A 241,859-nucleotide genomic window follows, 5' to 3' on the forward strand; every position below is an offset into this window, starting at 1 on the left:
ATTTTAATGGGGGTCACCCATCAATGTGGCTAACTTGTATGTGGGACAGGAAGAGGACACTGGCTTTCTTAGGCACCGTGTGCAGGCTGATGGGAGCACAAGGACCACTTACGACATCAGAGATCAGAGGTGAGGACCATCCTATGCAGAGCACAACTCTTATCAGCGAGGAGGAGGAGGATGGAGAGAGGGAGGTGCAGACTCGTGGTGGCACTCGAGGCCAACAGGGGAACGGCCATTCACACCCGACTCCAAAGTCCATGTTCAAAGAGGGACAGAGGTTGAAAGGTCCATAAACAAAGTAGGTGGAGTTAAGTATATTCTCTCAAACCCCGTGTTCTTGTTGTCAAATAGATACTTTCAGCAGGATCTAGCATCCATCACATGCTTACCTGTTGTTTTGACGTTTAATTCAATTGTAAATTTGATTATAAAAGGGAAATATAACTCCAACAAACATATCTAGATATCTAAAGCATTTGTAAATGAGAACGTGAACCCCGACGGAAAGGTACAGTATGTGATCTCTTAAGATTCTTTTATTAGTATCAGCAATAAATGTATTATTCACTACAAAGTACATCTTTTTGGCCTAATGTAACTGTGCAGTGCACCATACAATAAACTCTTGCAATGTTGAATGACAGATGATGACGAAACATAATCAAGTGATAACACATGGCTCCCTTCTCTTACCAAGGAGGGAAACACCGTTTTATTCATACGACTTTATGTGGACATTATATGGTAAGCAAAAAAAAAGAAACGGCTTAAACAAAGCAAACGTGTGGTGGAGAGGACACTGTATTAACACCAGGCGTAGCAATTTTCACCTATACAGAAAAACTATAAACAAATAAAATGTTCAAACCAAAGTACATAAATTATAAACCTGTACAACTTGGTTATCAAAGTTGATGTTAAAGGTATCAGCCTCGTGGGAAATAAGTCACATGAATGAATGAAACCTTTGTCAATTGCCTAACGACCAAAAATTCTTCTTTGTTCTCATTTTTTGTTTTGTTCGACGGAAAGTTCCAAAATACATCTCAGTGAGTATAATTATTAACAAAGTTACCCATAGACTGTTTCTTTCATACTCCTACAACATTTCTATTCATTATACATTCTATTGTTCTATGATTGTTGTTTTCACAAACCATAATAAACTCAAAGACAACATTAGATTGTCATTTAGGGGGTGCAGAGCTCGTCCACCACGACAGGATCCTGGGTTCAGTTCTGGTAGCAATACTTCTGGCTTGGTTGTGCATTCCAATAAACACAAACTGACATTGTGAAAGGGTTGGAAGAGGGTGAGGGATCATCTCACCTTTGGCCGAACTAGCCATTCCTACTGGTATGCCAGGTCTGTATAGAGGGGTGTAGTATCCGAGGTGGGAGGGTGGATGTTGGGGGCATGAATCCAACCCTTATGGCCTTCCAGTGAATGGCCTTGCTGGCAAGTGAAAAGAAGTGGCTCATGGAACCACGTGCATCAGAGATGGCGAAGCTTCTGTCAAGGCAAGACCTCCAAAGTACTTGTGGATAGGATAATGTTTTGTGTTGCACAACATCGGCAAGACCACAGACTCTTCTGGATGGCAACATTATAAAAAGCAAGGTCTATAGAGGATTGCACAAGTCATTTTGCTTAATCACTGACACAGGAGTTTGAAAGGTGCAAACATGAGACACACTGACATTCGAATGCGTCAATCCTGTCTAAGAAACTCATGAAAAAACATTCAGTGACTGTTCCATGTGTTTGCTCACTTCACTTGATGCTGCTTATTGAATTTTTTGGCAAGCACAGCTCACAGAATATCTCTTATTCAGATATATCTCTTTGAACAGCACCACACTTATGTGTCTGACAAGTGGACCACCAATTCGTCAGTCTGTGGAGGGTCACTGTCACCTAGCAATTCTGTTTCAGGCACTGACAAGTCCTCGTTTTGGTCTTGCTCTTCGTGGGACGCCCTTACAGCCAAGTCCCCGTCATTGGTCCTGGAGTCCTCATTTAGCAAAGCTGCTCGTTCTGTGACAGAAGTGTTGGAGGGGGCAGTGGTGACATAGCCTGTAGATGTGGATCCACTGCCACTATGGTGAGAACCAGCTTTAGAAACCATCTGTGGTGGGTGGTGCATCTGCTGGTGCGGCATGGGCATGGGTATTTGCATGGGGTAAAAGTTCTGCATGTATGGGTAAGCTGGCATGGGGTGGTATCCATTGACAGGGATGTAGAGCTGGGGGGGCACCATTTGCCGATGCATTTGACCCTTCATGGGCATGAACTGGGGTTGATGGAATGGCAAGCTCTTTTTAGGGCTGGTGTAGCGCGATGCACTCCCTGTGCTCATGCAGATGTTGCTAACAGGGCTGGTGCTGAGAGAGCTGGTGTGGGTCGTGTTGCTGGTGCCAGAAGTCTGAGCAGAGCTGTTATAGTTGGACAGGCTCTCCCAGGAGCGCAGGCGCGTGTGGATGTCCTTGAAGCGAGGCCTTCTTGCTGGGAATTCACTCCAACACTCCAGCATAAGGGTGTAAATCCAGGAGGGGCAGTCATCTGGACAAGGCAGTAGCTGGTGGCTGCGCACCATCTCGATCACATCCTGGTTGGAGTAGCCACAATACGGCTGCAGACCGTAACTGAAAGTCTCCCACAGCAAGACACCATAGGACCAGATGTCAGAGTCGGTGGAGAACTTGCCATACATAATAGCTTCTGGGGACATCCAACGAATGGGGAAAGGGCTTGTGCCCATGAGATTGTAGTAATCAGCAGAGTAGACGTCTCTGAACAGGCCCAGATCCAGGATCTTAATGCTGAGTTTGTCAAAGACCAGAATGTTCCGGGCGGCAAGGTCTTTATGGACTACTTGCTGGCTGGAAAGGTACTCCATTCCGGCAGCAATCTGGGTGATAACATGAAGGAAATCAGCCTGCTCCAGTGTGGATTTGACTGTCTTGTCATCATCTGAGCTGCCAACATCTGAGTTGGGGGAGCGCATCACCAGATACTCGTGAAGGTCACCCAGGCTGGAGTAGGTGAATACCATGCTCATTGGCTGCTCTTTGGTGACCACACCCAGCAAACAAACAATACTTTGGTGCTGCAGGTGAAAGCGGAGCATGGCTTCGTGGCGAAATTCCTCACAGAGAGTGGCATCAACTTTGTCCTTTAATGTCTTAATGGCCACCACCTGAGTCTGCTCACCAGGTGCGGTGCCATACAGGTGGCCCTTGTAAACCTTGCCAAACCGATCCTCGCCAAGCTCCTCCATGAACCGTACTGCCGACATGTTAATCTCCCGCAGCTTGGCCTGCAAAAGCCAATAAATACAAATACATGTCATCAAAGTGTATGGCCAAGAATAAAACCTAATGTAATACTTCAGCACTGGGATTCAACAGATGTACGGAGGCCACTTTCTTTTTTTGTTACTAGGTGTTTAGACCAAAACCAGCACTGGTGCTGTGCTGCTTTAGGTACAGGTTAGATGATGAAATAAGATCCAGGGATTTGAGTTTGAGTGATAGATCCATGAGTTTTAAGGCCTATCAGACAGCAAAACACTACACAGTCCAGGAGGTGATGTGTGATACGTGCACCGTAGCGTTTTCTGAAGTGGAGCTCTGGCCAGGCACTAACTGAGCACTGCAGTGCTGATGGGCAGTGCTAATGTCAGACGCCATACACTGAATACCCCTTCATCAATGAGCCTCTGTACTGTCTGTGTGTGTGTGTGTGTGTGTGTGTGTGTGTGTGTGTCACCTGGTGTTTTTGCTGATTGAGGTGAGACAGCTCCATGTCCTGGCTAGGTGAACTGCTGAGCTGGCAGCGAGGTGGCGTGTCAGTCGATTCCTTTTGCTTGTTGCGACACATGCAAACCAGAAAGAAGAGGCAAGCGATGACCAATGGGATGGCAATAGCAGGGATTAGAATAAACAGGATCTCCTTCCTGGGGTTCTCTGGCGGCTCTGGGGACAGTAACACAATAGAGACAGTGGCAAGTTAAGATCTCAACATACATGCAACACTGACTTAATGCTCTGCAATGTTCTTCGACTGAGGTTTTAGTGGGACATCAGTTTACTCTAAACAGTCAACTGATGATAACGTCACCATGGATAATCCACATTAAGCGCCACATCCACCCTCATGGCGCAAGAATACGGTTCTAATCAGTTAACGCTGGTGAGGACTTGGGACTTAGTTTCCACACTTCAGAAGCTGTGAAGGTTATTTGTCATTATAGATATACACTATAACTGACAATGAGCTGACAGGCAGATACAGTATAAGAAAGTACAAAGATGCCCTGGGGAGCTGAAACAGTTTACAGTAGTAATGCATTTCTACAAAAGTCATATAGTAGGGCAAAACATCAGCCCTGTTTGTTATGAGCCCTGCTTGTTGACAGAGTAAGTGCGAGCTATACAACGCTATGCAAACTGGAACCGTATGTTAGGACATTCCTGACTTTCTCACCCAGTAACAACGATCGATTCCGTCGAAAAACGCCTCAAATACAACCAGTAAAGGGTTAACTAACGTAGGCGGGGCCGACCTGTAGCTGTGTGACTGCAGTAACAACTGGACTGCTTTAATTCAGGGATGGCGGGGGTCTCCCCTTCTCTAAATACCTTCAATTCTGTTTATCTGACAGGTCTGACTTAACGTAGAAAATGACTGTTCAACCAAATCTATGTTCAACAACCAAAGTTATGTCCACCTTTAGTTCAGTCAAAAGCTCTGAATAGCCTACTATGATGGACTATGATTGCATGCTCAAACAAAATGACTGCACCGTGCTACAACCACAGATGAACGATTACTCTACAACCACGCACAGGGTCGACTATTCTGTAAAACCCCTACTATACATATATATATATATATATATATATATATAGCTTCTGTAGGGGGGGGTTTATGAACTCCAGAAGCTGAGTTTCTGTTGACCTTCAAAATGTCCCTGGACATCTTTCAGCAGTGGCCGGTGATACCTCTGTCTGCAGTTTGACTGGGCGTGTGACCTGTCAAAAAATGTAGCGGCACGATTTACCTTTACGACCACCTGTCAGCTCCACATGTGACGGAAAGTTCTGTCAAATTATCAATAATGATTGACCTCTGTGACAACATCTCGAGCTCATCAGCTCAGTAACCTGTATACTCGTGTATGAAACACAAGCCAGAGAAACTTTCTGCGGGGGAAGGTATACAGCCCACTGCTAGGCACAGAGCAGAACACTACAGTGTCATCAACATAAAGCAGAATTCCATGTTAAAGATCAGCCATACAGCATACATTATGCATGGTTACTCAGCTTTCCTCATTGATGGCACTAACATGTGAATGTGCATAGTGACGCCTAGTGGCAGGACAGGGAACATTACAAGCAGATGCAGATGTGGAGATTATTGTTATTGATATTGAAACTGAATGGGGTAAGCATTATCACGATAAAGGCATAGTTTACCGAACTATTCAGCGACAAACATCAATAGCCAAAAATCGCTGTGACTTCCTTCCCGACACCCTATTCGACAAGAGCGGATCAACCCGGTCAGCTGTTTGCGTGTTGAAATCTCTTAAGACGTTATTTGTGCATGTTTTAGGCCAGATTGCTGCCATGACTTTTAGATAAAAGTGACTCAGATGCTTATTTAGACACGAGACTCACATGTAAAATTGCCATCTCATTTACATGAGAGATTCATGTCTGAAAGGGTCTTAATTGTTACCACAAAATGACACTGTAGTGTCGGCGTATGGCGCTAAAATGAGAATGGCCATTGGCATACGCCAGTGGAGGGTGGTTAAAAAAAAGAGGGTAGTATTGTCTAATACCACACCAATCTAGATAATTTCTTTTATTCACACTAGCCCCAATACTGCCGTATAGAATAGTCGGCTTTGCATTTTTTACACTTAACCGAACAACGCCGGCATAGTGCTGCCCCAGTGGGTGATGTTAGATGGCATGCTGACGTTCCAGAAGCAATTACATTCACAAACATCATGGCTTTAAGAATTTTGCATTAGACCAATGGGATACAAAAAGACAGACAAGACATTGAAGTAATAATAAGAAAATAAAAACACGCTTTGAGACGTTCAAAATGGACGCGTTAACAGGATAGTTTCTGTTGTCTTAAGACGTACATATTAGACATGTTAAAGCGGACGGCGAACTAAACGTAAAGGTCCAATCCGCGTTCGATAATTGTGCTCTGTTGCTACCTCGGCTGCTGGCTTAAAGGCAAAACAACAACGCCTCCCCATTCCATGTTCGTATGTTTTATACAGACGACAAGGCGGAACAACATTCCCGCCTTGAGCAGGCTGTATAAAAGGGGCTGGCATTTCACAAAACAAATTTAAACCTTTCTCAAAACGTTCATTATCTTCGAATAAACCTTGAAAATGTTAACAATCCAAGTAAGTATTAAGAGCGTAACTACTGCATTGTGGTACTTACGACAGGGCTGGATGTCACACAGGTCCATCCTGACCTGAGGGTCCAGGGTGAAGCACCAGGGTGCCTGCATCTGGCCTCCCGGGTTGCGACAGAAGTTGTGACTTCCCCAGAGCTCGGGGTACTCCTGGGACAGGTGGTGACTGTGGGGGTACTGGGCGCTCCACGGCTGGCAGTGATGTCCGGATTTAGTGACGCTGACGGTGCCCCTGTAGTCAGCCCCACTTCCGTTGTAGCAGCTGTGGTCTGTGGGGGAGTCTGTAAAACAGGCAGGGGCTCAGTATGGACGCTCCCTCACACTGTAAGAGAGGCGGCTTACGTGTTGTTTACAAAATGACTGCGTATTCAGAACTTGTGTTGTTGTAATGTTATTCATATTCAGTTCATTATTTGACACACTGTGTCAACCGGTGAGGGTGCTGGCAGGTGTATGTTTGAACTTTTGGACAGAGACAGGCTGGCTGCTTCCCCCTGCTTCCAGTATTTATGCTAAGCTAGGCTAACCACCAAGTCCTGACTCCGAGAGACTGACATCTATTGGAACATCTGTATTTGATATTTGATAATTCATTACAAGCCTTGAACAACCTCAGCTTAAGTGTGTCCAGGCCCGATATACATATGATATATGTTAAGATAAGCTACAGCGACAGCCCATCTAAAGGACTGAATTGAATGGATAAATGACAGTTTCAGTAAATTGTAACGTGTGCGAGCTGCAGCATCCACCTACATGGACCCAGTTTTTGCGGTGGCACCCCTATCCTCATACAGGAGGCAGCATCGGGCGTGCCCGGCCGTGGCAGCAGGTGGCAGCTGGGGAGCTCCAGCTGCATGAGGATCATGGGATTGGATCGGGCGATGGTGTACTCCGCGTGGCACAGGTCATTCTCCAGGGCCTCGCACTCGTCGCGACAGAGCTGACGCCGCCGGGGGCCCCGGGAGCCCTCGTCACACAGAGGGAAGACGTAGTAGCAGAAGGACGGGATGGCGAACCTGGAGCACTGATCCGACAGGTGGGTGGAGGTGCCAATCATAGTGAAGGCAGCTGGGGGGGAGGGGGACACGTTTGAAAGACATGTTTGAACTGTTTCCCACATGTTTATGCAATCTCAGATATCTTTTGTAGTTAGAATTATACCCAGTCGTTTTACTGATAATAGTGCAATATTCCAACTAAGAGAGCCGGTGGATTTTCTTACCTGTGATGCGGTTTTCACTCTCCCCCTGCATCTGCAGCGACTCAACGTAAATGCTCTGGTTGCCGATGAAGCGAGCGCAGGCGATGCCTCGGTATGGCTGGCAGAAACCCTTTTCACGCGAGCTGAAAAGGAGAAACAAACAGCGCTTTAGGTTAACGGATGCAGAGATAGAGAAGTGACAAAACAAATAAATTAAGCCACTTAATTAATACCTGGATGAAGTTACATATTTACAGAAGTCACGTACAACTACTAGCATAGCTCTCCTGATATATTGACCCGGGATAATATATAACGAGCTAAGAAAATGCCCCAGATTGGCTTCAGATCATTCAGATTCGAATGACTGTAGTTATCACACTACATAGGAAACATGCTGTCAGGAAACAATGAACACTACAGAGATGCAAAGTGCACAAAAAAAGAAACTGCTCATGCTACAGAGAGGAGATGATACTAATACCGTTCATGATTATCATGAGTACTCGACTTGAACGCTCATTTCCAGAGCACCACATACCTTGAAAATACTCTAAATGGTAAATCTCATCATTTGCAGCGGCAGCTCAAATGTCAGCATATCATTTTCCTGTCATGTGTACAGACTAGCCCTTCCGGCTCGGCCACCGGAAGACGCCCATGCGTTTTGGAGGAGGCATTGTGTGATGGGGGAGCAGCTTTCACTTAGAACGAACAAGCCCCCATATTTGGATTTCTCATCCATTGTTTGAAACATCCATGTCTGCAACTCGTCTACTCCGCCTTTACATACACAGTGGATCAGTCATTCCTGGAAAGCATTAAATCATATCATCATTTCTCATTGTGGGGGACTTAAAACCATTATGTCATGGAAAAGTCATTACCGAGCTGCCCTCTGGCATTCCTTCTGTGAAGAAGTGATGGGCTTACTGTAAAGCTCTGCATTTACTCCTGTAAACTGTACGGTTACTGGAAATGCTGAATGAGTGAAGAACCAATGGATCACTTGGAATCACTCTGAATATCTTGGGGAAAACACCACTTACAGCGTAAAGATCGGTGGTGAGGACCCTCCTACGCAGAGCAGAGAAAAAACAAAAAAATAACCCTAACCCAGGAAGAGGTCAAAGACCACTGACCAGAAATCAGTGGACAACCGCAGAGAGATCAAGGACGAGGACGTTGACACCCACCAGAGACCATTCTTGAACAGAGGCAGGGATTACCATCTCCCCCCCTAACACAACCACCCGTGTGTGATGACCCAAGTTCCAAACTGAGGTGAAGTGCTGACAACTGAGCAAACGTCCTGATAACTGAGCCACTCGCCAACTGGACTGCATCTGGCTAAAGCTGAAATGTTTGGCCAATACAAGGAAGAAGTCGCTTTTGTGGTCCGACAGGAAAGGGGATGCTGGTAGCTTCTTGAGTATCACAGATGCGGCGTGTTTTTCCTTTTTTTTTTTATCATAAAGCAGGTCTGGGTGCTGTATAAATACTGTGAAAGCATCAAAACGCTCAGTCCACGGAGAAATGAAACACAGCCCGTATTCAGACACTGCGCCTTTTAAATGAGCCGTCAGGACTTCCGTAAGGTTGTGATGTCACAACTATACAGTCAGCCACACCCCCCCGCCCCCAAGTAGGTCATCTGCTCCAGACACAGCACCACCCACCAAGTACAGGGACGCTCATCCACCCGCTCAGTCTGTCTAAGTTTTTGGAGCGCTCTGCTCAGAATCAGAATCAGAAATTCAGAATCAGAAACTGTTTATTGCCAAGTAACATACATTACAAGGAATTTGCCGTGGTCTGAAGGTGCTATTGTTTTGACAACAAATATGTAGAATATAAAAGGTAAAATAAGAATAAAAATAAAAATAAGGACTACTCTTCGAGGGTTTGGAGGTTGTTTCAGACAGAGGGGGGGAACTGAGGGGCCGCATGAAGGGCCAGGAGAAGATAAATAAGGACTTTTTTCAACTGTGAATCATGCAGACCTGCTCTAGTGGACTCCCAGAATAAAAAATATAGAGCTGAAATGATGAATGATATGGGACCTTTAAGTAATTGAATTAATGGAACAAGGATAGCTGCTAAGGGCTGCAATCAGAGGGTTACAGAAAAAAAAAAGAATCATTTGGGGTCACTGTGAATATCTTTGACAATTTCAAGGCAATATAAGACAAGAAAGAGTTGTTCTCTCTGGACCACGGTGTACAGAAGAACCCACTGACCAATGTTGTCCTACTACACCCTGAACTTGAATATGGTGCCTATTAGTACAAGAAGTTTATTAGGACTTGTCAGCTGAGGACCTGAATCCACCAATTCTCTCAAGACGACTACAACAGTTGATCCACAAATGAATCAATGTCAGCCCTGCTCAGAAAACACAGTGGATGTATTGTAAGGTCTGATGATGGCTGGTAGAAAATGACTTCCTGTGACACTCCAGGCCCAAAACTTCCTGGGGCCCTGTGCAGAATCTGACCCTCAACACAAGCACTTCCAGTGTCCTGGTACAAAAACCATGCATTGTACTGTCCCAACATGGTCTAAGTCACCTTTTTATAAGCTTAGGGAGCAACGTGTAAATTACTGCCATTAATTGTTGCTAGATATCGTCGTACGACACTACGACACTAAAAGATAACACTAAAATACTGGCACTGGATGTAAACCGTCAGAACGTAGGATCACCACAACTATTAAACGTAGCTTTGTAATGGGGAAAACATCTGAAATCACTGGAAGACGTTCAGGACCTGCTCCTTGAATAAAACGCAAGCAAAAAAGCGCCGGCGCGTTGAGCTGCTGGGTCGGTGTCGACGTTGTACAGGATGTTTGTGTCGGTTCAACCAACTGATCTGAACTTGTTTTCACACTTGGCTCTCTGCTGAGGTCACTCCCGTGTCATGTTTGCGCTGGGCTTAGTCTCCCAGGCCCGACTTGAGTCTTAATCCGAAAAACAAACAGGCCGAGGGGATATATATATATATATATATATATATATATATATATATATATATATATATACACACACACAGCAAAGACCCGCATGCTGGCTAAAATGAGACACTCACTCAACGCTGTGCTAATGGCCAATGATGGGCTGGCTGCTTTGTCCTATTCTGTGAACTCTTTTTGCTTTCCATTGCCGACAATCAGATTTACGCTGAACAGGTAATTCTATTGAGCTGCTGAAGTGTGGGAAGGAATACCGATGATGACTCTAGCAGCACTTGAATTCGGCGACTGTTACGTCTTATTGCATACCACCACTTACTGATAAATGAAGGCACCCATTTTCTACAGGCTTTGAGCCCTTCTTTTCCTGTTCCAACAGGTCTGGCAAGGAGGAAGGTGGAAGTGTCCTGTCACTTAGCTGCAATCATAACGACCAAAAATGGTTTGCTAGAATTGCCCTGCCGAGATGGAGTGGTGAACCTGGATTGATTTTAGGAATGTTTTAAACTCCTCCTGTGTCATCGTAGTGGTCAAATTACAGGTTGTGAGGATTCAGGCTGAAAGCAGTCTTGTGTTAAAACGAACCCGCGGCTGCGTAGCGTGTTGTTTCAGGCACACGAAACAGGGTCCAGGAAGTCCAGCAGGAGTAACAGATCCATGAGTTTGAGGGTTTGTCAGACCGAAACACTGGACAGTGGTTCACAATACACAGGATTTAACTAACTAGAAAGTTTTCTCGGCTGCAACTATTTTCAGCGCGACGATCGCAGGGTCAGCATTAGAAATATTCACATTCACGTTACAAATCCCGAAAAGTGCGCTTGCATGCCCTTGATCGGTCACTGCCGGGTGACGTCACGGGGCGTTGCAGCAAAGGTTGAGTTGAGTTTAGGACGACCCACACGACCACGCTGGTCACCAGACGAGGGTGGCCGTGTTGTTTTTTCAGGCAGGACTAATGTTGTTCTGAACGCACCCTGAGAGTTTAATCAAAATGCAGTAGCCCATTTTGACTTGAATTAACTGCTCCCCGGATCCGCCAAAACTCCCAGGTTCAGGGCACCTAGCAAAGACTCCACAAAATGACCCCTGGGTCCCCTGGGGGTACCTTTGGAAAGAGTCAGGCTAGCTGTTTACCCCGTTTCCAGTCGTCATGTTAAGCTAAGCTAACACCTACTGGGCCTACTTCTTACTACTTCTGGAAGGACTACCTTACACTTTCATTTTTATGTGGTGGGCCCACCTCACACCATTGTCCTCACCTCATAGTGTTACCTATCTCTTACTGTTTTTGTGAGAACTTTATATTTTCCCACCTTTGGCCGACCTTATACTCTTAGTGTCATGCGGGGTACCTCCGACCTTGTGGCGTTACGAGTGTGTATACCTCATAGTCTTACAGTGACAGTTGGCCTGCCTGCGGCTGCTTTGCGTCGTCGTGATAAAGTCGACCTCACTCATTCTGTAACTGTCACATAGTTATCGTCATAGTAACTGAGGCAGACTAAACGTGATGCAGGCAAACCAGTCCACCTCATAATACCCTTGTGACACAGTAGGTCTACCTCATATTGTTAATGTGACTTAGTGCAAGTCCCCCCCCCCCACACACACACACACACACACACACACACACACACACATTAAATGAGTCATATTGTTGACTGATGAGATAAGCTCCCTGGAAGAGGCATTCAGACACAGTCAGTCCGCCTGAGGACATGAATCAGCATTCTTTCCAGTTCGGAGCAGGCCTGTCCAAACCACCGGCCAGTGACTGACTGCTGGTCGAGGAATCTATTCCTGGTGAGTCAAACCCACGAGAGAGAGAGAGAGAGAGAGAGAGAGAGAGAGAGAGAGAGAGAGAAGAAAAGCTGCACGTCCCGCTACCCTTATGGTTTGGTTGCATCAATCCGCGGCGCACAGCACAAGTCACAAGGTCCTCGCCATTTCTAATAGTCAGTCAGAGCGGCGGAGGTATGAGTGCTAGCTGACATGTCTTTGCATGCCCATTTTAGCTTTGGGCAGACACTTCTAACACCACAAACACACGCATTTGCACTTCTGAGGATATTCATTAGCTACAGCCGTTTCCTAAATGCCATACCTTTGCATACATCCCCACCACTACAAACCTTCAGCCGGTGTAATTAGGGAAAGGGTTGCTAGCTGTGGTTGTTTCTAAATCCAGTCTGAACTCTGAAGCTAAGACTTTAATCCTAACCACAGGATGACTCCAAAACCTTGACAGAACCCGAAAACCAAACATAACCTTAACCGAAATGGGTTGACCGTGAATTTAACATCATTACCAGCCTTTTAAAAGCATTGGGGGGGGGGTAACTCCATAACCCTCCTGGTATTATGACTGATGAAAAATGAATAGTGCTACATAGTATATTATATTACTCACATAATGTACTGGCATATCACCAGTTGGCCAAACACATGAGCAACATTAGTCCATGTCCTAGATTCTAGCGCACATAAGATTCAAGCATGAATAAACGTCAATTTCTAATCTTTCTTTGGCTTCGAACGTTGTCGTTGAGTTCAGTCCTTTCAAAGTTTTCAAATAACATGTTTTTCTTCGACAGAGGAAAGTCTTGAAATGTTCTTAGAACCTCCTCAAATCACACCTGCAACGCAACCTACTTCTCCACTGATGGAAGCAGTGTGTTTAGCCATGTTTTGGCAAATATACCACTTAACTAAACACACGGATGGACAGCAGAGAAGTTGGTTACAATACAGTAGTGGTTTGAGAAATCTCTAGGGATGATTTCCTGCTGTGGAAACCTAATTACACCGTAACTGCTGTCGAGCTGACCACGGACGCTGTTCTTCGTCAATGACGCTACAAACTACATAGAAACTACTGACTTTTTATAGCCACATTCGAGGCTTATACGGTGCGAGAGGTTGAAAACATCTTAAAAACAATCCTAGAAGGTGTTCACTCACGGTTCATTGGGGCCATGTGTGGGCATCTGTCCTGCGAATCCAAATCAAAAACACAAATAAAAACGGTGTTCACAAGCACATGATTCATAGCTTTATGACTAAACGCAAAAGACCACCATGGCCTCTTAGTTACTCCTATAAACAGTTTCTACAGAACAAGAAAGGTTGAAATTAAACACACAGTTCAGGCCTAAATAACTAAGTCATTGTATAAATATTAAATGTGAACCTTACCTAGTTTGACGTAGAGGACGCCAGTAGCAGAGATGACCTTGAGTGAGTTGGAGGCGACACACTGATAGTAGCCCGTGTCGGTCGTGTCCAGGTCCTGTATGCGGAGCTTGGACCCTGCCTCTGTCTTGCGGATGGTTATGCGCCCCTGCTCCTGGACCACGGGGGCGTCGTTCTTCAGCCAGCGGATGGACGGCCGCGGGTTTCCTGCCACTTTGCAGTGCAGCGTGGCTGTCTGACCCTGGAAGTGGGTGATGTTGTTGACTGGCTCCTGGAACTCCAGAAAATAGCCTTGCAGGAGATGAAGCACAGCGAGTTTCAGGTTAAAGGGACATCAAAGTTGAGAAACAGCCATAATGGGGTCTACAGAAATCTGACATTTATAGAGCACAGCGTTGGTTCAGCATTGACATTCAGCAACATCCAGAGACATATACTACGCACAGATAACAACAAAAGACTTCCATATCTGCTGGGGCAAAACACAGTAAAGTGCAAACACGGCAGCAAGATTTGTGACCGGACAAGGGCGTCCAATGGAATACAACCACCACGAAGACTGTCAATAACCTGTGTGGTCCTGCACTGTGCCGACCTCTGTACATAGGCATACTTACTGAACATACATACAGAACAAATGTCTTTAAATACACTCATTTTAAAAGGAAATGTGTATATAGGTCTTACCTATACCTATTTTATTTTGTTATTTTTTTTACTTATCTATCTATCTATCTATCTATCTATCTATCTAGCCTTTGAATTGTAATTTCATTTCGAGAGACTCCAATGTATGACTGAAGGTTTTGCCCTCGGATATGCTCGTGCGGAATGGGTTCTCATGTGAAGGTAGAATACGTACAGTGTTAACATTTGTCGTCTAGCCTCTGACCTTGCCACACCCCGCAAAGGAAGCACCGAGCTCAGCCCATCAGGGAGTGAGGAGTGACATAATAATAACTACTATTTATTTGACAGTTCAAATCCATTTCAATAACTGCTGCCCAAAGAATCAAACTCAGCTTGCAATGACTACATCCGTCCCAAGTCAACACACAAAGTTTGAAGGCACAAGGAAGCTGTTGCCTTGGTCGGGGAGCTGTGGCAGCAAACGTGTTGGCATATCCATTTCTTCATCCTCCGTGGGCGGGGTGTGTAAATGTGTTTTCTACATTGTATTTTTGTGGGAACAGTATGTATTTGTTATAATATTTTGCTATGGGCCGCAGTGCTGAACGGACGGACCAATTCTTGGCCGACCGACCTTTCCCCGCCACCAACTCCTGGCCCCCGAACAGCTCTCCCTCCAAGAATTGAGGGAAAGATGTGAGTGCAGCAGACAGTAGATGAAATAAAGCTGGATAAATGGCCCACAGTAATGGAAAGAAGGGGGGGGGGGGGGGGGGAGGACAGAGAAAGAAAGAAACAAAGGTAAATGAGGACATGAGAGCGAGCAGTGAGCCATTCATATTCCAATTGGAAAATTACTCCAGCGCTGTTTCCTCTTTCTGGAGGCCTGATAAGTTGCTGGCCGCTCATCAACCGTTGATTCAAACAATTCTCAGCCTCAAACAGCCCTGGAGTCCGACACAGGGCTCTTGTTGTTCTCCAAACATTGGCGATAAGGTTAGTGTGTTTTCGATGCCGACGCAGGAAGGTTTGGTTTGGTAGATGCTTTGCGGCACTCTTGACTCTCTGCTTAGATCCCTGTTAGTTATGCAGATTACTGTATAAGGGCATAAAAAGGAATGAGTTGAGGTGCAGAGGCATCGATAAACACACACACAGACACACTTAGAAATCCCTTGGCCCTTAGTGCCATCTGCACTTCGAGCAGCAGCCAGGCTCCGGAGTTTACGCAATGGAAAAAAACGGAGATGTGTGCCCAGAAGAGCAGCTCTCCACAGAGCAGGCTACAGACGAGTGATGTCACCACGCAGCCCTTTAATTAGAACGTCTTCGTCCTTCACCCGAGGACGGACTTGCGACTCCCTGAATGAGTGTGTGAGGGCATGGGCAGGAGGGGGAACGGTGAAACGGGTGACGTGCAGCAGATCCAAAGCAGCTCGGATGTTCCTCGCAGCAGTGATTAAAGGAGTGAAGACAAACACTGCGGACTGACAGGGCGCTCTGGCCGTAAACTGCGCAGATTGTAAAGCCTTTGGTGGCAAATTTGAGATATAATTCAAATTTGATTTCACTTGGCAGATAAGTCAAGCTACATGACGAGATTCTTGAATGCGCGCTCCTCCTGTAGCATTCCCTCGGATCTTGCGTGACGCTCTGTGTTCACAGCCACGACCGACTTCCACCTGCGACCCGTCTCGGCGTGCCAGCCCATCTATCACTTTCATTCACACCCCCAGACATCGTATTCCCTCTGTTCCCCCGGCTCCCATTCATCCCCCTGTCCCCGACCCTCACTCTTAACTCTTTTATCAATCACCATTCTCTAATAGAATGTAATCCAATCCTGCAGAGGCAAAGGCAGCATGCCTACATGCACACTGGGCCCACTTTCAATAATCCACTGGGAGATTCAGACATCATCATTCCTGGTCAAAAGCCAAACTACTTTGTGACCAGTAAGGTACTTTTATAGAGGCATGGCTGTCTCAGATATCGAGGCTGAAGTGCTTGATTGATTAGTCTTACCCCCAAGAGATAGAGGTAATGAAAAGCAGCTTTCTCCCGGAGTCGGCTCTCTGGCAAGCTTCCAATGCCCGGTCCACTTGGACAACCGGCCTGTTTGTCTAAGAAATTACTACTCACGAAATGCAGCAAATGACATGAAGGACTTCGTGAAAGAGATAATCATGAGTCCAACATGAAATCTGGCTACGAAAAAAAAAAAAAAAAAGAAGCAGCCCAAATAAGTGTGAATCTAGTCTAACACAGCTGCTGAATTACGGTGCATTCGTGCACTGATGAGGCGCTGTGAAATCTGAGGTATGAGAGTTGTGTGACCGATCTCTGTTGTGGGAAAACGAAACCCACAAAACACACAGCGAGCACAGTTGAAAGAGATCGTGTGAATTTGACATCTGCTTGCTGTTACGCTTCGGTTTCACAAAGGGCCTGGGTAACCAGCCTCAGTACTTTGTTGGTACCAACTGCAATGTGTCCATAACATCAAATATGCGCAATTGTCAAGTAGGGTTTGGCGATGTTTTGATATCCACGTGTGAACAGAGATGTGGCCATGATAGCCATCCCTCTAAATCCTGTGGGTGCCATCAAGGCCAATGCTGTAGATAAATGAGCAGGACTGCTTCGTAGCTACGTTGCATTTTTAGGTTGAATGACAGCGAGCCTGAAGTTGTCCAATTTGCACTTAGCAACCTAAACCTTGGTGTGATATTTGAGATTGATATGACACAAAATTTTCAACAATTTTATCTCATTTCTATTGGACTTCATCTCCGTTCTCATACAGCTACTTGTTGTTTAGCAAACACTGGATATTTACAAACTGTAAGGAGTAAGGTATTTCTTTGGAATAGGCACCGTCACTTCCTGCTGTGGTAAGCTTGTCAAGCTTCCTTATGGGGAGTGCAAGGTCAGAGCCACGACGCCAAATGTCAATGCTGTACATGTTTCCACATTCATCCATAATAATCTATTACTCTAATAAAATTGCACGTGATCTGGTTGATCACAAACAGTGACCTCTGTGAACGCCCTTACAACACTTACTACTTATACAATATGCTTTCAAACTACACCTGAAATAATTATTATAACAAAGAAAGAGCAATTACATAGAAAGCTCGGCAGGGTTTCCTTTCTGTTCTAAAGAATAATTCCCAAAATGTTCATGAAAACAAGCTCACTTTGGTCCCTGGAGAACTGACGGCCAATGCAAACAGCCCTCACATTGTACCATTCCTTTTTTCCCTACCCTGGTATTAAACAGACCCTGCTGCAGCAGTGTTGAAACTTCCCCTGAAATTACAACATGATTGATGCTCACGGGGGCGAGGAGTGAACACACTGAACACCCACCATGCTGCATGACAGAGCTAAGGGGTTTAAAAACCAGAAGGCACAGCCATTAACAACCCTGTTTCTAATCATTAATGAACCCTTTAATACAGCTGAGAGGCCTGATTGCTGCCACGCGTTCACTGACACGGGGGGAAAGACTGGCTGAGCAAAGTCAGTTTGGAAATGGAATCCACTGAAATGTAGCAACAATTCCAGATCTCAGCAACTAACCTGGTGAAGGCAATGTCACCATGACCAATACAAAGGATGGACCAAACGACACAAATAAGACTCCAGCTGCAATAAACCTGAGTCATATCTTAAAGCATGAGACTAGACTAGACTATATTGTTGTTATTGTCAACAAATGCAACAAAAATGGCCGTCTCTCAACCCTTTCTGACTACCTCACCCTGTCTGGGACCTATTGGTTCCTACTGAAGACGTTAATCTTTAAAAACACCTCACAAACATAGATGAGGTCCTAACCAACAGAAATGCCAAGGCAGATGCTGAAAATCGTTAAACAACACCTCAACAACATCCAAGGGCCCCACTCCCACCTCGCCACATGGAGCTCCCCTTTTGGGGAACGATGGAAGCTCACCGAGACATGCCCCCACCCTAGGTCTCACTCCCTGGGTTCCTCGACACCTCCAGGCCCATCATCAATCCCCATTCAACATCTCCTCGTACCTGACCCCCTTCATCCGAAACCCGACCTCCATCACCCTGCCCGCCAACCCCCTTCCATCCCTCCATACCCGACCCCCATTTGTCCATCCGAACAAACCTCAGTCCTATAGAGCTAATCAGAACGTTTCCATGACCTCATTCCTGTCCGGAGGAAGAGGTGACAAAGTGTCATAAATATATAGGCTATATCTGTAGGCCTACATATGGTTCTCATCGATATATCCATGATACAGACATGTTCAGCTGGAGCTTCGTCGTACTGTTCAGCCACGGCTGATTTGTGAACCTGCGAGGGACCGAGCTGGCAGGCATGGGGAGAAGATGCGTCCTGTTTTGTTTTGTTTGTAGTTTAGGTGGCAGTGCTTGTCTTTGTGTAGCCATAATATATGTTCCCGTTTGTGTTCGGTTTTATCTTTGTTAGGTCCGTTTTGTCTGGTCAGTGTCATTCAGTTTACGTTAGGTTAGCATAGCTTGGAGTTAAGTTCAGTTTAGAAGTTCAAGTCCCGAAAAAACAAAAGCACCAACACCAACTAAAACACTCGTAAGAAATAAACTAAACCTCTACACGAGAAATCCCAATCCCCCCCATGATGTGGCAGGCACTTGGTACAGTCTGATTGGCCATTTCCTGTATTTAAGAGCTCTGTTCAAGGAGTTGCATCTTTTGCTCAGGCCTGACAAGATGTCCGTCCAGCCGCAGCACCCAAAGCACTGGTGACTCAAGAACTAGGAATCAGGCCAACTTAACTAAAGTGAACTAAATCTGCATTACAAATGGAAACGAATGCACTGCCTGCATGAAACAAAAGTTAGGTGTCAAAAGGTCAACAAACTAAAAGAGAGTTACTGACATTTAAAGCAGTTAGCAGCAGAACCCGGACAGGAGAGGTCAGCTTATCTATTGTTTCATGCTACAGCGCCCCCTAGCTGCAACTCTCAGACTGCAGCTCGACTCACTCTGGAGCACAACAACACGTGAATTTGATGTTGCGCAGCACGAAGCACCTGCGTTTGCATACTTGCATGGACCATGTTTGGGGCCTGAAATGCAAGTAGCTTAGCTTAGCTTAAAGACTGAAAGTAGTGGGAAACAGCTAACCAGCCTCTGTCCAAATTACTTGCTCAGTCTATACATGAACAGGAGTATAAAATGACAATTTGTCACGTGCTGGAATTATTTGCGGCTCGCCCGGTACTGTTCTGAGCAGCAGGTCCAGCTATAGTGCTGGTTGTCGGATACAGCGTTTGGTTTCGGTCTCTGTATAAGCACAAGAGTGCCAAACCTGGCAACCTCAGTGTGACGACAACTCCAGGAAAAGCTACTGCGCTTGGTGGTGGTTCATCAAGAAATAGTTCCAGCACGTAGCTCCCCCTGAAATATTTCCACATCTGTTTTTGTACGGATTAAACAAATGAGATAAAAACGTATTCATTATTGAGCTTCAGAGGTGTATTATTTTTTTAAACTAACCGTGCACACTGACAGCAGTTCAGAAAACAAAATGATTATAAAGTATTTCTCTTACCTTCAGCTGTGGGCGCAGCTCCGCTCTGGGCTTCAGCCACACCGTCTGCATCCACTGCCAGACCTGGGTCAGCTGCAGAAACAGAGAGGATACAAGAGTTAAAACTGAAGCTGAAATCAAGCAAGACAAGTCTGACTTGGTGGTGGTACGGAGGCTGCAAAGGTTATTCAGAAATGATACAAACGTGTCGGACAACAGGCGCTACTTAAGGAACTATCTGTAGAGGCTTTGCAGTAAGAAGTTTGAAATGAAGGTGGTGCTTGAAAAGGCCATTGATATTAAGAGTTCGTCAATGTTCTCAGTGACGTTCAGGGCAATCTGTCAATTAGAACATGACTGTAAAATGCAAAATGTCTATTGTATGCATGGAGAGGAATTTCATTGTTTCTTAAACCATAGATTCATTTGATTTACATTTAAGTTTGAGAGATGTTGTATTATTATGTTTTGAGACCTCAAAGTGCTTCATGGTGCCTGGTCTGTTTAAAGGTTTCCTTTACCCAAATCACCAAAGAAACATTTTGTTTGTTCATTTGAAGCGTACTGAGACCTTCAGGCCTCTCCGCCGTCGGGGAAGAACGCGAGACGTAACACATACAGGCTATACTACCACAGCAGATAAATACGATAGGTCATATTTTGTGCATTGTTTTAGGATGACACTTTGTTGTCTTTAGAGGATACTGTCCACCTGACAACATAACAGTGGAATAACAATCGTTGGAAAATCTGACTGTTTCACTGTTCTCCGTTACTGCTCTCAGTTCAGCTGCATATAATATGTGTAATAGATACTCTGGCTGCTCTGTATGATTGGGCCTGACTCTCCCAGGGAGCTAATCAGGCGCATGTGTGCAGACACAACGTATGGCTCGGCTAATGGCTCCAGTTGACTTGGGATTGGCTCCTACCTTCCCTGCGATACGGACCATGTGCCTGACAGATGTGGGTGGTGGAGGAGGAAATTGGTGGTGCCGAGGACGTCAGTGAACAAAACCATGCATGCATTCCTTTCAGGAGCCACACTTTCATCTATAGATTGGAGCTCAATCCAGCTGTAGATGCAGGCAGACTTGGAGACAAGTCTCCTTCAGTTTGATTTTACCAAAGAGTTCTGCGTCCGATGCAGAGGCCAGATTTGCATTCACTCCGCCTCGGCCATGCCCCCGGAGATCATCTAGCCAAGACGTGTCAAGCACGTCCTCCGAGATATTAAGCCAGTGTGTCTGACCAGCCCCAATTTTTAGACATGCAATCTTCTAAACATCACGGCAGTCATGATCGCACTGCAAGGATGAAGCACGACCGCAGAAAACCAAACACAAAGTCTTTGTTTGATCTTTCCTTTGGCCATACACGTCCCACTGCTCCCATCTGTTATTGATCTACAGCAGAAATCACCAACTAAACACTGAGTGGAAGCAACAAAGACTGATCTGTTCCTGAGAGAACATGAAATAACAGTCAGAGCTGCGAAAACATTCTCAGTGCACAGGCAAACGTGCGATACAGGTAAGCTGCATAGCTCAGATATTAAAGGTGTATAGTTGGGGGGATTCACCAGAGAGAGAAGCAGCAGGATTTTAGTCCATAGTATGGGTGAAGCTCCAAAAACACTCCCTACATCCTACATTTCCCACAATACACCCAATAGCGTCTTTTCATTAAACCCTCCCTGCATGATGGACGCCCACGTCCAGGGGTGGAAGTCAACGGATTCTAACTACATTTTTGAGGGGTTATTTTACTCTTAAGTATGCATTACACTATGTAAAACTACTTTGCTACTTCTAAAATCTAAATCTGCTACTGAGTAGGCCTACGATTTGAATTATATCTGAACTTTTCGTCTGCATTTTTGTAACCAATAAGGCCTGCTTCACACTTTCCACGTTGTGACGTAAATGTCGGCATCCACCCATGTCCACACGGGGGTCCATGCAGACCCCTATGAGGGTCGCCCGCGTGCAGCGATTGCGCATGCTCCGACTACTAAACAAGGCCTAATTATCAAACACTAAATTACAATATCAACTAAGGCAGGTCCTGCATCATACTTTCTGATCTTTATCTCAATGGAAGTAAAGGTTTAAGCCTAAATGCATGGGTGTTTTGGGTGCAGTGAACTAATGGCTAGATGTTTTGGGGGGTAAGATAGAGAACCAGTATAATACATTTCGATCAACATGCTAAAAGCAATTGACAAAGTAGAAAATAGAAGACAATTTGACGTAATTCTACATCATCATCATCCAGACAAGTAAAGTATGATAAGTGTGATGTCTTAACTGTTTTTAACATGAAGCTGAGGTTATCTCATTATTATTACAATGCTTGGCCTACTGCAGCCTACACCTCGGGATATTTCTGGTCTAAAAAAACCTCAATAACAGAAATTTCATTTGTTTTTTGGGGGGTTTTGGTTTTCTATTTAATTTGATTGCCCACTTCTACATGAAAACAATAAAAAAAAAAGCTCCAGCAGTTCTGTTTCTGGATACTTCCGCATTTATAGCAAGGCTGAGGCAGTCGAGGTAACTATACCTCGTTAGTCCTAGCATCTCTTGGGACCGCTACTCGGACAGTACCTTGAACTTTGTCCCATTCCAAGCCCGTGTCGCCTGAGCTAGCTTTGTCGTTCTCACGCTCCTGCTGCGCTTTTAAATGATCTGGATTTGCAAATTCCTCATCGTCAGTGGCCTCAGGTACATCTTCATTTGCAGAATTTTTAATTGAATGACTTACATGAACTAGACAGGGTTTAATATAGTCCTGGGTTGCGAAAGACCAGAGGTGCGCATTTCAGGGTTAAATAAGTGATCATAACTAACGTTCTTCTTGTGCAACATAACCCCAACTACCAGTGAGAGGCATCAGTCTTCATATGTGAGCTGTTTCTTGCACTGTGGGTTGTAATGAACACTGCAGCCTCTAGGGGCCACATGTGGGATTCTACTCTTGTTAAGTCGCTGAGTGGATGCCATTGAGCCCACCTATACACCACGCAGCCCACAACACACATAGTACAGTGTAAGGATGCTTTTTTTTGGCGGTACGCTAGAAGAAACCAAGACGGCCAAGAACTTGAGCTGAGCTTCCTTGAAGCCTGGTCGCAGGTGGTCACATCAGGAGGTGGCCGTGATTGATTACAGGGATCCACAGCCTTGGAAACTGGAGGGATTGGGGGCAATAGGATGCTTTTCCACCCAGAGCTGAATAAGACTGCTGGCTGCTGCATTCCAACAGCCTGCTGCCTCCACCATGAAAGGGCCCTTTGAGATCTGAGAGGCCAGGCCACGGCTCCATCTACTGGGGTTTTGACTGAGGGCCCTCTGGCACACCTCAATACTTTCCTTCCCTCTCCTGTTTAAACTGCTTGTATGTGAGTGTGTGTGTCTCCCCCTGCCTCTCAGTCCTCTAACCTTTGTCTCCGTTACTCCCCATCCTCCACCCCCACCACATTTTCAGCCCTCACGTCCAACCTTTCCTTGAGTTTTCGGCGAGGGTCGATTCAACAGTCAGTGGAGTTTGTCGCGTTTCTTGAGGGCAGAGCTACTTCAGAGGCAGAAATTATGTTGCTGGTCAAGTTAAACCTCCTCGACATGAGGGAAACGTGAGGAACACATGACTGAAAACTCAACCACTGCTCTCCCAGAATGTGAGTGGTCAACGGAGTGTTAAAAAGCTGCGTGGTTAAGTACCATGGTTAATGAAGAACAACATTGTTGATCAGCTTGTCTGGTACCACCTCTCCCGGTTGACGGTGCCAAATAGGTCATTTATTCTTGTCGGAGTAACCTCTGTTACCTCTGTAGCACCTCACCCCTTTACCGTGACCACTACCCCTATCGCCACCTGCTGGACAACCGATACTTTCAAAAGAGAGGGACAGTGGAAAACGCTTGTTGGACAAACCAACATGTCCCCGGCGGGATGAGGCCTTTCAGAGGGAGCTGCAGCCAGCGATTTACAAACCAAAAGGTGGACCAGGAGGTTTCTGGGTGTACAGCACACAGCCAAACGGTGCAGGGACAAAAGGAAATGCATGCAGCGGATCCTCGCATCAAGCTCCAGGTTACGGGTTGTTAAGTATCTGCAGTGCAAAAGAACTGTTGGTGTGAATGGACGGCCAAAACTTTGAGAAAAAGATGCATTTCGACATCATTAGCTTAGATGTTTAGCATTATACAACACTATCTTGTGCCGTGCGTGAGACTGTCTTCATCCATTTGAATGCGTTTTTTACCTCTCCTCCTACGTGACCTGCTGTGGTTCGGACTCTGTGGTGCATGGCTATGGTCTCGGTGTACCTGGAGGGGCACACATTATTTCCCCCGTCTAAATAAGTCAAGTCCTGGTCAACCTCCCTCTTCTAGATATCCAATTCAGGCCACAATTTGTGTGCCTCCTCTGTCTCTTTCACCCTGATCAGCCTCTCGGCTTTCTGTCATGGGAGTTATACGGGGCCTCCTCAGTTACACAGGTACGTTCTGAAAGCCCAGAGGTTTTATATTAATGGGATCATTGTATAAGGGCATCCCTGGATTGTTTTGTTTTTTTCTTTCACACTGATATTGTTCTGTTTACATCAATGCAAAATGTCCTGAGAATCATGTTCATTTTTATAGGATATATCTAAGTGTTCATTACAGGTTTGCACAGGCATGAAACTGACATCTAAACACCAACACCCAACCCAACTGAGCCCAACTCATGCGGGCCAACCTGACATCATATTTCAGTTTTTCCTTCTTCAGTGAGTGATGCAAAGTGATCACAGAGAGGCTCACGCACATATAATGGCCATGATGTGTATTTAGCACAGAACATCACTGCATGCTGTTTTATGAACATACCATCTCGAAGTCTTTCTCCGTTTACAAGTAACTTGTTGTCCTATAGTCTTTGATCCAGAGCTATTCAGGAACTATTGACGACTCATTAGGTTTCCGCTGTGGAAACAGTTTGAAGCTGTTCTCCGATCAGGACTGAAAACATTTGTTTCAGGTTCTAATAATTGCGTTTAAATCCCGTAGCCATAATAGCCTTGTGATCCAAACAGATCATTTCAAGCTTTGATTTTATATGCTGCGTTCATATGATGATAGCGTTGATACATTTAGAGCCTTACCAGAACTAACAAAATATATATACATATATATATATATATATATAAAAAACACATATACATGTATAAAGAAAATACAAAAAAAGGAGCATGAATGTGCTCAGAGAATTAAAGAGGCCGTGTGGTCATGAAGGAGGTGCGAGAGGAGAGCCCAACATTTAAAATTTTGCTTACATACAAGAAATTTGGGCTACGACGGCACGAGAGAAAAGGCCACAAAAAGGTTTGGGAATCATCCTCTGGTGATCATAGAAAGCAAATGTCATATACATCTGACCCCAGTTCAGGATAGACAAAGACAACCAACACACTGGAGCAAAAATGGGTCCAAGAGATCTACTTGATCTTTCCGCTCCGACAGCTCTGCTTCAGCTACTGACCAGAGTCGGCACTGTTATGAAATGAGACAATTGCGCAACGCGGGTTGAGCATACCTCCCTCGGCCTGTTACTGGTTGAAACAGGAGCGGCAGACGTTGGACCGGCAGGAGACAGCAACGGTGAACTAACCCTACCCCGTAAACTTAAAGACAGGCCAATTTAGCAGAGAGGGCCATTTATGACCGCCGCCAACGTCCCGTCTGGTGGACGGAGCTATCAGGGAAAAGGGAGGGACACAAAGCCAATACAGACAGACACACACACACACACACACACACACACACACACACACACAGACAAAAAAAAATGAGAGCGGAAATCCTAAATTATTGCTCTACCAAGCCAGTTAAGAGTGGGACGGAAAGTCTGAATGTATCGCGTTGGAATGTGTTACTGGTACTTCGACAAATCACTTCATTTGTCCTGTCCAACACACACACACACACACACACACACACACCTTCCCTCTTAACTGTGAAAGGAGACACAGTAGATGCCCTGGAATTATGACCCCCCCCACCCCCGCCCCCCCACCTCATAAAAGCTTAGGGTCAGTGTAGCTGATGGAAGCGCCCAAACTGCCCTGAAGCTACACACCATGCACAGCTTAACTGAAAGGAATACGTCATAAAATAACACGATTTACTGCTACTTTGGATCTGTATTTTTTTTTTACCATAACAAAGTACTGGCTGTTAATTAACCTAATAGACCTTTGCTGCTTTAGTTCTTTTTTCGCTACTACAGGGCAGAAAAAACATCAAAACATGCTTACAGATACACGGCCACCATCAAATGTCACATCTTATAAAGTTGTCGTGGCTAAACTCTGAGACTGAACATGTCCATTAAAGTTGAGGGGCCTTAAAAACCAAAACAATGGGTTAAAAGAGGTTATGCAGCCATCAAAGTTAGTTACGGCTAACGCTGCTCCGTCCCGTAACGGCTGAATAAATGTCTTCTGTGTATGATCCAGGGGTGTGTGGAATTTGATCCATATTAAGTGACATAGGAAGCGGGACATCTCGACCTCTGCTGCGTTCATTCTTTCTTCTGTCTTTGGTGATTGGCCGTCGATGGCAAAGATCTTAAGCAATATGAGCCGGCATGAGGGCAGATGACACCTGCGGCAGATAAGGCCTGCATCTTTTCTCTGAGTGGCAACCAAGGCATTCAGTGTGTGTTGTGGCCTGTTAGTGCCTGGCACAGCCCTAAGGCTCGGTGGTAATTAAATCCCTTAGCAAATCATTTTACCAGTACTTCCTGTGCCGGGACTGTGAGTCCCACAACTTGGATTGACAGAGTAGCCCTTTAATTACTATGATATCGATTAATGCAGGTCTGAATTTCAGCATGACAAGCATGCTTAAAGAGGACCTATTATGCTTTTCCTTATTTTCTGTCATATATATTAATGTTACAATGTCGGATGTTCACACTAAATGTTGCCCAAGTTGCCAAATAATGAGGTAAACATAAATTGTAAAATGTCTCTGAATGCTTCGTTTTGTTTTGTTTTTCCAACCGCCGTGTCTATCTGATGTCAGATAGGCACGGATGTCCTTATATGGTATCTCTGCTCCAGGCACAGACCAGATGTTTATGTTTACGTCAACGTTGCTTAGTAACGTTAGGTTTACAGTTTGCCTTTGGAAATTCTTCCAAAGACTTCCGGAACTTGGCCAGCCAATCTGAAGGAAGTGGGCTTTTGGGGGTGGGGGTGGGCCAGTAGAAGATAAATCAGGACTTTTGTGACATACAAAGCTACTCTAGTGGAATCCCAGAATAAAAGCATAGAGCTGGAAATGAGCGTAATATGCCCCCTTTAAAAAGCCGCACTACATTTGGAGGTGTTCCTATGACGGCGGCACTGACTGCAGTGTTTTTGCCCAACATCAGACTGAGCCCAGATTCTTCGGAGTCCTCAGATCAGCAGCACTTAAATTCCCCCTGTGCGGACTAATATTAAAGTGCTCTCAATAGAATCGGAGCTCGTTTCTCGTCAAGTGTTCTGTCACGCTAATCAGATTGGGAGCTGTCAGTGCTTTAGCTATTTTGGTTTCGGGGGCCTGCAACTTCACTGTCTGGTTAGAGAGCGGCTGGTGAACACAGAGGGGCAAATACTGAGCTCTTCTTCGCCGGGTGGACACGAACACAACGGCAAATGAATAACAAGGCAGCTCTGTGTCTGCTGGGACGCTGCAATCAGGTGATAGGTTGCTAGCACATTAGCCGGATCAACTTAGCATAATGTGTGCACATTTATGTAAGCTTGTTAAACTCCTAAGGGCCAAAATTAAAAAAAAAAGAAAAAGGGTGGTGTTAAGGGCACAGTATACTTGAAACAGGAGGCATGCCCATAAGCGCGCCAGCATTAGTTTGAAGCATCCTGAACTCTTAAGGCACCTAACCTCTGCAGTTTTGCCATGTTAAAACCATGAATTCCACCAGCAATGATCTGGAATGCCCACGTATAAATGTCCCCCTCAAACACAAACCGTGTCACACAGGCTCCGTCGCTCTTATCGCCGAGGCGCAAACACACACACGCAAAGCAAGTTTACAGCCTTTTCCGACATAATAAACTGTATCATGGCGCTCTCTGGATTGTCAGATGGTATCACTTGCCTGCAGTGGAATTTCCACTTAACTGGCTCTGATGCTATCTCCCCACCCTCCGAGCCCTCATCACAGAGGCAGCTTACACACAGGGGTAACTCCACCCCCGCCCCCCTGACTGAGTTAAAACAACAATAGCCATCTCATAAAAAAAAAAAAAGCAGGCACTTCCCTTCAAATATTTAGCCATTTGGTGGCTCAAAGACAAGACAATAAATGAGACTAGGGAAGGTTGTGATGGGGTGGGGGGTGGGGTGGGGGCGGAGTCTTCTGCATTTTATTGGGTCTCTGATAAGCATGTGCATACCAAGCTGGGGTCAGTGTAAAACTAGCGTCAGCCGTGAAAAAGACAGCTTTCGGATGAGTGTAAAACAAAGCTCTAGTGTCAATTGTTTATCTTTCCCCAATCCAGCTCTTAGTCACTCATTCCTTCGCCACAAACGGGCCCAGGGAGCAGCAGGAATGTGGAGTAGAGAGGGTGCCACACGGCAGAATGTTGCATTGAGATGTAGCCGCGAACAAATGAGAAAACTCTGCTCCCATTTCTCCTCCAAACTCCTTGCCCCCCCCCCCGTCTACCGAATTATGATTAACAAAGCATCTGCTGTAGGAGGAGGGACCGGCCATTAGTTTGAAAAGCCTGCTGTTAACATATTTCCACAGAGCCGTGGCAGACTGTGAAGGCCAACCACCACTTACTGAGGGGCTGGCGGCGCGTTTCACTCGGAACAGATCCCCTTCCACTTCAACGGATGAATCAATCAACGCAAACCTCGCGAAATGTTACCCTGCCGCACATCTTCAGTTGGAGTGTTATTCTCCTCTCTTTTTTTTTTCCCCCTCTTGCAGGCCCACTGAAGTGTAAAGCCATCCTTCACTCCATATATACGCTGTGAACTTGTAAACAGTGATCCAGGACCCCCAGTTTCCACATGTAAAACTCCAGTGGGTGGAATGACAAAATAATGGTGTAAATAAAAACAGCCCTCTGCTGCACTCTTTTTGTCCGTTGAACAGACGTTTGATGTTTCCCTGGTGTTTCTGGCGATAGCTGTTTTGCTCCACAGCTCCATTCAGCCGCTGCCAAAAGCACAAACTAATGTAATACGCAAAGTACAATATGCAGGCTATACAGCAAAATGTCCACTGACCCATTCTTCTGCTTCTGTTAACGCTAAATAACAACATTTGGCTTTGTGGCCTCTTACAGGGTGACGAGTGTGTCACCGGAAAAATTATACATTATAGCCAGCGGTTAATTCTAACTAGTTTAAGTTGAGATGAAATGAAAGAATTCCCTTTTAACCCTTTTAGATCACATCCCCGGTCACATTGTGCACATATCTAACAAAATATGCCAAAAAAAATAAAAAACAGAAAATCTATTTCTTTGTATTCTTATATCAGGTTTTCTTCCTGTAAGCTTGAAGCAACCGATTTCAACCAATAATAGCATGACGACCTCCCATCGATCAATCATCAACTTTTAGCGGCACAGAGCTAACATTCATCAGTTACCTAGCTAGCAACAGCGTGGCACGTCGGTTATGACACGCCCACTTTTCAACGTTCCAATCAAATTCCTCCCAACGTTATGTTCCGCCTGCCGATCCCTTTTCACTCGGAAATACGTCACGATACGGAAGCCCGATGCTGTCAAAATGCCGTTTCACCTCGACTTTAATTAGTGCTTAATTCCGATTAATAACGGAATAAAAACCATAAAGCGATTGATTAAATGTACTTTTAAATGATTATATTATCAAAAGGCCTATATATAAAATGGTCATGAAATGTGCAAGTTAAAGGAGTACTCCAACGATTCTCAGAGTCACGGTGGACAGTTGCAAAATCGATGCGGCAGAACCAGAGCTACATTGTCTTTTTTATTCCACATATTCTTCGCCTACATTACCCAGAATTCCAACTCAACCACTGAGAGTTTTGTCGGAGAGCCAGGTGTGTAACGCTAGCAGCGGCTAATGTAGCCTCAAGCCTGAAGCAGAGATGAGGAGCGGTAAGCTGCAGAGGTCCGGTAAGCTTGTTTTTTTTTCAATTTCAAACATGCAGTCTTCAGCCCCAGCCGACACTGGCTGAAGTGACATCACATGAGGATATTATCAGACTTCGCACAGCTCCCTCTGGAGGCTTCATACTTTTTCACAGAGTTCCCCTTTAATCATTCTTTCATTTTTTTTTTGTCTCTAAATGATGATTTGGGGCTTTTTAAATCTTTTGACACTGTTGTTTTAAAGTGGGCCACATGGCTGAAAAACTCACACTATCACAGCATACTCAATTTTACGCCATGATGTCTCTGTTTTTGGTTAAACCAGTGAATTAAACACATGGCTAATTCAAAGAACTTCATATCATATCGATACAAAAATCCTAAAATCCCAATATGGTCATGGATCAGTCCTGATCATTTGATTTGCAAAAATGCCCACAGTGGTCGAGCACAAACACAGATATTAAACTGATAACAAATTGTATCATCTCAATAGTTTATGTTGTCATATCTAATTTACTCCGCTCTTCCTATCGTATTCCTTCTTTTCACTGCACTGAATCAGGTACCGTTGACTTCCCTTTAATTTGACCTTTTCCACACTGTATGTCATTATCCCATATTTGACCTACATCCCGCGCCAACTCTGCGATGAGGACGTTCACACTGTATGAAATATTCAACAGGAAGACGTAACGGTATTTTATGGCATTATTTTGTCCACATTTCCTCCAAACTTGGCAGATTTTGGTGTCTTTTGGAAACTTTGGGGGTCTCCACTAGAATTTTAAAAGTCTCAGCGAGTTGGAGCAGAAATCCTACACGAGTCTGCAAAGACTGAGCACATTTCTGAATGGGGCTGTTTTTCGATTGTGGTATTAATACTTCAGCATGAGGAAATTATTTGAATGTTTTTCTACCGCAGCATTTTCTACAAAACAAAGCAAATCCAGCAGCCTTTCACTCACAGTTAGTACGTATGCTTTTAAATACACCACTATGATGCCTGATATATATATATATATATATATATATGCCTGGGTTGAGGGGTTGGGTTGCGGGAAAGCATGGTAGACAAATCGTACTTTCATTCTTATTCATTAAGGTAACAAGGAATAGATTGCTGAGTGAAAACCGTGTATCTCCATATTTGGTGATCTTCATGCTTTCACGTCAGCTGTTTGGCTGCTTCGTCACTATCAGGCTTTCTTTTGTTTCCTAAAAGGTCCTCAGCGGCGAGATGAAAGCGTTTTGGGTTTTTTTTTCCACCGTCCTCAGCAAGACAAGATCCAAGACAAACTGCGCGGAGCTGCACATGTTTGGAAGTGACCCCGCTCCTATTAATTGCGTTACGGAAGAATGTGCGAGCGATCCAGAATCAAATATACGCGAACATATATACGCGAGAAGCCCTTCTGAGCACAGTTACACAGGTAGAGAAGTATGCGCCGTAAAACACGAGAACACATCCTGGGACACTTTAACAGGATAATTGAATGAACAGACTCAACACTGCCCCGTGGCTCCACATATCTTCTAATCCGAAAAGACGATTGCCAGGCACATGTTGGAATTCAGCAAGATTAAAAACATCCGCCACCTCTTGTCCTTCTCTTTCTCCTTCTTCGTCTTCTGGGAAACACAACAGATACAAAAGCAGACTTCTCTGTTTTCTCCAGTAACATATTCCTGATTAATAACTGTTGTGACAAAACATCTCAAACATACAAACTAAGTCACAAAAGGCCTGGCAGCTTCGCAAGTGCTTGAGCTGACCTTTGACCTCTGGGTGTGCGTTAGAGGGGTTCCGAGGGGGTGGGGCTCTCTCTCGCTCTCTCTCTCTCACACACTAACAGACTATACAATTTATGTTACACGGTTCAAGGGGTGAGTTTAACCAAACAACTGATAAAACCTCCCAACACAAGGAGGGCGTGTGATCTATTACCTGTGTTTTGCCAAGTGCAGACTAAATCTGGCTGCCCTTCTGTGAAATCCACCCAGACTAATTCGAAAAAGACACGTTGTGCCTCCTCAAGCCCCGACGCTCTATAAATTCACCCCATTTGCCAAAATGAACTTCTTTAGTCAGCAGGGACACAGGAAGTAACAAATTTACCTTCAATTATAACTTCCTCCCTAAAGAGCAGGGAGCGATAACTCTGATGACTGTCTGGTTATCAGATTCTTTTAAGTATTCAAAAATCCTGCGGCGTTTACATCCATTTTTACTCGCTAGCAGTCTTCTTCCCCTGTCTTTGTTGCCGCATTGCTGTGTTTCTTTGCACATTGACAGCTGTAACGGTGATGACGTTGATCGCTGTAAGCCGCTGACTGCTCCACTGATAGTTTCCTCCACAGTATGACAGACTTCCTGCAACATTTTCTGAGTATATGCCGAACTTAAACCTCCTCCCAACCTGTGAGCTGGCCACCATCTACATTAAAGCAGCAGATGCATTAAAAAAAAAAAACACACACACATCCTTATTTTTAGCTCATACCTCCCCAACAGTTTCACATCATCCACTGTCCCTCTGAACTGCGGAGTACCTCAAGGCTCCGTCCTGGGAGCCCTTCTATTTGGTATCCAGACGTTCCCACTGAATAATATACATAATACGTATTCACAATATTTCTTGTCATGACATGCAACTATGTGTCTGTAATATCAGGGGCGACAAGCACTTTGGCGTCCTGTCTGATTGACTTTAAATGTTGGATGTCTATATAATAACTCCTTCCGAGCCAATGGAGACAAATGGAGACAGAGTCCTGTTTGGGTCATGAAAGTCGTTCGAATGTATCGGTGAATTTGATCGAATTTGATCGGGCCTGGCACCCTCCACAAAGCATAAGCAGCGGATATAGTCCAAAAATGCACATTTATAGTCTTTTATATTACACTGGCAGTCCGCAGGAACCCATTCCTGTTCGTATTGTTTCAAAAACTGGATGATTTTTAGCTCTCTCTGATTTTGAAAAAAAAAAGAAAAAAGATTTATGCTTTCACTGTTTCCTTAACTCATTACTGTAACTTTACCTCTGTTACAGTCCCTCGGCCAAGACTTAAACCTCTGGGCCCCCGACCTCTGGAACAAGCCTGCCTGTTGAAATGTGCCTTGCTACCTTCGTAACTTCCCTCAAAGTCTGCGGAAAACCAATTTGTACAAGCTGGCCTTTCTGCATTGAGAGGCGTTTCTGTGCCCTGTCTCCTTGAACTCTTTGGATTTATTTGGGTCAGCTTCATGGATCAAACCTCTTTGTGTCGTCCCAAACGTTTCTGCCCATTTCGGTGTTCTGGCCTTAAAAAAAATCCTTTCCACTAAGCTGCAGCTTCAGAAAAGCCTTGATTTCTCAATTTCATTCTGAAGTTGTTCCCTCTTCTTGTCTGTCCTGTTTACACTCCGCACATAAACATATACAGACGGTTGCAGCAACACAATGAAGCATTAGAGGAACAGAGGGCGCTGCACTCAACCCATGTCATTCCTCCTACAAACACTCGCAGGCCTCCTCTGATCCTGCTTACCAGCTCCAGTAATTAGCAGCATGTGTTAACATTGTGCCCCTATGGTTTATTTTCAAAAAGCAATCAAGAAAAGCAAGCATGTTACAGTCAAACGTAGTGTTTAAAGCAGCAGCACTGGCACAGCTCTGTTGAAACCTATGATCTATGGTCACTTGAACGACTGATCACCAAGTAAACAGGGATTTTGTAGAAAAAGCCAGCAAACTGATGTCTTAAACACGCAACTTGTTGTTGTTGTTACTGCAGTATGTTAACAGAGTCCATCCTGTCTACAAGTCGACCGACATCGGGCCCTGTCAGTGGGAATGTCTTGCATCGCTCTAATTAGTCCCAGATCCAGGATTATAATTAGTACCAGGCCCAAGACGTACCAGCGTGCAGCCGTGTGCTTCCTGACAGTCATTTCTTTGTGTTGTCACCTCGCAACAACAAACACGGGAGGGAGTTAAAAAGCCCTTCAGTTCTCGCGTTCCTTCCAGTTCCTACGGCATTGGGTCACCTCTGGGTTGGCGGCGGTGAAACCCCCTCAGGGCTGGGCACAATTTCTGTGATCATTTCATTTGGTAATCTATTTACTTTCAAGCATAAATGAAAGGAGGCCTGTACAGTTGTGTACGGCTGCGAAGATGGACAGATGGCTTTACTTGCTGCTAAACTGTAGCTGCCGTTAGCTAGTTAGCCGTGCTGCTAGCGGTTCTCTTGGCTAGTTGACTCTTAACTCTTGACCGAAAGCCTCCTCCTTCCCGGCGGTCCAGAGCTCCCGTGCTGGCGCTGCAAACGCCAGCGAGCCGAGCTAACGGCCGCTACAGTTAGCAGCAGTTAGCGGTTACTTCAAAGCTATCTGTCCATCAGGAAACTCCGTGAGGCAGAGCAGCCGGAGGACATCAGAGGGAAAACCAGAAAACATTTTGTCCGTAAAATGTGATCCAGCTTCACCAAAATCGGTGAATAAATGTGTGTGTTTTTGTGCAGCAATCAGTGAGGCCCGGTCCCCAGAAGCACTTTCTTGCCTCCACACACCTGACCAATCACTGTGAGAAGTGGGCGGGACTGTTTTTGATCGTCCATTTCAGAATGGTATGCCGTGGGTCAACCCTCCTTGTTGCACATACACATAGTGGCTTTAATTTTACAGCCGTTTCCTTTCATGAAAACACGTGTTTGGCAAAGTCTTTCCGGGCCAGAGGCCGTCACGACCCCCAGTTGTGGCTACGGCCACTCCGCAGAAATCGCAGTGCAGCCCAGTGCTGTTGTTGGGGGCTTCGTGCGGCCCGTTCAGACTGGCAGCCCATATATGACATTTATCCCACGTGACTTTGCGCAATGTTGGAGTTTCATTTGTTTCATGTATGTTGTGTCGCGGCTCTGTGTATGCCGACACAATAACACCCCGCAGCCTTCCTCAAGCTCTTTCACGCTCCTTTGAGTGGTTGTCACCAGCCGGCAATTAGCTGCAACTCGGAACAAAGCCCCCACTCTTTGCAGGCGTAGGGGGGGAAAAAAGCAATGAACAAGGAAATAAACCCTAGTATATTTACTCAAGCACTGTCTTTTTAGGTACCTGTACCTGTAATTTCCGTGTTATGTTACTTAATACATTTATCCTGAAAGCTGTAGTTCATTTCACACACAAAATATATGATGACCAGTATATAAAATATCACATTGCATTCATTTAGCTGCACCCCGCCATATGGATACAACCCACCCCCAAAAAATTGCAAGGATCATCATCAACTTTGGCGAATATGCTGAACTGTGCTGCATTTAGAAGCAATAAGAGAGTTCTTTTATATGATAAAATGACGCATTGTTCTTTGGAATTACTCAACAACATATTAAGTCGTTTCATCAGCTTCCCCTCCACCAGCTACATGCATAAATGTAACTGTAATAATAATTGAGTTATAATATTATATTATTATAACACGGGAGCCATTTTTCTGTATAATGAGAAGTTTTGATACTTTAAGTACATTTTGCTGGTGAAACTTCTGCACCTACTGTTCCTCTAAAAGCAAAGTTCTCGCATCGTAGCGTAGAATTAAGTTCCTTGCACCCGAATAGTGAGGGAAAACTCCGGGCACTGAGCACTTCCCTCACATTTCCACAAACTCCAGATTAATGGACTGACCTCTGGCTAACTCCTCTTGGCTTGTCCAGCGCCGCTACGCACATGCTCGCCGGGGGGAAGGGGGAAACATGCACAGGAGGTAAACCAGGGCGTAATAGAGTAGATGATATGGGCAATAAAACCTTGGGAAAAGCTTGTGCCGTGCGCGCCATGTAGCAGTTAATCAGCTCTCCTTGTGTTTGTGAGTTACATCAGCGCCTGGCCTGTAGCTAAATAACAAAGCCATTAGTTCATACTGCACATCAAACCACAGACAGGTTTCCGTCCAGCAGCGGCACATGTAACACAGTTGTGTCTAACCTAATTGGCGGAGCACCTGATTACAACAGCGTGAATAGTTGTTGTTTCCCCTAACTAAGAGTGAGACTCCGCATTAATCACTTTCACCTGCTGTTTTATGTCTGCTTTCAGGGAAGGAGCGCGTTAGCAACACTCAAAAAATAAAAAGGAAAACTTATAACCGGTTATAATAACAATGTGCTCACCAAAGTAACAGCTAAGATCTCTGAATATGGCTACGCCGCTAAAAGTAGGTCCCACCGCACCACTTTTGCAGGTGACAGCGAGCGCACCTGTAATGCCACGAATAACCCCTCATTGCAAAGGAAACCCGTGTGCACAGTAAATATAGTGGTAATAAGTTGAAGCAGGAGGTGCTTCTGTAGCCTGAACTATGATCGGTGTCTACAACTGACAATTTGGGCAAAAATGTTACCATTCACCTTCATTTTCTCTCTGCGTAACCTCCTTTTTGGGTTTTTTTTTTTCTTAAACCTTCTGTTTCTCGCCAGACCTACATTAGGCAAGATTGCCACATACTGAGATCTCAGCATTAGGGCCGCATTCAGGCCGGCTTGAGCGGCCCTCCCATTCATTTGAACGTTCCAACGCAGGTGGCTCCGCTGTGATAACTTTCCAGAGATGTGAAATCCAATCTGGATTTACACATGCAACGTATTTCAAACCTACACTCTGGAGCTTTACGAATGGTAGCAGAAATGCGTCTGTAAAGCTAAGTGGCAAAAACTGTAACGCGCCAACATGTGTCAATGGATGCCCCCACTTTCACCAGCGGCAGCTCTGCCTTCAGTTCGTTAACTTGATATTCAAATACAGATTTTTCAAATACAGCCTACTGCGGCCCATTTTTACCCGTTTCTTTTGTTAAACTCTTCCACAGTCGCTATGGCGACTGGCAATGGCAACGCCAGTGCAAAGCAAAAGATGGAGGACACATTCACAGTTTGGATTCCCAGCTCATGAAAACAAAGATTCATGTTCATGAACACAGAGACACTCACTAGTTGTGGTTGTAGAGCCCTTACAAAATTTAAAAATTTAAAAAAGCATATTTTCTACCTCCCGCTGCCATTGACTTCCATCCATTTCACTATGAAAACGAACTTGTAGAGACTTGAAACAGCAAAGGCAATTCATTTGCTGCTATTGATGACGTCACTCAAGCATGTCACAAGGTTTTAGATTTTTATAGTTCAACGAATAGAAGTCAATGGCTGCATTACAGGTGTTTTAACTTCCTACAAGTTGTTGTCTGCGGTACTAGAAAATTAAGTGGGAATGTTGTTGATATGCGACATGTGGAACCTCATGTTAAAACAAACACGCCACATATAAAGATTTGTATGTTCAGTGATTTTCAAGCATTTGACAAGTGAAAGAAATCAGGATACCGGCCCGTGAAATGCACATTGATTTCACATGTGCATTCCCTGTAAGCATGAAATCGGGGAAACAACCCTTAAATTTGTGATCAAATAAAAAGAACACTGACTTTCCGCCAGAGGGATTAATGAACTACCTCCTCTCCTCGTTCTGCCCCCGGCCCTTAAGACTTTTCTGTCTGCCTTCAGCTCAAAACGTCTCAGTCGGCTTTAGAGGTTGACGGACTGAATCGGGCGGCATCTCAGGTCATCGGCATCAGACGCCTTTAAATCTCCTCTTCACTGTTCCCCAAGTTCCTCTCCGTCTCCTCTGACATACCCTATCCTAGTGGGTCCTCAGCGAGGCCATCATAGAAAGAAATGCTGCTTGCAGAGCCATGAAAGAGGATGGGGGGGGGGGGGGGGGGTGATAATCATTTACCCCCCCCCCCCCTCCTCCTCCTCCTCCCCCCCCACACCTCCCGCGCCCCTTTCACTTCGTACCAAATGGTGAGCCCTCAGAGCCAGCGCTGAAAACAGGAAACCTCCACAGCTCCCCCCCACCCCCCCGCGGGGAGAGTAAATGAATTAGCATGACTGACAAAGACGCGAGATCACCTCGAGCTACGCGTCCACTTAACATGACAACGACACAGTGGCCCTTTGAGTCCGGCTCAAGCACCTTTTTTTTTTTTTTCCCCCCCTATGAGGACGAGGAGCTGCAAGGAACGCATGTCAACAAGCTGACGGGGGACAAAGAGTTGAAGTGATCACAGAAACTTATGGGCCCCCCCCCTCGCCCCCTCTCCTCCGCCAACACCCCTTAAAACCACCAGAAGCATTTACAACAGTAAAGGAAAAAAACGGGCATCAAACAAATACTCTTAAGGGCCAAAACAAGACAATTAACTCCAAACTCCAACCAGTCACTTCTTAAAACACAGTCTGAAACACTTAATTAAAGGGAACTATTTATATAACAGTCCACTATACTTCTATTAAAGTGTGTGTGTGTGTGTGTGTGTGACTGTTGCCATGTGGGATGCCAGTGCATGAGATCCTCCAAGCTGGACAATGGATGTGCTACAGCTTTTTACTTTAAGAGAAAAAAACAAAAGGAGTGGGGGGGGGGGTAGGGGGGGGGCTCCATCTATTGTGTAAGGTCACCTCACACACGCGTGAAGGCAAACACGGAGAGTGATGCAGAGAGTTCAGTTTGTCGGCCTGGATACGTGTTGCGCATCACCTCAAAAGTTTAATCCGGAATTCAGTCTCGCAGTGAGAAGGGTGTGTGTGTGTGTGTGTGTGTGTAGAAGGGGGGGGGGGGGGGGGGGGTCGGGGTCTTACCGTCACATCTCAGATTCGGAAGCAAGAAAAGCATCCAGAGCAAACTCCTCGGGGAGGTCATGGCGTCAGTTCGCACTCACAAAAAAAAAAGGGGGGAAATATATGAAAAACAAAACAGGCTGACTGTAGTTTCATCCAGTTTTAGGAGCCGGGGTCCTTCTTCTTCTTCTCCTTCTTCTTCTTCTTCTTCTTCTTGTGTTTTTCTCCCCCCCCAAAAAAGTCAGCAGCCAGGCCCGGAGAGAGAGCGCAAGTTCCAGGTCGCGGAAGAGGCAGACATGGAGGTGCGGGACGGATGCGGATTCCAAAAAGAGGGTTCCAACATAAAAAAAACAAAACAAAAAAACAACAACAGACTCACGCACACTAAGCCGCGTTCATCCCCGTGTGGCGGTACAGTCCCGGCAGAGGCGTCGAGAGCCGCGCGGCGTCTTCGGGGCTGTGCGCGGATTCCCCAAGTGGCTTCTTGTCCTCGCGCTGAGGAGAAGTGAGAGCGTGGAGGGAAAAAAAACACACACACACACACACACACACACACACACACAGAGTGGAGCGCACGCACGCACGCTCGCGCAGAGCGGCGCGGCGCGGGGAGGTTTGAGGAGAGGGCGCCATCTTGAGACGGAACGGAGGTAGTTTGTTTAGCTGGACGCAAACCTTCTCGGGCAAAGTTAGCAGTTCTGCCCCTGTTATATCTCATGTTTACAGCTGACCCGAGGCCAGTCCGTGGGCTCTGACGTCCTCCAAACAGGGACTTGAAAATGTTGGCGCATTCAAACATGGCATACCTTTAAATCTCCCGCTCGCTGTCCACACCAGCGGTTCCCAGCCCTTTTCTTTTTTCTTTTTTTTTTTTTTAAAGGCGCCCCTATGTTACCATTGTATAAACACTGACGACCCCCACCCACATACAATTACAACAAAGGGGGGGGGGGGGGGGGGGGGGGGGGGTAGCGTACTACCTTTGAAATGTCTTTATGTATATTTCATTCTATTCATTGCATAAAAAAACAATAACAAAGCACAGAGCCATTAACTGCACAGTGAACCTAAACAGTAACTTAATACCTTAACAGGAAACTAGCAGTGTGTATGAAAACAGACTACTTCCTGTGGATATTACAATGTATCAGACACGACTCTATGTCCGTATTATGATTTTAATACACCCTTAAAATCAAGAGGGCTTCACAACCCCTCATGGAGCTTTGGCAACCCATGATGGGGGTCGGGGGGCCCCCCCCAGGGTTGGTAACCACTGCTCAACACAGAGGTCTACCATCAAAGAAACCTTTTCACTGTTTGTCAGTGGGGGAAAAAAAAAAAAGTGCCTCTCACTTACTTGACACATTTGTTACATTTGACATTTAATATATTGTAGTATGTGTTATTATTTTATATATATATATATACACACACACACACACACACAAGTACTGTACTTAGACAATTCTGACGGATTGTACTACTATACTTTAGTATTTCTAGTTTTTGTTACTTTTACTCAAAAGGAATTTTGTAGTTTTTAAATTCCACCACATTTATCTCATGTGTGAGGTTTAAAAAAAAAAAAAAGGTACTATATGCAACAATTTACATGTCATTTTGGAACGTCGCAGCGAATCAAATTTCACAAATGGACATCAAAATATTTTCCCTAAAATGCAGTACTCGTTTTCGCAATTTATTTTGGAAACAAAAAAACAACACACACCATAACTCAATTTAAATCAGATATATTTACATGACATGAGAGTAAAGCGGTCAGAAATGCAATGACCTCTAAAAAAAAAAAAAAAAGAGAGAAGTAACATCAACTGAAAAACAAAGAACAACAACAACAACAACAAAAAAACTCAGTGTGTAAAATGACCAGTGTCATATAAAAATCACAAGCCTGGTGTACAGGTCATTAGGCTGCAGGCATATTAAATAAAACAATGAGCACAATGTGCCCCCTTTGGTCAGTACATGAAAATCAGTCATTTGGTCTGTGGAGATCAGGTCCCGCTGAGGGCCCACACGTCCCCCCATAACAATATACGACATGTGGTGCATGAGACTGGACAAAGAAGCATTAAGAGACAAACAAAAACCAAGGCTAGGATCCGTAATGTGTATTCATCAGGAAAGATCCTCATGACACGTTCAGGTGTGCAGGGCTCACAGCCCGCCCCCCCCCCCCCCCCCCCCCACTCCCCCTCACAGTGGCGTCCTACCCAGGCCAAAGCTCCAGTGATGCCGGCCTGTTTTCAGCAGCAGGGAAAGACACTGCGGCGTCATTTGAGGACAGCTGAAGCTGCCTCTTTGATGCGAGACACGGCCTTCTGGATGTCCTCCTCCGTCTGTTCAATGGTGACCACCACTCGGATGCTGAGGACACACGGGTGGAGCAGTCAAGACACGACTCACGTTCACTATTTAGGTTCATTGTACAGTTAACTGTTCTGTGCTGTTTTTTTTTTTTTTTATACAACGAATATAAATATATACCGTGATACATCAAGTAGGCAGTGAGGTAGAGTCCCTTACCTGGGTGGGGGGAGGAAACGCTCCTCTTTTTCCAGGTAGCGGGCGAGGGTCAGAGCCACGTGTCTCTCCAAACACTGATGCGGAAAACAGGGAAACTGCTATGAGACACTAAACATCATCATCTGTGTAGCGCAAATTATCTGTCCCCGTATGGTCATTTTCACACCCATTATTTTCCTGCTGTTTGTGTAACCTGAAGCAAAAGAGGACTTACATAATCTACGATGCTGTGGAGCAGCTGCACGTCAGAGTCTCTGGAGCCCGAACTTCTCTCCAGCTGCAAGTGAAGAGCCGGGGCGAACGGTACTCCTACCACCTTCAGACCCGGGGTTCTGTCAGTACACGGGCAGTCAGGCAATCAGGGCAATAATATTAAAAAGAAAATTTTAAAAAATCACGACACGCTGGGAAGAGCGAGACTGAAACTTGTAAGCCATGTGTATCCTTGTCTCTGCTAACTCCCTCTGCTGGCGTGGACAGACCAGCGTTTCCTCTGATGTCCTCTGTCAGTGGAACACAGTCTGACTTGCTTCCTGTTAGTGCAACGGACTGTATATAAAGATGGCCGACATGACAGCTCCTCAAAAGTGAAGCCAAAACATCTCGACCTCTTGCTCCATCCTCCCCCGTCGCCAACGCGCAGACTCTCTGGCGAGACGGCAGCCCCCGTATCCGGGAGAGTTTGGCTTCACTTTTGCACAGTGGGAGGGAGCGGAGACGCGTCAGCCATCTTGGTTAGTACGGGTGCTCCTCAAGCACGCATTCGTTCTCCTGCACGGTTCAGTATTCATCCCACAAGAAGGAACGCGAATGTGAGGAAACATTCTAAAGCCTGATTTATTAAGTATTATTATCAGGAAAAATAAGTAGGAGGAGACCGTCTGTAATCACACGCAAGCATCGATAAACTTACCCCTGTAAAGCCTTGTACACATGTTTGCACTTTTCCCTCAGGACGCCGAAAATATCTGCAAAGCAGGTGAAGACAGACGGATGAGTGGGAGCAGATCTCACTAAAACAAATGTCTAACAGCTCGTCTCAAATAAAGGCCTCTCTACAAGTGCCCGTACCTGGATCCTCCTCCATGATGTTGAGGGCCTCGATGGCTGCAGCAGCCAGCATGGGGGGCAGGGAGGCGGAGAAGCAGTAGCCCTGGCCCGACAGACGCTACAAAAAAAAAAAGAGACCAACACCTACGCGTCAGAGGCTTTATGTGGAGCGGCCCCGTATTCAAACGCCATGCGTCAGTGAGATTCTTGTCGCCTTTACCTGGTGGTCGATGACGAAGGAGCGCCCGCAGCAGAAGCCTCCGACGGAGGCAACGGCGTTCTCCATGTTAGCACTGATCAGGTCAATGTCATCTATCTGCACGGCGCAGAAATGGTACCACGTTATTGTATATATATATGTATACATGAAATGACCAATTCTGCGCGAGCGTACTCACGTTGACCCCGAAGTGCTCTGTGACCCCTCGGCCGTGCTCTCCCAGCACGCCGAAGGACATGCTCTCCTCCAGGAAGATCCGCACCTTGTACTTGTACTTCAGCTTCACCTGGGGAGGTCAGCCAGACACCCATACGGGCATTTAGAAATACGACGGCCCTGGAGTAATCATGCCATTGCCATGTGTTTAAAAAAAAGCCTCTATTTACCAGTGCAGGGAGCGGACAGATGTCTGCCGTGTTTATGTACAGCCCCTCCACCACAATGAACTTCCGGGTCACTCGAGCTTTACGAGGATTCTGCAACAGAAGCAAAGCGTGTCAGTGTACGAGACTCTGACAACAAAAAATAAAAAATAAAAAAAAAGACAGCGAGACATACGGCATTGAAAAAAAACGGTGATTCTTTTCTCACCTTCTGGTCCTCCAGCTCCTGCTCTTTGAGGAGCCTCTCCAGGTCCTCCATGTCGTTGTGTTTGAAGTATTTGATGAAGCTGCGGGACGCCTGAAGACCCTTCTGGATGGAGAAGCAAGCCGCTTCGTCCCTGAACGCAACAACCGAGGACACGACACAACAATTAAAAAAAAAAAAAAAAAAAGACACGAATCCAACGAAAAAAAAAAAGCCTGACTCACAGTAATTGTGTAAGTCTGATCAGTGAATCCTGGTTTATATATCGCCCTGGAGACGTTAGCACGGACAGTACTCACACAAAGATGATGTCCCCCCTCTTGGAGTAGGCCGGGATCGCGCTAGCGACGGTTGCAAAGCCATACGAATAGATTATGGCCTCTTCCGTTTTCATGAATTTGGCCAGACGGCTCTCCAGCTCCAGGTGAACATCTGGGGAGGTGAAACAAGAAAGCAGCTGAAAGTAATAAGCGTCACTCCAGAGTTCAGCGTCAAACTTGCGCTTATTATGACAGAACATGTTCAGGCTTGCAGAGCACACAGGGGTTCCTTTTTTTTTTTTGCCTTGCCAGAAGCCAGACTCAATGAAAATATAAGGACATTTTTTTTTTTTTGTAATGCTGCGTGTAGATACAAGATCTCAACCACTACAGCTTAGTAACCACTGTGCCCTCAAGGTAGCGCCATGGAGCAAGGGTTCTATAAGCCGGCCTCTGTTTTGTTTCTATTTAATGCTCATTGGTGAGGAAGACGAGGACCACCAGCTGGCAAACACGCAATTATTAGAAAACTCCACAATGCGCCTTTCGAATGTGATTCCTCTCACGACGGCTCAAACTAAGCTAGCCGCGTTGAAGTTAAGGGGAAAAACCCTTAAAGTCGACGATTTCTCTTCTAGAAGAGGCGCAAATGTATCTGCTTCTAATGGGCATCTCAGTGGAGTTTGCAGAGATTCACATTGCATTGCAGTGTTTCTCCAAGGTGTGAGGGCTTTTTTTTTTTTTTTTTTTCTTTGTGGAGGTGGGGGCTCAAGCCTGGATATAGTGACAGTACGTCAACTGCAAATGCACAAAATAAAGATGTAGTTAGAGAAGCCTTAGTTTTTACAGGTGGAAGTAAAGCCGTTGTTGGAATGAATGCGCTCCGTGCACTTCACAGTCCCAACAGGAAGTCTCTTCATACGAAGGCTGGGAGCTTCACGGGGCGTTGAAAGGTGAACTACAGGTAACATCTGCCTCAACAGCCTCTGTGCTTTTCTACAGACTGAAGAGTCGCCTGGACACCACATGGTGGGATGTTAATTAGATGAAACTCACTCACCAAAGGTTCCATAGAAGCCTCTTGGACCACATGTGCCCACGCCGTATTTCTTCAGTGATGCCAAAGCCTTTTGCTGTAACGAGGAGAAGATGTCCCCAATGCCAAAAAAATAAAGAGGAAAAGAGCTTCAGGTAGCAGCGGCACAAATAATACATACTGACCTTAACCCGCTCGTGGTCGAGGAGGCCGAGGAAGTTAAACGACGCGAAGTTAATGCACTCTTTTCCGTTGATTATGATGTTGTGGCTGGGAGGTCTGTAATGGAACACAGGGTGTTTAGCTGCGTAGCTTATTGTAAACCCACTGTAACAGCGTATAGAGTTCAAAGCACAAAAAACACATCAAGTTATTGACCAAGGACTGGGCGTGGTCGCCTCCCCGCTTGCTTTATCCGTCTAATAATATTCTCTTTTCTCCCCCCCCCCCCTCCAAAAACAGTTAAATAATAACGATAAAAGTGTTATTAAGCAAAGAAACACACGTTTCCTTGGAGTTTTAACTTTTTGAATTCACGGCCGGTTCAGCGAGAGGTGATCTCTGCGTTGCCAGATCTCCTGAGAGCGTGTTGCTTCTCCTGGTCTGTCTGCAATTTTAGTGTCAGAATGTTCAGAAGATATGTGGCTTGTGACAAAATGGCTCCAATATTTATGTTGCAGCCGGTCTCCTAAAGGGGGCGTGACACAGATACGGGAAATGACTCCGAGCTGCGCCGACTCTGTTTAAACACAGGTGGCGGATAATAACAGCAGTGAGTCAGAATGGAATGAGGTGAATTTACACAGCGGATAAGACGCAGTTCTTACTGTTAGAGAGAGAAAGAGATAGAGAGAGAGAGAGAGAGAACAAAACCGATGCATTTTTTTTGTTTTGTTTGCCTGATATCATTATTGTTACGGGGTTTCTTTTAAGAATTGGGCCCCAGATATGTAGTGAGCAGGACGCGTTACAGTGCCCTCTGGTGGACAAACTTCATAATGGAAGCACGTTCGCCGTTACTGATCGGCTTACATGCACACTGGTGCTGACATAACTGTCATAATCAGCCGATAACGTCAGCAATGTGAGTATACTGGTCGGGCTCTAGTTGGAGAGCACAGCAATGACAGTATGTATAACAATATCATCAGGTGTGGGAAAACTACCAGTACACACAATTAAGATATACAGCACAAATGCAGTTTAAAGACTTTATGAAGTATTTCTACTTTATTTTATGTTTATTTTATTTTGTACTTGAGCTTTTTGTCTCAATTCCTCGCACCTTTCACTTGATAATTCCCGTCACATTCGTTCACAGAGCCAACGCAAGGTTCGCCACAGGCTTGGGCGCGTGAGCGGCAGGAAAACCACTTCCAGCCTAGTCTAGGAGTTTGCTTAGAGAGAAGACCATTTAGGTTTTTGTAATAAGCACTCATCTGTGGTTTACTGCGTACCTCGTACTTGAGATCAAAATTGAGTCGGTTTTACAAATGAGGCCCCGGGTGTTTGTCCGGGAGCACACTTTGATGGAAGCCTTGGCCCTTGTAGACATGTGGCTTCAGCCAATATTTAAAAGCCGGGAGTAAAAAGCAGAGGGGAGGGTGTCCTGTGTGTTTTACCCTGTGACAACACCATAGCTGAGGGAGGGATGGTCTTTGGAAACAGGAGGAACGAGAGGCTCTGGCTGCCACTCCTCGATCAGGTCCTCCTTTTCCTGTAACACGCAAACACAAGACAGCCGTTTGGTAACACACACACACACACACACACACACACACACACACACACACACACACACACACGTGCAAAACACTACTGCTGCAGTCTGTCCGTCACCGCGCCGACTTTACCTTCTCGGTCAGTTTGTACGTCTCGTGAAGTTTGTAGGTTTTGGAGAACAGAAGTCGGATGATCCACAGGATGAGGATCCCCTCCAGAATCAGGTGATAGGCAGGAGCCTGAGGAAGACGAAGGAGATGAAGATTATCGTGGCGTCAGAGGGGCGTTTGATCCCGTCGATTTTGCAGCTACAAAACCAAAAGCAAAAACTCCACAAATACATTTAGAACTCGTGTCTACAAATACAGCCCCCCCGTCTTTGAATTGTGGTAATCTGTCTAATAATGGATCAGGTTTGCAGGGACAGCTTATTGTATCGTGAAATGGAAAGTAAGGCCGACACGACTACAACTAACTAAGTAACAACTAAGCTCCCGGTTTCTAATACTTCTTCATGTCAGATATTAAACGCCTGTCTCCATCTTGGTGAATGGATGGAAGACAAGAGAAGAACACCAGAGACAGTGACAGAAAGAAGTAGTAGTAGTAGTAGTAGTAGTATGCTGTATTTCATGAATATAGCAGAATGTTGCCACTAAACCAAACACTGTACAATAAATAGGCCTTTTAGTGAGCATGTTTCCAGAGTTACAAAGTAAGACAGTGGTAAACATGTCACTATGTAGAAAATTCCATGGCTATGTACATGACTTGAACTCGCCAATCTTCACGCACACTACGCAGCGAAGTACAATTTGCAGACATGCATAAATAACCACACGACACATTCAGCTTTACTTTTAGTCTCGGCTTCGACGCTGTAACTCGTTCAGTGAATTTCTTTCCTTTTCCCACTTTTGTGGCTAGCTAACTGCCGGACGAAGTTAAGGCTTTTTTTTTTTTTTCCGAGCGTCAGCCAGCTTCCTCGTTGACGTTACTCCGCCTGACGTTGATTGGTCCTTGCGTGAACAGCGACACCGCGCGCAGCCGACGCACAACAGGCGATTGGCTGCGTTGCGAGAGTCTGTTAAGTTACAACACACCTTCCCCAGGCCACGGATACTTCCTGGCTGGGAAGTTTACTATTAACGGCCTGGGACAAAAAGAGAAAAGCATCAGCGTGTCGCTAAACGTACGAGGAATCTACTTGGAAACGCCACGTCACGTTATCCTACCCGACACAGTTGTAGAGAGGAGAAACTTACCTCATAAAACGCCTGCACCATTTCAACCAACACCCACTGCTGCCCGGACGCCATGTTTGTTTTACTCCGGCAACGTCATCAGTGCTGCATTTAGGTCCGCAAGGAAAATTGTAAACCGGAGTCGTCAAATACGACCCACCCCCAGCTTCCATCGTGTAAATGCCACCACTCTCTTGATTGCATCTTGATTTGAAACTTGCAAATACATAATAAATAAAAGAAGTATATTATCATATAAATCAATACATTTATATCTAATCTTACAATAAAACAAAACACATTTACAAATAGACGGATAACTAATCAATAAATACATTGTTTTAATTAGAACGATAAACAAAAAGGACCAAAAGCTCAATGAAATTAAATAAATATAATTCTAAAATGTGCAGAGCTCAGTGGCCAACCAATAGCATCGAGCAGCTTCCAGGTGTGAGCAGGGGAGTGCTGCTGAGCATGAACACTCAATGCTCAGCAACCCCATGTGAAAACAAAATAAATGTCATTCCGACCGCATGACAAGGACTATATTGTGGAGGTTTGCGGCCAAGACGCCAACAAGAAAGTCTCTAAAACGTCTTCCTTATTTGGATTCAAATATATGTTTTCCGCAAAATTGTATTTTCCAACATGAAAGTCTAAATGCAACAATGGAAATAAGGTCCAATATTCTCAGTGCGGTACCTTCGCACTGCAATGCAATCGCAATAAACAATATGCAATCAAAAATCCCCGCATTGCAATGAAATAAGTGCGATGCATCACATTAGTCACGGGGAGCCACCACCTGTCAGTGACGCTACAGAAGGATGGTGGCCCATTCTCAGCATAATGCTCACTGTGACTATTATGTATTTTAGTGTCCTCGCACGGAATGGAAGCGAGCAGCTTGCAAAAGCATTGACACGCCGACCAAGTGCCTGTGTTTAAACATTTATTATAAATAACCAGTTGTTACTATAGCAGTTGTTATTGCTGGCAGACTTTGAGCCCATTATGCTTCGGTAACAAAAACCACACGCTCAACTCTTTGACGGATGCACATGATCCTCCACAGTGAAATGTACAGAAGGGCGTTGCATTCGCCGAATGACAAAATAATTATACAGCAGCTGGATGTCATAATTGTGAAATAAGGGTCATAGGAGATCGTTACACAGCATAACACGGCATTTCATTTCACTTCATCATGTATGGTTTTGTATTGCTGGAAAAAAAATAAGAGCGTGCAGCGATTCAGAGGTCTGAAAGAAGCTGCTGCACTCATGAGAAAAACAAAAAAACAAAAACATTTGCTCACTTTCTCATTATGATGAATTGTTCCTTTTCAATATGCATTGGGTACCATGTCAGTTAAAGCTCTCCTGAGGCAGAAGTGTAAATGACATAATAACGACGGCAGTAAGAGAAAGCCAACATAATTAAACAGTGAATTACAGTCCAGGAGACGCCATGAAGCAATGCCTTTTGCTTAGCTCGACCATGTCCTTTAGAAGATACTGAAGAACTGAATGACACACACACACACACAAAAAACAAACATACGTAAAAAGTGCACCATAGCGTAACATCGTAGGAACGGGCCCAACTCAAACCAGGTCGACCATGATTCACTGCAGGTGTCGGGTCTGGAACTGATCGGACCAGGGGCGACCCGGCGTTTTGATAATGCGACGTGCTGCGTCATCGGGCCGGCGTTGGTGGGGTGGGTGTGGGGCAAATGATGGCTGTGGTAATTAGAGGACTAGCTGAACAACAGGCTAAATAATATTAGCGATTGTGAACCAGCTGGTTCCACTGGTTCACTGAGTTGTGAGCGGCGATCCTGCCGAGCGCTTAAACCCGCAACACATTGAAGCAGCACTTTGTGTATAGCCTTCAACGTCCCTATGATTCAATTACGATATAATGTCTTTTACTTTGATTTAATTTTCCTGCCGTGATTACGCGCTACTTGGAATCAGGTTGGGTTTGTTTTTTGGACATAGCTTGTTCTTTTCGTTCCCAGGCTTGGGGCTTCCCCAAAAGGTGGCCTTGAACAGACCAGTTTTATGTGAACAGTACAATGTCCAATGTACTGACTAACCGCCAAGTTGTATTTAGTCTGTGGGTTTTCCCAGCTGGTTTGGAACTGGATAAGGTAGTGGACACTTGCTGTTTTAAGCAGGCTTCCAACAAATTGGGCGCAGAAGTCCTAGACCTGGTACTATTTCCTCTGGATCCCTTCAAGGTTGTGTCCACCTGCTGTCATGTCAGTTTGGATTTGGTGCCTTGAGTAGTGTAGATTGGTTAGGTCCAGCTCCGCTTTGGATAGGATAGTCTTGAGTCCCTTCTGGGTCAAAATGTTCCGGCCCACGAAGCCCTCCGATCCTCAGTCATGCTACAGCACACACGCAGTCCTTTGCTGTCTGCACCCAAGCAAAACTGAGGTAAACTTGCGTGGAGGAGTCCGGGAGGGCCCGGGATGTCAGGATGACGTTCTGTTATACCCCCCCTCTATGTGCTTCTCCAGCCACAGCTCTGCCAACTGCATTGTCGACGCAAACGTACTCGCCCTTGACCGAAGGCACATTTTGTGTTGCTTCTGCTCAAGACTCGTGTTGCAGCGGACAGGATGATAAATGTGGACCATTCCCGGTTCTTGACTGCGCAACACTTTTAAACCTGAATTAATAACTTTGGTGAACAGGTCTACGTCTTCCAGTCCCCAGCCTAGGATCGAGGTGTCAAAACCTCCAGCTTTCAGCAAATCACTCTTGAAAACACAGGCGACTCCAAAGCCATAATCTCGCCAGAAACCGTTTTTTTTAGTGAGCACAAATGGGTTTTCTCTTGGGGTCTTCTCAGAATACACTATCTTGGGGTCGTACTGACTAAAGACAACGGGGAAATAGACCTGTCGCCCTTGCACAGCGTTGTCTCTGCAGCGCTGCAAGGCGTCGCCGCTAAACATGAGATCAACATCGCAGAAGAAGAGCAGCGTGTCATTATCAAGCTGCGAGGAGCCCAGCTCCAGAGCCAGCCCTCGCGAAAAGTTGCCCGTCATGGGGATCACGGAAAGGTCGGCTTTGGGATACTTCCTGTAGTAGAATTTGATTAACTGAACGTGTTTCCCCCTGTCCTGGTTACTCTCGTTGTCCACCAGAATGACGGAGAGCTTAACATTTTGTTTGGGCATCAAACACACTTTCTCAAAGTTCTCCATGAAGCGGACAAAGGTGTCGTAGCGACCGGACAGTGGCACTAGGATGTTGACCTTTCTCTGGCTCTGCTCCCACGTTTCCCTGGTCGATTCGTAGGCCTGGAAAGGAGACAAGAACTTCAGAGAGTTGGACAGGAAAGACGAAGATTGGGATTCGGAGTTGATGGCGGCCACAAGTTCAGCCACATCCAACTCCTCAGTTTCAGTAAGGAAGGGGCGGCTAAAGGGCTGCTGAAGGTAAGCGTGCCGCCTCACGGGCACTGTGATTTTGCGTCCCTTATGTTTCTTGTACAGAAGCAGTAAGTCTAAGATGTACTCCGCACCGTGCATTGGATCCACCCTGTAGTAGCCATACTGAATCTCCTTGAAGTCAATTACGCGGCCGCGCGTTTTCGAATTCTCATTAATCATTTCCATGACCTGGAGTATGATGTCTTCTAGTGCGGTCCGAAACAAGTTCCCAAGGCTTTGCCGAGCCATCTTGTTCTCAACAGCCGAATAAATGTGGCGGCCGGTCAGGAAATCCCACTCGATGACGTCATTCCTCTCATTGGGCCGATAGAGCATGTGGGAAGGTGGGGACCCCAGCTGTTGGTCCTCCCACAGCACTTCCGTGTCACTGAGGTGACTCATAACCAGGCCTTCGCGGTGGAGCAGCACGGTGCGGTGGCGGAGCCTTGAGATCTCGCGGCTCAGCATGAAGCCGTGGAGCCGGTACTGGTAGGCCGGCTGCTTGTTTGGGTGGAGTGTGATGGCATTGTGGATCTTGCTGCTGCGGAGCTCTTCAATGAAACCTTGGAGCTTGTGTTCATAGTTCTCATAGAAGAGCTGCTGCATCTGTGAAGAGAGTTGCAACACCGTGAGAAGCGCATGGATGGTGCCCCAAACGCCAGTGCAAACACTCTCAACTCCTTTTGCCATATGCCACCTTGATCAAACTAGACTTACTGTGCTTTAAATCAAAATGTACTATCAATTACAGATTTACTGAGCCAAAGACAGTATTTTAATGACCAACATACTGTAAAGTATTTTCTATCATGTGGGCTTGAAATAGAGGAAGATGCCTTCAAGAGTGTAGGCCATATGAGGGACAAACTCTTTTACATAGTTACACAGACTTAAAGTAAAAAAGGATTAACCCCGGTTTAAAAAATGATCTAGATTTAAAACTAATTGTGAAATGAAAGAGTTTGAATTAGTAAAATAAAGTGCAACTTACTAATAGTAATTGCTACTTGGATCTTTTTGTCGTAGGTTTGGCCATTAGCTTTATTGGTAATAATAATAATAATTTTGTAGCCGCCACATTAACTGCTGAGATCTGGAAACATGGTGACGTAGCTAAAAAGAAGTCAGACAGTCAGACGGGAGGGGGGAAAAAAAAAAACCTCCAAGTTAGTCAAACCTATTTCAAAAGAAACGTAAAAAAAAAAAAAAAAAAAAAAAAAAAGGTGAACAGTCAAATTATTACTCAAACTGTCCAAACATCCATCACAGTTTGACCTTTGACTTTGACCTGCTGTACTTACCGTAGTTGTGTGCACACTTCTTTCCTGTACATATTAGCATTTCGCTTCGCTCACTCTCAGTTTTTACCTAAAAACACAGAGGTTTAGTCGGACTGCCTTGCGTTTTTCGTGTTGTCACCATGTTCTCAGATCTCAGCAGTTAACTGAACCCCAATTTCCAGCAGACGCGGCCGTGCAGCGTCCCAGCTTCATTGCAGCGGCTGGAAACCCCCTTGCTGCCGGGACAAAAAGACACAACATTGACAATTAACGCGCACTCGCGCATTGGAAAATCCACTCCGGCTGGGATGGGACGGGGAGAGGGAACGGGAGGATGCATCCAAATACAGCACAGCGAGCTTTTCTTGTTGGTTTCTGCCCCTTCGCTTCTGAAGTCAGTGATGCAGGTACAATTACAGATACAAAACTCTCAATTCCCACACAACAGAATACAGAGTCCGTGATATTCCAGGAGCCTGCAGGAACAGAGAGCAGATTGATTCGGCCCATACCTCATAAGACCACACACACTGTGTTCCCCCGAAGCGTCGCACACAGCGGCCCACTTCCACGTCCTCGTGGGTGGTGTACATCTCCCTCAGGCAGGTATTGATGTGAGGGACCATCCTGCGCAGCACCTCTCGACTGAAGATCATCCCGGGGCCCCCCATGCAGAAGTTCTCCCCGGGCTCGAGGGCCAGCCTGCCCAACTCTTCGGCCATGCCGAGGCCCGTTTGGCCGAGGTACAGGGGTCTGCTGCTGTTCAGGGACCGCAGGAACAACTCCAGCTTCTCACCTGGCAGAGGGTGAAGAAAGTCGATGAAATTACACACACACACACACACACACACACACACACAAGCCATCATTTTCACTCCCAGAGTAATCACCTCTTATGTAAACATCATCATCTGCCCGCATGAACCACTCGTATTTATCCAGGTAGTGGTCGTGGATGTACTTAAGCATCATGAATGACTTCTTCTGTGGCGGGTAGGAGTCGTCCACACCTGCCAGCGAAACCACCGGGACGGGCCCGTGGGCGGCGCCAGACCCGGCGCTCGAGAAGAACTCCACCCTCCCGGGTATGGAGCTCACCCAGGTCTTGTATGCAGCCACGGCGCGAGTCCGCAGATATTTTTTCGCCGTCATCACGCCGACATAGACGAAGTGGCCCGGTCTGCTCACGGGTCTCCCGGCATCACCGCTGCTGTTCCCCGCGGCGAACAGCCCGTCCTCCTCCCGGCCGAACCGCGGGCCGTCCCGGTCCCCGACAGCCGCGGGGTGCCCGGGGACGTTGGGACCTCTGCCGGCGGAGGAGTCACTGTAGGGCAAGCACGCGGGAGATTTTTTCCTTCTACTTTCCAGAACCTGGGGCACGATGAGCCACGAGGACGCGGTGAACCCGAGGAAGACGCCGAAAATGACGGTGGTCCACGGTCTCCTGGGTTTCAGAGCCATTGCTGTTCACCCTGCGACGCGCTCAGCTTCCGCGGTGATGTGTGAATGCTGCCGTTGTCCGGGGGGGGAAGCTGCTGACGTGTATGGGCATCTCCGTAGAGCAGCCTCGGTGTCCCACCTGATGTGGAAAATTACACTTTCCACCTCTGAAAGACACGTATCCCCTCAGAGCAGTCCGCTACGTCCTTTAAGGCTCGCCTGTCACATTTGAAACGGTGCCTAAAATCATGCCACAACCGCCGCCGCCCCCCCCGTAGGGTACAGCTATCAGCCAAGTTCCATTCCGACTTTCAGATGTCAGGACTTCTGAGTAGACGTCGCACTGGCTCTTTATAATTCCCCATGGTGTCCTGGGCAGTCGTTAACTTCACGCTAGCTAGTCCAACAACATCACCAACACGTCGACGTGCTCCTCGTCGTTCCAACGGCAGCCATTGTTGCCCACTTTAACCCGCTCACGACTCGCCACCAGGTTTAACGCTGCCCACGTCACGGCTGCTTTTATGCCAACTTCGCGGTGGCTCAACTAATTAGTCCCTCTCCATGACAGGAACAGGCAACTCGACTGTCACCGTGTTGTGACTGTGTTCCGTCCCGTTACTAAGAAGATGATGGGCACTTCCGGTCGGGTTTTTTTTGTTTGTTCAGAATAAAAGCGCAATTCCTCTAAATCCACAGGACTCAAGAACCAAAAGGCCTTCATTTTCATCCATTTTCAACAACCAGTTGATCATAAACAAAGACGCAAAGTATGCACGAGATATTACGCAATGATAATTGTTCTAATTAATAATTCATCTTTCGGCCGGACGTTGGTGCTTTTATTTTGGTTATCCAGCAGCAGCCCTTTTCAGGTCGGAGACTTCCGATCACTTTGTTTTGTTACAGAATAAAAGCTTCCTACCAACAGATTTGGAGGACTCACAAACTGGGTCATACGGGGTTTCTTTTTACATAAAACATAAAAAATAGGCACTCTGCACCAATTCTATGTGATAATAACTGTCCTAATGAAATAGGGGAGCCCTACCTTTCGTCACACTGTACGGCAGTTTGTTTCACTTCTATGCCAGCAGCAACAATTCCGGGCTGATCCTTTCAGAATAAAAGCACCACTTCCACGCATCTACCACTCAAAAAGCAGACAGCCCGTTGGCTTGCAAGAGGCTTGGAGGGTGCATCAATTTGTTGCAAGAACGAATAAACACAGGGCTGCACAAACACCCTTTTATTATTATTTCCTTTGAGCTCCTCATGAGACAGAGGAAAGAGCAGTTCAATAAATCCTCTTTCCACTATAAGAAGATTTAACTCTATTATGCCAAGTTTTGATCAGCCTGCAGCTGTTGATGCGTTGTGTCGAGCTGCTGCACCAGCAGGTGGAAGCAGAGACACAGTGGTGTTAAACTGAACATTGGCGGGGTGTGTGTGTGTGTGTGTGTGTGGGGGGGGGGGGGGGGGGGGGGCTGGTGATGTCACTGGAGCACCCCCCCCCCTGCACGGCGTCGGGAGAATGGGGAGAAGTTCAGTCAGTGTGATGAGAGGCTGCCGGAGACTCCTCATCTCGCCGGACGCCGCCGTGTCGTGCGGGATTTCGGGAGGAGGACAGCAGCACCGTTGTGTTTGTTTGTTTGTTTGTTTGTTTGTCTTTGTCCATGATTAACCAGCGGATATATCCCCAGCAGCACCGAACGGGTCCGGATCCATGAGCCCAGGCAGGATCGTTATTCTCTCATAAACAAGGTAAACGCGCTGAGGGGGGGGGGGGGGGGGGGGGGGGGGGGGGGGGACTGTCTCTGTCTGTGTTCTTGCGGCTGTGAGAAACTCCGCGGCTCCCGCAAGAAAAAGTTCGAACATCCTCCGCACTCTCATCCATTTCAGAGGGAACAGCAAGTACAGTCTACTTACAAAGTGTGTCATATATCTTTCAGATAAATGTGGCCTATGTCATATATAGATATAGATATATATAGAGATATATATTAAAATTCAAATCTCTAACCCTGGAGCCTGGACACCATGCTTGGGAGTTGTGTTTTAATCTTTACGGATTTACAGTGAAGCTCGCACGGATCTGCACCTCTGTGTGTGTGTGTGTGTGTGCGTGTGTGCATTCACATTTCAACTTACATGAAACATGCTGACATAACATCAGCAAGGCTCACCATTCGAATTATTAGTCCTGTATAAGTACATACATACTTTATACAGTATTCTGAAAGGGACAACTCTACCCATAAGGAATACTTTTACTTTTGATGCTTTGAAGTACACTTTCAGTCACATTTTGCATGGCTTTTACTTGTTGAGACATGATAGTGATATTACTCCTTTGAGTTAAGTGGAGAATCGAAGTAGGCCCACTTCATCCGCCACTGTCCAAATGCAGGGAAAAAATGATCTAAATAATCCACACTACCAGGAATAACTTTCTGGTGTAAGTTAGGGGGGGGGGTGTTGAATTTATTGACTTCTTTGGCCAAAAAAAAAAAACACAACTGTACAGTAAATCTAACTATAAAGTGAACCTCAGGAACGCAAAACCGCTACATTGTAAAAGCGGCGGTTCTGACCTACATCTGACTTCCTCTCACATCCACCGACAGTTGGACAGCAGCAATCCCAGAAACCATCGCTCCACCATGAGACCAAACCGCTCTGACTAATTCAGGACCACCTTGTGCGACGCAGTGTCTGGGCGGAAGACACGCTCGACGCTTGATACGCTCCCAAGTTGAAGGAGGTGCCACTGCAAAACTGATGCAGTTGTATATTTGCATTTTTGTCGCAAAGATTTTTCCTCTCCAAGCAAATCTACAACTTCAGACTCTCACTTCAGAAAAACAAAATGTGTAGCTCACTTAATATCCGAAAGAGTTCACAGCTCGCGGTTGCTAATATGTGAAGTGCACCAAGCAATCTAACTGACTTAAGGTACCAAAACAACTGCAGCGGGGAGTTCCTCTATAAACACAAAGTAAAATGGCCATAAACGCGGCCGCGTGCAATCAATTCTGACAGAGGATTTGGCACGGTGATACCAAATGAACGTCTGGAAAGACACAGTGCCATCTAGTGGCTGTAGTGTGAGCACTGTATTTTCCACGAGGCTACGTAAATGAAGTTTGAAATAATTGTCTTAATAGTCAGCGTCGCACCGGCGTACTGGCATTTTCCGGAGGTGCACTGAGATCATTTCCTGGATTGGTATCTTGGGTAATCCCCCCCCCCCCCTCCCCCCCGCCCCCCAGTGGAAGGAGAGATGTGGTTTAATCTGGGAGTCTCGAATGAGTCTGGAACGGGCTGGTCGACAGCTGAAGGCAACAGCTATCGGTTCCATCTGCAGTCTCCAACTGGACTGATGTTGTGCACTGTCGAGCCACAGTTACGCACGGCCGGTTACATTTTGTGCAACAAGCAAGGTCAATGAAGGCCAATTACAACCCCCCCCCCCCCGATTATATTATTATTGCGCTTGCAGATATTGTTTATTTTTATGTTAAAAAAAAAAAAGGGGGTGTACTCTAGTGGACCGCAGTGCATGCTTTTGTATTTATGTAGCACAGCAAATGCGTTTGACATAGACCGACTTCAACAGAACATGTGGCGAGCACAGTAAACAGTCAGAGCATGCATTGCACACTGTAATGAATGGCTTCTGCAATGTAATGGATGTTTAAATGTGATAAAAAAAAAAAAAAAACCCAAAGACGGGGCCTCCTCTGTGGCAGATTGTTACACTTCTGTTGGGTTTCTTCTTTATCACTGGTGGGGTTTCTTTCCATCTTTACGACTTTGCACATGGACTTTTACCATGCGTTGCAAAGTTGAACTGTATGTTTTGCGCGTGGACCCCTGTCATTCCACTGCAGTGTATATACAAATGCACCACCTGTTCCCATTAAGAGTTGCAAGGGACTCAACTGGAGAGAGACTGAACAAATAGTACCCGAGGGACATTAAAGGGTCTAATAAGTGGCACCTGCTAAAATCATCAGTAGCCATGGTCAGAATGTCCTTCAGCAAGGCTGTAGTTGTAAAACTGAAAAGGCAAAAAAAAAAAATGCTAAAAGTACATTTACATGCGCTTGCTTCTGCTGAAAGAAATTGTAACTGTGTCTTAAATGACTGATTCTCAGGGCATTTTGAAATGTTATTGTAAGGAATTGCTACCTAAAGTCGAAGGAAATGGTGCAGATTTTAAGTTGCGCCAGATTTGAGGTTCTGAAAGAAGTTGAAGTGGCTGTTTTAAAAGTGGACGAAAAGAAGAATTGACCTTTCAGTGAAGCGTGAGTGCTAAATTGAAGTAAAAGGCATGGAGGGTGTTGAAGAGACCGTTCAAACGCAAGCACTGATAGGAGTTGAAGCGTCAGCCGAACTAAAAACGCTGAAAGGAGCTACTGTGTCGCGACTTGTTGAGTGTTGGAAGGAGTAAGGGGTCATATCATGTCCTTAGGACTAATGAATAGCTTCCAACAGGTGCAGGAGAATGCGCGGTTCAGCAGTGCGAGGTACACGCTAATTACAGTAGCTTGGCTGCAGAGCTGGTGACAGCAGAGTGCTGCAGGTGATATTTATTCAGGCAAACCCTGAAGTTGGCTGTAAAGGCCGACTAGTGAGTAGATGACTTTCCGTGTTCGGCGTGAAGACGTTTAAGTAGTCGTTTCATTTAGCCGCTTGTTAGCAAACCGCCTTTTTTAAGACACGTAAAAGCTTCAAAACTCACGAGTCGGGGGAGGTGGGGTATCTGCCGACGTAGTTTCAAAAGAGACAACGGAAGCAAGTGGTGTGATGTGGGGATACAGCTTGTATAAGCGTACGGAGTCCGTGTGCTTAATGAAATCCTGTCTACGTTAATGGTAAACTGCTGGGACCGGACTGCTGGCCTGAAGCTGAGGAGTGTTTGTGTGCATGGAGACACGCCGTGGGGGGGGGGGGGGGGCACACATTCTGTCTGGTGTTTCCCAAGTGAAAGTGAGGGAGGGAAAGTCAGCTCACACTGCAGGAGACACACAGCTGACTGTGTGTGAGATGAAAGCCAAAACAAAGCCTTGCCAACGAAGCAGGACACACACACACACACACACACACGCACACACACACACACACACACATAGTAATGTCAGTCACACAGCAGCTGTGTTTTCTCAGCGGTTTCAGTCAGCCAACCAGAAGTGGCGGATGTTTTTGAGTGAACAATTCAAAGATATTTAAATCTTTGCCACTAAATCTTCCACTTGAGACTGTCATGTGTACCCACGAACAAAACAAATGTTCCCCACATGTTGAGGATGCCTTTGCGACGCCTGCTTGAGAGTCGGGTGCGAAAACAGCTCTCCTCCGGGCCGGGAGGTTTGTTTGTCATTCTATTCTCTTCGCCGGTATGGCGATCATTTTAGCGCGTCATGAGGCTCAGCGTGTCAGAGTCAACGCCATGTGGCCGGAGCTACACACTATAATCAGTCTAAGCTGTACTTTGTCAGGCTTGCTCAACATCCATTAGAGTCAGCTGTAGGCCTGCTTCATCAGCCTCAGCTGTTGTTTTGTCAGGCACTACCGAAGAGCCTCGATGGGAAAGTGCTGCTCTTAACGCCCACTTCTCTCCTGTAGAATCCCTCGAACAAGCAAAACAAGAAGGATGCAAAATTGATGTAGCGTACTACTTTTTGTACGTGGGCGTAGATCAGTCGAACAGCAACTTTGGATTTCCAGGAGCTTATTCTTGTTTTCGGAGCTGTTGCTGTAGCCGTTGAGTCTATGAATTTCACTTTTTCTGTTGCATTGTGGGACAAAAGTGCCCGCCAGCTGCATACGATGCTCCAAGCGATGGTATACAATTGGGACACACGCATAGTGGAGCTGTGCCAGCGATGCTCAACTTGCATCCCGTGGGCCAAATCTGACATCTTCGAATTATTCTAATTTCTAATACCAGTTAGTAAATGTTCAATGGTGCCCCTCGGCTGTTACTTGGGAAGTTGCATATCAGCCTACCGGCGATCTGTGCAGTGCCCAGAAGCGCCGACACTTGGTTTCAAAAAGTTCAAGTACCCCTGACCTGCTCGAGGCACGTGGGAGAAGTTTCAGGTTCAGGGCTTTCTGCCAGAAAGGCAGGACTTTCGCCCAGGAGGACCGCTGTTCGAGTCCCGCGTGAAACTAAAAGTCACGGTTGACCCAAACCATGATCTTTTCCTTAACCTAACCAAGTAGTTTTGGTGCCTAAACCTAACCAAACGGCAACTGTTTCACGACGTTAATCACGTGTTAGAAAGGCTTTCTGGCAGAAAGGCCTATTAATGTTTGTTTATTAACTGGCCCCCCGGGCAAAGCAAGTTGAGTATCCCTGTCCTAAAATGATTCTGATATCATCAGTACCTGGCAGCCCTATATTTTCAGTCACATGACAACGCTCTAATCACTTGGTAGCTATAACACATTCTTACCAAATGCTAAAGCGTTTACTGACTGAAGAAAATTTGAGACTGAATCTGTAGGTCTCATTTTGGCCATGTTCGGATGCGTTCGAGAAAAACTGGGCCCCAAAAACTGCATGTGTCCGCAAATAAATATTGGTCCATGGCCTGAGTGCCGCCTTTGTCTGGCCCTGGAGGGACTTCAGACAGCAGGTCTCAGTTCCTGGCAGTCCTTTGTGAGCGGACAGAGAGGCGTCAATACTGTGCTGCCTGGAACAGTGTATCAAAGTTGTGCAGCCTAGCCTAATCCGCTCCATTAGGGGTTGTGTGTCTGGAGCCCTTTCACACACACACAACATGGTCCTTGTTTGTGCAGCGGCGCAGTTGTCTTGGGGCGGGGAGGGTTTCAGCGTCGGTGGCTGCAGCTGTGCCCTCTCTTTGCTCGGTGAAACCAGAGAGGACTGGCCCTGCTTGGCCCCATAAACCGCCTGCGCAGACACAGTGTCAGCAGCCATACGGCCACTGGAGACATCTTGCGGGCTTCCTCCATCAACCAACTTTTTTCTGTAAGAGAAAAAAAAAGGAGGCTAGCCAGAAGACACAGGGGCTAACCTTGTTGGCCTCTAGAAGTTTAGCTCGCTCGCTAGTGCAGAGAGATTAGTCCAGCAGCTGGAGTAATAAAGTGGCTATATCGTGGGCTGTTGTCACCAGCTGTTTCTGTACCATTAAAGAAGAGGACCCAGACATACTCACTTGAGGACCCACGGACAAATCCCAAAGATCCCTCCAGAGGTTCGAGTCATACTCTTGTACTTGATACTTTGGATTAGATTCTAGCGCCTCTCTCGCATCATTTTTAACAGCGTACATGCTCTTTTAATGTATGAACACACGCCATTGAAGACCACACCGTCCGATGTACTCATATTTCGGGCCGCTGTGATCCTCATACAGTGAAGTTGTGTCCTGCTGAATGCATTGGACACTTTACTTTACTGGACCTCATATTCTGAGTCAGACAAATCTGGAAATCTACGTGGACCTAGCAGTAACGTGTAGGCCGAAATGCTGTCGCTTTGTACCGGTCTTGCGTTGAGGTCTGTTTGATAGACAGACTGTTTGATAAATAGTGTTTCCCCCATGGCGCTGTCCTCCAGTCTTCGGGTTAGGGTGTAATTTGGGCTGTTTATGGTCAGGAATCCAGAGAGAACTTTTTGAGGGGTGAGTGCTAAAGTCGGGCTGAGGTTAAAGAGCAACTTAACACCTAATTTTGGCTCGATCATGCCCCCTTCACAAACTCCAGCGATGTCTCTGCAAATCACAACTCCTATACTCCATTGCTCTACACTCCTGTACTTTCTGTGGTCTACAGGGTCGCTTGGTTTTCTCTGGAAACAGGCAGAGAACCACTTGACGTGGGACCAGAGTCAAAGTGACTGTAAATGGGTGGGTTACTCTTTTTACGCATTACGTGGGTCAGAGCCAGGGCAAAGGTTCAGGGTAAGATGAGAGCAAACAGACTTCAAGACAACACCGGCAACAAACGTTATTCTTTTTTTCATGACAAAGGGAGCGTGTCATGACTACGAGGAGGAGCGATGATATGCATTACGAATAACATTAATCATGGCTCTGTTCCAACACTACGTAACCCTGAAACCCTGGGGCGCTCGGTTTAGCGGTGATCAACCTGCGAGGAGCCCCATTTGTCTGGATGATGACCGAGCCCGCACTCTCTTCGTCCTGTCCCGTCGGCTTAGGTTTGATTTCTCTTTGCCAACAAAATAGCTTTCTTTGTGCGAAAATGTGCGACTCCTGGTTTGTTTGCGAAACCCGCGGAGAAACCTGCGCGTCCACACAGCTTCCAACAGAAACTTCAATCCTGCAAGACGCACGGGGCAGGTCTATCTCCATATTTATTTTACATTCTAGTGGAGATCCTTGAGTTTCCAAAGATAGAATGTGTGTGGAAATGTGTATAAAATGATGATGCAATGTAGATCGGATAGAATGGCGCAGCTGTAAAAAACACTCGTTTTAATTTGAATGTTGCACAACAGAAGCAACGGAAAAGAAACATCGGCCCTGAGCCCGTGTGTCAAATTCAGACTGCAGATCGGCCAAGTGCATAATCCTGCTAATGTCCTCACACACACACACACACAAACCAGAGGTGTGGACTCGAGTCACATGGCTCCGAATCTGATTACCTTCGACTTGAACTGACAGAATCAAAAGACTTTAATAGCAATGATCCGGTAGCGTGCCGAAGCCCAAACATTAAACCTGTCATTATAACAGTGTACGGCTAACCGCTAGTGGCCCTCTGAGGCCTAACACTAACGCGCAAGTGTTCACAATGTTAGCATGTTTGGCACGTCGCCGATCACAGCATAGCTAACGTTTTCTGATTAGCACTAAAGCATTAGCATCGGAATTTGGACCTGATGGTGAAAGTCGTCGCAATCCACCTTGAGGGGAACCACGAACGTCTGTACGTCTTGTATTTCAGTCCGGAACAAAGCGGCGGACCAACGTCGCCGTGCCGCTACGCTGTTAGCATGGCTGAAAAAGTGCTACAGCCAGATCAGCTCCTCAGCAGAGACGCTTTGGATGGATCTGACAGCGGGTGATATCTCAGATCGTCACATCCAGGGGGGGCGCTGGCATCTCGTTAAGTCAGGGTTGGATTTTTTTTTTTAAGGCAAATATCAGCCGTAACTAATTCACTTCGTAGTCACAAGTTGTTGCCTCGTGTTCCGGTGTCCCGGCGCTCTCTGCAAGCTGGCAACCGCTGTGAAGTTCCATTCATGGCATCACGTCAGTGACTTCAGCTCGTGTACTTGCATCGAGCAAGCCAAAGACTTGAGACTCGCTTGTTACTCGCAAAACATTGACTTTGTCCCACTTTTCACACAATACACACCCTTTTCTTTTTTTTTTAAATAATTATTTAACCACTATACTAAACAACTCCCTTATTTAAATTTCGGTGTGTTCTCTCCTCATCTGCAGGTGCAGCTCTGACCGGGATGGCCGCGTCGCTGCGCTGCCATAGGACGGTCCTGTTGGCTGTGGCCTTCTGCTTCCTGCCTTACATCACTTCCTCCCTCAACCTGGAGGATCCCAATGTCTGCAGCCACTGGGAGAGGTCGGTCACAATGCTGCAGTCATTTCTTTAAAGGCCTTCGACCTTTGGACTTGCACTTACATGTATCTGTCCTTGTGCAGGGGGACAAGGACAGGTTTAACCCTTTTAGATCACATCCCCGGTCATATTGTGCACCTATCTGTACAAAATATGCAAAATGAAATCTATTTCTTTGTGTTCCTATATAAAAATCCAATCATGTTTTCTTCCTGTAAGCTTGAACCAACCGATGTCAACCAACAATATCACGACATCCACCCATCAATCGATCCTCAACTTATAGCGGCACAGAGCTAACATTCATCAGTTAGCTAGCTAGCAACAGTGTGGTACGTCGGTTATGACACGCCCACTTTTCAACGTTCCAATCAAAATTCCTCCCAACGTCGCCTCCCCGCCCGCCGATCCTGTTTCACTCGGGGGGGAAAAAAAAACGTCGCGATACGGAAGCTCAATGCTGTCAAAATGCTGTTTTCATCTCATTAGTATTTTGTTTTTGTTTTTTTTATGTTCACGTGCAGATTAAACAAACAAGACACGAGGTGTTAATGAGCGAATTATCCCCCGATATTATGTTCAAGGCAATTTGTGGGCTGATTTCTAAATTGAAAGGAAGCTTGGAAATCCACTAAGCGAGATGTAAAAAAGAAAGAAAAGAAAAGAAAAGAAAAGAAAGATGGAGGCAGATTTCCCAGCTATATTGCCTTTCACTGACTAATCTGAGGAAACAGCTGCATATGCACTCTGAGCCTCCCTCTGTGTTTGTCCCGAAGACTGACGGCAGAGAAAGACTCAAAGGAAGACCAGATAGCGAAGAGGGGACAAGGACTGCCTGGAGACACACGCGCAGTTTGTCAAGCTGATGATAATGAGGCTTCTGAAGAGAGTCTTTTTTTGCTGGTGCTCTTCAGAAAACCACATGGGTCCGTAATTCCTTCATAAATTCTTAGGACGTTTCCTGAGAAGAGCTATGTAAATAGACGGCTCTATTTAAAACCATGTAAATATCAATTCATTATTCATTTACTTTCTTTATTCTCCCGGCTGCATTCTGACCGGCGGGCGCACTAAAAAACAATTAGTCGGAATGAATTGTCTGGAAATGTGCCAATGGACTACAACCGAATTACAGAGCTATTTCCAGGAAACGTGTTGGAAATGATATGGAAATGATTCAGAATTTCCCAAATCTGTAAAAAAAAAAAAAAAAAAAAAAAAAGGGACAATTTTCTTCCATGTTAAAACCCCCCAAAAAAAGAAGCTTATAAAAAAATATAATATAAAATGTAATTCACAGTGTAATTACCCGAACACTGGCTGTCGTTACGGGAGGTAAACATGAGGGTGACAGTTAGCAGACCAGACTCAGTGCAGATTGTTCAACTTTTTGATGGTTTTTTTTTTTCACATTGCCACGAGAAGGATTTTTTACTCGCAGCTCTCGTTGCAACGATACAACAAGTGTTCATTCACTCAACAGAAAATGTTTCAGCGGCACGATTTGCTGCTTTTGTCCGTTTCTCCGTTCCCATTTTTAAACTGTGTGAAGGCGTGAACCGGCATAGCCACATGACACAATGCTTTGTATTCTGCAGCCGTAAGTGATACAGTAAGTAAGTGCAGTGGAGAAAAAAAAGCGTCCAAAGAGCCTGTGGTAAGACCAGCTCATGAGGCAGTCATGAGGTAGCTTCTGTCACCCCCCCCCCCCCCCCCCCCCAAGACTTTTTAATTTGCTTGTGAGACACAATCATTCAAGTCTTTATACAGTACGCACAGAAATGCAGGGGCCACACAGAGCGCAGTGGGTAGTGGTACCGAGAGCTTACACACACACACACACACACACACACACACACACACACACAAGCAGCTTAATGATGCCCTGATTCAAACAGCCAGTGGTTAGTGGGGGCGGAGCCGAGGTGTGTGTCCTGTTAGGGATAAACATGGGTGGTTGGACGTCATGCATGAATCCTGAGACACACTCACTGATTCATGTCCGATCTCTCTCTCTCTCTCTCTCTCTCCCCCCTCCCCCCCCCGTGGCTTCAGTTACTCGGTGACGGTGCAGGAGTCGTATGCGCATCCTTTCGATCAGATTTACTACACCAGCTGCACCGACATCCTCAACTGGTTCAAGTGCACCAGACACAGGTGAGGACCACACCCCCCCGAGGCCTGATACAGACGAGAATGTGTGTGTGTGTGTGTGTGTGTGTGTGTGGAGAGAGCATTTACAGCATATCTACCATCCGTTCATCATCTATACCTGCTTAGAGGAGGGATACACACAGGTCATCAGGACACAGGTGACATATATAAACCTACTTGAGGTGAGAAGTTAAAGGCCCCTTATCATGCTCATTTCCAGCTCTGTATTTTTATTCTGGGGCTCCACTACAGCAGCTCTGCATGATTCACAGTTGAAAAAAAGTCCTTATGTATCTCCTCCTGGTCCTTCATGCAGCCCCCCAGTCCCCCCCCCCCTCTGTCTGAAACAAGCCGTTTTAGACAAACTGAACAACCTCCAAACACTTGAAGAGTAGTTCCTGAGCAGAGTGCTCCAATAACTCAGACAGACTGAGCGGGTGGATGAGCGTCCCTGTACTTGGTAGGTGGTGCTGTGATTGGAGCAGATGACCTGCTGGGGGGGCGTGGCTGAAGGCGGTGACTGTATAGTTGTGACATCACAACCTTACAGGAAGTCCTGACGGTTCGTTTAAAGGCGCAATGTCTGAATGCGGGCTGTGCTTCATTCCTCTGTGGACTGAGCGTTTTGATCCTTTCCCAGTATTTATACAGCACCCAGACCTGCTTTATAATCAAACGAGACATCTACACTTATGGACCTTTAAGGTTTTGCCCTCCCCATTTACAAACATGAGAGGGGAAGACTATTAGAAACACACCCCTGACAGTGTCAATCAAAATGAACATTGTTAGATTTGTAAAAGTCTCTCGTGGCGGTTGATGCCGTCAGCCGATGGCATCGTGTATCAGCTGCTTCTAGAGCGTCACACTGAGGTGAGATCAGCTGTCAATCCACTCCCCGCTCAACAAACAACACTGGGCGTGCGCACCTCCTTTGCCTGACCCTCCCTGACCCCCCACTTCTCGCCCCGTGTGCAGGGTGAGCTATCGGACGGCGTACCGCAGAGGAGAGAAGACCATGTACAGGAGAAAGTCCGAGTGCTGCCCCGGCTTCTACGAGAACGGAGAGGTCTGCGCTCGTGAGTATCCCCGCACCGGCGTTTCAAAAGCACCACCACCCAAAACAGTCCTAAACACCGGACCTACACTTACTACACCTTAACCGACTGCATTCAAACTAGGCTGAAATATGCTTAAGCGGGAGGACGGACATAGACGTAGACACAAGATGGGAAAACATGGTACTTTCAAACTCTTAACAAAAGCACGCTCCCACACCTTCACCCCGCCCACCCTCAAAAACCATAGGCCCCACTCTGCGACCGCACCTGCATCAAATTAGGCCATGAATGACATGCCGTCGCAGGGTCGCACCTCGACCCTGAACGAAGGCTGAAGAACTGAGTGAAAAACAGAAGCAGAAGTCATTACAGTGGCTTCACTTGCCGATGAGGCTACTGTGCAACCCCCCCCACCACCCCCCCACCCCACCCACCCCACCCTCTCTCTGTCAGTAGCCAGCAGGCAGCGACAGGTGTGAAGCCAGACTTTGCCAGTGGTTAAAAACAACAACTGTTTTTCAGCAGCAGCAGTAAAAGAAAGCATTGTGTTAGCAAACAGCCCGCTGTTGACATGGTAGAGGTAGTTGGTGATAAAATTTTTTTTAAAAAGTAATCATAATATCTGTGAGAGAGAGAGAGAGAGAGAGAGAGAGAGACCACAGCTTGATCCAGGCAGGGGCCGTGATGGTGGTGCTCAGAGGGGAGTTTATTTTGGCGTGAAAAGGCCCCGTTGTGCGAGGCGACTGTCACATGCGTCTCCGAGGACCTCGCCGAGCTCCTAGTCGGAAAAAAAAAACAAAAACCAAAAAACACTGCAGGAAGGAGGATTTGCCCCCGATGCTCCAGGCAACGTGGAATCGGAAATGGAAGTCGAGTTCCATGACGGTTTAAATTTAGCCCGTTTTCTCAGTTTGCCTGCGACGCATTAGAATGTTTCTCAGCAGACTCAAACAGAGCTCTCTCTAATTCTGGTTTTGATATCACATGGGGGGGGGGGGGGCGTCCATGTCATAACCATGTCATTGTAAATATAGAATAAAAGGGATTGAAAGCACTTAAAGCAATGCATTTTTTCAGTTTCCACCAACTTCCTTTATATACGTTTAACATGTTATGAACAGTTTATGAAAAACAATGATCATCTGTGTTGGATTCACAGAGTCCCGGTGGGGTCAGAAGCGCCCGTGTCTTCACTTTACAGCTCTATTAAGGGGAAACCTTGTATTTAGTCCCCCCCCCCCCCACATGACTAATTCCACTGCACGCACATCTTGTTTTTTATTTTTTTAAAGCTTCTTGTGACTGTACTGACACCCCCCACCCCCACCCCCCGTCTTCCTGTCTTCCTGTCTCCTCCATGTCCAGCTCATTGCGCAGAGAGCTGCGTTCACGGCCGTTGTGTGGCCCCCAACACCTGCCAGTGTGAGCCGGGCTGGGGGGGCTCCGACTGCTCCAGCGGTAAGTCCTCTCCAGCTGTTGCTGTCTGTGAGCATTCATTGCCTTTGTGTGTGTGTGTGTGTCTGTGTGTGTGTGTGTGTGTGTGTGTGTGTGTGTGTGGAGCAAAACACATGCTGCATCACTGTCGCTACATTTGACAGCTCGTTTGCAGACTGACGTTTTGTACACAAAATTAGCATCGAATTAGCCCCTAAGATACAATGCACTGTGCAGCATGAAGTAATGGAAACTGGCTCCACTTCAACCCAACATACGCTTCAAGTTGAAGGGATGGGTGCAACGTTTAATATCCGTCTCACTCACAGAAAGACAGGAGAGTATGCGTACGTCCCGGAATGCTAAGCTACTCCTGAATCGGTCTCCCGCCGCTGTGTGTAAATACAATGCGATGCATGCCGTGTGCATGTATTAGATGTATACCACCGCTGCTGCCAGCTGTCAGTCCGTCGGGCCCAACATCTAGAACCACCAGCCAGAAAGTTCATGACTCAAATTGAGGGTGTTTACCAGGGAGGGAGGGAGGGAGGGAGGGAAGGCGCCATCTTTTTTGGGACTAACAGTCAGCCCGCTGAGGTGGAATTTCATTTGCATCAACGTGTTTGATCCCTGTTGGGTGTCGGCTGAAACCTGCGCCGCGTCTGTCTGTTTGCACTTTGTGGGTCCCCCTCTCCTGTTTCAGTCTTCAGTGCAAGCAGCTGTGGACAGAAGTTGCAGAAGTCCTCTCCCCCTGTGTCTCACGTATTTTGCTCCAGTCCATCAGTTGACACTTCAAAAGGTCCCAGGCCTCAGACCCGCATATGTCCTCAGGCTAGTGATAGTGCTGCGTATCTGCCACGGTGGTAGCTGGATCGTCATCAGTACATTAAGACTTTAGGTTGTTTGTGTTTGGGGGGGGGGGGGGGGGGGGGGGGGCTTAAATAGCCATCGGTTTGAAACATAAGCTGTCTTGTTTGCGCCAAACTCTTGTAGACAGTGTCGAATGGGCCCGCGAATGTGTCTCCATGCAGGCGTGGAGGGTGTTCCCCCTGCTGTGTCAGCCTGTAATAAAGGATCTTTATCCCCCCCCACCCCCGCCCCCGCAGGCTCCCTTGGGCCCCACTTGGCCCATCCTTTTTCCTCTTGTCACTTAATAAAAGAAGGAATGACTTGGAGATGTGATGCTTCATCGTGGGACTGAGCTTGGGGAACCGTGAGGTCGTCAGTGTAGTTTTTAGCAAACGATGCTCAAACGGGGAAGAAAATAGTGCCTTCGTTGGGGACTATTTTCGGCAGCGGATTAATCCGTCAAAATAAACTACAGCTTGTGTGTGTTCATGGCAATGAAGGACGTTTTGAAATGTTTTTCAGACATTCCCATCGGGCCCAAATACTGGATCACGCCGGGTTCCAGGCTCTCACATGTTCCCCCAAAACCTGAGTCCTGAACAATCGAGGTTCCCTAAATTCTGATCTCAGCTCAGAGTATCGTCATCCTATCTGTTAACTACTGCACGCGTTTCCCGGGATCAGTGTCTCTTAGTCTTAATCTCTTCCTGCCGCGTACCCAACTGCTCCGCGTCTCTGGGACAACGCCATCAGACCGGGTCGGCCCTCAGATCAATACCAGGCCGGAGCCCAGACGGGACCACCTGGGCTGCGAGGTAGCTGCCGATTCGTCCGCCGGGGCCGATGTGTCGCTCACGCCATGATTTGGTATTTTGTGCGCGTGCATTTTGAACATTTGTCGACAACGTTTTGTTGCTTTATGTTGATATACTGATCCACATATTGCTTACTTGAAACGTTCGATTATAGTGGAGAACTCTGTTGTGTGTGTGTGTGTGTGTGTGTGTGTGTGTGTGTGTGTGCGTTTGTCTTGGAGAAAGCGGCGATTATTTTGGGTCAGCCGCTGTTTGCCCGCCGTCCCCTTCGGCAACATGCCTTTCATTTCCTCAAGAGCCGCCAAGGACCGCACTGGCTGCGCTTTGTAGGTCAGCGGGCACCGACAATATGTCTGAGGATCAATTTGGGGGGCCAAGAACAGAACAGAACAGGAAATGGGGGGGAAAGGCTTGTGTTCAGTGGAATAATAGGACGGGGGGGGTGGGAGGAGGGGGGGCCTGTGTGGTAGGAAATGACCTGGGGCACTGGAGCTTGTGATTTAGTACACATGATAGCAACTCAAGATGCTCAGGAGGCATCAAGTTCAACTGTGAGAATATAACAACAACAACAACAACAACAACATGTGTTGTCTATCCTATAGAGTCTATATATTGTATTATACATTGTAACAGTAAAGTGTTTTAGCCGGCAAAGCTAATAAGCTAAGCAGGTTTCTGGCTTCTTTTTAGACTACAAAAAATCCATTTGGTCATGTGACGAGAGGGGGGGGGGGGGGGGGGGGGGGGGGGGGGGCGTTAGATGAGGAACTTCAATGAGGAATATAGGACTTACTGACATGAATCCTTCTTTCAGGGAGGCATGTGCCGAGGGCAGCTGTGATTAGCCTGTCTCCACACGAAAGAGAAAGGTCGGGCTCAACCCGTTATCATTCTGGGATTGGTGGGGGGGGGGCAGCTGGCCTGTTTGTATTTCTTTAAATCAACCGCAGTCATCTTGGGGGGCCCAGGAGCAGGAGGAGGAGGAGACTTCTTGACTGAAATCAATCCCACCGGCCTGCACCCTGCGAGCCCGGCTAACTGCGATAGACCTGCTGTCTCTTAGAAGTCACATGTACACGGCCCACTTTTTTTGTCACTATTCAACTAAGACCACAATCTTTAGCGGTGTGGCTCGTTTGCCCCCCGCCTGCCGCCGTAGTAAAGACAATTTTTGTATTTATTGTTTTTAATCGTAAGATGACAGCGGAGCTCCGGAGGAGGACACACATTCCCACTCGTCCCGGAAAGCTGGAGGAAGGCTACAGATGTTTTTTCTCACTGGGAATCCTCCGTGTCAGTGTGGAAGGCGTTTTGTGTTCCCATGAGTGCAACATGCCTGGTGGACTGGGTAATCACTAAATAGATGGGGGGGGGGGACCATCCCGGTCCCACTCTCTCCCCGTCAGGGCCGAGCCAGCTCCCAACAACTGGCGGCTCAACTTTCCCTCCACTTGACCGGCTAGTTTCGCTCACTCACTGTTCAGCGACGCGTGAACTTTGGATAACATTTTGAGGTCTTTACGGACCCCCCCCCCCCCCCCCCCCTTCCATTTGAACAAAAAAAAAAACAACATGAGACCCGGCCTGAGACTGTGATGCACACAGCCTTGTGACCAAACCCTGCGCACAGTGCAGGCTCTTTTGTTCACGGCCATCTTGAATGGGCCAATGAAAGGGAACAGTCTGTTCTCTACGGCAAGGCAGATGAGAAGCCCCCGAGCTCCCGGAGTTTGGCCTTTCTCCGATGTAGGTCAGGTTTCACAAAGGTACCGGGGCGGCATGTTTGAATGCAGGAGGTTTTTACATGTGCATCTTAGTATATCTAATCTCCTCTTCCTCTTTGTTCCTCCTCCCCCCCCTCCCCTCGGTTTGCCACACAGGGCCACGCTGCCAGGGGAAAAGGAAGTATGCACTCCTAGCAGGTCCGAGTGAAGCGGGCTAATGCAGGAGGAATAAAAGGGGCCTGTTAATCACTTGAATAACTTCAGAGCGGTGGAATGGTTGGAAGCGGCGGCGTTGCTCTGCATGCTGGGCACATAAACGCCGGGCTGTGTTTATGTGGCCGAGGAGAGGAGCCTGAGCTCAAAAACACCTCCTCTAGCGGAGCGTTTGTGTGAATAATCGTGGCCTGTAACAGTGATGTAAGTCACGAAACAGTGGAGTGAATTTGAGCAAAACTTAAGGTCCACTTACTGGCTTTTCCTGGAGCTACAACTTTAACTCAGTATACAGCACTACAACGGCTCAAACGAGCCTCTTTAAGCCTCTTTTGGCTCATTGTTTCGGTTGAGCTATTATTAAGCTTGTTCCCAGTAGCAGGAGGAGGCAGCTGCTGGGGGGACTCTAATTTGTCAGGTCCCCTCGGCGAAAACAGAGAAGTGCAAACCCCAAGTGGTCTATTTTCTGCTCGTAACGAAACCTCAAAAATATAACAAAAGCTCTCAAAATGTGGAGGACGGCAGGGCCAGGTGGTCGTGCCAGACAAGTAGAAATCAGGCCTGACTCTCTGTCTCGACCTCTGAAAACGAAAGACCTTCCAGAAGGAATACAGAGGTGGCACCCACCAGTGTCTCTAGAACAGCAGCTCATGCAGACGGATGGAGCGGGGAGTTTGAGAAAGGCCCCGAGTGAACTCAAAAGGCAAGCTTCTTTTTTACTGAGGGCCCCCGAGTGACGGTAGGCCAGCTTCAAGTCCACGGGGACCAGTTAGCAGCAGGACCGGACATGCACAGGTGGAAACCGGGGGAAGGGGGGGGAGGGAAATTAAAAAAAAAAAAACACGTTGCTCACATGTTTTTACCACAACAATGACACGATAGTATGTCAATGTTGTTGGTTGTAGCTGTTCTGCTGCCCCCAAGTGGCCAAATACTGATAATAAAAAAAATATAACAATAATAATTTAGCTTTAGATAATTAAAAAAAAAGAGAATTTTGCACTGTTGTTGTGCGATAAGGGTCGTCAATGAGAATATTATTATATTATATAATGAGTGATTTTCATAGTATTTGGGCTGAAACTGAACCTTCTGAAGTTCCACTGGAGCGGATGGTGTGATCATAATTGAAATGCTGTGCTTTTTAATCACGAGGCAACACTTTGGTCGGCGGAATCTGGCAATAGATGTGTGTCTTCCTCAAAGAGCACGCACGGCCTGAACTCAAGGGAATGGAGTTAAATGAGCAGGTTGAAAAGACTGCAGCTCATGAGGAGCATCTGTTCTTTGCGCTACACCTTAAATACACATCTGACCATAAACCACAGGGAAACTGCAGTCAGCCCTGTGTATATATTCTAATCAGCGCAGTGAAACCCACAGTCAGCTGCAGAGGTTCCGTCACAGCCTGCAGGATCCCACAGTTTTTGTTATTTAGACCCTCTGAGTTAAACTGAGTTTAAAATGAACCCAGTCAGGATCCAGTTTGAGTTCTGTAGTTAAGGACTTCCACATGTTAACCCCCCCCCCCCCCCCCCCTGAGCAGAAAAAGCTGTTTGGCCTAATGAGGATTTACGTAAGGGCACCATACAGTTGCCGTTGGATGCCTTATCCTTTGGATTCAGGTCTAACCCCAGTGTGAAATGGCTGTCCTTGGCCCCCTGGACCCACTTTGAGATCAGGGTTGCACTTGTATCATGGGTCGCTTGGGGGAAAAAAAAAAGAATACAGGAGTGATTTCCCGGAAGATAACAGACCAGGTAACAACGTGACTCAGCCCAACCCTGCTTGCCTTGTGTTAACAGATTGTCACGGGGATATTACATTACGTGTCATCAGGTTTGGTGTGAAAGGGCCCCAAGGTGCAGGCTGAACACGGGATCCTTGGTGAAAAGGGGCCGTTAGAAGGCTGAGCTGGTACACAGGCGGTCAGTTCTAAGAGGATCTTTAAGTAACGTCTTCTTCATGCGGTGCCCCTCAGAGTGGCTCGCATTAGCGAAGACCCGCTCCTCTCGAAGCTTGGCCGCCAATTAAAAAGATCAACTAAATCTTCGTTCTCTCCCCTTCATCTTCCCCTCAGCTTGTGACAGTAACCACTGGGGTCCCCACTGCAGTAACAGATGTCAGTGCCAGAACGGAGCGCTGTGCAACCCCATCACGGGAGCCTGCATCTGCACTCCCGGATACAGAGGCTGGCGCTGTGAGGCCCCGTGCGAAGTGGGCACCTATGGCAACGGATGCCAGCAGAAATGCCAGTGCCAGAATGGAGCGGCCTGTCACCATGTGACCGGGGAATGCAAGTGCTCGCCGGGATACACTGGAGCTTTGTAAGTCGGAGGAGACCTTTCTTTAGAAAAGCCGGTCTCTCAAGGCCAGAGCATGAGCTCATCTGTTTTCATGGGTCGACCCAGGACCAAGAAACCAGGTCAGATCGGAACAGTTCGGACTCATCGTGTCCAATGTAAGAAACGGGGATCAAAAAAACATGATCCTCTTTCCTATTCTGCAATTGTCCTTTCACCTCTTTAACATCCAGATAAAATCCAGATGTGATTTCATTCACGTCCATTTTACAGTACTCTTGGCATCACCGATAGCCGGATCACAAATCTGATCTTGCTAGAAAGTCCGGGTCCTAGATGTCCTGCTAAAGTAAGCAATGCTAGTAAATCCAGGTGTTAGTGGTTCCCGAGAAAGGTCCTCTAGTCCTCCACTGCAATTGGCCCGAACCGCCGCGCAACAATATTATGATTCTGGAACCGAAAATAAGAGGTTTTGCTGAGATCAGTTATCTGATGCAAACTTCCGTGTGTGTGACCTTCAAAAGTTTTCTTTTGCTCCGCAGCTGTGAAGACCTGTGTCCTCCGGGCAAACATGGGCAGCAGTGCGAGGAGAGGTGTCCGTGTCAGAACGGGGGAGCGTGTCACCACGTGACCGGAGAGTGCTCCTGTCCTGCAGGATGGATGGTACCCACACTCCAGCTGTTTGTCTGACCTTATTTATTTCGTGTTTGTTCGTGTAGGGAGTCAAGCATGTAGGGCCTTTAAAACACGTAGAACTCGGCAACAGAATACACGAGACGGTACAGAAACACGCACTCAGCAACAGGTACGTACATTAAAAACGCAGATAAAAACAGACTGGACACGAGAGGACCCGGGGAAAAAGAGCTCCGACAGTATCCTCTGATAACACGTCAGTATGAGCTGAACCGGAGGGGGGAAGGCCACCGTACGGGTCAAAGGAAGGAGCAGCATTCCTTGAGGAATGTTTTGATAAAGTTAAAAGGCTCACAGAAATCCAACAATTCTCTGGGCAGACCTGCAAGAAAGGCAAACAGACGCGCGTATCTAAGTCTGCCTAAAGTCAGCGTCTTGAAGTCATGGTCTGTGAATTCTTGCCAGGAAAATGATTAGGAAAATGAGCTCATCTTTTTTTTTCCTTGCCAATCACACACACACACACACACACACATCGGCAGGCGTGTACACAAAGAGTTGAAGTGTAAAAGCTGCTCGCATGATCAACGCTTCAGATGCTGTATGTGTGTGTGTGTCTTCCTGTTGTCGTCGCTGTGTGCAGGGGACGGTGTGCGGCCAGCCATGTCCGGGGGGGCGATTCGGGCAAAACTGCTCCCAGGAATGTCAGTGTCACAACAACGGCGTGTGTGTGTCGTCCAGTGGACAGTGCCTCTGCAGCCCCGGATACACCGGAGAACGGCAAGAGCAACTTTTTCCAACATCGTAGCACACAGCATGCACCGGAATGATCAATATTTTACACATTTGTTTCCAACTTCGAGTTTGTAGCTCAAGTAACTGCGTGTGTGTGTGTGCGTGTGTGTGGAGTAAATGCATGTTGCGTTTAAGTGCTGGTAGGAAAATGTGGAAAGGTTTTTGTCACGCCAAGCACGTAGGCCGGCCCTCGCGAACGTTGTACGTAAGACGACCAGGCAAAAAGGGGGACTGCGCCTGCTAGCTAAGTAAGCCATGGCTGAAGATCCAGGTGCATCATCATCATCATCCTCGACAGTTAATATAAGCTGAGCCGTCAGTCTCATCAAAATGGTCATTAGATATTGTCTAATCAAAGGGGCGGCAAGCGATTTCCCACATGAATGCACTGAAAAGCCGGGACTTAAATGCAACATGCATTTTGTGGCTGAAAGAGAGTCTCAAAACACCACACACAAAAGCATGCATTTAACAATCTGTAAATAACTGCATTTTTTTTTTTTATACGTTTATTATGGCAAAATTTTATTAGATCTATGAACTTGAAGTTGGAAATATATGTTTAAAATACGGATATTTATTCAAGTTGGGATGTATTTATTTGTACAATTGTCAAACCTTTGTTCAAATTGGTTGGTACTTTCGCTAAAAAAGAAAAATTGGAAAGCAAGCAATGGCACGCAGGACTAACGCGTCCCCGTAATTCAACGTGTCCTGCAGGTGTAACCAAAACCAGTGTGGGTGTAATTAGCAGGTGTTTTAATGAATACAATCACATTAAAAAAAAAATAGGGCCACCATTACAATTGCTTAGTACAGTACATGTAATGCAGTTTTGGAAAAATAGAAGTCAAATACTTGTTACGGGTGAAGAAAGACAATAATATCATGTCAGTGAGGCCACAGTGCACACATGTGTGATCTTGGTTAGAAATGCCACAGTGTGGTTGTATGCTTCAGTCAGCAGAACTAGCTATATTAATCATGTCATGTTGGCAACCATTTTCTGTATTTTAAGCTACAACCCTCCTCTGTTTTTCTGCATGATGAGATTATACTTGATGGGGCGAAAAAAGCACAACCAAAAACAACCATGGATTGCCAGAACCATCCGAGATGCCTTAAACACACGCACCGAGTTTAGGGCTGCAGTCTGGCAACATGGACAATTATAAAGCAGCAGCCTGCAGTGCAAGAAGAACAGTAAAGGGACAACAGGAAGAAAGTGGTCCAGGAGGTCAATCCCAGAAGCACGTGGCCAGGTCTAAGAACCATGAGAGATTACAAGTAGTGATTACAATGTAGTGATGAGGTGCTTTGACCGGCTGGTCAAGGATTACATCTGCTCCTCACTACCCAGCACACCGGACCCACTACAATTTGCCTACCTTCCCAACCGATCGACGGAAGACGCCGTAGCACACGTCCTCCACACCGCCCCCATAGTTCCCTCCAGACTCGTCACAATGGACCCCACTGTGCATGTGGATCCTTGACTTCCTGACGGGCAGAGTCCAGGTGGTGAGGGTTGGCGGACACACCTCTTCCACCCCTCATCCTTAACACCGGAGCACCCCCAGGGCTGCGTTTTGAGCCCCCTTGCTGTACTCCATGTACACACGCCACTGTGTAGCCACTTTCAACTCCAACACCATCATCAAGTTTGCCGACGACACAGCTGTGGTGGGCCGCATCACAAGCTTACCTGAAGGAAGTAGAGGACCTGACACGCTGGTGTCAGGACAACAAGCTACTCCTGTATCAACAGGTCCTCGTGGATAAGGTGGACACCTTCAAGTGCCTTGGTGTCCACATCACCAAAAGGGCTGACCTGGGAGCTGCATACTAAAGCAGCACCTATCAAACTGTATGTGTGGCTCAGGGAGACTGAAACACTACGATCTCCCCCAAAATGACGGAAGACGTGACCTCGATGTCCTCACTGGACTGGATTATGGAATACTGAGGAGTGAAACAAAGAAAACAAACAAAATGCAAATCAAATCATTCGCATCTGCCTAACTCGTCCACATCATCCATACCGAAGAGAGAAAACACAATCAGGAAGCCCAGGCAGTGTTTTCGCAGACAAATCTCAGCAGAGTGCCACGCAAGGCCTCAGGCCCATGTAATTAGCAATATCAGAGAGCGCACACCATATACTTAAGCAGACCAGTGACGAGACAGGAATAGCCCCTCCAAGTGCAGTTTTATGAGTAAATAAGGGTTTGAGGGAAGCCAAACGTCACCATATGGCACTGCTTGGAACTGGGCCGGCCGTGCCACACCCGAAACCCACTGGAATCCATTAACAGGGTGGGGGTGGGAATTGAATTGCCCCGCTCATTGGCAGTGCTTCGCAGGAATGCGGACGGAATTTGTCGAACCGGCTTTTATCGAACTCAGCTGTGTTGGAATGGGTGTACTAGTGTTGAAACGTCAGAAAAACCCCCAACATTAACTGTCAAGTGGAAGTGCTAAAAAAAAAAAGAGACAGATGAGTCCATATTTGCCCTCTGTCTTCTCCTTGCCTGGTCTTAATGATGGGATGGGAGGGGAGCGCGGCCTGTCATTTTCCAAGCCAGCTTGATTTCGAGGTTGGACTGGACTATATGTTTGTACTGTAATCATGGCAGAGACGACGAGGACTCGCTGGGTTCGGTTTCAGGCTGTTTGTTTGCGAGTCGTTTGATTTACGTGGCCCGCTTGCCATATTAGCTTAAGCTCTGTGATCCGGTAGAGACTGTGATTTAGGGTGAGCTCGGGAACCGCCACAGTGAGTCTTTTCGCCGCAGTCAGCAACATCCAGGACACTCCCGCTACACCCACACGTCTGCGTTTATTTAACCTCTTGGTCTTGTTGCCAACACGTAACCACAGATACCTTAATGATGTTTGTAGGGACAACAAGTGATACATATGTGCACCTATCAAATCTGCTCACAGATTGATAAAATGTAAGGAGAGAGAATATTTCGAAGGATCAGGATGAGTTCATGGGAACAACGAGACCTCCAATACGGATCTCTGACCTTCAGAATAAAAGTAATTGGGGTTAATGGTCAAATGCTATAACGCACGTGCCCCTCCTGCGTACTGTACATAACTGAGAGACCATCAGCCACTTTCTGAATTGATTTAGACACTGTGCACGAACATTTTTCTTATTGCTGATTGCACATACGGATACAGATAAGTAGAGTATATATACTGTATAACAATAGCTGCTTGTCTTTATTTATTAATGCATACTTTGTACGTGAGAACCTCCCACTTCTGCCACATCTAGTGGTTTGCCGGGTGTATTGCAAGGGAAGACATGAAGGTGTGATGTCAGTGGGGTTGACCAGCACTGTTGTATTTCTATATCTAGCTCAACTATCTCACTGGAATGGACTTTGTGCCATATAAGAAGCACATTGCAGAAGAAGTGCCCTGTTTTATGTCGTAACGGACATTTGGCTGCTTTAGTGCATTTTGAATGTTGGGCGAACTGCTTGCGCTCGAAAGAACTGTTTGAAAAGTCCAACATGTGGGATGTTTTAGTGTTTTGACTACTATACAGCTGGTGGGAGGATTCAACACTGCGGTACTTGAAAACCTGCGTAATCTGGAAGTCTGATTTAAAAAATATCAGTGTTTGCACAGTTTATTAACTGTGTGCATGGATTGCTGAACTGAGTGCCCTGTTTATCGTCCCACCCCCCCACCCCCTCCATCTTAAAAAAATCATTGGCATAAAATCCAGGTGGCGACACCCCGAAAGCACGTTTGTTCCACGTAAACACGAACATCATTCTTAACGTCATGGTGTTTAATTATCTCGAGAGAACTGTTGTTGATCACTTCCACCTTTTTCCAAATCAGGTGCCAGGACGAGTGTCCGGTCGGCACCTACGGCGCTGGCTGTGCCAAGGCGTGCCGCTGCAAGAACAACAGCAAATGCTACCACACCAACGGGGTGTGTCTGTGTGAGCCGGGATACACGGGGGAGACCTGCGACGTCCGACTGTGTCCGGAGGGCCACTACGGCCTCCGATGCGACAGGAAGTGTCCCTGCCACGCCCAGAACACGCGCAGGTACGCGGGAATAGGGTAGTAGAAGTATTCCAAAATATTACTCTCTGTGTTCAAATCTATATCTTTCAAAGGCGTAAACTGATGTCAGGAGGAAGTTTTCATGTGTTGCCTGTGGGCCCCGCGGAGAGCGGACTGTTGTTGTGGGCCAGTCGTCAGTGATCAGTTAAGACTGGCACAGGTGGGGGCCGCATGTGTCGCCGCAGAGAACAGCTGCTCTGCTCCTCCTCAATGGGAGCGCTTGTGTCCGGCGGGCCAGCTGTCAGTCAGCACACGGTCACTAACAAACACAGGCGCATTCCACCTGTGTCACTGCAGATAACCCCCCCCCCCCTCCTGGGATGGAGTAAAAAAGAACCATCATGGAGACTTTAGTAATGAAGAGTAGGAGTAATGAATGAAATCATTGCTTTGGGTCTTAGTCCGGGTCTCCAATCTGGCAGGACCAAGCCGGGTTCAGCCGGTTACAGGCTGGTTTCAGGTCCCTGGGAGGGGACCGGAAGTTTTTGGAATCTGATCAATGTACTATCCCAGATAAACACCGAGTTACATCAGGTTGATCCCTTGACAAACACTTGCCACACTGGTCCGTGGCATAAACTTTGTCTGTGGTGGGGGGGGGGGGTTAGGGTTAGGTTCCTGACGGACTGCTCAGCACCAAAGTAGAAAAACAGAAACGTAGCGTTCAGAGCAGCCTGGGAATTACTTTTACTTTGGCAACGTTTAATATGAATATCCGACATTGTAACATTACAAAGCATAACAGGTCCCCTTTAATACTACTGGGTGCCTTCATCATATCACTGAGATTGGGGTTTTTAGTTAGAATTGGTTGTTTCTTGCTTTGGACAGTAGCCAAGCTGTCTATTGGCACTTTAATTTAATCTCTGCACAGATTTAAAGTGGTGGCAAAGACACTACAGTACCTTTACCATCACAAGCTGGGCAAAAAAAATTCATATGCGGTATTGTCAGCAAATGCTGTTGGAACATGGGGTATTATTCAAAATGGAGTGAAGACCGTGCCCGACCGGCACCGCGCCCGCCAGGTTTCGGAGCGCACCCACTCAGAACGGGGAGAAACTATTTGACTTCAGATGTGGCCAAAGACATGTGTTGGTTTCAAGCATGCTGAACCCTTTAGGCCCTGACCTCAGTCGCCGAAAGGCAGGAATCCTACATTTGAGAAGCAGCGGTAGTCCTACAGTATGAGCTAAAAAAACAATTACAGTACAATCAAGTACAATCTGTAACTACGGTATGCTCCTCTCTTTTCACCAGCTGCCACCCAATGTCAGGCGAGTGCACATGTCAGCCTGGTTGGTCGGGCCTCTACTGCAACGAGACGTGCGCCCCGGGATTTTATGGCGAGTCCTGCCAGCAGGTGTGCCACTGCCAGAACGGTGCCGACTGCCACAGTGTGACCGGAGAGTGTATCTGCGCCCCGGGCTTCACGGTAAAGAGCGCTTTAGGTCCCGTAAGATGTTTCAAGTCACATTTCTCTGTCGGGGTTCACTTTTTCAAGACAGCCAACACATCCAGCACAGCGGCAGTGAATGCGTTCTCAACCGTGGATCACTTTTCATTGCACACGTTCACATACTATTGTTCAATTTACGTTCAAAATCACACATAACTTACAAGAAAATGTAAAAAAAAAACCTCCCAACTGGGGCTCCGAGTGCCTATTTTCATTCCCTTGATGATCTCTATGAAAGACCGGTGCCAGGTCGGGAAAGGGGGCAGTCGAGGCAGAATCCAGAACTTTTTCTAGTCAGTGGTTTACAGGCCATCCCAGGACAGTGTCAGTGGAAAGACACTACTTACATTACGTAAAGAGGCACGGGGGGGAGGGGGCTGATGGTAGTCCAATGCCTTGTCCCTATGGGATACCCTCAAAGCCAGTTTTTAACTACTCGTCTGCCATATTGACCTTCTCAGGGTCCCAGATGTTCAGTCCCCTGCCCAGCAGGGACACACGGAGTAAACTGCTCTTCCGGCTGTAACTGTAAGAACAGAGCCCAGTGTTCACCCGTGGACGGATCCTGCTCCTGTAGACCAGGTAAGCTGAGGAGGAGGAGGAGAGGGAGATCACCAATCCCTAATTTGGGGCCACGCAAACACATTCTAGTCTATAGAAACACGGGTCTCCCAGACAGCTACTGTTAATGGAAAGTAAGGTGTGTGTGTGTTTGAATCTTACCGACCTTGTCTATAATCAGGGTGGCATGGGGTAGACTGCTCCATCAACTGCCCCAGCGGTACCTGGGGTCTGGGCTGTAATATCACCTGTATGTGCGGCAACGGAGGGGCGTGTAACGCGCTGGACGGCCTCTGCACCTGCGCTCTGGGCTGGAGGGGGGAGAGGTGTGACCTCCACTGCCAGGTGAGAGGACGCGGTTGCTCCCAGATCTTTTTTTGTTGTTGTTGTCTTACGCACTATAAATTCTCTTTGTCGGCACACACAGTTCTAGTCCACCAAAAATCACTTTCCTTGACATTACAGCCTGATATTTTGGAGTATGCAGTAGTGTTTTTATTTTATATTTGCAATTAATAACTAAAAATGTTGTATTACAGGAACAACTCATGTTACATTTCTTTCTGCATCAGTTCGTACAGCTTGTACAAGTCCATGGTGGTGCAGTGGTTAGCATTGTCGCGCAGGAGGTAGAGCGGGGTTGGGGGCTTCGATCCCTGGTCTCCACATGTGGAAGTGTCCTTGAGCGAGACCCTGAACCCTACAGTTGCTCTCCAATGGAGGCCAGCACCTCGCGGGGCAGCTAGGTCGCCGCCGGTGTGCGAATGTGACCAACATGTCAAAGCGCTTTGGGAACCGCTAAGGTTGAAGAGCGCTACATAAGTGAAGAGTATTAGTTAGAAAACATGGAGCTGCGGAAGTAAAGTAGGATTTAAAAGTTTCTCTCTGAAGGATAAATGACATGTGACTGAGGTTCCTCTCCTCCTCAGGACGGTACCTATGGTCTGGACTGTAAAGAACGCTGTGACTGCAGTCATGCCGACGGATGTCACCACTCTACTGGCCACTGCCGCTGTCTGGCAGGGTGGACGGGTAAGATCAAATTACGGCCGATTTGTCCATGCCTACCACCATGGGTTATGCAGGGGCGATGGGGAACACAGGGGATACAGTCAAGTGTTGTGGAGGCAGAAGAAAAAGGTCAAAACCAGAGATGGCGAGAATCACAAGTCCAATAATCAGGCAAAGTCCAAAACAGGAAGGTCTCAAGAACAACGGAGAAAGAGGATACAGAAGTTGAAGACATGAAACACACAATTTGACTTAACAATGTGACGAGGAGCAAAGGAGGTGAACCGGTCTATGTCGTGAAGGGGGGTGAGGGAATGAGGTGCAGGTGGGGAGAAGCTCGGGCGACTGCTGAGGGCTGATGAGGGATGGGAACAGGTGTGTGGACGGGTGACGCGAAAAGGAGGGAAAGTCCCAAGGACGTCTGGTGGGCAGCGAGGGGAGCTGGGGAGCGAACTGTGACACTTTCCATTAATGAGTCAGGACACGGTTAGCTTAGCTTAAGGACTGGAGGGGAAACGGCTAGCCTGGCCCTGACCAAAGTTCAAAAACACACACCTAGCAACACTTCTAAAGCTCACTGATGAACTGTGTTAGCTCGTTTGTTTTGTAGGTGTAGTGGGTAGTAATTGTCGTGGTTGGGTGCAGGGACAGTGCAAAGTTTCCTGAAGTTTCTTTTTGTCACAGTGACGTTGCCAGGTTGTACGGTATCGGTCAACTGGCGCTATAGCTCGAGACACTGCACAGAAGTACTGGGCGACTTTTTTGGCAGGTGATGCAATATACAAAGACAGGCAAAGGACAATGATGACACACAAAACATGGGGGTGTGGACATGCTGTTGGAATTTAGGTAAAACAGTTCTGAGGTCTGTTACGCGGAACACGGTCCGCCCGTCGAGTGCAGTCGCTTGATCCAGGCTGTGGTGGTGCCAGGTCTCTGTAAAGATGTGGGCACAGCAGTCTGTGATTTCCCGTTATTTCCTGTGACCCAGTAGGCTGGGTAGTGAAGTAGCCTTAGGTCCCAGCTGGGTCAGCTTAGCTCTCATCCCCTTCCTGGGGTGGTTGCGCCCCTTGTGGTGGCATTTTTGGTCCAGCTGGTCTGGACTGAGTGCACCAAAGATGACCTCAAGGTCCGCCACCCTTAATCCAATACCTGCGCTTCCTTTTTTGTCTGTCATAGGTAATACACGCTTTGGTAATAAAGGCGACAAAATAACTAATAAAAATGTAGCATGTATTCAATTTTTGGACACTGGACTGAACCTTTGCTTTCAGAGCACGTGAAACATTGGATCATTGGACCTTTTGGGACGTCGAACAATTACTCAAATGAAACCATTCAAGAAGTTTAAAGAGGAAATCACTGCTAACAACTCATCGGCATCTAAAACACGACAAGGGGCCCCAAATCAACACAAACTGAACGTGTCCAAAAACAAGCCAATTTAGTGTATTTCATTATTTCATGAGCTCATATGTTTTTTTTCCTTTGCATTTTTATCTCTAAATTCACTTGTAATTATGTGTCAACTAAATGTTGTGCAGTAGTTTGTATTATCGCAGCGGACTCAGTTCACACTTGCATGCATTCACCGTGCAGCATATTCTAAAATATGTATTGTAAATCTGTGTGTGTGTGTGTGTGTGTGTGTGTGTGTGTGTGTGTGTGTGCGAGCAGGTATCCACTGTGACAGTGTGTGTGCAGAGGGCCACTGGGGCCCAAACTGCTCCCTCCCCTGTAACTGTAAGAACGGAGCGTCTTGCTCCCCCGATGAAGGAACCTGCGAGTGTGCTCCGGGATACAGAGGCACCACGTGTCAGAGGAGTAAGTCCTACACCAGCACAACATGCTGCTGCAAGATCCTCACACTGCTAATAATAATAATAATAATAAAAGCTTTATTTATACAGCACGAAGGTACAAAGTGCTTTATGTGATTGATGCAGGAACAGAAATATTTCAGGACTACAACAAAAAGGGGCGCTGAGCTAGTGAACCCAAGTGCAGACAGGTATGAGGAAGGCTTGATGTTTATTAAATTGTAAGGAGAGGCTTGGGCTGGGGCTATAGGGCCGATGGCTGGAGGAGATCCGAGGCTGAGGCAGGAAGAGGTCGGGGCCCAAGGGGGATCCGGGGGGGGGGGGGTCGAGCAGGGGAGCAAGGCTGACACAACAGGAGACAGGGGCCGGAGTCAGAGCAGGTGGAACTGCGGGGCAAGGGGGGAAAAAAAACGTTCGGCCGGGGGGAACAAGGAACAGCAAGAAACTGGTAGACACTACGATCCGGCAGCGTGGAGGTGGCTGGGCTGAGTACTGGTAGGGGGTCTTGATTGTGGAACAGGTTGCTGCTGGCGGGGCCCAGGACTGGGACTCACACACACTATTCCGTATGCACCTGATTCATACAAGGGAGTGACACTGTCGTGACCTTTTGTCATTTGTGTGTGTGTGTGTGTGCCTGCAGTCTGCTCTCCAGGTTACTTTGGTCACCGCTGCAGTCAGACCTGTCCACAGTGTGTCCACAGCAACGGACCGTGTCACCACATCACGGGACAGTGCGACTGTCTGCCGGGCTTCAAGGGCGCGCTGTGCAACGAGGGTGAGTTACCCACGCAGCACACTGCTGCTGTTGTGTTACAAAGGCGTCGGGGGGTTCTTTAAAGGCTGACGCTTGTCACAGCTTCCTGTTGGCATTAGTCCCGGAAGTGCTGTTCCAAGAAAGTTCCCTGCACTCGATGAGAATTTCCCCCATAAAAAAACAAAAAACAAAAAAAGATGTTCATGAGGCATCTGAGCCTGAAGACAGCTGCTAGCATGAATGGACCCATAAACAAATTCCATTTTCACTGTAAATGTTTACCAGTCAGAACATTTGGCCACATGATGTAACACACTGCTCAACAAAGTTCAATAGCTCAAAGGTCCCATATTGTAGACGGTGAGATTTCCCATGTCTTGTTTGATTATAACGCAGGTCTAGGTAGCTAGCCTCTTCAATGAGCCGCCAGGACTTCCGTAAGGTTGTGATGTCACAACTATACAATCATCGCACTCGGCCACGCCCCCCCCCCTCCCCCCAGCAGGTCATCTGCTCCAGACACAGCACACAGTGGAGCTAAATTGGAGCTAAAGTTATTTGATCAAATTGGCCAATCAGAAGAAAGTGGGCTTTTATGGCCTTAAAGAGACAGGAGCTCAAACGGCTTGTTTCAGACAGAGGGGGGGGGGGGGGGGACTGAGGGGCTGCATGAAGGGGCCAGTAGAAGATAAATCAGGACTTTTTTCAACTGTGAATCATGCAGAGCCGCTCTAGTGGAGTCACAAAATGAAAACATAGAGCTGGAAATGAGCATGATGTGGGACCTTTAACACATGAGTAACACAATACTGCCCATTAGCGTGTTTATGAGAACGTCACAGTGAACCTCATCGGCAGCCGAGACACCAAAGAAGTGAAACTGCCTCTTGCTCAAATGTGGTTGAGGAACGTGAACGATCAACACGCTCGTGTCTTGTGTGCAGTGTGTCCCAGTGGTCGCTTCGGGAAGAGCTGCGCGTGGAGCTGCAGCTGCACCAACAACGGCACGTGCAACCCCATCGACGGCTCCTGTCAGTGCTACCCGGGGTGGATCGGCAGCGACTGCTCCCAGCGTGCGTTCACTCAAATAAAACGATAAGACATTGTCACCGCCCTGTGAGGATGCTTGTTTCGTCGTGAACTTGTGTATCCCCCCCCCCCCCCCCCCCCCAGTGGAAATAAGCTATGGACTGGTGTGACTACAGATTAAACATTGCGTTGTCACTGTGTTGCAGCGTGTCCACCTGGTCAGTGGGGACCAAACTGCATCCACACATGCAACTGTCACAACGGAGCCTACTGCAGCGCTTATGACGGAGAATGCAAGTGCACCCCAGGATGGACCGGGCTCTACTGCACACAACGTCAGTCACAGATACACACACACACACATACACACACACATACACAAGAGCTAGCTGATGCCACATATATAGTAGATTGCCCTTGCATTGTGTTTGTTCCTTGTTTCTTATTATGGTGTCCCCGGCCAAACTCGGGCGATCGGTTTTAACTGTTCATAAAGCTTATTTTTGAGTCAAAGAAGTACCGTTTACGTGTTATTTTGACTATAGTTAAGACCAGAGGAAAGCACGTTGACTGGATTATCACAGGCTTGGTATCTGTTTAGCCAGGATACTGTTTTGAAACCATCTAAATATTGGTACCATAGTCCCAATTGGTGGCTGCCATAAATAATATCTGTTTCTGATTTCATTCCGAGAGAACGTTCATGATAGCTTATTTCAAATGTAGGCGTGGCATTTGTAACTGACATTATATTGTTCTGTCGGTAAGGTGTGGTTCCCGTGGCGTGGGTTTTTTTTTTTTCATAAACAGAGCCTTTTTGAAAGCACATCATGTTGCGTATGATGACTCCCTTGCAGGGTGCCCGCTGGGCTTCTACGGGAAGGACTGCTCTCAGACCTGTCAGTGTAGGAATGGCGCCGACTGTGACCACATCTCTGGACAATGCACCTGTCGCACCGGCTTCATGGGACGACACTGTGAACAAAGTACGTTGACCTGTCTTACATCCTCTCCGCCTTTTAACTTTTTCTTTCTGTGTACATCCCTTCCTGTTCAGAGCAGTATGCGTTTGCTTCGACGGTGCACGCTCTTACACTTTTATTTACTTCTTTTTATTTACACCTCAACCGACACTTCATCTCCTTTCATGTCTGTACCTAGACAAGTAATTAGTGTGCTTGCTTCCGTGTTTGTTTGTTTTTTAATGTATGATGTCACCACACTGACCGCCTGAAGTGTACCATCTCAACATTTGAACTCCTTTCAGGGCTTACACTAACTGTGCCTACAACCTTAACTGACACTTCAACTCCTTTCAGTTCATGATTTCAAGTGATTCTTCAACTCTTTTCAGTCATATATATTGTATACGCACACTTATATTTGAACTTTATTATTGTTTCCATGGGAATGCTGCTGTTCCGCCTTCAGGGTCCAGGACGTCCCTGCTAAAGCCGACTTAAATTAGACACTTTTTGCCCCATTTCCAATTTCCCATTCACAGAGTGCCCTCCTGGTTCGTACGGCTATGGCTGCCGTCAGGTCTGTGACTGTCTAAACAACTCCACGTGTGACCACATGACTGGTACATGTTACTGCAGCCCAGGCTGGAAGGGATCTCGCTGTGACCAAGGTGAGGACACGCCTCAATAAAAGTGGAATCGATCGATGTTGCAAGTTCATAAAGGAGAAGTTCCAAAAGGCCTCAGTCAATTCTCCCGATCTGTTTTAGAGAATGGCTACTGTACTCAGATTCCCTCTACAACCCCTCTTGTCTTCAGCTGGTGTGGTGGTGGTGGTGGGCAGCCTCAACAGCCTGACCAGCGCAGCCATGCACGTGGACACCTACCAGATCGGAGCCATCGCAGGAATCATCGTCCTGGTGCTGCTGGTGCTCTTTCTCCTCCTCCTCTTCGTCATCTACAGGAAGAAGCAGAAGGGCAAAGAGCCCGCCATGCCGGCGGTGACCTACACTCCTGCTATGAGGGTCACGGCTGATTACACCATCGCAGGTCCGTTACGGTTTGACCTGCTTCAAACCGAATGTAACCCAGGCATGTTAGGCAGGTCTTTCCTCATGTTGGGCCATCAGATGTTTCCTCAGAATGTTTATGCTTCACCTACGCCGCTAGGTACAGAGATACCGCACGGGAACCACAAGGAAAGCGTGACTGGTCAACATGGTCTGCTTGTGTTTTTTTTTTGTTTTTTTCTTTCAAAAAGTCAAGATGACATGACGCAAGTTGAAAAAGGGTTCAGCTATTTTCTCCTTTTCAGTAACACACATCAAACAAAGTCATTTCCAGTGCTCTCTATCACAGTGAATGAAACATATATACAATGACCACACAGAATAGTCCCATATTCAGTAATAAACACTATAATTAAAGCAGGAGATCAGCTATGATACACCTATTTGTGGTGGTGATATGGTTGAAATCTGACGCTGAGCTATAAATCGAAACCTACGCTGCAGGTATCTAAAGTGGGAAGCACAAGCACAAATCCAGATTCAAAGCTTACTATGTTTTAAATGGTACATCATGTTGGTGAAAGTAAATATAAGGAAGTACATCTAGTGCACTTGTACTAGATGCATGAGGCCCGAGGATGCACATGCACGTCGCACACAGTCCTAGTGACTAGTCTTGCACTATTCCACTGAAACACTGCTACAAGAAAGGTAGCAATATGCCAGCCTGGGCAGGGAAGAGAAGACTGCCATCAAGCAACGCAACTTTAAACAACGTAGGTTTTAAAATATTTCACAAATCGGCTTTGCAAATGTTTCAAGAGGAAGGAAATGAACAAACTCAAACACACTTTGGCATTTCATCATTTTCATTCATAGCAATTTCTTGTTATGTAGGCAATATCTCTGTGATACGCTGGGTAGGCAGGCTCTAGGCTTGACCTACATTAGTGTTGCGGGGTGATGCAGGTATTAATCCAAACTGACTGGAGTTCTCAAAAACACTAGAACAACAAAAGCAACAAAAGCCTACTGAAGTATGGCAATACAAAAAAAGTAAGTGGCTCTCACTTCAGCAGACCGTGGCATACTTTGGGTGAACTGCTTACATAAGGGGGGATAAATATTGTAAAACAGGAGATATATATATATAAATATACATAGACTGTATAAAAGTGGGTGCAGCCACCGTGACGTCACCCACTGGTTTGTGGACTACCGTTTTGAAGCCTCGAGAATCCGACATCCCGAAGATCTATCCTGGCAACCTGACTGCACCTGGCTCCTGGCTACGCCATGCGAAGTAGCTGCTAACAAACTTAGCTGGTAAATGTACTCATCGGAAAAAACATTAACAGCCGACTCCTTTAAAGTGTCTTTTAGTGCAACCGAACGCCGCTATCGTAGCGACCTGTCGTTCACAAGCCCGTTTATCGTCTATTTTACTCTAAATAGGACCATCATTTACAAAATGAACATCATGTTGTATTGAAGAACTTGAAACTTGAAACTAGCGATTGAGACCATAAACTCATTTTTAAAATGTTTACTGAGGTAATAAATCAAGTGAGATCGAGTGGACCATTTTCTCACAGACTTCTATACAGTCTGACTTCTTTTTGCAACCGGTGGAGTCGCCCCCTGCTGGCCATTAGAAATAATGCAGGTTTGAGGCACATCCGCATTGGCTTCACTTTTCAGACCCGGAGGTTGGTGCTTGATATAAAAGCAGTAAAGTCCTGTGGTTACAAGTGTCGATTAATGTTTTTCTTTGTGTTTCTAATTATATTCTGTGTATTGGGGTAGTTAGTACTGCCATCATTACTGCATTCAGGGAAAAAGACGTCAATGTCTGGCCCGGACTTTAGTTTTATAGCCTGACCTACTTGATTCTTGATTTGTATGGCATCACAGATTGAGATGCTTTTAATGTAATAATGTCAATTTGTCATTTTTCAGATGCTCACCCACCAACATATGAGGGCCACCCCAGCAACTACTTCTCTAACCCCAGCTACCATACTCTGACCCAGTGCATCAGTCCCCCACATGTTAACAATGGTCCATATGGAAAGGTATACTTTCTGGGAAGTGTACTTTCAGACTGTATAGAGGGGATAAGAGATGGCAAAGTAAGAATTCAGTATGGAATGTGTCTATTAATGAATATCCTAACAACTGATGTTTTGTCCCTTTTTAATTTTTCAGGCCAAGGGCAACCAGCTATTTTTGAACTTGAAGAATGTGGATCAGAGAAAAAGGGCTCCTCTAGCTGATCACACTGGCACACTGCCTGCAGACTGGAAACAAGGGGACTGCTTTGGCGAACTGGGTGAGACACGGAATACATCATCCTGTACTCACAGATATCAACATTAATGCTGCAAGTTGGTATCTTTGTGCAGCGTTGGCTATAAATGATAGTGAACCTCTATCCAACTGCCCCACTGTAGACCCACTGTGGATTCCAAAAGCTTAGTTCATGCTAGATGGAATATAAACCTAAATATTGGTGCACAGAGCAATACTGTTCTGTTCAATACTGCTGAGGTAAGAGTGACACACCAGGTCCAAAAGTCAACCATAGCACAGAAAAAGCCCTATTTAAAGTTGTGAATGACAGGAAAATGACTGCTGATGTCCTCATTCCTTTGGATTCAAGTGCTGCATTCGACACCATTTATAGTGGCACTTTAATCAACAGACTTGACAGAAACGTGGCTCCCTCTGGTGTAGTGATTGACTGAAAGAAAATCTGTCATCATAATATTAAATACCACTGTATGCAGATGACACACAATCGTATATCTCTGTTTCACCAGGAGACCCCCGTTCTTTGGCTGCTCTTATTTCTCATGTCTCACTGAGAACAGTGTTTGGATGAGTAAAACATGTTTTCTAATGAAACGACAAAGACACAGAGATTCACTCGTTTATTGTATTACATTGTATTGTATTCATTTATTGAAAGTAGGGAGAGAAAGAAGCTGAACTCATTGTTTGAGTTTACGAAAACATTTTTTGATACATGTCTATAGATTGTTGCCTAAAACATCTATAATGGGAGGAAATGCTTGAATATTACAGTCATCACAATAAACATCAACAAATTGCATTTCAATTGGTGTGGATGGGACACTTTAGCTCTAACCTCAGTTCTTAATTTATGGCGATATGAAGAACATTCTTTCAAATTCCAGCCTATTCTTGCCATTACAGTCTCTCGTATAATCTTCTCTTCTACCATTCACTGATCCCTCTCATTCAAATGTTTCGTCACAGCAGGGGCCTATGGAGTCGACAGGAGATACATGGGGAAATCTTTACGAGGTGGGTCCTGGAATTATACAAATAAATGCTAAGCTGCTCGGTTTCATGCTGGCATTCGCCGCTCACTGGCTCCTCTCTCCATGTCATCCAGATCTGGCGAAGGGCACGCCGTATCACTCCAGCTCCTGTTCCCTCAACAGCTCTGAAAACCCGTATGCCACCATAAAGGACCCTCCCCTGCTGACAGCCAAAAGCACAGAGTGCGGCTACGTGGAAATGAAGTCACCGGCCAGGCGGGATTCACCTTACGCCGAGATCAGCAACAGCGGCTCGACCAATAACCGGAATGTCTATGAAGTTGGTGAGGAGCTTAAGCTTACGTTTGTCATTTGTGCTCCATAGAGAAGTACGCTTCAGTTGCATTTACTACATAGTGCTCTGCTGTATCCAATCAGCAGTGGACAATATGGATACAATCTTCCACCGCAGTATAGGTAATCTTACATTACAATACTGATATATATTATATTATACATATATTATATATATTATGATATACTGCAGTAACTTTCCCAGTTTCCTAGCAGTTTCCCCCTGCTTGCGATCATTGTACTAAGCCAGGCTAAACATGTCCTGGACATATCTCTGTACCGGATGGACAGGGACTGTTCCTTTAAGTTTACAGCTCTATGCTTCACTCGTTATTCTGCTGCGACTGCCAACTCGCCTGCCTTTGATTTCAGAGCCGACTGTAAGCACCATCCAGCCAACTGAAGACAGCAACGGCCTCGTACAGTGTGGTCAAGATCCGTACGATCTACCAAGAAACAGCCACATCCCCTGTCACTACGACCTCCTGCCAGCCAGAGAGAGTCCATCCTCGGACCACAAGGAGCTGGACAGTGAATGATGGCAGAGACCAGGCATCACCTCCAGTCTGCGGCTCCAGCACTGGGTGGTCCACGAACAGATGCGCTTTATACCCACAACGGACTTCCATTCGTTTTCTTGCTGTTGTCCTTGCACACTGATCACGACATCTTTCTGAACAAAGTGGGTATATAAGAGTTTGGAGGTTAGTATTGAGGTACAGCTGTTTTTTGTTTTTTTTACAGCAATTTGTAAACTGCGATGAAGTCTTCATAGGTCATTCCACTTGTCTGGGAGGTAAGGTCTAAGTATGCTTTGAACGAAGCAGTTTGTATGATGTGTTGTCCGGGCCACTGCCAATGGCAAAACTGTTTCTACCTGTTAGCCAAACAGCCACACTCGAGGATGGGCTGAGATGCCTGATGTCACAACCTCCGTCTGACTCCCTACCCCGATCTCTCTCCAAGAACTCTTTTGCGTGTCTTGTAGTCCGCACAGGACACACACACACATTCAGACGGGGGCGAAGCATTTGTGACGTTGCACTCGAAAAAGTGACCTTTCCATACATCAGCACACCCGGGCCGATTGTTGGATTGTCTGAATACAAAAATGGTTGGACGGAGCCCCACCCAATTCCGATGTTGGAAAAGTGGTTTCAGACGCTGAGTACTTCGTTTCAAGCATACCAAAGCCTTTACAATGTTTGCGTATAACATTCAAGACCAGTCAAATCTCTATTTTTGTAACAACAGTGTTTGAAAATGGCTAATTTGATTGAATATTAGCGATTATATCAAAGATTAGATGTTTCGAGAGGAACAGAGGAGAGTCCAGCTGTTGTTTTTGATGTTTGCATATCATAACGACGTCAAATGCAGTCGGTCGGTGTTGGATTAGTATTTAAGTTAACCAAAGGTACAAGTTCCATTTAAAGATTATTTTTTATTACTGTAGTTTAAAGTTGTGCAAATAGTTTAATCCAAGAAGTTCCGAGCTGAGCCCCTTCTCATTGTGACAATGTCCCGTTTTTTGATTTTAGGTAACTTCCCACTGATTTCAGATCATTTCCTTTTCAGTTAATCAACACGCCACACAGAATAATACGTAGAATAGAGTGATTTCATTTTTTAATTCATAAATATCATGATTCAGTCATTATCACCACTCTGTGACACCTGTGGCCATTTACTTCCATACAGTAGTGCTTCACATGAGGAGCTTGTTGTCAGTGTACCGCCAATATTTCCTGTGGGTCTTGATGATTAATTTATCCGTCTTGTTGGGCCATTGCAGTTCATTTTTAAATTATAATAATTACATATCAAATGTCAACCTCTCTTGAGACTCTTGAGGGGCCGCTACAGAGGCCAACCGTCGCGCAGCATAAGTGACGTTAGCCTACTTAGCAAGTCTGCAGATGCCTTCACCACTCCCCCGTCCGCCACGTGACCCCGGCCTCGCATGTGACAACGGTCCTGCATAGAGTATTCCTCATTGCTTCACTTGGCCCGGAGACGCACCATGTTTGCTGACAGCCTACCTAATTTCGGGCATCGAGATCCAATCACAATGCAGGCTGAATCGAGGTAGAATAGAGTCCCAATTTTCAAGCACTTGTCCAGGCCTCCAAACAGGGATGCCATTCAGAAATTACACTGAAAGTACTTTTTTTTTTTTTTAAAACGCTTCAAATTGGTATTTGTCAAATGTGTCGCCATGACAGAATTTAGGCTCTGTGGAAATTATTTGGTTAATGGTATCATGTATAAAATTTGTGAAAAATGCTATATCCTGATATTTTTCTGTTGAAATCATACTGAAGTGTTTGTTTGCTCGTTATGTTGATGTACTGAGTAACTTTTTATGCATGAATGGAGTGTTATTAAAGGTACTATTTAAAGGTCTATGTGAAGGAACTTTCACCAGCACGCAGCACGGTGAAAATGTCCACCACTAGATGGCAGCAGACGCGGGAAACCAACCAATGAGTAGATGGGCCCAGCTATTGTTCAAGAGGCACTTGAAGCCCTATTCCACTGCAGGAACCCACAACCTGGGTCTTTTACAAAACCTGAACTTTCAGGAACCTTGTAAATCTTTGGTACACAGTTCGTCCTTTTGTTTCCACTGCACTTCGCAAACTGGGGTGTTTTGTTATATTTGGCATCAAAAATGCGAAAGCAGGACCCATTTCATCATTACTGTGGGACAGGAAACAATAGGCCGTTTACTGCTGCCAGAACTTAACAACCCGTAATCGGGGGGGGTTTCACATGTACACTGTCAAATGGTAAAAGCAAAGGGACAACAATGGAAGAAGTGGCACTGATATTGTTATTGATTTCTTATTTATGTGAAGCTTCTTCCAAATCCCCCCCCCCTCATGTACTAATGTGGTTTGTCCAACAAGCGTTCTCCACCGTCCTTCTCTTTCACATAAGGAGTTGTTTGTCCTGCTCCGTACAGACGCAGAGGTAAAAATGGTGGTTACTGTTGTTGTTCTTGTGTTTGTTGCTACCATCTGCAGCACTGCCGACAACCCCTGAAAGAACCTGGAACTTGCTTTTAGTCTCACCTCCTGAGCAGAGCCTAAATTTAGCTCCAGGAATTTGTCCCCAAGGCAGGCGGAGAAGCAGCGGGAACAAAATCAGAACCGGCGACAATGGATACACTTGAAGTTGCGTTAAGTTCCTGGAGGGTTTAAGGAGCCATTTGTGATTTCACTCCACCATTAGGATCCATGCCCCTCTGTGTGGAGAGTGACCGTACTTAGACTGAAGAACCCGGAGTACGATACGAATTCCACCATGACATTGTGTCTTCATCTTGTCTCCCAGTGCCACTTCAGTAAACACCCACCACATCACCAGATTCATTCAGTCACCTGTACAATTAGACCGGACACAGATCTTTTATAACTGTGCAATTTAAAGGGCTCACCATATCGAATAAAAATGCAAGCTCGAGCTGGACTTTAGCTTTTTTTTTTGAAAGGATAACTGTAACAGGAAGTGTGTGCGTTATTAATCTGTAATAAACAATAGTCAAATATCGCAGAAAATTGTTCAGAAAAGTTGCTTTTGAATGATTGTATTTTTTTTCTCCTTTTTGTCTTCGCTGTGTCGTGAACGGCCTAATATAGCAATCGTCTTAAGCTATTCAGAGCCTATATGAAGTGTTTGTAAAATAATGTACATAGTTTGATCAGTTCTGATGTAAAAAAAAAAATATTAACATCACCCAGCGTCTTATGTCCGAAAATTGAACAGGAACAAAAAGTGGCATTTGGTGTAGCACTGAATGATTATGAAAACTGGGAAACTTGAGACTCTTGTCCTCTACAGATGCCGCGTTTCTTTTGTAACGTTTTCCCCCCCCTTTGTGTGTATTTAAACGATGTTTCGCGTCAGATCCCTCCGTTTCTTGACTCTTAATCAGTCCTTCCAGCTGCCACCGCACACTTGTTCCCCCCCCCCGATAAGGTGACGATAAATCAGCCACTACCACCCACGGGATTCCATCTATTACGCTTTTTTTTTTTTTTTTTGTCTTTTATTTTTCATTATAGTGCTTGTTTGTGCAAATGCTTTGGAATAAAATGACATAATATGATGAAGTCAGTTCGGCGTCTTGTGGGATTTGTGAGCACTTTACTCAACTCTGCAAGAGACCCCTTTTTTCACGGCAGACATTTAGAGTTTTGATACTGTCGCTGTAACAAAATATTACTTGGGGAAACTGTTATGTTCATCTTCAAAATTGCTTATCCAGCCTAGCCTCATGCAGTAATGGCACTGCACAGGGAAGTGTACTTGGGCCCATGTTGTTCTGCAGAGGAAAACCCGGAACTCCTCCGCGTAGATTCAGACGTGCTCGCCGTCACTTTTTGGTAAACCCGGGTTACCCATTGTCCCTTGCTTGTTCCGTACGGAAGTCAAGTAAGACCAAAATGCGCAACGCCCAGTCTCTGAATGGCTGCTCCGCGCTGGAAAGCTCAGGTAGTTGCAACAATGTAATGGCTTGGTGAAGAAGCCTCAAGTGCAACTGTGTCTGTTGACAAAAGCAGGTTTTTGTTGACAGGTCAGTCAGGACAGGCAAGGGGCATTCCATCAATCTTAAGAGCCCCCAAATTTGTTAGGGGTGTGCCCTGTTAAACCTACATTAAATTAAGAAAAAGAAAAATGAAATCTACAAACTGGTCATCCCCTTGCTGATAGCTCATTGGCTGTCACTGCTGCTGTGACCTTCCATAATGAGTTGGCTGTCAGCTGGACTGCAGGTTTCGGTCGCATCCTGTTCATTAAAGCTGTTTTTGCGACACGTGTATACACTGGGCTTTACGGTAAGCGTGCGTTCGAGCTGATTTCAAAATAAAAGCAAGGTTGCGTGGAGGGATTCGTTCAATAAACCAGTCAGTCCGCCTCAACAACAAATAAAATACTTAGATGAATAAAAACACGTGAGCAAATAAAACATTAAATCATATATAAAAACGAATACTAAATAATAGGAACGTCTACTGCCTGCAAACTGTATTTTCAGAGAAACAACCAAGGGTTTGTCATTCAGAATCAGAATCAGAATCAGAAATACTTTATTGATCCCCGGGGGGAAATTGCACAGTACCGGTGCTCCCATTCAAGAGTAGAAAGTAGCAAAAATGTAGAACTAAAAGTATGTACAAAATATAAAAAATAAGAAATAGAAAATAAAAATATACACATTTACAGTATTTAAGTGAAAAATAAAAGTAAAAAGATATATACAATAACAATGTATATGTATGTGTGTATATATATATATATATGTATTGCACTGGAACATTGCACTGAAACATTTAAAGTCATTTCACTTGTGTGAATAATTAGTCAAACATAAATACATAATACATTCCCACAGACTAATCTGGCTTCAGAATGATAACAGAGAATCAGAATCTGCTGAGGAAGTTCCTCAATGGCACTCTGAGATGTTGTTAATGTATTCTTTATCATCACATGTTTGATTAGCTATCCACAGTTTGCAGGCGGTAGTTATTACAATATTTTATTATTATTATTATTAATTGTATTTACTATTTCATATGTATTCATTTGTTCGTGTGAATGTGAATGTGAAATTGCCGCTTTTATTTTGAAACCAGTTCTTACGTGCGCTTACCGTAATGTCTTCACGTGCAGCAAAAACAGCGAGGGAGGCGAGGTGAGCGGGGGGGGGGGGCGCTTTTTTTTCTCGAAGTGGAGGCTGGCTCGGGGGCAGTCTTGGGAGGTGAGGTGTGGCGGCTCGACGCGAAGATGATAGCCGTGGTGCTTAGCGGCGTTTTAGCGGGGCTGCTGGCCCTCCTTCTCTACCAAAGGACGGCGTACCCCTTCTTCTGGGCGGACTTGTGTCACTACGCCAAACTCCGGGGCCACGCGAAAGCGCTGCGGGCTCGCATGCGGCAAGGAGTCGTCACCTACCTCGACTGCTTCCTCCACCAGGCGAGGGGCAACCCCGGCAAGCCCTTCATCGTCTTCGGCGGCCGGAGCCTGACCTACCGGGACGTGGACCGGAGGAGCAACCAGTTCGCGAGGGCGCTCGGGGCGGAGGGCTCCGCGAAGCCGGGGGACGTCGTCGCTCTGCTGATGTTCAACGAGCCCGACTTCGTCTGCGCTTGGCTCGGGCTGTGCAAGCTGGGCTGCGAGGTCGCCTTTCTCAACGTCAACGTCAAAGCCAAGTCTCTGGTGCACTGCTGTCACAGTTGTGGGGCCAGCACGCTTGTTGTTGGCGCAGGTATTGCACTTTTTTTTCTTTCTTTTTTTAACGCAGTTTGGGGTAATTCCTTAAACTCAGGTGCGCTTGATTCAGAAAGCTGGAGCAGTTATAACACGCTGAGACACGCATTGGAACGTTTTTCTAACACACACACAGGAGGATACACGATTTCCAGGGCCAGACAATGAGTTTTTAGGGGCCCCTTTAACCCCCCCCCCCCCCCCAAGAGAATTTGAGCAGCACTCTGTTCTGGACGGTTTCCTTCTCATTGAACTTACTGTTGCATTCAAACCTTGTCAGCAGAATGGGAAAAGGGAAACCTCCTGTTGTTTTTGACTCGCTCCAACTGTGGTCGCGTCAGATGCATTGAAATTAAGCTAATTTTAACCCCACAAATAAATTTTTTTTTTAAAAAAAGTCTTTGCGGGCTGATAAAGAGGAGAAAAACTATCGAAGCAAGCGCCCAGGAGCAAACTTAAGCCTACAAACAAACGGGCAAAGGTATGTAATAAGTGGCAGAATATAATTAAGTCATTAAAAAGTGGATGTGGAACAGGAAAAGAGCAATATGGGCTATAATGGTGCAGTGAAATAGAGACTTTAGTGGAAAATCAAGATATAATAAATAAAAACAGCAAAGACTGTTATGAAAAGAAAAAAAAGCTACTAAAACTAAAAAAACAACTCTAATTTACAAATTCACAGAATGCACTCAAGGTATCAAAAAAAAAAATGCATGCCATGTAGGATGCCCCCCCCCCCCCCCCCCCCCCCCAGACTGTTATAATATTGTATATAACATATTATTATTCATGCATTAGCGTGTGTGTGTGTGTTAATGTTGTGAGGTGGAGCTGATTTGAGCTCATTTTATACTCTTTTAGATAGTTTCGTCCGCGGCAGCCAATCGGGAGCAGAAGTGCAAAGTCGCAGCATATGGAAATACTCACGGAAAGTGCAAGTAACTCAAAATTGCGCGCAGGCACAGTGCCGGTACCCAGTACCGGCACTGTGCTCCTATCTCTGCAATCCCCTGCGCCAGTTTTCCCGTCCCAATTACAGCGGGTGAAAGGGGTCAACCTGGAGATTGCGGCTGCTGTGACGCTCGCTATCGGCCCTTTTTATTGTACAGGGAACGTAAACATTTTGGAAGACATGCGAAACGCTATCAGTCGCGCTGATAACCGCCAGGCGGAGAGCAAAGTACCACGCCGTGACTTCTCCCGTCGATAAGCCACGTCCCATGTGTTTGATCTGTATGCGACGAAACAACAGGGACACCTTTAGAGTGTAACTCAGTCTGACACAGCACCATGAAATATAAAATGACCACAGAGTGGGATGAACACCTCCTTGTACGTGTCTGTCCACTGGCTCACTGAGATAACCCACTGTGTCTGATCATCCAGATTTGGTGTTGTCGGTGGAGGAGGCGCTGCCTGATCTGAAGAGGGCCGACGTGGCTCTGTGGGTGGTGGATCACACGTCGCCCTCCGAGGACTTCAGCAGTTTGCTGGATAAGGTGGAGCGCATGTCTGGAGAAACCTTGAGTGACCTCCCCAAAGCTGACCTCATGTCAAACTTTCTCTTCATTTTCACATCGGGCACCACAGGTACTGCATGAGCACTGCACCTTTCAGTTCATCACAGTTCATTACGTAACCTGCAGATGGCACTCGCACATGCACAAGTAGTAGTGACGGCGTCCTCAGGTAAGGCCGAGGAATCCCTGACAAAATCCAGGCACGCCGCTCTGTCAGTGTCGAAAATGCGACTATTTTAAGCACAGGCCATTTCTGCCGATGTGGGGGGGGGGGGGGGGGGGTCCTGTAAGTTATGTAAGTTGGCTTAGTATTTCAAGACAATCAGAAACGTTCTCAAAATAATGACCTAGTATCTCAAAATACTGACTTACTATCTCAAAATAATGACTCAGTGTTTCAAAATACTGACTTAGTATCTCAAAATACTGACTTACTATCTCAAAATACTGACTTAGTATTTCAAAATACTGACTTACTATCTCAAAATAATGACTCAGTATTTCAAAATACTGACTTACTATCTCAAAATACTGACTTACTATCTCAAAATAATGACTCAGTATTTCAAAATACTGACTTAGTATCTCAAAATACTGACTCAGTATTTCAAAATACTGACTTAGTATCTCAAAATACTGACTCAGTATCTCAAAATACTGGCGAACTCAAAGGTTCAAATGTCACAGATACATCCACATGTGGACCGTCAGCAGTGACTGTAACTGGTGCCCTTCTCTTCGAGGTCTCTCCAAGGCAGCCCGCGTTGGTCACCTGAAAGCCATCTTGAGCATGTCCTTCCTCAAGATGTGTGGAGCCACATCTGACGACGTCATCTACATCACCCTGCCCCTTTACCACATGTCTGCCTCCCTGTTAGGGATCGGAGGATGCATACAGCTCGGTAAGAAGTCGAATGTAGAATTTAAAACTCAGCCTTTGGGGGTACATTTCTCGAGGGCACTCACTTACCCCCAGGCCCCCCTCCCTCCCATGGACAGAAAACACGCAGCAAGGGAAGATCATCGTTGTTATTGGAATGAATATTGAACAATGCATTTGATTACTTTGCCTTTACATGCATGTAGCGAAACATCGTTTTTCTTGCTGGTCGACACAACTTCCGGGCCGTAACTCACATCACCAACAAATGGTTTCAGCACGTGACCCCCTTAAATCCACAAATTTGTTGTTGTTTTTAGATGTTCGCTTTCGTCTCCGCAGCTTCTCGGGTTGAATTATTTATTTGGTTGGACCTTCACCTAAGCTGTGGTTTCCTACAGAGTAAACACAGCCCAGAGACTGTGGCAGCATATGATCCTCACAAACACACACACACAATTCCTGGAAGATGTGCACATTTTTATTCAGTACTTTAGAAGGTCCGAGGCAAACGCTGAAGGGAAACCAACACGGCGACGGATATCCTTTTATAGGCCTATAAGGAATTCTCACTTCCTCACATAGCAGGAGGAAAAGGCTGAAACAAAGCTCCAGCTATAAATACTGTGTACGACTTTGTGAGACATGTAGCATGTATCCTGAAACGTTACGATTCGCCGTCCTCTCTCCATCTGCTCCTTTTTGGTCCACAGGTGCAACATGTGTGTTGAAAAAGAAGTTTTCTGCCAGTCAGTTTTGGAAGGACTGCGTGAGGCACAATGTGACTGTGGTGCAGTACATAGGGGAGCTCTGCCGATACCTGGTCAACCATCCCACGGTAAGACTCGCGCCATTAAAACTGTAGACTGTATATCAAAGCCTCCGACGACATCTGATCCTACGTGCCCACGTGCCTGCTACAAAGCTATTCTTTGAGCATTGTCAGTGGAGGGGCTAAATGGGTGCTCAGTCAATCCAGTGGAACCTGCTCTTTTAGATTCAAATGTTTCTTGTGTACAACCTGAATTTCTGTCCTGATGGTGGCAACTAGAGTTAAGGTCTGGGAGTCGTCGAAAATATGATTTATCTCAGAGGACCGTGAATATTAGCGAGGCGTGTGAAGTGATGGATGTAGCCTTAGCTTTTTTTTTCCTATTTAAAAAAAAAAAACAAAACATCCAGGGCGACATCTGGTGGTTTGCAGAACCGATTGCAGCCTTTTAAGAGGAGCCAAAGCACTACAGCTTTTGTACTTAGTGGCAATTTGATTGAACACAACATTATTTCCTTAGCTGGCACGCAGTAAACCTGGGACACTTTCGGACCCCTGTAGTCTTGGGGCCGTGGGGCAATGGCGCCCGCCATACCACACCTGCAGCCTTTTTGCTAATGTCTGCTATGCGTTCATGGATGTTTCCTGATATTTCAAAAGTGGCAACGTGATGTTGTGTGATCGAGACACGACTGTCGTTAAGTTACTACTTTATTGATGCTGTTACCTCATGCAGACATACTGTTACAATTACTGTCCTCTCTCCTTACCCCAACATGTGTCACTTTTCGGCTTTAGATATAGCATAGTTCAGCAACCAAACTTTAAAAACTGTCAAACCATTGACCTGCTGACACAACATTTGGAAATAGTGGACTTCAAGGGCCTTGGTCTTGTCCATTTTTCACTTTTACAAGCAGTTTCCTACTGCTTCCAGTGTGCAAAGCTAAGCTAAACACGTCCCAGAGACGCATGCGACATAAATCTTCTCTTCTGGACTCTAGTATATGAGCATAATTCACCTCGCCCCCCCCCCCAGGTTCCAGAGGAGAGAGCTCACAGGGTTCGGCTGGCTGCAGGAAGCGGCCTCAGGTCAGATGTCTGGAGGGAGTTTGTCGAACGCTTCAGGGGGATCAAGATCAGAGAGGGTTACGGCTTGACCGAGGCCAGCGTCGGCTTCCTCAACTACACAGACCAGGTCGGACCGATTGGGAGGGCGAGCTATTTCAACAAGGTGAGGTACTGGACCTGGATCTTGTGTTTTTAGAGATTTCTGCTTTGTCATATTGGGAACATCTTTTTCCCCCTTTTTTTTTTTTATTTCCCAGAAAAGGCCTTTTTAAAATTGTGACAAAGCCACATGTTGATATGTTAAAGGTGCACTCCACCAATTTCACACAGAAAAGTCAGTTTATTAGTAATGGCCATTTACCAGGCAGGGTGGGCCTAATGAAAATATGCTTTTGCTTGCATTGTGGGAAATGTAGGATCCAGTGTTTTCGGAGGTCGACCCATAAGAGGGATTCCAATTAAAAAAAACAACTCCTGTTGATCCAGCTTGTCTTTTTTTTACTCCTGGATGACAAATACCAACCTCTCGTGTCTCATGGGCATGTTCCTCCTCAGTGAACACAATAATAGTCTTTGGCGAGTGTACAAGAATCCCGAATGCAGAGACGTAGTATTCCTTTTAAAGCTGCGTTAATCATTTTGTAAGAACCAAAACAATGAGCTGAAAAGCTCCACAGGGCGTCGGCATATTATACAAAGTAAATGTATCCGTTGGAAGTATGATAAATGCTGGTTGAATGACCTTTCAAATCAAATTCAAAGTGTATTTTTCACATACTCCAGCAGTGTGTCCCGTGAAATGCTTTGATACCATCTCGACGTACATGCAACATTAAGCGGTTAAAGGGGGCAAATATGCAAATGTACACTAAATAATTCAAGCCTAACAATAAGCCTAATGGTAACGTTATAGGGCAACGTCATAAAAAGCAAGTGCAAATATTTCCAAATATGTATATAACTGTTGTTATTCCTTCGTTCTCAGCTTTCTATGCCCTTTGAGCTCCTGAGGTACGACCCACAAACATACGAGCCGGTCCGGACAGACGCTGGGAGATGCATACCAGCACAAATAGGTATTTGAATCGCACGCCGGGCCATTTAACGTGAACGCCATTTCGGCCTGTAGCACGCAGCTGTATGTACAGAGGACATGACGCTCCCGTGTCCACTAAATGTGCGTCCTGTGTCGCTGCACAGGGGAGGCGGGGATCCTGGTCGCACCTCTCACAGCCATGAACCAGTTCCTGGGCTATGCTGGGAACAAGGTCCAGTCTGAGAAGAAGCTGCTCAGGGACGTGTTCAAAGCTGGGGACGCCTACTTCAACACGGGAGACCTCCTGCTCCACGATCACAGGGACTTCCTTTACTTCCGGGACCGCATCGGAGACACCTTCAGGTACCGTCACTGCTTGTGTGATTTTTAAACGAGTCCGCCATGCCCGGGCCAGGTGCCCCTCTTTGGGCAATCGTGCAGCACGCCTGGGCAGAGCCAGAGGGCAGAGCCAGAGGGCAGAAGAGGAAAAAGGGCCAAAACACATACAGCTGTAACACCGTGCGACATCGGTGATCTATCTTGAGCACTGTCTCCCCGGGTATCTGCCACCCGAGCTGCCTGAATTGTGAATTGAAGCGTTCACGGCTTGTTTCGGCTGAAAATCAGTCGCTGCAGGTTTTAACTACGCCTAACCTTGTGTCCCACAGGTGGAAAGGAGAGAACGTCTCCACCACAGAGGTGTCGGAGGCTGTAGGTCTCCTTGATTTTATCCAGGAGGCCAACGTCTACGGAGTCACCATACCAGGCATGTGGAAGCGCTCCACTTCGATTTCAAATGCTCCACAGTCCGACGTTGGCGCAAAACAACAGTTTGGTCTGGTTTGTGATTTGTGTGACGTAGTTTGTGAAGTTACTTCGGGCGTTGCAGGGTTCCGGAAGTAAAAGCAAAAAAAGGAATGCTTAAGTTCGGCTGTAGTTCGGCCTATATGATGCAAATAAGCTGCAGCTTCAGCTTAGTACTGTTGTCCTGGCAGGCTCTCGTAGGATTATTGCCGGTGTTAAGTCCTGTCAGGAAACCCACATGGGCAGTAAGGAAACACGAGGGAGATTTATGCTAAAAAATACTGTAACTTTAGAAGATATTATTAGATTATTCGTCTAATTCAGACTGCTGAAACCTCATATTAGCCACAGCTACTTTAGGTGTGAAACTGTGATCAGTTCGTTCATTTAGCATGGCTTGGTGACTTTTTCCTCAATCTGTGCACGCAGGGTTTGAAGGTCGAGCAGGCATGGCCGCCATCGTCTTAAAGCAGGACCACAAATTGGATGGAAGAAAACTCCACGAGCATTTAGTGAAAACACTTGCTGCGTACGCCTGGCCGTGGTTTCTCAGGATACAGGCAAGTCATGCAGTCATTCATTACCTTCAGTGTGTGTTTTATTTATTTTTATTTCAAGTGTAAAGTTCTGCTGTTCACTCGCACCCCCTGCCTGCCTTTTGCAGACCTCTCTGGACATGACGGAGACCTTCAAGCAGCAGAAGGTGAAGCTGGTCCGGGAGGGTTTCAACCCGGACGTCACCCAGGATCCTCTGTATTTCTTAGACGTCTCTCAGAAGGACTATATCCTCCTGACTGTGCCTCTGTATCAAGACATTGTGTCCGGAAAGATCCGTTTATAAGCGTCCGAGGTGAAGCTCATGCAGGAGCACTGACGGTGAATCCAAAAGATAAGCTGACGATAATCCATGTCGGAGCCACGTTTCCATTGGTCTCTGAACTTAAAGCCCTGGTTTGTGATCGGTGCCACAGTTAGGGGTTCCAAACATTTCTCACAGTTTGCAACAAATAAACGGAGAAATAAATACTAAGTAAAAAAAAAAAGAAAAAAAAAAAAAAAAAGACATTTTATTATAATTTTGAAAAAGTAATAATAACCCAGGAATGTCAGTTTGCCAATTTTTATTATCTATCACTGTCATTCCTTTTAACACAATGTTAGTCTTTTACCAGTGTATTTAAAGAAGGATGTCCAAGTCTTAAAGCAACACATTGCTAACGTCAGGGTATTAAACAGCCTTCTGTGATGGGAGCCTTTAATAGAAGAAGTGGGTAATTATTATTTATTAATCACTAGCTAGTTAAAGGAACTCAACACTACCTACACATGTTTCACATTCCAGAGAAATGAGCATTTTGGAAACTGAATAACTGAACTTTATACTTAACATGTTGTTTTTTTCTATGTTAACATGACTTTGTACTGTGTCTTTCACTAGCCCTAAGGGGCAGAAATTAGTGGGCACTTCCTCTTGTGTCAGATGATGTCACACATGGGAGTGGGTGTTCCTGACCCTGGCACAAAGCACTGCGCAGCACAGATGGCCTTTTTATTTTTTTGCTCATCGTAGCTCTTTCGTGCCGAGCAGGCCCAAAATCTGAAGGCCGCGGTCCATCGTAGATGTATGAACCTCATCAGTGTCAAAAGTAGCATTAGAATCCATATATTGTTTTGAAACGACCTATCTGCGCTCCCTCCTGTCACGTCTAATATATATACACACACGTATATACATATGTATATATACATATACATCTATATGTGTGTATATAGATGTATATTTCTGAATACCCATGTAAATGACAGATTTCAGTATTTTTAATAAATTTGCAAAATATTCTAAACCATTCACTTTGATTATTGAGGGCAAAAATGGCAATTTTAATCCATTTAAAATTCAATCTACAATCACGGTGTGCAAAAGGTGAGGAGGTCTGAACACTTTCTGTAGCCCCTGTATAAGTGTATATATGCACTGTATATATAAGACGACGATTTCACCAAATTTGTGCCATCTTTTGATGAACGTGGAATGACTTGTTCAATTAAATTGAAAGAACTGGCTGTAGAATTGAAAACACTACTGTAAACATTATCTGATTATAAAAAAATATATAATATTTTCCTATTCATGTACATTTAATTTGTTAATGGACATATTGTAGATTAATTGTACTGTCTGAACTTTACATTTTGATAAAAAAAAAAAACTTTTAATTCATGGCACATGTACTGTCTGTAAAATGAATCTTCTACTGCATGCCATTGCCCTCTCAGTGTTTTTGCATCTACTAATACTCACTGGCAATGGGTGAACATGTTTTAGTCCTCAGTATTAGCAAGAGAGCTACATTAATAATGACACGTATCCTCCATTATTGCTTTTGTGGTAATTTAGTCACTTTGCCAGAGAGGACTGCAGTGTGTTACAAATGAAGGTTAACAAGGCATTTGGAATGGCTTTACAGATGTTTAAGTATCCCTCGAATGTGTAGTCAAAAGCATATTTTATCTTAAAGGTCCCATAATGTTGAAAGTGAGATGTCCACGTCTTGGTTGATTATAAAGCAGGTCTCGGTGCTGTATAAATACTGGGAAAGGATCAAAACGCTCAGTCCCACGGAGAAATGAAACACAGCCCGTATTCAGACACTGTGTCTTTAAACGAGCCGTCAGGACTTCCGTAAGTTTGTGATGTCACAACTACACAGTCACCGCAGTTATTGGGGCGCTCTGCTCAGGAACTACTCTTCAAGTGTTTGGAAGAGGGGGGGAACTGAGGGGCTGCATGAAGGGCCAGGAGGAGACACATAAGGACTTTTTTTGAACCGTGAATCATGCAGAGCTGCTCTAGTGGAGCCCCAGAATAAAAATACAGAGCAGGAAATGAGCATGATACGGGGCCTTTAAAATCATTGAAGGACAATAGCTCCTATATAATAAAAGGTTGCTAACAAATAGGATCCTTTTCCAGCCATGATATAGATTCCATGGCAATGCACAATGTTTGTTTATAGAAGGGACTGTCATAGCAGGTTCGGTTTTATTGGTCCATTTCATTTTATGTATATGACCCCCCCCCCCCCCAAAAAAAAAAAAAGATAAGCAGCTCGATTAAAAAGCTAGCTTTTTTATCCATTGACTTATTTTTTCAAAATAAATAAAAAAATATATATATATCGCTGCTGTTCAAGCATGACCACACGACCACGTTTTGTCCGGGCGACGAAATTCGAGTATAGACGTGGCAATGCGTGACGTCATCACAGTGGGTCGGTAGTGTATTCATGGGTTTGCCGAGCCGTGCTGAGCTCGTCTGCCTAGCGGGTGAGTAGCTAAGCTAACGCTGTTTTGCTCTGTAGCCTCAAAAAGAGGGGCGCGCATCATAACCTCGCGCTCATTCCCCGGAGAACTGGGTAAAACACGGAACGCCACGTGCCGTGTTGACATTTGACTTGTGTTTTTTGTTTTTTTTTCTGTGACCGAGTGTGTTTGCACACGTGTACAGCCGAGTGCTCGGTTGTAAAGGAAGCTAACACTGAATTCAATTCGAACTCTTCAACGTTTCGATGTGGCGTTGCTCGTAAACCGAAGAAAGCGCTCCTTAAAACACTGTCTCCATTTGACAAGCCCACCGTTGTTTTGTTTTGTTTTTTTAAACAGAGGCAGCGGTAACCCGACACACAGCGGTGACGTGTTCTCCTGTGCGAGTAGTGAACATAAGCGCGTCAAAGCTTGTGAGACGTTTGTCACACTTGAAACAGGGAGCAGTGAGTGTCGTGACATGCCTTGTTGTGTGTGCGTTGGTCGCCACGGCACGGTGGAAGCACTGTAGTCTCCTCTTTGCAATGTTAAAACATCCAAGCAGGAGTGCCGGTGTTATGTCGAAGTTTGTTTCCTCGTCGAATGATGCCCCCTCCCTCCTCCTCCTCCTCCTGTTAGAACCGTGTCCCCTGCGGTGCCACCTCCACAGTTGAGTTCAGGGCTACGGCTATGTATTTCAGTAGGTGTAGCAGTGATAGCTGGCTGGGGTCACGTTAAGGTAAGGGGAAACCGGCTGGGGGGTCCTTGGGCTGAGCTCCGCCCCCCACTGAAATAAATATGTGCCGTTTAAGTCGTCATCATTTATTGTGGAGTAGTGGTGCATATTCAAAAAAATACATGGATAAAGTGAATTGAATTGAAATGAACAAACTAGACAGTAAGCACGGGGCCTTTTGGGGCCCCCCCTCCAAGCAGTCATCTGCTTCGCCCAGTTGATAAATCGGCCTTGCATATCCTATACAGCTTCTTGCACCCACTGTTGGTGTGTGTGTGTGTTAGGGATGCAACCGGCCCACCTTTTTTGAATCCGTCTTCACCAGGTTTAGTGGATCGGCGCGCGCCCCCCCCCTCCCCGCGTACGTAGGTCGGCCGAGTAACAAGTGCAACACACCCCGGGACACCCTGAAGTCTTACCGCAGCTGTGTTCTGTGGTCTGCAGTGCAGGTATAAGGCAGAGAAGATGATGGAAGAGAGTGGGATCGAGACGACGCCCCCCGCCAGCCCTACCCCCCTGGCTGCCACAGTCGGCGACCCGCCCATGACGATAGGTAAGACGTGGCCTGTGACCTGCCGCGGGCCGGTCGCGGTTCGAGCAGACTTGTTCGGGGTTCTGTAGGCTTTTAAAAAGGAATATGACTTGTTGTCTTGTTTTTCGTCTCGCAGTTTTCAAATTGAAAAATTGAGGCAAATTTCGAGTAATTCAAAGCATTATTTAAATCTTTTATTTGGGGGGAAAATGACTGTTAATCAGAGATAATAAGCAGGTTCACTTGGACTGGGGTCAAATATGCGGCATCATGCTCACATCCACATCCACACTGGAAGGGATTATGTCAATTACACGAGGTGGTACTTGTACATATGGGGATTATTTAAGGGAGGAATAAAAGATTGATTATTGAACAAACAAATGCAGATATAGATAGATTGGTATCTGTCTCAAATATCCAGCATTGGTTGAACCATGTTGCTGAGCCCCCTCTGTAATATCAGTGTATATACACAGAAGGTTCGAGGGTTCGTGTAATGGGCATTTCGCAACACAAGGTCGTATAACGAGAAGATTGGTAACCCTTCATGCTCCACTTTGTGTTTCAGGTCTGTCCAGCCCTCTGTCCCTCCCAGGCACCAGCTCCGTCTCCATCGGTTCGCCCTCAGCCTCCCCCGCTGCCCCCCTGCCTGCTATCAGTGGCCCTCTGGCCGCGCCCCCCTCCCTCTCCTCCCCCCACTTCCCCCCTACCTCCACACTCGCCTCCCCATTCCCGGGCAGCTCTCCGTTCGTCCCTTCGACCTACCCCTCCTTGCCTCCTCTGGCGCCCCACGTCGGGCCGCCTCCCCCCTCGGCGCCCGGCATGTCGGCCCCTCCCGTCGGCCCGCCCATGTCCAGCTTCTCAATGAGCGCGGGGTACGACATCACGCGGGGTCACGCCGGCCGGACGCCGCAGACGCCGCTGATGCCAACATTCTCCGGTCCTACCGCCATGCCAGGTAAGAGCCGAGTCCACGTGATTGGCCAGTTGCCTCCTAGCCCACCCTGATTGGTTGTTTGATTCAGACCTGGTCCAGTTTTTTAAAGACTAAATACAAAGGGGGTGCTCACAGACACATCTTCAGATATTGTTAGTGACATGCAGTGGTCAAAATGAGTTATTTCAACCATAATTATAATTCAATAATATTGCCTACTGCAGCTTTAAATACTGAAGATAGAAATAGTTTTCATTTTTTTCCATTTTGAAAAATGTAAACGGGGGCTTTAGAGAGTACTCCATGAACACTGGATCCTACACTCATAATCAGAAGGATTTTTTTTTTTTTTACCTCATATCTAACCTCCAGGCGTAGCGTCAAACCCGCTGGTTCAGCAGCCAGCCATGATGGGAGGACTAGATGCTGGATCTCCCATCACGTTCCCCGAGGAGCAGGAAGATCCCAGGGTCGCCGGAGACACCAACACTGGTGGAGGCCTCTGGGGCTTTTTCAAGGTGACGGCGGCGCTCTAATCCAATGTGGTTTGACAGAACCTTTTAAAGCCCTTTTTCAGACATGGCATTTCCATACTGCAGTTTCTTGTTACTTATCCACTGACATATACAGCAATACGATACATCTGCAACAAACTAATGCCACCCTGGCGGATTTATTGGTCTCGCTATCAGTCCGGACTTGTCCTCTAAGGGTGTACTGTGCACCTCCCCAGGTATTTGTTTTCACCTGGTCTAGTCAACACGTGTGACGCGAACTGTGGCTAAAAACAAAAAAAAGGTGGTTTGGTGGTTGATGTGATTTTCATGTTTTATGGTGTTTTTGTCTGTGTGTCCTCAGGGAGTAGCAGGCAACCCTGTAGTAAAGACGGTCCTGGACAGAACCAAGCACTCTGTGGAGTCCATGATCACCACTCTGGATCCCGGCATGGCTCCGTACATCAGTAAATCGACCTGCTCCCTTCCTCGTCCCTACATTACCCCACATATGGAGAAATAAAAACGACCCAACGCTCGAATGTCCTCAATGAGTGTTGTCGTGTTGCTGCTCTCCCCAGAGTCTGGCGGGGACATCGACATTGTGGTGACTTCAGACAAGGAGACGAACGTGGAGGCGGTCAGAGACGCCTTCCAGGAGGTCTTTGGGATGGCCATGGTCACGGGAGAGCCCGGTCAGTCGAACATCGCCCCGCAGCCTGTGGGCTATGCAGCCGGCATCAAGGTCAGTTCAGCCGCGTTTTCCCAAATGTCTTCTCAGAGCTTACCTCTTTCCTTGCTGTTCTTCACTACCAACAAGTTCTGACTTAGGTGTACAGACATATGGGGGCTTACAGGTCAGGCACTACATTTGTTCACCCTGTGTGTGTGTGTGTGTGTGTGTGTGTGTGTGTGTGTGTGTGTGTGTGTGTGTGTGTGTGTGTGTGTGTGTGTGTGTAGGGGGCTCAGGAGCGCATAGACAGCCTGCGTCGAGCCGGCGTGATCCACGAGAAGCAGCCAGTGGTCTCTTTGGAAAACTTCATCGCTGAGCTCTTTCCTGACAAGTAAAGACACCATTAGTGTGCACACACACACATCCTGACAACCCACATCTTTACGTCTCTCACACACACACACACACACACACACACACACAACAATAACCCGTGTAGAATACACCCTAATTCAGTAGCCCTGCAATAATCCCTACCTCTGGATTTTGGAGGCTACAGTTGGCGGCGGTTTGTAGTTTAATGGACTGCATCTAATATAACCAATTCTGTGTGTGTGTGTGTAAAATAATAAGTGAATGTATTTTCATTTCTTTGTTGCCCGTTTGTTGTCTCCAGGTGGTTTGACATCGGCTGTCTGATCCTGGAGGACCCTGGTCACAGTATCCGCATCGAGGTCTTCACTCAGGCAACTCCTCTGTCTCTAGATAACGTCCAGCAGGTACAAGTCAGCAGCTGCAAGCCGTCCCTTGTGCCACGGGGTGTTAGGCCCCGCTGTTTGGGGAGGGGGGGGGGGGGAGTAGCTTTTCGAGGATAAAGTTGAAATATTTAGAGAAGAAAATTGTAACGTTGTCAGACTTAAGTCTTTATTTCAAGAAAAATGTCATCATTTTATTATTAGTTATATTGTGTGTCTCTGAAATGTCTGTGATAATATGGTGAAGAATCTGAGATTTCCAGAAAATTATCTAAATATTTTGAGACTAAATTTAAAGTGCAGGCGCCAGTATGTTTCTCTCAAAACATCTCTGGCTGTCGGATGGTGGGATACCTTCGGAGGCCCCCTCCCACCCCTGCAACCTTTCCAACGCTGGACTGGCGTTCGACCATTTCTGTAACTTCACTGAAACAGACAGTCCGCGACATTCACACCCGCCTCACGCAGTGATTGGTCAAGCATGTGGAGGTGGAGAAAAAGTAGGCGGGGTTTGAACGTCTCTCATGCTCTCTTGTCTTTGCAGGCTCAGTCCCTGACCCCCCCCGACTACAGCCTGCGCTGGTCGGGTCTGATCGTCACCGTGGGTGAGGTCCTGGAGCGCAGCGCGCCCAACATCAACAGGACAGACTGGCATCAGGCCGTGACGGGCATGACCCAACGCCAGATGATCCAGAGCGCTACCAAGGCTCTGGCTGGGATCTACAAACAGCAGCTGCCGCCCAGGACCGCGTGAGGCCGACCGGTTCCGGTTTCCGTCGCGTACTGGGAGGAGGCGGAGACGCATTGGAGGAAGAATCGGTTGAGACGGCGACGTTCCTCGTAGCTCCCCATCCAGCCTAAAACGTGTCCTGACGGGGACAAAGCCAAATGCCCGCGTCTTTTTAAAGATGTTGATGTTTACTGACGTTCCAACATGTCAGCCTTTGTACTGGAAGTCCATCAAATATCAAATCAGTACTTTGTTGCCAACGTAGGATTTAAAGAAGACTTAATCTTTCAAGGAGGATGAAGAGATGCTGGTTATTATACATCATGTATATTAATACCAACAAGCTTACATATTGTGGTAATCTTTAGTTTTCTTGGTTTTATGCTCATGATTATTGTAGAAGACTGTGTCCCAGTTGTATTCTATGTGCTCGAGGTCGTCACAGATCCCACAGTTTGGAAAACCTACTCAAACCTTTACTTGCATGTATTCCGTTGTTTTTTTTTTTTATAAAGAAGAGACCTAATCCAATATGCAGTAGAGCCAGTTAGACTGAATGTAACGTGGAGCTGGCCTGACTCAGACCCTGGGTTGGGTCACGGATGCTAGGAACTGGGCGCACCTGCCACACTGTAAATTCCCCACTTTGTGCTGAATTTGGCAGCGCACTATTGAAACTAGCGTACTTTGTACTGATAGGAAATGATGCGGTGTGTTGTGATCTCCTGACAAAAACCCTAACTGGCCGGTAAACACGTTTTACTTTACATTTAATTTGCGTGTATATTTGTGTTTTATATCCATCCACTGTCTTTTTTTTTTGTTGTTGTTGTTTTGTTTTTTTTAAATCCTTTCCAGCTGTAAATTTTCTTTGTTGGGAAAAAAAAGTCCATTCCTTCCACTATTCCTCCCCGTCACTATGCATTAACGGTACCCCTATGTTTGTGCTAAGTTTTTTTCACACCAAGATTTTAAATTATTATAAGGGGGGCCCTGGTTTAAAGCAGTAAATCAAAATGAAGCCACTGTGCTGAAAATGGTTTGTTGTTTTTGATGCAGTCAAAGTGGCGATCTCTGATCTGTGTCCCTTTTTTTTTTTTTTTTTTTTCTGTGCGAACGCACTAAATCCATGTAGTACCAGAACGTAGTCTACAACTGGGACACAGCTTGAACGGTCTGATCAGATAGAACGCGTTTTAATAGTCACAGCGTCACGTCTGGTGTTTTACTACAAGATATTTGCTCACCGTTACTGTTGTGCTGTATGTACGCACTCGTTAGGTAAAAACACATTTCGACCCTTGAGTCGGGGGGGCTTTTGTGTGCTTTGTGTCCTCTAACTGTGCCTTTTTACACAAATGAAATAAATTCAATTTTTCATGCTGGTTTGTATCGATGCTTGCTTGTTTGCACATGTGAATGAGGGACAAAAGACACTGTAAGGTTATTTATTCATGGTTGATGTACTGGATGTACCAAAGTATACCATTACTGGTTGCGCACAATACAACAGGGCTGAACGATACGCCCCCCCCTTCAAAAAAAATATGCGATATTTTGATCATATCACATGATCTTCATCAGCAGATCAGATAGAAATGGTCATTAAATAGTAAATGTTCACATTTCCTGTTTTTTTTCTTTTACTTTCTCCTGAGCAATTTAAGGCCTTCTTGGCTAAAATGTTGTGCTTGAAAGGTTATTTGAAATCAAGACAAACAGGGCAGAGCCTGCCATGTGGAGACTGTGCAATGAAAAGTGGCATTAGGAAGTAAAAACTGTTTTTTGAAAATGGAAACTGCTGAAATTTAATAAAGAGTTCACTGCAGCTTCTTGTTATAGTGAAAAGATGCAAGATGAAGTAACGTTTTCATCGCCATGAGCTGAGCTTTAAAAACAGAATGGACCATTTCACAATGCGATGGTCATGTCTTATATTTAACACTACGGTGCTGTGCTGCGTACAGCATGTTGTTGGTAGTGTAAAATGATCCAAACCAGATCTAACGTGTGAATAGATTATGGCCGGTAGGATCTGGTGGCGATATTCTTCTCATATTAGATGAGCCTGTTTCATTGCGGATTGTTTTTCTTCCACTTGTCAGGGCGGGGGGTAAAAAGAGGAACAGCTGTCGGGAAATCGCATTAATCATCAGCCGAGTCTTCCTGAATCTCAAACTTTCATTGCACATCTTTAAGTAGGAATGAAAGAGAGAACCACGGCCCAGTGTCTTGACTTTTTTTTTTTTTTTTTTTTGGCTTTACACAAAACAGGCAGCAGACTTCTATGTTCTGTTTGATCAATGATGAAACAGATGAGATGATGATGATGAGGGTCGTCAATCAGCTCATTCGCATGCAAAAAGGCCTATCAGATCCATCAGCTAAAGATGGAGGCGCTCTTTGTGCTTGATGTGATTATTTATCCGACTCACTGCTGTTCTCCGGCCTTTAGAGCTCCCTCTCACCAGGTGCAGAATGTCTTAGTGCGCATTGTTGTCCAGCCTGCCGTTCGCCCACCCATCGCAGGGTTGTTCTGGCTGGAACCCCTGGCTCCTCCTCCACACGCCTCGAAAGTGTCCTCGGGCGAGACACTGAACCCCCAAATCGCTAGCTGTGTGTGATTGTGTGTGTGTGTGTGTGTGTGTGAATTGGTGAATACGAGGCAAAAGACTGTAAAGCGGATTTGGATAGAGTCCATTTACATTATGGAACATTTCTGGACCTCTGTTTAAGAGTTTGTTTCCCCTGGCAGTATCACAGCTACAGTGGTGTTGGGAGGGGGGGGCGTAAAAAAAATAGTGTTATTACAAAAGGGTTTGTTTTTTTCCCACATCTTTAGACAAATATAGAATCTAAATAGGCAATCCTCTGGCATCTCGGCGTGTTAAAAAAAAGTTGGATTTCGCTGTGTTATCACACCAAAGTTGACTGACGCCTCGCCGCCATTGGCCTGCACCGCTGGACCCACTCCCTCTCAAGGATTTGGGTGCCCGTCACACGGCCGTCATTGCATCGCTGTCTCGCTGTGGACCGTCCCTGCCGGGTTGACCACTGAGGGGCGATGGATCTGCAGTCCGCTGAAGTTTGGTATGTACTTTAACAGTATGCGCTGACATGATGATGGATCCCTATATTCTATTCTTCTCCTTTAACATTCTATTGTCAAATATTTCTTTGTAAAAAAAATTTTTTTTTATAAAAAAGCAGGGTTTAAAAAAGAGAGAGGCTGCATTGAAGGGAGTTCCACACTGGTTGAACCCTTAAAAACACAGGAACCGTGAGTGCAGCAAGGCGCTATGCATTTAACGCCTTGACCTGTCTTTAACTTAGAATGTGAAGACCTAAAAAGCTTGGCCAGAGAGTGTTAATGACACATAGGTTTCAAGAATAAATAAACCAAAGTAACTTAAAAGAATACACTTTGTGCATGTACTGTCTTCAACGTTCTCACTGCTTTCTTTTTATGACATTTAATTGTGGTGTCATATTTAAAAAGTTCCTATGTATGAGGATTATCCCTCTTAATTAAACAAAACGAAACAAATCCTCACGGTGCAATACAGACTGTTTATCTGTACATTGAATTTCATATCTGGGTCATTACCATTGTTTTTGTGCTATTCGTTTTCCCGTCAGAGGTTACAAAGGTGACCGTATCAAAAGGTCCGCTTTGGCCACTTTATTCTCTCCTTTGATAGCACAGCCGCCGCTGCGTGGAGCCGCGACACGGTGGAGTGTCTTCGGGTTCGGTCATTGTCGGGAAAATCAGGTAGTGCTTGTTATTGACACCGCGACGCCCGGATTCAACAAACGGGGTTAGAGCCATTCACTGTACAAAAGAAGGGTTTTAGCCGCTAAATAGAAATGGACTCCGCCTGCTCCTCGGGAATTTCGGCACACGTCGGTTGCGCCAGCAAGTGAACCCAAAAGTTAAAAGTTGAAAGAACGCATTGCGTCGCGCTACGCCATTGGCTGGCGGTACACAACGTAAAATTTTCAATGAGCCGCCATATTAGGAAGCCAAACCCCTCTTTCATTCGGTTAAGAAAAGACAGGATATACTTCCCGGACAGTTTTCGGAAGTGCCGGTTGTTGTTGTTGTTGCTGTCGTCGAGCTCTTAAAATCTAAACCGTTACTCTTGCACAAGCGGTACCTTGGTTCGGTTTGGTTACCGTCTTTCGCACGAGTTATTTAGCTACTCTCCCACAATGGCGACCGCGACTGCGACTCCGACCGGCCAGAGAAGCACGTGCGGCAGCGGCACGCCGCTGAGCCCGACCAGGATAAGCAGACTGCAGGAGAAACAACAGCTCAGGGACCTCAACGACCGCCTGGCCGTTTACATCGACAAAGTCCGCAGTTTGGAGTCCGAGAACGACGTGCTCCACCTGCAAATCAGCGAGAAGGAAGAAGTGCGGAGCCGGGAGGTATGCGGGCTGAAAGCCCTGTATGAGACGGAGCTAGCCGACGCCAGGAGGTGTTTGGACGACTCCTCCAAGGAGCGGGCCTGGCTGCAGATTGAGCTGGGAAAGATCAAATCCGAGCACGAGCAGCTCCTCCAGAAGTAAGCCTCGCTAACACTTTAATCACGTTACACCGTCCAGCGAGGGGGCACGGAGGACAGCGGGGCGACTAGCTAAAGGCTAAGTGCTGACTTTGATTTTCGAGCCACTTTTACAGCACTACGCACGCAAGTCCGTGTAGGGCGCGCGCGGGGGGGCGGGGGGGGGGGTTACGCTTTCTCGTCTGGTGGGAGCGTCATTCAAACGCGGCCTATAAAAACATACTTCGGGATTTTACTATCCTTCAGTTCGTTTTGTGGCTTGTTAGAAGACGCTCTTGTATTTGACATATATCCCTTTTTTAAAAAAAAAAATGCTAACCCCCCCCCCCCATAACAAAGACAACATTTTGAAATGATTGACAGTGGCCGTTACCCGCCCCTCTTTGTCTGTGTTGCTGAAAGACAATAACTGGCAACCCGGCTTTTACTTTGTCTAATTACTATATAATTTGTTAGTATTTTGGTCGTCTTTTCTGATTTGAAGTGGTACACAGAATTACTGTGTAGCTGGGAGGAAATACGCACCAGATCTCATTTTACCATCCATTATTGTATTGATTGAATACTGGGTTTTGTAGTCATTTCTGTGTGTCCACAAACATGGACGCGGAGTGTGTTTTGCGTGTTATTCCCATATATCTGACAGGACTTCCCAGCAGCGACTCTCACTCGCAGCTGCTCGCCTGAAGTGCACCAACAGACGGATGTAGTAATAGATGGAGGGTTTCCTCCCTGAAAGTGTGGCGACTCAGCTCAATGTTCAGGGATGAAATGCCCGTCGGTTGGATCAACTGTGCAGTGAGATGTTAGAAAAGGAACACCAAGCAGTGTTGCGTTGAGACTACATCAATTTCACCAGTTTGTGAAATCCCACTGGATGGAGAAATGTTGCAGCACTCCGTGAATGGAGTGTGCTGCATTCCAGACACACACACACACACAGAACTACTCACAACTGCCGCTCGGTCTGAGGAGTCCGGCGTGGTGGTGCTGTTGTGTGTGTGTGTGTGTGTGTGTGTGTGTGTGTGTGTGTGTGTGTGTGTGTGTGTGTGTTCTTGAACAGAGGAAGTACTGTGTGTGTGGTCAAGCCCTCTGACCGCAGAACACAGGTGGCACTGACAGCCTGTTTGAGTCCGCGTGGCCAGCTGACACGACACATTAGTCCACTTTATTTCTTTCGGGGGGTTTTTTTTAACACGTGTCTTGTATCTGGAGTGTGATGCTGGAAGTGGATTGAGGAGTATTTGTTTAGTAGAGGTGACGGGGCACCCTATGTGGCATCCCTGGAACAGATTCAGCTTGCTATTGGTGTGCAGTAGCGGTAGAACGGTACACAAACTCCATGGTTTTGGTGGATACCTCCCCGGTTTTTGGGGTAGTGGTTGGGTACATTTTTGGTACCACAGGAAATACAAAAGATATGCAGACGATAACACTGTAGTCATTCATTTTGGAAAAATTGCCCCACTCCTCTTCCTTTCTTTGTTCACAGGCGAGCTGGCTCGATGTTGAATTGGCTGCCGGTGCAGCTCTGACACACTGGCTAGGTCCACAACATCTGTGTCCACAGTGTGCAGGGTGGTGATCTTTTTTTTTTTTTTTAAATATATTCTCGCAGCATGGCGTAGCATCCTTGTATCCGCCTCGTCACGCGCAGGGGGCCATCTGATGGGTTTCTTGTAGGTGAGATGATAGAACATTGGGTCTGCAAGTGCAAACAACATGTTTTGGTAGTCAACGTTTACTGTGACCTGGAGGAACCACTGTGTCATACCGCCTTTAGGACTCCCTTTAACTGCCTTCTTAATGTGCTTGTGGTAAAAGCCTCTGGTTTATATTCAAGTGTTATACCCATAATACCTACTTACCTTCCAAAATATTTTCTGGACTATTTTATTTTTAGGAAACAACAAGCTTAACTGGAAGAGCTGGTTTTTGAGTATGCTGCCTGAGAATGTTGATGCGAGCGGCCGTTGGGTCAGTGGGTCTCGCCTCCCAGCTAATGTTTCGCAGTAAAATGTGAGAAAGCGGACATACCACAGTACATTCCACTCATAGTGCGTCCACTTAAGCAGCAGCCCCCGCCCACCGTAACTGAGAGGCACGCCATGAGAAAATAACTGGCCCCTGTCTCCAAGAGCTCCTCCAGCAGACCACCTCCCTCACTGTTGACTTAGTTAACCCAGGCTCAGAGCTGGGAAACGGATGTCCAACGTGTTTTTGAAAGTGAAATATGCGGCTCTCGTCTACATCTGTTAACGGAATATAATCAGGAATTAAAATGCGTTTATTTTGAATAATCGAAACAGGAGGAATCTGATTTTAGAAAAAAAAAAAGAAGAAAAAAATGTGTTTGCAGTGCAATCATGACAAAAGTAAGAAGTTCTTCAAATTAGGAGCTCCTCTGTTTCACCCCATTTTTTTCTCTTCTGTACTGAGCTGTTGTGGCCACGAGAGGATGCTGTTTATTCTAAACTGGACCTAATACAGTGGCAAATGAATGTATATTTTGTTGCATGGGCCTGCCATGTAAATCGGGAGTCGCAGTATTGATAAATGGAGCACACGTGGTTTAGTAACGGTGCAGACAAAGGGACAGCAAGCTAAAGGCGAGCTGTAGTTTTGGGTCCAACACGTGTCAGACCCGTATTAGGATACACAGGAGGAACTCTATGATAGTGTTTGGGTTTTAACTCAAACCAGCAGTCACCACCGTCACTCACCATGCCTCGTCCTCCCCTTCCAGCTACAACAAGAAGGACTCCGAGGCAGCCGGAGCCCAGGCTCGGCTGAAGGACTTGGAGGCCCAGCTGAACTCCAAGGAGGCCATGCTGGCTACCGCGCTATCTGAGAAGAGAGGCCTGGAGGCCACACTGACCGACCTGCAAGAACAGCTGCAGGAGGTACGGCACTGCTGTAACATGACTATGTAACGGGGGTGTAACGGCACACAAAATTCATGCTTCAGTATGTACCTTGGTTTTAAGGGCCAAGGCCATTTATTTAGAAAAATATAAACATGCAACAGTGGCTCATTGTAACATCAATTGGTTAAGGCACTGAAATACTAGTATATTGTCAATAAGACAATAAATGTACCGTTACACCCTTAGTTCCATTGAAAGTTAATGGAGTGATGCAGAGAGATCCATTACTTACTGAAAACAAAATATTTATTTATGGATTTATTTATTTTTTATTCCAAGGCACTCCCTATTGATGTTTTTATTCTTTCTGTGTTGTCAGCTGGATACAGGTCTCGCTCAGGCCAAGAAGCACCTTGCAGATGAGATGCTCCTGCGCATCGACTTGGAAAACCGCTGCCAGAGTCTGACCGAGGACATGGACTTCCGGAAGAGCATGCACAAGGAGGTGAGGCTTTTATTAAGCCACGGTAGACAAGGTTCTGACACTGATGTTAAGGCATATGATACAATGACGCCAGTACAACAGAACACAGAATATCGTGAACCCACAAGAACACAATACACAATAATAAATAATAATAAACACAATAATTCCGCTGACAAACCGGAATCAAAGATCCCACCATTTTCCATCAACATGTTTGTATGAAAGATGGAGAAATTCAAAATTCAAATTTTGACGTTCTGTTACTTTCATCCATTTTTGGTTTGGCTCTGCACATGAGATTAACCGACAGTAAGAGAAATCTAGAATATCACCAGGCGTTAACATTAGAAATTGAGCTGACTGGGCCTCCTATGAGACTTTTGGAAATGCCGGTCTAAAGTCGAGTTTTCAGTCGGGCTGCAACTAATGATTGAGTGTGTTTTTAATAATTGTATTTATTAAACCGATTAATCACTTCACACAACCAGAGTCAATCAGGACAGGATCAAACCTGAGACTAATGAGTGCTGTGCTGTGCTGCAGGAAGTGAAGGAGGCCCGGCAGCGGTACGAGACCCGACTGGTGGAGGTGGACTCCGGACGGAAGGAGGAGTACGAATATAAACTGACTCAGGCCCTGGTCGACATGAGGGCCCAGAACGAGGAGCAGATCAAGATGTACAAGGACAACATGGAGAGCACCTACCTGACCAAAGTATGAACACACACACACACACACACACACACACACACACACACACACTCTGTCCCAGTACACTTTCTCCGTTCACATGATAATCCATTCCATGTGAAAATTTCCACAAATGTTCTCAAATCATAAATCAACCAGGTATTGTCATTTTGCCTAACTAAAATGTATGTATTTACTCATTTGATATTTTTATTGCAAAATTGGCCTTAAATTGGATTAAACTGTGGCATTAAAAGTCTTAAATTGAACTTGCTGATACGTGTATATGCTTTCTGTAGTATGTTGACAAACCAGGTTAGCATTTTAACATAAAGATTTTTCTTTTGACAATCAAGTGAAACTATAAGTAACGTGTAAGAAAGCCAACATGCCGAGCAACACTTGACTAGCTGACTTCTGAGTGTCAGGAAGTCCCCGACGCTGCTCACTTCCTCTTTCACGGTGTGATGAAACTGCGTTGTTGTCGCCGACTCTCACCATCTGTGCGTTTTGCCTCCAGCTGGAGGACCTGCGTCGGCTGTCTGAGATGAACGGAGCATCGGCGAGCATGGCCCGAGAGGAGCTCCAAGAGTCCAGCCTGAGGATCGAGAGCCTCAGCGCCCAGCTGGCAGGACTGCAGAAGGAGGTGGACATTTAAGTTTTTTGTTTTTTGACAGAATTAGAATTGGTGTCCTTAATGTCAATGCTGAATCTAATATTTTACCTGTTCTAGAACAGGTAAAACGAGAGAGCCACAGGTAGCTGTGTTGAAGTCCACTTTGAGTTACTCTGTAAAGTAACCACAGCGGCATTGATTTTGTCTTAATGTTGAACCAGAATGATTGCGAGGTTAACGTTAGAAATACAGCGTTCCCGTTACAAAGTAATCTACTGGGAATGCGCGCATGCAGTCCATCACGCTGCATTGAGGCAAAAAGTTGTGTTTTTTTGCAGACGATGTCAGTCTGTACACTGCCCAACCTTTCCGAACAGACTATGCAGAAAAACAAGACTAAAGGTCTAAACCCAGTACATGGTTGGACCATCTGTGGTCAGTGTGCTAAGTTATGGCCATGGACAGTCATTGGTAGGGTCTATAATGTGGATTCCTGGATATTAAATGTTCAATCTGTCCACCTTTTTGTACAAAGGTCTATTATTCTCATAAACAGTCCAAAGCATCATTTTCACATCTCTGGATTCAGCTTTATGTGTATATTGTTTCCTTCAATAACTGACTGACAAAGAATGATTTACTCATAAATGAGAAGTTAAAGAAGAACTCACCTCCGACCTCCTTGTGTACGTCCAGACTCGCGGTTGGCGCGATCGTATAATGGAGCTGGAGGGGGCGCTGGACCAGGAGAAAGACGCGAGCCGCAAGCTGCTGGCAGAAAAAGACCGCGAGCTGGCCGAGGTCCGGGCCAAGATGCAGCAGCAGCTGAACGAGTACGAACAGCTGCTGGACGTTAAGCTGGCCCTGGACATGGAGATCAGCGCCTACCGCAAACTTCTGGAGGGGGAAGAAGAAAGGTGAGGACCCAGAAAAGTGATGGCTTTGGTTAGAATCGCTACTCCCATTTTAGACGCACCTAACTGTGGGAACCCCCCTCCCCCCCCGACAGACTGAAGCTGTCTCCCAGTCCTTCCTCCCGCGTCACCGTGTCTCGAGCCTCATCCAGCAGCCACAGCGTGCGGACCAGGCAGGGGAAGAGGAAGCGCGTTGACGTGGAGGAGCAGGAGGCCAGCAGCTCGGTGTCCGTCACCCACTCCGCCTCGGCCACAGGACCCATTTGCATCGACGAGATCGACACCGACGGCAAGTTCATCTGCCTCCAAAACGGCGGAGACGAGGTGAGCGCCTGTCGTCTTAAGGTCTACGTGGAAATGTTTTTATTTCGATACGTACATAACCGTTATATATTGGACGGATTACTTTATTGTGTCAACGATTGTCTGTCTCAGGACCAGGCCATGGTGGGTTATGAGATGGTGAAGACGATTGGAAATGCTACAGCTACCTACAAGTTCACACCCAAATACGTCCTGAAGGTTGGCCAGAAAGTCATGGTAAGAGTCTGTCTTTTAAGGAAGGAAAAAGTCTAATCTCATATATAATATCAGAAATAGTTCCTCTTCTCTCAAGCCTCTATGTGGTTTGGGTGGTTCATTATTTTGACATCCGCTTTCCACACAGCACAGGAACGGATGAATTGAATGCCGTCAGATTACCATAAAGGCAGCAGAGAGAGAAAAGTGCGTCTTGACCTTTTAAGATGTCTTATTTCAATCTTCATCCCGTATGCACAAAGAGAGTAAAAGTCATCAGTTTAAATAAACTAAAATAAATTAAATGTTCCCAAGATCAGTCTATAAAAACAATCTTCTCCTTGCGGTGCGGCTGTCGCAGGAGAGTTTTTTTTAAGTCGCCATCAGAGCGTCGCACTCGATATTTACCATTTTCATGCCAACAGCGTGGACGAAAACGAATAGCCAGCAACATGCTTTCACATACAGCCTGTGAGCTGATGACGTTAAATGACGAAATCTGAAGATTTGCCGCGAGAAGCAGGAGTTGAATTAAGGCTTTGGCTGCCGAATGTATCGCAGGCGCGCGCGGCAGCTCTTTCTGCTAAATGTGCCGCCAGGTCTGAATGAAGCCGCAAGGAAACGTCTGTCTCGCCTTCTGGTCCGAGCGACAGAAAGCCATCACCACAACAGGTAAATGATGGCGATCATGTCTGAAAAGGGCTCGTGTTTGTAGAAATGGAGACATTACCTAGAAAGCCAGTGCTGGCTATGGAGATGATGGAGGTATCGGCCATGACGTGACCGATCCACTTTAAATACAGTGTATTTCACATCGTCAGTGTGGCCCATTATTGGTTCAGATATCGAGCATTTATGTAGAGCAAGTATCAGAATTCCTTTTTTTTTTTTTTTTTTTTAATCTGATTGCTGCTAAAATAAATGAATTTTAAAATGTGCTACTTTTGGCTCTGATGCAGCGGCCTCAAGTCAGTTTCAGTTGGGCATGTTCTCAGTCGTGGGTGTGAGTGCTGTGTTGAATACGAGGACAACCTCTGAACCCTTCCGTGGCTGTGTGCAGGTTTGGGCGTCCGATGCTGGCGTGAGCTCCAAGCCCCCCACCGACCTGGTGTGGAAGAACCAGTCCTCCTGGGGTTCAGGGGAGGACGTCCACGTGGTGCTGATCAACCCTCAGGGAGAGGTGAGACCATCCGTCCTCCGTCCTCCATCTGTGTGCTATTGATTTGCTCTCGCCACCTATATCTAGGCTAGTGTGTGGCAGTCGCCCAACCACACCTATATCTTGTTGTGTTGTTGCACAAGTTGACGCTGAGAGGTGTGTGTGTGTGTGTCCCAGGAGGTGGCAAAGAGAACCACGACATACACCACGGCAGTAGAAGAGCAGGACGAGGAAGATGACGATAATGGAGTGGAGGCCACCGAAGAAGATCTCTTACACCAGCAGGTGAGACCACCACACACACACACATTTTCAAACCTCTACCGGTGGACATATATGTGTGTGTGTGTTCTTTTTTTTTTTTTTTTAAAAATGGTTTCTGTACAGGGGGAGCCCGCCAAGAGAGGCTGCTCCATCATGTGATCCCACCACCACCACCACCAACGCACCAAACCAGCCACCTCCTCCTCTGAGCCCAGCCAGTCTGCTGCCAACTGTAATACTAGAACTATTTTTCTATCTTTTTGTAGTGTATTTCAATAAAAATGGTGAATTTTTATTTCTCATAAAGAAAATGCAAAACCAAAATAATATGGTTATTGAACAAAGTTTGTATTTTGTAGTTCAGAACAGTTTTTTTTTTTGTTGTTTTTTTTAAACCATGCAACAAGTAGTTAAACTCAAGGATGGGCTGTCTCTTTAAGGAAATAAGTCGTGTGCTATGTCATTTTTTTTTTTTTTTTTTTTAAATAGATTTTAATTTTTTTTATATTTTATCAGTTTTTCAACTTGCTAAAAACCTACTGTATGATTTTAAAATAAATAAATAAATAAAGAAAAGCGCTGAAATACACTAAAAGCTCTGCAGTAGCAGGAGTGAACGTAATGAATTTCTTCCTCCAGTCAATCTGGACCGTGACTGGACAAAATGTCTGAATTTACACGACGTGGAAAGCTCTGTTCAGTGGCATTCCTCTAGTATCTGCAGAAAGACATTTTAAGATACCTTGATTGTATTCATAAGGAAGCCCCCCCCCCCCCCCCGCGTGTAACATTTGAAACCGTTGTTTTGGCCTCTCCTCGTGGCTGCATGGGGGGAAAAAAAAGGATCTGACCCGGGGACACTACAAAAAAAAACAAATACAGATGTAATCTCATTCTACGAGGGGGGGGGGGGTGCCATGCAGCAAACCCTCTCCGCTGACTTTGAATAAGCGGCGCACCACTAATTAAGAAGTGTTGATTGTATTCTTAACTTTGATATTTGAAGTGTTTTGAAGTACTTTTTGTGTCCGTGTGTTACTCTGCATGCTATGACTGTAATCTTCATAGTTGAATGATTAAATGTTGTTTTCTTGTACTTGTGTTGTACTTTTTTCCCTTTTTTTTTTTTCACCCCATGCATCATTCCAACATTACCATGTAGAAGACGGGAAGAAACAGATATGTTACTAAAACATAAACCCAAGTTAGTAATTATTATGAAAGACGATCAAATCCTTTTCAATGATAAGAAGTCAGAATCATCTCTCCGCACAATGATCGTTATATGAAACGAATACGATGTTTCCTTTTGAGGAGAAAAAACAATTTAAAATAAATAAATTTGTGGCTTCAGTTTTCTAGTTCAACTAGTTTGTGCAAAGTATCCATCACTCTGCACTGAAGTTTCATTATCATTATACATGAATGCATATCAAGTTCAGTACATTTCATATATTTTACTGACACAATTCTAATGTCCATATCATGAAATAAATCGCCCTCAAATGTAGCCGTCTTCTTCACAGAAATGAATTCAATGCATGTATATAACATTGAAAAGTCCCTCATTTGTGCTTTTGAATTTGAGATCATGTTGATACGCTTTTGATTATATGATATGCTTTCATATAATCATTAAATGAACCACATCGACTTAATTGTATTGAACATTTGTCTTTTATTTTTATACATCAACACACACACACACACAGGAAACAGACCAAATATCTCAATTAAAAAAAAAACACATAGCCCTTGGTTTTAAGTGCGTCCCTATCAATCAATCAATCAATCAAAGTGCCAAAACGTCTTAATAGACTTTCATCAGATTGACTGGAACCAGCATGATCCGACACCAGGAGAGGACTTCAAGGCCGTGCCTGACGTTTCACACCAGGGACCAGCTTCAGATCAACCACGTGATCGCTTGTATTCATCCATGCAGCGTGTGATGCTGAAATACAGAGTTTCTCTTCCTGGACGCGATGCTCGACCCATAATGTCTTCCTCGTGGGGTAAAAACCTTTCATCGAGAGAGCGCGGCGCTGTTGACCGCAGTCGACCAAAAGCGAGTCCAGGCGAGGCAGTCCGCCGCCGTGTTCACAAAGAGTCTTGAGGACATGGTGCTGCTGGGACGCGTGACACCATCTCGAGCTGGACACCTCAGAACGTTGCTTTTAAAGTGCGAAGTGAGCGGGAGACGAACGGAGACGAACGGAGACGAACGGAGTCCGCCCCTCCACCCCCCCGACGAGAGCTCGTCTCAGACTATGGAGTCTTTGGGCGGCTGCTTGCCTCGCTGTGAGCCTCGTGAGGAGTGCAGCGCTGACGCTCCGCCGTGTGACCTGGGGAGGAGGAGGACCACTCTCTGATTGGACTGTTGCCACTCGTTGTACAGTCGACAGTGATACCTGAGAGACACCTGGGGGAGACAGAATGGACCTCAAAATGGGCACAGCATCTATTTCACACATAAATATCAGTTTTAGTACTCCTCGGCCTGTGACAACAGATATGTAATGTCAGCTGTGGCTCCGGAGGAGAGTTACCAAGTCAATATTATGTCAGCTACACATACGCTGTGCATTATGGGAAATGTAGGATCCTGCATTTCTGGATAGCTGTGTGCCTCTTTTGGTGCGACTACAGACTGTATATAAAAGTTGGATGACATGACAGCTCCCCCCGAAAGTGAAGCCAAAACGTCTCGATCGCCCCCCCCTGGTGGATGGCTGCAGTATAGGTCATAAGCCCCGCCCCCCTCTATGTTAGCAGATGGGACATGGGCCAAACTAAAAAAAAAAAAAAAGGTAGTTTTTCAGGTAGTTCTTATCACGTCAAACTGTCTTTGAGAACCTCTGCCATTGTCAACAATGGGTCAAAATATACCTGGACAGGCTCACGGAAGTACGGCTGTTCTAAACGTCGCACAACATCCACACCCATACGCCTCAGCATACTGACCAGGGTCCAGAAGAGGTAAATGGTGAAGAGGGCAACAGTCAGTGCAATGAGCCCCACAGCCTCCAGTCGGCTGGAGAAGTGAAGGTGATCTATGGCACCACGAAGACAGAGCCAGCCGGAGATGGTGGCCAGAGGGGTGATGAGCAGGAAGCACACCATGTCGCCAAACAGCGTGCGCTTCTCCTGACGAAGACTCGGGTTCTGCAGCCACTAGACCACCAACGAGAGTTAAAAGCACAAGTCAGGCGCTACGTCGAAATGTGATTCACTGAACTGAGCCCCTCCCTGGCCGCCCTGTACCTCAAGCAGCGACCTGGACTTCCTCTGCACGGTGAACTGGTAGTGGCAGAGCTCGCAGAAGCTGGTTCCTGAGGCGGACAGCCAGTGTTCCAAACAGCTGCGGTGGATGGTGGCCAGGGTCCCGGAACACTCGCAGGGGGACAGCAGCTCCCCCTGGGCTCCGCAGTCATGACAGATCCGACACATGGGGTTCTCCGGCACCGCACTGAGGAAGAGGAGAACGACGGAAGGTCCTTTTGGATTTGTTTGTTTTGGTTTCATGTAATTTATGGCTTATATACCATCTCATCATCTCTATCGTCATCGTTTGCTAAATGATGACCTCTTGTGAACTCTCTGTTGAACTACTTCTCACAGGATTCTTTCACTGGAATAAACACAATCTGTAACAAAAAACGGGTCTCACTGAGGAGCTGGAGCTAGTGTGATGCAGTGCAGTTCAATAACCCACCACTGCTTGCTGTACGCGTCCAACCCTGGAGACGCCAGCTGGACGTCCGGCTTGGTGGACACCGGTGTGTAGTAATGAGGCGGCTCGCTGGCGGACACGCTGCACTCCTCCATGGTTTTACCCGGGAGAGGGGGCCCGTCGGAGAACCTTGGCGAAACCTCGGGCAACAACGTGCAGCGGTTGGCCGTCATGGCGGCAGACAGCGGAGCATTGGGACACAGACCAGGGTCTCACTGGGCGTCTCCCATCTACGGGGACAAGAGAGGAGCGATTCACATAAACCTGACGACAGGGAGGAAGATCTGTGACAAATGGCCGTCGATGGACATGTCTCGGAGAACGTTACCTCCATAAAACTGAGTCTAAAGTTTCTACATGAGGAACTATGTCGTCAAGAAAGACGTAAACAAGACACTTGAGGGGAGACGTCATCCTCTGATGAAGACGTCATCCTCTGATGAAGACGGTTAAGAGACAGTTGAAAGCTCTAGTAGTGAGTGGTGAATTAAAGTCCAATATTCACTCACCTTTAAGCGCTGTTTCTACTCCTGAGGAAAACATCGGTCCCTTTTGCTACCAAATGCCTCACTGCGTTTGTTCACCGGCTAGTTGCTAACCAGCTAGTTGCTAACGATGTTTGCTGTGGATGAGACACCAAAACAAAGTGCTAAAACGGAGCTTAAAGGCAAAGGGGGTGGGGGGAGGGGGGGTGGAGGGCTGTCATTTGATCCACTGTTCCTATATAAAACACTGATCGGAGCAGCTTTAATATCTAGCAATAAAGGCAGTGACCCCCCCCCCCCTCACACAGGTCTGGTTGTGACCAGCCAACAAGTTGGGGAGGTCGGTCTCTGCAGCGATGTCAGCTATGTCTCGCACTGGCTAACTTCACGCCGCGGTTTACGGAGCACGGCTGCCTTCGAGAATGTTGCTAGGTTAGCTAGCCAGCTAGCTAAGTGACATTCCCTCACTACCGGACGACGTGTTGGCATCAGCTCAAGCCGACACGGGAGAACAGTTCCACAAGTGATGCTGTGTCGGCCTGAAGCGACGCGGCGGCTTGACGTTTAGCTAGCTGTGATATCATGCGGCACGCCGAGTGTCGAAGCGGTGAAACGCGCTGTTTTTGACGGCAACACGCAGCAGGGGCCGTGAACGTTACAGTGGCTCTATAGCTAGGAAGCCACGCCTTTCCTCTATTTGTTTTTTTTTTCCCCCCCCACGTACCACAGACTTTTACCTTTAGTCGACGCCTTATATTCACAGTGCCGCCAGCAATGTCTCCTCTGCGCAGTCAAGTCCGCTGTCAAGTCGCTCTGAACTTCCGTTATGAGCTAAAAAAAGGCGCTGTTCGGTTTAGCTGTCTGGTGCTGTGTGACAGACGCTCTTCTTCTTCTTCTTCTTCTGCTTCTTCTTCTTCTTCTGCGGCGGTTGACATCCAGCTTGTCGGTGCATTACCGCCCCCTTCTGCTCCTCGGTGTGGCTCAGGCGATAGATAAACAAACTAAATCCCTTCAAAAAAAGAACTAAAACAAAAAAAAAACACACCCTAACCTGCATACTTTGTATCCTCCATGCTTTACAACCTAGTCCTGCTATAAAATCCCTATCTGTGTCAGTCACCCGAGCACCCTCATCCATCATATCCTGTAAAAAAAAAAAAAAAACAGAAAACTAACAGTAAATGAAATGCGCTTTTCAACCTAAACGGTTCCCAAAGCGCTTCACAGATTAGGTCTCATTCACCCGTTCACACACCGATGGCGACCGAGTTGCCAGGCGAGGTGCTGGCCTCCATCGGGAGCAACTTTGACACTCTGTCCCACCTTTTGGTTGTTTTTTCCCCAGGTCACGCATTTGACCTCTGCATTACTGATACCGATATGCATTTCTATAATTCTTTCCTCAGAAGTTTTACCTTACCGCCCTGCTTCGCTATCGCAGTGACTGACAGAAGGACTTCATATAGTACATCTTGGCGGCTGTTTGAATGGAAAGACCTCAAACTTTCCCTACACTTTTGTATGTTCTTCCGTTTATTCCAATTGCTTTTGCTGGCATTGCCACCCCATATCCTGTCACTCCTGTCCCACATCTGTATAAATTTGTGTAAAATGACTATACTCTTTCATTACATGGTAATTGAATGCACTTACCAAATCAATTCTATATTTTTAAGCCAGCTGTAAGTATTTGAATGGTAGAGCGTAATGGGGGCCCTGGAGGGCGGCCTTGCCTATGAGGCTAACTTCAGGGCACACAATGAAACACATCTCCCGTCTACTGGTTCCTCCCAGCCAATCACATCATGTTTTACATGATCAACTATGGTGTGTGTGAAGTCAATGGTGAGTGTTGGATGCTATGATATTGTAAGTGCTAACAGGCCCTACTATATCTTAAAGAGCTCATAGTAACCTATTACCCCACTAGAGCACGAGTGGTTCCTAGAGTCTCCAAAAGTAGGAATGGGAGCCAGAGCCTTCAGCTATCAAGCTCCTCTCCTGTGGAACTGGCTCCCAGTTTGGATTCAGGAGGCAGACACCCTCCCCACATTTAAGAGAAAGCTTAAAAGCTTTCCTCTTTGATAAAGCTTACAGTTAGGGCTGGCTCAGGTGAACTCTACGCTATAGGCCTAGACTGCCAGGCTGCTGCTGGTTATGTTACTAACTCATTACATAAACACATTCCATCTCAGGTAAAATTAATTTAAAATGTTATCTAACTCAGTACGTAAGTATGGACATATTAATGGAAATCTCACACAAATATCAACAGATTAGTTAAAAAAACAAAAACAAACAGCATCATAAAAGATACATTGAGGCACTCATTTCAAGTTTGTTTTACACTTAAATCAAACGTGCTCCACCGGTTGTAATATTTTTGTAGTTTTTCAGCTGAACAGAAGGGGGAGCTATAACACAATCCCTTGGAATCTACCGCCTCCTGTGGCAGCACAGTCGCAAAGCGCTCATATTCAGTGGCCAACTTTCCTGCCACAGGAATTTGAAACATCTCTTTATCCAAACGTTGAAAGTCAACACATGCCTCTGAGGCCAGCGGTTGTGAACACACACCATTCTTAGAGGACTGTGGCTTTCAGTCCAAGTTCTGTCAGCGCGGAGTTTGCATGTTTCGCTCTGAGCACATGGCGACAAGTTTGCCTTCAAGGCTTTCTGCCATAAGGCTTTCTGCCAGAAAGCGCTTAGGAAGTCAAACACAGGGCCTTCCTTGCGGTATCATCGTGTTGACACAAGGTGAGTTACCAAAGTTAGGTAAACCTTAGTGCACCCTGGCCCATACCAAAATAGACCCCAGAGATTCCATCTTAATAAAATAAGAAAACATTGGATTCATGGGATAAAATCTGCCAGGAGTAAAAAGTCAGTGTAGCCACCGGATGAACCATTTCTTCCCCCCCCCCCCCCCCCCCCATAGAGCCTGTTTTTAGTTGGTTTGTTCAATCCACCACAGTTTTTTCTCCCTTGAACGACAGAATCCATCCACTTTGTGAAGTGATCATATGCCAATATAGGCAAACAATGGGATTCAATGGGAAATTAAAACAAAACAACAACAACAAAAAAATATTACAGAAAATGTATTGACAGATTTTGATAGTGACAAAAAGAGGTGCCGGATCCGAGGAAATAGGTGCCGGTCCCGGTCTGGGATGTCCCGGGTCCTGTTTCTGAAAACAAATGAAGAACAAATGAAGTCCTGGTAATGGGGATAATTGGGGAGCTGGTAACACAATGTGTAAAAAAAAAAACGCGCCACTCTACTCATAATCTACTGGCAGGACTGGTCGAACTTGTCTGCGTGGTGGGTCGGGTCCCGTCTCGGAGAAGGGTTCAGTTGTATATGGTTCGCAAAACAAGATAAGAGGGGAGCGCTCCAGCACGCCCTCCCACTCATCTCCAGGGCAACTGTCACGTGGTCTCCAAGTTGCCTAGAAAGCATCAGCCACACAGGAAGAGTGGTGAGGTTGGCCTTCAAAATAAAATGCCCGCGTTACTTAACTTCTACCTCAGGCTCAAAACTCAAAGTAATAAAGAATACATTAAAAAGATATATATATATATATATATATATATATATATATATATATATATTTTTTTTTTTTTTTAAATGTCATAATTTGCATATTCATCTATTTAGGAACAAAAGCCGTGAGCCAAAGTTTGAGAAGTGACTGTTTGAACAACTCCTTTTATTTTGAAGGCATTTTCTCCACGTTCCGGTCATACGTCGCGCGGCTTCGCCCCTCTGGACTTGCGGTGGGCTTACATCACTCAGGCGGTGCGTGTTTATCACCGCGAGCATGTGTAGAGATGTGGAGTAACCAGCGCCCTCCGGCCCCCGTGCGCTCACCGCGTCCTCCCGCTGCCTCGAAGCCGCGGACATGACTCTGTCGCTGGGCTGGCTCTCGGCTCTGGCCGCGGGTGTCTTCTCCGCACACGTCTTGCAGAAACTCTGCTTCCCGTACTTTTGGAGTGACCTCGTCTTTCTGCTGAAGGTGATCAGGTACGGCGTGAGGCTGGAGCTGTTCAAAGTGACGGCCAGCGTGTGCACCGTCCTGGACCGGTTCGTCCAGCAGGCGCGGCGCATCCCCGACAAGCCGTTCGTCATCTACGACGGGGCGACCCACACCTACCGGGACGTGGATCGGCGCAGCAACAGGCTCGCCAATGTTTTCCTCGAGAATGTGAAGCTGAGGAAAGGGGACTGCGTCGCCTTGCTCATGAGCAACGAGCCCGACTTCCTGTGCGCTTGGTTCGGGCTGGCGAAGGTCGGCTGCTCGGTCGCTTTCCTGAACACCAACATCAAGTCCAAGTCTCTGCTGCACTGCTTCAACTGCTGCGGGGCCAAAACTCTGATCGTCGGCTCAGGTAAACCTGTCATCGCTGTGGGTCTCAAGTGTGGCTCCACTGTGGCCCCATCAAAGACCGCTTCTGGTCATTTTGGCGCCCTAGAGGTCAGATCTGCACCCTCCCTGATGGGATCGATCTTTTCACTATGATGTTATATATAATATTTCACAACACATATGGCCTCGTTAGGATAACGCTCTGTTTTGAAATGAGCTTTATTTAACTTTTAACTTCTGTGTAATGCCACCAATAACACGGTCCGGTCCATCAGTGAGCAGCTTTGCATGTGCACTGCTCACTGCTGGTTTTAATATGCAATATGAAACTAAGAAACCTGGTTATCCACATCTCTGTTTCTGATTCTAACATGGTCCGGGTGTCTGATCCTCAGCACAGACGTGTCTTAGACTCCAACAACGTCCCAGACTTAACTCATTCAACCACATTTTTAATTCTAGTTTTCCTACATCATACAACATGCAGTGGACACTTTAGGCCTGGCATTAAAATGAGCATTTTTACAGTTGCATAGCTCTTCATGAAGAAAACACATGTACCTGTGATGTTTTGCACTGTGACCACTGCCCTGTAGTATTAGATACATTTCGTGTCAGATAAAAGTACAAGTACTTCCCTTGGTGGTTAGTCTGTTGCACATTTGTTTATGATTCATTGTGATTGTTTACCCAATGAAATTTAAAAAAGAAAGAAAGGTAAAACTTGCCAATCACAATTTCCCAGAACCCTGTGAGATGTTCCTCAAGTTGCTTGGTTTGTCAAACCCAAAGATGTTCAATGTGAAATAATACACATTGAACGCGACACAGAGACAAAAAATGGCAAACCTTTAGTCTTGGAGAAGCGAGAACCAGCAGATGTTTTTTGTTAAAGAGTAAGATCCTTCTCGTTGAACCAGAAACACAGCGAGTCACCTCTTGCGGGATTTCAGAGCGAGACTTCTCCCTGAGCGAGACTTCCGTTTCTGGGTTCGACAAAAAGGATCTTACTCTTTAACAGAAAAGGCCTCTCTCTGTAGGGGATCCTTTCCATAATGACGTCAGACACTTAGAATAACAATCTGAGCCTTGTCTCGTTTTAATCATACGACGATACGAAGTGTATTTGAACCATATTCAGCCTCCATCCATGTTTCGCTGGAAGAATCCTGCTCTCTACAGTTAATAGGATTCGTTATGCTGCAGACATGTGACAGGATGACAGATCATTGCTCAACCAAACAAGCGTGATGTTGGTCTGGGACACTGTCCTCGCTAGAACCCCAGTGCAACAGGAGAAGGATTCATGGAATAGCTGGAACAGTCGGGCACTGCTAAGAGTAGATTTACTTAATTGTTTCAGATCTTGAGTAAACACCAAATACAGTTTTTAAAGGGGGACCTATCATGCTCATTTCCAGCTCTATATTTTCATTGTGGGACTCCACTAGAGCAGCTTTGCATGATTCACAGTTCAAAAAAGTCCTGATTTGTCTTCTCCTGGCCCTTTATGCAGCCCCCTCACCCCCCTCTGTCTGAAACAAGCCGTTTGAGCTCCTGTCTCTTCAAAGCCCCCCCCCCCTAAAAGCCCACTTTCTTCTGATTGGCCGACCAAGTTCCGGAAGTGTCAAACTGTAAACCTAACGTTGATAAGCAACGTCGGCGTAAACATAAACACCTGGTCTGTGCCTGGAGCAGAGATACCGTATAAGGACATCCGTGCCTCTCTGACATCAGATAGACCCGACGGTTGATAAAAACTAAAACGGAGCGTTCAGAGCAGTCTGAAGCCTGAGCTTTATGCTCACAGGGATTACTTTTACATACGTTTACCTCATTATTTGGCAACTTTGGCAACGTTTAGTGTGAATATCCGATATTGTAACATTATATATACGACAGAAAATAAGGAAAAGCATAACAGGGTCCTCTGTAAATGATCAAACCATGAGGGATCAAGTAATCCAATATATATATGTATATATGTGTGTGTGACCTCAGTTGACACAGTGTATCATTTCAGTCATTGAGAAAGATATTTGCACACACACTCCTTACAGCTCCATTCTTAAAATATCCACAGTCACTCACCATGGTATACTAGTACTAGTTGCACAGTCCTACACCTGTACACATTTTGTGATATTACATCATACATCATACTATTATTAGCTTCCTATTCGCCCTGATGCCTCCACATCATACGCCCTCACAATTTAAAAGCGTAGGAAGTGGCCGGCTAAGTACAATTCCAAGCGTGAAATCGAGCTTTGCTTTCGTCTCCGTCTCCCAGATTTAGTGGACAGTCTGGACAGCATTCTAACCAGCCTGCCGGAGGACAACATCCGGGTGTGGGCCATGACGAGCCAGAGCGAGCACACGCAGGTGCACACTCTGCTGGATAAGGTCGACGCCGCCTCTGACCAGCCCGTGCCAGCGGGGTTACGCGCCACCGCCTCCCTCAAATCCCCCACCCTCTACATCTTCACCTCTGGAACCACGGGTGAGTCTGACAGCCGCAGCGCTCTTTGCAATGCAGGGACGCCCAGTTTCAATATTTGCTTTTGATAGCTGATAGTTACGATGACCGGCAGTCAAAATGTAGTCATCAGATGCCGTCAAAAGTGTCAAAACTTCAAAACTTTCCAACAGAATTTGCTCTGTGCTGTCATCAGCGGCTCCAGCAGTAAATTTTTCAAGTGAAAAGTGAAAGTATGTAAGTATAATCAGGAAAATGTACTTATTAGTAGTACTAAAAGTAAAAGTACTCAACGCAGAATAATGGCCCCCTGTGACTGTTATAGTATTATATGTTATCTCATTAGATTATTATTACTCATTGATTCATGTAAAAGTAGGATTTTACTGTCGTGGATGTAGTGGAGCAAATTTTAAACTGTTATATTTAACTTTATCTCATGATTGTGTTCGTCATGGCTCCATCTCGTGATTCTTTTCTCGATTGATTGATTGATTGATTGATTGATTGACTGTTTGGTCCGTCAAGATTCAGAAAAATAGTTGAGAAATGCCCAAAGTGACACATTTACGATGGTTGTTTTGCCCAACCAATGTTACAAAAATTCAAAATGATTCAAAATAAATGAATAGTAATTCAAATGAATACAAGGAAAAGCAGCACATCCTCCACATCTGTGAAGCTGGAAACCGTGAAATTTTAATTGTTAGAAAACTGTAAATCACTTTATAAGCCATAATGAGCCGTTTTAATCATTAACCCTGGTGGACACAAATGACCGCGTACATGTATACCTATTATTCAGGGGTGCGTTGAGTATCAGGGATGCCATGTAACCAACTCTTAGCTCAGCTTCTTAGCAATAAAAATCCACCCAGATAACTGTTTAATAGCCACGTGTATGTGTGTGTGTGTGTGTGTGTGTGTGTGTGTGTGTGTTGTGGTTGTGTTGGTAACAGGGTAAACAGAGCAGCTCATGTTCCCAGGGGGCTCCTCCAGCGTCCCCTGGGGATACTGAGACTTCCAGTGTTCGGCGCTCTCTGCTTCCTCATTGCCATGAACTAAAAATGTCAAAATGTAAAACATAACAACAAGTGCTGCCCTGTTCAAAGACATGCTGACTAGGTACAGGTCTGGTCCCGGATTTCCTTGCCTTCTGCCCAGGGCATGCTGGGATAGACTGGCGTGACCCTGAACTGATAAGGGCATTCAGTAAAAATGTTTATTTTGCTGTATCATGTACTGCAGCGTCCCGCTTTTTAACGTCCACAGGGCTCCCTAAGGCTGCAGTGATCACTCACCTCCAGAGCTTGAAGGCAGCGGCGGGTTTTTGGGCGTTCGGGGCGACTGAAGACGACGTGATGTACATCCCCCTGCCGCTCTACCACAGCGCCGCGTCCTTGATCGGTATAGGAGGAACCATAGAGCTGGGTAGGCCTCGGAATACCTCGACACGCCATGATTATTTTGTATTTCTTCTCCATCTTGTCTGATTAAATCTAAACACCTTGCAAACAACTGTCTAGATAAGGATTGTGGACATTTCTATGATTCTAAGTGTCTTGCGTTCTGATTTGTCTGAGTTTTATGAATCTAAGAGGGGGTCCTGTTTTTGATTCAAATTCACATCATGCCGTATCTTTGCCTCACGCGGCGGCCATTTTCCTCTGACGTCGCGCTCGGGGGCCGGAAGCTCAAATGCTGTTCCAGATCGTATAATTGTAGGAAATCTGACAAATCGTTATCATTTCACAGCTTTAGCAACTGAAAAGACAATAGATAGTGAAAATCCAGAGAGATATCGGGCCGTAATTCAAGGTAAAACAACCTATTAGATAACCCTTTAGCAACAGGGAGACAGCTAACAGCTAACTGGCTAGTTTAGCCACTTAAAGACTCACATGTCGTCGTAAAACAACATTGGCCATTTAGCTGAGCACATGGTGTGCCGGTGGAAGTCTCAATCGGCCGTCCAGTAACGGAAACAAGCCGAAGGACTTCTTTCCGAGATGTTCGCATGCGCAAGGACGGCTGTGCGGAGGCCGAACTGTGGATCTGAACTGGAGGAGGAGACCTCTAGGTTCTAAAATAACGCAGCCCTGAGATTTATTTCTGTTCTGCGGCATCAAACACTGAGCTTCTCCACACATTTCGGGCTACAGCAGAAACTATATGTATTATACATTTGTATCATCATTGATTGTCTATAGTTGTCCAGGTGCAGCGACAGGAATGGCCATATGTACGCTGACCACAAGTTCTCCAATGTTAAAACAAACAACGAAATGTGGCAGCAGATATAATATAATATAATAATATCTGGGTGTTGTATGGGGAGATGTCATGAAAACCTGCCACAGATCTACTATGTAGGCTTAATGGGATTGTAATTCCGTGACACCTATGCGGTACAGTGATTATAGAGACGTTCTAGAGCAAGAAAAGGTCTTCTCATCCTTTGTTCCGAGACAAACATGAAATAAAAAATAGAATTATCTAACTTTCTTTTTAATCTTTTGCCCATCGTACGAGTTCCCTGTTAGAGACAGAGAAGCAGTTTTCTATTCAGGACAGTGTCCACTGACCACAGTGTAACTGCCAAACTATGTGACCCCTTTGAGGACAAACTGTTTCACTTCAGCTAGCAGCTTAATTAGAGGCTTTAGAGCAGGAAGTGGACACTGGGGACTATTATGGAGAATATTATTGTTGTTTTTAGGTCACTGTTGCCCCCCCCCCCCCCCCCCCGCTTCACAGAAAGGTCTACTGTATGAACCTTAATATTTGGGTGTAGATAACATTGTAGTATGTTTGCAAACTTAAAAGTAATGTAGTAATATAGTTATGAACTGGTTTTAGAAAAGCAGAGCATTCTGATCAGCTGTCCTGTTGATGAGTCCTTCATCTCTGCTTTTGTTCCAACTGCTACCAAAGTTGACAGTTCAACGTCCTTCCAACATCCCGACAGGTTGTGCTAACAAACCTTGGTGAGACCGTTGTCCTGTTTCTAGATGTTGAAATGTACTCAACTTTGTACACATTCGTCACGCCAGACCAGGTCTACAGGGACTCAGACTACAGGGAGTTCTGGGCCGATTCGCCCCTCCCGAGAATCGGTGGAGAAATCTGGTCTGGGACCTTGGTCGGTACCGAAGATTATCTGGTAATGTGAGGGGTCTACAGATCCAGTCTTAAACCTCCGGACCTGCTCGCAGACTCATCGGGGCAGTCCCGATTCAAGCATTTGACATTTCCGAGGTTACACCAGTTTAGACAAGTACCAGAGCAGCTGACGGTGTTGCTAAGAAACGGTAAACATTCTAGCGGGACAAAATGCCGGCTCTAACCTACACGGAATAAAGATACTCATTCAATCGGGGTAACTCAAAGTGATGCTCCTCATATTATCACTGGCCTAACTTTTGCACTTTCACCCCAGGATAACATATGCAGACATAGTGTCCTTGTTATTTGCAATAGTTAAGTTTTGTAGGCCAAAGAGATTGCCACACTTGATACTTTGTACCTCAGTTTTTGACGGACAACAGCAAGGCACCATGTGTTCTGTCTGTGGTATGTCTGTCCTTGCTATGAGTACAGACTAATGTTTTCACCTTTGTTTGTGGAATGAATGTATCCATTCCGGGAGGTCAGTAAGCCAGTAAATGGGTTCCATCTGAGGTGTTTGTCGTTATGTTGTGTTCAAGTCCGTTGGCCTTCATTTCTCCGTGGACTGAGCATTCTGATCCTTTCCCAGTATTTATACAGCACCCAGACCTGCTTTATAACCAAACAAAACGTGGACATCTCACTTTCTACATTATGGGACGTTTAAATACAGGTGTGTTCACTTCTTCACTTTGACCTGAGGAAGACCATCTGTGGTTTTGAAACGTTATATCATGTCATGTCCACATGAAATTAAAGTAGTCTTTCCTCCCCCCCCCCGTGCATCATTTGATGTCGTTAATGACACTGCTGTCCGTTCTATCACAGGTGCCACCTGCGTCCTGAAGAAGAAGTTCTCGGCCTCCCAGTTCTGGAGTGACTGCAGGAAGCATGACGTGACTGTCTTCCAGTACATTGGCGAGCTCTGCAGATACCTCTGCAGCCAGCCGAAGGTAATCTTCTGTTTGGCATTCAGCTGTGAGTGTTGCAACAATTATCCATGGACATGCTGACTGCACCAACAGTATAAATCAGATAAAAGTGACATTGTTGCTCTACCCTCCTTAAGGAAAATGTACCCTTCGGAATACTTTCTGTTAAGCTGTGAAACAAGTAAAGTCACTTTAGCAGTGGGCCCATATTCTCACAACATGTCGTGTCAGAAACTCCCCTTGTTTTCTCTCTGAGTGATTGTTGAGTGTGAGTGTTACCCTCTCAACATTATTCACATTTAGCTGTTGCCCACACACCGGGCTACAACAGGTCCAGATAGTCCACGCACATTGCCACTCAATGAAAGACAGAGCGAGTGAGTTAGAGTAGAGTCAATGAGGGGGGCGGGGAGGGGGGGGGGGGGGGGCATCCACGCTCTTTACAGTCACTGCTACTCGTGAATCAATCGAGTAACACTGTGCACATCTGTGGAAGAAAGACAGGCAGGGCCTTTGTTTCAGTGTTTGCGTCCCCCCCCCCCCCCCCCATGGTGGACACATAGACATGCACGCACGCACAGTACGAGGGCAGGGCTCATCCCCTCTTGAGGCCGGACTCAAAAGTCCTCTTTGTCCGCTCTCCCTCTGTTATTCGGCCGCGGGGGCGGAAGGACGCCGTTGGCCGTCCTCGCCGCTGATTGGCAAATTAAAGACGCGGAGACACACAGCGGCCAATGTGTGTGCACACAAGCGCGAGGACTAATTGCTGCTTGTGTTACGGCGGCAAACATGGCAAAAAGCCGTAGAGCTCGTCACAGGGCTGGTCCGGCGCAGACGCAGCTCAGTGACGCTGTTGATGACTGGTTTTTATGAAATGAGGTCATGTATAATTGTTCATTTAACCCGGTGTTCCTCGATAAAATGCCCTTTCTCCCGCACAGCTTGAGATGACTGTCCATGGAGATGTGGGCTACCGAAGTCAACGTGGGACCTTCAAAACCTTTGTCATTAAATAGGCGCGAATTGTGTTGTTGGTAGTCTTGCCTTCAGGGTCCAGAAATGTCATCAATTTATTTTATTATTTTATCATTAATTTCACATGTTTTTAGTCACGGAAGAGGAAAAATGTCCAAATATGGAACACTGCTCTTCCATGGGCTGAACGGATTAGTGTGACTTTTAGCTGTTATTTGATGTTTTGTGTAATTTCAGACGCTTTTTCACAGCAAATCACATGTCTGTATATGGGTTTGTTTCCTTATCAAGTCAAAAAGGACGAGGTCGGTCTTCCTAACTTCTTAGCGCCACTACTTTTTCACCCCCATTCCATGGAAACTGTAGAAACGTAAATTGCAAGTTGCCTAATTGCCGCATTGTCTTTGCACTGGAACATCTTATTTCCAGACTCCACATCATATTATTCGGTCTTCAGGCCATTTAATGTTCAGTGGAAACTGTTGGAGTGTATTCCGTGTGTTTGTGTGTGTGTGTGTGTGTGTGAGTGTGCGGTAAAAAGGCTGCTTTTGTGACAGAGTCCCTCTCTTTTCTGTGAAACAACGCATTTGTATTCATGGTATTTCTTTGTCTGTGGCACACACACATTGCATAGCTGACTTGTCCCTGCATAGTCCAGTCAGCTTAATGATAATATGTTTAAACATGGAACTGTCAGATGTGCTCTGCTGATGTCATCTCCCCCCCCCACCAGACAGAGATGGATAAAGTTCACAAGGTGCGAATGGGAGTCGGGAACGGGCTGCGGCAGGACGTCTGGCGGGAGTTTCAGAGTCGCTTTGGGAACGTTCAAATGTGCGAAGTGTACGGCTCCACCGAGGGAAACCTGTGTTTCATGAACCACATCGGCAAGATCGGAACTGTGGGCCGCTCCAACTTCCTCTACAGGGTGAGTGCTCGGTGACCTTAAGGTGTGAGGTCTGCAATCCCACACAAGATCTACCAAATTTCATGACAATCCATGAAGTAATCATTGAGCTGTGTCAGTTAAAGCCGACAGTCGCAACCAGTTGTGGCACTAGAGGAAGGATCAGATTCATCCTCTGGGGACCATGAAAAAAAAAAAATCCATCGCAGTCCATCCAGTAGTTAAGATATTCCAGTCCGGACCAAAGTGGTGGACTGACTTGACGTTTGCCATCCCTATAGCCATGATGTCGCTAAAACTACAAAAAAAAAAGATCACCTTGGCCTGAGGGTAGTGCCAGAGAGTCCATAGACTAATTGTCTAAGCAAGAAGCAGAGGGGTTCACCCCCTCAGGGGCATGAATGTGGTCTATAAATATGACGGCTACCTGCCTCCTGTGGTATTATACCTCTTATGTACAAGTGTTGTATTTTGCCTGAGAGGTCAGATTTATCCTCTGGGGGCTATGAATAGCAAAGCTGACATCTGTCAGGCATTCTGAAGGAACGCACACACGGAAGGAAATACAGTGGGTGTGCTGCTGTATATTAATGTATACTACACGTTTTGGTGCAGTCAGTGTTTATGGACAACATGGAGCTGCTGTACATGCGTCTGAATACTCCGAAGGAATGAATCCCTGGCATCCCTGTTTCCGAGCTTTTTGTCTGCGCACTTGTGAGATCATTCCAGCAACATCTCGTTGACGCGCGGCCAACAGAAGTTATTCAGGGTCATCCTCTCCAGCTGCCGTAACTCCTTCGAGTGCAACACACAGCTTGCCCGAATGTATAACAGAGATAACAGCTGATGTAGCTCAGCTCAGTTCATTTCATTTCAGTCAGTTCATTTGCAGAAATAATAAAACACAGCAAAGAAAAGTGCACATTTATTATGTTTAGACAATCATAACAAAACTATAGGTTGAAGCAGGTGTACTTTTTGACATGCCCCCTACTGTACGTGCACAACTCACAGTAGACGTGCATGTGAAGGCAGCCCTAGCTTCCCAAGCATTGCTGCTGAGCTTTGAATTTGACCACTAAAGTACACATGGTTAGCTAAGTGAACTGTAGTGACTGGTGGGGGGGGGGTGGGTAAACAGCTTAGAAGAGATGGGCCAGGTCATGTATTATCCAGGATATAGCAAGTGTCCTCCATCGGAGGGGTCTTCAAGGGGTCTATCAGCTGACTGAAAGTAGCATGGACGTAGTATCATTAACGCTTGTGGAATATGAGGTAGTCCCATCTTTTATCTTTTATTACAGATGATGATTATGAAGTTATTATTGTGTCGTGCACGTGCAACCTACATGATTCTGTATAAAGTCCCGAAATTAAGAATACCAATTCACATAATGTCCCTACAGACTACAACTACTTCAGATCTTAGTCTACAACATAATCCATAACTTACGAATAAAGCTATATAATTATAAGCTACAAGACAAATCCAAGTGAAGACGAGTTCAATTGTCCATGAACTGTGTAATTTACTTTTTGTCATACTTTAAAAATAGCATTTTGCAGCATGATGTAGTACAAGACAAAACAACACAACACAAAAGACACAGGATTTATTTATATTATTATATATCATGATGTCATTTTATACAATATAATCTACTACAACACAATAGTCATGTTTATTCTGTTCACTTGGGGGTCAATTTAACAATATTATGCAGTTCAATAGATACAATACATTACAATAGTAAGGTGTTCCTGTTTTTGTAGTATTCGTATACTTAATATTTTCAAAATAACATTTTACAATAGGATGTACTACAAGACAATAGCAACATTAGCATATAATTGAATACAATATGTAATGTAATACAAAACACAATAACAATGAATTGAAGTGAATACGACAGTAAGTCTTTTATCGTTATTACATTTTCAAAATAAACACTATATGAAGTACTACAATACAAAAGCAATACAACACAACACAATACATACATCTTTGAATGTAATTTAATACAGTATATGTAATACAATATGACAACACAATATTGTAACAATATTATGCAACAAATACAATACAATTTATTGTAATTACAAGAAATTTTAATAGAATAGTGAGGTGTTTGTTTTTATAAGATTAGTTTTACTATTTTACAACAGGATGTATTACAATACAATAGCAGCACAATACAAATGTATTAGAATATAATTGAATACAATATAGTGTAATCCAAAAATAATAACAATGAATTGTAATACAACAGTAAGATGTTTCTGTCATTTATTGTATTATTACACTTTCAAAATAAACATGAAAAAATATTAAGTAATACAACACAATACAGTATTTAATACAGTATATGTAATACAATATTACAACACAATATTGTAATAATGTTATGCAATAAATACAATACAATTCAGTGTAATTACAATAAATAAATACAATTTATTGTAATTACAATAAAATTGCAATAAATTGTAAGTGCTTGTGACAGCTTGTGGTTGACAAAATCACATAAACACCTCGTATGAAAATAATGTGTCACGGATTTAACATTATTACACAGTTGAAACTCGGAAAGAGGTTGGGGGGGGGTTGTCCACTTGAATGATTAGTTGTAGTGAGTAAGCTGTAAGTCTGTTGAGACAGGGAGGATAACCAGTGAAGTGGCTTTCCTGTGGCTCTCGCAGGTATTAGCCTCACTAATGCTTGCCTATGGAGCTGCCTGTTAATCGGAGGAGTTACAAAAGAGTGGCTACATGTATTTAGCTCTAATTTCTGACCTCAGCTATTCTTAGGTCTGTCTCCCTGCCTTTTCCTGCTGGCCCACAATCCCATTACAAAAGACAGTTATGAAAGTGAAGTTATAAAACATAATGATGTCAGGACACAAATCCTAATTTAGCTAACAGGATTGTCAGTTCTGTAACATGTGGTTAAACGTTATTCTTAGGTTTAGCTGTCGGAGTGTTCATGTTTAACCTGGGAAACCTGTCGGTGCACAATTATAGTTCAGTCCGGAGAGAGAGCTTAAAGAATAATGAAGACTGGTTGTGATGAAAACCCAGAGGTGAACGGGGCGGAGGAGGCACTGAAACAGCAGCTGGCAGCGGCAGCAGCAGCAGAGAAAGAAACATTTTAAAACTTTTGACGGTAACAAGATGATTGGCTCACGGCAAAATCCGATTGGTTTGTCTGAAAGAGTGATGGGCAGACTGTTTGGATCTCGCGCCATCTCGTGAGAGCTGCGTTCACAGTGGCGTCAGAAGAAACAAAACAACTCCTTCTGGAGCTTTTAACCGCGTCTCACATTCTAATCTCCATGACAGCCATTCGCTGACGACCATGAGATGTAGGAGGTGGTTCCATTTGGGGCACATTTTGACATGCCATAGCCGGAGAAGCACAGCTAACTTTAAAGGTCCCACATCATGCTCATTTCCAGCTCTATATTTTTATTCTGGGACTTCTGGGACTCTGCAGCCCCTCAGTTCCCCCCCTCTGTCTGAAACAAGCCGTTTTAGACAAACTGAACAACCTCCTGGGGGCGTGGCTGAGTGCTGTGACATCACAACCTTACAGAAGTCCTGACGGCTCGTTTAAAGGCGCAGTGTCTGAATACGGGCTGTGCGCATTTCTCGTTTTGATACTTTCCCAGTATTTATACAGCCAGACCTGCTTTATAATCAAACAAGACGTGGACATTTCACTTTCTACAATATGGGGCCTTTAAGTACAGGCTGCATTCCATTTGTCAGAATGTCTGCTGTGAAAAATGGTGATTGTTCCATGACTTAGTTTAGATTTGAATGCCACTTTCCACTCTAATGATGTTTTCTTTGAACTTTTTGCGTAGCTCCTGTTCAAGTATGATCTGGTCAAGTATGACATGGTGAAAGATGAACCGTTCAAGGATCAGCATGGTTTCTGCCAGCGAGTGGAACGGGGTAAGAATGCACACATTTCCACAAATTCATTTTCTCATGGGGATTTCTTTTTTTCTTTGAAACTGGACTTCACCGGAGAAGTGTGAGGAGTGTGTTGATTTTAGACTTTCTGTGCCGTTGTTCCTCTCAGGCGAGACGGGGCTTTTGCTGTCCAAGGTGAGCGCCATCAGCCCGTTCTTTGGCTATGCTGGGAGCAAGCAGCTGACCGAGAAGAAGCTTCTGAGAAATGTGTTCGTGAAGGGGGACGCCTACTTTAACACAGGCGACCTCATGGCGGAAGACCAGGAGGGCTTCATCTGTTTCAGGGACAGAGTGGGGGACACCTTCAGGTACAGCTGGATAAGATGTTTGATGTGGCTTTACCGCAGGTATGAAGCATGCACTGGGGGCCTTTTAAAGCATCCACCCCTATGATGATGTCATCTGCTAGCGCCGGTAACCACAGGTGTTGCCGAATCTATCGTGAGCTGGAGCTAAAGGATTATGACGAAAAACAAACCAAAGAAAAATATACGGACATGATGAGACACTTGGTTGTAAATGGGATAAAAGCAGATATTAATGCAGGCTTTGTATTACAGGAGCAGGCTAGGGTTAGGGTTAGACTTGTCGGTTACGTTTTGAAGGTTGCTACACTTGCACCGCTAACCAACCGATCAAGTTTGTCACATGTAATCATATAAGGGACGAGATCTTGATCTTTTTTTCCCCATGATTTCAGGTGGAAGGGTGAAAATGTAGCGACGACAGAGGTAGCGGAGACTCTCGGGCTGGTGGATTTTATCCAAGAGGTCAATGTGTATGGGGTGGAAATACCAGGTATGTTTAAGACGTGTTTGTGTTTGCATGCCTACGGCCGCAAGGCATCGAATCACCTGTCTTTAGCCTCGCCGTGATAAACTCCACCACCGAAGGCTCGTCTCTCAATTTATCCAACTGGACAGTGGGAAACGATGGGTGCCTTTTCCAACTCTGGGCGTCCAGAGCGCTAATGCAAAACTGCGAGGCGCTCCGGGGCATCTAAAACACGTGCAGCATGCCAAGCGCTTACTGCCTGTAGAAAACAACTGGCAAAAGGTGCAAAAAAAAAATGCATCCTGTCTGACCCCTGCTATCCAAATACTGCTCATCTCAAAACCCGGAAATGAGTCAGCATGTTTTACACTTCCTGTTCCCTCGTCTGGAAGTCAGTGGGGTTTCTTTGAATGGGTTTTTGGTTACACGCCTGAAAGAAAGCCTGTAGTTAACACAAGCTTAAGAGATTTCAACGTTTTGTTCTACAGCATAAAACGCGCCAGTAGATACCCCCCCCCCCCCCCCCACCCGTCAACTTTGAAGCTTTTACGCGTCTTAAAAAAGGCGGGTTGCTAACAAGTCTTCATGCCAAACACGGAAAGTCATCTACTCACTGGTTGTGTTTATACTCTACATCTATCCGTCTATATATCTATATCTATCTATATTCTCTTCAAAGTGAAGCTCAGCCGTGGTGACCGTGTTGTAGTTCCTTTATAGCCCAACGTTAGCTCTTTTTTTTACTTCTGGCGATTCCGTTTACGCTTCAAAAATCCTAAAAGTGGCGTTCATTTGTGAAGATTATCTCGCTGAACGAAAAGTACCTTAAACGTTTGTTTTGCCGCAGAGTTTGTTTTCTGCAATGATCCAAAATCTTTCAGTCGAGGGGAACCAGGAGCGATGCTAACTTCCGGGTTGACCTACAAAAATACGTCATTCCCTGCAGCGCCCTATCAGCAACAACATCGCAAATCCTCTCGAAAACGTACAGTTCGGGTGTTTCTAGAACGAGCGTCCCCTAACGATGTGCCACATATACCTACAACTGTAGCGGTGAGCTAGGAGAGTGACGGCGGAGGTTACGTTGAACCGTCTCGTCCGCAGGGCACGAGGGCCGAGCAGGAATGGCCGCCATGATTGTGAGGCCGGGCCTCGCGTTCAGCGGGGGCAAGTTGTTCGAGCACGTGATGAGGGACCTGCCAGCGTACGCCCGCCCACTCTTCGTACGGCTTCAGGTAACGAGCACAACTAAATATACATACGTACACAAAATATTCTCCTGATGGACAGATAGACTTGGACGTGGATGGACGTTGTAATAATAATAATAATAATAACAATATTATAAAGAGTACGGAAAAGTGTCTTGAGATGGCTTTTGTTGTGATTTGACTGCCATATAAATTGAATTGAATTGAACTGAAGTAACCGCCGTAACCCACCATGAATGTCCAGTATACAGGATATACCGTATATATATATATATAATTAATATATATCAATCAGTCTTAATGCTGCGTTGATGTTTATATCACTGTTATTGTGTTCTGTCCGATTATTTGGACAAACGCTTTGGCAACATTCTTTCTTTTTTTTATTTTTTGGTAAAACGCTTCATGCCAATAAAGCCTTTTTCAATTGGAACTGAATGGAGGCGCTCCCGATTATTCCATTATTGAAAACACAACGCCGGGATTTTAACAGTAATCCCAACTTGTGCGTCTCCAAACCCCATTTTGTTTGTTTGTTTAGCGTCACAAATACTTTTTTATTAATTATTTTTGTTTGTCGTTACGTTGGATAAATAAGGAGCACTATTTTGCAGTTTGACCTTTTGTGTTATGTTTATTGAGTCCTTCATGAGATGAATGAAGATGTTGGGTGTTGCGTTGTACTGTAGCTCTGGGTCAACTGGATGTGTAGATAGAGGCATGTTCTTCTGCCTCCTAGAGGAAGAAAACGTGTCCAACACGAGGCGCATTCGTTGCTGGAACCGACCTGGATTTTCTTATTTGATGTAACTAATGAGAAAGGTGCCGTTCATGTGTCAATGTCAAATTCATCAACACAAAACACAGAAAAGCAACAGAAGCAGTGCAGTGAATGTTTTATATATATATATATATATATATATATATATATTGAAATTACACTGACTGTTTTCCTCGTCCCTCTCCCAGGAGGTCATGGAGATGACCAGCACCTTCAAGCAGCAGAAGTTCCAGCTGGTGCAGAGCGGCTTCAACCCCTCGACGATCTCCGACCCCCTCTACGTGCTGGACTACCCGCAGAAGAGCTACGTTCCTCTAACGGACAGCACCTACCACAGCGTTCTCTCCGGAGAGCGCAAGCTGTAGAACTTAAGACGTTAGCTCGACTTACTGCAGCGTTGTTTTGTTTGTATTTCCTAGAGACCAGCGAGCCTGCAATCATGTTGGGTGACTCCCTGAGGTCTGAATGAAAAGCCGACGAGAGGGCCGTGACACGGGAGCAGCAATGTCCCTCAGACGTATCACTATGAAACTCCCTCAGTTAACCTCGTTTGATTCTTCGTGTAACTCCCTCAAAGCACCCTCAACCGAAACAAGGCGTCGTTATGGTAACGTGTGTCCGTTTATTACAAACGATGACAGCTTTATCACTTTATTTCAAAGCCCTTAAAAGGTGAATTCACTAGATTTGAATGGGGACGTGACTTCCCCCTTAATTTACACATTCACTAGAAACATTTGACGAATCCATTGATGGATCAGGTTAGTTCGAGTTTTATTAAGGTGGTCATTTTGGTTTGGCGTTAGGGCTCTGAAATATGTCCGGCTGCAAATGAACGACATGTTAAAGGGTTCTTCTTCAGTATTCAAGTATTTGAAAAGGTTTGCTCAGATTTACACACTAGATTAATGAGTATGTTGATGATGATTAATTTATGAACTGTATTATATAAAGTAGCATTTAATGGTCTTCCTGCATGGGTTGAGAGGATTTTATGGGCTGAAAACAAACCCTCAAAGTGACATGACAACAGGCAGCCCTGAATTTGAACCTTAAAAGAATCCACATGTTCCAATTAAGGTGCAAATCCAGGAGTGGGATCTCTGCACGGTTTACAGGCTTTTAAGGGTTAAAAACTCTGACTGACATTTACCAAATAACATATGTGTGATGAATGAATTATGAATTGTTTCAGTTAATTTGGAGTTAATGGATTATAACATATTTAAGCCATTTAACGGGTTATCTTTATGGTTGAAGAGGTTTCGTAAGGAGGGAAAAAAAAAAACCCTGAAAATGACCATCAACCCCTTTTAAAAGTCCTTAAACTGTGCAGATAATCCACCATTAAATTGTCCATTAACACTTCCCTTGAAATCCCATTAAAGTGCCTTAATTACACCAGCAAACTCAGTGATACATTGATGGAATTTGGCAAGATTAAGGGATTCCGATTGGTAGTGATGATGATGATGATGATGATGATGAGCAGAATGCGGTTACGTAACGTACAAATAAAATCACGGCGCGCGCGCACAATGTTCACGTGTGTGTGTGTGTCCGATTCACATTCATGAAACTAAAAGAATAGCGATTCTGATAAAAGCCCAAAAAGTGCCGAGATATTAAGCTCTGTCAAATGTTTTTCTTTAATGCTGTGAAAATTCTGATTCTGTATTTATTTATCTGTGTTTTTATTTCTTTTGTTTCACTTTGCTTTTGGTCGCCTTTTTAGATTCCAAATTCATTCACGGACGCTCACGCTTTGGAGCTCTTCCCAGGTCAAATTAGTGTGTTTGCTGTTGGGTAAGTCCGCTAGGGCTTAACTTCGCAGCAGATGCAGGATCAGGGCCGAGCTGGGATTTGAACCATCGACCGCAATAAGCCCCCCCCCACCCCCCATCAACTTCAGAGTGTCTGCATCATGTGTTTTATGATGATTATATTTGAGATACCAACTGCTTATTTCAGTATATATATATATATATATATATATATATATATATATATATATATATGTGTGAACGAGAGCCACCATTGGTAATATTTTAGAAAGAAAACACACTTAACACTAACTGAGATGTACAGAGCTGTTGTCATCCAGAGTTCTGAGAGCGTCATGTACTGTTTACTGTTGGTTTTGTGGTGTGGACAAGTTGGAAGTAGTAATACTCGGATGGTTCGGTTCGCTTCTATTTCTGATCAGGTTACGAAGATGCATATATATAAAAAAAAAAAAAAGTTAACGGATGCTTGTGGTTTATTCAAACGTGGGTTTTGTAGTTTCAGCCGTCATTTCATATCAGCTACAGTGGCATCAAACTCAGGAGGTCTGACGGGCTAAGAGACACAATCAGCAGCGTCTCCTTTGAACATTTACCTACCTTTCTGCCTTTTGGACTGGACTGGACACGCAGAGGTGAATCCATTTGGTCACCCAAGACGAGGCAACAAGTGCAATCTCCAAGTGTTGGACTTTTTGATTGAACCCTCTCATGTCTGGGGAACTAAAGCCCTGATTGACGTCAGGTTTACTGATGAGGAGTGCGGGCCGGGTGGGCAGAATGACTAGACAGGTCGCAAAACGATGACTTGGGCGAAGGGATTAGAAACCAAGCCCTGTTCAGAGTAGACCAAGTGTCTTAAAGAACCAATTAACGAACCCAAGAACTAAGTAAAGATAATGACTACCTGATGGACAAGATACAGGATCTGGAAAACTGAACCGAACTGCCCCGCTCCTTCACTCCTAGTCCTCACTGGCCCTGGACTCAGGATGCTATAAATACCACCCGTATAAAATTAATTCCAATTGGACGATGCAGCGGTTTGACTTTTGTAGGTTTTGTTCCTTCATTAAATCCCTGTGCAAGAAAAAAGGTCTCTAATTTGTTAATGCTGAGTGCCACCTCGTCAAAGAGTTCAACATTTCGAAAGTTTTTTTTTTTAATGTCCTGCCCGCTCCAGGCTGCGATCTGCGCTCCGGCTTCCAGACAAATTCAACATGTTTTTCAACAAGAAAAGGCACCCGATACAGCTAAACAGCCAACTAGCCGAACCAAACGTATCGCATCCCTGTTAGCTTCTCTCTCACCGAACCAAAACCCTGACTAACGGAGGTGGAGGCCAGGACCTGCTGGGCAGTGGGGTTACCTAGAGAAGGGTTTACACACGTGGTTAAACCTTTAGAAACAAGGTAATTCACAATGGTGAAACAGGGAGTACGGCCGACTAAGCCTGGCAGAACCCCCGACAACCTAAAAATCCAGTTGGCCTTCTTGTAGGATTTTGAGATTTCTGACTTTGGTGTTGGACTATTGAAAATGACAGGGTTTTCGTGTTTCGGACTTTTCTCTAGTCTCTGACTTTGTGTGAAATGTTGAATCGTTTGAACAGTTGAAATGAAACTGTGTGAGAAGTTAGAAGGGGAACGTCTCTTGGAGTGGAACTGCAAACAACTTCTTCTGGGACATGACAAGGAGCCACAACGACACCCTGATCACATGTGAGGGACTAAAGTCAAAAAGGTTGGGAAACGCTGGTAAACAATGCGTTTCATTTCATGTTTATTATATCAGCCTTTAGGTAGAATATTAGAGGCAAGGTGTCCAGTTGTTATTGACCTATAAAAGTACAATCTCCCCCCCGTCCCCCGGTGTCGTCCATGAGGGGCGTCTTCCAGTTGTGATACTGAGTTGAAACAGCAGATGGCACCAAAATGTTTTTGAACAGTTACTAGTGGTGGAAGAGTCTTTCATTCAAAACCCTGCTGCAGTAAAAGTACAGAAGTATTCTCTGGTAAATGTCCCTAAAAGTATCAAAAGTAAAAGAACTCACTCTGCAGTAAAATGGCTCTTGTGGCTGATATATTATTATATATGTATATGACATAATTATACTGGTAAAACAGTATTTTACTTATATACTTCAGTTCCTGTTCCGATAGTTTAGTTCAGTAGTCCAACCTTTGCAATGTGTTATTGCAACGTTCATCCCCCGTGATGTCCAAAATCCCAAGAGACGTCCACATAACATTGCGTCCCTGGATCAGATCCTAAACAGCTACTGAATGGAGCTTGGGGAGGGGATGACATGTAAGCAAAGGGGGCCCCCCGGGCTGGAATCGAACCCCGGGCCGGCTGCGGTAAGGACCCAGCCTTTGAACATTCCACCTCAGGCCTTCAGAGGTGGGGACAGAATCCTGCACAACCAGGCCAGAAACACACTGACAAATGAGAGCACAGGAGCTACACGGAGAAGTCGAAAAGCAGGTTTTCAGCAATTCAAAACAACCGTTTCGCATGTGTGAAGAGGGTGTGTGTCGGTCGTCCCCAAGAAACCCTCAACCGCAGGATTGAATGACCAGCCCCGACCTGTCTGTAGTGGCGAAATCCTTCCAAAAGACCACCTGCAGTTTGCCCGTATGGGACTGCAACACCTCGACTCCCCAGAGACAGAACGCGAGGATCCTATTAAACTCACCTGTCAGTGGATCACAGCTTCCTGACAGGCGGGAGGCAGCAGGTGAGGCTGGGAAAATTACATCCAGCACCCAAGGGATGTGCCCCCCCCCCCCACCCCACCCCCCCACTGCTCTTCTCCTTCTACACCAATGAACACGCTCAAAACAAGATTGCCGAGCAACATTTACAACAATAACTTTAGTAAAATGTTAATATAACTGTTATATATATATATATATATATATATATATATTTAATTTGAACCACACAATACAGCAACTTTGGTAGGTTTTGTTCCTTCATGGGATCCATGTGCAGGAAAACAATGAGTCTCCATCGGTGGCTAGTCTCTAATTTGTTAACACCATAACCTGCCCCAGGAGCTGCTGATCCACCTCTACACCAATCCAGCCTGCTCTCTGGACATCCATCACTGCCTGGTTCAGGATCAGCCACCACAACAGGACAGGAACAGACTACACCCCCCCCTCCATTCAGCCCTCATACATGTCCAGCGTCAGCAGGCAGCATCACTGCAAGACCCGTCGCACCCCCTTGGACACAACCTGTTCCAGCCTCTCATCCCTCTGGGAGGCGCTGCAGAGCGCTGTACGCCAAAACAAAGCAGACACAGGATCAGCTCTCTTCTCGCAGGCCGTCACTCTGACACTGTATATATATATATATATATATTTTATATATTCATAGCTGACATACATACTGTATATTTGCACGTGCTTGGCCATTAAAGCTGATTCTGATCATTGCATGGATGGACCATTTTAATGATGTGACACAGAAATGCATATCTCCCCGGCTATTTTCTGAAAGTGTGATCTTGAGGAAGAGACGAGGGTCACAGTTGAGCGAGAGCCTCGGGGCGGGGTGGATGTTGATTACTGTAACACAGTGTCTAGCTGTAAGTTCACAGACAGCCTTGGGGTGGGGGGATCATTGACAAAAATAAAGGCCGACACATTTCAAGCTTCAAGCGAGGACGTCTCAGGATGTCCTGCAGCTCCTCCTCGCACACTGGATGGGATGGGATGGAACATGCCCCCCCCCGGGGGTGGGGAGGTGGGGGGGGGGGGCTTTTTCTCTGACATTCACGTCTATAGAGCACCGTCAATATTGACATCCATAATGTTTACCACCGTGATTCAAAGTTCAGCCGCCGATCTCAACGCTCCTGCACGCTCCAGCTGGAAGGATAAATGCTGGCTGAGCGGCCGGGTGTGTGTCAGCTGACAACAAGCTGCAGCCCCATGTGTGTGTGTGTGTGTATGTGTGTGTGTGTGTGTGTCCAGATGAAACTTTCCACTCCGCCTGTAGCCACGGCGGCCGCTGACCCTTTGTGTGCCGATTGGTTGGGTCAATACTGTTCCGTGTGGTAGTGGCCTGCAAACCCGGCTGAAGAGCTTTCACCTCTTTGAAGCTCTTCAGCCGTCATCAACCAGCGGAAACATTATTGAACAGGTCGCACTCACCAGTGGCACATGAAAGAGAGGCTGGGCCCGAACGCTGCTTCGTTCACCAAATCATCATCATCATCATCATCCCCAGAAGAGGGAACTCTGCTGCACAGACTGCCTCGGTGTTTAGTTCCTTTTGGTCCTTGTTTTGCTCCTTTTTGCGGCGTCCAGTCCAGTTTCCGTGTTTTTGCTTGTTGGTTTAGTGTTACTTGTTTCTGTAGTTTAGGGGTGGGAGCTCTGGATCCAGCGGCCCATTGTGTGGCTGGCCCAGACTTCCCCCCCCAGGCCTCCAGACCTTCTTTCTTTGTCGTAAATAAAGATCATTTTTGCTTTAGCTGAACCTCGGGCGTGGCGTCCTCTTTATATGTTGAGTTGTTGTTGTTGTGGCCATAACAGTGAGAACCTTTTGTATGTAAACGAACTTTCCTTTGTTTACAAGAAAAAAAAATTCACAGGGTACCTTTAACCAAATTGCCACAAACAGAAGGGGAGGGGGGGGGGGTGTACCAGTCCACAATGTACCGATTCATGTATGTAGGTACAAGGGAAGAAGATGTAAAAGGGAATAAGAGGGTAACAATGTGGGAACTGCTTCCGGTGTACAGACCCGGGGCAAGAAGACTTCCTCTTCCGTGCGCTGGGTCATGGTTTGCAGTCCGATTAGAAATCTCAGAACCTGTCGGCTAACTGTCTGACGACGATTTGACAGGGGAAAAAAAAGCTCACCTCCGGGGTTCCCAGATTGCATTTCGGCCAAAATAAAGCTATCACTTGCTTTGCTAAAGTAAAAACACAAATGTACCCAGCTAGGAACTATGTAGTAAGCCTATCCCCATTCAGTTACGCCCTTTACCCTGCAAATCATAGCTAGGACTCATTGACCCCGTCTTCCCCCAAACTCCTGGCTTTCTTGCTCATTAATGGTCCTACTGTATACCCAGTAGGAACTCATTAGTTAGAAATAAGTTCCCACCTTGTAACCAATACATACCCCCCCTCCCCCCAGTCATGGTGCACCGTCAATACGGAAGATGACGCTGTAAACGAGGAAGATTTGCTCTGCACTTCTGATTTTTGTATGAAATGCACACAAAAATAGACTTAGAAGTGGGGTATATATACCAAGACATGCGTATAAATATAGATATATCCAACACACGTGCGATGATCTTGTCATGCATCTGCTGGATTTGGGTACTGGCACCTTTTTTTGGAGGGGGGGGGGGGGGTCCAATTCCGGCACCGGCACTGAGTGTGGCTGCTGCAGTGGTTTTCTTGGAATGTGAGCTGCCTCCCTGGGTCAACTATGTGCTAATAGTCTTACACTGTTCTGAGAGGTCATAGTGACACTTGAGACTGAAGCCCCCCCACCCCCAAGAAATAGAAAACCACCCTGACATACTGTACTTCCTTCAATATTTTTGCCCAGATTTAGGTCTTAGTTCACGTCGTCAATGCGCGAGTCACTATTACACGATTTTCTTGTATTTAGGTGTGAATTTGATCTTCGTGGTTTGGGTCCAAGGTCAGGGTTAGGACATGACTCCAAATACCTAACTAAAGGGGGCCTGTGAAGTCTAATATCTTAAACGTTTTTATTCCTTTTTAAACTTGATGCCCCCCCCCCCACCAAGGAACGAATTCATTCTACAATCAAAGGGTATCCATCTGTTTCACCTTTAAACGTTCTATTCAATCCCGTCAGAACAATTCAGCACGCTGCGACGTCTCATCACACGGGCAGCATACATCTGCTCAGAGACAAATATTTTCGCCTGCATGCCGTTTGTGATGGCAACCCTCTTGTTCTGTGTTGTGCACATAGCCAGAGGTGGGGCTCGCTGCTTTAATCGGCTGTTGCAGAAACACGGCGTGTGATTTTCACCCGACTTACAACTGCATGCGGCAATCGGCAAAGAAAGAATGGCGGCGATCGCGAACACGCGCTCCTGTCCACAAGCAAATAGCAAATAACTTGAATGAAGGAACAGTTTTGCAAATAAATCTGCTTCCAGAAGTGTCATCCTATTTTATAAATGAATACAACCTAAGCTAAACAACTGTTCAACTTGAATAAAAGTATAATACCTTGAAGAAATATCACATCATTTTACAAAAGAAATGCAACCCAGCTCTGTCCAGTATTCCACATGATAAGACAACCACTTTGAGTTCATCTAACAACATTTGCTAATAACAACTCATTCAAAGTTTTCGCCGCCGTTTGGCGACTCATCTCTCTCTCACCACAGCTCAAGTCACCTTGCAGAGAACAGGCCGTGTTCAGGTGTTAGTGGAGTGAAGTCGTCCTCAGTGAAAGTCACAGCACCCTGTTAAGTGAAAGGCCACAGATATGGTCAAAACAAACGAAACGCTGATGCATAAATGCCACCACACCACCATGCAACGTAGCGCTCTGCTGGGAAGTTATAATAACTTTTGTCAATCATCCAACTGACGGCCACAAAAAGATGCAAAATGACCACAAAGAAATACAAAATGACTACAAAGAGACGCAAAACGACCTCAAAGAAACTCAAAATGACTACAAAGAGACGCAAAACGACCTCAAAGAAACGCAAAATGACCGCAAAGAGATACAAAATGACTACAAAGAGACGCAAAATGACCTTAAAGAAACTCAAAACAACTACAAAGAGACGCAAAATGACTACAAAGAGACGCAAAACAACTACAAAGAAATGCAAAATGACCGCAAAGAGATACAAAATGACAACAGAGAGACGCAAAACGACCCCAAAGAAACTCAAAAAACAACTACAAAGAAATGCAAAATGACCACAGAGAGACACAAAATGACTACAAAGAGAACACCACAGTTTGGGCATCAGGTCAGAGTAGTGGCAGAAGTATTTCATTAACATCACATCACCAAAAAAAACCCCACAAGAAATAAACCTACATTATCAAGTTGGTAATGTTGGTGTGTGAATGTGGTGATGTAACGTGTAGTCACGTCTTGAGAGCCCCGAGAGAACATTTTTCATGATGCTTGATGCCTCCTTGTCTTCTCCTGTTTTTGGGGGGGGGGTTTCTCTCCTGGAAATGTCCCTTATCTCGGGGGAATTTTACTCTCCCCCGAGCGAACATGACGGGCAGGAGTGACAACGCCAACCCTCCACCTCCAGTTGGCACTATCCACGTTTTCTTCTCCCAACTCAATTCCACAGTGTCCATCAGAAATGACGGGGGGGGGGGTGAAATGACCAGGGATTTGCTTGAAACACGGTGCCGACATTCCCCGTGTATGTGGCAATTTAACGTGTCTCCGCCGACTGACACTGAAGGTCACGGAGCTCGGCGCCGATACCTTCGCGTTGGTATGGATGACACTGCAGAGGTCTATCTGTAGACCTGTTGATTTAGACGTGCTCACAACAGAAATAACCCAGGGGGGGTCAAAACCTGTGGCACGCTTCTCGTTTTACAGTGAACTGAGAGAGGAGGGCGCAAGTCAGAGAGAGCGGGATGAGGACCAGGGTGGACTCCTTCTCATTATTTGACTAGAGACGTCAATTGCTGTCCTGTTGTCAGGACATTTGACCATATCACACCGATCTTGGTTTCCCTTCATTGGCTGCCTATTCATGTGCGTCTGATTCAGAATTTTAAATTTCATACCTGATCTGATCTCCTTAGACCTTATATTCCATTCTGTGCACTCACAAGACAGGGCTCCCGTCTGCCCCCAGGCCCTTTTCCTATCTTGCCCCCTTCCTCTGGAATGACCTTTTCTCGCTGATATCAGACCATCTGGCTCCGTTGGGGCCTTTAAGCCCAAATTGAACTGCTTTGATTACTTTTGCATCTGTTTCCATTATCCACCCGGTGAATATGTTGTGAATATTTGGGAGTGAGGCGAAATGTGGCATGTGAGACACAAAGTATATTATTTACAGGAAGACAGAAATAGACATATTAATAGACTAATAACGAGGACAAGGAAGCTGAACAAAGAGAAACAAGTGGGTAAAAAAAAAAATGGATGTATGTATAAATATATGTGTTTTTGTAAATTGTAAGCAAAGGGATACACATTGAATGGTTGATGTAATAGATTACTTTATATACATGAGGTGGGTAGTCATGGTTGGGGAGGAAAGACAAGAGGGAGAAAGGCCTCGTCATAAAATGAAGCATCCTGTTCGGTGGCAGACGGTTGGAGTGTATCCCTGAATATTATGAACCGAATGAGGTGGAAAACTAGATTCTTATTAATTCAATTCAATTTTGTACCCAACAGTTCCCACCACGAGCAGAACCAGTACTGCGCCTTCCATTTCTTCATGTATCCTTCGAACTTCCTGAAAAACTTGGGCTATGAAACCGAACTGCCACCCACATGGGGACCAATAGCTGAGTAACTGAAGTCAAATTTGACCCAATGCCTAATGTGGCTGACGAAGTTATCCAATGTAGAGGATAAATATAGTGTGGGACAACAAGTTTAATGCCCTGAATGGTACACCAAGTGATACTACTGGCCTCTATATTGGCGTTGGGCCCAGCCAAAAAAACAAACAACAAGAAATGAGTCTCTGTTGTGTTTTAACTCTCAGCCCGTCCTGGTTAAGGGTGATGGAGATAAATGTGTAAATCCAGCGAGAGGTGGGGCTGATGATGTTCGGGATTTGTGAAATAGGAAAACAAGTTTATGATAATGCCCTGTGCTATCCGAATAAAACAGATTTAAAGGTCCCATATTGTAGAAAGTGAGACGTCCATGTCTTGTTTGGTTAAAAAGCAGGTCTAGATGCTGTATAAATACTGTAGTATTGTAGTATATGTATGTATGTAGTAGAGCATCAAAACGTTCAGTTCACGGAGAAATGAAACACAGCCCGTGTTCAGAAACTGCGCCTTTTAAACGAGCCGTCGGGACTTCCTTAAGGTTGTGATGTCACCGCACTCAGCCACGCCCCCCGGGGAGGTTGTTCAGTTTGTCTAAAACGGCTCGTTTCAGACAGAGGGGGGGAACTGAGGGGCTGCATGAAGGGCCAGAAGGAGATAAATAAGGACTTTTTGTGTGATTCACTTTTTCTGTGAATCATGCAAAGCTACTCTAGTGGAGTCCTAGTATAAAAATATGGAGTTGAAATGAGCATGATATGGGGCCTTTAAAATATTTTTCAAAATAGTTTTTTGGTCATAATAGGGTCCGAGTCACAAATCGAGTAAACAATGCATGTTACGGTGTTGCGGCAAAGCGAGCAGCTGAGCGAGTGTGTGGCCCTGTAATGATCTCCTGCTGTAGAGAGCAGCATTAACTGGATTAGCAGTTCTTCCTGGCTAATGAGCAGGAGAAACTATCTTGGGGGGGGGGGGGGGGGGCTGTCTGACCTTCCACACCACTGTAAAAAGATATAACAGAGCCTGTCACAGTGTGATTATCAGCACGACACCCCGCTGCAGTGCAGGCAGCCAGCTAGACCAGGCAAGGAAACTCTAGACCTGATAGAGGATGTCATGGAGCAGCATGAGCTCTATTTCTGTTTTCTCGTGCCCTGCTAGCGCGCTATTCGAGAGAAACTCTTTCCTGTATTTTCCCGTCCTGCGGACATACAGCTCCTCTCAATAATCTATATTTGTGGCTTTCAGATACCATATATATATATATGTGAGTGAAAATATGTCCAGATTATGGCTCGTGTGTATGAAAGCAAAGAAAGGTCTAATTGTGGAAATAATGACTACCGAATTACTTCCACGGAATTTATAGCATTGAAGCATTGAAAGAAAATAATAATTGCGCATTTGAAAGTTTCAGGTGTGTCATTTCTATAACTAGGTTTTACTGGGAAGAGAGAAAATGCAAGTGTCCAGTGTTTCTTTATTGTGGCAGTGTTGTAGTGGACTGTATTTTATAAAAAAAAATGTTATTTCAGACGAGCAGCTGAAAAAAAACCCTGGAAATGTCTAACTTCATTGTAAAACGAAAGAAAAGAAGGGAAAAAAAAGAAAAGAAAAGTCTTGATCTTTTTTTCTTTTCTGGATGTTTCAAAGAGGGAAATGAACACACATGAATTCAGATACTTTTCAAAGTAAAAGTAGGTCTCCAATTTCAATATTAAGTATCCAGTAGATGGTTATATTTCACAATTATTATATTCAATTGCAATTTGAATTATCTTGGCCTTTCTTTGCTTCCGTACACACAGCCCCTCCTGGAGATAAACCGGCAGACATCCAGGCAACTAACCCAGACTGCCATGACATGTAACATGGACATTGATGGTCCCCAGAGGATGAATCCTCATGATTTCACCCTCAGGTCAAAATGTCACTTTGTCTAACGCTTTGGTCCATGACAATATACATTTGCCGTGAACTTTGCTGTGGATCATCTTGCTCGACCAAGGTGATGAATCCGAAATGTTTGAGGTGACGCCGTGAGCTTCTGGTGCCGCCAGCATTCCCTCAGTTTTCACTAGCGTGCGAGGGAGATCTCAAACTAATACGCAATGCAGTTTGTTTGTCATGAAACTTACTGGAAATTACTCCGAAACACACTTGCGGCACTTATTTCACTCAAGGGTTGTTTAGTTTCACCCCGAAGCTGTTTCCACCCAAAGTCCACGCCCACCTCTTGTACAATGCACCAGGCTGTTTGTGGGTTGTTAATGTAATAATAACATTATTCATGAGGCCCTACCCTGATTGGCTGGCAGCACCTTTGGGCCCTGGTCCTTCCTCTGACGGAAATAATAGCTGCTTAGAGCGAAGAAAGGCCGCTTGTCCTTATACAAACAAGCCTGGTTCAGGATTATTTACACACTAAACAGCAGTATTTGTTCTCACCGTGACGTCGTGTGGTGGTGGTGGTGGGGGAGGGGGGGGGGGGCAGGTTGTAGTAGCGTGTTGAAGTGGCGGAGCACTAGTTTCATACTTTTACAGCACTTAAGTTAAGGGAGTTCTTAACTTTAGCCACTGTCGCCGAGTGCTGGGCCTCAGTAAATAATATTACCAACAGTGCGGCCTAGACCGGCTCTATGAAACGCGACTTCTGTTACGATTTGGCGCTTTATGAATAAAACCTCATTGAATTGAATCTCTGACTGCAAACTCCAGCTACGTGCATAATGCTTTGTACTTTAATATTCATAATCGTTCCGTGGGCAAGGCAAAGCTTTCTAGTGTCCAATGAAAAGATCGCGGGGAAATGTGAAACTCTGCCTGCGATCAATAACCAGGCAAAGTGAGCAACCGAGGAAGAGACGTGCGTAGCCTAGCTTAGCATGGAGAGAGAGTGGGGTGGCAGCTGCTCCTTTATCCACATTGGAACGTTTCGGTCTGACACTCTTGACTTCACTCAAAATTGAAGTTTTGTTCGATTTGTGGATTCATTAGCGGTCGCCACTGTGACACTGATCACACTGTCAGACAAGTCACATGCTCTATTTTGACCAAAACGAACCTCGACCTGAAGTAAACTCCCTGAGTTTGACATAAACCTGTAATTCGGAGCTCGTTCAGCCTTATAAATTGGCCCTTGGCCCAGAAAAGCTGTTGCAGTCTCTCAGCTGCTCTCAGCCTAGTTTTCACCCTCTACCTCCTGCTAATTGAGGTATGCTGTAAGATAATGATAGGGGTGTGAGGGGATTCAGCGACTTTGTATGTACCAAGCTGTAAAAATATTGTAATTTATATCATTATGGGCCTTTGTTACAGTATCAGGTTGTTCAGAGCGAATCAAGTCGCTGAGGTATCCCTGGTCTAATTCAATTTACCACCAAAACAGCCAAACCTGATTACTGTAATCCAATTTGTTGGGGGCAAAGTGGAGCAACGATGCCTCACAAGATATCATGAACTCAGTGGGATCAATAGGTCAGCGGACGAACAGCTGAGGGGGGCAGCGCTGCCCCCGAAGGCTCCTTAAAGAGACGTGTTTGCATCCGGCTTCCGGTTATTTCTGCTGATATTGTGGCACAAAGTACATTCAGACCGCCTCTTAATGGAGCTGGCTTTGTGCACGTCATGTTGAAACAGCAAAGGGACAAAGCACAAGCTGGCACAAAGTTGTGAGAACACTGTTGTCTGAAATATCATTCGGGGTTATTAAAATGCGCCTGCCTGGGAACTAACGGGCAGGGACGGATTGAAGGGGAACGCTACTGCTTTTAGACCACAAAGTTGTGTAAAGCGTTTATTGCTCCAGAGGGAGGAAGTCCGATAGTGAGTCCACTTCTGTAATTTCATTTCAAGTGTTTACATTCTGGTACGACTTGTAGCTAAACCTGCAACAGCGGATTCCTTTTGGCCACTTGGGGGCAGCGTAAACAAGCTCAAACATCAACATCAGCATTCATTTTGCCAAAAATCAGGTGTCCTCTTTGCTTCGCGGACACCCTCTGTGTACAGCGGTTTGAACGCAGGACCTTGACTTGTAATTGAGTATTTCTTTTACGCTGTCGCTACTTTTGCTTGAGTAAAAGATCTGAATACCCCCTCCACCACATATTAAAAAGGAAGTTTTATTTTGAAATGACTTTTTTTTTAACCACTGTTCAACATTTTGAGCATTTTACTGTATATTTTTTTCTTGTACTTTTGTATATTATTAGTTGGCTCAGAGGCTTTCATGCTGGTTTGCAGTATTAGTATGGCATGCCAGTAAAAGCATGAAACTGTATTGTACAATAAGAGTGCTGTGTGACCATATGTGCACTTTCTGAGACATATGTGTTAGTGTGCTCTGTTGGTGGAGGCGAGAACATGTGGTGGGGGCCTGGGGCACAGGTGTGTGTGTGGGGGGTGGGGGGGGGGGGCGAAGGGGGGCTGAATCCGACACCGTGGTTGGTTAGTACTGTTAGACCCCACTGCACGGCAGCAAAACACCCTAAAAAAAACTTGTCACACCCTAACCCACGTGACAGACAGACAGACAGACAGACGAGCAGACAGACAGACACGCACAAAGAGTTTTGGTCGGCCCTGTTGGTGCAGTTTCGCCCCCCCCTCCTCCCCCTCCTCGCCCTCCCATAGGTACCTCATAACGTCACGCCTACTGTTTGGGTATTGTGATGTCTTCTCGCGACATTTCCCCTCTCACGAAAAAAAAAAAGAAGCGAGAGAGAGTCAGAGTCAGAGAGAGAGAGAGAGAGACGCGATCGCTGACATCTCGCGAGGTTCCCTCACAGCGGGAGCCCACCCTTCAGTGATGCCGACTGCAGTGTGTATAATAGCGGCAAGGGAAGCTCTGAGAGTCTAGGAGGAGCTGCGGCAAGGTCGACAACAGCATCCTGCTCCCCCCGCCCGCCCGCCCGCGCCGAACGACAGACAGACAGACAGACCAGCGGTGGACGGGATTAAGTCCAGTGTCTCCGAGCAACGAAAGTTACCGGGGGAATTTTTGGGATTTTACTGCCGCGGAAGAAGGAGAAGCAGCAGCAGCGGGAGGAGGAGGAGGAGGAGAGCGGCTGAAAGTTTCCAGCCTCATGTTCCGAGGCAGCTAGCGAGCTATCCGTCACTAACGTTACTACCGACTACCGGGCAGAGCAGCGTGTTCCTCCCCGTACATAGGAAGCCAGTCGTGTGTTTGTCACGGGGCGACCGCCGGACCTCCACACTTCCTCCAGTTAGCTTTGTGGGCCATAACGTGGCTTTTCTCCCCCCCCCCCCCCCGTCCACACGCGGTTTTCACGTTCATTGGTGTTTTTTTTTGTCTGTCTGTGTGTGTGTGTGTGTGCCTGTGCGCGCGCGCGCGTGTGTGTGTGTGTGTGTGTGTGCCATGTCAGCGCCATCCTCCTCGCCTTCCGCCCCGGCGGAAAATAATAGTCTAGCCCCGGATGCGGGGCTGAGGCCGCCCGGTCCGACGCCCAGCCAGAGCCGATTCCAGGTGGACATCGTGGCTGAGGCTGCGGGCGCCGCCGAAGACAAGTCCCCGAGCTCCGACGCCTCCACCACTGCCCCATCCAGCGATAAGGCCACTCCCGTCGCTCCCCCGGACGGCCCCGGTGCGGATCCCGGGGCCGGCGGGGAGGAAGCCAAGGGTCGGTTTCGGGTGGTGAACTTTGCGGATCCGAGCGGAGCCGGCTGCGCGGCCTCCCCGGAGGCGCCGGCCGAGGGGCTGCAGAACGGGGACACGGTGATGAGCGAGACCAGCTTGCACTCGTCCACGGGGGGCCAGCATCACTATCACTACGACACCCACACCAACACCTACTACCTGAGGACTTTCGGCCACAACACCATCGACGCGGTGCCCAACATCGACTTCTACCGGCAGACGGCAGCGCCGCTGGGGGAGAAGCTCATCAGACCCACCCTGTCGGAGCTGCACGACGAGCTGGATAAGGTACGCCGCAAACACATGGCTTGAGTTTACCGCACGCACCATCCCCGCTAGAAATCAGCTTATGGCGTGAGTGGGTCCCGGTGACAGCACGCCGTCCCAGGTCGAGTCGATCGGTCCTTTATTTATTTATTTATTTATTTATTTATTTATTTGTATTTAAATGCCACAGATCCCATCACCTCACTCCAGGCCGTGCGTTGTGCACACATGTGCAGCCAGAGACAACATGTGCCCCCCCCGTGTCCCCTTCTAGGTCACAGCAAGCCTTTTGTTGTTGTTGTTGTTGTTGTTGTTGTGTCATTGACAGAGAGAAGCTGGAGCTTGGTTACAAGTGAACAGCTGATGGTCATCGTGTTTACATTGTGAACAGCAGACAGCACAGGTAGTTGTGTGTAGTGAACCCTACCCCCCCCCCCCCCCCTTGAAATGTTCCATATGTGACCGCTGAACATGTGATTCCAACACACAATACGTGCTGATAGGACGGCCCCCACTCTTGGGGTTTCCCCACCAGAAAAGTAAACCCGGCCGCATCCCATTCCATTGGATGGGGGTCGGGGTCGAGGTCAAGGGGGCGAACCGTTCCTCTATGGAGTTGGTTGTGTGTGCGTGTAGAGGAGGAGGAGGAGGGGGGGGGGGGGGTTGTTGGTTTCATTGTCATGTTGAAACAGGAAAGGGGTTTGAACAGCACTGTTGACTAAACTCATCATCCACTTCAGTGGAACCGTGAGCTGGGCCAGAAGTATACCCAGGTATGTGGGCCTGGATGTCCGCGTACTTTCGGCCACATGGCTCTTCTTCCAGCGAACAAACACGCATTTCAAAAGAGAACCGGTCATGTCGGAATTGGCCAAAAAGCATGCCGACGACCCATGCTGACTTTTTTTTTTTGTCTGTTGATTAAAGCTCAGTTTGGCGTTGATGCGCTTCAATCATGTCCCATCGTGCAAAAGTGCCCCCCCCCCCCCTCCTCTCCTCTCCTCTCCTCTCCTCTCCAGGCGGACCCGACAAACAGCCGACTCGACTTGATTCGTTTCTCCTCCGCGGGCGTCCTTCCCAGTGAAGTCAGCCGCTGTGCTCGGTCGGAAGGGCGCTCGGGGTCACGGCGGCATGTGACTGACGGCTCTTTGGTAGCCGTAGGTGCCCCCCCCATCTCACTATGTTGTGTTGACCTCAGCCCGAGTAGCCTTTTTTTTTTCCACCCTGTTTTCCATTTAAACTGCCACGGTTACATTTTGATAAACTCTTTTTAAAAGTGACAGTTTGGCAGCGGTAGCCTGGCTAACGCACGGCGGCCCTGGTGATGAGTTTACACCGGCTCGCTCTCTCGCTCTGAGCCGCTCCAAAGCCTGTACTGTAAACATATGAATGCTATGAATAGAAGACATTCATGAAATGCACTACGTAACCTGTGGCCACCCGTTTATTTTTATTTTTTAACTTCATGCCCCCCCCCCCCCCCCCAGCGCCATTTCAAAAGTAGAACTACAGTTCTTTGATGCGGCTCCGGCGGATGGTTATCGCAGTTAGTAACAACCGGTGGGCCGCTGCGGAGGGAGCTGCTCGGTTGTGTTCTCCTGTGGCGGGAAAGAACACCGACTAAAGAGAGCCCGACCGATATTGGACGTCTGAGAGCGACGCCGATATTTTTGAATTTTGGTATGTAGTGGTGGTGGGGGGCGTTTTTCACTTGTTAAAGTAATGACCTCAAACATATCTCTGGCGTTTCTCTTCTATCAGTTGATGATGTCAGACATATCTATCGGTGTGTGTATATATATATATATATATATATATATATATATATATATATATATATATATATATATATATATATATAATTTTTTTTCTCCTTTTGGTGGCACTGTGCTAGGCAAAAAAAAAACCCAAACCAAATCATGAAACTACACCTAGCGCTGAGCGTACAGAGATGAGACTGATATCGACCCCTCTTATCTAACCTCCCATCAAGACCGCAATGTCTGCAATGTCGGCAGGATGTGTCGGTAGATTGATTGGCCGTTAGAGCTGGTCCTCCACGCTAAAAGTCTGACCTGCTCTTTTTTTTAATTTTTTTATTTCGGCTCGTCATAAATGTCGAAATGGTGGAAACAAATGACTCATGCACATCAACACGCTTGAAACACCACGATATGCTTTGGAAAGTGACGCAAGTACGAGTGATTGACAGTAAATATCATAAATAATTAAAAGGGAGGAGGAAAAAAAAAAAAAAAAAAAAAACTTAATGTGCTTAAATGTGGTAGTGTAGTGCAATTGAGCCCAGTTTGGCCCAGTCCAAGATCACCACACCAGTGGGCCCCAGCGGTCACATGATGGTCGAGTCTACATGGCTCACATTCCAGAGCGGACAGCAGCCACGGAGCGTAGCGTTAGACAAAAGAAGCCGGTATTTGACCTTCCTTTACACTGGCTGGTGGGCTTGTGATGAAGTTACTTCAATATTATCCGCGAGGGGTCGGCACTTATTAAGTCTACCCACACCCTTTTTTTTTTTTTATCCACGTGTCGCGAGCGACCGCGTTCTGTCCAGAGGTACGCGTTTTGACGTCCAGCCTACCGTCCGGGGTCCAAGCCGCGGTGAGAACTGACCCTCGTTGGTGAATCATGCCATAGTTGAAACGAAATGGTGCCGATCCCACCAACCTTGTTTTAAGGTTGTGTTTTGGTTTTTTTTAATCAAATGAGTGAGCTGAAATATCAGGCCGTTCAAGGGAAGGCCATCACGAGGAATGCCATGTTTAACATTCCAAAGTGAGATATGACTCTTAAGAAGAAGAAGAAGAAAAAATTGGTCAGCAGCACATAGGCTGCGTCTCTTTTAGAATATGGCTGCCTGACACCCCCCCCCCCCCTCCACAGTATATCACTCTATCATTGATTCCATCATATTGTACAGGCTCCCCTTTTTTTACCCTTATTTTTTGATTATAATTTTGTTGTATTTCTACTTTTATTATTTTAGGTATTTATACAAAACATATATATATATATATATATATATATATATATATATATATATATTTAAATGGAGTCTATTGTTAAAGCTGTTGTAGTTGCTGTTGGTTTTCAGCTTTTGATAATGGGCTTTGGCAGCATGATGCTTTAAACCCGGACAAACGACTCCATTCAATATTTGGATTTCTTCAAACTAACATCAACATGGTTATCGGCCTCCAAACAGCCAGAAGTAGTTGAGCTCTAATTGGTCTTAAGTGGTGGCATACATGCCGCTTGCTGCCCCGAGTTACCACTACTGGAAATGGTAGAACCTTTTTAGCCCGTCAATACACAGGATGTGATGCAACACCCTATGGATTGTGGATGTTGTTGCCGTGCGAAAAAAACGCAGCCAGCACTAGTGCGCACGTTATCCCTAGTGCTGGGCCTGTTTTTTTTTTTTTTTTTTTTTGTAAGGTTTATTCAGTTATCAAGAAGTGGAAAATGTTTTCTGGGTTCGACTCATTTGTCCAGATAACTCGGCAAGCCTGCTTCCTGGAACAGGTTCGGTCTTGAGATGTCAAGGTCAAGGACGGCCTTTTTTTTTTTTTTTTTAGATATGCTGCATGTAGTTGTCGTGTGTGTGTGTGTGTGACAAAGTCGAATATGATGTCTCCATGTTTGGTCCGCTCTTGGGCTAGCAAACACAAAAAGGCAGAGCAACCGCCGTCGGTGCACGGTTCTACAGGGACTGGACTGGACGGCAGGTCGCCCAGTGTGTCCCTCAACGTAAGCAGGATGCCTTTGTCCAAGATCACTTCCTCCAGTCGGCTGTATAGTAAATGAAACATTGGTGAAAAGCAATCTCCCTACCCTGCTCCTTAATCTCTGAAGCGGCCGATGAGCTGTTCCCGTATCCAGCCATCAAGTAGTTTGTGATGAAAAGCCCGGTCTCGTGTTTTCTCAAGGTTGCGTAGCTGAAATGGGGGCTCCTTTTTTATTGCGTTTCCCTAGTCCGACTATATTAAGCCTTTAACGACATGTACGCGGCGCAGAATCGGGAGACAAGTCCGTTTTTCATCACCACAAAATTACTGCCGCGATCCAACTGATAGACGGCGGGATTTAATTAGCTGCTGTGGTTGGGCCCCCCCCCCCCCCCCCGTTCACAGAGGCGTCACTGTTTGGCTCAGTGTCTGGGGGGGGAAGTGAGTGAAGTGGCGGTTTGAAGGTCATGGCGATCCTGGTGTTTCCACTGTATCATGCCCAACGCCGAAGAGTTTTCCCCCTCTCTGAAGCGCACACGCCCCCGAGATCGAAGTGTGGAATGGAAACTCCTCTGTGCCAATCGACCGTCGCCCCGTGGACATGTTCACAGCAATCAATGAGTCATTCAGTGCACTCTCAGGGTACAGTCCAACTGCATCCCCCCCCCCCCCGCCGACTACTGAGCGCCTCAGGTTCTTCATATAACCACGATGAGCGCAGTGATGGTGAAGTGAAGTAGGAAATTTGGCGTGTTTTAGCGGGATGGGGTATCACCAGCGGGGACGGGCAGGAAGGCCTCACTGTCCTGGTGCATTGGGCCCCTTGATCCGGTGGCCGCAGCGGCCGCCGCCGCCGCACCAGCGGCGCTGTGCTGTAGGTCCGTATCGACGGGTCAGAAGGGAAGCGGTGACAAGGAGGATTTATTCAGTCCAGAGCGGCCAAGCATGAACGCTCTGTGCTCTTTAAATATTGATGCCACCCTCAGTGTTGCACCACTGTAGCAGCTCCACTGTGTCTGAAAAGGCTGGTTACTCTCTTTAAGGGTTCACCTATTGATTACGTTGAGCGAAATTATCCAGCACAACTTCCCACGTCTTCAGATTGCTATTTTCTTTGTCCAACTAATAACGCCAAACTCAATTTTCGATGGTATAAAGCAGAAATTCTCACATTTGAGAACCACCGAATATTTTAGCATTTTAGCTTGGTAGTCGCTGATTTGATCCCTTGTTCATCACACCCATTTTTTTTGTAATGCTTGTGAACTTGAGGAGGCACTGAAAAAAAAAAAAAAAAAAACCAGGGGGGGGGGCCAGCTTGCATTTGGCCTGCCAAGTATCTGGGCACCGCCATAATTGGCAAGATATCCAAGACCCTCAGCCTGCTATGATGGCACTGTCTTTTCATTGTGGCAGCTTTAGTATAGCAGCGCTGCGGTATGGGCGCAGTGTCACTTTGTCAGCCGTCGGAGATGTTTGCCACACTGTTGTGGTTGCATGTGTTATTCCATCGTGGGGAAATGTCGCAAAGCAATGAGCTCCGCGCAGTATTTACCTGATGCGGTGCAGATTAGAGCCACTTGGTTTGATACGGCTTTTGTTTTGAGTTTAGACGGAGATGTGCGTCCTCTTGGATTTAAGGCTGTTGGCTGTAAACGCGGCGGTGCGTTATCTTTGGCATCCACTGAAATCATTTTACACACGGGTTCTTAAAAGTTGCTACCCCTCTGATACCCCTCTGATACCCTCTGAAGCTCAGAGGTCATGTTGGCTGACGAGGAATGCTGCAGGGGTTTTTTTCTTCTGTGTTCTACAGTTGCCATAGTGGCGTTGGAGTGCCCTCCTGGTGTCTCTGGAGTTTAGCTAATGAGAGCTGCTCTCTGATGGCTTTATTGAGCAATGAACCCCCCCCCCCCCCCCCCCCCCCCAGCCAGCCACTGATCTCCATGGGCACCGACAGGAAGTTACCGTGTGTGTGTGTGTGTTGTGTTTTTTACAGCAGGCCGATGCAATCACTGATCTCCCTGTATTTTTCGTTTCAGCATTATCTGATATTACCGATCTCCAATTACACTGTCTGAGTAAACACCACCCAACATTTCCCATCATGCCATCATTTCTGGGTGCTCGTAATGTTTGTTTTTTTTATTCATTTTTTTTTATTTCCCTTCTAATGAAAAGCTGGTATCAGACATCTTGCATCCCCTACCACCCCCCCCCCATATGCAGCGTCCTCACACTGATGGGTCACATATTACACACACGGCATGAATCCGAACAATGCCCGACGCCTCGTCTGTAACTAAAGCGAGCCGCCGATTCATGTTTCAGATTCCACAGCTGGACTTGACGCGGGAATTAATTAACTATTTTTCCTCACTGACCCACATTATCGCTGCGCGCACACGCACACACACACACACACACACACACACACACACACACACACACACACACACAGTATCCATTCAGTCTCCCCTACGGTTAGCTTGCAGCAGCTTGTAGCATATGGGTTACCGTGTGTGTGTGTGTGTGTGTGTGTGTGTGTGTGTGTGTGTGTGTGTGTGTGTGTGTGTGTGTGTGTGTGTCATTCACACATGGGCCTCGTGAGTTATAGTGAACATAGTAGATGGTGGTGTGAACTGCAGGTTATCTGGTCAACGTGATATGTTTTACTTTGCTTACCTTTATTTTTTTTTTAGCTTTTTGTGAAATAAACATTTATTTTCATTCAAGTTTATTTTTTTTTAAGTTTTTTTTTATCCCCCAGTAACTGATAAGCGTGGCGTACTGTTAAAACAATAACAATAAATGTGACTGAAATGAGTTTTACATTTCCTGTTCCCTCGTCTGGAAGTCAGTGGGGTTTCTTTGAATGGGTTTTTGGTTAGACGCCTGAAATAAGGTCTGTGGACTTGTACACACAAGCTGAAGATGTTTACACGTTTTGGTCTATGACATAAAAATACGTCAGTAGATACCCCCCCCCACTCGTGAACTTTGAAGCTTTTACGTTCCTAAATCCTAAAAGTGGAGTTCCATTGCATCAATGTTTATTGTGTCAAGTATAACTTGCATTAGAGCCTATGAAGTAGGATTTAAAGATGAGGTCTTGGAGTGTGGTGTTACTGCTGAACAACATGTCCTGACATTTGTCCGGTGGACTAATTCAATCGGGTAATTAGTCGTGAAATTGGAGTTTAGGCTCACACCCTTTTATTATTATTATTATTTTTTTTAAATACACGAAAATGAGAACAACAAGGTGCTAGCTGCTCTGCTCTGAGTCCACGTTGCCTGACAAACCGTGAGGTGCAGCTGTTGAGTTTGCTGCTCTTTACAGGAGATTTTGTGAGTCTGCACAATGGAGCCTCTGTTTGAGTGTTACAAGTTTTTTTTTTTTTGAGCACCCCCTCCCCTCCTGTCTCTACACTACTCCCCCTTCTCTTTGTTTGCTGCACAGATTGTACACAGAAACAGGAAGCAAAGGACGCCCTGGGCTTCTGGTGTGGCCTTTGACAAGGGAAGGGAGTCCTTTTGTCTCGGCATCAGCCGTGGTTGATGGCCTTACAGCTGTTGTAACACACACACACGCCACACACACACACACACACACACACAGCAGTTTGGCAACAGCTCGTAAAACCTCTGTGTGTGTGTGTGTGTGTGTGTGTGTGTGTGTGTGTGTGTGTGTGTGTGTGTGCTTTTTGTCTGCCGAGGACCTGGCTTCCTTCTTATCCCAACGTCCAAGTGCGTCACATGCGGCCTGATGTCAGAAATAGCACAACAACCCCACCCCCCTCCTGAGACAATTTGTACCAGCTTCCATGTACAGTAATTCAAGTGGGAGTAAATGGGAGTTTGGGATTTCTAGACCCAAATAAGACCCAGAATGTCCAGCTAACAAATGCAGCTGCTCCGCTGGAACCCGGAAGAACCTTGCTGGCGAAAGAAGCTTAGCTGACTTGTGTAATGCAGCTTTGTTGTGTCACGCTGCCGAGAAAATGAGAATTTGACTGTCGACACTGTTCGCAGTCCGCCACCACTGCAGCTTGAAGTGACTGTCGAAGTCCCCCGTTCAGCCGGTGTGTCGGGCCAGTGAGCGCGGAGACCACCGATGGCCTGATAGGCTGGCAAATCGCCGGGCCAGTTTAAACCGTTCATGTCTGTAAATGGGGGGGTTTTTGAATGACATCAGTGAGAACAGATCGGCCCCTGTCAGATGTCCTGCAATTTGCAAACACTGTGGTTGTATTGACTAAACCAGGCGTGCCAGGGTTTAACAATAATGGTTGCCCGCTGGCCTGAGGCCAGTAGAAAGACACGCCGTCCTGATTGGACCTTTTCTAAAAAAAAAAAAGAATAATGTAAAGGACTTGACAGCTAAACTCCCCATGTTGGAGACCTTTTGGGATACGCATACATTCCAACCAGTCATTTTTACAGCCCTGTCAAAGTGGTATTAGAGAATAATACCCTATATAATAATAATAATAATAATAATAATAACCCTAACCTCAACCCTTACCCTATGAACCTAAAGCGCTACTTCAACTGATAGGAATTATTGGCAAAATGACACAAGTAGCAGTCTTTAAAAGAGTTTTCCTTTTTTAATATAGCAATAAGCATTAATTGGTATTTGCTAATTATGTGTATGCACAGTTAGGTTGCTTGTAACATTCAACAATGTCACACAAACAGCCATACATCGTGAGTACCTTTTTCAATGGGACACATTTGATGTATATGAGATCCTAATGAAACACAGGTTCATTATCCACGGCATTTTTTGGAGATTTGCATTGAGATCAGCAGGATTACAGTAATATATATGTGTATGTATATATATATTTTTTCCAACCCACGCCCAGTGGAATTTTTGTCCCCTTCAAGGAACACAACAGCGGTGACCTTCACAGTCGCATTTCCTCTCGCAGCGCGGCGGGATCGACTGTCTCTCCGCTGCCAGCACTGCAAAGCTCAGCACTTCACAAAGCACATGCACCAGTTTCACTCCGTCACACAGTATGGAGGGGTGAATGTTCACTTTCTCACATGATACCCCCACCCCCCACCCCCCCGTAACTGCAATCCTCAACGTACTGGAACAAACGGTTGTCTGTGGACAAATTTCCCTGACAAATAAATGTAGTATTAATTAAGTGTCTCAGAAATGCCTCCTGGGAATCACGCTGCATGTAGCATATGCTTGTTAAGATTTGTGGATTTGGTCTTCACTGGTTCTTTCATCAGACAGTTTCTGGTTGGGAACATGATTTCTTGTCAATTTTAAACAGTATTTAGGCAAAGTTCTTGTATGGTTGCTTGTGTTTAGACTGGCTTCTTTTGTTCGATGAAATAAGATGTTGTGCACCAACACATTGGGGATTGCTCCGGCACCAGTATCACAAAAGTGATACCAAGTCCTCAATATATCTTAACACTAGATCATCAAATCGCACAGTAAAAGGCCGTAAACAATTTTTTCCCCTTTGCTCAAGTTCGCCTCGTCTCAGGAAATGAGTGCCGTCTCTTGTTCCCTTTGGCAACCCGACTTTCTTCAAGCCCCCCCCCCCAGCTCCTCGCTCTTAAATATTCACCTTGAACTGAGGACACTGTGACAATGAGAGCTGTTGTCCATGTGCATCAGTTAACATACCACATGTCTGCAGAGCTCGACAACTCAAAGATGTTTGGAGGTCAGTTTGATGCGACGGCTAATTGAAGCAGCTTGTTTCATGAAGGGGGGGGGGGGGGGGCTGTTTCGCATCATGGAAAATCGGCAGACATTTTTTTATATACATGTTTACAAGCTGCCGCACGTGTGCGCTTGTGTGTACACATGCGAGCCGTATGGCAGGATGTTCCCACAATCCGGCCAATTTGCATTCAATTGCAACATTAAGTCTGTCTTGGTGGCCCACTACTGTAAACACATGTACGCAAAGCATATGTGACGGAAAGTTAGAAGTTAACGGGGCACCGGAGCAAAAAATGTCCCCGGAATGTGACAGAATACCGCATTTATTTAGCTGGGAATTGTTTACTGCTGGTAAAAGTATTTTTGCCGGTTTGGGACACAATATTCTGCTTTTTAGTCATGAACGCGTGTTCTCCACATTCACAAAACTAAGTTGTATGTCCAGCGACTTGTCTCCCGTGTCGTCTTCACGGGGGCCTGTTTAGCTCCAGCCTGACCAGCGAGACTGATGGCTCAGAGGGGGGAAACAGTGCCAGGGGTTTGTAAGAGCCCAGTGGAACTGTTCCAAGGTCCATCACTCGTCCATCACCTGCATGGGGGTTTTCTCTGGGTACGTCCTGGACATGGACTGTGGGTGGGGTGGCGGAACGTTTGATGAAACATCGTGATCGTACCGTTTAACCGTGACACTTTTTTGTCAAGGTTAAACGTTTGATCGTAGCTTGAAAATGTGATACCGCCACATCCCTGCAGTCGTTACAGGGCAAGTCTCCACTTCAGATTCATCAGCTTAAGTCAGACACAGTAGATAAACACTGAACTCAATCCCCTGCTTCCAATGCGTACTCCCACCCACCCCAAACTAAAGCTTTATCCGCGTTCCCAAAACAGCCTCCTCCTCCGTCCGAGTCCACTCACAGACGCCGCCGCCGCCTCGCCGAGCAACAAAGCCCCCCACTGTTTGCGAGGTGCCTCACTCGCCACCTCTTTCACGCTTATGCCAGAGTCCAACAGTAATTCGACACAATTCCAAAAACAATAATCTCTGCAGTGTGGGGGCCAGGCCATTTTGGTTCCGTCAACAGGCCTCAGTGGGCTGCAGGGAATCTAACTCTGGGAGAGTTTCAGTGCCGTGAAAGAATAATGAACTGAGTGGTGGGAGGTTTTTCCAAACAATGGCGAGATGTTCGAGACGGCGGACATCTGATCGTTCCTCCGTCACTGATAGAGTCATGCAGGGAGGGAGGGAGGGCGGGGGACTGTCGGTCTGAAATGGGTATCTGAGAATCTATCAGCGTCAGCCTGGCTCAAAAGATGCTTACCACTGCAATGTAAACTAATACGTACATCGGACACAGTGTACCAATGGACCGTGCTATTGAGATATTGTTAACAAATGCTAAAAGTCTAACAAGCCATGGTAACAGCCCATAGATGCGGCAACTCTCATTACCCCAAAATATTCAATGTACTATTCCGCTCATTGTAGAGGCCGCAACCAAAGAATGTTTGGTATTCTTGCCTAATAAATTACTTCATTAATTAATCAATGATACAAGTTGTTGTTGACTTTTGTAAGGAGCAAAATAGAGTTAAAGTACTGTTAAATGATGCCATGACTTGAGTCCCATTCAGAGGTGCCCCTCTCTTACGCAACCCAACACAACCCTCTCTTCAGTACAACGAAGTACCTGTAGTGGTGTCGGTGTTTCCGTGATGTAGTGTGCAGTTAGGAGGGAAGCCGGGCCAGTTCCAGCCTCACTGACACAAACAGGAGCCTTTTATTTGTTTTTTGATTAGGCGTGTTGCGTCAGTCCTGATAATTTTACAGGGGATGAATTATTCATTAGTATGAAGTCGGCAGAACATGCAAGTGTTTCCTGGAAATGAAGCTCTGTCCTTCCTGGCTTTACTGACTTAAGCCACGTGAATTTGTCCCTCGGTCTTGAAAGGTTTCCCAGAAGCACGCTTGCCCTTTTTCAGACTGTCTTATGTCCAAGGTTAACCGCAGTGGAATCTACTTGCACCATTGGGTTTGCTTTTTTGTAACGGTGCCCTTCGTGGCGAGTCATGGTACAGTTTGCACTGCCGTGCTAAGCTCTCAATGTTTTGTCATTGTTGCGCAAAGCCGGCCTTTGTGCCGCTTCAGCCATGTAGATAATGTTGACTAACTCATTCTGTGTTGTCTGCACTGTTCTCTGTGCCGTGCGCTCAGCAGCGGGAGCTCTCAGCCACCCCAGATCCAGCTCTTGGGTTGAAGTTAGAATGTCTGCTCGATGCCTGCATAGGTGGCACACAGAGCTGGTGTCGCACAGGAAGGATGCCAAACTGTGGGGAAAAAATGTTAGGACAAGACGGCTTATACCTGTCCCTAACATAGAGAAAGCAAGAGAACCTTTTGTAGAGCGTGCTGTAGTAATTTAGATCCGTTTAGCGTCGAACTGCTGCGGCAGGAAGATTTGGACATCCTCTTGATCCCCGACATAAACGGAGGCCGTAAATCAAATGCAGATCATCGACAAACGTGAGAATCCGCCTCAAATGTGTCGCAGAAGCAGGAGCAAAGCAACCACCGTCTAAAAGTTAAAAGAAATAGTGCCCACCTAAGCCTCCTTTTTAATTAAAAACGGTCACAGCTTTTCCTTCGAAAGTGGCTGCAGACGACATGACATACTGTTTTTAGGACTTGTTATGAGTGAGATTACAAAAATAACTTTGTCCTTGATTTCTATAATTTTCCTAAGCAACACTGCGATGAGCAAAACCGTTTTGGCATCAAAGCTGACCCCCTTCTACTGATCAACCAAACGGGTGCTCCCTGGTTGACAGTGTCCCTAATGCCATGCAAGGGCAGCAGACCTTGTTGTCAGTGTTGCATAATGACATCAGCAGCGTGACCTGACATCACTCCAAGAATGTTGTGTCCCATCGCCCAGCTGTTTCCACAATTTGTGCCAGATGCAGATTTAATTATCTTTTTTTTTTTTTTTTTTGAATTGTTAAGCCAACCTCCGTGCCACATAAAGGTATGCTGTAGTTTGCCTTTTCAAACCGTTCAAAAAGCCACAGTCTTTTGAATGAATCTCATTAAATTAAATCATCCGTGTCGAACCAAGCCTGGTTTTGGTTTAGGGGTTGGTGTCAAAATGCAGTACTTTTTTTTGGGGGGGGGGGGGGGGTACTGACGGAGTATCAAAATCAGATGTATGCCACTTATTTACTCATTCTTTGGTCAGGTCGTCCATGATTTAAATCACAATTTGCCAGTTTTTTTATTGTTTGTACAGCTGGTACTCTGCTTTCATGCGGCTGTCGCACGCCTCAAGATTTTATTTTTTTTTTTTAGCCATTACATCTGGATGGATCCGCTGGGGCCCATTAACCGAGACTCTGCGTCATTACCCAGAGCTGGATGATATCATTACTTCACTTTTAGAGGGTTGCTACTCTCCAGCCTTTTGGACTCCTGCGGGGTTTCTTACAAAGAACACTGGGTTAGACAGCAAATACTTCAAATTAAAGGATGGAAGTGTGACTCATGTGGAGTCAGGGACTTACAGTTGGAGCACGCTGTCTGTGTCCCGGCCTGTTGGCTGTTGAGAAAGGAATTCGTCCTTAATTTCCTGCTTTGTCTCGCGTGCCTGTGTAGATCGGTTGTCTTTTGGACTGATCCCAACGCAGCCAAGGCTTTTACAGGGTTCCCTCGCAGTATGGAAAAGTATTTGATTTTAGTCATTTCCAGGTCTGGGTAAGTATGGAAAAAAGAAGAGAGTATGGATAAATGTTTGTTTCCAGAGAATTGCCTATAATAAACATGGAGCCATTTGTACTCCGATGTCAAATATGGTCTGGAAAGAAGTCTGGAATTTAGATTTTTGGTATGGAACCTTGCTTTTAGTTTTACCCTTACTGATCCTGTGTTGGATACCTGACATTTGGTTTGATCCCAACAGACAGTTTGAACTGTTTGCCTTGTTGTGCTGAACTAGTCCACGAGTGTACCTTGGGGAGGCGTTTATGCTCAAGGCGCTATCCGTTGCAGTATTCTTCGAAACGCCGGGGGGGGGGTTGCACAGGCAAAACATTCTGTAAAGGAGCAAGAAGCCAACAAGTCTTACCGAAAGGTTGCCGTTTCAACAAAGGCTGAAAGTGCACATGCGTCGCGAGCATACGCGCTCAATGCAGGACGCTCAGTAACGTCACTCGGTGTGCCAGGGACACTGCGTAGCGCCGACATAGACCCATGTTTCCTTGATTTCCAAGTCCATCCCCTGTCTGGAACTACTTGTAAAGTTCCCCACTAACACGTGTTGACACAGCTCTCTGAAAATATTATACCTTCTTCTTTATGCTTTGTCAAGGAAACATCCGTTCTCACTTCGTATGCTTTCGTAATTCTTCAGAGTGATACTGTGCTCTGCAGCAACATTGCGTCATGAAAGTGATTCAACCCCACACCTGATGTGTGTGTGTGTGTCTGCAGCTGCTGCTGCTGCTACAAGGTATGCAAAATTTCAGTGTCACGGTGACTCTGGCATGACGAGGAAGTGAAGATTTTGCAGCACATCTCGCGTGGCTTTGTTTCCACTGGTTCTTTCCAAGCGTCTTGCCTGGACGTCTTTCTTTCAGTCCAAAAACCATTGAAGTTTGATACCGAGTCCTAATTGGAACCTGCACTACCAGTGTTGCAGGAAGTCGGGTATTCTCCGACGAGGCGCGTCGAGAGCCAAGTCCTGCTCCCACTTCCACAAGCAGCTTCTAGTCCCCTAGCCTCCGTTCCTCAATGTGTTTCTTGAATTTTGACTTGATTTTTCGGCTATTTTCTTCAGAACATCACGGTTACTCAAGTGTTGACAAAATAACCCCTTCACCTGAACAGAATACCTTAACATCACATTTTGACTTAGAATTGTCGTATAAAACCCTTGATGAGGAAAGAGACCCTTGGTGCAGGAGCTCACCCTCCGACATGGAGAGGGGATCCTGGCCCTCGACAGCCTGTTCAGCTGCCGCGGCCAGATCGCTGCAGTGTTGCTGAGTCATCGAGGGGACACGGGCAAGGGTGTTCATGTTGACAGATGGCCCAGGTGAAGTGATGCAGAGTGATGCTCAATGCCTCCCTCCCGCAGCTCGGCTCTGTACATGCCAGAGGCCCGGCACTCTTGGATAATTCATAGCGCCTATTTATACGCCCATTGTAACGGAGAGCCCCTCTCTGCCGAGAGATGTTGACTCATATTTGTTTAATGGTTCCTCCCTCTATCATACCACAGACTGTGCTCCATTTTCTAGACATTCTTAAAGCCCTCTGGATGCATCCGTGTTAGTTTAGATGCAGTAAATTCTGAACGAGCACTTGCACAAAGAAACACAGGCCATTCTCTAATGAGGACATTGAGGGGAGATAATGGCTCCTTATTTCCGCAACATTAATTCCATGAGGACAACAAGAGCCGTAAATATGGCTTTCATTCACTAAATAATTGCAGTTGGTGCTACTTTTCTGGAAAGGGAGGAAATATGCCTTTTTTTTTTTTTGGATGGAGATCGATTCACCCTCTCCCTCGCAGTGATGCCGTGAGCTCAACTGATGCCGTGCCCATCTTTTTAGAGAGATTTTAGAGGGAGATGATTCGATCGTTGCTCTTCCACGTTATCTTGCGCCACCTGCTCATTTGAAATACATGCATTTGTTATCCTTAACAGAGCAATCATTGCCCCGAACGCAAAGTCTTCGGTCACCATGAAATGCCTGTGATGCGACTCGCTGTTTTGTCGGCTTCAGTAACCTCCATAATATGCACCGCTGAGAAGTGTTAATTTGCGCAATTAGTCAGTGTTTGTCACTCCCGGGATGTGCACGCTACTGTCCTCATCAGCGGACATGGACCCCCCCCCCCCCCCCCCCCCCCATGCCCACATCAATGCTGCTCAGTGACCTGGGTCTGCACAGCAGGCCAGAACTACACCACCACACTTCCTTTTCCACTGCTGTAAAATGACACGGTCATCCTTCCTTATCCAAAGGGAAACTGTCTGATCATGAAATGCAATGTAAAGAGACCCCATTTTTCACATGGGAACGTAAATGATTCGTTTGAACAGGACGTCCGGAAAGTATCTCTATGGAGAGCAAGTCAGACGTTGACAATGTCTGATCGTAGATTATTTCTACACAATGCCATTTAGGTCAGGTAAACATCTGCAGTTGTTGCCGGTAAGTTAGGAATTTCCAAGTCAAAACGGAGAATTTGATTTCGCGGCATGATGCATTGTTTTTAATGGGGTTGCGTAACCCGCTCTTAACGTGCCCAGTCCATTATGACAGCGTTATTCTAAAAATACAGCAGCTATAGACTCTGTGCGTGCTTCTGTCCGTCGGCAGTGGAAACGTATTGAACATTAGTAGACGTTAGCAGCATGTCGATGGCCTCCAGCGCGAACAAGTGGAACTGAGTCGATGCTTACTCACACTCTGAACCAGAAGCCTTTTTTATGACGGAAATGTATGGAACCTTTTTCCTGTGTATTGATGTATCAGTAAACGCTTTCATGCTTCCCCAAAAAGATCCTACTGGTTCTGTCCATTTTTGTCATGAGACACATTTTTTTCACTCTTTTGATCAGATAGTTCCTGATTTAAATCCCAACATTGGCACTTTTAGACTTCTTAGGCAAAGTTATTTGACTACAGGTTTTGTAGTAAAACATGTTAACATGTTTCTCAGAGTATCCCAAGGAGTGTTGTTTTGGTATCTGTACAAACATGATACCCAACCCTATTACCTCTCATAGTGGCAATTTTAGGCCAAATGACCAACTTTGTTGATTATATAATGGCTGTATTTCTATGAAAGGTTCCCTGCAGAGTACTCTGGCAGCATTATGAGGCTGTTTTTCTTTTTTTTTTTAATGAGTGGGTCCCTGTTATGTTTATCTGTGTTGAACATTAAACTGAGCAGTCTTACTTCTGTCGCAAGGTCAGATTTGAACCTTGAAAATACAAAATGTTTCCCCTCAGCATGAAAACCAATACACTAAACCAGCACCTAATCTCACTTGCAGTCAAAATGAATGAAGTGTTGATGTAGAAAAGCCCCAACTTTTCTTTGGAAAGGCGAAATAAACTTTCTTCTACAATTTACAGTGCCAGGCAGTATTTATTTTTTAATTACCGTTTACTTCTACTCAATTTTGAAAAAGGACTGCTCTGTTGAGGAGACATTAAGGCCGAAAGAGAAATATGTTTTGGAGCGTGTCTCAGCCATGAGGATTTCTTCCTTGTACCAACAACAGCCACACCCGAGATTCATCTCATTTGACCAAATTTGAATGTCCTGGCTCCAAGGTTACCACGAGTAGCAATGCTAGAAATCCAGGATTTAAAAGACTATGGGTGACAATGCCAGTGTTTCCTCGCAGTCTATATGTTCCTCATGTAAACATGACTTTTTGTGTTTTTTTTTTTTTTTTTTTGTAGGAGCCATTTGAGGATGGATTTGCCAACGGTGATGAGCTGACCCCGGCTGAGGAGACTGCTGCTAAGGACGCAGCCGACTCCAAAGGAGTGGTCAAGTTTGGCTGGATTAAGGGGGTGCTGGTGAGTCGCTTTTCTTGCCTCTCTTGTCTTTACTTGAGGAGGATTCTCATTCGTCAAGTCCCCCCCACAAGCACTGTTGTAAAAATCACAATGTAAAGTCAGGGAACATACAAACACATCAGGTAACGGTTCATTAGTGCTACTTTTAGAATTAGTATTACTGTTACTTCTTTTGCACTTGGAGCCAAAACCACTAAAGCATACTGAAAGTGAAATATATGATATATGATTTATATAATACATAGCTGTGCTGTTTGTCCATTGTATCAACGGTTCTACATATGGGTCACGTTTTCAAGCTCTGCTATAAAAAAAAAAAAAAGGACCAACAAATCTAACAACTGTATTAATCTTAATGTCATGTCCTCGCCTTCACGTGTCCAAGGCGCTCAGTTGAACTCAAGCCAAGCGGCTCACAGGTGATGAAGTGCGCCTCTACATAATTTGAACTGTACGCACAAGTAGATGACACCCTGTTAAGGATTTTGGACCCCGGGTGTGAATCACCGGGCGGTGCAGATAGCGGTTGGTGGTTCGGCGGTGGTTAAATCAACGGGAGGAAGGAATCGCTCGCAATGACTGAGAGACGTGGTTCACGCTGAGCCCTGTTCTGACACGTGTTTAGTTTTACAGAGAAAGTGTCGTCAGCAGAGGACGATTTCCCTTCATGTCAAGACATGTCTGGATATTATCACCCTGCTTTTATTTTGACGTGACGGTGTCCTTACTTCCTCTCTAATATAAACACTAATTCTCATGTTTCTCGGTTTCTAATGGCTTTTATCAAGTGGTGGAGGACATGGTCTCAATACTCAGGTGATCCCTGGAGTTTGGTAGCTAGGCAACCAAATGATAACATCATAAGATTCTGCTCCTGGGGGTTTTGTGTCATTTGTAAATCGAAGTTCCTTGCAATAAAATACTTTTGTCTAAATTGCAATGTGAGGAGGTATAAAGATAGTTATAATTCCACAAGATAAAACTTATAAAGTCTTATAAAGTTGTTATTCTGCGTGATCAAAACGTAGGAGAATGAAGGCGAACATTTCCATGACAAAGGCATACATCAAATTATGATAACAAAATATAAAAAGGTTCATAGAAGGTCATTCTCAACTTTCCTGACTTCATGCTGATAATATTGACTTTTTCACTTTGATTCATCCATGAATTAAATCCCAGCTTTATTCAAGTTATATGACTTCTTTTTTTTTTTTTTCCCCCCCACGTAGAAAATTCTGATCAGATTCTTCCCCATCAGTGGCCCTAATGAAATATGAAACGGATGTATAGGCGTTGATTCGGTGCAGCTTAAGCAAAGGGGAGGAGGGGTCGGCCATTTCGGCCTGCTCCTGGCTCCACTTTTGCTGCAGCGCAACTCAGCCCCCTTGTTCGCTTCGAGAAGTCAAGTTAAGTGACTTCAGCAGCTATTGTTGCTGCGGTCAAGTCTCCAGAGTTGAACAAATCTCCGTCTGGAAGTGAGCACAAAGACGCAAACCACCGTGCAGTGGTGTGGTGTTTTTAAAGCCGCCAAAATAGTCATGCTGAGTTTTTTTTGTTTTGTTTTGTTTTATGTGCCTTGTGGCAACACGCCGCCACCAACTGGGCTAGTTAGACAAATATATACTCAACAGCATTCCATCTTTTCCACTCATCTGTGTGGCTGTGCTTTGTTTTACAACAGACAACTTGTTGCTGTTTGCAGCCACTGCCGCCTTACAGGACACGTCTGCGGCGAAGTCCTTGAGCCGCATGCAGCTTTCAAAAGTTCACCCAAATAATTCTGAATGTCAAATAATGGCAGAAACCTTCATGAGTAACCCCCCGGCAGTATCCATCACTCATCCAGACTGAAAACCTAATTTTTGTTGGCTGAATTGAACCTCACTCCCGCCGTCCAATGCGTCCACGGTAACGGCCCCTTCCTCTCTGCAGGTCCGCTGCATGTTGAACATTTGGGGTGTGATGCTCTTCATCCGCATGTCATGGATCGTGGGTCAGGCTGGAATTGGTAAGCGGAAAAAAACAATTACCTCATTCATTTTATCGGTATGTTTACAGGAAATGTGTGAGTTTGTGTTTTAGGACACGGGAAGTTGCGTGCGTGTGTGTGTGCAATCTACTTGCTGTGAAGGCGTGAGAACGCTGTTGCTTCACAAGAAAGAGTAGATGGTGTAAGACCCCTTGTTCCTCTTTTTGTAAAAATGTGTAATATCTTTTGTTTTTCTGCGTTGCAAAGCCCCGCTGAGGAACAACCGGAGCAGACGGCTATGGCAGAGCTAATCGGACAAACGTTCAGAAACGACAAAATCGCATCACAATGACCACTTTACCCGCACATTTATGGATAAACCACAAAAGTTTCACCCATCCAGTTTTGATTCTCTGTCTTATCAGCTGTCGCATCACACCATCAAAGTGCCCTGCTGCCCCCCCCCCACTTTACAGACTGTTTTGAATCAGTCATGATGTGACAGCTGGAGCAGATTGAGGCTACAAACAAACCAGACACCTTGCGTTTCACAATTTAGCCCACTTCTGATAAATACCGTTGACTTGCATTATTACTTTTACAACAGTATACCTTTTTTTTTTTTTTGAAGTTTTTGAGCTTGACTTCTGTCTTCCAGGCCAGCCATTGTTTTCGGTTGACTGCAGTACGCTGTGGTTATTGTTGCATGACAATGCAACGAAGACTTGAAATTTTTGTGTTTACAGCTGTGTTACCATGCAACAGCCACACTGGCAAAAAAACATGAGAAACCAGTCACGATGTTCCCTGTAATGATTAATACTGTATGTCAAGTCTCTACAAGATGATTTTCATGCTGGAAACAAGTTGCTTTCTGAACGGTGGAGAAAAAAAGCACTGTAAAATGTAAAACACAAAATCTGAAGTATACACGACTAGTAGATTTGAAACATGCCAAAATATGTTAATGGTCCGAGAGTGGATGTTCATTCTTGACCTTTTTATAGCCCCTTTTGAAAATTGACGGTGCTAAATTCCTTTCACAATAATCTTCTCGTAGCGCACTTTTCAAAAGCCCCCGGTTCCAAAGTGCCTCACGCAAGGCAGCAAATTTTAAAATCAACGAATGAAATGAAATCCGATCAAATGCAAAGCTGCAGATAACCAAAAGACCAGAGTAAAATAGGTCCAAACTGATTGCAGCATTTAAAAGAAATAGGCGCAAGTTAAAATCAGGATGGCCTCTGCAAAAGAAAAGTATATTTTGCCATTGTGTTGGGGTGGAAGCCGAAATCTCAGACGTATCTGGACATAACCTGGACACGAAACCCACACGTTTAACATGGAGAAACGTTTTGGGCCAAACTACCTTTTTAATGCCCTCCCTTTTCCCCCTTGTTACTCATTTTAATACTCGCCTTTTTGACTGACGTTCGATAATCCGGGCTTCAGAGAAACGAAGCAGCCAGCCGCCGGCCAGGAGCCCGTTTGATACACAGGTTCGACCTCGACGTGACAGAGGCCGCACATAACTGACAAATTCAAACGTCACCGTTCCAGAACCGTTGGCAAGCAGGGCCCGTGTTTGTTGACATTTCGGTGCTCATTGGGTGGTCATTTCGGACCCCGTGTCCAACACCCTGCGTCGGGTTGCTATTCCACTTCACACGCAACAAAACTCCCCACTGTCCTCGGCCCCCGGCGCTTGTTGATAACTCCCCACTTTGATGTGAAATATCACCGCGGAGCGACACATGTGGCGGGCTGCACGGCGGTAGCTCGTCTCCGTGGCTGTGCTGTTACTTTTCACAGAGCTCTCCGAGCGATTGGAAGGCCCGCTAGAAAACCGTTAATGATGTTGCACATTCCTTTCATTCAAGAGATTTTTTTGAAAGTGTTTTTTTTTCTTTTCTTCTGCAGCTCTCTCCTGTTTGATCGTCGCCATGGCTACCGTAGTGACAACCATCACGGGCCTCTCCACCTCTGCCATCGCCACCAACGGATTTGTACGAGGAGGTATGGATCGCTTTCTTTTCTGTAGGTGCAAGAGAGTATTTCGCCAAAGCGGAAAAACACTAGTGACCAGTGATTGACTTTAATCCTCCCACGGAGCGGCGGAGTTCTCATGTAACGTTTGGCCTCTTCCTGCTGCTACGTGTGAAACGAGGTAGTCCACAGGTGTGATTTTAAGCAGCATGACCAGCTATCAGTCATCCCCTCACAGTGTAGCGTTATGTGTGCGGCTTGATTTGGAGTCGGATGAAAGAGAGGTTTAACTTTATCTCTCAGTGAGAGGAGAAATTCAAGAAGTTGCCAGGTTGCAACACTTTGTGTGGAAGTGAATGGAAGCCGTGGCGGCTCTGCCTGGGTGGCCTGACATGGATATTAATACATTCCTCAGTCACCGGATCATGCAAAATAGGCCCGTAATTAGTACAATCTTTCATATTGAGATGAAGAATAAATCAACAAGTTCACTTTGTGCCAGGACTTTTGGCACTCTGAAGGCTCCATTATGATCCAACTAAGCATGACAGTTCGTTGTTGACCTTGGAAACAAAACAAAACCCAACTCGAGGTCCAATTATTAGCTTTATCTGGAGCTCTCAACCACCACACGTGGTCCTCATTGACGCATTTAAACAGCTGCTTCTCAGATGGATGAACTCGCCGGGGATCAGAGCACAGAATGCTTCAGGTGCTGGGGCACTGGTGGGAACATTGAGAAGAACTCCGGAACACTGTCTCTCTTACTGCAGAAATATGTATCTGATCACAACGTTTCGGTCTGTCCGACCTTCATCAGGTATATGGGCAGCATCACAACACTACCATATATTATATACAGTCTGTACACACAGGAGCTGCCTCAACCATCCAATCTTCCAATCGGGGGACTACAGCGATTGGTTTGACTGATGATCACCTTGACCCTTACTTACCCATATTAGCGGCCTTTTTAGCACCTACTTTCAACTCTCTTTTTTTTCTATTGGTGACCAACTGAGATTTACTGGTTGCAGGTTGCACCAACATTCTCCCATTAAGCCCTAATCAAGGACGAAGTCTAAACTGTTATTTACACCCTCCATGGGACACATTCTTGCTGCATGTTTTAGTCTTAGCAGTGTGATATGTGATCCTGGAACTAAAATAACATTGATGTGGAGCTCGGGCTGCTCTGGGGACCTCTGCCGACTGTTGGGTTTTGGTTGGCTGCGGTGTCGCAATCTGAGAGGGTTGTGCATAATTGACCGTTGATAATTGTGCTAATGGAAGCCCCCGATGGTCTCATTTGGCCCAAAGTACAGACAGTTCTGCGGAGGGTTATGTAAGCAGATGAGTCAGGCTCTAACTCTGGTCGTGACACTGACAACGACTCACACGATGACATTTTGGACCATATTTTTGCTCTGCAGGGGCAGGCTGCTGACAATTATACCAATACCACAATAATTAACATTTACTTCCATTCCTTTTTTTTATCTCCAGGTGGAGCATATTACTTGATTTCGAGGAGTCTGGGCCCAGAGTTTGGAGGCTCTATTGGTCTGATCTTTGCCTTCGCCAATGCAGTGGCCGTAGCCATGTATGTGGTGGGCTTTGCTGAAACTGTCGTGGAACTTCTTGCCGTAAGTCTCTCTCTGTGTCTTAAAGTGCTTTTCAGGCAGTTAGTGATTTACTGCCGCATCTCTAGTCTTGGTTGGTGCAGCTTTCCTGGCTACATCTGAGTATACCCGACCTTTCCCAAGCCCTACAGTCAGGTTACTGCTATGGACTGAGGGAATGGTTAGCAAAGCTAACTAATACCAACATTAATTGGACCACCATTTAAGGGCTGTCCATGCACTAGCTATACTCACTTATCCTTTCTGTCTTCAAACAAATATTTGTCTTTTTGAAATAAGTCAAAATACCAAAGATATCAAAATGTTGCAGTTCATCGTTATTCCATTTAACAACTCCTGGTATTGTCTCACAGGGTGTAGATGCCATCATGACGGACGAAATTAACGACATCCGAATCATCGGCACCATCACAGTAATCCTTCTCCTGGGCATCTCGGTGGCAGGAATGGAATGGGAGGCCAAGGTATGAACAGGGTCCCATCTCTGATACAGCAAACGTGAACACGAGTAGAGCCGAGAAGTGTTTAAGTCCCAAGTCCTGATGAAAATTCCCACAACAGGACACACAGATTGACGCATACATTGGTTTGAGAGATCAGTTGGGACTAATGGATCGGGTCATTTCCTTCTCTGCAGGCCCAGATCTTCTTGCTCATCGTCCTCCTCACCGCCATCGTCAACTACTTCATCGGAACCTTCATTCCCGTCAAGTCCAAGGAATCTGTGGGCTTCTTTGGCTATGATGGTATGACCACGCACTGATTTCTCAAGTGAAACTTCTTTTAAGGCTGAATTAACGTCTCTACTACCTCATGGCCCACTTTTTTTTGGTGTTCAAAACTATTTTTTTTTTCTGTCAGGTACGATCATGTGGGAAAACATGGGTCCGGAATTCCGCGGAGAGACGTTCTTCTCCGTCTTCTCCATCTTCTTCCCCGCCGCCACTGGTATTTTGGCCGGAGCCAACATTTCCGGAGACCTTGCTGTAAGTCACCTGTTATTATTAACAAAACACCCTCGGGGGAAAAAGAGAGGATACATCTGAAGGGGTTTATCCTGATGGCAAAGCAAGCAAGCAAACTCGCTCACAGTGACGTTGCAAACGGTGAAACAGTGATTGAGCCGATGACCTTCAGTGTGGCAGTCAGAGGATTGAAGACACAATCTAAAAGCCCTTTATTGATAAGGATTAAAAGGTTTGTGCAGTTTATTGATGGCTTGTTATCTGTGTGCTGTGGTTGTTTTGTTGCAGGACCCACAGCTGGCCATTCCCAGAGGAACCCTTCTGGCCATAGTGATCACAGCAATAGTCTACCTGGGTGTTGCGGTTTCAACAGGTGCAGTAGTACCTACCGAATGGGACGTTCTCACATTTCTTAACAGAGTTTTAGTATGTGTGTAACACTTTTTTTTTTCCCCACACCAGGCTCCTGCATTGTGAGAGACGCCAGTGGAAACATGAACGACACACTCAGTTCGCAATTCATGGGGAATTGCTCTGACGCTGCCTGCAAATTTGGCTACGACTTCTCTACCTGTAAGAGTGAAAAAGACGGCTGCTCCTTTGGACTCCACAATGACTTCCAGGTATGAAGCAACTCTTATCACAAGATTAGGTTTGTAAGTATTGATTTCAGAGAGAGTGGGTAATACACAATAGTGTCGGTCGTGCAAAGTGAAAAGCGTTGAATTTCCATTTAATCTTCCGTTCAGGTGATGAGCCTGGTTTCTGGTTTTGGGCCCATCATCACTGCTGGAATTTTCTCTGCCACTCTGTCATCAGCGCTGGCCTCTTTAGTCAGCGCACCAAAAGTTTTTCAGGTAAAGCCCAACCTAAACCGCTTGAGGGTATCCAAGGAAATTACGTGTACAACTTTTGCAGTTTGTGATTGCGAACAACTAAGACGTTACGTGATGTTTTTTTTTTTTCCTTTTCCACAGGCTTTATGCAAGGACAACATCTACCCTGGCCTGAGCATGTTCGCCAAAGGCTATGGCAAGAACAATGAGCCCCTCCGAGGCTACATCCTGACCTTCGGTATCGCTCTGGCCTTCATCCTCATCGGTACGGCTGCACACACTGCTTGCTTGCACTCTGACAATTAGGCATCGTTATTGTATGAGATCACAATAAACACCACTAAAACAAGACGAGGAGCCTGGGGGCTGTAGTATTCACGCTACAAAACAAAAAATATTGGACTGAATTAACAATAAAACTGTGCATGTTTGTGGTAAGGCTTTAGTTTTACAGGTCTGTAATTTCAGAATCGTTTCCTGGAAAGAACGATGAGATTTGGTACAAATTACAGGCAAAATAAAGACGACATAAATGAAGTTTCCAATAATAAATGAATAATGAATGGACACTCCTATTTTGCCTATAATTAGTACCGAATGACAGAACTTTGCAGAAAACTTCCCAGAAAAATATTTGGAAAATTACGGACCCCTTCAATAAAACGTTAGCAACTGTGCTGTTCTTAGAGATGGAGCATATGAAGTTTGACAGTAATATGTACTACGGCACATTTCTTCTAATGCCACCTGGGTCATCAAGGGGTGTTGGGTGTAATCTTGAGGGGACCATGGATGTCCAGTGCAAATTGACCATTAGCTCTGACCAAAGGACGGACTGACATTGCTATAGTTTTGATGCCAGCAGGATAAATTATGACTTTTTCCAGTATGACTCAATTGGATCAAATTATAAGCCAGTTTTTGGCTGTCGCTGAAAGGACCGGAGGATAATGAAATTGCAGGTGGGAGTTTTGGCACACTCTGAGTTGACCCTTTGATGTTTTCTTCTTTCAGCGGAGTTGAACATAATTGCCCCCATCATCTCCAACTTCTTCTTGGCGTCCTACGCCTTGATCAACTTCTCGGTGTTCCATGCCTCACTGGCGAACTCACCAGGTAAGCTCAAGACCAAGAAGCGGGGGGGGGGGGGGGGGGGGGCAGTAAAACATGCCAGATCCAGAAGTTAAGAACAACAAAGGAACTTATCGTGAGAGACATCCCTTATCTAATTGTAAAAACTAGCAGCTCATCAGCCATGATAGCAGAGTCACGGGTCATGTGGTGTTTAACGATGATTGTGATGGAAAATGACGTGGTTTCAAAAGGAATTACTCGAAGCACTTAGACATGTCCTGAGCTGTAGAGTGCCTCAAAGAGCTTAGAGGCAGTGTTTTCCAGCTCACACGGCCCTATCAGACTGCCCACGGACAAGCTTACAGAAAATCTGAGGTAGAATTCATGTGTACATTCTGTGTACTGCAGTAGCAGTCAGGTGATCCCTTTTTTTCTTTGAACAGGGGACATCGATCAGCATGGCTACAAATGTGCCAGTGTTATCCCATTGTCAGATGTTGAATTAGCCATTAAAGTAACAACAAACCAGACAACATGAGAGGGCAGGTGAAACGTAAAAGCAGCTAAACAGAGCGTTAGAAGTATGTGGATCCGGAATACCATCCAAATCAAAATGCTATCCCGACAATTAGTCGTAAGTGTTGATTAAGGGTGTAACAAGGGTGGCTGTTTTGGCCTGGTCACACCAGATGCAGAGAGGAAGTTTGCTGTGACTACTCACAAGCGTGGCTGGTGTGCTATCTGCTAACATGCCAACCGGGAACATGGCAGTGCTCGTCAGTCAAAGCTGACCAAAGTTAACCTCAACGCTACAGACTTGCATGAATTTAACACAGCGAGCCGGTCTGGTTTTTTTTTTTTCCTTTTGAAATCTAGCAGTTTTGGAATGCTGGTGTGAATGGCCATTTTACTTTTGGGTACCGTAAGCCAGAGAGTTATGGTGATGTTCCATAAATGGTCTAACGCTTTTAGGTCCAGTGAAAGTTCCTTTTTTTTTTTTTTTTTTTTTAATGCACCTACCATGCCATATAAACAACACAGTTCCAAAATACTTTATGCTAGTTTGTCATTAAACTTGCCAGGAAATTACAAATCTCGTCTTCAACAGACATCTGAACAAAAAAAACTCAATTAACATAAAGTGCGATGTTCAGACTCACAGATCACCACTCGCTTGCTCCTGAGCTTTCGACAGTGTTTCACGTTGATGGCACAATAAGCCTTGTCAAGTGTCACATACAGTAGTTTAAAACAGAAATGACGAAAGAGTTTGTGATGTAAAAGATTTCCAATGAATGGTAATGCATTTTCTGTCAAAATGAAAGTTATTTACCGATACCAATTACAATTACTTCCTTGTTACTGGAATTGTAGCTATATATTGCAGCCCCCCCCCCCCAATTACTCAATCATTGTATTCATTATATGGTTCCATTTTAAAATGTGTTTCTACAGAAGTGTGCGGGTCACTGCCACATCAAATGAGTAATTTCATGTGATTCACTGGGTAATGATTTTGAGGGACAGTTGTGTTTCAATTGGAACAAAAAGCCTCTGGCACTTTGAAGCCCCCCCCCCCCCCCCCCCTTTTTTTTTAATGTAGAGTACGTCGTGTCATTGTTTTGTTTGGCCCTACTGTTTCACCACAGATGAATCGGAGCAGTAATGTTGGACAATGCACTAGCATGAATTATCTCTTGGCTGACACAAACTGGGTATTTAGGTGAGGGACTGATATCTATGCTCTCGCAGAACTACCTTGAAATATCTCAATACTTTGTCAGAGGTGATGTTGTACAAAAAATTCTACCCTGTATATTTGCTCTGTATTTGTTCTTAAAGGGTTCAAGCAAAATTTTGCAACTTGCCTTCAGTGGTATCCACCTATGCAGATAGTTTTGGTTTTATTTGTCCAGGTTATGGGATGTCTGTTTTCTGCTTACAATCCAATACAATGGGATTTGGTATGTGATGCATAAAGAATTGAGGGGGGGAAAAAGACTGAAACAGCCACATCTTTTCATTAGGTAACATTAGCAGACTTCTCATGTTGACTGTGACTCCATAAGTTACTTGGCTGTTGTCTGGTTAATGTGCTCCCTGCAAGCTGGGACCACCAAGGACCATTTGTAGAACAATCCTAGCTGATTGCGTCGTGTCAAATTCAGGAATCGGAATCTTCGAGTCCGAGATCAGATAGCCGGTCTGAAGGCTAGTCGTCATACATTTCGTCAACACTGTATATCTCCTGCCACTCATCTCATTTTAGGTTGTGGCATCAGGATGTCAACGTTAATGAGACTACCACCACTCAAAACTGTTTCTGGCTTCGAGGCTAAGAAACGATGATTACAGATCTTAACTAAATCTTAACTAAAGTTTTTTACTTATTCATACTTTTAGCTATTTACAAAACTGAAAGCTAGGTTCAAACAAAAGGTTCAGAACTAGGTTTGATAATTATCCAGAGTGATGGATGCATTGTTTCTGGAAAGAGATGAGATTCCATTCACCTCCATTGTATTGGGGTGGAAGCAGAACTCTCCGTACCTATGGATTCCACTGTTGCTAAGTGAGAAAATATGTCAGTTGTTTGTAATTTGGGTGAACCGACCCATTTTAGACTGTAGTGGATAGCTGAATGAAATGCATATAGTTGATTTTCTTTCTTTATATTGAGTTCTATGCTTTTCCTCCCCCTCAATACCAAAGCTCTAGCAGAACTCCAGGTACAGATTCTCTATCTGCTTCTAATTCCTCCAAGCAGGTCATATAATTACATGGACTTAAATGGTACATGACTCAATTAGAGGCGAGCAGTAATGCAGACATTGACTAATGGATTTTTACTGCCTCTGCAACCATAATCTATAAATCCCATTTGGTGTTCTGGCCTCTTCAGGCCCAATCTCTCCCCACTCTCGGGGACCCATAAAAACCCCCCTGCATGGGGCTGAGAGGAACCGCACCGTCAATGTACCCTTTATGTCCTGTGGTTTGTTTTAGACTCTTGTCATTGTGTAACTACACACAGTCCGAATGTATCCCATCACTAAAATTTCACTAGTCTAGTTTCTGTGGTGCCCAGTAAACAAATATGGTCCCTAATAGCTGGTATAACCGTCTGGTCTCCAGTCTAACAGGCTGCTAACTCCCATTCTTTAACCCAAGCACATATCCAACTTCAACTTTAACTGTGTCCATGCTCTCTTAACAGCAACATTTACTATTTTTAAGACCATGTTAATGATGACTATTATTGGAACACGTTTCCTTTCATGGAGGATGGACCACCGTGTCTTTGACCAATCGGACTGCTGCTCAACATTAACATGGAGGGAATTCCCTCAGTTTCCCATAATTATAACATTTTGCAAACATTAAGATACCCATACAATATGTGACTAGCACTTTTGTTTGATGTTTTGAAATGCCCTTTGCCCCTTTTTTTTTTTTTTAGTGCAGTGTTGTAACTTGTTTTCATCGGCGCTGTAGGGTGGCGTCCCAGCTTCAAATACTACAACATGTGGGTTTCCCTTGCTGGAGCTGTCCTGTGCTGTGTGGTGATGTTTGTCATCAACTGGTGGGCCGCCCTCCTGACCAACGTCATCGTTCTGGGCCTTTTTATCTACGTCAGCTACAAGAAGCCGGGTGAGTTATTACGTATGAAATTGGCACAGCTTGGACAATGGGTTCATGACGACGTTTCTTGTTTCCAGCCATGTTTATACCCTCAGAATAACTTGCGCTAATAAAAAATAAATGCTATGATTACGGAAACATGATACACACGGTGACAGCTTCACTATGTAGCACGGTGAAACCGCTAGCCTAGCTTCACCGAAAGTGAAAAGCATGCACCAACAACGCCAAAAGCTCCAAAGTATTGGGAGTTATTTACGCAACTAATGTCAACAAATTTGAAAATAGTTTATTTAAAAACATTTTCATGTTTTTTTTGATAAATGACCATTTATTCATTGGTCCGTCACCTCCTGTGGAGTTTTGCCAGGTATGGTCACTTAGCATAGCAGGGGAGCATTAGCAAACGACCATTTTAGTTTTCAGAACCAAAGTTTTATTCCAAAAAGTCTTGCAAAAGTTGAACCAAAATGTCAACATCATCATCATCAGGCTGAAGATGTGCTATGAAATATTTTGATAATGAGCTAAATGTCCCACAAATCTACATGTTGTTTTATACACACCATCTAAGCTAGCTAGGTCCAGGAAGTATTTAGCCTAGCTTGACAAACGGCCATTTTAGTTTTCAGAACCAAAGTTTTATTCCAGAAAATCTTGCAAAAGTTAGGCTACTTTAGATGAACCAAAATGTCAACATCATCATCATCATCCTCATCCGGCTGAAGGTGTGCTATGAAATATTTTGATAATGAGCTAAATGTCCCACAAAATCTATATGTTGTTTTATACACACGATACTTGAATTATTATGTGAACATATCACACTGCTACATGATACTGTTGTTCCACCCCCCCACCCCCACCATCCCCCAACACCCATCCTTGCACCTCTTCAAACACAAAGCTGGCCTTGCAGCTCTGAACACACACTTGGGTGCACACTCAGTTTGACATGCAGCTACATACACATATGAGGCCTTCTCGATGCCTGTAACACCGCATGGGTCAGGCGGCCTTTGGCCCAGCGGGACGACCCGCAAACACACTTCCTAACTGCACTGTGTGTGTTTTCTGCCTGCATGCGTCCTCCCTCCAGATGTGAACTGGGGCTCATCGACCCAGGCTCTGACCTACCACCAGGCCCTGACCCACACTCTGCACCTCAGCGGCGTGGAGGACCATATCAAGAACTTCAGGTACCAAACCCCTACTAGCTTACTAAACACACCTGCGGTGAACCAGGCAGTGTTTTTCTGGAAGACCAGCAATGTTATCAGGCTGGATGGTCACTGCCTTATGGCCATGCACGCTATATTACATAGTAATCGGATCATTTGTCATGGACACATTTGGGTCAGTACTCCAAAAATGTTTTCGTTTTGGTACTTGGCCCCACAAACATTTGTGGGTAAGGTTTGTCAGAAGTGGCCGAAAGGTTATCAAGTTACGGCCCTACTGTCCAACACAGTTTAATCCAATATGGACGTTGGGTATATCATGATGTTGCAAACGCACACAAACATACCAGTACTATGTTAAAACTGATACAAACTTCAATAACTGGTGTTGTTAGTTGGCTTGGGGGGGGGGGGTCATTCTTTTGTATTATTTGTTTATATGTCCACCATGTTACATGTGCTCATTCTCATGTAGGGCAGTGGTGTGTTTTTTTTTTTTTTTTGGTGGTGGTAAAGTGACTTTGGACTGTTCCCATGGCAGCAAACCAATCAGGAGATTAAAAGACATCGGACGGCGTCTTCAGAGTGACTCGTGTGTTCCTCCTGAGCTCCCTCTTGTCTCCTCTCACCCTCCTCCATTAAATTCCCATGGCGCTTAACATATTTGCTTTGATGTGCGCTACTCTGCTGCTTTTTTTTTTTTTTTTTTTTTTCTCTTTTTGTCCCGTGCTAAGAAGACTAGAGGCCACGGTGAAGGTCAGAAGAAAAGGTCGCCGCAGATTTAAAAGCTAGTGCTGCTGTAAATGTCACGGGGCGAAAGACGAAAACTGCCGAATTGCTCCCAGATACAGTAAGAACCGTTAACTAATGTTGATGTTTTCTCTTGGACGTGTCGCATTGCAGACCCCAGTGTTTGGTGATGACTGGTTACCCCAACTCGCGTCCAGCTCTTTTGGACCTGGTCCACAGCTTCACCAAGAACGTAGGCCTCATGATCTGCGGTCACATTCGCACGGTGAGCACACACTCTGTTGTCGTTTATTCTTTTTGTGGTTATTAAGAAGATGTTCCAAAGACCCAACTCGCGCAAATATCGTAATATTAATGAGCGCTTGTAAATAAATACCGCAGATGTTTTGTTTTTTGTTGTTGAATGATGTCAACATGTTGACCCCATATCACACAGTCAACAGCAGTTAACATTATCATTGGGGACGTCTGCGTGAGTTGGAATGAACGAAGCTGTCGTCGACATTAACCCTTTGCGCTCCTGATACACCGGCTGTTGCACAGCTATTTAAAAAGCCAGATGGTGCCCCTACTGCAGCCACATCCGTCGCAAGAGCCTCGGCGAACTGTCTCTCCCACAAAGGCTGACGTCACTGACCAGCAACTGAATTGAAAGAGGGGCTTAGCTACACTATGCGGGCCCCTGGAGTGGGTTACACCAACTCTGTGTAAATCCATTACTTAGTGAGTCTGTAAAGTCCCCGCTAAGCTTCGAGTAAACGACTTCTTGGTGTCGAACTAGTGACTGAGTTAAATTGAGTTGCACATGTAACGAAACAGAGGGGCCGGCTTGGCTTGCACAGAGGTCAGTAATGTGTTGGACCCATTTGTAGAATTGGAGAGCGATGAATGTTATAACACGGGCCCACTACAGCATCACAACCCCCCCCCCCCCCCCCCGAAGATTACAGTTTTAAAGGAGTCGAATGATGCATTAATCTTACCGGTCAATCCTTTGTAAAGGTAGCCGTCGCCTTGTTTCATTTAAACGTGAATACGAGGTATATTTATAATTAATAATAATAATATTATAATTGACTAAACAATGTACATACAGCAAACTACCGAATACTGACATTTTGAAGGCATTTAAGTCACTTTTGGTCCAGTGAGCTCCTCCAGAGTTAAAGTATAGGTAGGCTTCACCTCTAGGACACCGAGGATCAAGTTATGTTCATCTTTTTATATATATATATTAGCCGATACGTTGATTCTCCTATCCAGGGTCTGTTTTGTGGAGTGTATCAGGGCCAACTTTAAACTGCTGCAACCAGCTACTGATCAATGTTTCCTCCTCTTGCTCAGAGTGAATTCATTGTTTATTCATTGGAAGCGAATTGTCCCCCCTTTTTTTTTTTTCTAACATCACTGCAGTTGCGTCATGTCTTACCTCTCTCTGAGTCAGCTCAGAGCTCAGAAGTGAGCACAGTGGGGATACAGTGGATGTGTTTGTTCCACTCCCGTGTACGCGGTGTAAAAGCCCTTTTTACAAATCCCCTGACGGGCATAACCGCTTCACAATGGAAAGGCCATTCTGATTGGATGAATGCAGGCTCTATGCGGCCCAGCAGCTCTCTGGCTCTGTGGAACACGCCGTATTCCACAAGTGGCCCTCTGATCTGCCCTCCTGCCTGCTTCTATTGCTTCCATTAGGACTGGGGGAGAGTTAAACGGTGTAAACATTCCCAGCTAATGGCATTACAGTTTCCTGGCTGAAGAGGTAGCTTTAGGAGCTCTTTTCTTCAGAAATAAACAAAGTCCCTAATGAGGAGATTCAGAGCACAACTTGTGTCTGTGATCACAATCTGATTTTAAATGAAGCGTTTTGTGACGTCCGACCTCGCAAATGTGGACTGGAATTGTCCATATAGTCATTTAATCGGTTCCAAACTTTATTAGTTAGTTATATTTGCTGTGTGTGTGTGTGTGTGCGCCTCCCCACAGGGCTACAGAAGGCCAAACTTCAAAGATCTGGCCACGGACCAGGCCCGGTACCAGCGCTGGCTGCTGAAGAATGAGACCAAGGCCTTCTACACACCGGTGTTCGCTGAGGACATGAGGCAGGGCACGCAGTACCTGCTCCAGGTGGGAAAACGGCACCGCCACAATGGCGCTAATGTATTCGGCCTCTGTTGCTCTCGAGGATACCACTGAATAAACGGCAAACAGCTGTACTGAGTTAACAGTCTACGTGCAGAGGCTAATACCCAGGAAGCACTGTTTTTACATGTATATTAATTATATAGTTTCATTTTTAGCAAACGTTACTCAAACCGGAGGAAAACGTGCATTTGTTGGGGACTATTTTAAGCGGCGGATTAATCCACATGTGGGGCTCTAGTGAGTATTTGGGGGCAGCAGGACAGTGTGTGTGTGGGATTGAGTCAAAATAAACTACAGAGTGTGTGTTCATGGTAGCAAAGGAACATGTCCTTAACTCTAAATAATGTGTTTTAACATCTTCAGTTTTATAACTATGAATATTTAGTGATGTCATGGCGCGATTTTCTTCTCTGATAACTAGCCTGAAAGTGAAGCAAATGAATCTAGTAAGAATTGGCGGATTTTTAAAAAAAAAACTTTAATTTCCTCCTCCCCTCAAGGCTGCTGGCTTGGGTCGCCTCAAGCCGAACACCCTGGTGCTGGGCTTCAAGAACGACTGGAGGGACGGCGACATGATGAACGTGGAGACTTACATCAGTATGATCCAGTAAGTAGAGGCCCGAGTGTCTCCAGTCACGTTGTTCTAATGCATAGCTTGTGACAGTTGAGAGGGAAACAGTCGCTCGTTTGTTTTATTTTTATTTTTTTTTCACCGGAAATTAGACTTGAAAAGGTCGAGTCATCCGTGGACTAGACATAAATGTCATTACTCGCTGTCTTTTAAAGTCGAATAACGGTAGCTGTGAGGAGAAATGCCATGATGTTGCGCCACTGGCTGCTTTGAGGAGCGCTGTGCTCATGATGATTGGTTAATATCAAGAGCATTTGACCCTAAGATGTCAGATATACAGTGTATATTCCTGCCTACCATGTTTGATTGAAAGAGCTTCTTAGCTTAAAAAAAAGTAAAATCATTTTCTGGTGCATGAATACTGAATGAAGACTTTCTTTTGATAGTAACACTTGTGGGCAGCCGGGTGGAGTGCAGGGAAGCACCCCCAGACTCTTTGAAAAGCAATGTTAGCAATGTTAGTTAAGTTAGAGTGTGCTATTACATTCCTTTTCAAAGTCTGAGTAACAGAGTGCTGCAGGAGTGAGTCCTACTTCTGGCGATTCCATTTACGCTTCAAAAATCCTAAAAGTGGCGTTCATTCAATCATTATCTCGCTGAACAAAACCTGTGAGTATCATGAACTTTTTGTTTTGCCACAGAGCTTATTTCCTGCAATAATCCAAAATTCCCATTTGGCTTTTAGTCGAGGGGAACCAGGGCGATGCTAACTTCCGGGTTGGCCTACAAAAATACGTCATCCCTGCAACAACTCTATAGGCCTATAGGCGGTAGGCAGCAGGACTCCTCATACTGTGTTTATTAGTTCAGTGTCGACGTCTGGCGGTCTAAGGTTTGTATATAATCTGCTGCCATTAAAATGACTGAAACAAACACGAATAGATGAATGATTTAGTCCTCCCAGACACACAGTACAGTAGGAGCTGGTACTTGTGTTAACACAGGAGTACAGTGTTGGTCCATGTGAACCCCCCCCCACCACCACCCCCCACCCCCCACCCGCCTTGCTGAAACCTAATTCAGTCATGTGAGACTGTGACTGAAGGACTTAAGCTGAATGAGTTCCCGATTGTAAAGTGTGGGGATTATGGCATTAGAGCTGAAGGTCAGAGATGGTTCAGCGCCACAATATTAAAATCGCAGCTAATACACTCAGCAATGTTCCCTTTTTTCCTTTCCGTCCAGCGAGTGGCCGTGGCAGCGCACCCACTCCGAGGTTCAACCTGCGTTTGTTGTTTGCGGTTCTTAATAGTCCGTGTCTTTGCGACGATGAGCACGTCTTCAGTCTGTCCGCCGCTGGTGTGAATCTTTTATTTATGTGTTTGTTTGTTTTGTTTTTTTCCCCTCTCAGCGATGCCTTCGACTTCCAGTTCGGTTCCGTTATTCTGCGCCTGAAAGAGGGACTGGATGTGTCCCATATCCAAGGACAAGGTATCAAACACATGCAGCGTGGCAGAATGTGAAAAAATTCAGACGCTACACTCACTACAAATTATGAAGAATAACTCTATACAACCATAAGTACAATATATTAACCTACCATCCACCAGCTCATGAACTCGGAGCTTTCAGAAACACCACCCCATTTAAAGGCACCGTTGATCAGCTGACGTTATCAAGCAAGATCCAGATCCAGTGCCAGATCCAGATCCAGCGAGCCAACCTTAGCTTACATTATCACCAGCAAAATACTATCTGACTGGATCTGTCAGTTCACTAAGCTTTGCCAAATTACTTCACCAGCTAACGTGATCCATGCTACTGACTGATGTATCATGACGAGCGGTGTTTTTAGCCGGCAATAAATGGTTTAACGGTACAAAGCAAAGGTGCATAGCTAACGAAGGCAAGGGGGCGCGGACAACTAGCTAACTGTAACCTGAGCGAAAGGTAAGGTGAGCCAGCTAGCTGTAACTTAGCTACACGGCATGGACCTGGCGTCACTTGCAAAACGTATCACGGAGCCACTGGTCCAAATAAAATGTAGGAACATTACAGATAGCGACGTCATTCTAAACATGATTGCAACGTCACTGTTTTCGTTCATGTAACGGCCACCGGTGTCCTTAATTACAAGGACATAGGCCCTTTAATTGTATTGTTTTTTTGTTTTTTCTCACCCTCACACTCTTTATAATATTCAAGACGAAAAGAACCACAATATTATTTAAAGAGTACAGTCCAGACCTTATTCTTATTCCTTCCGTCTGTCTGTCCCCTCGTCCCATTTCCTCCCAGACGACTTGCTGTCCTCCCAGGAGAAGTCCTCGGGGATGAAAGACGTGATCGTGTCCATAGACACCAGCAAGGACTCTGACGCCGATTCCTCCAAGCCATCCTCCAAGGCCACCAGCCTGCAGAACAGTCCGGCCATACAGAAAGGTCAGCCCGCCTTTTAATATTCCCAATCTACCCAATCTTGCCGTGATCCAGCAGGGAAATGTATGAACGTTAGATGCATATCTTCTTTATATACCATAAAAAATCTTATCTTATGTATGCATTATTTAGGCTTTGTGTGTGTGTTTTTATGTTCCTCAAATACCACTTCATTCTTCCTTCAGAGGAAGGCCTTTCATCCAGGAAATCAGTTTAACACCATTCCACCACTCTCAGAGATCCCTCTTAATCCATCAATAGCTTTCCTTATTCTGCCTCCACACACGCACGCACGCACGCACGCACGCACGCACACACACACACACACACACACACACACACTGCCCTGACAGGAAGTCACCTCGGTCACCCATGACCCCGGTAGTCCCACTGGGCCCAGTTTGTTAGTCCACAGATGTCTCGGGCCGCTGTGTGTGTGTGATATCTCTCTCTCTCTCACACACTCACACACACACACACACACACACACACACACACACACACACACACACACAACCAGTGTAATGTATAAGTGCCACCCACACAAACTCTGAGCAAGCAAACAAGGGAATGGTTCCCAGATTGTGGGAACTGCAGTACCAAACATTCCCAACTGCAGCCTGCGCTCTTCGGCCTCGTCCGGTCCGGATCCACGAAGGCTGATGGAGTGACTGACATTTATTGCTGTTAAACTGGGTCAAGCTTTCCACATATGAACGACGAAGCCCTTCAATTTGCTGTTGATGTCGTTTGTCAGCGTAAACTCCCACAGTTACTCCATGTTCACCTGCTGTCACACAAACATTTCCACCGCACCAAATCCATCAATACAACAACATTGTTGTGTCTCTGATTCTGTTCTAATCCACTTTTTTTTTCTTTTTTTTTTATTCTAATTGCGTCTACATGTTTTGTGTAACGCGAGGGATGACGCATCTTTGTAGGCCAGTCCGGAAGTTAGTGCCACCCAGGTCCGACAACCTCTGTGGTCTCATTTAGCCGCTTGTTAGCAACCGCCTTTTCTTTTTTTTTTTTTTTTTTTTAAGACGCGCAAAAGCTTCAAAATTCACGAGCATCAAACCCATTCAAAAAGCCCGCTGACTTCCAGACGAGGGAACCGGAAGTGTAAAAATGCCGACTCCTTTCCGGGTTTTGGGACTTGTTCCTGCAGCACTCTGTTATTGAGGGGACACTGGTGAAGGTATGCCCGGATTTGGGTTAATCCCCTCAGTCCCCGGGCCGGAGCTCCGACCCGTGCCACCATTGAGGCAGAATCCTCGCCCCCAGTTCCCCCGACACTTTGCGGACTTCATTTTCCAGCGTGGATCGCCCTCCTCGCTGTGCGTGAGATCTTCATTTTAATCCAAGCGTAGTCTCAGTGGAGAATTCAGAATGGCCAGTAACTAGAGGGTCCTGGCTCGGAGCTGCTGGGTTTTTTTTATTGTTCGGGTCGGGTCTGAGAGATTTCCAGAAATCGGGGGGGGGGAGAGAAAAAAAAACAGGTTGAGCTCTCTGCCAGTGGAAAGGCTTCAAGCAAAGGTTCTTGTTTTTCCCCCATGAGTGCCAGCCTGTTAGCATGGCGCCCGCCGCTAACTGTTGGACCACTGTCGTTGACTTTTGATGCTGTACGTTGTGCTGCCGTAACATTTCACCTCAATTATGACATTTTTTTTTTAACATTTCTTTCTTTTTTGTTTTGTTTTCTCTCCTTTTTTTTTTTTGTCTCGCATTTCCCAGATGACGACGACGATGGCAAAGCTACAACTCAGCCCCTGTTGAAAAAAGGCAGGAGATCCACTTTATCGGGTTGCCTTAGAACCTTTCTCTGCTTTCTTTCTTTCTTGCTTTTCTTAAAAAAAAAAAAAAGTCTTTCTCCGTCTCTTTTTCGCCGTCCTTTGTGTGCTCCTTTCCTCACGCTCTCCTTTCTCTTTCTATCACCTCATCTTTCACGGCAGATTTTGAAATGCCTCTCGTATTAACATACCGTCCTGCACCCTGCTGTCTCTGTCTTTCGTCTCCCCCACTCCCCTCGTCCGTCCCCGTGTTTCTGGCCCGCTAGCTACTTTGGCTTTGGGGGAATAATATTTTGTCTTTTCCTCCCTTTCTCCTGCTCTCCTGTTAACGGCCTCCGGCTTGTAGCTCGAGCCCCAGCCTCTGAAGCTGTCCTGTGTGTGATCGTGCCTTTAACTCAATCCAAGTCTTGAGTATTTAATGTTGCGTGAGCGCGTGCCAACATTTCAATTTCCTCCAAAAGTGTCTTCGGTCTCTCTTGCCTGCTGCTTCTTGTCTGCCTGGAGGTGACCGTTTTTGTCCGGAGCTTTCTCTTTTCCAGGATGAAAACTGCTCTCCTGTTTTCATGTTTCCGGCCCCCGTCTAACTCCTGAACCTCCTCACAGCTTCTCTCCCTGTTTTCTTTTGCTGTTTGGTATTGACGGTGTTTCCCCCCCTGTGTTCACGAAGCCAAAATTAAAGTAATCATCCCAGACTTTAGAAAAAAAATGCTTCCTGGGAACTTTTTGAAAGAGAAAAATGAAAATCACGATGTTACGATGATAGAGAAATCGTCCATCTGCAAGACCCTAAGATCCACAATTCTAAAAGCTACACACACAAAAAAAATGTACAGGGGGAAACACTGATCGCAACTGTAGCGCTGAGGTTTGATGGGTTGTTGTGGTTTTACTAGAATTGTGTAACATGTTTTTAAATGCTCACCATCACAAGTCCCACTGTCATTCAAACTCAAGGCAACGTCATCCTACAGACACACCGAACAGTTAACGGTCCACAGGGCCGAAACGCCACATAGGTCTGCCCACAACTGACGAATCCAAACCCCACACACACACACACACGTTAGTCCACCTGGGATGTTTCTGGACTCCCCAACAGGCCAACAAATGCTAGTAATTACAGTTTTATGTAGCCATCTAAATGAGCTTTTTCTGGGTTTGTTTGTGTGTGTGTTTGGCATCCGTCCTCGCAGACAAGAAGAGCCCGACCATGCCGCTGAATGTGTCTGACCAGAGGCTGCTGGAGGCCAGCCAGCAGTTCCGGAAGAAACAAGGGAAGGGCACAGTGGACGTCTGGTGGCTGTTTGATGACGGCGGTGAGTCTGGGAGAAAGAAATATGTCTTAGTTATCGCCTACACCCAGCAGATCAAACGCTGGGAGCGGCAGTATGAGGACCAAGAACAGTCACAACATATATTTGGTGTACTGCCCCCTGAAATGTATGAATTTATTATGACTTCTGTATCTTTTATACAGAAACAGAAAGTAGTTTTGGAAAAACTTTGTCTCTTAAAAAAAGAATACCGTTGTAAAACTTAAAGATGTAAAGATTCTATTAAATGCACAGGGGCCTTGCACGTAAACATGATGCACGTAAACGTATTAAAAAAAACAAGTAGTAGTAGTTTTTAGCTAAGCGCTGTCAGCAGGACAACACGGAGGATGCTCCAAATGGCAAATGGATCCGCAGCTGTCGGAAAGAACAACTCCACCAGCGGTGTGTTCGCCGGTGGAGCTGACAGAGCCAATATGTTCATGTGACTCATTCTGTATTGGCAGTAAAAAAAAAAAAAGATGTGAACAAGGCCAGAGGCGCGACGCCGCGACATGTGACACTTGTAGTCTGGCTCATCATCATCATCATGTCAGCCTCTTCGCTGTTGACAGCAGGGACGCTGACACTCTTTTGGTGCAGGCAAAACTGTTTTTTGGAGCACAGCGAGCTGCTGCTTATAGCTGCTTTTATGACAATTTATTAGGGTTGTAACGATTTCAACGGTACGAATGAGAATCTAACGTTATGATACGCAGACGGCCCGATTCTAAAGTTACAAACCGGTCGACTGAAGCTTTGATGCTTATTCTGCACAGCGTCTCCACTCTTGTAAAAAAAAAAAAAAGGGTTAAAGGTCAACGCGAGACTCTGGTGTCATGAGAGTAACTTTGTCCCCCGTCCAGGTCTGACCCTGCTGATCCCCTACCTACTGACCAACAAGAAGAGGTGGAAGGACTGCAAGATCCGCGTCTTCATTGGAGGCAAGATCAACCGGATTGACCATGACCGCCGGGCGTAAGTACCGCACGCGCTCTCTCCCCATCCAGTGTGCCAAAGTGGCGCTTTGATTAATGTCCTCGGCGCAGACGTAACACTGCGTAAAATGGCTGATTTATCTCTGCGTGACAAGTGGTTCAAACCGTGGCCGAGCTTTGATACGAGCCTCTCAACTGAGTTCCGAGTCGCAAAATCGTCTTTTGTAAGCATCAAAATGCAAAACTAAAGGAAATGATGCTCATGTAGTGGCGAGGTCTGCTTTTCAAGACTCGAGTGTGGTGCGTTCAAGGACTCCCTGATGACTTCGCTTAGGCAAGAAGTAAAGGCAACTAAATGTCCAAACTGATTAGTATCAAAGTTCGTATTAAAGGAAAAGTTGAGCAGTCAGCAGTAGCAGTCAGTTTGAGCTTCTAGAAGCTGCTTTCTTACCGAGAGTGAGATGAGAATATCGCTCATGTCTGTGCGCTTAAGTCCGGACCTGGAGTCAGGATGCGCTTAGCTTAGCTTAGCATAAAGACTGGACGCAGAGGGGAAACGGCTCAGCATCTGACTCTAGCCTGTTTCATGAAATGTCGAACTATTCTTTCTACCTTTTTTATGACAGAATCCGTTTTGTTTTGAAGCACAAAGGCAGCTCTCACCCTCTGCTGCTCTCACTGTCACCCCCCCCCATCTCTCTCTGTCTCTCATTGTCCCCTACAGCTGCCTCCTACCTCCTTTTGTTGGATAAAATTAGCTTGGTGCTAGCAGCCCAAGCCTTTTATCTCGGTGTGCGAGCACACGGCGCTCCATGTGCACTTTGAAATCCCCTTTGTGTTTTGTTTACTGTAAAGCTACAGAGTGGACATTTCAACAGATATCTGACACTTCAACGTCTCCCCGTCAAACTTGCATTGGCTCGCACAACACTTGTTTTGTACCACCAACAGTTTGCAGTATGCGTTTGTTGAAATAGATTTGATAAAGATATCTAGACACTACATTGTCTGCGCCAAGGACGTCAACCAAACGGTCACTTCGGAACGGCCAATTTCAGATTTGAAAGCTTTTTGACTGTAGAGGTACCTGCACGTGTGTCTTCTTTGAATTCATTCGGTTCACATTACGCAAAAAAGAAACGTTACTTACCGACGCCCCGAGTTCTATGGATACACTGTAAAGACAAGAGGGGGGGGGGGGGGGAACAAAACCAAATCTGCACACTGAAAGTGTCTGTCTGCTGGGAACAAAGGTCGATGAGAGCGCTGAGACTGAACCAGAACAGTAAAGCTGCGGGGCCGTGCAACCAACCAAAACAATGAGCTGCAAGTCGCTATAAAGCTTCAAAGAGTTGAAGGGGGGGGGGGGGGGGGGGGAGGAGCTGGGGGTAATTCTATCTCCAATCGACGAGCAACACTTTAAATTGCACAAGGTCTTTTGACTGATTTGTTTCTATAAAAATATTGAAAATGCATTTGAAACCAGGAACGGGACAGTGGTACAAAAACAACATAAAGCCCTCCATATGGGACAGATGAGGCTTTCAAGCACTCTGCTTCTTTTGAAGTTGAAGCTAAAGGAAATTACTCTCATAACACTGAATGCCACGGTGCTCCCAGTAAAGCCCATCCTACCTGCCTCCGCCCTCCCCAGCAACTCCCCAGTTCAAACGGAGCTATTTAAAGCAGCTTCCCCTGGCCTTCAGGATGACTCAGCGCCGTTATCTCTGTCCACAGCTCCGTGGATTGAAAAAGTCTCGCCAACTGGTTTCCAGTATTCACCCTAAAGCTCTTTGTTTTTTCTTCTTCTTCTTCTTCCTTGCAGGATGGCCACTCTGCTGAGCAAGTTCAGGATAGACTTCTCGGACATCAACGTGCTGGGAGACATAAACACCAAGCCCAAGAAGGAGCAGTAAGTCTTCCTCCGTTAACCTCCATAGAGCAAATCTTTAGCTACCTGGGGAGTCACATTGGGGGCACTGGAATTAGTGCTGTGGAAATTTAGATTTATACTAAGTGCATCAAGACCACAGCATGGAGGAAGTTTTGAGTTTCCATTCATCTGGCAGCAGCAGGAAATTAGGAATGACAGTGTGTCTCTAATACAGGCCCTGCTGGGGTTAGCAATTACACCAGTTATATTAGCCGACTTATCGGCAAGTGAAAACTAAAGTAAATGTCCATTATCATCCTCACCGCATTCTCTACGTCTACGTTTACCTATGGTGGGTCAGAGTTGAGCCTGGAAGTGGCCCTGCGAGATTTAATGGAGGTCTACAGGAAGGCGCTTTTTCACAACAGGGTTAAAAGTGTGGATTTGTGTCCAGCACACTCGCCATCTCTCCAGATCTCAGCAATGAAGCATGTAGGTAAAATGTTATTGTAACCAGCGGAGCGCTGCAGGGACGACGTAGTTTTCGTAGGCCAACCCGGAAGTTAGCGTCGCCCTGGTTCCCCTCGACTAAAAACCAATGGGACTTTTCCATGGGATTTTGGATTATTGCAGTAAATGATGTCTGTGGCAAAACGTTTATGACACTTACACATTTCGTTCAGCGAGATAATCTTCACCAATCGACACCACTTTTATGACTTTTGAAGCGTAAACGGAATTGCCAGAAGTAAAAAAAAAAAAAAAAAAAAAAAAAAGCTAACGTTATAGGCTATAAAGGAACTACAGCGCGGTCGCGTGACTTCAGCGTCACCACCGCTGAGCTTCACTTTTAAAGAGAATATAGAGAGATATAGATATACAGACAGATAGATGTAGAGTATAAACACAACCAGTGAGGAGATGACTTTCCGAGTTCGGCGTGAAGACGTTTAATGTAATCGTCTCATTTAGCCGCTTGTTAGCAACCGCCTACCGGGGGGGGTATCTGCTGACGTATTTTAATGTTGTAGAACAAAACGTTGAAACCTCTTCAGCTTGTGTTTTAACCACAGACCTTATTTCTAAACAAAAACCCGCCGACCCATTGATGGAATTACACAGAAACCCCTTTTGTTGTACAGAATCTATAGATGTCCCAGTGTCCTATCAAAGATTCTGATCACCCATGTCTAAATCATTGCCCTGCTTTGCTGTTCTGACACCGCGTCCGCGTGAAGATAATCAACATGCAAAGCAATCGAAAAACCAACGCTGATTTTCGCGACTTCGATTTTTTAATCTCGTCCACTATATGAATGTTTAAGTACAGTGTTTCACAGCTGTCATCAGCCGGCAATGAATACACGATGAGAGACGGATGAGTCCATGGCCAGAGAGCCAGTGGAAGAGGGGGTCACTGCCTCCCTCATGTGGTCTGTCTGTGTAAAGGCATGACATTAGTAGAATGCTGGCTGCAGAACCTGCCACAATCTTAGTTGACGTTTCAGTTTGCTTTGAACAGATAATGATGGGGAAATCCATATGGTAGGACTTTTTTTTTAGAAGTGACTTGATGACATAAAGACAAATCTGCAGTTTGCAGATCAACTTCCTGCTGCGACTTCCTACATTACGGGACCTTTTTAAGTCTGAGTGTTTAAGGTTTCATGGTGTTGTTGCCTGGCTTGTATAACCACGAAGCTGCTGTTTTGTTGCGTAGCGTGGCGTCCTTTGAGGAGATGATCGAGCCGTATCGGCTGAAGGAAGACGACATGGAGCAGGAGGCCGCTGAGAGGCTGAAGAACAGCGAACCCTGGAGGATCACCGACAACGAGCTGGAGCTGTACCGCGCCAAGGTCACCGCTACTCACTTCGCTGCACACACTGCATCATTACACATATCGTTGCATCTTCCAAACACCTTTGTTTGGGCACGAGGACCTTTAACCGCTCCTATAATCGGTCGGAAACAGCGTGGCACTGCGAGCTTGTGATGATTGTCTGGTAAGCTGATACCTGAATGTTTGAACCTGCGTTTCTCTTGTTTGTTTTGCTCTCCAGACTAATCGCCAGATCAGACTCAACGAGCTGCTGAAGGAGCACTCGAGCACAGCCAACCTCATCGTCATGTAAGCTGCTGTGTGTGTGTGTGTGTGTGTGTCACATCAGCCAGTTCTTCACAAGTCTTTTTCTCATTTGAACACGTCGATCGTACCCGCTGAGTTAACGCGAGAGTGTTTTGAGGGCCTCACGTAGCAGCTGAAGGCCACGTCGACACCACCGCTCCCTCGGCGGTAAAGACTCCGCGTTCCGGAGATTTGTAGAGACATCTGACGAGACGGGATGAAAAACACATTTGCGTAAGATGTAAGGGCACGTGGAAATGGGACTAAATGGGGACCGTTGCCCTAAGCGCACATTCCGGGTAGATTACCGCGTGTCGTCCATGGAGTTGTCGCCGTTTACCTGCCGATCTTTTGAGCTGGAGATTAAAATGGCGGTGACCACGGCAACTTTCCAGAGCAGTGAAGTCCACTCTCATAGTATTAAAAAAAAAAAAAAAAAAAACCCTCTGCTCAGTGCTTTCATGTCTGATAATCCTTCAAAGCCACGAATCTATCATGCAAAGTGGATTCTAATTGAATCTTATTCCATCTTCTCACTGCACCTCTGATTTATGGCTTATGGACCTGATTCATGAATTATTTAATGTTTTTATAGGAAAAGAAAAGAGGCGTTTTGAACATATTTACACGGATTTCGCACATAATAAAATAACAATTCGCACAGGGACGCAGGATTGGAACGCCCCCGTCATTGGAGAAAAAGACACTTCATACCTTTTTAATTCAATTCCTTCCAAGTGTTCTCTAAATGTATTTCATGAGTCTGGACGGTAAGGTATCAAAAAAAAAAAAAAAAGTTTGGCATCAGTAGCCCTGGTATCGTATATTAGCGCCGTTAATGACCCCCTTCATCTTGCTCCCTCTTCCTCTGTGCAGGAGTCTGCCGCTGGCCAGGAAGGGCGCGGTGTCCAGCGCCCTGTACATGGCCTGGCTGGAGGTGCTGTCCAAGGACCTGCCGCCCATCCTGCTGGTGCGCGGCAACCACCAGAGTGTCCTCACTTTCTACTCTTAGACACACACACACACCCGGAGAAGAAGAAGAAGAAGAAGAAGAAGAAGAAAAACCAACAAAAACAAATCCACGTTTTTAAGTCATCCACTTCTGCCTTCTGAGGGCAGATACCACATACACACATACCGGTTCCAGTCCAAACCTCAAGGTGCACCGTATACACACACACACACACACACACACACACACACTCTCCAGAGACGGTAGAAAACACAGCCACTGATGGAAAGCAATGCTGGTAATGTGAAATAAAGATAAAGGAAGTGATTTATTGTTTTGAGATGTGTAAAAGCCCTACAAGAGATGGAGGAATGTCAGGGTCGGGGTTGTCGGGGGGGAGGTGGGGGGGGGGGTGGTTGTAAGGTTGTCCACTCTGCTCCTTTTTATTTCTATTTATTCCAAGATGTCCGGGGTGTTTGCGTCTAAATTCCTTTCTGTCGGAGTTGATTTTCTCTCAGGCTCTCCCGAAAGCAGTTAGTGCACAATGTCCACGTCGTTCTCATGACATGGAAATCTCTCGATGTCACACTTGTTGAGTTAAATTGGACCAGCTGTTGTGTTTGCAATGCAGCAATAATCGCCCCCCACCCCCCTGTAGTTTTTTTTTTTTTCTTCCTTTTTTTAAAAAATATATATATATATTGATAGAGAACCATGCAGAATGCTTTGCAACACCTTCTAAAGCCTTATGGATGTGCCTTCCAGTTGAATCAGATGAAATAATTATAATCTCTATCCAGATTGACAATATTACCTATTATATTGGTGGTTAATAGTTTTAGTTTTATTGAGTTTTAAATGTGATTCCTTCTTAGTTGGAGCATTGTATTTATGCGAGTGGATTGCATGGATTTAATGAAGGGTGTCCACTGATTGCATGAAGACTTTCTCTGTCACTTCTCTTTTACTCTACTACCCTAATCGACATGTTTTTTTTGTTGTTTTTATTATTATTATTATTATTATTATTATTATTTTTGGGTGTTTTTTTTTTCTTTTGTAATTCACTTTTGAGTCTTCCTTCTTTTTAAAGCTGTTGAATATTTTCCGATAGAGCGTCAGCTGTCCGACACGAGACACAATCGTATCTTTTAGGCGCAGTGCCTAGGGAAGAAAGAAAGAAAGAAAGAAAGAAAAGTTTATTGTGGGTCTTTAGATTTAAGATCTAGTTGTTGTTGTTTTGTTTTGGGGTTTGTTTGTTTTTTTGGCAGAAAAAGATGTGAACCTAGTTTTCCATTGGCCATGTCAGGTGGAGGGGGGGGGGGAAAGGAGAAAAAGACTATCTCTCTCTCATGTAGCTGCTGATCGACTAAATTTAAGTCTTTATTTCAATGAAGTTTTGTGTTTGTTTTTTTCCTGTGTCCACATGTGTACGGCTCTCCTCCTGTAAAGAAACTGCTCTACCACGACAAGCTAGTTTTAAAAAAAAAAAACCTTGCCTTAATGCTAGAACTAACGATTGTCACGAGTTCCCTTTCTCTTATAAGCCATACTGGCTGGACGGTTTGTGGGTGAACGCAGATGGCGATCCATTAGCGAGACACGTTAGGAGTGTAGTGTTTCAGCACAATTGTCTTCTGTACTGTATATGCGTCTTCTTTTTTTCTTCCCATAGTCCACCTGCATTAGTCTGTTACATTGCTTGCTGTAGGGCCCCCGCGTGTTGCTGGTGAAGTGGCCAATCGAACAAGGTGGCAGCATATTCCACGTTGCCAGCGTTTGGCGCCGCAGTAGACGCGATGCTGTCCGGCTGCCTTGTCGTGTCTGGGCCCCTCCCCTTCCCCCCCCCCCCCATTCCCGCAAAAGCCTGGATCGGGCCGAGGGAAGCAAACGACGCGCGAGCTTCACACTGGAAGACTTGCTGGCGGGAAGAATGTGACATTTAGATTGTATCGAGGCTGAGTGGAGATATACCTCTATGCATATGAGCTTGTGTTGCGCAATTGTAATAAAAAGTCCATCGCTCCTTCATGTGAAAGGGTCCTACTCGCCTCAGTTCATTTAAAGGGGGCACTTTAGGCACGCCCCTTTACCTTCACACTAATCATTTCCTTCAAGTACACCTGGATTGTAGTCTTTTTTTTTTTTTCTTTTTAAAGGGGTACCATGGTTCCAAGAAAAGCCACGTGCAGACCATTTCACAGTTTTAGACGCTCGACGTTCTGAATCGTCCGAATATTTGACGTAGCTGCTTTCTGCGGTTGCGGAGCGACAACCGTTCCATTCAGTTCCATTCATTCTAAAGGTGTGTGTCCAGACCGAATGCAGAGTTACATTTTTGCTGTAAGTTAGCTAGCTAGCTTACGGCAAAGGTCTGCGCAGCCATTTAAGGCGAATAAACACGGATGACATGAGGCCAACATTTGTGTTCGGTCTGAGCGCACCTTAAGGTTATGTGGTGCCTGCATTAATGTACTATTCGCACACATTGCATTGAATCCCATTGAATCCCATTGAAACGGTGGCCAACATAAGAGGCAGGGTGCCGGTTTTCCCGCTGTCTAGCTAATGTTAACAATCGCCAGGGAGTTTGGACCTGAACTGCAACACAATTTCAGAAGAAATGGTCTATCACGGCGACCGGGGGTTACGGTTGTAGAAATTACAAATTGCCACCAAGCTAACGGAATAAAACAGGGTTCTCTTTAACTTGTAATGTACTCCCACCCCAGAAACAAGCACGTTTTTAGCATTTAGCTTGTTTACCTGTCATGTTCTCAGTCCTTTTTTATTTTATTTTTTTTACTGTATGCAATTCCAAACGAGGAATGTGACCGCGATTGTCGGGTTAGTTGAACGAACGAACACTACCGCTGGGAGCCGGCAGCCTCACTGTGCCGCCAGCGCTCATACAGCTGCGCCCCATCACTCATCGTCACGCCTTGGCCCCCCCCCCCCCCTGTACAGTATGTAGGCCCGGACTTTGATATACATATGTACTGTATGTATGTGTGCGTGTGATGTGGGGAGAGGCTGTTATGAGTGTATATATATACATATATATATATATATATATATATATATATATATATATATATATATATATATATATATATATATATGCACATTTAGTACATACACATTAACTATACACACACACACTCATGCTCACCAGTGTATTAAATATGTACGTTCCAAGTATGTGAAAACGCATGTACTGGGTGAGGAACCTTTTTGAAAACTTTGAAGGCACAGTCAAAAGACGACCCCCGGGTCAAGTTATGGTGCGCAATGGCGCCCCCCCCCCCTTCCCCCAAATGTCAACATATCATCCCAGATATTTAAACCCACTCAAAAATGTTGGTGGGCACTAAAATGGCCGGGATTGGACTGGATTTAGTTGCGTGTACTGAATGTAAAAATGGCGAAACGAGGTCTACGTGACCAAAACTACTTCCTCTTGAAAGTCACCCGACAACACTAAATTACTGCAGTGCCACTTTAATCGGCAGAGGCCTCTCAAAGTCGGTACAAATTGGTAAAATACAAGTAACTGCTAAAACAATATGCTATGACTATATATATATATATAGATATAGATATATATCACAAACCTGTGCTTTTTTGCTAAATTTGTTCGTAGCATGCGTTTGGGACGGCGCAGGTTTCAAAATATCGGCGAGCTCAAAGGAGATTCTGACATTTGGGGAGGGGGCGCTATTTTGCCCGCTAACAAAATCCAGGGGAGTGTATCTTTTCAACTCCGTTCATTGTACCGCTGTGAAGCGCTCACTCTCCCTTACTGTTACAGAGCAACACCATTACAAACAAGAAAACGGGTTACTCTATATTTGTATATTAAAGAATATATATATATGTATGCCTATATATATACACATATATAAATGTATCAGTCCGACGTGGAGGGGGATCTTTTGTCTTCGATATGTCACATAAAATGGAACAAAAAGACCTCCTCCTCCAACATTTTACAACCAAATAATAGTGTTTGTGTGTGTTTTCTTCATTTATATCCTGATAGCTAGATGATTCTAAACAATACTACTGTGTTCTACTGAAGAAACCAAATGTTACCTGTACTCACATGTCAGCCACGATGTCATCATTTTTACATCTCCTAATCGTATGTATTTTATTTTTAATTTTTTGCCAAAGCCCCTCTTCTTCTCCAGTCCCCCCCCCCCCACCCCCGCCATGTCGAGCCATGATGATCGACGGCGGGTGTAAAGAATAAATCATGAACTGGTCGTTGTATATCTCATGGCGGTCGGCCTCTTGTCCACACTGCAAACCTAAACTAACCTGTAAATACACTTCGTAGTCTCATGGAGTAAATTAAGGGAGGTGGATAATTCTGTTAATTTCCAACATGGAGAAAGCTATTTATTTTAGTTTAGCATCTTTTTTTGAAACCTCCACTGTTGGGGGGGGTGGGTGGGTGGGGGGGGGTGGAGTGGTTGTGTAGTGTTTTGTCTTCAATACATTGGTTTTGGTTGTAAGTTAATTTGCATGTTGATTTTATTTTTATTTTTATTTTCTTCTTTTCATTTTGTTGCCTTCTTTGATTTCAGCAAATTGTCTTCTCTTCTCTTTTCGAGTCTGTATTTCTATCTTTTCGATGCCTTTTTTTCGAAGAAGCGACACGACGACAAAAGCAGATCAAACCTGTTTTCTCCCGCTGTCACGCAAACGTGGATGGAATCGAACCCAGCCGGTTGAAGCAGTAATGTTTTGATACACTGTACTGTTAACAGTCACAGATATGCTTTTTCTAACATTTTAACATTTATGATTACCAATACTTTGTACATCTTTATTGCAATAAATAAATCAAATGAAATTGGTTACAGTTGAGGTCTCCTTTTTTTTGTGACTGAATAGGTGGGGAAGGGTACAAGTGGTGGAGAAACAGAGGTGGTTACAATATGTTTAAAGCTACTAAGCGATGTGGTTGTAATAACTAATTTTGACCGTTGCCTGTCGCTAACAATATTTAATTGAAAGGCTCCTTTAAGAAAAAAAATGTGTCTTTAAGCACCCGCCCCCCTTTGTATTCAGTTTTAAAAAAAAAAAAACTGGACCAGGTCTGAATCAAACAACCAATCAGGGGCTTACCAGGCGTTTACTATATATTTAGCTTTTGTTCGCATACCGCATCCTACATGCTACATTTTGACCAAATCAGTGCGTACTGCTAGCTAACCCTGATTGGTTGTTTGATTCAGACCTGGTCCAGTCTAAATACAAAGGGGGCGGGTGCTCACAGACACATTTTTTTTTTTTTTAAAGCAGCACTTTAATTAGATATTGTTAGTGACATTCGATGGTCAAAATGAGTTATTTCAATCAAAACTATAATTCAATGATGTTGCCTTCTGCAGCTTTAATGTCACATTTTTTCAATGGAAAGTGCAAACATTGAAGATAATGGGCTAAAGAAATATATTGCGTCCTCGACTGCTCTCAACCTCCGTACGTACTTAAGGCTTAACGGTAACCTAGCACCTTAAAAGCGGGGGTCTCACTGCCCTCATTGGTTGAACGTTCCAAGTCCATTTCAGCGTCGTGCTGGATGCGGTTGAGCCTGGTCAGACGTGTGCTCTGTCGCACCTGCGATCACACCCAACGGCGACATCTCGGTGTACCCGGACTACACCTGTACACGTCGCTGTGAGAAGTTAGCAAGCGCTAGATTTTCAGGCCACTGGAACGTTTTAATGATTACGTTTGCTCACGTCGTCGCAGCCATGGTGGTTGCTGGTGGTTCATTCTTCCAACTAGGCCCCACGTTCTATGTTCAAATGTCGATTTTCTGAAAGCAGTGAAGCCAAATCCAAGCTCTAAGGCATCCCTTTATAAAAACCTACTGGTGATCATCACTGATGCTACGTCCATGTTTCATAAACCCTCTGGATCGGAGTTTCTACTGATACGGGAGTCAGTATAACATGGTGGAAAAGGCCTAAATAGTCCTCAACTGCAACCCCTTTTTTTTTCTCCATTGGTCATCCGTCTATTTCCAACATTTCCATTCTCGCCAGGCTGCCATAAAAGATTTTGCTCTGGATATCCGTGGTCCCCGGAGAGTGTGCAGCAGCCGTGTGACCGAAATACGTCCATCACTGACTGTTGACTCCAGTCCGTTTTCTAGCTGTAATTCTCTGTCAAAACAAAACAAGAACGGAAACAAATACGTGACCACCACTTACGAAGGGGCAAGGTCCTAATAGCCGTACTACGCAATGACAATGTCCTCATCGATCAGTCTTTCTTCTGTAGAACCACAATCGGCACTATGATAACAATAAGCGCCGCGCAGACAGACAAAGCGACGGCGGAAAGAATCACGCAAAGTCTCTTTCTTTTGTGCTCCGCCTCTTTCTTCTTCAGCAAAGAGTCAAATCCTGGCGTGTAGAGGTCCTCGAGCCAGAAGTCCAAGTCTTTGGGAGTCGTCTCTTCCTCCTGCAAAGAAGATCACAATGGGCTGTTTGTCGTCTCGTGGCCAAAACTGCAATCTAGAATCCGCTTCGCCACGAGTCACCGCAACCCTCAATCAACCCCCCCTCCCCTCCCCTCAGATTGCTGGTGAATGCAATGGAAAGGAGTGAGTGAATGGTCCAATTAAAATGGAACAGTGGGTGGCAGTGCTGCATCGTTATGTCCAAATACAAACCAAGTTAATCACAGCAAGCGGGGAAAGAATCCAACCGCTGCCGATGGAATTCTTAGTTCTCAGGCTCCCTCCAGCAACACTCAAGAACAACCGGGCACTGGTTAACCCTTGACCGAAATATAATGTATACACCAAGAATATAGAATTAGAAATAGATTCCGAAATAGATTACAGCCAACTGATACCAAAAAGAACAGCCTGCCATCAGATTAAAGTCCAACACCACATGGGCAGCGCGCAGTGAGACAAAGCAGCTTTCAAAGGTAGCCGAGTGTCGGCTGTAATTCACCGGTTGCGCCCCCCCACCTAAGCGGACAGGTCCTGTCTCGTAAGGAAAGGGGGAAAAGGAAGCGGGACATACATAGATGATTAAACTGAGAAAATTGAGGGGAAACGTGAGCCAGTAAAATACAAATAGATCAGCTGATGTCCAAACAGGGCGGGAGTAAGTTGTTACGAGACAAAGTTTCGCCGTTGGAGCCACCGTTGGCCCTCCACCCACAAGCCAACCACTACTCCCACTGCTTTGCCAGAACACTACCTGGCCCCCGGTAGGCCCCTGGTTGCCCGTGTGTCAGTTAGTTTGTGGTCATTTGATATGAACATAGCTATATTTAGGAATATGTGTCATGTGAGCTAAAGTAATTCAAGTAAAGGCAAAAGTACTTTGCTGTTGATGTACTGTAAATCAAATCACCAAAGAGGGTGTGACGTGCGGTGGAACCTGGAGTTTTTGGGACCCCTGGGGGTCAGTTTGTAATTCAGCCTTGAGTCCATGAGGCAGTGACTCAGTATCTTAAAGTAATAAGTGGTTTTCAGAGTGTGAAGGCAGAGTGGCACCAACAAATCCACTTCCTCCCCACAAATTACCTTTAAATAATCTGCAAGGTGGCTGTGGATGGTTTGCGTGTCATACTCCTTGACCGTCCAGGAAGGCTTGGACTTCTTGGGGGCTTCCGCCGCTTCCATCAGTCTTGCGTCCGTGTACAGGGGGTTCCGTTTAATGTTGGATTTCAGGGTGACCGGAGTGATGTGCTTCTCCAGGTATCTGTCCACGAACACCACGGGGGTGCCCTCCGGGGACGGAGAAGACCTGCTGCCGCCGCCTGGCTCCCTCTGTGGAGAAGAGTGAGACGGGGGTTTGAATTCTCGCCTCGCACACTTTGTGTAGACAGAGTGGAGACACTGGAGGCGTTTAGGGGGGCGTGTTGGGGTGCAGCGGTTAGCACTATCGCACGGGAGGGGTTCGATCTCCCGGCACCTCCATCGCCAAACGGTGTGTGTGAATGAGACCCAGCTGCGCAGCACAATCCATTTACCACTTGTGGCCTAAATTGACACTTTTATGCTCCTATTCTCATCTTACTTGACTTTTGCCGAACGAGTTTGTGATAACTCCCACACTTAAAGACTGCAGCCTTGCTTTTAACAACGGGATTATATTGTTTATTTTATATTAGGTACTTCGTTCATGGTTCTGATGACGTTGCTGTGATGAAGAGTTGGACACCCTCGTAGCAGGACGGATGAACCCAGAGTTAGTCAGTTGATATCCACTTTAGGGATACATGGTTATCTAGGACTAGCCAGGCAACCCAAAGAGGGACTACAGACCACATTTAACTGGCTTTGTGATACAGGCCCCCTCGTGTGGCAGAGTCAACATTGTGCTTTAGTTGTAAAACTCAAATCACCAGGGTCTAAGGATAGGTGTAGGTCCCGGAGGACGAACCTTTCGATTTTGGACTTTATTCACTTTACTTGACTTCACAGCTCTGAGGTCAGCCCTCCCTCTGTTGTTCCTTCCCTGCTCACGAAAAAGTCCGGATTCTTGATCAAACATTAGACCATGCTCCTGTCCCCCCTTTTGCCTGATGAATACTGAATGCCGCCCTGCCCCGTTCTCCTGTTTCAAGCCACTATCCCTACACGAGCTCCACACTGTGGTGATGACGATGATGATGATGATCTCTGCCAGAGAGAGATCAGACTAAACGCGCTTCATAAGTAATGTATTTGAGGAATAATATTTTCAGGAACCAAAAAAATACAGTTATTTATCCACATCAAAGGGGAGGGACAAGACAAAGAGACGAACGCACACAGTCCTGTACCTGGGAGTAGACCCTGTTCTGCCAGTGTCTCTGACTGGACATGACTGCCCCGACCTGGAACATGCCGTGCGTGGCCGGCAGCATCCCGACATCCAGCTGGAGGAACTTCTCCGGGTGGTTGTTGTTGGGCAGAACGGAGATGTCCATCCTGGCTCCGTCTCCGTCTCTTGCTGGCTGGGTGCGCAACACGCTCGCTACAAACCTGCAAGCTCTGTAATAATTCATGAGGAGCAAATATATTCATGAGCCTGTATCACTTGCAGGTGTGTGTAACCCAACCCGCCGATTACGAGCCCGGACGCTGACGCCCGGGAACCGACGGGGCCACTGGAGAGGGAGAAAGAGCGGGACGTGGGGGCCGAGGGCCCGCCGAGTTCACGTAAAGAGCTACATCCACACCGAAAGTCACCTGAGCGCTGTGTTGCCTGAAAACATTTACTCAAGTACTACAAGTGTGAGATACCCGGCCTTCACTTGAGCACTTCCACTCCACTGCAGTTCAGAGAGGAACGTTGCACGTTTTTTTTTTACTACACTCCAATGTCTTTGACAGCTTTAGCTACGAGCTACATGCTACTTCATTGTGTTTTGTACGCGAAACAGTCCTCACATGAAACGATGACGTTGCAGTCGCCAGTCGACTCGTGAATGAATCGGCTAAGTGTTTCAGCGTCGGGTGGGCTTCCTCACAGATGAGACTACCAAACACTGCGACGCCTAGCCGATTCCTTTACGAGTCGACTGGCGACTGTACGTCATCGTTTCAGGGGGTTTTCTCGAGCTTCTCGCGCGTGGGGATTTGCTCGTTGACCCTTTTTTTTTTTAGTGTTTTCGAATGGCGCTGCGGTTTGGACGGCAGGCTGGACAAAAACCAGCGCCGCGAGGCCGCCGCTCATTTCCTGGTCCGTACAAACCGATCAGCGGATCGGTCCGGGAAAAACAATCAGGAGACGAGTCCACAATGTAAATAATCAGCTCCGCCCTCAACCGGCTACAGCAGCATCGCAGCGCTCGCATGTTAATGTCATATATTATAGCATTACACTAACACGGGCCTTTTTTTCTGCATTGGGTACTTTTACTTTCACTACTTTAAGCACATTGTCCCGTGTATACTTGCGTAACGTTTCCAGTGCAAGTGAGTTTGACTTGGAAGAGTGCACCCTCACAGCGTGTATTAGTACTTTTCTTTAAGTAAAGGCCTTGAACGCTTCCTCCGGCGCTGTGATCAGGCCACAATCTATATCCTGTTGGTCAGGCACTTTGGCTTTTATGTTCTCGATCAATCAAAGAGCGGTCTGTGAATTGCTGGCCGGCAATATGAAAAGGCTGACGGGTGGTCGGGGGGGGCAGCAAGGATTTGAGCTCCAAAATGATTTCCATCACCGATGAGCTAAACGGTTGCTGATTCATTTTCTGTTGATTGACCACAACATGCAAAGCTCTGCTATAATCCTGCAAAGGGCAAGGTCATGGGAGGGAGGGGGGGGGGGGGGGTCACCAAAATGAATAGGCTCCTTGATGGGAGTATTAATGTGCACAACAGATCTCCATTATGGAAATATGTTCGTCACAGGCAAAAACAGATGGAGGCAATCACAGCCTCTTAGGTGGAGGTTTAGAGTGTAGCCTACTTCTGTCAGTGCTGCAGGCGCCATGGGGAGAGGGGGGGGGGGGGGGGGGGGGGGGTGGAGAGAGGGAGGGAGAGAGAGAGAGAGAGAGAGGGTGGGTTGTGGTTGCGGTCACAGAGATGTGGATGGTGCAGCCGGGTTGCGCAGCAATCCACCAACGATGTGACGTTAGGGAGGAGGAGGAGGAGGAGGAGGAGGAGAGAAGAAAAAAATCCGGGGAGCCTGACCAATAAGGCGGATATTGCAGTTTTACCTTTTTGCACATGTCCGATGTCGTCATTGGGAAACCACTACCAGCCTTGCCTCGTATCATCGCATCCCGGAGAGAGAGAGAGGGGGGGGGGGAGAAATAATGGATAAGCACAGGCTGGGAGTCCGGACCGATGCGGTAAGACATGCGTTTTTTTTTGTGTGTGTGTGTGTGTGTGTGTGATTTGCAGCCCCGTGTTGCCTGTGCTCCGTGCACGGCGCGCCTACTGTCCCTATCTTATGCAGGTGGTGGCGGGGGGGGGGGGGGGGCTCAGATCAGATTATGCATTTTTAGCCTGTTTCATTTGACTATCACTGCGACGGCCATGCAGGTTGACGCGCGACGCGGATCCGTGCACATATCGCAAAGCGTGTCGCCCCTGTGGCGTTCACTGCGTGTTCCGAGCGCGGGGAGGGAGGGATGGAGGGGGGGGCGATGCTACTATTTGTCCCGCTCATTGCTGTCCGGTTGCGGTCATTTCCCTCGCCGGCTGACTGCGGGACTGATGTGCCCCCCCGTCCTCTGAACACTGACATCATCCTCATCAGGATTGTGGCTCGAGGCAAGCAGCTCTCCATGCAGCGGCGGCGGCAGCGGCAGCGGCGGCGGCGGCGGCGGCAGCGGCAGCGGCGGCAGCGGCAGCGGTACACTACGCAGTGTTTCCCAGCCCCGGCGCGTCAATACGACGATGCAATCCCCTTCCACCCAAGTTCACTACATTTCAAATAAGACAGGCCGCCAGCACTGCACTGTTGCAGTGTTAGGGATGTTTGCATGGGTTGCTCTGATTTTGTCACGCCGGGTGAGGGAGGGGGGGGGGGGGGGCTATAGCCAGATGCTGCAGAGTTGCACAGAGGCCACAATATGTGTGCAGATAGATAGATAGGCTACAGCAGTGCATTTTACAATTCCAGTAAAATCAACTAAAAATGACAAACCTCGCATTCATTGACATTTGCAGCGTAAATGTGTAACTTTGGAACAATTTTGAGAATCCCACAAATCCATCTGCACACAGGCCTGGCGACACGTCTCATCTTTAATTAATGACATCCCATCATTATACCGTCAATTAACGAATCATTTGGCTACACAGCATCAAACACTGCATACTGGCCCAAGTGCTCAGTGTGTACGGACAGGCAGAAAGCCCCCCCACCACCACCACCCCCCTTGCATAAAGGCGTAGAAGCTGAGCCACATGATCGGTGTTGGCATTTCTGTTGGTTATAAGATCAGTCGGCGAAACATTTCCGTTACGCACCGATTCGTCGGCAAACGTTCAACACGGTGGAGAGGAGCTCTCTCTCTGTCTCAGCCTGCAGTGCCCAGGTGACCAAACATGGGTACGTCTCCGAAGACAGATGGTGATGGAGTGAGGAAGCTGCAGCGGAGGCCGAGCCCGACACCAACCTAATGCCTGCCAGCATGCCGTTCAGTCGGTCAGTCGCTTCGGGTGGCTTTCTTGCGTTCTCCAAGCGCGTTTGAAACGCTGAAGGTGGTGCTAAGCCCAGGTTCGGCCCATGTTTATACGAGTCCACTCGTAAAAAAGTATGGCGCGGTGAGGGCGATCCTGCAAAATTCGTCCATTCATCCATAACGACGTCATAAACATCCGTGGAGAAGAGCACCATTATTGTAGGTCAATGCTCCGGTATCGCGTACAGTATAAACAAAATTAACTGTTGCTTCGTGCAGGTTAGCTTGCTAGCTTGCGAACGTTGACACGGCCGCTCGGACAAGTAGCCTAAGAACTTTTTGTTCATTTCCTTCGGTTGAGGGTAGTTTGACCTAAATGCTAAAATTAGCACGCTCACAATGACGATGCTAAACGCCCAGCGTGGCTGTATTGGAAACCGGCCTACTACACTAGCAGCACGTACCGATCGGGCCAAAATGTAGCATGTAGCATGTCAAAATCACCCGGATGTCGTACCGATTCGGACAAAAAAAATATATAAATCTTCACCGGTCCACCTCGCATAATGTGTCCCACAATGCAAAGCGCTGGCGGTGGATTGCCATTAACGCTACGTGAACGTTCACGTATTTCACCTCAGCGGACCACCAAAATCTGTTTCTGAACAAATCTGAGGCGAGAAGTTACTGAATCGTCACTCATATCAGATCTACAAGAGACTTTTGTAAGGCAGGGCTTAGCGGCTAAGCCTGGCCGGACATACTGCAAAAAAATAAGTCAATTTTATACTGCATGCTACTATGAAAAGCAGTATGCTGTATGTAGTATGTAATAGGCGGTTTCAAATACAGCCTGTGTAATTTCGTGGGCTCTCGCAATCCGAAGACGTAGTCTGATGACGTTGCGAAGCGGGACGCGTGGGATCGTGGAAGTCGTCGCCATCGTTGAGCAACCACCATTGGCGATGAAAAGTCTATCTGACGTGACTCAGGCAGAAAATAGTAGTTACTGGATGTAACTCCAGTTCCATGAGGTCAACCTCATTCGCGGACGAGAAAGTGTACTGAAGTTTTATTCATGTTACGTTCAGTGGACGTCTAATGTTAAGTTAGCTAGATGAGTCGACTGCCCATACAGTTACTTGCAGTTATGTGGCAGATTTAACGGTGGGACAGCCAAATTGTGGTCAAAACAATCACATAGAAATAACTTTATGAGCAATTTGAACGTTGTTGTAATGTTACTGTATGCCGGATCACAACACTTTACAGATAGAGCAGGTCTAGGCCGACTCTTCATAATGTTATTACAGAGACCCAACAGTTCCCACCATGAGCAAGCACTATGGTTACAGCGGCAAGGAAAAACTTCCTTTTTTCCCCTCCAACCTTTTTGGAGGGGAATATCTGCAGCCACTTGCAGCTGTGGAGAGGAGGAATGATTGCAGGCATTAGTTGCTGGTGCCACTCCACTGGAGCTACTGTTGCCAGGGAGAAGGAAAAAAAAAAAAAAAAAAGTTTCACAGTAGCTGTCTCTGTATTTTTCGTTCAAAGGCAATGTATGTGGGAGTTTACATACAGACGCATGGTGAGATGCCCTGATATATGAAAATAATAGTTAGTGTGAGATCTTTTAACCAGTCCAGTATCCCTACAAAATGATGTTCCCAGAGGGCAAACGCTTCATTGTCCAGCGCTAATGTTCAGTGCTGATGCAGGAAATAGTACTCCACACCAGCAGAGTAAGGGTGTGGAGGGAGGTTGGAGTGTTTCAGATGCCTGACCTTAACCGTACCTCCGATATTGTTTCAAACGTGGCCATTGAACATTGTCCAATATCATTGTTCGGCCTGATGATGATGATGATGAGGTTACGTTAACCAGAATAGCGCTTCCTTTGCTGAGTTTACCCAACAGTTGAAATCGTGACCTCTCCCAACTTTAACCACGTGTTTCAGTAAACCGTAACACGGACCATGGATCGGCTGCTGTGCACAGATACCGTAGAAACAAATAATCTTCAAAATACCCGGCATGAAACATTCAAAAACAGCAACGAGGGTCGACAGAATCGTCCAATGTCGAAATGAAATTCTGACCGTGAGGTCAAATCCGACGCACACGCGACTTGAAACCCACTGCAACGGCGAGATAACAAGCCCGCAATTACGAGATCTCATTCATTGTATGCGATGAACAAGATGGAACATCAGGCCACACGCAGGAAGTGTCAGTTCGTTTGGACTGACACTTGTGTTTAGGGGCTGCATTATGTGTGAATTAGCGCCGGAGCAACAAAAAAAGCACTAATGTGGCAGAGAACAGGCGGGCTAGTGAAAGCACAGTGGCAGATTTATACCCCCCCCCCCCCCCCCGATGCGGCCGCTGCATCAGAGGCATTGAAGAGACTCATGAGGAAATACTGCAAATGGAATGCGGGAAGCGGGGAGCAGGAAACGGCCTTTATAGAGCTCAAGAGTCAGCTAGCCTGCTCACATGTAATGGCATACTCCAGTCAAGAGGATGGGGCACGTGATACTGGAGGCTACTCCAGTGGAATTAGGAGCAATCATGAGCCAGGAGCAAACAGATGGGAGCACACAAACCTGTGTGCACCACCGACGTACGGCGCTGAGGAAGAACGAGAGCCCTTGCCTCCATTGGGATGTTCACATAGGCAACACATAGAAGGAATATGAGACCATATACAGAATTTACAAACGTTCAAAGATGGGGGGGGGGGGGGGGTTTGACCAGGTTGTGCTGCTCGCAACATTGAAAGATAACACATTCACAAATGTCAGCAACATGTTTTTCCAGGGACCCCAGTCCCGGTCCCAGATCTCAATGTGGACTGTTTTCCCTGGAACTATGTTCTGCTGAGGAAAAACAGTCCAAATAGAAACAGCTGACAGTGTGGCAGTCTGTGGTTGGTTCTGCCACTCTCTGCCATCTTGATCCATCTTGTCAGCTGGGCAATGAGGCAAGCCTGGATTGCCAACCACTCGAACTATGCAAATGCCCCCCAACCCCACCCCCCCCCAGTGTCTCAGATCGTCATTCATGGTGTGGCAACTCGTGGTAATTTGATTAGTTGTACACTTTGGAAACTCTGCTACAGTCTATCATCTACGGGCATTTAGACAAAATGAATTATGGGGCACGTTCCCATTGGCTTCAGGCGCTTAGCGCACACACACACACACACACACACACAATAACCTCAGTTGATTTTAATTGTTATGTCAGTTTTGGTCAGTTGATAAATAACCTTTTGTCTTTCTGCTGTTATATTTGGTTTACTGATGCACGGAGGTTTCACTGGTATGACGTGTTGTAGTCATGTTAAGAGATACGGTATACCCCCCCCCACCCCCCACCCCCCATCAGAAACGATGACCTTCGGATTTTTAAAATAGCAGCTTTGGCCTTGCCTACACCACACTAGCAGAGCCAAATGCTGCGAGGAAAGCGTCACTTTTCTGGTTATAGGCAGGAGGAAATACTAATAACAGCATAATACGGACACTTTGTGGCACTTCTGAATGGGAAAGACTTGAGGCCAAGATCGAAGCAAATGTACTCTCTACTGGCCCGATGTTGAAGGGACCTGAATAAGACAATTTCGTATCCTCTCAGGCTTGAAAGGCCCAGTTACTTGACCCTCGACTAACAGCTTCTTTATTTGCAGCGCTATGGGTCGCAGAACACTAACAAAGCATAGCTCACTGACTGCTTGCTACTCATTCTCAGCATCTTGCTGAGTATCCTGTCTGATTATTCTTTCTTTTGGACACAGTGTGTAAAGTCGACTCGCCTGACTCACCATGCCAGCCATATAACCTCATTTTTACTTGGAGCCACATAGCGGAAGACACGGTCTTCCTTTTCCAGTGTTTCCCATGAATTACCTGGACTGTTCATAATGAACTGAAAATATTTTTACACATCTCATAATAAGATCTCTAATGGTGTGTTTTGCGCCGTTGCTTCAGCAAAGCGTCTCTCACTCCCAGTCACTCAGCTCAAGCCCTGTTTTTGGCTACGTTAGCTTTTCATGCTTCAGCTTCCAGACCGTGGATTGGAAGCACAGGGGAGACTTGGTTTTTGCCCCCAGGGCAGAAGTCGATATTCACTTCGGAGTTAACCCCCTTCACTCCACCCAGCAGCTGGGAAACAAGACACGGGAAACCTCTCTTGGTCTCGAGGAGCTGCAGCATTTATGAATGCACAAACCGCAACCCCCCCACTGTAGATTCACTACCACCTGATAACTTCGGCGCCAAACGGAACTCTGTTAAACCCTTTTGCCGTGTCATCACCGGTCATATTTATACAACCGATATGTTTAATATTAAATTGTTTGCTAGAGCACAACATTTTTTACAAGAGCACAAAGTTCTTCATAGATCCAGCCAAAGTTTTCTTCCCGGGACGTCCACCCAACACAGTCTCGCAAAATCATTTGGGAAACACTGTTTCCTATTCTCGGATCTCGCTGTTCTTTGGCATACATCATCTTGGTACACCTTCTGCAAGGTCTTGGTACACCACCTTGATACCTCCTTACTGCAAGCATTACATGGTTTTGATACACCTTTCTGCAAGACTTCTTTCATCTTGATACACCTTGCTGCAGGTGTTACATCGTCTTGATACACCTTACTGCAAGCATTCCATAATTGCGATACACCTTGATGCAAGCGCTACATTGTCTTGATGAACCTTACTGCAAAAGTTACAGTGTCTCAGTACATCTTACTCCAAGCATTACATTGTCTTGATACACCTTATTGCAAGCAGCGGTGGACGGGCTTGGGTGTGTGGTTTGATGATACCCTGGATGTAGGATGGGCCTGAGGCATTCGCAGCACGGTAGGCAAGCACCAGTGTCTTGAATCGGATTCGAGCAGCCATCGGTAAGCCAGTGCAATCGTTCTATCGTCTTGATACAGTATGTCACCTTGATACACCTTAATACACGCATTACAAAATTACTTGATACACCTCTGGGGTGTATGGTTTGACCATGTCCTGGATGTGGGATGGGCCTGAGGCATCCGCATCTGAGGCAAGCACCAGTGTCGGGAATCGGCAAGACACTCAGGGCAGGGTGCGCAGGAGCGGTGTAGCGCGAGAGAATGTTTGGGTAGGTTGAAGACCCGTCAGCTGCAGAGGTCAGGCGGCACGTGCAGGTAGACCAGCCAGGAGAGAGCTGCAGTAGTAGCCTAAATGTGAGATGACAAGAGCCTTGACCAGAGCCGTTGCTTATCTCCACTGCAGAGAGCACCAGGCTTTTATATCAAACAGGGTCGCTGTTTTCTGCTGTCCTTGCTGATGGAATTAGTGCTGTGGAAATGTCCATTATGTTGAAATGAACCATGTGTCAAAGTTCAAGTAATTCCAAACCTCATGTGTTTTTGTTTTTTTAACTTGGCCTGTATGAGTGACTATTTGTTTTGCGCTGGCTGCAACAACTGGTTTTTATTGGAGTTACGATATTCTCCATGTTGTAAAATATCATTGATATTATGTGAGGCTGCAGATGTTTGTAGGGACAAATATTAACATCTTTAAAAATCCAACCCTTGCTTCAGGTTTGCGGAGTGGGAGACCACACACGCAGTCCAAATGTCAACATGCAAAATGTGCCAATACAGAATAGCAAAAACCCAAAACATGATTACAAGATGTGTAAATGTAAATGTAGCAGCACTATATGGGGCAGTCAGTGAGTGGTACAGAATGTTGATGTGGTGGGGGGAGGGTAAGTCTAAGAGGGGATGAATTAGTTCTGCTGGGGAGTCAGACATTTTCCGACGTGTTCAGTGCCAGCAGTGCAGTTTTTGCAGTGCACTGGCAGTTCAGCTCCATAGAAAATACCCATAATGCGCCATGAGAAAAACAGTGTTCACTCTGCTCACTGACCAGAAGTAACGCTGCTACGCGTCCGCTGGAGACGTGACATCCATTACACTGGATGGTCATTCACTATCTCTTGTAAAAGGGGACCGATTTGAGTCATTAACCAGCCCTTTAGGGTCCCCATTCCAGGTGCAACCGATTTGAGGAGCGACCCACTTTATATGACCTTACATGAAAACGACATATATTAGCATCAGCGCGAGGATTCTTACTCTCGGTGATGTGCCCACAGGCCACTTGCGAGGAGAACAGATTGTGAAGGCCGAGAAACACTCATGGCACGCAGACGTTAGTGACTGAAAGGCGAAAATGTCTGTTTTGAACCCTCGCGTTTTCGTTATATTGGCTCTCTTTTTATTTACAGGTTTGTGGGATAGTCACCGCATGTCTTTTCCAGGCATGCCATGTATTGTTATTCGCAAGATAAAGTGAGTGCTGCGCGTGTTCTGGGACAGCTTTTTAGGTGGTGGGGGAAGTTGAATATAAATATCACAAAAATGGCAAAGGAGCACCACGATTTCTCGTCTTCAGGCACCATAGATAGTCCAAATCAGATCATGAAGGGGTCTTTGTTGTAATGCTACAGTTTTGCTTTGTTAGTGTTTTCTAAATGAACTATGTACAGACATGAAAAGACATCACATTGATGCTCCACCAGCACTCCTCACTTGTAACTCACCACTAGCAAGTACCGTTACCGTTACCGTTCAGTGCCTGGTTCTGGGGGCAGGACCGAACCCGTGTGTACAGGTGACCTCCAGTTCGTGGTCAATGGCAATCAACGGGATGAGGTAAAAAAAAAAGAAAAAGAAAAAAGAAGATGCTACGACTCGCTTGTGCAGTAGTAGGTGGTGGTAGCGAGTGTGGCTAGTTACTAGTCACTAGTTTGAGTTTGCATTTCACCATTTTTTTTTGCATCATGGCTCCACCATGATGATGATTGTGTTTGTGCAGGCTGCAAGAGCTCAAGCCTGTCACATGGCTGCATGAAGCATTTGTCATTTTGATCTCGATATGAATTCCCTGCATTTATATGCACTGAATCAGTGAGCAAACAACACTTGGGACGTTTGATTGAGCATTCATGTATATATCCTGTCCACCATGTTGTGTACACTCTACATGTGTGCTGATAGTGTTTAAAATTTTGCGGTCTGGAGGGTTTTTTTGTTTGTTTGTGGTCATTAAATCTGAACATGACCTTCACTGAGCTGCCTCTGCATTCTGACAGTCGCGCTCGTTTTAACATTATATTTACAAACGCGCACTCGGCCGCAGTTGCCACAGGAATCCAGATAGCCGTGTCAGCGCCGTAATCATCCTCCATCTGCTCCGGGTCTGAGGGTCTGCTCGACCAGTTGCTCGATCTGGGTCAGGCTCCTTCTCCCGCGGCGGTCTCACACAGGTTGCAGCAGCTTGTATTTTTTTTTATTATTATTACTATTCTTATGTAACCTTGTAATTCCTGCATCTGTGTAATTCTACTCTTTTCCACTTACCTCTCTCAACCTCTCTATGAATGCAAATGTATAAGACTTGATGACATTTTGATTCTATAAGACGCCTAAATCATTTTTGTTTAATTATTACACCGTGTGTTAAATTCTTGCAGATTGCCAGTGCAGAGGGTGCGTTCAGGGGCACCAAACGGCATAATTTCATCATACAGTTCGGCACCAAATGAAAGGCTTTTTACTTTCTTTTGCTAATCCTTGTCTTCATATAAACACATTTTTGCTTTATGGCTACAAAGTAAAACCACAAAACAGTACAAAATTAGGAAACTATACCAACTGGAGCCCAAGCTGTACATCCACTCCAGCTAAATGTTTGCCTTCCTCACTATAGTAACAACGTCAGCAGTGTAAGTGAATGTGGCTGAATTGTCCCCAATGGGACTAAAGTGTGTAGAATTCCTGTTTTCCTCCATTTTGGCCTTCTGTCCACACTAAGCTGCTGATTTTCTCAGCGCAAATAGTCATAGAGTGGACGAAATCTGAAAACGCCAGCTTTACGTTTTAGCGTGGATAGGAATAGAAATAAGGCGTTTGGTTGTGATGGTTAAGGTAGGGAATGCAGTGAGGGTCCTCACACGACTAGAAGTACAAACGCGTGTGTTTGTGTGTGTGTGTGAAAGCTTTGCTTTCAATCTTGGGTAGCCTTTATAGTCTCAAGGGAAACAGTCTACATTCCATGTAATGATGAGAATCAGTGAGTAAGACTCAAGCCAGGAATCTGATGACTTAAGACTTGACAAAAAGAAACTGGACTGGATAACTGGACTTTGCCTTTTGATGGACTTGATCCACAGGCCCCAACAGGAAGAACCATGGCGTTGTAGCAGCATATTGAGAGAAGTTCAAGAAGTTTCGACCAACTGCATTGTTTATACCCATGCTTGCTCACTAGCTTTGCTGGCACATTGCTACGTTTCTTGCTGCATTACCACAAACAACCGTAAAAAATAGCGGAAAAGTGCAAAACCAACGGGGACTTTTATTGCATCGGGCGTGCTCGTCCATGTGATGCAAACAAAATGGGGCGCTAACATTGCTCTATAGCACTCCACAGGTTACTGTAAAGTTTGCAGTACTTGATTTTTGATGTGAAGTTGTGTTGTCACCGAGGGCATTGGTACATTGATTTTGGGCTACACAGGTAAAGCGAACTTGATCAGCGGCAGTATTGAGAGACAAAGCGACAGACAAAAAAACTTAACTTGACAATACAGACACTGTATTGCTTGTTGTCAGAATAACCAGCGCTGCATGCCTAAATATAGATTTAGACTCACGTATTTATATTTGGCCATGCCTTTGATGCCATTGCCGTCATTGAAGACGACATGAAGTCAAAACTCACTAGAGGAACTTATTTTAGCCTTCAAACGAATGTCTTGTTACAGAGAAAGACATTAGAGAAATATGAGATGAATCTCAGAATAGTTTGTTTCATTCTTTCAAAACCCTTCAAGCTTTAGTAACCCCAGGAGTAAAGAAGCTGTGAAGCTGTGAATGCTTTTAGTGTGGGTCAGTTTTAAGTGGAAACAGATTACATTTGCATGGGTCCCCCATTTATACCTAGGCAAACTAATTTAAGGTATATGTTTCCCTACGCATGTAAAAATTTAACCATGTGTAACTTAGTACTTGGCTGTTGCCCAGTCAAGGTTAGATGTGGGGGGGGGGGGGGGGGACTTGTTGATTTTTCACATAAAACAGATCACATCACTGGCTACCGAAGAAAAATCACTATGTCACAAAATTATGTGGAAATTCATTTATGTTTCTGCATAATCCTGAACATGCAGTTAAGAGCTAATACTCACCTGATACCCTTCATACCCTTCACCTGAATTGGAACACCAAAAGCATTGCACAAATCTTTCAGTATGTGTCCACGTGAAAGATTATTGCAAGCAGAAAATACTTGGACTAAATCTGCAGTACAGCTGCAGATTTACACCAAATATAAGTTTAGTCTAGAGGCTAACTTGCTAACAAGTCGCTCATACTGAATCGTGTTTCTTCTCCATGCATAGTTGGTGGAATAAATGTGTATAGCCCGGATAAATGTCACTGACTGAAATATTCTTTGCTTAACTCTCCAGGCAACGTCAACATTAAAGCAGCTTGATGGAGAAAACTAAAGGAGTCCCTTTAAGATGACACGCACAGACCCGCCTGACATACTGGTATCAACTGTGCATCGAGATATAAAAGTGATCCCCATTTCTTCACAGTACAAGTCCTTGCAACCCTCCGAACAATGTGATTCTATAAATTACAGCGCACTGGAGGACAGTAAGAGCAAAGTCAATAAGAGGCACTGCCGAACCTTTGACTACAAGTCATTGGAGTACCCAAAATCACACAAATACTCAATGGAGTCCCCATACAAGAAGGCTGATAGGCATGCAGCCAACCCAGATGTTGCCTGGAATGCCTTGGGCCGCCAGCAGAGATATCGTTTTTCTGCTCCAGACATTTTCAGCCATAGGTTAACTCCCCAACCAATGGCTGCAGATACGGCCAGTGAGGTAGTTGTCCCCGAACAAAAAAGAAGGACCAGGTCAAAAAGTGCCCCTCGGGTCCAGACCAGTCTCACCCCTGTGTCTTTTGAAGGGTCCTCATCTTCGGGAAGGAAGGGCAGGGAGTCCCAAAGGGCTGCAAGGGACTCTCGCTGGAGACCAGAAGTATCACCGCGTAGGGAGTCTTCCTATGCAGCAACTAGGGCTCATATGCATGAAGTCCATCCCATTAAGTTGCAGCCTCAGATGAGTGACAGCAGTAAATATTCACCTAGCTATGGTGCTGATACTTTTGAGGATGGAGGACTGGATAAACCAGCAACTAGTCCTCACGTCAGGTGTCGGGTGGACATCAAACCTGATGACGCTGCATTACTTCATTCAGGACAGAAACAGGCTACACCTCATGTGGACATACCCTGGCAGAGGCACCACAGTGGGGGGAGTAGGAGTCTGACTGTGCCACGCCATTTCTCCTACTCTAGAACACCAACTCCCACTGATTCATTAGGTACAGAGAGTAGGCAAGCTTATCAATATTCCCGCAGCATGCCTAATAGCTACTTACAACCCATGGAGATTCCCTTACAAAGAATGCCTTCATCAGGTGAATACTATGGTAGGGAACGCAGAGCTCATTCCAGTCCTAATGTGCCAACCAAGTTCTTTTATGCAGATGACCCGGGAAGATATGTTACTACTGCTCCTCCTCAACCAAGTTCTTACTTTCACGATGAACGTTACACACCAGGACAAACATATACTCCAAAAGTGCAATATGTGCAAGATCCAAGGACTCGAATGGTGCATGCTGTAGCTACAAGACCCTATTATCCTGAGATGGAGACCTATCCATACTCTGTGCAGACAGGGTATGCCAAACCCTATGCAGCAAATGAGCCAGGGCCATACATCATACAGACACCTCCAACAAGACTATTTTATGGGGATGATCCAAGGTCTTATCAAATCCAGACTGCTCCGCCAAGGTTTTATTATTCCAGCGACATGTATGCAATGCCACCAGAGCATCATATTCCAGCAAGGGCGTATTACACAGAGGGCCGAAGACACGCTAGAGTCATTCAGGCACAGACAGAAGACTGGTATGGCTCAGATGCATCTGGTTATTCCACTAATCCTGCCTCCTATGTATCTCAAGTCACTCCAACCAGAGTCCGTCAAGAGCCTGTGTTGACTCCCTGGTATGCCAACCCGTGTGTAGAAGTTCAAAGAATTGGCGCAGATTCCAAATCATACTCAAGGTCCTGGGACAATATTCTCAACTCTCGTGTAGAGAGGGAACAACCTCTTCCTGTACAGCGGGGTCAGAGCTATGATGATCTTCTTGAGTCCAGGAAGCCAGCAGCAGCCACAGGTGACAAACCGCAACCAGTGGTGGTCAATCTCTCCAGTTCACCAAGACGCTATGCAGCCTTATCAATGTCAGATAATTCACTAATCGACAAGAGCCCGACTGAGACATCAAAGAGCACTACTAGTAAACTCTGGTTTGTCACTCCTGAGATAACAATCACTGATAATGACATTCGACCAGGGAAACTTAATAAGGCTGAAGGACGGTCTGCCAGTTGGGACATTCTTGACTCAAGAAGCACTGAAGGTCCAGAACTGTCTCAGCGTGACTTTCAAAGCTCAACCAAAGAGAAGGCGCATGACAACTCCTCACTACAGCAAAGCCTTGAACAACTTGACGAGCTTCTGGCAGACCTTGTGACTGACTACAAGCCACCCAGTAGAAGGGCAAGTGAGGACATTCTGGATCAACTAAAGAAGTTAATTGATGAGGAAGAGGCAGTATCTCTGTCCAGAAAGAGCTCAAAGGCAGGTATTGAGGAACCGGCTCCTCTTGACAAGCAGCCAACCTCAATAAGAATGAATCCAGATGCTTTTCGAGACATGGACGGGGCCAGTGACGCAATGAAGAGTGCAGATGAGTGCTCCCCAGATCAGAGCCCAGATGAGGATGATACAATGATGTGTTCTAACAACAAATGCCGGAGGACAGAGACGCTGTTCAATGCTTGCCTATATTTTAAATCCTGCCACAGCTGCTACACCTACTACTGCTCTCGTAACTGTCGCAGGGAGGACTGGGACATTCATAAAGAAAGCTGCCTGTATGGAAGAATTGGCAGCACATGCCGACACATCATCAAACACTGCCGGGAGACTGTTGAAGTCCACAAAGCCTTCTCCCGTATTGCTAAAGTTGGCTACCTTTCTCGAGGTAGAGGAGTTCTCTTCCTTGGTTTTCCAAACCCTGCGGCATCCAGTAACTTCCTGCAGTATGGCCTGGACAGTCTCCTTATGTCTCCTACATACCTGTCCCTCCGAGAGCTCGAAAGCTTCAAGGACAACCTAGGGGAGTACTGTAAGGAGCTTCAAGAAGCTGGCAAAGAGTACGACCCAAACGAATGTTTCATCTTGAATGTATCCATTGCTGTCGGTGAGCAATTGCCTGACGGGCCATCACCAAGGAACCAAGCTCCAACTGTTAGAAAATATGCAAAGGTAGCACTGGCGTCCTTCAGCCCTGAGAGGAAGGTTCACAAGAAAGAGAGTGACATGGAAACGCTGATCCTCACCCCACCCCCAGGAACAGCAGATATCGACAAAGAGGGAGAGGAAGGCAGGAAGGCCAGGGAAATCTGTTTCATCAATATACAACGGGAGTTAAGGATTCGAGGGGTTTTCCTACGCCATGAATACCCACAGGTTTATCAGCAGCTCTGTGAGTTTGTGGAAAGTAACAGAAGGTTCACACCCACAACTATTTATCCTATTGATAAGAGGACCGGTAAACAGTTTATGTGCATGATTATGGCTGCCTCTGAGCCCAGGACGTTGGACTGGGTAGGCACCCCACATCTCCTCGATGACATTATTTAAGTGCACCTTTTGTTGTAAATATATATGTATAGAAATACATATATATTGTTACACATATTTATATATCAGTCCAATTGGAAACATTTGTAGATAAGTATTTTGTTAAAAAAAAAAAAGAAGAAGAAGATGATATATATTCATGTCTGCTTGGTCAGTATTATTCTTTTTCAGAATATTTCCTGTCAGGTGCAGAGTGAGTACAGTGCATTATTTATTTTAATCTTTTTAACAAGTACATACTTTTTATCCACCTCAAGCCATTTATCTGTATCCTGGTCATTTACTGTTACAAAACATTCCCTTTGCAGGGGATTGCCTAGACCGACATTCTGGTATTTTTGATTTTTTTTTTTTTCAAATTATTAGCAACAACTGTATGTTCTTTGAAACGTCGCCTCTTTAAATGAGTCCATTTCTGTAAGTGAGTACAACATGACTATTTTTCATATGTGACTTTAATGGTATACCAGGCCGAAAATATTCAAGATTTTCTTAGCTACGTAAATACTTTCTATGCAAAGTTGCTTCATGAGTTAAGTACCACATTCCTGTAGAAGGAGTTGTTTCTGTTATATATTATATTATATTATATCATATCGTATTATATTATATTATATTATATTACACATCTGTAAAGAAAGTTGTTTTTTTTTTTGTTGAAATTGAGATCATTTAAAAAAAAAATCTTTGGTGGCAACATAAATTCTCATCATAAGAAAATAATGAAAACTGAAAAAGAGACAGTTGTGCTATTTGAAACATCGATAAAAAAAAATTCAAAAAAAACAGGCACACAAACTTCTTGTTGCTTAGGTAGGAATACTGTGCTGAGAGTTAACGTTTTCCTCTTCAAGTCGAACGGCGTACTTTGGAGAGAGGCTAAATTCAGTAGTTCTTTAATTCTGCTCCACAGGATTACCGGAGCGCCGCTGGACTCGAGAGCAACCTCCACAATGAGATACTGAAATGGTGCCAGTTACCAGCCACACAGTAGGTGTCGGCCTGTGCTGTTCAGTTTGAAACACTGTGAATAGTGAGAGTTACCCTCTACAAAACAAAACTTGCTATAATACCAAGAAATCATGCAATTTCTTATAACGCCGAAGTTGACGAGTTGTATTTTTAGATATATTTCAAAATAAAAAATATATGAATTAGCAGCAAGGAGTTATTGTTCTTAGAACAAACAAGGTGAGCCAGATTTGGCACAGTAGCTATGTGGTACATAAATGCTTGAAGAAGACATTAGTTGTGTATTCGTGCTGCACTAGGTTTATTACATGTGTGATTTCTATTGTCCCTTTTTTGGGTTTAGCGAACCAGAATCATTGCAGACGTTTTAGAAACATTTATCAATGCAACTGAGCCATGTTGCCTCGTCTGATCCAGATACAGTACATTTCTCGGTTTCGTTTTTTCTTTGTTTGTTTTTTTGGTAGCGTCCTGAATCCCGAATTTCCCGCCAGCATATTGATGATGATTTGAAACTTACAGTTTCTAAAAAAAAAATAAAAAAAAATAAAAAAAATCAACAGTCTAGCTGGAACATATTGTGTGTTTGAAATGCTAATATCTAACTAATATCTAACTATTTAAGAAACGGTTCGACTGACCCCGCTTGACAAATGGCCCGACATATCTGGAAGACGCGAAGGAGCATTCGTCAATCAGCCCCCAGTAAAGGTTGATGAAGAGGTTTTCTCCCAGTCCTTAACCATCGTTTTCCATCTCAACCTTTTTTTCCCCCTGTGATATCAGCTTTCCTTAGAGTTTGTAAGACAAAGTACAGTGAAACCCGAAGCACACACATATATATATATATATATATCTATATATATATTTGAGAATCCGTTTCACTGAGTTACACTCGCTGGGCTGAAAAGTTGCTGGCTGCATGTGACTCTGTTTTCTATGCTCTGACCTTATTTTAACATGACATTGATGATAGTAACTTGCTCGATGAATGGACTTGTGAAAGTGAAAACTACTATGCTGTGTATGAAAAAAAAGAAAAAGAAAAAGAAAAGAAAATGAACTGAATTTTCCATTTTTGTCAGTCATTCAAGTAAAATAATGTGTCCAAGACAATGAAGAAGAGACCTCACTAAAAATGTCTAGAAAATCCTGTAATCTTGTATTTTTTTATACTTTCAACATACGTGTCTGAGTGTGTCTATTTATAAACCATATCTAATAAATGGAATGGGAACTCTGGGTGATGCTGTCTTCCTGTTCTTTTAGGCCAAGTGCTACCAACACTGCACCTTGCTGAATCATATCAGACAGTCCTCTGTGCTTTATATTTTTTTCAAAGGAGTGAGGGTAACACGGGGGGGGGGGGGGGGGTTATATGCCGTTTGATCTGCCATTTGTAGGTAAGTAGGTGGCTTGACGATATACGATGTTGGCGTAATTCTTATTCTTACATGAGAAATGAATTGGTGTAATTATCACATTCACATGATAGATTTTATCATATATATATATATATGCTACACAGTGAAATCCAAGTCATTTAGTTTGGTTCACAATACGCAAAGACACTCGTATATTCAAGTAAATGTTTTCGACTGTTTATGCAGTTAAATGTCTGAAGTTTCAATCTAATTTATGGCAGGTTTTAATTCCGTCATTAGAACGTGTAAGGCGGTTCCAACGAATAATGGACTGCAGAAACTGGAAACCCTAACCCTAGGGGGGGCACAGGTTAGCGCTGTGACACTCAAGGTGAGAGGGGGATCCGGCTGGGCACCTTCCTGTACACCCGGAGTCTCATTTCTTCTGCTTGCGTTCTCGCATGAAGGCAATTTGAAAATCCAAAGCGGGGAAAAACGGTTCCCAGTGTTTTCTTGCTGAGTCATTGTGGAGGGATACATCCTGGTGTGTGTGTGTGTGTGTAGGTTTATTGCCAGTGCCAGTGGCCCCCACTTTGATTTGTGTAGACTGTTGAAGCCTCATATTAGCATCGGCTACACTTTAGGATGAATTTTTCATTTTATTTTATTTGTTTTGTCACTTTCCTAAAGGGTAAAGCTATCCTTTAAGGTACAAGACCTCACTGGGGCTTTTCTACCTACAGTACCCCCCCCCCCCCCCTTCTCTCTCTCTCTCTGTCTCTTTCTTTAGGGACCTAAGCGGGACTCGATGGAGCCTCAGACTCTGAAGATGAGATGACCCCCCCCCCCCCCCCCACACACTTGTCACTGTTCTGGGCGCTGACCTCCATCAGTCCTACACCCCTGCATGCTCCTCCACCTTCGATTTCACAATCAATAAATCATTCAGCTTCCTCAGGCATGGGCGTTGCTGCAGCTGTGTGTGTGTGTGTGTGTGTGTGTGTGTGTGTGTGTGTGTGTGTGTGTGTGTGTGTGTGTGTGTGTGTGTGCAGACAGTATGGGGGCCATGACAGTGGATGAATGTAAAGCAGTAAGGGTTAAACAGAGCAGCCCGGATTCCTCTGGCTGGGCGTCAAGCCGCTCGGCTCAGCATCTTTTGTGACTGCTGGCGGCCTGACAGGATTGCGGGGGCTCGGACGAGTTCGGCGCTGCAGTTCATTCAGGAGACCAACTCAATACAAGTGCTCTGAACCCCCCCCCCCCCCCCCACACTGAATGTGTCTTTCACACAAGAATGTAGGCCATGTGAGGAAAAAGACTCTAAGGCAAAAAAGAGGGGTCTCAGTGTTTTGGCTGAGCACCAAGCTGTCCCCTTTGTTACGCTGTGGGACCGCTGACTGGGGTGGACTGGATAAGATTTATTAAACTTCCCACTGACTGAATGGACTCACAATGTGACAATACATTCGTGATATGAGCCCAAAGTGTTTCAACAGTTTAATCTCAGCCAAGAATAGCATCTCTGATGAGATGTTGGGGGGGGTGGGGGTTGGGGACACCTTTAGGTCCGACTCTCAAAGAGTCCCTCCGCTCAGCCCAAGTGGTCCCCTGGTTGGAGAGTGTCCTCGCAAGACAAATAACACCAACAGTTGATGGTTTAGATGCCTTTTACATTCAACTGAAAAGCGACCTCTAGTGGTCTTGTGAAGTACGACTGTTAGGGAGAAGGTCAGGGTCAACGAAGCGCCCGACAGGCTGCTGTTTGTTTCCCATTCTCCTTCTTTTACCCATAACCACCGTGACCACAACTGTCCCCTGTGCTAAAGGGATTTTGGGAATTACTGTTACAGTAATATTCCACTTCTATACTTCCTGGGAAAGTACAAGAACAAGAGAGACGTTCAAACTGACATCAGTCTCATGTCTGCGCGTTAAGTACTGAACTGGAGTCAGGGCGTGGTTAGCCTAGTTTAGCACAAAGCCTGGAGGCCGGGCTGAAACAGGCTAGCCTGTCTCCGTCCAAAGTTCAAAAATACACCTCGGTGCACTTTGATCTCATTCGTTCAATCGAAGAGAAATGTAAAGATGACAACTTTAGGGGGGGGGGGGGGGGTTACCGGCTGGAACTATTGCTTGTTTGTTATTTGGTGCGCAGCTTCCTGAAGTTGTTGTCACTGGGGATGTTAGATTTTACAAACGAATAGTTCGTTTTGAACGACTCTTTAAGAGGAACGAGTTTGCGCGATTCGCACGCGGAATCCAAAATCCTGCTTCCGTTCCGGTGCACGTGCAGTCGTGCACGAGAGTCAGGATAACTTCCGACTCAGGAGCGTCTCTGAGTTAACGTGTTCGTTCTTTATTTTATTTCAAAACAAAACAAAGAACCAAAGGAGTTGTTCGTGAGTCGCGTCGCTGGTGGCGGGCGAATGAAACGAACCGGGTTACTTAAAAGAAGCGGCCTTCTCATCACTACCTGGCACAGTGAGGTTGTCAGGCTTGGTACACTGTAAGGCTGCATTCTATACAGCACACACCTGCTTTTGAAGACAAATGCAGAACACTACTCGGGGTCAACCTCCTACTGCTTAGTACAGCTCTAAAAGACTCGACACCGAGGCATCTAGACCATCCAGGGATGACTGCAGCAGGTCTTTAGTGACAATTCTACTGGACCTGGCAGAGAAAAGGGCACGAGTGAGGGGGAAAAATAAGAGCAGCATAGAGCTAGCAGGGGTAGAAACCCAACAAAGAGTACATGCTTTCTGACTAAATCAACTCTCAAGTAACAAAATACAGGATTTCTATGCTGGATAAACTGTCACCCCTTATCACCAGACAGAATATTGACGTTGGACGATCATGCAAAACCCTGCACGACATTCATTCCTTTCTACAAAACAGCACCTATGCACGGCAACCGTGGCCCGGTCAATGTTAGAGGAAAAATCACGGTCATGGTCTTTAAAAATGTCAACATTAACTGCAGGTCCGTGACAGGACTTAACCTCTGGTCTCCTGCATGAAATTAGGGCCATGCTTCGAACCCATCCACCACCCTGACCTCCAAAGCTTTACTTACTCCGCCTGCACTGAGGACACGCGACTCACTTCCTGCTTTGGCACTGAACGTTGGCACTGGACATCAATTCTGAGGTACAGAACCGTCTAACATGAGCGCCCGAGACTGTTTGATCGCCTGACTGCTGGTGTTTCTTGTCCCATCAGACTTTGTTGTTACTGTAATGTCCCATTGTTAAATACAACGCTATCATCAAACGTCAAAAAAGGGACCCAAAAAAAAAAAGGGAACTATCCTTGAACATAGCTTCCAAAAAACCTGTCAGTACGAGTTCCTGCCTTTTCTGCCAATTCCCTCTGGAATGTCCCCACTGCAAATACGCCCGGAGTGGTCGACCCTCTTTAAGGTCGAGTCCAGTGCAAAGTTCTACGACTCGACTTGATAAATGAAATCAGCTAATGGGCTAATGATCAAGATGGGCCAAGAAACCCCGGTGGTCCCTGAACACCGGCTCATTATAAGCCCTTGATTTGCATAATCCTCCCAACTGTTCTCCCTTACACAGCATCACTAGCAGACCTTATATAACCCAGACCAAGCAGTCAGTGCTAACATGACCGCTACGCTATAACTACCGAGACACCTACATCAACAGGGTAAAACTCTGCTGGTGTAGCCGTGATGACTCCAACCTCTAACCTTCCTTGCTCACAAGGACCTGTGGGTCAAGAAACGGCCCGGGTGACCAAAACAAAAGGAACGTCGAGGACCAACTGGTGATGAACCTAAGCCAATATGCTAACACCAAACCAGCACCAACCCTTTTAAGGGGCCAATTTCCCACGGTCAGCATGGTGTCCCGACGTCATCAAGGACTCGCAGAACGCGAGAACTGAGTTTGCGGTGCCAAATTGAATGTACATACAGGAAAAGAATGAAGCATGCCGATCTGATGCAGGGACAATAGACACTGAACTGTTTACACGTATAGGACGTATAAAAGGTCCATTCTGGCTGACCCCGTGATTGGTAGGTAGGGAGGTAGGGTCGACATAGGAACGATACTGAATGGCTTCAGGACTCGAGCTTCCCAACAATCTCTTGGCTGCCTCGAGTTCATTTCAGGGGTCAACGTTAAATTGAGGGGCCCCCGACAAATGAATCCATCTCGTCAAGGTGTCCTCCACTGCTTTATCTGGTATACATTGGTCCTCATTCTTTAGTTGCATTGCATTCATTCATTCATTCGTACGTGCTGTAGATATTAGCTGTCTGTGGGGTTAGGAGTTCAATAAACATTTCATTTGATGAAAGAATTTGATCACCTGGTTTGTATGTAGGAAGTATTACCATTAAATAATTGGCTAGGATGGCGCCCCGAGGTGAATTAAATGCAAGTTAGATTCTGTTCTTCGGTCTGATCAGAGTGTCGACATGTAAAGGTTTGTGCGGCACGAGACGCGTCAGTGGGTGTGCACCGGCATTGACCACCAGATGGCAGTGCAACGGGGGATGGAAACATGTTTTCCAAGACTGGTCAGTGCAGGGCTCCATCGTCTGCACCCAGTGTTGGGACACAAGACTAAAATATATCACATTCATGTGCACGTGTCATAGTGAAAGAATAATATTAAAAAAACATTTCTGAACACACGATTCTTGTGGCCAAGACAGACAGCACTGACGCTGAGCTCCATCCGACCATATGACTAACATAACTATGCTTAATTAAATACCACAAAATCAACATCAAGACTGTAAAATGATGTCCAATCAAAGAAAATAAATATGATTTCTTGAAGCCAAACCTTCAACTGTGGACGTCACGTCCCACGAAACAAATAGAAACGGCAAACGTGAAAGAAACGACAGGTTGGGTAGAAGTCCTAACTCCAACGCACGACTTTAATTTCATGAAGCATCTGTACACCACTATTACACACTATTTTTCTAAGGTGATGTTTTGGCATGTCTTCTCTACGTGACAGTTAACAGTGGAAAGCACGGGCAGAGGTGTGACACGCTGCACTGGAGGTCTTCGAGGCT

At 45.8% G+C, this 241,859-nt stretch overlaps 12 protein-coding genes across 16 annotated transcripts; 7 read left to right on the forward strand and 5 right to left on the reverse strand.

Moving 5' to 3' along the window:
• Positions 1-512: 512 nt before the first annotated feature.
• ror2 (receptor tyrosine kinase-like orphan receptor 2) lies at positions 513-38,891 on the reverse strand. Its single transcript, XM_070924371.1, has 9 exons — positions 38,857-38,891; positions 20,045-20,116; positions 13,839-14,126; positions 13,605-13,635; positions 7,689-7,810; positions 7,220-7,534; positions 6,490-6,732; positions 3,776-3,981; positions 513-3,323 (listed from the first exon to the last, which is right to left on the reverse strand). The coding sequence occupies exons 1-9, from the start codon at positions 38,888-38,890 to the stop codon at positions 1,866-1,868; spliced, it is 2,769 nt and encodes a 922-aa protein (XP_070780472.1). The 5' UTR covers position 38,891; the 3' UTR covers positions 513-1,865.
• Positions 38,892-41,059: 2,168 nt separating this feature from the next.
• On the reverse strand, positions 41,060-47,580 carry sptlc1 (serine palmitoyltransferase, long chain base subunit 1). The gene is made up of 15 exons (XM_070924962.1): positions 47,527-47,580; positions 46,393-46,500; positions 46,162-46,256; positions 44,725-44,818; positions 44,564-44,636; positions 43,543-43,675; positions 43,247-43,376; positions 43,042-43,131; positions 42,834-42,941; positions 42,656-42,751; positions 42,457-42,553; positions 42,299-42,353; positions 41,600-41,717; positions 41,386-41,459; positions 41,060-41,226 (listed from the first exon to the last, which is right to left on the reverse strand). Exons 1-15 carry the CDS (start codon positions 47,578-47,580, stop codon positions 41,133-41,135), a joined length of 1,419 nt encoding a protein of 472 aa, XP_070781063.1. The 3' UTR covers positions 41,060-41,132.
• Positions 47,581-49,382: 1,802 nt separating this feature from the next.
• Positions 49,383-53,830, reverse strand: chsy3 (chondroitin sulfate synthase 3). Of its 2 annotated transcripts, XM_070924772.1 has the most exons (4): positions 53,579-53,830; positions 53,130-53,545; positions 52,752-53,035; positions 49,383-51,565 (listed from the first exon to the last, which is right to left on the reverse strand). In XM_070924772.1, exons 1-4 carry the CDS (start codon positions 53,698-53,700, stop codon positions 49,994-49,996), a joined length of 2,394 nt encoding a protein of 797 aa, XP_070780873.1. In that variant the 5' UTR covers positions 53,701-53,830; the 3' UTR covers positions 49,383-49,993. The 2 variants fall into 2 exon arrangements, with proteins under 2 accessions (XP_070780873.1, XP_070780872.1); XM_070924771.1 differs by having other exon boundaries at positions 53,130-53,830.
• A 9,315-nt stretch (positions 53,831-63,145) lies between these two features.
• Positions 63,146-92,135, forward strand: megf10 (multiple EGF-like-domains 10). The gene is made up of 24 exons (XM_070924247.1): positions 63,146-63,264; positions 65,317-65,418; positions 66,394-66,494; positions 67,842-67,934; positions 73,595-73,841; positions 74,360-74,480; positions 75,097-75,233; positions 79,116-79,328; positions 80,607-80,781; positions 81,267-81,387; positions 81,548-81,711; positions 82,296-82,398; positions 84,055-84,201; positions 84,841-84,975; positions 85,899-86,027; positions 86,190-86,318; positions 86,841-86,969; positions 87,488-87,616; positions 87,765-87,995; positions 89,915-90,030; positions 90,164-90,287; positions 91,241-91,285; positions 91,377-91,586; positions 91,969-92,135. Exons 1-24 carry the CDS (start codon positions 63,146-63,148, stop codon positions 92,133-92,135), a joined length of 3,387 nt encoding a protein of 1,128 aa, XP_070780348.1.
• A 5,257-nt stretch (positions 92,136-97,392) lies between these two features.
• LOC139300919 (long-chain fatty acid transport protein 2) lies at positions 97,393-106,084 on the forward strand. Its single transcript, XM_070924123.1, has 10 exons — positions 97,393-97,870; positions 99,262-99,465; positions 100,139-100,297; positions 100,989-101,113; positions 102,087-102,281; positions 103,104-103,194; positions 103,319-103,517; positions 103,823-103,920; positions 104,388-104,518; positions 104,623-106,084. The coding sequence occupies exons 1-10, from the start codon at positions 97,393-97,395 to the stop codon at positions 104,797-104,799; spliced, it is 1,857 nt and encodes a 618-aa protein (XP_070780224.1). The 3' UTR covers positions 104,800-106,084.
• Positions 106,085-107,253: 1,169 nt separating this feature from the next.
• prrc1 (proline-rich coiled-coil 1) lies at positions 107,254-112,145 on the forward strand. The gene is made up of 9 exons (XM_070925128.1): positions 107,254-107,285; positions 108,442-108,550; positions 109,101-109,490; positions 109,842-109,987; positions 110,328-110,430; positions 110,545-110,708; positions 110,924-111,027; positions 111,313-111,415; positions 111,936-112,145. The coding sequence occupies exons 2-9, from the start codon at positions 108,463-108,465 to the stop codon at positions 112,143-112,145; spliced, it is 1,308 nt and encodes a 435-aa protein (XP_070781229.1). The 5' UTR covers positions 107,254-107,285; positions 108,442-108,462.
• A 4,177-nt stretch (positions 112,146-116,322) lies between these two features.
• lmnb1 (lamin B1) lies at positions 116,323-125,301 on the forward strand. Its single transcript, XM_070924324.1, has 11 exons — positions 116,323-116,689; positions 119,436-119,592; positions 119,936-120,061; positions 120,587-120,757; positions 121,254-121,379; positions 122,046-122,266; positions 122,359-122,587; positions 122,699-122,803; positions 123,843-123,962; positions 124,119-124,226; positions 124,329-125,301. Exons 1-11 carry the CDS (start codon positions 116,334-116,336, stop codon positions 124,362-124,364), a joined length of 1,755 nt encoding a protein of 584 aa, XP_070780425.1. The 5' UTR covers positions 116,323-116,333; the 3' UTR covers positions 124,365-125,301.
• A 562-nt stretch (positions 125,302-125,863) lies between these two features.
• Positions 125,864-129,280, reverse strand: LOC139301055 (E3 ubiquitin-protein ligase MARCHF3-like). 2 transcript variants are annotated; one of them, XM_070924326.1, is made up of 5 exons: positions 129,161-129,280; positions 127,921-128,168; positions 127,470-127,674; positions 127,170-127,379; positions 125,864-126,627 (listed from the first exon to the last, which is right to left on the reverse strand). In XM_070924326.1, exons 2-5 carry the CDS (start codon positions 128,109-128,111, stop codon positions 126,469-126,471), a joined length of 765 nt encoding a protein of 254 aa, XP_070780427.1. In that variant the 5' UTR covers positions 128,112-128,168; positions 129,161-129,280; the 3' UTR covers positions 125,864-126,468. The 2 variants fall into 2 exon arrangements, with proteins under 2 accessions (XP_070780427.1, XP_070780426.1); XM_070924325.1 differs by having other exon boundaries at positions 127,095-127,379.
• A 3,048-nt stretch (positions 129,281-132,328) lies between these two features.
• slc27a6 (solute carrier family 27 member 6) lies at positions 132,329-148,366 on the forward strand. The gene is made up of 10 exons (XM_070924159.1): positions 132,329-132,815; positions 135,087-135,296; positions 136,545-136,703; positions 139,269-139,393; positions 141,081-141,275; positions 145,124-145,214; positions 145,345-145,543; positions 145,936-146,033; positions 147,114-147,244; positions 148,190-148,366. Exons 1-10 carry the CDS (start codon positions 132,329-132,331, stop codon positions 148,364-148,366), a joined length of 1,872 nt encoding a protein of 623 aa, XP_070780260.1.
• Positions 148,367-163,303: 14,937 nt separating this feature from the next.
• On the forward strand, positions 163,304-209,809 carry slc12a2 (solute carrier family 12 member 2). 3 transcript variants are annotated; one of them, XM_070924706.1, is made up of 28 exons: positions 163,304-164,254; positions 178,516-178,533; positions 181,170-181,286; positions 183,222-183,297; positions 185,179-185,274; positions 186,751-186,890; positions 187,241-187,351; positions 187,525-187,633; positions 187,749-187,873; positions 188,141-188,225; positions 188,315-188,475; positions 188,602-188,709; positions 188,830-188,953; positions 189,703-189,804; positions 193,258-193,413; positions 194,504-194,603; positions 195,489-195,600; positions 197,319-197,459; positions 197,978-198,084; positions 199,460-199,539; positions 200,347-200,490; positions 202,225-202,272; positions 203,474-203,596; positions 204,460-204,571; positions 206,357-206,443; positions 208,125-208,260; positions 208,466-208,533; positions 209,407-209,809. In XM_070924706.1, the coding sequence occupies exons 1-28, from the start codon at positions 163,688-163,690 to the stop codon at positions 209,540-209,542; spliced, it is 3,489 nt and encodes a 1,162-aa protein (XP_070780807.1). In that variant the 5' UTR covers positions 163,304-163,687; the 3' UTR covers positions 209,543-209,809. The 3 variants fall into 3 exon arrangements, with proteins under 3 accessions (XP_070780807.1, XP_070780805.1, XP_070780808.1); XM_070924704.1 differs by lacking the exon at positions 178,516-178,533 and having other exon boundaries at positions 181,167-181,286; XM_070924707.1 differs by lacking the exons at positions 178,516-178,533; positions 202,225-202,272 and having other exon boundaries at positions 181,167-181,286.
• A 5,955-nt stretch (positions 209,810-215,764) lies between these two features.
• Positions 215,765-218,437, reverse strand: LOC139301798 (major intrinsically disordered NOTCH2-binding receptor 1-like). The gene is made up of 3 exons (XM_070925270.1): positions 218,291-218,437; positions 217,047-217,292; positions 215,765-215,965 (listed from the first exon to the last, which is right to left on the reverse strand). Exons 1-3 carry the CDS (start codon positions 218,435-218,437, stop codon positions 215,765-215,767), a joined length of 594 nt encoding a protein of 197 aa, XP_070781371.1.
• A 12,742-nt stretch (positions 218,438-231,179) lies between these two features.
• ajm1 (apical junction component 1 homolog) lies at positions 231,180-234,458 on the forward strand. Its single transcript, XM_070925129.1, has 3 exons — positions 231,180-232,056; positions 232,771-233,422; positions 233,495-234,458. The coding sequence occupies exons 1-3, from the start codon at positions 231,180-231,182 to the stop codon at positions 234,456-234,458; spliced, it is 2,493 nt and encodes an 830-aa protein (XP_070781230.1).
• Positions 234,459-241,859: the final 7,401 nt, after the last annotated feature.

The sequence above is a fragment of the Enoplosus armatus genome, chromosome 18 (assembly GCF_043641665.1).
Source record: "Enoplosus armatus isolate fEnoArm2 chromosome 18, fEnoArm2.hap1, whole genome shotgun sequence".
Lineage (NCBI taxonomy): Eukaryota > Metazoa > Chordata > Actinopteri > Centrarchiformes > Enoplosidae > Enoplosus > Enoplosus armatus.

What these genes read in the sequence shown, in the direction of transcription:
- ror2 (XM_070924371.1), bottom strand. Translation starts at nt 38,890, where the DNA reads ATGCTTTTCTTGCTTCCGAATCTGAGATGTGACG. An exon ending in TCCGAATCTGAGATGTGACG is followed by an intron (nt 20,117 to 38,856) that starts GTAAGACCCCGA and finishes CTGTTTCTGCAG; the next exon opens with CTGACCCAGGTCTGGCAGTG. An exon ending in TCAATCAGCAAAAACACCAG is followed by an intron (nt 3,324 to 3,775) that starts GTGACACACACA and finishes TGGCTTTTGCAG; the next exon opens with GCCAAGCTGCGGGAGATTAA.
- sptlc1 (XM_070924962.1), bottom strand. Translation starts at nt 47,580, where the DNA reads ATGGCGTCCGGGCAGCAGTGGGTGTTGGTTGAAATGGTGCAGGCGTTT. An exon ending in TCGACCACGAGCGGGTTAAG is followed by an intron (nt 44,637 to 44,724) that starts GTCAGTATGTAT and finishes TCCTCGTTACAG; the next exon opens with CAAAAGGCTTTGGCATCACT. An exon ending in CCTTCGTCATCGACCACCAG is followed by an intron (nt 42,554 to 42,655) that starts GTAAAGGCGACA and finishes TTTTTTTTGTAG; the next exon opens with CGTCTGTCGGGCCAGGGCTA.
- chsy3 (XM_070924771.1), bottom strand. Translation starts at nt 53,700, where the DNA reads ATGGCTCTGAAACCCAGGAGACCGTGGACCACCGTCATTTTCGGCGTC. An exon ending in TGATGATGTTTACATAAGAG is followed by an intron (nt 53,036 to 53,129) that starts GTGATTACTCTG and finishes ACCCTCTGCCAG; the next exon opens with GTGAGAAGCTGGAGTTGTTC. An exon ending in AGTGTGTGTGGTCTTATGAG is followed by an intron (nt 51,566 to 52,751) that starts GTATGGGCCGAA and finishes CTCTCTTCACAG; the next exon opens with ATGCAGCAGCTCTTCTATGA.
- megf10 (XM_070924247.1), top strand. Translation starts at nt 63,146, where the DNA reads ATGGCCGCGTCGCTGCGCTGCCATAGGACGGTCCTGTTGGCTGTGGCC. An exon ending in GAACGGAGAGGTCTGCGCTC is followed by an intron (nt 66,495 to 67,841) that starts GTGAGTATCCCC and finishes CTCCATGTCCAG; the next exon opens with CTCATTGCGCAGAGAGCTGC. An exon ending in CCTGTCCTGCAGGATGGATG is followed by an intron (nt 74,481 to 75,096) that starts GTACCCACACTC and finishes CGCTGTGTGCAG; the next exon opens with GGGACGGTGTGCGGCCAGCC.
- LOC139300919 (XM_070924123.1), top strand. Translation starts at nt 97,393, where the DNA reads ATGATAGCCGTGGTGCTTAGCGGCGTTTTAGCGGGGCTGCTGGCCCTC. An exon ending in ACCTGGTCAACCATCCCACG is followed by an intron (nt 101,114 to 102,086) that starts GTAAGACTCGCG and finishes CCCCCCCCCCAG; the next exon opens with GTTCCAGAGGAGAGAGCTCA. An exon ending in ATGCATACCAGCACAAATAG is followed by an intron (nt 103,195 to 103,318) that starts GTATTTGAATCG and finishes GTCGCTGCACAG; the next exon opens with GGGAGGCGGGGATCCTGGTC.
- prrc1 (XM_070925128.1), top strand. Translation starts at nt 108,463, where the DNA reads ATGATGGAAGAGAGTGGGATCGAGACGACGCCCCCCGCCAGCCCTACC. An exon ending in CGACCCGCCCATGACGATAG is followed by an intron (nt 108,551 to 109,100) that starts GTAAGACGTGGC and finishes TTTGTGTTTCAG; the next exon opens with GTCTGTCCAGCCCTCTGTCC. An exon ending in CTCTAGATAACGTCCAGCAG is followed by an intron (nt 111,416 to 111,935) that starts GTACAAGTCAGC and finishes TTGTCTTTGCAG; the next exon opens with GCTCAGTCCCTGACCCCCCC.
- lmnb1 (XM_070924324.1), top strand. Translation starts at nt 116,334, where the DNA reads ATGGCGACCGCGACTGCGACTCCGACCGGCCAGAGAAGCACGTGCGGC. An exon ending in TGCAAGAACAGCTGCAGGAG is followed by an intron (nt 119,593 to 119,935) that starts GTACGGCACTGC and finishes CTGTGTTGTCAG; the next exon opens with CTGGATACAGGTCTCGCTCA. An exon ending in TCCAAAACGGCGGAGACGAG is followed by an intron (nt 122,588 to 122,698) that starts GTGAGCGCCTGT and finishes TGTCTGTCTCAG; the next exon opens with GACCAGGCCATGGTGGGTTA.
- LOC139301055 (XM_070924325.1), bottom strand. Translation starts at nt 128,111, where the DNA reads ATGACGGCCAACCGCTGCACGTTGTTGCCCGAGGTTTCGCCAAGGTTC. An exon ending in GACGCGTACAGCAAGCAGTG is followed by an intron (nt 127,675 to 127,920) that starts GTGGGTTATTGA and finishes CCTCTTCCTCAG; the next exon opens with TGCGGTGCCGGAGAACCCCA. An exon ending in AGTCCAGGTCGCTGCTTGAG is followed by an intron (nt 127,380 to 127,469) that starts GTACAGGGCGGC and finishes TTGGTGGTCTAG; the next exon opens with TGGCTGCAGAACCCGAGTCT.
- slc27a6 (XM_070924159.1), top strand. Translation starts at nt 132,329, where the DNA reads ATGACTCTGTCGCTGGGCTGGCTCTCGGCTCTGGCCGCGGGTGTCTTC. An exon ending in ACCTCTGCAGCCAGCCGAAG is followed by an intron (nt 139,394 to 141,080) that starts GTAATCTTCTGT and finishes CCCCCCCACCAG; the next exon opens with ACAGAGATGGATAAAGTTCA. An exon ending in GCTCCAACTTCCTCTACAGG is followed by an intron (nt 141,276 to 145,123) that starts GTGAGTGCTCGG and finishes CTTTTTGCGTAG; the next exon opens with CTCCTGTTCAAGTATGATCT.
- slc12a2 (XM_070924706.1), top strand. Translation starts at nt 163,688, where the DNA reads ATGTCAGCGCCATCCTCCTCGCCTTCCGCCCCGGCGGAAAATAATAGT. An exon ending in GGGCTTCTTTGGCTATGATG is followed by an intron (nt 187,634 to 187,748) that starts GTATGACCACGC and finishes TTTTTCTGTCAG; the next exon opens with GTACGATCATGTGGGAAAAC. An exon ending in TCTGCGGTCACATTCGCACG is followed by an intron (nt 195,601 to 197,318) that starts GTGAGCACACAC and finishes GCCTCCCCACAG; the next exon opens with GGCTACAGAAGGCCAAACTT.
- LOC139301798 (XM_070925270.1), bottom strand. Translation starts at nt 218,437, where the DNA reads ATGGACATCTCCGTTCTGCCCAACAACAACCACCCGGAGAAGTTCCTC. An exon ending in AGAACAGGGTCTACTCCCAG is followed by an intron (nt 217,293 to 218,290) that starts GTACAGGACTGT and finishes TCTTCTCCACAG; the next exon opens with AGGGAGCCAGGCGGCGGCAG. An exon ending in ACCTTGCAGATTATTTAAAG is followed by an intron (nt 215,966 to 217,046) that starts GTAATTTGTGGG and finishes TCTTCTTTGCAG; the next exon opens with GAGGAAGAGACGACTCCCAA.
- ajm1 (XM_070925129.1), top strand. Translation starts at nt 231,180, where the DNA reads ATGACACGCACAGACCCGCCTGACATACTGGTATCAACTGTGCATCGA. An exon ending in AACTCCCACTGATTCATTAG is followed by an intron (nt 232,057 to 232,770) that starts GTACAGAGAGTA and finishes ACCCGTGTGTAG; the next exon opens with AAGTTCAAAGAATTGGCGCA. An exon ending in GAACCGGCTCCTCTTGACAA is followed by an intron (nt 233,423 to 233,494) that starts GCAGCCAACCTC and finishes CGCAATGAAGAG; the next exon opens with TGCAGATGAGTGCTCCCCAG.